Raw genomic sequence first — 243,793 nt, 5'->3', positions numbered from 1 at the left:
CAAAGACGGATGTCTAATCACCACTTAAAACTCAATCCCTCTGTTAGTTGGTCTTAAATATCCAACTTGCATGTACAATTGTGGATTGGTTTGTGTACTTAAAGAAACATGAGTGGGGATGCCCACATTGTGTCCGCTTGCAAAATGTTTAAAGTAATATCATCATGGAGACAAATCCCATCTGGACATGCTTCTGTTGAAGCCAATCCTTGTTGGGAGTTTGTGAGACCAACGTAGAATACATTCTGTCAGTGCAAGCCATTCTCTTCTTTTTACTGAGCAAAAAGGAAGGTTCAATCAGTTACCAATAATATCTCACACTTTGCCCACCTGAATGCGGTCAGCGTTGCATGCATGTATTTATATGCTAATAAAATCAGTTTTCTATTTTTAGCCACCATAGCTATTGTACTGCCATCCCCTTAAATTTACAGCTGCTTCTGTTTTCCATGGTAAATTTCATAAGCACCAAAAAAATGTTAAGCAAAGCTCAATCATACCTTCTTTTATATAAACAATTTATTCATAAATACATATGACATTTTGCACATGGGATCTATAGCTGGTAATTTGCACGTAGACCATATTCCATTTGTTTTGCTGAGAAGGTGTGAATTTTTTCTTTTACCCTCCGCAACCATCTAGAACTTTAGATTCTCAGACTATTTGCTCAAATTAGCCCTATAAAAAGCTAACAAAGCAAAGTCAGTGAGTGTTACACATAAAAGCAAGCTGTTCAAGTGCCCTACTTCATTACAATGAATGGCTGCATTGTATAAGCCTCTGGAGATTAACTCGGTCTGAAGCAAGGTAGGGTTTATAACTGTAAACAGTTTGCAAATGTAATATTATATGGGAAAAAAAGATGCATTGATGTGCGTCTTGGAAGCTTTGCTTCAGTGATGGCTCGGTCTCACGTGGTCACCACATGAAAGCAGCTCTCTCACGCAACATTCGCACTCCAAAACGTTGCCATTCTCGCTGATATATCCAAAGTTCTTGTGTTGTGTCCAGGCAGGCTAAAACGGCACCTCCCTTCCATGCAATAAGGCGGGGATCCATATCCTGGAACAATTACACAAAGATTATAAAGGGTATGGCCATTCCTTTGAAAAAACTGACCACCAAATTAACATCTCTCTCTTCAGCTTTTGGCAATATTTCAAGTTTTGTTACAGAGCAATTAAGAAAAATAAACACATGCCTGTCTGAAGGTACATTTCTTTTTTTTATAAAGATAGCTAAATGAACTGACAATGCATGAGCAACATGTTTTAAAATATCCCACTGCATCTTTTGTAAACTCAAAAATAACTAAAAAGCATGCAGGAAGGAGAACCACAGCAGTCAAGCTACAAAACGAAGTTTGCTATGATTTATGCCCACAGAATGACTCTGTAAGTCAAGAAGGACTGTCAGGGCAAATGTCTTGTTCTTGTATCGCAGAGAGGTTGGTGGTATGTTCATGAATTCAGAATCAGTCCCAAAGACTGAGAAGGAAAATATTATGTAGCATTAATCTTCTGTTTGCTTGCCATCTGTCCCTGTTGTAGCTTTGCATCTGGTATGTACATAATTTAGTGCTGGCTTGGACCACTGCACGCTTTATTTCAAAACGTTTATTTCAGGCATTGGGCAAGAAGGGAATGACTTATGACCTCACTGTGAATGCCATAATGCCATCCGCCACAGACCGATGATATGTGTGTAACTGCCTTATGGTTCATTGCACCTGGAACTAGCTGCTAAAACAACCTGATTGCATGTAGTCCTTGTTTTTTATCCTGCATAGTCTCTCTAAATTCATAAACACCAAGAGTAAAATACCTTTGCTCCTCTGGGATCGCGAGATACATTTTGAAAATATTTAGTCAAAATAAGTTGACTATACGATGCTTTTGTTAAACAATTCAATGAATCCAGCAATTAAAATAAACCCTTAGCCAAAATCATCACCAAGGGAATCCGTAACTAAGAAGCAAGCAGTAAAGAATAACTTACTTACCTTTGGTAATGCTCTTTCTGGTGGATACTCGATCCAACCCACACATTTCAAACCTTTAAAACTCCCCTAGGTGCCACCAAGTATCACCAAACATTTTAAAAATTGCTCATGCAGGCCGATCGAGGTTGCCAGTTGACATTGGAGCTTCATCTTCCCACCTTTGGAAGTAATATGCATGCTGCATATAGTGTCACCCCTCTGTGCCAACCAAGCATTCAACGCCCTTAGAAGCGGAGCACCAGTAACAGTTTGAGAACCGTGACAGTGAGCACGATCTATCATGGAACCTTGTTAATAACTACAAGCCCACTCCACAGAATAAGGAGGAAGGAAGGCAGGGAGAAATCTGCGGTTTCAGAGTATCCACCACAAGAAGAATTACCAAAGGTAATTAGATTGTTCCCCTGACAGATACTTCTAACCGCAGTGACACCACCTTTTGAATGCAAACAAAAGTAGTAAAACCCAACCCCCACAGTTGGTGGATTTGACAAGTGGGCCTTAGATCATGACATCTTGCAGGAGCAAGAGTTGATACAATAGTCTGTGGTGAAGGTGTGGAAGGATGCCCATGTAGCAGCCAGGTAGGAGTACAGCACTGGAACATCAGTAGCTAAACCTGTAGTGCAGTTGTGGCTTTGGAAGAAGGATCCTGAAGGCCTGCAGGAGGCTCCTTCTTTCCCAAGGCGCAGCACATGTCGATGTATAGGACAATCCATCTTGATAAGATCCATTTTTTAAATGCCCCTGCTCTTTGCACTGGAAAACCAACAAAAAGCTGGTCATACACTCGGTGCTCCTTGGTCTGAGCGATATAAAAACTGATGGCTCCCCTGGGATCCAAACGGTGAAGCCTCTCCTTCTCTGTAGTGGGACGTGGCATACAGAAGCATGCAGGGAGCATGACAGCCTTCCCTACATGGAAGGGCGGAACCACCTTTGGGAGAAAGGATCCCCGGATCCAAAGTACTAACTTGTCAGAGAAAAAGATGGTATAAGGAGGCTGCACCGAGAGCAAGTGCAGTTCACAGAAACAATTTGCAAAAGTGACTACAATGAGGAAGACTGTCTAAAGGTTAAAAAACGCAGGGAACACAGAGGAACAAGGAAGCAACACGAGGAGGTGAGAGGGAGTAGAAAGCATCACGGAGGAGGGTGAGATGGGCAAGAAAAGCAATACATGGGTTGGGGGAAGGGCAAAAGAGAGACGAGGGCGAGGGTGGGTGGTAAGCAAAATGGAGGACACAGGGAGAAGCAGGGGACAGAACAAGAGTACAGAGACACAAAAGTACACGACAGACAGCTCAAAAAAACACAAACTCTCATGGAGTGCTTCATGCATAATAAAAGAAGTAGTGCTTGAAAAGCAAGCAATGGTCAGTGAATCAATGCAACGGTAAAGAGGTATTCCCCATGGGACGGGAAAACACAAGATTGGCCAACTGGGGCACCAATAAAAAGCAGGCAAATGATGGACCAGGAAAGCCAACCAATGTTAAGCAACAGAAAGGTGCAGGTCCCTTGTTGTTCGTATGCCACCGTACCCCTCACAACAGGAGGGCTCAAGCCCTTATATGTTGTTGGTAGGCCACAATACTCCTCGCAACAGACATCACATGCACTGTCTAGCACTTGTACAGAAGCCATATCTCAGAAACAAGTTATCAACTGCATTGTGCGGGTGCAGGCGCCCATCTGACAATGTCTTCTCAAAACACCTCATGAGGGTGAATGCAGCTACAAACTTCACCAAACTTCATGGGGTTTAGGGCCATGCTAAACCGATACTGACAAGCAAGATCTTCCTGCACTGTAAATGTCTTTATCGGGGGATTCCAAACTTCTCTTTAGTTTGCGAACGCACCCACCCTCAAGCCTGCATTTTAATGGGTGTCAGGAGGATCCCTGTGACACACTTTGGACCCTAAACCACATACAAGGGGGTGGGAGCAATGTTTCTAAATCGTCTAATCACTGGCAACCGCTCTGAGTACTATTCCAACCCATCATTTTTCACCCATAGTGCCACTTTGTACAATGCACAAAAGATGACCTTGCAATGCCTAAATAATATGGAGCAAGATGGGGTTCCGCTTCCCACTGACACTGTACTGGTGTAAAGTTTGCATCAAAACACAATGCTTATTACAGATGCGGCCCAGCAAAAGTTCTACAGTCCCTATTTTAATAAAAAACTTCCGTAGGTGAGTTTAAGTGAGCCCAACAACTGTTGTAGTAATCTTGATAACTGAATCCTGGAGTCTTTTTTTCGGTGATCTACTTAGATGCATTTATGACATGTTTAATAAATATAATCATTTCATTATTTTGGTTGGAAAAAGTGATTTTCTTTTTTAGATTTTTAATGCTCTCTTTTAGCCATTCTCCATTTGATAGCACTGCCTAGAAGAAGTCATCTGAAGGGTGCAGGAGGAAAAAGCGGATGTAACACTAGGGCTGTTCATTTTCAGCCAAAACGTTCAAATAACATTTAGAGAATTAAACATGGCCTTCATTTCATTCACAAAAAACAATATTATGATTTACAGATGATCCTAAAATTGACAAGGAGCCCTCTCCCTGAAGTTTGCTTGGAGGACATCCAAAATATTATCACCTTTACACAAATCAGCGTTGTCCATGAAGGTTTAAATGTTTATAACCTAAGATATTTTCTTGACGCTTTGTTTGTAGAAACAGCTAGATAAATCTGTGTTCCACCTTTAAGAAGCAATTTCTTAACTTCGGAGATCGGATGCAACACTGTTTAAGCTATCTAGTATGTTTCTGTGAAGTCGAAATCGTTATGTACAGCAGACTTTACCTTAGAGTTAAGAAACGCTTGCCTGAAAATGATCTGAATGCTACATACTGATCAAGTAAGGCAGAATGGGCATGTCTAAACGTCTAGCAGGAAGCTAGAGTGGCATTCGTCTTTGGTGGGGAAGAAAAGGATTTTTTGAGGGAGAGGGATGGGGAGAAAATTAAGAGTTCAACATGAAACTGTAAATAGATCAAATCAGAAATACCTTTGGTCTTGTGATCACTTCAACATTTTCAACAACTCTTCTGAAGGAAGGGGGCATCTTGTGGAGTATACGATGTTGTAGAAACTCTTGAGCCTTTTGAAACATGAGTCCTCCTCCCACGACTAATATAGAACTGTACATCTTCTTTTTTGTGTCCTCAGAGGCTTCAAAGAGAAAGATTAGTTAGCTTGTCATGTATTCCCATCACATGATTTCCTTCTTAAAACAGCAGTATGATGAGATGTTTTGGTTACCGATTCTGAATATATTTATACAATTCAAATATTTTCATTTGTTGACTTTACTAAATTAGAAGACTCTACTTCCACAAGGTACTTTCAGTCATTTCCTAAAAGGAATTGACCATCCCACCTCAAAGGACATCCCTGCAAAACTCAATCGAACTTTTATTGCTACTACTGCATTATCTCTAGTGCGAACACCATCACCTCTACTGGGGATATTATAATTGGCAGCTCTGGTCTTTTTACTAATAGTTATTCCTCTGATTATGTGTCTTTACTTATACATATGCAGTAAATCTCCAGTTCACACCTAGGAAGACTTGCCCTGCACTCTCCACAGGCCATCTTGCCCTCCAATTACACCTTGCCCGATAGGCCTTCAGGGTTTAGTTTTAGCTCTATCCGTCCTTCAGCCACCCATTAGAACAGCCTAGTAGTCTAGCTATCCTAGCACTCCAAACCTCGGGCTTTAGACACTGCCCCAGTATCTTTTGGTGCGACACCCTGCTTGCACCATCATCCCATTCCTTCAGCCCTTTAGTCCCACATCACTGTAAGCCTCCAGAATGTTCTCCATCCATACGCTCATTCCTCTCACTGCCTATTCCCAATCCATCCACTTGGAGAGGTTCTATCCTCATCCCCCCCATACCAGCAGCCAAGAAAACATCTAACATTCCGTATGTCCAACTCCTTCCCTCAGCTACCAACCAGTAGAGAAATAAGATTATCTGATGCAGCAAAACACTTAATAAAGACAGACAAAACATCTCCCAGAAAATCATGCCTTAAGATAAAAAACAGTGGGATAACTGTGATCTTGTACAAAATATCACCTATCTTTGAATGCTTTCGAACCCTTTCTTTTCAACTACATTACAGAAGTGGTATCTCCCATCCTCCACAGAAATTTCTTAACCCCTTCCACAAACATGCCCAGGATAAGGCAGTCTTGGCCAGAACTCACATTGAATCACTTTGTTTATTTAGGCCCACCACCCTACAGTAGCCTTCAAGGTATTACTATTTGAGACTGCTTGTTCCAGAAACATAAGCATGAAATAATCATATTTCCTACTCCGTAAATTACGAGAGATCGTCCTTCACGTGTCTGACCCTCCGGAATCTATAAAAAGATGCTACTTCTGCTGCACTTGACGCATTCGCCCAGAATTCCATGTAGGTGGATGTAGCTACAAAATTCCCCCAAGTTCACTTGCTTCAAGGTGTTGTTAAGCTGATACTGACAAGTAAGGATATTGCCCAGTAATCCCGGACAGCTCCAGAACCTAACGAATAGGCCTTTACAGGGACCTCCCCACAACTGGTACAGGTCTTCCACCCTGTACCGGCCACAAATTAACAAACCCGGGATACTATGAATTGGCCTCATTGAATAGCAGCCTTCTTTAGTCATGGGCCCCGTCCTACATGTGGGACTTCCAGTATCCCCAGAGGCAAGTTCCGCGACAAGCAGTCAGGCTTCTCCAACAGACTGGTCCATTAACCCTAAAGGGTAGGTTGTGAAATTGACTTTCCCAGTTGTTAGAATCATGCCTTGAAGGGCAAAGATTCAGGCAGAGGTAAAAATACCTAGGAGTTGTCTTGCAAACAGGTAGCAACTGTTCCTCCTTCTCCTAGGATCTTTCAGCTGTGCTAGAGCTAAAACATGAGTTTTTGAAAGTGGAGCTAACATGCCATTGATAGTTGGTTTAATTTCGCCGATAAAAGAATATATCATCTCCATGTACACTTTTACTACACCAAGGTGTAGATCCTATGTCAAGTGTAATCACATTTCTCCTACATCGGAATTGAAAGCTAAACCAAAAATGGCAGAGAACAGCTTTGAGGGAAGGAGCTTATCCTTCCCCTCCAACTACACCCATGAAAAACCAGTTCCTCCCAGTCCAATTCAAAATCATTTTTACACCTTGCCCTGGCACGAACCTAGACTGCCCTGCATACCAGTAGAGTAAGAAAGTCTACTTCAGCCCTTCTCCCCCAAGGGAGCCGAGGGAGGGCAGAGGCATTCTTTGATACACCCTCAGGCAATAAATGTAGGTGAACTTCAACTTATCCCTTCCTATTCTTGGCAGTGAGCATGTGCCCCATTGAAGCCTGGGCAAGGAGTTTGCTTAAGTAGCGTCAATAAGAGGTGCGATCAGTTTGAAAGCCAGATGAATATTATTTCGAATACAATTATTCAATGCTTCATAGACATCAAAACTAAAACGGTACACCTCAAATTCAATCGCATATTGGAACTATGGTTACAAATGCATTGGTATTTGAGTTTAATTCTTGCCACCATTCTGGGGTGCAAAGAATAACACTAGATTTACACTTACAAGACATGCGTCTTGAATTAACGCTGACAGGTTAGTGACAGATTAGTGCGGCCTCAAAGTTGCATGGCCGCACTTTAGATGAAAAGAACAAGGTGGTCTTCACTTTAACTGCTGCCTTACAATGGGCCAATTATCCAGTGTGATCCTCACACCCTGACAGAAATATCAGTCCAGTCCCACTGCTATACTGACTGTTCTGCAAGAAAAAAGCTACATACTTTTTGAATAGAAAGTTAACGGACCTGTAAATCAGACCCCGTTTCAAAGAGGAAGCCGAAATGGCAGAGATAAAAAAAAGCAACACTAGGCAGAATTTCCTGAGGTTTTCCGGTGAGACTGATTTCTTGTTTACTGTCTTCTCTGTGCTTTCTATTCATATACAGGCCTCCAGTAACTGGTCCCCTATGAGAAACAATTAACCTATTCACATCACCTAGAAACACACCGGAATGAAGGAACCCCAGGAGAATGACAGATGAGCTAGACAGGTTATCAACAAAAGTACCTCAGACTAAGAGAGCCAGGGCAGAACCAGCAATCGCTTCAGCCTGGAATGAAGATAAGTTTGTTCAGCATTTTAACTAAATGTGAAGACATGTTTTCGGTTTAGCTTCACAGGCCCCATGATATATGTGGTCCATCTTGCTTGCACTTTTTGATACCAAGGGGCATTAGGTACAATCGAGGCCTTTTAACAACTATAACTTATATAGTTCAAGACCCATTAACAAAGGGATTAATGAGCTTCTGAATGTTTCACTGATTTTTGGCAGTATTCTCACCTTTTTGAGATACAATGAAATATTAGAACTATTAAAACTATCTCCTTGTGTTTTTCCATCTTTTGCCTCGGTTTAGGTTATCTGCCTATACTGGGAATTACAGGCCTAATATAAGTCAGGGTGGGGTTGGTGTAAAATTGATAGCTTTAATTCAGGTGCGGCTCAATTCTACATCAAACTTTTTCTATTTTGAAATATATCACAATCCATATGCCTTGTAAGAGACCATCAACATACAACACAAGAAAACTAACACCACACGGGTAAAGGAATATGCTACTTACCAGTATGCATCTGTTCTTGGCATAGAGGGCTGCAGAGTGGTACATTTATGAATAGATCGCCATCTGGTGTTGGGCTCGGATGATTGCACTTGTTTTTCTTCTGGAGAAGTCTTTGTCGTCACCGATGACTCCTCCTCTAGGTGTTAGTGCGCATGGGCATCGGCTCCATCCTTAGATTGTTTTGCCATAGTAGGGTTAGATGGAGTAGTGTAGTATAATACATAAAGATATGCCCATGTAAATGTATCTAAATAAGACAATGTTGGGACAGACACTGGTTTCCGGGGAGGCAGGGAGGGCATGTACCACTCTGCAGCCCTCTGTGCCAAGAACAGATGCATACTGGTAAGTAGCATATTCCGTTCGAGGCATATGGGCTGCAGATGGTACATTTATGAATAGATTATACAGAAGTTACCTCCCTAGCGGTGGTCACCCGTGTCTGTCGCAACTGTTTGAAATAGAGTTTTTAATACAGCTTGGCCCACTCTGGCTTGTTGTGTAGCCTGCACATCAACACAGTAGTGCTTTGTAAAGGTATGTGGTGTAGACCAAGTTGCTGCTCTACATATGTCATCTAGGGGAATGTTTCCTAAGAATGCCATGGATGCTCCTAGCTTACGTGTAGAGTGAGCTCTAGGAGGAACAGTTAATGTTCTCTTTGCTTTTATGTAACATATTTGTATACATCTTACAATCCATCTAGCGATGCCTGCTTTAGAGATAGGATTGCCCTTATGTGTTGGGGAAAATGCTACAAATAGTTGTTTAGTTTTCCTGAAATTTTGTGTCCTTTCTATGTAGTACAAAATGGCCCTTTTGACATCTAGTGTATGTAGGGCCCTTTCTGCTACCGTCTGTGGCTTTGGGAAAAAGACTGGTAGTTCCACCGGTTGATTGATGTGAAATGCTGAAATTACTTTAGGCAAGAACTTTGGGTTTGTTCTAAGAACCACTTTATTCTGATGTAATTGTAGGAATGGTTCTTGTATTGTCAATGCCTGTAATTCACTTACTCTCCTGAGTGAGGTAATGGCTATAAGAAAGGCCACCTTCCATGTAAGGAATTGTATTTCACACCTATGCATAGGTTCGAAAGGTGGTCCCATTAGTCTGGTGAGTACTACGTTGAGGTTCCAGACCGGGGAAGGTGGTAATCTTGGTGGAATGACTCTCTTAAGGCCTTCCATGAAGGCTTTTATCGCTGGCACTCTAAACAGGGATATGTGCTGCCTGTTTTGTAGGTACGCTGCTATAGCTGCTAGATGTACTCTGATAGATGTGTACGCGAGATTACATTGCTGTAAGTGTAGTAAGTAGAAAATAATCTCCTTTGTTGATACGTCCAGAGGGTTGATATTATTAGTGGTACAGTATATAGCAAACCTCTTCCACTTGGCTGCGTAGCATGCTCTGGTGGTGGGACGTCGCGCTTGCTTATTTATCTCCATGCAATTTGGGGGTAGATCTAAGTACCCAAATTCTAGGATTTCAGGAGCCAGATCGCTAGGTTCAGTTGTGTGAGATCTGGGTGCATTATTTCTCCATGGTTCTGTGTAAGGTGCATGGGTAGAATTCTTAGCTTTTGGTGTGGCACTTGTGAGAGTTGCAAGAGCGTGGTGAACCACGGTTGTCGTGCCCACGTGGGTGCTACTAGTATCATGGTCATTGAGTGTTGTTGCAGCTTTCTGACCACTAATGGGATTAGTGGGAGAGGGGGAAAAGCGTATGCAAATTTGTTGGACCAATTTATCCATAACGCATTGCCCTGCGACAGGTGGTGTGGGTACCTGGACGCGAAGCTTTGGCATTTTGCGTTCTTATGAGTGGCAAAGAGGTCTATCTCTGGTTGTCCCCATCCCTGGAAGAATGGTTGCAGTATTTGTTGGTGCAGTTCCCATTCGTGTATTTGTTCCGACTGTCTGCTTAAGATGTCTGCCATCTGGTTTTGAACTCCTGGTAGGTGTTCTGCTAACAGATAGATGTTTTGAGGAATGGCCCATCTCCAAATTTCCTGCGCTAGTCTGGATAGTTGGAGAGAGTGCGTCCCCCCTGTTTTTTAATATAATACATTGCTGTCATGTTGTCTGTTCTGATCAGGACTGCTTTGTTGGTAACATGCATTTGAAAGGCCTTCAATGCTAGAAACACTGCTAGCAGTTCTAGGTGATTGATGTGCAGCCTTCTTTCCTGCACCTCCATCTTCCTTGTACTGTATATTTCTCCATATGCGCTCCCCATCCCGTGAGCGATGTGTCCGCTGTTATTGTCACCTGTGGAATTGGTTCTAGGAACGACCGCCCCTTGGCAATGTTTGTTGTGTTCCACCACTTCAGAGAGCGGTGTGTGCGGTCGTCTACCAACACCAGATCTGTAATCTGTCCTTGAGCCTGATTCCACTGTGTCGCTAAACATTCTTGTAGCGGACGCATTTGTAGTTTGGCATATGGTATTAGCAGTATGCAGGATGACATCATCCCCAATAGCTGCATGAACACTCTTGCTGTTAATGAGTGTTGTGGCTGAAATTTTTGAATGATTGTAAGCATTGTCTGGACCCTGACTGGATTGGGGTATACTTTGACTTTTTCTGTGTCTATAGTAGCCCCTAAATATTGTTGAACCTTGCTTGGTTGCAGGTGTGACTTTGTGTAGTTCACAGTGAACCCTAGTTGGTGCAGCATGTGAATTGTCTTCTGTGTGTTCTGAAGACATTCTTCTTGTGACTTGGCCTTTATTAGCCAGTCGTCCAAGTATGGGAAGACATGTATTTGTTGTCTTCTTAGGTGGGCTGCAACCACCGCTAGGCATTTTGTGAACACCCTTGGCGCCGTCGTGACACCAAACGGAAGGACTTTGAACTGATAATGTTGTCCTTCTACCACAAACCTTAGATATTTCCTGTGGGCTTTGTGAATCGAGATATGAAAGTAAGCGCCTTTTAGATCCAGTGTAGAAAGAAAGTCCCCTTTCTTCAGTAAAGGAAGTACTTGTTGGAGCGTGACCATCTGGAAATGTTCCGAATTTATGTATGCGTTGAGAGGTCTTAGGTCTAGTATTGGCCTTAGAGACCCATCCTTTTTGGGAATTAGGAAGTATAGGGAGTATACTCCTGTTCCTTGCTGTTGCTTTGGAACCTTCTCTATTGCATGCTTTTGTAGCAGAGATAGCACTTCTTGTTTTAACAGTGTTAAGTGATCTTGTTTCATCGGACGCTGTTTGGGGGGGATGTTTGGTGGGGTAGATGTGAGTTCCAGGCAATAACCATGTTGGATAATTTGTCTCACCCACCTGTCTGATGTGATGTTTTCCCAGACAGGTAGGAACTGTGATAGGCGTCCCCCGACCGGTGTTATATGGTCTGGGGGGAGCTGTATGAAGTCACTGTTTTGGGGTTGGAGAGTTGCGGTTGTTGTTGTTTCCGCGTCCTCTACCCTTGCTGTTGTTACCTCTGTAACTACCTCTAGAATTACCTCTGGGTGATGTCGGTGTAAAAGAGGTTTGTTGCTGGCTTGTACCTGTATTTTTGGATCCTCCTCTATAGGCGGACCTACGAAAGGAACCTCTTTGGGTCGGCTGTTGCAATGCTCCCATTGATTTAGCCGTTTCCGTATCCTTTTTCATCTTTTCTAAGGCCTCATCTGTCCCTGTGCCGAAAAGTGTTTTCTCATCAAAAGGTTGGTTCAGTAATGAAGTTTGCACCTCTTGTTTGAACCCTGAAACCCTGAGCCATGCATGTCTCCTTAACATGATGCTTGTGTTTATGGATCTTGCTGCAGTGTCTGCCGTGTCTAGGGCGCACTTGATTGAAGTGTTAGTAATTAACTTCCCTTCCTGTATGAGTTGATCTGCCCTCTTTTGATGTTCTTTAGGGAGATGTGTGATGAGTTTCTCTAACTCATCATAATGCGCTCTGTCATACCTTGCAAGTAGTGCCTGTGTATTAGCTATGCGCCAGCTGTTTGCCGCTTGAGATGCAACTCTCTTGCCAGAGGCATCTATTAGCTTAGACTCTTTGTCAGGAGGTGGAGCTTCTCCTGTAGATAAAGAGTTTGCGCTCTTACGAGCATTTGTGACCACTAGTGAGTCTAGAGGAATTTGTCCCTTGATGAATATTGGGTCTTTTGGAGCTGCCCTATATTTCTTATCAATTCTTGGGTTCAGTACCCTAGCCCTCACCGGGTCTTTGAATATCTCTGATGTGTGATTTAGAAGGCCCTTAAGCATTGGTAATGTTCCTGATGTTCTTTGTGCAGCAGGTAGTGTTTCTAATAGGAAATCCTCTATTTGAGGTTCTGCATGTAGTTCTACCTTGTGGTATTTTGCTGCTCTATTAATGAGTTGTGCAAAACCAGTATTATCATCAGGAGGTGAAGGTTTTGACGGATACAATTCAGGGTCGTTATCGTTATCTGACCCTACATTGTACTGTTCCCATGGGTCTGCGTCCTCTGGGATTGTGTCTTCATCATCCCCAAGATGTTCTCCCTCCCCTGTGTCACTTTCTACATCTGTTGTAAGTGTAGATGGTCGTGTGGGAGGAATAGCTGGCCTATTGTGAGGAATAGGAGAAGAGGGTGTGTCTCTAGGATGTGGAGAAGGGGGAGGAGTTGTATTTCTCCCCATTGTTCTCTTCTTCGGAGGAGTTTTGTCGTCCGATTGTTCATTTTTCCTCTTTTTGGGTAGTTCTGTGACTACCTTGCCAGTTTGTGGATCAATAAACAGAGTCTTTTGTTTAGGATCGGTTTTATATTCCTGTGTCGGTACCGCAGTTTTCGGGTCCGAAAGGTGTTTTTTCTTTTGACTGTCCATTTGTATTTTCGGCACCGAGATTTTATTCGGATCCGATGTCTTCGGTGTCGAGGGTGTCTTCGGTGTCGATGTTGTTTTTGACGTCGAAGCGTGTTTCTGTGTCGATATGGACTGTTTTGACTTCGAGCTTTCCTTGATATGGAGCTTCGGTGTCGATGTCGGGGTGGGTCGTTTATCGGAACCCCCATGATGGGAGACCGAGTGTTTCGGTTTCGTTGCCGGGCCCGAGGGCGGGGCGTCGGAAACTTTTTTCGGTTGTCTGACCGGGCTCGAGGGCGGGGTCGACACCGTGCGGGGTCTGTTCTTTGGTAAAGGGACGTCGTCACTCACGGTTTGTTGGACGTCGATTTCCTCGACGTCGGACTCGTCCGCTTCAGACCCCGCCTCATCGGCCTTTTCTTCCTCCTCTTCTGGGTGCTGGTCCTCGAACAGCTCCGGGATTGCTTGTGACTGCATTCTCGATACCTCGTGTCTTCGGGCTCGACGGTTTCTAATCGTTGATTTTGAGGAGAATGCTGCACAGGCCTCACAGTCCCTGAATTCGTGTTCAGGGGACAAGCAGAGGTTGCACACCTCGTGTAGGTCCTTGTGTGGGAACTTAGCACCACACGCTGGACATTTTTTGAATGGAGTCCTTTCCATGGACTCCGGGCCGGACTACTTCGAGCTGGTCTTCTGGTAGTCGTCGTTCTTCGAAATGCGTCGAGATGGAAGTGTAGTCGCGTTCGATAACCAATACCGTCGAATTGGAAATGGTTACGCGCCGAATATAACTTTCTTTATCAAAGTCGATCCGGAGCGCTTCGATCCTCATCCGAACCCGATGGCGGAAAAAAACAATCTAAGGATGGAGCCGATGCCCATGCGCACTAACACCTAGAGGAGGAGTCATCGGTGACGACAAAGACTTCTCCAGAAGAAAAACAAGTGCAATCATCCGAGCCTAACACCAGATGGCGATCTATTCATAAATGTACCATCTGCAGCCCATATGCCTCGAACATGACATTCTTGATGGAAATGCCAGACGCAAGAAAGTAGGAGTTACTACCACCAGTCCTGAGAAACACACACTGTGCCTCCTTTCTTGTCCCATTGTTAATGCCATATAGGAATCTTCTGTGAACTTACAGAAATGGCATGAGAAAGGGGTTTTAGCTTATAGATCAAAAAAGAGCTGACCAGAAATCTTACGATGTCCTAAGTCATAAGAAGTGCAATAAAAGAACAATTTTAAAAACTGTGGTCATAGAAAAACTAGGATTGTGCACCTCATTTTTCAATATCAGTTGAGAATGGTTCATTAATGGCAATTCATTGTTTCTTTGGCCTAACCTCAAGCAGCTTTCTGACCCAATAATCATAAACTTAATAACGTACCGGGTGACTTTTGACCAATGAACTTCCATCGGCATTGATTTGACTAATGTTTGCTACAAAGTAGTTTTCGTGTTAAAGCATGTGATTACAAAGTTACACAATGATCAAAATGTCTCCAATATCCTGAATGTATTGGTGATGCGATAGGGTATGTGGGAGAAATGTGTTGGCATCGGATTCCTGCTTTATGTGATATTGCACTGCTATGTAAAGAAAAGGGCATATTACACATCTGTGCCACTCAGTCTTTAGATAGACTCGTTGGGAGTTTCCGATATAGCAACACCTTTTAAGAAACGTATTAACTGTTTGGGTGCAGGTCGTCAGTAACATAGATGCTTTTGAAAATTATTTTTATTCTAAACTAGTTTGTAGTTGTAGTTAAAAAGATATATTTGAATAAAGCAAGCAGAATCTGGTAGGTAAGCGAGGGGTGTGGGTGATTTTTAAAGTACTTCCTAACACAGTTACAGTGGCATACTTTGTGGACCTTTCTCACTAGGCATTTGGGGTTACTGTTCTTTTTGCCTGGATTACTTAACTCACCAAAAGTAATACTCTTGTGGAAGAGGACATCAACTGCTCGTTTAGCCCATGGTCTGTACCTAGGGCCAATATTTATAATTTTTCATGCAGTGGAACTCAGCAAGCCACCATGCTGCGCTGCACTGTTTAAAAGGGAAAGGGCAGGTGTGCGCCGTATTTAACATTATACGTCACATTCCTGGCCATTCTCAGTGCTGGCGCACTTTTGGCTGCCTAGCGGCAACGCCAGTACCCTTCAATCATGGTGAAAGGTGCCTTGCATTGTTCCCTTTCTATGTGTGCATCAGATTGCAGTACATGTAGAAATAGAACAAGCATTTGCAATGCAATCGGTTTCGCCTTTGGGACCTTATATGTATTTAGCTATGCAGCACATTAGCCTGGGTGCTGAAACATCTACTGTTCTTTAACATTGAGGGAAAGTAAGGACAAAACTGTGTTACACGCCAGGTGTGGGAACACTGGGAGAGAAATATTGCCTTCCAGCGGGAAATGGTATAGTCCAAACCTCTGTTTTTAATATAAAATCAGGGCCTTCGGTGGTCATATCACTGAAAATACAAGATTTGAAAAAAACATTATTGTCTACGGGTCCTTGTGGAAGACAATTTCTATGGACTGGAATCTAGAGAATGCTAAAGTGATTTTGGTATTTTACTGACCTCTGCTGGTCGTTTTCCATCAAGAACTTTAAATAGAAGCAGTTACCAGGAAAAGAAAAAAAAAGAAAGTCCCTCAGCAGATAGTAATGCTGGTATTTTACTGCCCTCTGCTTGTCGTTTTCTATAATGACAGTAAAATAGAGGCAGTTGAACAGAAAAAAGGTCCCTAAGAGGAAGCAGACACGTCCTAGGGCTGATTTCCAGAGCCCACAAAGTACATGCACATATAAGTATATAATAAGTATATACTAAAGTATATACAAGAGGTCTTGAATGTTCGACCTAAAAAAACTAAGGGAAATAAAGATATTTCTCCTCGTTATGCTCACCTGGGGAGGCGTAGCATTTTGACGCATTCCCTGGTCTCCCACGAATGATAAATCTGGGAATGCACCAAAATCCATGGGTGGATGCAAGGGAACATAGCATGCTCCACCCATGGAACGTCTCATTGGGGCATTGTAACGCAAGGCAGCGATTTGTACTGCCTTGAGTTACTCCAGAATTATAAAGCCATGCAGGGCGACGCTATGTGGCCTTGTGTGGCTTGATAATCTCATTTAGGATTTGATAGGCCTTGCGTAGCACAAGGGTGAAGCAAAACCTTAATAAATCTGGCCCTTAGTTTCCTAATACTATACTACTGAATGAACATGTATTTCCATTTCTATTTACACGTATTACCCCTACAACAGCTCTCTTCTTCAAATATGCCCTGTGCCTTTAACACTTATTGTGCCAAGCAAGAGGTTAAAAATTTTGGCAGTAGATATGCAGCACACATGAGTAAACCAAATGTGATGTAAAGCAATGTCTTTGCATATGCGCTAACTGTGCAACAGTGGTACTGATGCAAAGCAGTGCATTTCAGCCACCAACATGAGGATGCGGGAGTCCAGTGCTCATCCTGCAATAGTAGAAAAAAACCACTACAGAAATGCCAACAATTTAATGGATTTTAATACCCTTAATTACGGGAAGATCAATTAATGAGGCACCTAGGTGAATAAGGATCCATGTGCTCTGTACCCCTTCACTAAGGTTCGCGAAGCAAGTGAATCTGAAAAAAGTCTGGTGCCAGATGATTAATTCCGTACCTTATATGTCCATAAACCCAAAGAATTATAAAACAAAGTAACAACATTTTCTTACCACAACAGTCAATGCTGTGCAGAATGGCTTTGTCAAGACCTAGTGCTTTTCCTTCAAATTGAGATATTGCTGTTTTTCGGCTCATATGAGCTGTTGTCGGTTCCTGTGATTCATTTCTTGAGACAAGGCAGTCATTCACAGATGATCCAAGTTCCACTTCTTGTGGACGAAGACGGTCCAATATATCATCAGACTGGCAACGTGAGTCTCCTTCAAATCCTCCAGGCTTAGAAAGTGCTCTACGATCAGCCATGGCCTTTGCAGACTTTAAAACAAAACACACAATATGCTAGTTAGCTCGTCAGTGAGACCTATCAATCATTATCTCGATAAATTAAAACAAACTTTTAAATTAAAGCCTTCAGAAAAGTGGCGCTGCTTAGTCCCCTCCCCTTTGAACACAAGCGAACATTATCTTACAGGATACCGGCTCTTGGGGTTTGGCATCTTTTGCTCTCGAAACAATTAACGAGGTTGACAGGTCATATGTAAACTGAAAACAACATTTTCTGGGCAATTAATCTTTGTGTTCCTTTAAGTACTGTCTGTGGGACTACATTTAAATATCAGAACAATGCGGCTAAAAGTGAACAAAGATGTGCTAGTAAAGGGCAATCTTAATGGGAACAGGGGGATTCACCCCTTGGAGGTTGCAAAGGTGGAATCCAAGTACCAGTTTTTGTGGACAGAGACTTATGACAGCAAGTGAACCCCTTCTCAAAGAGAAAGTAATGTGGGCCCACCTTTTCTACAGGTAGGCTGGAATGTGCATGTTGGTGCTTGACAACAGCTTAAGTTGTTTATATTTACAGCACCAATAAACTACATAATTAGAGGTCCAGAGGAAGCAAAAAATACAGGGATTCTTCAAGGGCTGATGAAGTAATGTGTTCTACTATGCTTCTGGGTTGCACTGTCGTCTGACTTAACCGGCTGATCACACACACACACAAGAGTAAGAACGGAGCGGTTGAGTCCGTCTCTCAAGAGAGAATTGCTGCTCCCATGAGTACTCCCATAGGGCAATTCTACAGCACCTCTGTCCTACCATCAGATATCCCACATGGGTAAAAAGTTCCTAATATTTTCCCAGAACTGAGACATAATCCTGTTGAAACAGGGCCCCAGCCTAAGAAGGAGAAACCATGAGGGGACCCAAGAGCTGTGGGCCCACCCAATAGGCCCTCCAGCCAATTGACGCCACATTTCCCAAGGCCATCACTGAACAGAAGTGACATCTTCACCAGTTGCGAAGTAGTAGAAGAGAAAAGTTGCCAGCACCTAGATATTTAGTGGGCAGTAAGTGAGCAAAATGCTCTGAGTTATCGTTAAGTGCTACAAAACCTGTTGGAGAGTTACTGGGCAGTGGAGGTGGTGCACACACTTAGTGGATTCCTTCCAATAGAAGAATTAGCCCAAATTCAATGCCACATATCTTTGCACTTCTCAGCTAAAGTTTACTAGCAAACACATTCATATACATGTTCACAAAAACTATCGACAGGAAACATACTTCCAAAGAAAAAGAAGGATGGAAAGCAAAAAAAAATAACAGGAGGTGATAAGGAGGTAAAGATACTTTTTGGGAAGGGACAGAGTCCATCTTAGTGTGTTCATTGTAAGTAACTCACAATCTTTCAATTATCTGGGGAGCAATTAGAATTGTAATGCTCAACACCAACTGTGGATAAGAGAATATTCAAATTTGATCTTTGTCTAGAACTACCCATCTGCTCTAAAAGAGCAAATGGGTAAACATGTATTTTGGTTTATATAATGGCCTATGCTCATGTAAACTGGAGAGACTCTGGGTAGGTTCCTAACTGAAATGTAATCTAGGTTAAGACAAAACGTGACATCTTCCTTTAGTGCATTTTGAGTTCATACCTCAATTTCAAAATTGCTCATCTTTTTTGCTCTACAGTGTTTAGCTGATTCACGTGTTTCTAAGGATGTAACCTACCATCGCCCTACAAAACGCATACCTATTTGCAAAATCAATTTAATGGGTTATGTGGGGATTATTTGTATATGGCATATTTGTACAGCATTTTGCTGTGTTTCAGATGCTTCAAAAGAAACAATGGCCTGTATAAGAGAAAATACGCATAGTTTTTGCTGGTGGGATTACATCTCACTATTGGCTCATAAGTGGAACAGGAGCCTAAATGACGCGTAAATGCTTCTTAAATGTATTTATTCAATCAAATGATAATTGTTTGAAAAGATCTCTTTTGCGTTGTTACTCCCATTTCCTGAGAGATGGGGCTGCTAGTTTTTAAACTCTACGCTCTGGGGCACTGCTGTCAAGACCTCAGTAAATGTGCTCTAAACCTAAAGTCATGGTACAACTGGAAAATCACCAGCTGGTGTACTTACACAAAAAAACACCTCTGGCATGGAAGTTAAATGTCACTTGTGGAATTGAAGCACATATTGTGCCATCCATTAGGCTGGCAGAGGAAACAGCTCTAGACCTACATACGGAGACTAACTGCTGCAGCATTTGTCAAAATAACTCCTTTTGATAGGAAAGATACCTACTTTTAAATGCGAAGTAAGCAACCCATAAGTTGGTCTTGCAGCTCACAAGCGGAACATGTAAGAATTTAAGGTTGACATTTTCCTTCAGACACTAGAAATCAAAAATTATTTTCCCCGCATAGGTGCTGTGGCTTTTTTCTAAGAAAAACTTCATTAGAATAAAAAGCTATTTTCGTAATTATGGCTTGAAAAAAGCTACAGTGCCCATTCAAACATTGTTTCTAATATTCATTAACAACTTAAACCCACACTATTTTTTCTAAAAATACTATCAAAGTGACTTTTAGAAATTATACTACTCATGACTTAAACTTCAGTAGGCACCTCAGTATTAACCTTCCTTCAGCTGCCATCCCTGTCAGTACTTCACCCCCCTAGGAGGAATGAAACTGCACCCAAATCAAAGACAATGGCATGGTCTTTTTAGCAGGATGACATAGGTATGCAGTTCAGTTTATTTTGGGAAGAACCTTTTGGGAGGGTCTAGGAATTTAAAGCCTGCCCATTAATAGTTCCGTTATAAGGGAGACACGGATAATAGTGTCCTTTTGATACCAGGGTACATAGTCATTCTGACTCTATTCACAGTGGAAAGGAAGTTGATCCCAGAATCTGTTTGGTGTGGCTAGTAGGAGGGGACTGTTCATTACCATAGACTCAATAACACTGGTTGGGCCACTTGTTTTCTCGCAGGGCAGAAAGGTTCAGTCATGTTGGATTTCACTGGGGATGGTGCACTGAGGTTAGTTTGCAGTCAGATGAACAAGATGTGCTGAAAAAGGGGAGGTATACCAGGGGTTTGGAAATGTTTTTAAAATGCACTTGTCTAAGGGACAAACTGAAACTGAAATCTACTGCAAAGAAATCCACTCGCCCATTTATTCTCTAATTCAATTACACGCCCTGGCACATACAGGGTGCTGGTTCATTGTGTTTCATTGAAAGTGCCAAACAAAATGAATGCTTTACAATAATTATGCTGAGGCAATCATATTCCTTTTACTGCAAAGATATGTCCATAGGAAGGTGAGTCTTATGTGGGTCCATCTGCAGCATTGATGCATTTTAGAAGAACAATTTTTGTTTTCACTTAGCATACTCAGTGACCCTGCTGGTACAGAGGTCATCCTATTGATGCACTGCTTAGAAGGACCTTTTTCATTTCAATTTGGTACCTGTAAAATACAGATTAAAAAGACCACTAAGGTAGATGCATTAACCCTCTCACCTATAACTGCAATTGAAACCTGTAACCAATAAAGTACACAAATCTCTATTATTAGTGCAGTTACCAGCTGTGCATCATACTGGAATTACAGCTCAGTGGCATGTAGGAATTCACATTTTGATCATTTATTTGTAGACTTACATAGCCCAAATCAGACTCCAAGGGGTATCAGAGCATTTATCTCTGCAGTAGGAGCAGGGATCCACAGTTTTCTGACCGGAATTAAAACTGGAGACCTGCATGCTAAATGGGTATCTGTGGAGTGGTTTCTTAACCTACTAAAACATGTAAAGAATTGGAACTGGTAAAATGCAGATTACAGATGTGATACTGCAACATGCACATTCCAGGTGGTATTTCAGTCACACGGTAGCCTACAACTTTAAGATCTATATCAGAATTCTGCTTTGTCTCCTTTTTAGGGCTCGGCCTACGTCACCACGAAGTGGGGCGGAGCTCCGAGCTCCTATTGTTAAAGAAAAAAAAAAGGTTTCTTTAGGGCTCGGGAAAGAAACATTCCTTAGTGCGCGAGCTTTTTTTATGGCATCTGCATAGTGATTCGTCTTCGCTGTGCTGTCTTTTTAGTAGCCTTGACACGATAGGCTATATGTAATTTTCGCTCGCTAGTTTGGCATTTTCTGTGCGGTTACGCGCACAGCAGTCCATTAATTTCAATTAGGAGCTGTCAGGGTGCCGCGATAATGTAATGCAGATGTTGTGGGCGCGTTCACCAGTCTGCTGTGAATGGCGGCGTTCGTGCTTTTCCTGTGTTTTCTTTCCGTGTAGGGCAGACATGAAAGGCATGGTCTTAAGAGCAGAAGGTCATATATCTTCAATTATCTCGCCATCACGGCGGAGATAATTAAAAACATATGCCTGCAGTGGCGCGCGCGCGAGGCCGAGAGCTGAGCAGGATGACTCCATGCCACAGTGTAAGAAAGCGTCCGCATCAAAGCAAAGTGTAAAACCTTTAAAAAAAAAAAAGTGAAAAAGCGAAAAGTTTCCTGTAGCTTCAAGGCCAGTCACTGCATAAGGCTGTTTGCAGCCCTCCGCCTCCTGGCAAAGTACCCTGAGACTTCAATAAAGCCTTGTTCCCCCCTGTTTCTAGTTTTGCTGGCCAGTGACTACGTTCACGTCAGGCTTAAGAGGCAAAAAACGAGGCGCTGTAGTCCGTAGAACACACCGCCACAAGCGTTGGTCTTAATGTTTCCCATATAATTAAAGCAGAATAAATCTTACTGCCCAGGGGGTGTAAGCAGGTAAATGTTTTACCATCACTGTTCCAATAAATCGCCCCCAACTTTAGACTTTGAAGTGCTGAATGTTTTAGCACCCGCAGGCATGGAATGTCCCTGCGCGCCCACCGTCGAGCGGGCTGGTGTGACTAATATATTTGCACTCGAGCCGAGGGAAGGGGCAATGCTGAAATTACAGCCCCACGAAGAGGGAATTGATGAGTATTTTCCTTGTAACCGCTCCTTGAAAGTTAAGTGGCACAGCAGGTAAATACTGTTTGCAGTAAAGAATCGCGCACTGAAGGCAGGCGAGGGCTGGGCTCACATGGAGGGAGCCTGGGAAGAGCCGGCGGGCTTCGATGCGCTTCACGAGGGGCATAACGAACGGATTTTTGGGAGCCGTTTTCAGGGGGATAGCGTTACTCATTAGGCGGAATAATGAAGCCCTCGTTCTAACAGCTGCGCAGTGTTGGTTACCGCGTCGGCATTCCTTTGGTAGGCCCGCATTTGTGTACATGCTTTTTGAAGCACAACATTTAATGATAGCAGGTGTGACTCTTCACCCCTCTTAACTGGAGAACCTTATTGTCAGAAAGCCCTTTTCCAAATATGTAAGCAGAACACAACAATTATTTGCTGTTATGTCTCGGAGCGGAGTGCAGCTTATGCAGGGGTGGGTGGGGGCAGGGGCGCACACGTATGATTTTGCTGCCTTTGCTACGGTGGGGATCAGAGTTTAGCGTTATAGATTGACAGACGTGAATAACCGCGCTATTATAATAGACCGTCAAGGAATTGGGACAGGGAATGTTAGAGTGATTGCTGGCGACACCAGAGCTTAAAGACGACCCAACAGCACTGCGTTAAATGTTAGCACTATTGCAAATACATCTTTTGTAACAGATAAAACGCCTAAAGTGCAGGACTGGGCCCCAGATTACCAGCGAGGGGTTAGTTCCCCGTTTGCACTGGTATGCTAGTTTGGGCCGTGTGCCACATTACTGAACAAGATTCAACAAACAATGCCAGAGAAAAAGGGACCCCGAGGCACAGATATAGGCAGGGACTCTCGGGACAAACAGAAAAGTAGCACCACCCTCGCGTAACCACGTCTTCAACATTCAGAGTGCAGATTCAGAGTGCAGATTCAGAGTGCAGTTTGAGAGTGCAGTTTGAGAGTGCAGTTTGAGAGTGCAGTTTGAGAGTGCAGTTTGAGAGTGCAGTTTGAGAGTGCAGTTTGAGAGTGCAGATTGAGAGTGCAGATTGAGAGTGCAGATTGAGAGTGCAGATTGAGCAGTTTGAGAGTGCAGTTTGAGAGTGCAGATTGAGAGTGAAGATTGAGAGTGCAGATTGAGAGTGCAGATTGAGAGTGCAGAGTGCAGTTTGAGAGTGCAGTTTGAGAGTGCAGATTGAGCAGTTTGAGAGTGCAGTTTGAGAGTGCAGTTTGAGAGTGAAGTTTGAGAGTGCAGAGTGCAGATTGAGAGTGCAGATTGAGAGTGCAGAGTGCAGATTGAGAGTGCAGAGTGCAGATTGAGAGTGCAGAGTGCAGATTGAGAGTGCAGAGTGCAGATTGAGAGTGCAGATTGAGAGTGCAGAGTGCAGATTGAGAGTGCAGAGTGCAGATTGAGAGTGCAGAGTGCACATTGAGAGTGCAGAGTGCACATTGAGAGTGCAGAGTGCAGTTTGAGAGTGCAGAGTGCAGATTCAGAGTGCAGTTTGAGAGTGCAGATTCAGAGTGCAGATGCAGAGTGCAGATTCAGAGTGCAGATTCAGAGTGCAGATTCAGAGTGCAGATTCAGAGTGCAGATTGAGAGTGCAGATTGCAGATTGAGAGTGCAGATTGCAGATTGAGAGTGCAGATTGCAGATTGAGAGTGCAGATTGCAGATTGAGAGTGCAGATTGAGAGTGCAGATTGCAGAGTGCAGAGTGCAGTTTGAGAGTGCAGATTGCAGTTTGAGAGTGCAGATTGCAGATTGAGAGTGCAGATTGCAGATTGAGAGTGCAGATTGCAGATTGAGAGTGCAGATTGAGAGTGCAGAGTGCAGATTGAGAGTGCAGAGTGCAGATTGAGAGTGCAGATTGCAGAGTGCAGAGTGCAGATTGAGAGTGCAGAGTGCAGATTGAGAGTGCAGATTGAGAGTGCAGAGTACAGATTGAGAGTGCAGATTGAGAGTGCAGATTGAGAGTGCAGATTGAGAGTGCAGTTTGAGAGTGCAGTTTGAGAGTGCAGTTTGAGAGTGCAGTTTGAGAGTGCAGATTGAGAGTGCAGATTGAGAGTGCAGATTGAGAGTGCAGTTTGAGAGTGCAGTTTGAGAGTGCAGATTGAGAGTGCAGATTGAGAGTGCAGATTGAGAGTGCAGTTTGAGAGTGCAGATTGAGCAGTTTGAGAGTGCAGTTTGAGAGTGCAGATTGAGAGTGCAGATTGAGAGTGCAGATTGAGAGTGCAGTTTGAGAGTGCAGAGTGCAGAGTGCAGATTGAGAGTGCAGATTGAGAGTGCAGAGTGCAGATTGAGAGTGCAGAGTGCAGATTGAGAGTGCAGAGTGCAGATTGAGAGTGCAGAGTGCAGATTGAGAGTGCAGAGTGCAGATTGAGAGTGCAGAGTGCAGGTTGAGAGTGCAGAGTGCAGATTGAGAGTGCAGATTGAGAGTGCAGAGTGAGAGTGCAGATTGAGAGTGAGAGTGCAGAGTGAGAGTGCAGAGTGCAGATTCAGAGTGCAGATTCAGAGTGCAGATTCAGAGTGCAGATTCAGAGTGCAGATTCAGAGTGCAGTTTCAGAGTGCAGTTTCAGAGTGCAGTTTCAGAGTGCAGTTTCAGAGTGCAGTTTCAGAGTGCAGTTTCAGAGTGCAGTTTCAGAGTGCAGTTTCAGAGTGCAGTTTCAGAGTGCAGTTTCAGAGTGCAGTTTCAGAGTGCAGTTTCAGAGTGCAGATTGAGAGTGCAGATTGAGTGTGCAGATTGAGTGTGCAGATTGAGAGTGCAGTTTGAGAGTGCAGTTTGAGAGTGCAGTTTCAGAGTGCAGTTTCAGAGTGCAGTTTCAGAGTGCAGTTTCAGAGTGCAGTTTCAGAGTGCAGTTTCAGAGTGCAGTTTCAGAGTGCAGTTTCAGAGTGCAGTTTCAGAGTGCAGTTTCAGAGTGCAGTTTCAGAGTGCAGTTTCAGAGTGCAGATTGAGAGTGCAGATTGAGAGTGCAGATTGAGAGTGCAGATTGAGAGTGCAGATTGAGAGTGCAGATTGAGAGTGCAGTTTGAGAGTGCAGTTTGAGAGTGCAGTTTGAGAGTGCAGTTTGAGAGTGCAGATTGAGAGTGCAGAAAACTACACACACAACAACACACCCCCAGCCGTCAATGAATGCTTTCACCAGGCACAAACACCAACAACCATCAATGTACGCTTTCACCAAAAACAAACACGACCATGCATCAGTGCCGCTAAACACCCACGCACACAACAAACAAGGTCAGTGCAACTTTCACTAAACACACACACACAACAGCTGACAGTGCACCAGCCACTCTTTCAATTGGCACAATCATCAACAGCTGTCAGTGCACTCCAAAAAACATGGCTAAAACACATTACCATTTACAATGCCATTATATGAAACTCAAACAAACCCGAGCCCTAATGTATTCCTAATGCTTGTTGTGATATGCTAGTAAGATTCTCACACAGCACACTATCTCGTACCAAGTTTCTTGATGTTAGGCTGTAGAGACAGCCTAATCTCTACATTTTCATAGTCGTAACCATAGAACAACCATTTTTTAAATAGTCTAAAACAAAAAATTCTGTGCCTAATTTCCCTCCGGTAATCTTAGTTTTAGTCAATATTATTCTTTATATTTTCTGCTTCCTATTTTGTTCTCGAGTGCTCGTGTCCTAGCTTTGTCTCCTTGTGTTGTCCTCTTTCTAATTAATCTACATTCTTCTTGTTACTGTTGGCTATCTGCCTCCCACGTGCATGGATGAGTGCTGGAAAGGTACACAAGATAAAGGGACCCCCTCTAAGCAAATTATTTTAAGGTCAGGGAGAAGAGGGGAAAACAACAATACAATCTGAAGAGACTCCCTCGTGACCTATATTTCTTTTATCAAACTGAAAATAAATTCAACATGGGCTGAAATAGAACTAAACAGCAACAAAATCCAAAAACATGACCATATTTATAAATATTCACACTATTTAATAAAAAAAATTGTTTTACCAAAAATATTTGTTATTTCTTCTGTAAATATAAAATCAGTATGTTAAACATCTGCAAACAGTGTTGCATAGGAATAACATGACATTTTCATATGCAAACCTCTTTGCATCATTAACTTGGAGTAAAGAAACAAGAAAAGGACATTCATACACACTATCTCACATGCATTACACCACCTCAAATACACTCATACCACATTAATTAATGCATATATCTGGAGAGTGGGAGACAGACAGTTGTTTTAATCTCCGCGACCAATTAAAGCAACTGCATATAGCAGGATCTGAACAGCATTGGTCGACGCGTGTTTCGGTGGCTTAGAGAATGGATGACACCACCTTCCTCAGGACCGTTGCCAGATATTAGACCAATATTGGTACACCCAGGGGATACTACTACTGATACTCTGCAAGAGACTCTCTTTATGTTTTAGTGACTATTTTTCCAAGTTCTTCTGCCACACTCTAGGTATCTCATCTGCGCTGTGCATTAAATGGGGCATATATGCATGTATATTTTCAGCAAAGTAAGAATTTTTTATGGGATCAGTTAGTTAAAATCTATGAGTCATACTACGTTACACCGCACCATTAGACTTCGGCGACATTTCAGTGTTAATATTTGATAGGTTGTATGGGTCTAGGCCCAGAGGTACTTAATTTTGCAGCACAAAATCCCAACGGGCTCGACGAAGGGACGGCCGGACGGAAAATATAGCAGAGTGCTGGAAAGGGCCATACACAAAAGAATCCAGATTGAACAGCTGATTTTGAATTGGAGATCATAACCCGGTCAACATCAGAGCAAAAGGCCCCTTTCCAACTCCACCCAAACCTTTGCATGTCCACCTTGTGAAGACACAATACCTCATGAAAAGCAGCATACACAATAACACACAGTACACACATCCTCCAGAGAATTTCACACACCATGCAGGCATGCTTATTCACTCTGCAGAGACACTCACCCTGAACAAACACTCGGCAAGCATACTGTTGTAGGGGAAGAAGACTGCCAGCAATTATTTATTATTGAATCATTAATATTTATTGTAAGCTACAGAGAGTAGATGGTGTTCCCATAAAGGCTAGCAGGTAACTGACACCAGAATACACAGACATGGAACACCATCACAACAAGGAATCCAAATAGAACATAGCAATTAAAGTGAAAGACACAACCTTAGTAAAGTGTAAATACAACACATACCCCCTGCAGACACCGAAACACAAAGATATACAGTAGAGACCACGCTCCCTTGAGAGACTCTCTCTAGGGAGACGTACACACCTGGTTTCTCATGATTGTTTGCCTGTGCTGTCAACAAATGGCAGTTATAGAAGTGCTTCCTGCTCTGTCCCAGCAGCGTCTCTATAAAGCTGCTGTCCCAGTTGAGTGTAGCAGCGATTGGCTGCAGACAAGTTGGCGTCACGTTTTCATCCTAATAGGGACCACTCAAATGCATACAGAAAACAGTTCTGTCCCATATCACTGGGGATACGATATTGTGTATTATCTAAAGAATTTAAGATTGAAGACTACAATTCTCAGAATACACTAGGCTTTAAATTAAAATCAAAGACTGGAAATAGTATTCTCTAAGAACAGTTGGCAACACTATACAGAAGAAACATGCATTCTAAACAGAGAGGAAACAATCATGTAAATCAAACACCATTGCCTGCGAGTACGCTACCAAAGTATAAGAGCCTGTGTACTCTATTAAGGATTTACAGGTTACAATTTAACAAGATGCATCTCACAAAAAATATGCATTTAAATATCAGTCATGGCAGATTTTGCAAGATACAACCCTGCCTGATCGGAACGCCTTGCACTAAAAGAAAACAGACGGTGTAAAAACTGCTTTGTTCTCAGGAAAAACATAAACGACCTGATAGCAATGAAAGGACAGTGTAATGTGTGAACGTAACAGGCAACAAGGGGAAACAACCTTTACAACGCAACTTTTACAACGCACTACCATTACAACGAAACATTTACAACGCAACATCCATTACATCGCATGCCATTACAACGCAACCATTACAACGCATGACACTACAACGCATGACACTACAACGCATACCACTACAACACATACCATTACAACGCATACCATTACAACGCATAACATTACAACGCATAGTACCCTTACACTTTCCAACACTTACCCTACTGTTGCACCCCCTGGAGTTAGAATAGTAATTTTTACCCCTACACTATCCAACACTTACCCTACTGTTGCACCCCCCTGGAGTTAGAATAGTAATTTTTACCCCTACACTATCCAATACTTACCATACATGCAATGTAATGTTATGCGTTGTAATGGTATGCTTTGTAAAGGTAGTATGCGTTGTAATGGAATGCGTTGTAAAGGTAGTTTTTAAAAATTCGTTGTAATGGCATGCTGTTGTAACTTGTAATGTTCGGTTCACCCACCTTCCAATGTTTCCCCCTACCTCTACCCAGACATTGGTATAGTCCGCCTGACAGCCCGGCGCCCGCTATGGAATGTTGACATAGCAGCTGGGTTCCTTGTTGACAGGCTGACGGCATCGTAGGTTTAACCAGTGAATAAAGATCCTATCTACCCACAACGGTGTTCCTCTTTACTACAATTCATGGCGACGAGGTGAGGAGACTGTGCCAGGGACAGTGGATGCCGTCCCCCTGGAGTGATATAATTGCCTGTCAACAGAAAATTTAACGGAGTCCGTGGTGAACAGCAAAAGAAGGAGTGAGTTACTGCTGTGGACGGACCCGTGTGAAAGGGAACAAGTAAGAAAATATCGTGACTAGTGTTAGTCGGATTCGAGCTAGGCGCCAGCGAGCCTATCGTAGAGGCTGAATTAGAGAATAATCCTGTGTGGAAGGCAATTCACTCGGGTGCCAAGTCGGGCACTGTGAGCACTGTTTGACTCGTGTGTGAAGAGTAATCGTGTGGGGAGCTGCACTCAGGCTCCAGGGTTCAGTGCGCAGGGAGGCTTGATCGTGTGTCGTGTCGGGCACAGGGGGCGTCCTGTTGCAGAGTGATGTCGGGGGGAGCAGTTTAAAAGAAATGTGTGACGGATTGTGAAAACATTCGGAATCACCAAAGGGGCAGTTAGCGGACCCGTTTACAAACTTTGCACACGCGCAGCGCCCCTAATCTCCCTCAGAGCACAGAGCTTTCCATTTGCGTTCGTTGAGGAGAAACGGCACCCCGATAAAGCTTAGGCGCGAGGCAAGCGCGCTTACTGGCAGGCTTCCACACGGAGGGATCGAGGACAGTCTGACCCACTTTTCGCTTAACCTCAGTGGAAATGGCATCCCAATGATTCACGAAGTTGAACTTTGAACAGGGTGTAGGAGAGTTGGAACCAGCAGCACACATTCTCCAGAGCAGCATATCCTTTCTTCAGGCAGCTCCGTCCTGACAGGGATTTCTTCAGGGGAAAAACCTCTCCACAGGAAGTTCCCGCCAGTTTGGGGAGGAGGCTCGCATTTCAATTGGATCAAGGACTTAAATCAGTGGCTGAAGAAAGGGGACTTACAAAACAACAAGTTTTTGCTGTATTCACGTTTAATGTAGGAATTTGTGTGGCTGTTTGGGGGACAATGTGGGTGAACTAGTGGATACAAGGAAGAAGCTCTATTCTTAGTATTCATCCTCATTTCCAGCATTTCACCTTTTTCATTTTGGAAGTGGAAAAAGAAATCTGACAGGAATTTTAAAGTAATTTTATGGCAATGGCAGGCGCAGGAATGAGTCAGCCTCCACCTTTTCTCAATGAGTTAGGGGAACCCATCATTCCCTGGAGAAGGTGGGTAGGCATATTCAAATCATATCTAATAGCCATAGGAGGTAGCAATTACACAAATAATCGTAAACAACATATACTACTCCACAATTTAGGCACACATGGGAGGAAAATCTATGAAGATATAACAGGGAGGTTTGTGGAAGATGATCAAGAGGAAGTGGAGGAGGGTGTCAATGTCTATGAAAGCACATTAAGGGAGTTGGAGTCTCACTTCAAGGAGAAAATAAATGTGGTGATGGAAAGGCATAAGTTTTTTAAGAGGGTGCAGAAGAGGGAGGAGAAAGTGAGCGCTTATATTGCAGTGTTGAGAGGTTTTTCAGCCACATGTGAATTTGGGCAACTTACAGACTCGTTAATTAGAGACCAACTTGTGAGATGCACCAACGACACCAAAACTCAAGAGGAATTACTTACCAAGAACCCCAACCTAGAGGAAGCCATAAACATAGCTAAGGGCTTAGAACACACCACGCGATGTATGAGAGAGATGAAATCACAGGAGGGGACAAACAAGGAGAGGACAGAAAACAAGTCTTGCACAGAGGGAGAAACTGTTTGTAAAGTAGGGGACAAGAGTAAAGAGATGAATCGCAGTAAGCCCAGTACTATGGTGTGTTTTAAATGTGGAAGTCCCAATCATTTGGCCAATAACTGGAAGTGCCCAGCAAGAAACGTGCAATGTAGAAAGTGTAACAGATGGGGGCACTTTTCCAAGGTATGCAAAGCTCCCAGTAAAGCAGTGCATGTTATAGAGGAGTTCCCCCAGGATGAGGAAAGGGAAAAATCTTATATTTTCCAAGTGGGGGAAGAGGATGAAAATAATGAGGACATTTATCCAAAATGTGATGTTTTACTTGATGGGGTGAAGTTTAGTATGTATGCTGACTCATGTTCCCCTTACACTTTGGTTGATAAAAATGTGTTTGAGGATAAATTTGCAAACCATCCTGTCAAAATGGTGCAAGCTGACATCTGTCCCAAGGGGTACAACAAAGGAAAAATCCCGCTAGAGGGCATGGTGACCATGAGAATCTCTTTTAAAGATAGACACACTGTGGGAAAAGTGTATGTATCCACTAGTGGCTCGACTCTATTGGGCTGGAAACACCAGAAGGAGTTGGGTATGAAACTGGATCCGAACAATAAAGAGCAGGTGTTGTTAATTGACCCGGTAGGCATAGCAGGGGACCTCACCGAGGAGTTTAAGGAGGTATTCAGTGACAGGTTGGGAGTATTTAAGAACTATATGCACAAGATCATCCTAAAGGAGGGAGCAGTACCCGTAGTGCACAAGACCAGATCCATACCATTGCGCATGAGAGAGCCCCTCCAGCAGGAACTTCAGAGGTTGGTCCGTCAGGGAGTCATCACAGAAATTGAGAGTTCAGCTTGGTTGGCCCCGATCGTGATCACGGCAAAAGATGGAGGGAACAGCATAAGACTCTGTGTGGACCTGAGGGATCTAAATGCGAATATTCTGGTGGACAGATTTCCTCTTCCCAGGATAGGGGAAATGTTAAGCACGATCAGGGGGGCCAGGTATTTTAGTGTGCTGGATCTGTCCTCTGCCTATTACCAAATCAAGCTTCATCCAGAGTCACAAATACTAACGGCATTCACCACCCCTTTTGGAAATTTCAAGTTTCAGCGAATGCCGTTTGGTTTGGCGTCAGCGGCTGCGGCCTTCCAAAGAGTCATGCAACATGTGTTAAAAGACTGCAGGAACACTATCTGCTTCCAAGACGACATTCTGATCTTCGGTGGTTGCGAAGGAGAACACAACGAGATGGCAAAGAAGGTGTTGGAGAAGTTGAAAGAGGTAGGATTCACCACCAAACCCTCCAAATGCAAGTTAGGAGTGTGTTCGGTGGACTATCTAGGACACACCTTATCTGAAGAAGGTATCAAGCCTAAGCTCGACTTGGTCAGAGCAGTGAGAGACGCCCCCACTCCCAAGAGCAAAGAGGACATACTATCGTTCTTAGGGCTTGCTGAATACATGGCTAAGTTCATCAAGGATTTTGCAATGGTGTCACAACCGCTAAGAGACTTAATCAGAAAAGACAGTGTCTTTGCTTGGGGAAAAGAACAAGAGATGTCCATGAAGTGCATAAAGAAGGCAATCATTGAAGCCCCGTTTATCGGGAAGTTTGACCCGAATGGTGCAACAGTCATCTCAACTGATGCAAGCAACAGAGGAATCGGAGCGACGTTGGCGCAAAGAGAGGGGAGCAAGGTCAATGTCGTGGCTTTTGCATCAAGAACCCTCACTTCATCTGAGAACAACTATTCGACCATAGAGAAAGAAGCTCTAGCGGTCTATTGGGCCATCTGTCACTACAAGTTTTTCATCTGGGGAATTCCATTTGAAGTACAGACCGACCATAAACCACTGGTCTCGCTTTTCACAAAGAAGGACATGGAAAGCATGACGCCCCGCATAGCTAAATGGGCTGTGGGTCTGCAAGCCTACAACTTCAGAGTATCCTACATTCCAGGGCAACAGAATAAGGTTGCAGATTTCCTATCGAGGGCACCAGCAGGAGGAGAGGAGGACAAAGAGTTGATGAAGGGCTCAATTCTGGAGTTACGTTTAGCTGCGGTGGAAAAGAATGCATGGGTAACCCAGATGGAACAAGATGAAGTACTGAAGAAGGTGAAGAGACATATACTCACGGGATGGCCAAAGAAGTGCAAGGACCTGGAGACAGAGATCCAACCGTACTGGAACGTGAGGGAAGATCTATCAATAGAAGGAGATTTCATTCTCAAGTCCGGGAAACTAGTCCCGCCAGAAGCTTTGAGAAGCCAAATAGTGGAACTTGCGCACGAAGGACACTTAGGTCGTAGTTTGAGCAAAGCTAGACTACGTACAGACTACTGGTTTCCAACAATGGACAGTGAGATGGAGGACAAGGTGCGCGACTGCTACGCATGCAGTTTGAGTGACAAATCGAAAATCACGAGGCGAGCACCTTTGTCACCAGTGGAAGTTCCCGAGGTTCCGTGGGACAAGTTAGGCTTCGACATAGCTGGAACCATCCATGGCAAAGGGCCCCAAGACTGGTACCTACTGGTCCTGGTGGACTACTACTCAAGCTGGGTAACCTGCAAGATTGTCCACAACGTGAACACAAAGGCGATCATTGAGTTCCTGAAAGAGGTGTTTTCGAGAGAAGGAATGCCTTTAACGCTGGTGACAGACAATGGGGTGCAGCTGATCTCAGAAGAGATGAAGGAGTTTCTCAAGGATTGTTCCATAGTCCATATCCGCACACCCCTGTATTGCCCCAAAGCCAATGGCAAAGTGGAGAGAGTAAACCGCATGTTGAAAGAGTGCATACAGTTGGCCAATCAAGCTGGGGAGAACATCGAGGAAGCCATAAGAGACATGCTGTGGGCATACCACACCACGCCAAAGTCTACTACAGGTTGCACGCCTTTCGAGTTACTGAGGGGGAGGAAAGCTGGCACTAAGCTGACTCCCAGTTGGATGGGAAGAAAACAAATAGAGGAGACTGACCCTAAAGAGATCAAGAGGAGGATTGAAGCCAATCAACAGAAATACAAGGAATGGTACGACCAGAAGTGGGGAGTTAAGGAGAGAGGATTCCAACGAGGACAAAAAGTCTACGTAAGGAAGCCGAAGAGACTGAGAAAAGGGGGTGACAAGTTTTATGCTCCCAATACCATCAAAAGGCAAAATAAGAACACAGTGGTCATGGAAGATGGTAGATTATGGAGCCATGATCGGGTGGTTCCCGCAGGGGGGGAAGAATCTAGGTCAGACACGAGAAGGATGGAGGGTGGAGACATCAGTGGAGGCATCAGACTAGACAGGAAGAGTGATAGACCTAGGATCTCCCCTCATTGGCACAAACAATACCTAATGAGATAGTATGCAGCAGGAGAGCCCAAAGAGTCACGGAGGGTTTTCTGCGAAAGACCAGGAGTCAGGACAAAGGGGAGGTAGCCTCCCGCTCCCACCCCATACTGGAGGGTTGTTATTTCTCTCCCCTCTCTTCCCCTTATTGTCTTATTTTTCCTTAGGGAGGATGATGTGTTGTAACTTGTAATGTTCGGTTCACCCACCTTCCAATGTTTCCCCCTACCTCTACCCAGACATTGGTATAGTCCGCCTGACAGCCCGGCGCCCGCTATGGAATGTTGACATAGCAGCTGGGTTCCTTGTTGACAGGCTGACGGCATCGTAGGTTTAACCAGTGAATAAAGATCCTATCTACCCACAACGGTGTTCCTCTTTACTACACATGCCTTGTAATGGAATGCGTTGTAATGGATGTTGCATTGTAAAAAATGCGTTGTAAAGGTATGCGTTGTAAAAGTATGCGTTGTAACGTCATACATCCGGCTACAAGCCACTTGATATCTTTTCTTAAGTCTCGGGTAAAGCCTCTTAATTCTTTCAGTGTAATACACAAAATATCACTACAGAATGTGTAGCATGCTTTCACTGGGTAAGAAGAATGATGCTGTGGTGTCCCAGTAGCAGATCGTAAGCTTTTAAATGTTTGTGTTGTAACAATCTTGCATTGTTCTATTTAAATAAACTTTTAATCTCATGTGCTACTTGATTTGCTATAAACCAGAATGAAGCCTGATCTCTAAGCATTCTAGCTAAAAGCGCTATGCTAGCAGGAAGAGGGGGTGTAGAGGTGGGGTGTAATGGGCCTCAATCAGCTGTGTTCTGGCAGTTCAAAATAATTGACACCAGAAAGTTAATAATTTATGGTTTTGAAAGTGAAGTGCATCAGCTTACCACAGATAAAATTTAACAAACCCAGGAGCCCTTCCATACAGTGTGACTGGCTGCAAGAGTAAACACAAAAGCGGTACAGCTGGGATCCTGCTCATTTCATGTCTGGTTGTCCATGGGACAAAATAACTCCTTGTCACGGTCAGAAATCTAAAGGTCTCGGGCAATATAAATCTCACTCGTCTGTATACCAATGAGAATTTTTTACCCATGAGTCAGAGATTCTTCAGGAGTCAGCCTACCCACTGGCTAGTGTACTACACAAACGTAGATCTTCACCCTCTGCTCCAGAGAACATATCTGGCCCTGCGGAAGAACAGAAGAGGAAGAATAATGCAGGCTGTGACCTCTGTGGAGACCTGAAGGGCAGGACCTGATCAAACTTGTACCCAGGACTTAGAAGTGGAGTCCAATTGTCAGTTGGCTGATCTCCTGTGGGACTGCATGCCCAGCAAAAGCTGAAGGGGGCATTTCTTGAAGTGCCCAGTTGACCAGTGGCATTTAGACGAACTGGAAGCCTCTGCTGGGGTGGCTCTTGACTACTTGGTGTCCCCGAGGTCGTGGGAGCCCTAGAAGTGAGCAAGAGGTACTGCCCCAAAAGAAGAAAGGATGGGTCTTGGAAAATGTAAGACATCCATTGGACCAGGACTAAACCCCCAAGGCGTGACTTCAGGGTCAAGAAATTTAGGCTGGTCCAGAGTGTCTTTCTGCCCAAAAGAAGACATCTGTGGGCTCTTGCGTCTATGGTGTTCGGCTTCAGTGCACCATGCCCAGCTATGTCTTCCAGACTTGTCCTGCTGGAGGTTTCTGAACTCCAAAAAGAGACTACGTTCCAATTAAGAACTTCTAATTAAGCGAAATCGTGATGAGTATCTCGCAGGCGATAGGACTTCAACATGTGCAAAATAAGAATTTTCCTGCCAAAAACGAATTCCAATGGCTAAACATCTTCGAGAAGGCTTTGTCAGATACAGCCTTCAATGTTACCTTGCTGTTAGATTCTACTTTCATACAAAAGAATAAGTCAAAAGATAAAATCTTTCACTAGGTCGACCCACTAGACTTAGCTGGCCCATGGTGCATTGTGGTCAGCCTCAGTTTGTGTCTAGGTGCCGGTCACCCTTACCCATAGCACTATGCTGTTTCTTTACCCTCCATAACTTAAACAATGTAAACATCTAGATCTCTGTCTCCTTTGTATTGGATTTGAATAATTTGTGAGCCATTTTACTTAATATTTAGAAAATGGTAAAGGAAGAGTAAGTGTTTTGAGTTTAATTATTTTGGAACTCCAAACCTTTACTATGAGTTAAGCCTATCTGCTCTGTGCTATAGCTACCAGCTTCCAGGGATTGTGTCCAGGTTTATTTATAGAAACAGTGTGTTTCACCTGACAGGATTTTCAGACTTTTTACTAGGGAAGAAGTCTCTTCTTCCCCAAGTAATAACTCTTTTCTTAAAGTAATCAACAGTAACACACAAACGTTTTTGTAAACCACCACATAAAATCATAAATAATACTATGTATGATGGTGAATTGTGAACAGTAGTGCAGGTGATTCTGCAGACAAGCGATTGAAGGTGAAACACTTAATAGCATACAGAAAGTGGCACTTTAGTGAACGTATGCAAAGAACTGATTGTAATACATTTTGAGTTAAGGAAAATCCAAATGAATTTCTTAGAATCAGTTTAGTTTCTTATAATTGTCAACGTTTCAACCAATGTTAGTAAATGGATGATGTCATCATCGGGACAAAATGGCTTAGCAACTCATCCACAAAAATCTGCCACTATTCTGATTGAGGTAAGAAGAGCACATGAAACAGCCATAAGATCAGAGAGATGATAAAACTTCAAGTAATTAGCAAATGGAATCGCACATGTGATAGTGTGAATAATTCATAGTTCCCAAAAAGTGATAGGGGCTATCAACAGCAAAACCGTTCAAACACGACTACCAAAATATCCAGATGATCTATGATGTAGAATATGAAATCAATGTTTAATAGTACAGTCATCCCATCAAGGATTTCAAGCTGGCCATTTATTAGTGATCAAAACTACTCAATGTATATGTGAAAACAACTAAGTCATTTCATAGATGCATGTAGACTTGCCCTATTAGATACAAATTCAATTGTTAACAAGGAAAATCAGCATCAAATATAAACTGCCCATTGTGAACGAGAACGAAACAGAGAAAAAACAAGTGCTGGCACAATCGCCCAAAGATACCCATAAGAGTTCAAAGTAATGTGCACTGATTATAAATCACTGAATGATTGTACATTTTTAAAGAGAGGTTGCTAGAAGACAGTCACTAATTTGTTATCGTACAAGGGTAGAAGCCATAGAGGTACTCACAATCAGCATACTTTCTCATGCATGCCTCGTAGGGAGTGAGCAGTGTTTCTGTAACTGGCAAGCAAGACAGTATTCTACTTTAGACAGGATGTTCAAAGGTGACGTCCATCTGGTGATGGTCTGTTTAATTTGGTATGTGATGACATAATACTGCTTGTGTAGTAGTATTTTTTATTTTTCCGTTATACTTATTGCCAACTGTTTTTGTGTTGACATTAACTATTGCTCAGGCTATTTCCCAGAAAAATGGGAGCACGCAGAGATTAACCTCCTGCTGAAGAAACCTTCTGCCGACCCAACTGACCTCAAGAACTACAGATCCATCTCTCTGTTCTCCTTCTCAGCCAAAGTCATAGAGAAAGCATCAAGGTCCAACTCTCCAAGTTCATAGAAACAAACAACATTCTGCACCTCTCCCAATTGGGCTTCAGAAGCAAACCACAGCACTGAGACTGCTCTCCTCGCCATTACAGATGACATCCGCACCCTCCTCAACCCAGGCAAGAAAGAAGACGTCATCCTCCAGGACTGCTCAGCCGCTATCGACACCATCTCCCAATACACCCTCTGCGCAAGACTCCATGACTCCGGCATCCGCGACAAACCCCTAGAATGGATCTGCTCATTCCTCATCAGCCAAACTCCGAGTCAGACTTCCAATGTTCAAATCGGAGCCCAAAGAGATCAGCTGCGGAGTACCTCATGGATCCTCCCTAAGCCCCACCCTCTTCAACATCTACATGGCCCCGCTTGCAGCCATTGTCAGAAACCATGGACTTAACAGTCTCCTACGCCGACGATACCCAGCTGATTATCTCCCTCGCAGAAGAACTGATATATTGCGTATTAGTCTTTCTTCACCCTTCTCCTTTTGTGTCAGGTCTGTAGTGGAATGTGGGGTTGATGACATACTGGGGTTCTACATCAGTTGGAGTTTGTGAAGACTGTTGGTGTCTGGTTCCTGAGGCACAGGGTTCCTTTCCTCCAATAAAGATGAAGATGCACTGTTCCTGATTCAGCGTTGTTCTTGAATGTACCCGGCTACCACATTTGGTTTTGCTTTACCACATTTTGGCGACAGGATGGGATATGCCAGACACCATTGAGCCAGTCATCTGTTCCTGCAAACTGGAGCCCGAGGAAAGGAACCCTGTGCTCTGCCTTCGATTCCTTCACCGCTGTGACTGGTGCTGTAGCATTGTATGCGCATATTTTGCTACTTAATTTTATTTATGTGCGGCCTTGCTCATTCTCAGATTAGACTTTCTTTTTGGTTGCCAGCACTCAAACCAAACGTCCCGTCTCACGTGCATCCTGCTCACGCTATCTGCTCTAGTGCCTCCTTTCTGTGGCCAGCGTATTCTTTGGGCTCGCGCTTCTCTCACTCAAGCGTCCCGCCCTCGTGCTGTCTGCCTTCGTTCGCGAATGGCTCCTTCTAGTATACCGCTAACAACAAAGTGGAAAACAGATCCTGATTGTGTGCCTCCTGCGCTCATCATTACTATTATTAAAGCTTATTTTGCCTCACCTCACCTTCGTTGTGCTGCCATATGTTTCTTTTGCTTATTTTGCCTCAACCCACCAGCCCTTCGCTCTACTGCCATACGTTTCTTCTCTCTCACTCGACGAAACTATAGAGTTTGAGTCTGGTAGGTAACAAATTTACTGTGAACACTGATATCATGTGGCCACCACTTGTATTTACACATTACTCTGGAACAGAATAAGTATTCTTAACTAAAGATTAGTGTGAGTGAGAAGTGTAAAGTTTGCTATTAAGCAGTGAATTCAGTGTTTTGCTTCTCTTTGCTCTCACACTTTGGACAAAATTCATGATGAGTGTCAATCAAGCTGGGGTGGCACCCCCATCATTTATAATGTTACAAGGTGATCCACCCATTGAATAGGAAGATTAAATAGAGACATTTGAAAAATATAGTGTTGCACTAGGAGGGTCTAATTTTTCGCTGATTAGGAAAAAAGCTTTGTTAATAGGATGTCTTGGCACAGAACAACAACATATTTTTAAATTTTTTGCCTCAAGTATACGAAGACAACGGAGATGTGATGGAAGATGTGTATAAGGAGGCCAAATTGCATATTCACAAACATTTTGGTAAAACTTTGAACTTTGTTATGCAACGTCACAAATTCTATACTCAACCACAGAGGCCAGGTGAATCTGGAGATGAGTTTGTGGCAAGATTAAAAGAATTGACCATGAAATGTAAATTTGGTCCCATGACAGAGTAACTCTTAAGAGACCAATTAATTGTCAAATGCAGTAACAAGAAAATGCAAGAGCGTCTGTGGGCAGAAGCTGATCCCACATTAAAGGAAGCCACAAAAATCACTTAAGTTGTAGAAGAATCGGAGAAATGCATGAGAGAAATGAACTGGTTATGGTTGTGAATGAGGGTGATGTTAACAAGGCACCAGAACAATTTGCGCCAGTGTTCAGTAACAAGTTAGGGGTGGCCAAAGATTACACCCACAAGTGAATCTTAAAAAAAGATGCTATTCCTGTGAGACGTAGCTCTAAGAAAATACCCATCACCATGAGGGAAGAGGTCAAAAAGATCAGTGACCAAATGGTTTGTGAAGGAGTCATTGAACCTGTTGAGGCGACTCAATGGTTATCCCCTGTAGTTATCACAAAAAAAGCTGATGGGTCCTTGAGATTTTGTGTTGACCTCTGCAGCTTGAACCAGAATGTGGTCATAGACTGTTTCACTCTTCCCAACATCACAGATCTAGTCTTTCTACTGGATGGGGGAAAGAATTTTTTCAAACTTGATCTCAAAAGTGCTTACCACCTGGTAATGCTACATTCTGATTCGAAGCATTTAACTTCGTTTGTCACAGGCGAAGGTGTCTTCCAATATAATAGATTGCCCTTCGGTTTGTCATTCGCAGCTAGTGTGTTTCAGATACTTATTTCAAAAGTGTAGGCTGATGTAAGAAATGTCATATTTGTTCAGGATGACATTCTAATTTTTGGAGATAGCATTGACACTCACAAATACACATTACGTACAGACTCAGTAAACTGTTAGAAGCTAGGCTCACGTTGCAGAAAGAGAAGTGCATGTTTCTGGTGAGTGAGGTCGAGTACTTTGGGTACCGAATTTCCAGTGAAGAAGTGAGACCAAAGCCAAATCTTGAGAGTGCCCTTGTCAATGCACAAACACCCAATGATAAAGACATGCTGTGCTCATTTATGGGAATGGTAGAATATTATGCCAAATTTGTGAGGGGCTTTGCCACAAAATCTGAACCGTTGACGGTGTTACTCAGGAAAGGAAGGTAGTTGGAGTGGGGAACAGCTCAAGAAGAAGCTTACTCTAGCATTAAGGAAGAGATCTCCAATGCCAAGATTTTAGCCCCATTTCAATGTAACTTGAAGACGGTGCAAACTGTAGACGCAAGTGCAGTCGGATTGGGTGCCGTTCTTTCGCAGCTACATGGTGGAATAGAGAGAATGGTAGCTTTTGCGTTCCGCTCTCTGACAAACACCAAAAGGAATTATTCAGACATTGAGCGGAAGGCATTGGAGGCTGTGTTGGCGACTTCTCATTTCCGCACTTTCATATGGGATTCTAGAGTAGTTCTCAGGACTGATCACAAGCCTTTGCTAAAGGTGCATGCACCTAATGGATTTAAGAATGTGTCAGCTCGTCTGGCCAGATTAGCTGTCAAATTCCAGGAATGTGATTTCACAGTGGAATATTTGCATGGCTGTAAGAATAAAGTAGCCGATTGTTTATCCAGATTACCTGACAAAATGTGTGAAGGAGGCAAAGTAGCTACTGAGGAGGTCATGGCGAGTGTGGATGAGGTCTTAACAGATGTGCACAGTGCAGTTCCTAAACAGGAGTGGATGGAATCCTTAGACAAGGATCAAGAACATAAAGCTCTAACAAGGATGATTAAAGAAGGAATCAAAAGAGAGAGTACATATTCTGATGCTGTTAGATCATATTCCAAAGTAGTGAAAGAATTATCTGTAAATTCAGATAATATCATTGTCAGGGGTGAGAGATTTGTCCCTCTTGTAACACGGAGATCCAAACTAATTGCCTTGGCACACAAAGTCCACATAGGACAAACATTTACTCTTAAACGGGTGAAAGATAATTTTTGGTGGCCCAAAATGGATACGGAAATTAAGTGGTGAGTCGAGAACTGTGTAGAATGCAAACAGTCTAAGAAGAGGGTGAAAATGGGTGAGTGTGCCAAGGACACTCAGCTACATATGTCTGAGGCGGACTCTGTGTGGGAGGAGGTCAGTTTGGACTTTATTCCTCCTTTCACATTTTTGCCAGAACAAGAACGTTTTGCTGCCGTCTTGGTAGATGCCAAATCACGGTGGTTTGAAGTAATATTTTTGAGGAACATCAGTACCAAAACACCATTGCCTTATTGGAGGAAACTTCTCACTGATAATGGTACACAGCTCTCTTCCTGGGAAATGAAAAACATTTTGGCTCATGTGGGGGTAAAACAAATATGTACCTCCCTATATAACCTTCAGAGCAATGGTCAAGTGGAAAGAATCAATAGATTAGTGAAGGGTACCATGGAATTAACTAGAAAAGCAGGGCAAAATGTGCAGAATGCAATTAAAGACATGCTGTGGGCATACTGCACCACACCCAAGGCGGACAAAGGCAAAACACCGTTTGAGACGATGAGGGGCAGGAAACCTGGCACTAAACTGCTTCCTTCTTGGATGTGGAGAAGTGATGGTAACTCAGTAGCCAAGGCAGATCCGAACTGCTCCAAGGAAGGGTAGATTCGGGTAGGTGACTGAGTCAAAGTCAAACCGGGTGGTGCTAAATCTGGTTTATCAAAATCTTGTGGTCCCCACAAAGTTAAACAATTGGGCCGCAATAGGTTGAAGTTAAACAATGAGCAAGTCTGGAACATGAGAAGAGTGGCTTTATTTCAAAGGGGTGGAGTTATTCCAGTGCAGGCAGGGTTGGATTCAGTAGAAATCACAAAAAAGAGGGACAAGGGAATAAGCCTTCTCTGACTCCGCTCCTAAAACATATACCTCACCTAAGAGAGAAGGACTAAGAAAAGAAGAGAAACTAAAGATCAAGACTACCTCGCTGTGAAGACCTGGGACACCCTGCATCTGTACCTCAGGCAATCATCATCACTGCATCAATTCAGGAAGGACCTCAAAACCTGGCTCTTCGACTGAACCGCAGACCCAACACCGCCCACCCCTAGCACCTTGAGACCCTCAACTATAAAACATTGATTGGATGCTCTCACCAAGCTATTTTACAAAACACTTTTTAATCTTATAACATCCTGTTGGTTAATTTGGTGATAAGAGGCAATCTTAGATAAGTAAATGTGTCCACTAAATTCCAGTTTGAATTCCACACATTTTTCAATACATTTTTTTAATAAATTGACAAGTGGGTAGAACACATGGCAAATCTAGCGCAGGTTCATACGGCGCCTCAGTGATTAGAGGGCTTTTATTATTTTCCCCCAAAATACCAGATTATCAAAAATTCTACTAAACATTTTTCAACGTTCAAGTAGAACACAAAAGGGATGATAAACTCAGACAAAAATTCCCAAGGTTTATTGAGGACAGGGATACCATATACGAATAAGTATAATCAATGGAAAAGTGATATAGGCAGACAAGGTGGCTTATATTATTTTGTTATTACAGGCATGGTCTGTCATGTGAAAGCATCAGAAATAAGAGACAACTAATTACAAGCTAATAATGACGTTCTGGCAGACACGGTTACATTTTTGGCCTGAAGGTGGGCATAGCTATGAACTTCTATTAAATCAGGGATGTGGAATTTCTATAGCCCGACACCCAGGACATATTGTTTGGGGTTAAGGGCAACAAGTTTTCATGTGTATTTTGTCCTTGGGACAAGTTGGCCCAACCCCCTGCAGCACAAACCCTTTGGCTGCCAGTTTGCAGTACCACATTATGGAACAGGGAAGGGCACTGTTTGCAGTTACTTTTTTTTGTCCATATATTAATGCCGTTCAAATTTGTATTTATGGTTCATTAACTGAAAACCTTTATTATTAGGGTGAGCGCTCTAAGTAAATGTTGTAAGCTCTGACTGCACTACTACATTTGTTCCAGTATAAAAATGTGTACACACGTTTTCAAAGTTTAGCAATATGAGGCTATGTATAATGCTCCCAGAATGCTCCCTGATTCGAAGCAAAAATTTGCAGATGCTTGAAAGCAAGATTGAGGATTCTTTGCTTTCAAAATAAAATGTTCATAAAAAAATGAAAGCAGGAAAAAAACATTTCGCTAAACTACCTGCAAAATGTCAGGTGCCATTTCTTTGCAGCATCATGTGTTGGTGCATGCTAGTATTCCCAAACAATGTCAGAATTGATAATCAGTGTAACCAGTTTCAATAAAATTATGGGAAACAAAAATAAATAAGCATTGACAAAGCCAGGAGGTCTGAAATTGGTGGTCAGCTTTTTAGTTTTGTCAATGTCAATTGTTTTGGCATGTTTATGTAAAACCATATTGTTGTGGGAGCTGCCGGGCCCTCACCATTATAACAAACACTGGCAAAAGCAAACATTGTTTTTGGTCTCAAAAAGCACAAACTGCCACAGTATTTACTGGCACTGAACAAAACTACTTTGTGTGCTGATATGTTCCTTGTGAAAGAGCAGAATGCTGTCACTCACAGTGAAGCCAGCCGATACAGAGAGAGAAAGAGAGAGAGAATTTTAATAAACGCAAAAGGTCATGGTCAACGCTATACCAAATTGGGGGGCCCAATTATTAAAGAAAGTCTCATATGTGCACTCATGGTATATGTCCTTGCAGTAAGTGCAGCTATGAAAATCCCATGAATTTACAGAAGTAGGACAAGAAATAGTATTTCTAGCAAATATTTGTGAACTGCATTTTAGCATGAGCAAATACGCATGTGTAGCTTTGCTCATGCAAAAATCAGTGTTTGCAAGTTCACTTTTCCTCCAACCACTTTTTTCCCAAATTTGGAGAAAGGTTTACGTCTGCCATTGTCAGGAGTAAATTTCCAACATTTCTCAGTATGGGAAAAGATTAGAGAAGAGTTGTCGAAAACCCTTTAAACATGCAAGGTAGTATTGCTTACCACTACCTAGAGCCCCAGTATGCAGATCTACGGAAACGTGGCAACATAAGGGGATTGCAAGTATTCAAACACTACTATGGTATAAGCCCTGGCATATTCAGAGAGGCTATATCAGAGCTCCTATATAATGAGATTGCTGCCATAATTTGTTGTCACAGTACATGGCACCAAAGGGACAAGTGGATTTTGTTACAGGACAAGTAGATTTAACTATACATTTTATAATATGCGGGTTAATGTAATACATGTTTGCTTTTGCTGTGGATATTGTACACACCATTCCCAAAGAAAAGCCTGGTTCCTCCATATGGTGATGAACTGCTCAGTTATTCGTAAAATCCTTAAAACGTACAGTTGGGTGTACATTTCCCCATATATAGCTTAATTTTTAAACAGAAACTAAAAAATACAATATATGAAGGTAAATTCATAAATCCATGGGGGAGAACAGATAATCAGGGTGGAAATCTTATGTTTAACAAATAATATATTGTATTCAACTATTATTTGACAGATGGGCATTCAATACTGTTTAGATTTCAACCTACATTTGATGTATACATTGCATGCAAAAAGGCCAAAGGATGTTGCCAACCTGGTCTTGTTTACTCTGTGTGGCTAGGAGATAATGTTCATCATGAGGGTCTTCTGGGTCTCCTTGTGACCTGTACTGCAAAGTGGCCATTTTCTGTCCCACAATGCCAAAGGTTGCTGGGTAAAATAATGCCATTGGAGCCTGGTCAAAAAGTGAACAAATATTAGCAGTAATTTAAGATGCATGTAATAAAGGATTCATTACCACTAAATAAAGGATTTTTTTTTAATGTACCACACAAGAAACCAGATCCAGCGATCCTGACATCATGTCTCTCACAAAGGCACCTGCAGTGTGAATCCAGAGTCTCCCCCTGACCGCGACCGGCTCTGGTAAGAAAACTCCGGCATCGAACAGCACCCTTTCACCTGAAGCCCCTCGGCCTTGGTGAGCTGAACCTATGGTGCCCCTACGACCCCCCTATACCTCCAACTACCTCTGATGTCATTGGTCTTCCGTCTGCAACCTTCAGGGCCTCTCCTGCAGCCTTTTTACCAAAAGAATCCCCATTGGAAAGCATGGGGCGGCTGACGTCGAAATTGCACCCTGCACCTGGCTGCCCCTGTGTCACTGTTGGTGTGTGTTTGGTGCTGCTTTGTGGCTCTCCCTGTGCTGAACCTAACCCTTAAAGCCTGGCCCCTGCAACTGCTCTACTTACCTGCTAGCAGTGTGGATCTAGGCTCCTCCTGTCTCCATTGGAAAGTATTGGGCCGAACTCCGATTTTGACCTCTGCACCCGGCCGCCCCTGTTCCGCTGGTGGTGCAGTTTAAGTGCTCACCTGACCCCTGGCCCTTCCCGAATTGTGGCTCCAAAGATCGGATTGTAAGTGCCATACGTTTTTACGTGTTGTTTTTTCAAAGTGAGAAGTATTTTTAATTAAAAATGTATTTACCTTATTACGAAGATATTGGTCTTAAAATAAAATACAGTATAATATTCCAAAATTATTCTGGATCTCCTTCATAAACCGTATGTCCACTATTGATCACTGTAGTGCAATAAATGTCTCACACTCCTCTGTGTTAGGCCTAAGGCTGCTCGCCAACACTACCACTAATAGAGCACCAGTGGTTCTCGATCTTCTTTAGTACCCGGGACACAGGATGAAGGGGTGGGAAGGCATGTTGGAATCCTGTGCTGCACTGTAGTTGCATTGCAATTTTAAGAGAAAGCCTTCTTGGGAACTCCCATGCTCAAAAGTGTTGACACTGCGCATTGTTGGCAGTGGGGAAGAGATCAAGCTAGGGCTCTCTTCAGTGCTCGAATATACCCTGCTCCACCTCCAGATGTAACTACCATTCATGATATGCTAGAAATCACCGGCTGAGTCTGGCCACTCCGGTATTTAAAGATCCCGCCAGATGGTGTACAATCAGTGAAACACCCTTACTATTCAGCCAGCCCCAGAAGCACAGAGCCTCCTGGCACAGTACCTCACCATGCCAGGCTTGTTGCAGAACCACTTGGTGGTGCTGGGCAGACCGGAAGGCCTTTAACGCCTAGCGAATTGCCTGCAACTTTAGCAAGTTGATGTGGAGATAGGTCTCCACCAGAGACTAAACTCCTCTGATTTCCACATCTCCCCAACCCAGTAGTGAGATATCTGTCACCTGCAACTCTGGATTTGGTACGGGGGTATGTTGGTAGTCCAATTGCTATTGAGCGTCCACCACTGCAGTTCTTTGTAGTCCTCTTTTCCTCTTAAACCTGGTTTAAATGAGACAGGTTCCCATGGTGCGTGACCCACTAATACTTCAGGTCCTAATGCAGAGCACAATTGGCAAGAAAGATACAATAAGTATGAAAGCCTTCCTCACAGAGTCCCAGGACAGAGGCTGAAACATCGGGATCATAGCCTGAATGCTTTGGACTCAGATGTGGAGGGACAGCCTGAAAGCGCCATGCATCCAGGATGGCTCCATTGAAAAGGAACGCTGAGGAGGGGTCAGTTATGACTTTGAACAGTTGTCTGTTGGACCCACAGACCCGATCTTAAAAGAGCTAGGAGGCCTGTTGTGAAGGCCATGGGGCCCTGCGCTGTCAATATGCCAAGCCCATGACGAATCCCTGAAAAGGGCAAAACTGTTGGGGGGGTTGCCAGAATGGTGTTGAAAGGCCCAAAGAGAATGCCATGGCTATGCTTCCTTTAAAATGCTCCAGGACTAACTTTTCACCAAAAAGATGGGAACTATCAAAGGGCACATCAATTTGGGATGCTTGCACATCCCCAAAGCGTATATGGCTCTCATCTATCTGTTAATAGGGTACGTGAGGAGCACTCCGGTTACTCTTGTTTATCAAATTTAAAGACTGGTGCTGCGACTAATAAGGGTAGTCACCCCCTGATCTAGTAATGAGTTATGGCGGGTTAACAAACCTGCCTAGGCGCGCACTGTGCACTTGGTGTGTGTACACCTTATCCGTTTCACAAAGATATCTCTTTCAAATGCTAAACCATGATACTGTAATCATTTTTAATGCTCATTATTCATTGTTTACAGTTCATTCTTTTTCTCACAATGCTGATTATTACATCATATCAACATATACAATAATGTTTTAAATGCATTTTAAATCATTCATATACATCATTTGTGTTCCTTAATTCTTTATCTGAACATTGCAGTTGTTTTTATTCTGCCCTATGCATTTCGGTACACATAGGTACCTTCATCAGGGGCTAATTTCTGAAAAATTAACAATAAGAGGATGTGAGTGTATCGATATTAATAGGATGCCCATGAGTGTGATTTAATATGAATACCGAGTCCTACCTGTGTGCTCAAATTAATGTACTCGCAATCTAAAATTAATGAAAATCAAAAAATCGTGGATGAAAAGCTATGCTTATTGAGTCTTGTGGTTGGTGAACTAAGAATGCTCACTGTGTCATTGAATAAAAAGGTTTGTTGACGCTTACCGTATGCTTTCTCTCTGTATCACTTTAGAAAAGCTAGAAAAGTGAAATAATCATGATGTAACACTGTCTCATGCTGTATTATGCCTCCATTTAGCTGTCCGATTGGACTATGTATACAATTTAACGTACCTGGACCGTGATCGCTGTGTTTTATGGATCTGTAAAAGTATGAATCTGATGTTAAATCGCATCATGAATAAAGTTGCTACTGACTAATGAGGGCCAGTATACTGCGTGTACATACCTCAGTGTCCGAAAAAACGCTCTGAAAAATAAACAAAAAAACGCAAACGGTACCGTGAGTTATGGCCATTAATTAACACAGAAAGCTCTAAGATTATGTGAACCCTAGTCTGCCGCCGTTACCTTTAATCGTGTTCGTGTTTATCCGTAATTTCCAAAGTGTTCAAAATCGCGTTCTACTTCTCCGCCATTCCCTGTGGGATTATTCACAGAGTTTCCGGATACTGCGTCGCTACTAGACATAAACAGCGGACTGAAAAAACTATCCGTGGCACAGGAGCACCACGCTTGTCCCAATAGCCCTTCGTAGACAGTAAATTGTGTTTAGGCTCAAGCAAACAACTAACTTCGCTGCATCTCAGCCATCCTGAATGGTTTGGGCTAAGGAAGCCTGTAAGCCTCTGGGACTTCCAGTAAGTGCTCACCAATCAGGTTCAAGAGTGCATGGGTGTTACATACTATACTGCAGCTAGAGAAGCTCGGATAAAAACTCAGGGTCAACTCAAGCTGATCTATGATGATGAGCAACCTGGCAATTAACTAGAGGGCAGAACATGGCTTCATCCAAAGGCTCAACAGTGTATCAATGAGGGCATCATTGAAAGCTAGAAGAGGATTGGCCGGTATTTGGCCAGGCTGAAGGACTTCAGTAAGAACATTTGTTTTTACCTAACCTCTGACTCTGGTTGAAGTCTGAGCTAAAAGGTAAGTGCTGTGTCTGAGCGCAATGCACAGAAATGGAATAGTGTCAGAAGTATTGAGTACTGGCTGCGCCACATAAGGATATGGGCACGGCCTGAGTTGAAAACTAAGTCGGCTCGGAGTCAGATACCACGATCTTCCTCCAGACATGTGCGCGCTGGCATCGATTTTCAAGGGACCAGTGCAGATTTGGATACCAGACCCAAAGTCAGCACAGAAGTCAGTGTGGAGCCTGAAGAAGGTCCATGGGGCACAGATTGTGCTGAGAAAGGATCCGCTGGTAGTAACCTGACTGGTGGAACCTTATGGTCTTTGGGTCTGAAGGCGTATCAAACGGAAAAGGAAGCGTGCCAAGGTTGTTCAGAATGCATCTCTAAAGGCATCGAGTTGATGTGATGTCACAGATGGACCCAGAAGCTTGGAATGCATCTGGAGAATCATCTCCTTGTTGGAATGGGAGTGCTGTTAAGTAGCCATATACAAATTATGGGGAGTGAAGAGGTGATGTAGGGCATGGGCGTACACTCCTGACGCACAACTTTAACAAAATATAGAGCACAGAACTCGACTGGATTAATCTAAGAACCCTTCTGTCAATATAAGACAAAAATAATCCTTTAGTTTTAAAGAATTCTCACCCACCATGCGTACTGCTTGGTGGCATACTTAATCATGGATTTCCTTCCCATTCAGTTGCGAACAGGACATACTACAACCTGTGAGATGCACTGGAGCACTTTGTTGGAAACGGAATAGTGTAGTGAGTATGGGCAGGGTTACTCTTTAAAATACCTGCCTGAGAGTGCTAATGTTTTAATTTGGGCGACAGCCGGTATGGTTAAACATGGGGAAATGTAGGGAGCCCCGGAGATCTAGTTACCCCTGCTTCCCCTTAGATTACACATGTTTCTGCCACTTATGTCTGTAAATGCTAGTGGTTTTTGTCAGGACTGATTATACTATCACAATCCACACCATTTACACAATGCTGATGTAACTTGTGAATTTACCATACATACATCAAGCATACCTAAACCACCTACTGGACGTCTGTAAATGGGTACCTGAAAAGAGAAGTGACAAAAAGCATTGATCAAGGATATTGCACAGATCTTAAAAAACTGTGCTCTAAACTCGCTGTTCATGCTGTAATTTTACTTATGAAATTTGAGTTATTGCAGATATGTTAACCTCAAGCACATCGTTCACCTAAGTAGTGGTTATTGTTATACGTCATTGTTCAAGATAAGATCTCAGTTATAATAGTTAATCATGATGAAGCTTCTCCTGCAATCAAGTGAAGGAATAATAGTTCTGTTTATGATTTAGGGAGCTTTGGAGAAACTTGGCCTTAAGATTTGCACTGTATAGCTTTATCTATTTCTTGGAGTAAACGTTCTAGAAATACCACAAGCATACTTGTTTGGGACTGGTTAGGGAAGTAGGCCCAGAAAAATAGTTTACTTCCATATGAAGGTATTTCCGTGAATGAAAACATATACCATAATATTATTTCACACCTGTCAACATAGACACTCTGATAAGTAGATAGTGGGAAATTAGACCAGAAAAGACAGAGAGAACACACATAAATGGTGGAAGGACCTTGGCACAGCAGTCATGTTCCACCCTGCTCCTCATTCTAACATTCTCACAGATTACATTTTTATCTTCACAGGTGACCAGTCATGAGACTGGTTTTCTACTTCCATTCACGTACTTGGATCAGGGAAGCCTCTTTATGCTCACCTTCACCTTGAATATAGCGGGTAGAAACTGATCAGCCTGTGGGCCAAGAGAAGGAACCCCTTTCGTAAAGAACTGTGGTAACGCACAAGTTACAACTTGTGTAACGATATATCTGTAAGAGACATTAGTTAGTGATAGATTCCTTAGCTTAGAATATCCCCAGGCGTCAGACTGGACTTGGAAAGTTTTTCATCAGCAGTACCTCTGCGTGTCGGAAGGTGGCGTCGTGCTGCTCTGCGTTCATCGCTGGCGTTGTAGGCGCCGAGATGATGTCACAGAGACTACTTAGGCGCCACCCATGCACACTGACGTCAGTCCTGTACACGACTTTCTGTGCCAGGAACGCAGAGCCATGCAAGATACTGACCACTGGTGCCATGAAACTAGGGCCCAAAAAGGGATGACCTTAACCCTCGAAATCAGTTCGCAGAACGGGGAGGATGGGTGGGGCGGTAAGGAATCTATCATTAACTAATGTCTCTTGCAGATATATCGTTACTCAGGTAGTAACTTGTGCATCTGAAAGAGACACGTTAGTGATAGATTCCTTACCTTAGAATAAATACTCCAGCAATACCAACCCCGGTGTTGGGTCTGCGAACAAGATTACACCAGAAAGTCACGGAGGACAGAACGGCCAAAGAAGCTGTCTCTCCGGACTTGACTGTCAAGGCAATAATGCTTGGTAAACGTGTGCAGCGAGGCCCACGTAGCTGCCTGAGAAATGTCCTGCAAGGGAACGCCGCGTCCCAGGGCGGTAGTGGCTTCCAGGGCCCTGGTAAAATAAGCACGCGGCCCTACAGGAGGCTTCTTTTAAGCCAACGAGTAACATGCTTTGATGCACAGAACGACCCACTGAGAGATGGTTCGTTTGTGCATGTAGCAAACAAAAAAGTTTGTCATCCACCCGGAACTGTTGTGTGTGCTTTAGGTAGAAAGAGAGCGCACGTTTTGGGTCCAGACGGTGGAGCCTCTCTTCCTCTTTTGAAGGATGCAGAGGCGGAAAGAAGGTGGGCAAAGTGATGGTCTGCCCGTTGTGGAAGGGCTTGACAACCTTTGGCAAGAAAGAAGGACAAGTCCTCAAAACCACCTTGTCCGGATGAACAGAAAGAAAAGGAGGTATAGAAGAAAGAGCCTAGAGCTCACTCACTCTTCAGGCAGAGGTGATAGCTACCAGGAAAGCCATCTTTAGAGTGAGAAGACGTAAGGGACAGTTATGAAGAGGCTCAAAGGAAGCGCACATCAGATAGGTCAAAACAAGATTTAAGTCCCATTGAGGCATTATGAAAGGCACAGGAGGAAACGTGTGTAATGCCTTTGAGGAAGCGATTAACAACCAGGGACTTAAAAAAGAGAAGGCTGATCTGGAAGCCGTAGAAAGGCAGAGATGACCGAAAGATAACCTTTGATAGTGCCCAGAGCAGAGCCCTGCTGGGCCAAAGAGAGAAGGAACAGAAGGATCTCTGAAACAGGAGCAGAAAGGGGATCCACAGCCTTTGCTGTACACCATGCCACAAATTTGTTCCACCTGCAGGCGTATACCGTTTTAGTGGAGGGACGCCTGGCTGCCAGAATGACAGCTCAGACTTCGGGAGGAAGGTCGAAAGCCATCAACTGTCGCTGTTCAATCTCCACGCATGGAGGTGGAGGCTAAACAGGTTCGGGTGGAGGCCTGTCCCCTGCTGTTGCAACAGAAGATCCTCCCGAAGAGGCAGTCGGATGGGGGATCGATCACCATGCTGAGTAGCTCGGGATACCAGTATCTTCGTGTCCAATCCGGAGCCACAAGGATGACTTGGGCCCGGTCGCACCCAATCTTCTTCAGCACTCTGGGCAGAAGTGGTATGGGCGGAAAGGCATACAACAGACAGCAGCTCCACTTGCGACGAAAAGTGTCGCCGAGCGGGTGCCGCCTTGGAAATTTCAACGTGCAGAACTGATGACATTGTCTGTTCTCTTCGGTGGAGAATAGATCTAACCAAGGTTCTCCCCACTGCAGAAAGAGACCTTGCGCCACGTCCGAGTTCCGACGCTATTCGTGATCTATAATGCACCGGCGGCTGAGTTCAACCACCCTGGCGTTCAGAGAACCTGCCAGGTGTTGAACCACCAAGGTAATGCATTGATGTTTCAGCCATGTCCAGAGGCACAGAGCCTCCTGACATAGGCTCCACAACACCACCCCACCCTGTTTGTTGCAATGCCACATGGCAATGGTGTTATCCGTGAACACATGCACTACACTTCCCCGGACAGAGGGAAGGAATACTTTCAGTGCAAGTTGGACCGCCGGAAACTCCAAAAGGTTGATATGTAGCCTGGACTCCGCCAGAGACCAGAGGCATCTGATCTCCGCCTCTCCCAAGTGGCCACCCCATCCCAGGAGGGACGCATCTGCCATTGACCCAATCGCGATTCGAGAGCCACCACTGCAATTGTCGTGCAGTGCCTTCCGAGATCTGGACATGATCGGACAGGTTGCCCTGATGCTGTGCCCACTGGAACTTCAGATCCCACTGAAGAGCCCGCATATGCCATCTGGCATGTTGCACTAGCAGGATGCAGGAGGCCACTAGGCCCAGGAGCCGGAGGGTCATCCTGACTGAAACCTTGAATAGAGGCCGAAAGATCAGAATCATAGCCTGAATATCCCGGACTCGCTGCTTGGGAGGATAAACCCGAAGCTGCGTTGAATCCAGAACCGTTCCGATGAAGGAAAGCTTCTGAGAGAGACTCAGGTACGACTTCGGCACGCTGATGGAAAACCCCAGCAAATTCAGGAGGTCGGCTGTAGTCTGGAGGTGGGAGACGACTGCCTGGGGTAAGCCCACATTCAACAACCAGTCGTCGCGATAGGGGAATACTGGAACCCCGGATCTGCGTAGATGAGCTGCGACCACCGCCATCACTTTCGTGAACATCCGAGGGGCACTGGTAAGGCTGAAGGGAAGCACAGCAAACTGAAAGTGCTCTTGGCCTACAGTGAACCGCAGGTAACGCCGGTGGGTAGGGAGGACAGGGATATGAAAATATGCATCATGCAAGTCCAACGCTACCATCCAGCCTCCAGGGTCGAGGGCAACCAAGACCTGAGCCAGAGTCAACATCTTGAACTTCTCCTTCCGGAGGAAGCGGTTGACGTTCCTGAGGTCCAAGATGGGGCGCAGGCCCCCTTTCTCCTTCTTGGGGACCAGAAAGTTGTGGGAACAACAACCACGTCCTACTTCTGGACCAGGAATGCGCTAGATGGCCCTCTTGTCCAAAAGGGTCGTGACTTCCTGTTGGGGAAGCGAAAAGTGATCCTCCGACATGCGGTGGAACTGAGGTGGCATGGCTGGAGGGAAAGACTTGAAGTAGCCCCTTCGGACGATTTGCAGCACCCATCTGTCCGAGGTGACAGAACGCCAGTGTGGGAGGTGATGGCAAATGCTGCCACCCACCGGCGTGGGGTGCACCCCAAAGCTCGGACTAGGAAGGCTTTGAGGAGGATGCTGCAGGAGCAGAGGTGGACTGACCCGCACGCTGGCCCCCTGTCCCGCCGTGGCGGGAAAGACGTCTGCACTGAGGTTGGTTCTGCGCAAGCTTCTGGCTGAACTAACGTGTTGGGGCGCCCCCTCCGTGGCCACAAAGGAACAAAAAGCAGACGTGGCCAGGCGCGTGGTGGAGAGACTCTAGGACTTGGCCGTAGCCCGGTAGTCCTTAAAACGCTCCAGCGCACTGTCTACCTTATCACCAAACAGGCGAGTACCATCAAAGGGCATGTCCATAAGAGAACTCTGAAGATCCCCTGAAAACCCAGTTGACCGCAACAGGCGTGGCGACGGAGGGCCACTGTCGTGGAGATTGCCCTACCCAGTGAGTCCGCGATGTCCAGTCCAGACCGGATGGCGAACTTTGCTGCATTTTCCCCCTCAGCAACAGCTTGGGAAAGCACTGCCCGAACCTCCTCCAGACACTGAGGCAGTGTCTCCGCAACAGTGTCCCACACAGCGTGAGAGTAGCAGCCCAAGAGGCATGCAGTGTTCATCGCAGCCCTAGGCTGGCAGAGGAAAACAGCTTCTTGCCAAACTATTCCAGCCTCTTCGATTCCTTATCTGGCGGGGCTGTAGGGAATGCACTTTGGGAAGTGGTGGCCTGGATGACCAGGCTCTCAGGAGTTGGGTCGGTTGTTAAAAAGGCACGGCCACCCAGGGCCGGGCGATGACGCCTGGCTACGTTCTTATCCACGGGAACCCCCGTGGCTGGTCTAGACCAGGTGCCCATCAAAACATCAGTTAACGCCTCATTGTACGGTAGCAGGGGCTCCCGAGAGCTTGCCGCTGGCAGAAGGACTTCAGTGAGGAGGTTAATTTTGAGGGTCACCGTAGGCAGGTAAAGGCCTCAGCTGCTCTACGGAGCACCAGTGTATGTGGCGCCCTCCTCCATGCCCACAGCAGGAGAAAGAAAACCAGGTTCAGAGGAGAGGTCAAGGCCACCTGTATCCTCCAACTCTTCTGTCCATTCCTGTTCCGACTCTCACTGCCGTGATAGAGGGTCCTCAGACCCCTCCCATTCGTCCCCTTCCTCCACTGCCCGTGGCACAGGCTGTAGCAGTGGGGGAGGGACAGGGGAATATAAATGGTCCAACGGCGCCGGGAACTGCGACGATCCGGCTCCATGTCCCAATTAGGGTCCCAACCGGGAGCAAAATTGTCCGGAAACCCGGGCGAGGTGGAACGAATGGAACCCATTGCGGCATTGGGAATGGAGCCGCAGGAGGCGCCGGGGCCGGAGCTGCCAGTGGAGGACCTTGCAGCACCGGGGCCGGAGCCGCCGGCGGAGGACCTTGCACGACAGGGCCGGAGCCGCCGGCAAGGCTCGGCCCTCAGCTGGGACCGCAGGGCCAGAAGGCGCGCCGGCGGGAGCCCGAGGCCTGAAAAGGCGGTCCATGGCAGCAAGAAAATCTTGCACCTGGGCAAGAGTCGCTGATGGACCCGGGTAAGGTGGGTAGGCCGCGGGACTCACAGGTTCCAATGGAGCCAGAGAGGGGAGGTACCCCCAGCCCTCTCGTCAGCGTCCGGAGACCGATGGGGACGTCGGAGACCGAAAGCGCTCCTTTGACTTCTTCTTATGACGTCTCTCACCAGATTCCGAGTCTGAAGACTTCGAAACAGAGGAGCGATGATGATGGCTCCGAGGTAGGTCCCTCAAACGACCCCTGTACCTCGAATGGCACGGAGACGACTGCCGGGCCTCCAGCAGCTTACAGTACCGCTCCCGCAAGGCCTTCAGAACCATGGCAGACAGTCAGAACATGACCGGAAGTCATGGTCGCGCTCCAGACCGTAGAGACAGATGCCATGGGGGTTGGCCACCGACATCGTACGGCAACAGGCCCCGCAGGATTTAAACCAGGCAGGACTACCGGGCTACGTGACACCAGGAATCAAAGACTCAAAAAAGTGGTGACAAAAGCCTGAAAAAGTTAATCAAAAAGTAAATAGGGTAAGTACTCTAACCGGATCTGCACTTGCCGGTGCGGAAAGAGAAAGGACTGGCGTCAGCGCACATGGGTGGCGCCTAAGTAGTCTCCGTGACATCATCTAGGCCCCTACGACGCCAGCGACGGACGCGGAGACACACAACGCCACCTTCCGACACGCAGGGATACTGCTGACAAAAAACTTTCCGGATCCAGTCTGATGCCTGGGGATATTCTAAAGTAAGGAATCTATCACTAACGTGTCTCTTTCAGATTAACAAATTGCAAAGGAGATGAACTACCAGCCCATCTTGCACCAACACCTAACTTCCCAATCCGCCCGTTCCTGTGTCCTTCTCTGGCAACACGACTGAATGGGGTGTTTGGAACAGGAACATAAACCCAGTGGGCATTAAGGGATATCTGCTATCTCCAGGGAACCAGAATGTCTGTGCATTTGATTGGATACTCCTTTTCATGGGCCAGAACTGCACTTATTTGGTACGGAGAGGGTTCTTCCAAAACTTCAAGTATAGTAAAAAAAAAAAAAAAAAAAAGGAATCTTATTGGACACCGTCAACCAGAAAGATAGTGTTACTTACCCAGTAAGCATCTCTTGGAATGTAGAGCTGTAGATTCACATGCTTTGCATACTCCTGCCATCTAATATCTGGTCCGGATGTTTGCAAGTTGTTTTTCTTCGAAGAAGTCGTTTCAGTCACAAGGTAGGTGACTACTCCTTTCGGTGATAGTGTGCATGGGCATCGTCTCAATTGTTAGTTGTTTTCCCGCAGAGGGTGAGAATGGAGTTAGTAAAGGTAGAATAGAGATGATCATGCGTATGTATATAAGACAAGAAGGAACAGCAACAGGTATAGGTACCCGGGTGGGCACATGTGAACCTACAACTCTACATGCCAAGAACAGATGCCTACTGGGTAAGTAACATTATCCGTTCGAGGCATGTGAGCTGTAGATGACATGCTTTGCATAGACTATACAGCAGTATTCCCCCAAAGCGTTGGCTAACCTGTAGTTGTTGCAGTTGTCTGAAAGAGTGTTCCAAGTACTGCTTAGCCTACATTAGTTTGCTGCCTTGCTAACACATCTACCCAATAGTGTTTGGTGAATGTGTGTGGTGTAGACCATGTTGCAGCTTTACAAATGTCACCAATATGAATGTTTCCGAAGAAAGCCATAGTACCCATATTTTGCGAGTGGAATAAGCTCTAAGGGGAATTGTTAAAGTTCTCTTTGCTTCGGTAGAACATGTTTGAATACATTTAACAGTCCATCTAGCAATACCTGATTTGGATATAGGATTGCCTTTATGAGGTGGAGCAAACAAAACAAAAAGTTGTTTTGTCTTACATACTGTTTTTGTTCTATCTATATAATATAACAACGCTCTTCTAACACCAAAAGTGTGTAGAGCACATTCTGCCACAGAATCTGGTTGAGGAAAGAACATAGGTTACTAAACCAATTGATTAATGTGAAAGGCAGACACTACTTTAGGTAGAAATTTAGGGTTGGTATGAAGGACCACTTTGTCAATCTGGAAAAAAGGTTTTTCTATGGTTAGTGCCTGTAACTCACCCACCATCCTCAGTGAAGTAACGGCAATGAGGAAAGCGATTTTTCATGAGAGAAATTGCAGTTCACATTTATGCATTGGTTCAAAAGGTAGACCCATTAATGGTGTAAGGACTATGTTAAGATTCCATACTGGGGCAGGTGGAAGTCTTGGTGGTGTAAATCTTTTCAGTCCTTCCATAACTGCTTTGGTAACAGGTACTCCAAACAGAGACAAGTGCTGTTTGTTTTGAGGGTACGCAGCTATTGCAGCAAGATATAAGCGAATGGATGTGTAAGCTAATTCTGACCGCTGCAAATGTAATAAATAACACATTATATTTTGTATGGACGTATTCAAAGGCTTGATATGGTTATTATTGCAATAGATACCACATTGTTTCTATTTAGCTGCAAAACAAGCCCTTGCAGTAGGTCTTCTGGCCTCTTTGATAATGTTCATACAGTCTGGAGGAAGATTGAGATATCCAAACTCTATTCCTTCAGGAGCCAGATCGCCAAGTTGAGTTCCTTAGGATCTGGGTGCCTGATTTCTCCACGGCTCTGTGTGAGGAGACTGGATGTGAGATGCAGATTTTGATGTGGAACTATTGATAACTCCAACAGGGACGTGAACCAAGGTTGACAAGCCCATGTGGGAGCTTTTAGGATTAGTGTGAGGGATGTTTGCCTGAGTTTCTGAACCACTGATGAAATGAGTGGGAGAGGTGGAAAAGCGTATGCAAATATCCCTGACCAGTTCATCCATAGTGCATTGCCTTTGGAGAGCAGGTGAGGATACTTGGAGGCGAAGCTTGGGCATTTTGCGTTTTTGTGTGTGCCAAAAAGATCTATTTGAGGAAAACCCCAACTTTGAAAGTATGGGAGGAGAACTTGAGGGTGAAGTTCCCACTTGTGGATTTGCTGCCTCTGTCTGCTGAGAAGGCCGGCAATTTGATTATTTAGTCCTGGAAGGTGTTCTGCTAGGAGATAAATGATGTGGTGTATGGCCTATTTCCAAATGTCTTGAGCTAGGTGTGACAGTTGGAGAGAGTGTCCCCCCACCCCCCTGTGTTTGTATATAGTACATCGCTGTCATGTTGTCGGTGCGGACTAGGACAGCTTTGTCTAGAAGGGGAATTTGAAAAGCTTTGCGCGCTAGCAACACTGCTAGCAGCTCTAGATGATTTATGTGGAGAGCCTTTTGGTTTTGACTCCACAAGCCTTTAATTGTGTGTTTCTGGAGATGAGCTCCCCAACTAGTGAGCAACGCATCTGTTGTTAGTAGCATCTGTGGAAAAGGGTCTGTGAAGGGCCACCCTTGTGATACATTTTGTGGGTTCCACCACTGCAGAGTGTGATGGGTGCTGCTGTTTACTTACAGCAGAACTGTCAAATGACCCTGCGACTGGTTCCATTGACTTGGTAAGCATTCCTGGAGGGGACACATATAAAGCCTTGGGGACAATCATGATGCAAGAGGTCATCATTACTAGCAGTTGCACATACACTTCAGCTGGTAGTGAGTGGGTGGGCAGAAACTGAGCAGCTAGAGCCTGAATATTGCAAATTATAGCTGCATTGGGAAAAGCCAGAGCTTTTTGAGTATCTAAAGTGGCTCCTAGATAGGTTTGTGTGTTGGAAGGTTGGAGATGAGACTTTAACACATTGACTGTAAACCCCAGTTGGTGCAGTAACAGTAGTGTTACGTGAGTTTGTTGGAGACACTTTGTACGTGCTGGCTTTGATGAGCCAGTCGTCTAAGTCTGGGAAGACATGAACGTGTTGTCTTCGCAGGTGAGCAGCGACTACTGCCAGGTTTTTGGTAAATACACTGGGAGCAATGGTGACTCCGAATGGGAGCACTTTGAACTGGTAATGATGCCCCGCTACAACAAATCTGAGATCTTTGCGGTGAGCGGGATGTATTGGAATGTGAAAATATGCGCCTTAAGTCTAGAGTAGACATAAAGTCACCTTGCTGTAGAAGTGGGAGCACTTGTTGAAGTGTCACCATTTGAAAATGATCTGATTGTATGTAGTGATTTAACTCTCTGAGATCTAAAATGGGTCTGAGAGAGCCGTCCTTTTTGGGTATTAGAAAGTACAGGGAGTATACGCCCGACCCTTGATATTTGACGCCTGGGGGTAAATCTAAGGTAAGGAATATATCACTACGTGCTTCTTTCAGATCCTCATATTTGAGGATGTGTATATGATCATGTGATATTTTTTGTGAACGACAGGGAATGTTTGGAGGGTTGCTGGTAAGCTCCAGATCAGATAATTCCTAGCACCCATTTGTCTGTAGTTATTGATTGCCAGACAGGAAGGAATTGTGAAAGACGTCACCAGACAGGTGTAAAATGATCGGGGTGAATCGTAGGCAAGTCACTGTTTGTTATTTGAGGGGGAGGTGCTTGTTGTGGAACCTATACCACTATCCTAGCCATTGTTGCCTCTGTAGCCTCCTCTAAAGAAACCATTTGGAGAAGAGGGCTGATTATTGCCTTTGTATGGTGTAGAGGCAGTGTCTAAAGAGATATTTTTGGATCTCCCACGATAGAAGGTGTGCCAAAAGGACCAACGGTTGGAAGGGGACTGTAGGGCTCCCATAGATTTTGCCACGTCTTTATCCTGTTTCATTTTTTTCTAAGGACGTTTCTACTACAGGACCAAAGAGAGAAAATGCTACTTACCCAATATGCATCTGTTCTTGGCATATAGAGCTGTATAGTCATATGCTGTGCATAGATCGCCCTCTAGTGTTGGGTTCAGATGTTTGCACTTTGTTTTTCTTCGAAATAGTCTTTCCAGTCACGAGGTAGGGGACTCCTCATTTCGGTGATGGTGCGCATGGGCATCGACTCCATTGTTAGATTGTTTATCGCAGAGGGTGATAATGGAGTTAGTGAGAATAGTAAAATGAGATATCCATGAATGCATGTATCCAAGTAAGATGTTACTGCAACAGGGATAGGTACCCAGGTAGGCGGGTGGGCACATATGTCTCAATAGCTCTATATGCCAAGAACAGATGCATACTGGGTAAGTAGCATTTTCCATTCGAGGCATATGAGCTGTAGATCATATGCTGTGCATAGACTACACAGCAGTTATCTCCCAAAGCGGTGGCTAACCTGTATCTGTTTTATCTGGTTTGAAATAGTGTACGTAAAAGTGCCTGGCCCACTCTAGCTTGTTGTCTTACTAACACATTTACACAATAGTGTTTTGTGAATGTAGACCATGTTGCAGCTTTGCCATACCATAGGACCCCCTAGTTTGCGTGTAGAATGTGCTCTAGGGGGAACTGTTAATCTTCGCTTTGCTTTTGCATAGCATATTTGAATGCACTTGACTATTCACCTTCCAATACCTGATTTTGATATGCAATTGCCTTTGTGTAGTGGAACAAAAGCAACAAAAAGTTGATTTGTGTTACAGAAAGGTTTTGTCCTTTCTATATAATAAAGCAATGCTCTTTCAACATCTAATGTGTGTAGGGCATGTTCTGCCACTGAATCTGATTGAGGGAAGAACATGGGTAACTCAACAGATTGATTGATATGAAAAGCAGAAATTACTTTAGGAAGGAATGTTGGATCAGCCCGAAGAACCACTTTATTTTGGGTGCATTAGTAAAAAAGGTTCTTCTATAGTTAATGTCTAAAGCTCACCCACTTTTCTGAGTGATGTGATAGCCACGAGGAAAGCAGTTTTCCATGTTAGAAATTGTAGTTCACATTTGTGCAATGGCTCAAAGGGTGGACCCATTAGTCTGGTGAGAACAATGTTGTGATTCCATACTGGAGCAGGTGGACATCTTAGGAAATGACTCTTAAGTCCCTCCATAAAGACTTTGATAAAAGGCACTCTAAAAAGAGATCGATGTTGTCTATTCTGAAGGTTTACAGCTAGTGCAGCCAGATGTAAGTGTATGGAAGTGTACACTAAATTGGACCGTTGTAGATGTAACAAATAACATATATTTTGTACAGAGCATAAAGTGGGTTGATGTGGTTGTTATTACAGTATATTACAAACTGCTTCCACTTTGATGCATAGCAGGCCCTTGTAGTAGGACGTCTAGCCTCTTTGATAATATTCATGCAGTCTGGCAGTAGATTAAGATAGCCAAACTGTAAGACTTCAGGAGCCAGATTGCCAGATTGAGTAGATTGGGTCCGGATGTCTTATGTCTCCATGGCTCTGATTGAGAAGATTGGGTGCAAGGCGTAGTTTTTGGTGAGGAACTACTGAGAATTTCAATAGGGTTGTGAGCCAAGGTTGCTATGCCCATGTGGGAGCAACTAGGATTAGTGTCAGAGCTTGTTTGAGTTTCTGAACCACTAATGGAATGAGTGGGAGAGGCGGAAAAGCGTTAACAAATATCCCTGACCAATTCATCCATACTGCATTGCCTTTGGACAATGGGTGTGGATATCTGGACGCAAAGTTTTGGCATTTTGCGTTTTGGCATGTGGCGAACAGGTCTATGTGAGGGACTTCCCAAAGTTGAAAGTATGGAAGGAGGACCGGATGGTGGAGTTCCCATTCGTGTATTTGCTGTCTCTGCCTGCTGAGGAGATCTGCAATCTGGTTGCTGACTCCTGGGAGATGTTCCGCTAAGAGATAACGTTTGTGCTGAATGGCCCACCTCCAGATGTCTTGGGCCAAGTGGGACAGTTGGATAGAGTATGTCCCCCCCACCTTTTTTGTATGTACTACACGGCTGTCATGTTGTCTGTACAAATTAGGACAGCTTTGCCTTCTAGGCGAGTTTGAAACTCCTCGAGTGCTAGGAATATTGGAAGTAGCTCTAGGTGATTGACGTGGAGCAACTTTGGTGTTGGCTCCTCAAGCCAACATCTGTTGTAGATGAGCTCCTCAGCCAGTGAGGGACGCGTCCGCCATCAGTACTATCTGTGGAACCAGGTCTATGAATGAACGTCCTTTTGACACATTTTTTGTGTTCCACCACTGCAGAGAGTGATGATTACGGCCACTTACCAACACTAGATCGGTTAATCGACCTTGTGACTGGTTCCACTGATAGGCTAAGCATTCTTGAAGCGGAGGCATGTGCAGTCTGGTATGGGGAACGATCATGATGCAGGATTACATAATTCCCAGTAGCTGCAAGTAAGTTTGAGCTGGAATCCAATTGTTTAGTTGAAAGCAGAGAACTAAAGCCTCAATATTTTTTATTCTGGCTGAGCTCGGAAAAGCGAGTTTTGTGAGTATCTATTGTGGTGCCTAGGTAGTCCTTTGAATTGGTTGACTGGAGATGTGACTTTGGCACATTGATGGTGAACCCTAGTTAATGCAGTAACTGAATTGTCTTGAAAGTGTGCTGCAGACATTGTTGGTACGTGTTGGCTTTGATGAGCCAGTCATCTAAGTATGGGAAGATGTGGATGCTTTGTCACCTTAGGTGAGCAGCTACTACCGCCAGACACTTTGTGAAGACTCTGGGGGAGCTGGTGACACCGAATGGGAGTACCCTGAACTGATAGTGTCAACCCGCTACCACAAACCTGAGGAATTTGCGATGAGTAGGATGAATTGGTATATGAAAGTAAACATCTTTTAGATCTAGAGTACATAGAAAGTCGCCTTTCGGTAGTAGAGGAAGTACCGGTTGAAGTGTCACCATGTGGAAATGGTTTGACTGAATGTACCGATTGAGTTCTCTGAGATCTAAAATTGGTCTGAGAGAACCGTCTTTTTTGGGAATCAGCAAATAAAAAGAAGTATATGCTCTAACCGTGAAGTTAGGGCGGTACAGGCTCTCTAGCTCCTTTTAGAAATAGAGACTGAACCTCCTGTTTGAGGAGGTAAAGATGGTCTAGTGATGGTTTGTGGGGCTTTGGTGGAATATTTGGAGGTGTGTTGATAAATTCCAGGCAGTAACCAGATTGGATAATTCGGAGTACCCAATTATCTGTTGTTATTGATTGCCAAATTGGTAGAAAATCTGACAGTCTTCCCCCGGCAGGTCTTAAGTGGTCGGGGGGGGGGGGGGAGTGAAGGCAAGTCATTGCTTTGTGTTGGCGGGGAGTTGCGAGTGTTTGAATCCAGGCCCCTGCCCTTACTGTTGTTACCTCTGTAACCTCCCCTGAAATAACCTTTAGATAGAGAGGGTTGGTAATTGCCCTTGTAGGTGGAGGTGGCCTCTGATGAGGTATTTTTGGAACCACCTTGGTAAAGGGAGCATCGAAAGAAAGGACTACCCTGAGTGGACTGAAGCGCTCCCATTGGTTTGGCTAACTCAGTATCTTTCTTCATTCTCTGAAGTGAAGAATCTACTGCAGGGGCAAATAGATGTTCCTTTTCGAATGAGGTATTTAAAAAGGAGGTTTGAACCTAAGGTTTAAAACCAGATAAACAGAGCCAGGCGTGCCTTCTCAAGAGGACACTAGTGTTTATAGTTCTAGCAGCAGTGTCTGCATAAACAGAGCCAGGCGTGCCTTCTCAAGAGGACACTAGTGTTTATAGTTCTAGCAGCAGTGTCTGCAGCAACTAGAGAGCATCTTATTTCATTGTTAGCAAAAAGTTGCCCTTCATGAAGCAGATCTTGTACTTTTGATTTATGTTCCGGGAGTAAATATTGGATCAGTTGGTCCATTTCATCCCAGTGCGCACGGTCGTATTGCGCTAACAGTGCCTAAGTGTTGGAGAAGCGCCAGAAATTGGTTGTTTGAGAAGCTACCCTTTTCCCTGAAACATCAATAAGTTTGAAGGTGGAGCCTCTCCTGTTGTCTAAGTTGTCTCTTTTTCTTGCATTGGACACAACCATTGAGTCTAATGGCAATGGTCCTCTTATATTTACTGGGTCTGTTGGTGCTGGCCTGTACTTCTTGTTCACTCTAGGGGTAGGAATACGAGCCCTGACTGGGTCATTAAAAAGTAATCTACATGCCTGACCATCCCTTTATGCATGGTTAGTGTATGTGATGACTTCTGTGTGGTACTGAGAGTTTCAAAGAGGAAATCCTCTTCTAATGACTCCTTATGTAGCTGCACACCATGATAGTTGGCAGCTCTACTCAGTAACTCAATGTAGCCTACACTACCATCTGGTGGAGAGGGTTTGGTAGGGTATAGTTCGGGATCATTGCCTGTGGATGAATTGGTGTTATAATCATCCCATCGGTCTTGTAATGGATGATCATAATCCCTATCCTGATTATCATCCCCATTATCCTGGTTGTCATGTGTATGTGGGGGTAAATGTCCAAGTGAAATTGGTTGAAGCTGAGGGGAAGGTGGCGATGAAGGAAGAATAGATGGAGGAAGAGGAGGGGAAGGTTTAGTTCTAACAGTCCTCATCTTTATGATGCCATTATCTTATTCTAAATCAGCCCTTCTTTTCAGAGTCACTTTAGTGGTGATATGGCCAGTCTGTGGATGGATATACAAAAGCTTTTGTTTTGGGTCCGGTTTTTCAACTGGGGCATCAAAACTGTACTTTGTAGTTGTTTTCTGCACCTCTGTCTCAGCGTCAAAATTTTCGGTGCCGGAGTCGAAATTGTTGATGTCTTCAGACCCGACAATCTTTTCGGGGCCGAATGGTGGGGATCGGTGCCCAACTTGGGTTTCAATCCCAAAGGTTTGGGCTCCGAACCTGGTTCGGAGGGATTCTTTTCGGAGACAACAGGCTTTTTGGTAGGCTTAGGTGCCGAGCCAGGGGGTGGGGCGTCAGAAGCGTGAACTTGGTGCTGACCGGGGCCCGAGGGCGCAGGTTGGACTGGAGCCTTTTTTTTAATTGAACTTGTGTCTTGGGATGAGGGGGAGCTGTACTCACGGTAAGTTGACCATGTGATCGGTCGGATTCGAATTCTGAGACGCCAACCGGCTCCTGGTCCTCCTCTGTTCCCATGGCCTCGCCAGCCTCTTCGTCTGAATGTTGATCGAAGATCTCCGGAATGGAGCTTGTGTGCTGGCTCTGCATGTCGCGAAGTGGAGCGGAAAGCCTGGCACACGTTGCAGTCTTCTTCTCTGGGTTCGGGGGACAAACACAGGTTGCACAGGCCTTCCATGAACTTTCCGTTTAAAAGATTATTTTAAGTAATTCCGATACACAATAGAAAGGGAGACACGATCGAAAACAATATTGTCCAGAAAGAGTATTTTGCGCGCAGAGGGAAACCCGAATGAATGGTGTTGAACCAGAGCGCAACGATATACATCCGAACCCGATGGCAGAAAAAAATAATCTAACAATGGAGTCCTTGCCCATGCGCACTATCACCGAAAGAAGAAGTCACCTACCTTGTGGCTGGAAAGACTTCTTTGAAGAAAAACAAAGAGCAAACATCCAGACCCAACACTAGATGGCGATCTATACACAGCATATGATCTACAGTTCATATGCCTCGAACATGTTGTTTGTCGAATGTTGAGTTAAGAATGGAAGCTTGAAGTTTGGGTTTAAAACCCGAAACCCTTAACTATGCCGGTCTTCTTAGTAACACACTGGTATTGACGGCTCTAGCCACAGTGTCAGCTGCATCTAGTGCACACCTAATGGAAGAATTAGAGATGAGCTTCCCCTCTTGCACTAAGTCTTGGGCTTTGGTTTTATGTTCATCTGGCAGAAATTGGAGCAATTGATCCATTTCGTCCCAATGGCCCGTATCGTACCTGGATAAAAGGGCATGGGTATTAGCAATATGCCAGTAAGTTCTGTCTGGAGGTGCAGCATCACCTGACGTCTGTGAATTGGCCTATTTTCGGTCGTAGAAACCAGTAAAGAGTCTAAGGGAAACTGGCTTTAATGAAAGCTGTATCTGATAGTGCAGGTTGATATTTTTTGTCTATCCTGGGGGTGAGAATGTGTGCACGAACCGAGTCGTTAAATATGTCGTCCACATGTCAAAACATGCCTTTGAGCATATGGAGTGTGTGGGTGGTTCTTTGGGAACTACTAGGGTGTTTCAAAATGGAAATCCTCCTCTAGGGATTCCTTATGTAATTGTAATATGATATTCAGCAGCTTTACTTAGCAGCTCTATATAGCCTACATTATCATCTGGTGGAGAAGGCTTGGTAGAATAGAGGTCAGGATCATTATCTGTAGGAGAATCCGCATTATTATCCTTTCAGGGTTCTGCAGGTGAAGGATCATAGCCCCCATCCCCATTTTCCTGGTCATCAGGTGTTTGTGGTTTTAGCGAATTAGTAGGGATAATTAGTAAATGCTATGTTTGTGGGGAAGGAGGTGATGGAGGATGAGGAGCAGGGCTAGTACCAACAGGTTTATTTTTTGAAGGAATGTGATAAGTGTCCTTTGACTCAGATTTGAGTTTATGTGGCAATTTGGTGGCAATATGTCCAGTTTTTGGATTAATATCAAGTTATTTTTGTTTTAGGTACGGTTTGGAAGGTGAGGGGAAAAAACGGGGCTTCTGTGGTGGTCGCTAAATGTTTCGGTGCTGAAGTTTTCGGTGTCGGTGTGTTTGGTGCCGAAGCTTTTTGGACACGAATACGGTTTCGGTGTCGAAGGAGTTAGGCATGAGACTGGTTTTGGCTTTGAACCCGAAGGTTTCGGCTTGGTGCCAGAGTGTGGACAACTCGATTCCAAGCCGGAAGGCTTTAAGATGTATTTTGGTGCCGAGCAGGAAGGCGAGGAGTTGGAAACATTTTCTCAGTGCCAACCATGGCCCGAAGGCAGAGGTGGGACCGGAGACTTTTTCTTATTTGGACTTTGGGGCAAGGGAGGTTCAGTACTCACGATACGCTGACCTTGCGTAATTTCTTCATCCACACTGGAGCCAGATTCTGAGATGGATATAGGATCCTCCTGCTCTTCCTCGGCCCCTAGTGCATCGCCGGTCTCTTGTTCGGAATCTTCTCTGGAAAAGTTCCGGAATGGAACCACTGTGTTGGCTCTGCATGTTGCGACGTTGAGACCGACTGTCTGGGAGCGTTTTCCTCTAACGGAAAGACTTTCCTGCGTCGCAGTCCTGTCAGTTGTGCTCCGAGGATAAGCACAAGTTGCACACTTTGTGTGAGTCGGTGTACGGGAACTTCGCCTGGCACAGATGGCAGACTTTAAATGGAGTCCGATCAATGGACTGCGAGGTGGACTGACACGGGTAGGCCAGACGGCCTTCCACGAGTTTTCTGATCGAAGAGAGGTTTTTTGTATTTGCACGCTACGTGGAGAAAAGTCAATACACGTATGAAAACAATACCGTCAAGTGTAAGTGGATTGTCACCGAGGGGAACTAGAGAAACTGTTTCGAACCGAAGCGCAGCAATTCCCGTCCGAACCTGATGGCGGTAAACAACAATCTAACAATGGAGTCGATGCCCATGCGCACTATCACCGAAAGGAGGAGTCACCCATTTTGTGACTGGAACCCCTTCTCCGAAGGAAAACAACTTGCAAACATCCGGACCCAACACTTGATGGCAGGAGTACGCAAAGCATGTGATCTACAGCTCACATGCCTCGAACATACAAGTTACCTTTTTGACTTCATCAAGCTATATACACCAGTACAAAGGAAATAGCATGACCAGAGACAGGAGTCTGTCTGTCTTTCTTTCTTTATAAAGGTGGGATTATACTCCTGGACTAAGGCAGAAAGGCCTGCTAATGGTTCCGAAGAGAAGGAGGTAGAATGCCATTTGAGTGGAGAACTGCCTGCTTTCACTGAAAAACACTGTGGTGGCCCAGCAGTTGTGGATGCTGCCATAAGAACTGTTGGCTATAGAAAGAGAAACCAGACTATTTGCTACTGTTGCCACACTTGCCCCAGCTGATGCCACGAAGTGAAACATTACTTTCATTGCTGCCCATCTCTCCATGTTACACAAGTGAGAGAACTGCTTCCTCATAGAGTCATGGTGCTGCATCTGCAGAGGATGAGAGAGAACCCATGAGCCTCCAGGATGAACCCTTACTTTTGAGTAAGTTGCACTTTCTTCCATGCTACTGCTGCTAACCTGAAGTCGTTGGTCCTCGGCTGAAAGTGTCCCAGTGTGTACAGCCAGAACCCCTTCTTGCACAGAACTGTGCAAGATGTTCCTGAGAACTAAATCTCCCTTTGGAATTTGTTTCTAAAAACCACAGGTGTCACTGCCACAACTTGGGGTACAAAGCACAAGTGAATGAAAACACTTCTTGACCCACTGACCCATCATGGATACAGCCGACCCGCTTTAAAAAACACACAACAAACAAAGACTGCAAGTTCACACAGAAAATGCTGACTTTAACTACAGACCTGACACAGTGCACTGGCATACCTAGGAACATGCAGTGGTGTGTTCCTAAACCTGGTGTCCTCTCAAGAACTAGTTTTGTAGATCTCCCACAAGGAAACAAGTACTGGGTACGAAACATTTGTAATTTTTACTACATTAGTGAATTTATAAACTTATAGACTTACTACATTAGTGTGCTGGCTAATTATTCCATTTATTGAAGGTAGTTTTATGTTTATTTTCATCATTAATTAAACTGCACACTGCTTTCCAAGAGTAAGTCTTGAATATCCAGCCTTGTTGCACGATGTCATTCAAGTCAAATAAGGGAGTCCTTTGTAATTCAGCAAGCTCAAAGTACTATCTGGTTCGTGCAGTTCCAGAGATACTAGGCAATATTTACCAGAATGGCAGTGCTGGTACCAAAGTCCTTTGGGTATCAGGGCTGTGACTTCATTTTACTTCAACCTTCCACCAGTGAAGAAATCAGAAAAAAAAGCCTAAAAGATAATCTCTGACAGGACTACAAAAGTGGGATTCAAAGTCAGAATATCTTGTGAATGGGCTCTGGCTTCCCACTGGTGCCACTGGTTTCCTCTAAGCTTTGGACTTCCGAAGGCAGTACTTAGTAATTGCTTGGACTTTATAAGGAATGTTTGCAGCGTTGACTGCGGGAGAAAATAATGTGCCAGTTACAGAACGCCCCACTCCAGCACTCAATGAAGCTGGGTCTACATCTAGAGCCAGTAGAGTAGGCTGAATCTGCTTCGGCTCGCACCTGACCGAGAGGGCACATGCCCCACTGATTGAGACCTAAATGGAACACGACACAAAGAAATTTGGCAAAGAGCTCCAAGAATCTGAAGCTCATCAGCAGCACCTGCTCCAAAGACGATTTAGGATGAGCTAGTGACTATGATAAGCTGCGTTTGTTCCACTGATCAGCTTCATTCTACAGTGGATGAAGCTTAAAGGTGTGCCCCTGTGCAAGCGACTCATTCATCGACAGGTAGTATGGCTCATACAAACACAAATGAATTTATGAGGCTAAGGATGTGACGGAGGGCCCTTGGCATTGCCTATGGTTTCTTCACTCGGAGACTTTTGGGGTGCCTTTCAATATTATGGCCCGGTAATTGTAATCTTGGAAAATTATATTACATTATGATACCCATTTTCTACAATGTGTGGAGACAATTTGTTCTCTGATAATGTACTATGGTATTCTCCAAATTACCAACTAATTTTAAACTGAACATCTGTGCAGAGGTTTTGATGAGCAGTGCAACAAGATTCTGTAGATAACTGGTAGACAGTTTGGTCACTGCTTAAATATAAAATTATATTTTGTATCGCAGAGAGAAAATTATGAATCCTTCATGTGTAAGTGTTCATAAACATAAGAACTGTTCAGGAAAAAATAAAAAACATTAACTTTAATTGTGAATATTAACCATCAAGAGTTCAATCAAGTGTTAAAACGTACCTGGAGTCTTTCATCTCCTAATCGTAACTGGTATAATAATGTTGGAGCATCCGGATGCCGAATTTGAAATTCCAGGTCCTTCATTCCCGAATTATCCTAATTTTAGCACAAAGTGATGTGTTATTTGTCCAGAAACATTTTAAGGAAGCTTGTAACATGTACCACTGATACCCCCCAGCAGACTCATTCTATTTCAAATACTAATTAAAATGACTACTTGCCTCACAAGATTAGTAATTAAGAGGGGTTACTCACAAAGCACATTATTACATAAGCATATAGACAAAAAGCAAGTAAAATAATATACTTCTTTGTAAATGGTGAATATGTTTGTTCTTATTTGAATACAACTTAAGCTTGAGGAATGGTGGGTGTGATTAGTATTTGCACTGGGTGGGGCTGAGGTTGATCAGACGGCTTCCAAGTGAGGCGTGGGAAAGTGACCCTTTTTGACATGGTCACCCCCACTTTTTGCCTGGTATATTATGTGATTTCGACTGAAAGTGCACCGGGGGTCTGCTAGCCAGGTCCCCTGGGTCAGAGCTCTTATCCAAAATCGTACAATTGTTTCCTCAATCCGCAAAACCTTTAGCCCCCTCTGTAAATCCCTATTAAATGGGATCCTGGCACCTAGGGCCTGAGGTACTGAAGAGAGTCCCTAAGGGCTGCAGCACAAATGGTGCCACCCTAACGGACCCCTCACCAAGCACATGCAAGACTGCCATTGCAGGCTGCGAGTCTTAGTACAGACAAAAGTGAAAACACATCATGTCACACATCTCTGTATGCAATGTCCCTAATGCTGAATGTAATATTTGTAAGTCACATCTACAGCAGTCCTGAAAGCCCTAAGGCAGGGTGCTGAATATTGCATGTGAGGGCATACCTGCATGAGCAGATATGCCCCTGTGCTGGTCAGTCCTTTTACTGCCGGTACAAGTGACTAGGGAAGCAATCTTAAGCTATGTGTTGGACACTGGTGGAAAAGAATTATACAGCTGCATGATGGGTTCACTGAAAATGGGGATGTTTGGCATCAAACATCTTGCATTGGTAAACCCACACACTGATGCCAATGTTGGATTTACCAATACATACACCCAGAGGGCACCTTAGAGGTGCACCTATAACCCCTACCAGCCTCTGGTGCACTCCTAGAGTAAAAGCCTTTTGCTTTTAGGAGACCCGAACAAAAGGCTGTCCGGGAAGGAGGTGTAACACCTACTCCCAAAGGATGACCTGCTGATTAACCTCCTTGGGCCGGCAAGCTTTAAAGAGCGGTCGCCTTTAGAATGTGAATCTGGATCCCTTCACAGAATAGGAAGCCACTCCCCTTGTCCAGGACCCCCTTGGCACCTGGGAAGGTGGGGAAATTAGCTAGTCAGATAGGTGGGCCACCTCCAGGCTAGTACTACCCCTGAGGTGGGATACTGAGAGGTGGACATGATTTTTCAGAAGTAGCCATCTTTGTGATGGCATACTTAGGAATTCTGGGACAGGGTCATGCCCACTTCGCACAGGAAGGGGTCATATAGGGGGCGTAGTGACCTCAAGGGCCAGTAGCCCATTGGCTACTACCATACACTCCCCTAAATGCAGCACTCAGATCCTGACAACCTAAGAAGAGAGAAGACCCCGAAGAGCCGCAAAAGCAGAGAAGAGAGAAGAAGTAGATGACCTAGTACCAACCCTGCGATACAAAAGGGGATGATGGACGGAGGGTTTGAACAAATCAAACACTCACCCCCAGTCAACTGATCTGGGTTTAATCCATCACCATTCTTTAGTTCACTCAGCCACCCCAGTTCAGACATGGCTATATGCAAATCAGTCTGACCCTGTGCCTCATGGGAACAGTCCAGCCCGAACTGCCAAGCCATGTCTTACCTCGACCGGAAACAAGCATCCTGGGACCGGTTTCGAATTCATAATCCTCATCAGCCAGGCTATCTTGAATCCAGTGGCCAAGTGAACAAGGGACTCACGTCTGAGCATACCCTGCCACACTTAGGGCGAACAAAGCGATACAAAAGGGGATGATGGACGGAACGTTTGAACAAATCAAACACTCACCCCCAGTCAACTGATCTGGGTTAAATCCATCACCATTCTTTAGTTCACTCAGCCACCCCAGTTCAGACATGGCTATATGCAAATCAGTCTGACCCTGTGCCTCATGGGAACAGTCCAGCCCGAACTGCCAAGCCATGTCTTACCTCGACCGGAAACAAGCATCCTGGGACCGGTTTCGAATTCATAATCCTCATCAGCCAGGCTATCTTGAATCCAGTGGCCAAGTGAACGAGGGACTCACGTCTGAGCATACCCTGCCACACTTAGGGCGAACAAAGCGATACAAAGTACCAACCCTGCCAGCCTGTCTGCATCCCTCATCAAAAACTGCTCCAAAGTCGACTCGTCCTGCAGCTGTTGACTCCAGAAATTTGGGAGGACTGCCTGCCTTCCATAAAGACCTAAGACCTCCCATGAACAGTGGTCCTGTTCTCATGCAGCCTGCAGGAACTCCCAAGCAGAGACTCTGAGGCCCCCAGAATCGCCAAAACGCAACACCTGAAGCCACCACTGCACCAGCTGAAGTAGGCCACCAATGTCAACATGGTCCTCCAGAGATCAAGACCATTGTGGTTTCACACCTCGTGCTCTCACCAACGCCGCCTGCAGCCTCGGCACACAGACTCCCTCGACTGCGACTGCTCCCAGCAAGAAAACCTGATGCCTAAAGACACCTCTGCAACCATCGCCCTCAGGCCGTAGAGAAGAGGACCATAGCTGTCCCTACATCCCAGAGCATCACAAGACCTGAACCCACATTGGTTCACACCGACTGGCATTCCAGCCAGTGCCTTCAGCCTCTTTTCCCAATGACCCACCTCCATAGAAACCTATTCGGCTCCCAACGCTGTTTTGTACCCTGCTCCCAGCCACCCTCATGCCGCTGGTGGTGTACTGCTGGTGCCGTCTTGGACCTTGCCCAAAACTCACCTTAACTTCTGGAGATTGGTAGAGTAATTCACTGTACTGTACCTGTTTGCAGAACATTTTCTTCCTTCGACAGGATAACATTGCAGAACTCCAAAATTGCATGTGTCCCCTTTTTAAAGTGTAAATAATTTATATTTTCAAACGAACTTACCGAAATGATTTTTCTCTGATGTCTAAACATATATAATACTTGCTATTTTTATAAATTGGTGTTGATCTCCTTCTTTCGCCGTGTGTTATTTATTGATCATTGTGTGTATTTGCAAATGTCTTGCACTCCTCTGCGTTAAGCCTAAGGCTGCTCGAACTCACTACCCTCTAATAGAGCACTTCGGGATTGCATAGAAAGCCCCTGAACACTCATAATGGAACCCCTGGACTCATTACACGGTATATCAGATTCATGATACATCACATAAAGAGGCAGCTTCCTACAGCAAGTCATTAGTTTTCAGTGTGTGCATTTATGATAGATGATTGTTTTACATCACGGCAGGCTGGGAAGGATGCACAATAGGAGTGTTTCTGAGCTGTGCAATATCGAGAGTGAAAGCAAAGTTTTAGGTCATTAGGCCCTTACGTGCCCAAACAGAAAATGTCCTTGCATTCATCCACCCTTTGCCTTGGCTGCTCCTAGAGATGTTGAAGAAGACAGGCTGAAGAGCCAGAGGGTGCACCCTTCCTGGGCTGGATTGCTGTGTTGTGTAGAGTCAGTGGCGGACCCGGTGATTGACTCCCCTTTATCAGTAAATGCTGAGCTAAAATGGGCCTGCACCCACTTTCTTGGTTCTGTTGAGCTAAGTGCATAGAGTGAATTTATATGCATAGCTATATTATAGACACCCAGAAAAAAATCCTGCACATTTCACAGGAAACATGATACCAGCAGCTCAAAAGATTTTGCACCAGCGCAGAGAGGACCAAGTTAAATTACAAAGAGAATGCTTGAGCAGAAGACCTGAGAAAACAAGTACTTCGTGTTTATAAGGTAGGTGGCATAGCAAAAAAAAAACCATTAGGCCTGTTACAGTATCCCATAATGGTACAAGGTAAGTATTCCTTTTCTCCATCTGGACATCTGTTTCGACTAAGTGACTGCATTATTCGCAGAGAATGTGAGCTGGCTGATGTTTCACTAGTGGCCAATGACAGACTCAAAGCCGTTTGCTCCTCTACTGGAAATTTCCTAGCACCCACCAGGTTCTCAGAGGAGTGGTCAAGCTGTGTAAAGGCTAGCTCCTGTGTTATTTGGTAAGAAGGGATGTAGCACTTTCTCTTCCACTGTTTTCTCTGGGAAGTCTTATATAGGCTGATGAAGTCCTTTTGAAGAAGGTGAGAAGAACTGAAAAACAGAAACCGGATTTTCTGAGCAATCCTCTGGATCTGAGGAATTGAAGTAAAGGGATACAAGTAGGCTTCCCATTCTGTCCAACACCAGGCTAACCCCTAGGGATTTGAGAATCCTGCCTGTCTAGGTGGTGAGCTGCTCCCATCTACTGTTAAGATGAAAGGGGCAGAGTGGGAGACTGCTGTTCAGTCTGACATCTTTGGTGTCGTTGACTCCTACAAACTAGATTAACAAGAATATTCAAGGCTACAAAGGCAAAGATCTATTTACATCCAGCACAGCTGTTGGGAGTCAACGCTGCATCATTTCCTCATGGAGAAGGGTGCTCTAGTATTGTCCATATAGATCATCCCCACTCTCAACTTCACAACTGGAAGCAAGCCTTTTAATGTAATGAATGTAAAGGGGAAGAACTCCCCTACTTATACTTTGGGACTACAGTGGTGACTGTAAGCTGTAGATGGAACAGATAGAAGGGACATAGGTATTCCAGAAACTGGTACCATTGTTGCACCAAATTGAGTTGATGATTTGTATGTTGAGATTGGCATGCGGCAACACTCTCCACCCCAGAAGCTTCTGAAAGTACTAGGTCAATACAGTGTGATTATTATTGGAGTGGTGCACATTTAGACTAATAGCCATTAGTTTCTCTAGATAAGCATGACTTTAGCTAGGGTGGAGCTCAAATTCTCCCTACTGAATTAAATCTGTTAAAGGGTTTTAACAGGATCTGGGCAGTTCCACAGCATTCAAGATCGTATAGAGCACAGAGGGTTTGTGCTATATGAATCGTATAGAGCACAGAGGGTTTTTGCTATATGAATCGAAGCCTCGCCCTTTGTAACTCTGCTTGAGGGTTTTTGCTATATGAATCGAAGCCTCGCCCTTTGTAACTCTGCTTGGATAAAAACATCATCTAGGTGGGGATAGTAAGAAGAGCTCTCTGGGAGAGAACTCTGGGATGGCTGCATGGGCACTTGTTTATTCCATCACCTCCATAATGAACAATAACCCAAATTAAGCACTTGCATGTTTTCATCAACTACCATAACAAGTAATGTTATTAGTTTACTTTATCAAAATGAGTTCAGAGCTGATACAAGTTAAAGGCACTGAGAAATAGACTCTTACTTGATCAAGGTGAGTAAATGTCTCTTTGAGATGCTGCAGGAGGAGGCAATCCATTTTACTCGCAAGCTGGCAGTCTCTGTAGGGAAATCCAGCTCTCTGCATAAGCCAGTACAAGCACCGCGTAACATCAGAACCACCATAAGCTAGACAAAGCCTGCATAACAGAAATGTGAATGCATTTTCACACATTTTACTACAATGCAAACTTCAAATGCAAGTTTATTACCAAAATGCAAATGAACATTCGAAAAACACTGTTCACTGCCTCACAGACTGCATGTAACAAATACTTTATGTGCTTTACACAGTGACACGACCTACCCAACATTAGTTTTCCTGTGTCTTGAATGTGATTTTATCTTACTGCACACATTAACAGTTTTACTCATGGATTTGGCTAAATAGTTTTTGCTCAAACAAATGCAGATGAAAGCATTCTGCAGCATAAATCATATATGTTGATGTGAAGAATATAATATGTTATTTATCACCGTTGCTGAGGTGTGTAATGACCCACTTGAAGCTTTGGCTCTAGTGAGTCATCGACCTACACCACACCCAACATTGCAAAAATAATACACAGTATATGTATATATATATATATATATATATATATATATATATATATATATACATACATACATACATATATACATCCATCCATCCATCCATCCATCGGGTAGTTATAGTTAGGATTTCCAGCGTTAGGAATTCCTCAGATTTCCCTTGTTAATAACTTTGTCACAGTTTGATGAATCTCCATGAAACTTTGCAGACCTATTCCTTGCTCTACATAGTCTGATGATGCAAGTTTTTGTGGTGATTAGTTAAGAGGTGCACAGAAAACAAGCATTTGCAATGCAATAGGTCCCACATTTGCGAGAATGTAATCTTATTGGGATTGTAAATGACAATGCCTTTTATTTATCTGTTTTCAAATCCAACACATAGATAAAAGGTTTGTCATATACAATGCCAATAGCTCAAACTTTCGAAAATGCGAGACCTATTGCATTGCAAATGCTTGTTTTCTATATCCTGACTGGAGGCGTCCTGGAACCTCACACTAAAAGGTAAATGCACTGGAGGGGGAAATAAAGGCACACAGCTTGCTATCTCTTCACAGGCACTTAGGAGAGGCATGCTTTTTTCTTGGTCTGTCCCTGTATATATATTTTTTGAAAGTGCGGGCTCCTGTGCTCTCAAAGCAAAGTAATCGGGTTGAGCCAGGGCCTGGGATGGGGGTGCGGGTAGCACAATCAATTGTATAGGGGAGGGCGGACTTGCGACCCTCCCCACCCCCCCTCCTCCAGCCTTCCTGAGGTCCCAGGGACGGGGACCGATGGTGAAGTTGCATATAGGGGCCGATTATGATGGCGGACGGACCTGAGTCCGTCCGCCACCATAGAGCAGGAGGGAACCTCCGCATTGCCTGCGGAGTTCCCTCCTGTGCAATTAGGATGTGACCGCCACCCTGGCGGTCACATCCTCTATATTTACCATTGCGACGGGTGCGGCTTCAAGCTGCATCCGCCGCAATGGTAAAAATGCATACATTGCATTTGTATGCAGAAAGCGACAGGCACCGTGCGGTGCCTGCCTATTTCTGCATACAAATGCAGGGGGGTACCATAGGTACCCCCCATGTGCACCCCCCACCCCCCCTTCACCTAGGGGGCCCGCAACGGGCCCCCGCAGTGAAGTTACACATGCTTTTCCACGGCGGAAAACCCGCCGAGGAAAAGCATGTTTTAAAGCCCTTCCTAATATGGCGGACGGTGTCTGAGAGACACCGCCACCATATTAGAGCGTTTCCGCCGCGGTTGTAAGCCAACCGCGGCGGAAAAGCAGCGGACGGTAACCAGGACCCACCAGCCATCCTAATGTGGCGGTGGGTCCGCTGCGGTTTTTCCGCATCCTCCGGGTCGGCGGTGGCTTCCGCCGGCCCGGAGGATGCGGAAAAACCGCAATCATAATAGGCCCCTAAGTGTGGTTGGCTCCTGGTGTGCCCTAGTGGATTGTGCTTGAAGGTCTACGGCTCTCATTCACTGGATGTGATTGTGTCTTCAGTCTGTGAGTCGAGAGAGAGAGAGAGAGTCGAGAGAGAGAGAGTCGAGAGAGTCGAGAGAGTCGAGAGAGTCGAGAGAGTGAGAGAGTGAGAGAGTGAGAGAGTGAGAGAGTGAGAGAGTGAGAGAGTGAGAGAGTGAGAGAGTGAGAGTGAGAGAGTGAGAGTGAGAGAGTGAGAGTGAGAGAGAGAGAGTGAGAGAGAGAGAGAGAGAGAGAGAGACTGAGCACAGGGCTGTCATTCAATAAGTGCACCTGAGCATAAGGTGAATCTTACAGCTTATTCAGTGGCATTGTGCTGGACGGGGGTATAATTGTGAGAACAGTAAATAATTTAAATCTGGGATGAATGAAGGACAAGAAGGGGGGAGTAAAGTTATTGAAGAAAGAGCAGAAAAAGGTCTATGTTCTTAAAGCCATTCCTCAAGTTCTTAAGACTTTTAAGTCAGCAAAAATTATCTGCCGAAACCCGGGATCGAACCAGGGACCTTTAGATCTTCAGTTTAACGCTCTCCCAACTGAGCTATTTCGGCCACTTCTATTGTGTGACAGTTGTGATTCTAGTGAAGAGACCGTGGAAGTGTTGTGCACGGAGTAGTTTCCTGGTTCACAGGTCTCATTTACCACCAGCCCCTCTCTCAGACTGCTGAGTACATGCGCCTCTTTCTTCCTATTGCTGGTATCCTTGTGCCCAGAATATGCACATCACAACCACAGCGACAGAGTATGCACTACGAAGTGTGCCGCCAGGGGTCATTATTGTACCCCTAAAATACACATCACAATGACTGTACCAGAGAATAAATGTTTGAAATACACCTCTGCCACCAACACCTCTGCCACCAAAGATTCCCCTCCCCACTCCGCCGGCCGGTTGACTGTGCCACAGAATGTGCCAATCAGTACCAAGGCGCTTTAAACGCGCCCATCCAAATGATTGTAGCAAAGAAAATACACGGGACATTTAATGTGCCACAGAATTCCCGCATCTCAGGATGCACCAATCAGAGTGAAGGAGAGCCGAGACTGTCCTTCTAACTTTACTCTCTACAGAAACAAGGGTTTCATTAGGAAGGCACTTGTAGAGAGTTACTATCTTGATGGGTGTCAGGCCAGCTGCTGGTGTCCTCACAACCCTAGCTCTCACACCTCCCAGTGTGTCTCACACTCGTGTGCACCCCACGGCTTACACTGCTGTCTCCCAGAGTGGGGTTTTAATAAAAGTTTTGTATCCCCTGTTCTTAGGTTCAAGGCGCATAACATAACAAGTTTTCACTTTTAGTCGCTTGGAAGAGGTGTTTGTATTTTCCATTCTTATGTGTTTTTGTGCAAAACAGAAATATACATTGTGTTAAAAAGTGTTTAACGTCCCCGGGCTGGTGCGGACATAGCAAACTCTCGACCCAACACCAACTCCACAATGCACACAAACATACTTTTGTTTACAACTTCCTCCTCCGTTTATAGCAACAAGGTTGGTTGTTACGGTATTAAGGTACACTGGAAAGAGAACGTTTAATCAGTTTCTTAATTTAAGAAAAGACGAATTAATATTTCCAGAAGGGTAAAATATACACTGGGAGAATTCAGAAAGATCATTGTGCATGTTATACCTTTTACGCACTCTTTGTTAATGTTGCTAAATGATCAGAGGGTGGGGGGAGGGTTCATAATGCGAAGTGGAAGGAGGATGGCAAAAAATGATGGAGGTGTGCAGCCACAGGTTGTCTGAGCATGCAGGCTGCACGAAGAGATCTAGACGGTGTTGTGCAGCTAACACTGCACCAAAGTTCACTTTTACCCAGGGCGTGGCGTGCAAAGGGGTGGGAGGGGGCAGAAAAGAAGAACAAGGAATATTCAAAGAAAACGTAGATTGCAAGCTCTCTGACAATTTGTATTCAATAGCATTGGAGTGGGAAAAGGCTTTTAAAAATTATTGTAACCGTAGCATGTTAATGACAATTAGACGTTTTCTATTTCCATTTCCATTGAAGCATGTGATGCTAGGCCAGAGCCCCGCTTCATACATTGTACATCAAAGAATGTAAAAAAAAAAAAAAAACACTACACTGTGCCCTTCATTTCATGTTTGTAAATGCTGGAAGTATCGCCTCCTTGCGCCACGGTATTACAGACGTATGCTTAGCTTGTTAACAGAGGTACAGGACCTGTCACTGCTAACTTTCTGGCTCATAAATTTACCCTGTTTAGACACATACCCTGACTGAAGATGGTGTCGCTTTTCCGGGGGTGGGGAGGAGGGGGGAAGGCGAAGGCTGAGACGGGTCGCATCCCAGAATAAAAGTATGAGAAACCAATGATAAAAGCGAGACGGTATAAAAAAATGAGCAGTTACTGATATGCGCTCCATGATTTACAAAGATTAGATTAAGTATCAGGTGGTAGCATTTATAGCTCTTTCCTTGGTGAGTCTGCCATGTTTTCAGCTCGCCTCTCTTTGGTATTCCGTCATTGTCCACTGGCCCTGTCCCCTCTTGCACCAGTCCTCGTGTTACAGTAAACAGAACCTTGTGAAACCAAAAGAACCTACCCCAATACTGATCTGAGCTTATACAAGATGCACAGGGTTGGCGCTTCTGCTGTTTTAGCTGCAGAGGGCGCCAAAGTAGTAAATATGCAGCGAAATCTAATTACTCAGTTATAGCCAAAAATCTTGTTATCTCCTCGCCCGCTCTTCTGTTCCAGTCCTAGCTAATGAGGTTTTACTTTTTGAGTACAGATAGATCGAAAAGAAGCAGTTTAACTCCATACCCGGTGCAGCCTACAAATAATAAATGTAGCATCTGAAACTAACTGACAAAACGGGTGCAGAAAATCGAACCAAGGACGTGGCCCAAGATGTAATGCTGCAGACTTTGGAGCTGGAGAACAGGGTTCGAGCCTGGACGTGGGCTGTATCACTTAATTATAAATAAACAGAGTTATCGGTGGAGAGAGACAAACAAGTATAACAAAGGCTGCGAGGAGGTGGCTGTAAATAAATAAATAGGGTCTGGTCATTTCAGGAAGCTGCTAGATGCGGAAATGAGAGCAGCAAAGAAAAAAGTAGTCCCTAATTAAACAGATAACAGCCAGCAGTGTAAGTTAACTGTAGTTGGTCCATGCTGCTTTCTCCAGAAAGGGAAGAAAAAGGAAGTCATGTATCGGCCCACAAGCCAACAATCAGCAAGATAAGAACAGCAATGCCAGATTCCACCAATGGCAAGTGACAAAACAAAGACAAATGCAATGGGTGGAGTTTCAGTAGTATTGCTGATTACTTGATGCCTCGCAGAGGCAGCGTATGCGCTGCTCTATACGAGACCTAAAAAGGGGCATGTCCCAAAACATGTTTTCCACCAAAGCATTTTCCACAGGCTGTTTACTCAAGCGTAGCGACAAAATAGATGAGTGAATACACGTGAAATCTGCCACTCCTCCACACGCCACTCATCCACATCCAACTCTTCAACATACCCTGGCATGCCACTCAGCAACACTCTACTCCACCCCATGCCCCTCCATTCTACGCCCCTCTAAATGTAGGTTTAGAATGTCGATTTAGACTCAGCCAAGGGATGTGGAGCTAGATGATTGTGGAAGTTCTAACTTGTAGTCATGGTCCAAGATTCAGCAGCACTATACAAATAAATAAAAAGTTACCTGGTGTTACGATGAGAAATGCCATCCTCCACGCAGCACACATTTGTCTTTTGGTCTCCGACATCCACAACACATGCACTACCCAGACCGCTTCCGAAGGTTGCGGAAACAGACTCTTGATGGACCACAATGCCTATCCCCAAACAAAGACAAACAGAGTGAGAAATGTATTTGCATGAGAGATCAGCTAAGACAGTTTACATTTCAAATTCTCTATAGCATTTTGCAAACTTGTGTATGTTGCTTCGTGTGTCTACAGTTTTCAAAGTCATTATTTGGACACCGAAGCATACATAAAAGACATTCTTTAAAAACTGTTGCTTGAGATGCTTTCTGATGCTATGACAGGGTTCAGCTATAAATTCAGAAAAAGAGTAAGAAGCCTAAAGGAAGAAATAATCACTTAATTTAAATCTACATAATGGTTAAACAACAAGATTGACACCTTATTAACTCCAGGACAAAATGTAGAAATTTCACTACTTGAGGATGATGTAGCTGTATCACAGTATCAGAGGTTCAATTAGGTAAGTGATTAATTGGGTTCCACCCATATTTTTCAAGCCAAGAGCAAACATTCTACTGTGAAACACACACTTTGCAATGTATCGCTCAGTGTACATGCAGATTTAGAGAAACAAATTGGTATGATCAAGCAAGGTATTACAGAAACTGTTGTTGCAAACCTTTGGCTTTCCCAGTTAGTTCTGGCGCGAAAAAAGACAGAGGATTTAAGGGTATGCATAAATCTCAGGTGTCTTTATGAGGTAATGATGGTAGAACATTTTCCCATTCCTAGATAGAAGATGTTTTCAGTATTGCCAGGCAAGCATCTTGGTACACAAAACTGGATAGCAGTGTATCTCCAAGCTATTTTAAATTCTAACTCAAGACATTCCAAAGTGTTTACAACTCACAGAGGTACATATGAATTCTGCTGTATGCCTTTCAGGCTAGCATCAGCAGCATCAACTTTCCAAAGGGTTATGTTGCGGATGTTTGAGTAGCTCAGCAATGCAGTGGTTTTGCAAGATATTTGAATTTCTGATGACATGATTCAACAACATGATTGTACTGTTGAAAGAGTTTCGAAAATTTTACTTCAGAAAGGTGCCACTTTAAGAAGAGACAAGTGTATCTTTAAAGTGCATGAGACTTACTATTTGACTCAGGTTATGTCATGTGAAGGTGTTACTCCTAGACCTGAGTTGTGGGATCAGACTTAAAGCTCCACATCCCTCAGATAAAGACAAATTATGAACCTTTCTAATAAGAAGTTTTCGTGATGCACTAGAGGTGTCCAGGTCTTTACAAATTAAAAACAAAATATTTAAATGCAGTAAAAGGTCATGAAAAGCATGTGATGAGTTAAAGGAGAACATTTCCAAAGCTCAAGCTTTTGATCCATTTGTAGAGGAGCTGACATGCCATATTACTGCTGATGCCTGTACATATGGTTTTAGTGTGGTACTTAGCCAAGTGAATGACTGCAACGATTACACTACTGGTTTTGCCTCAGGGACGCTAAGTCCTACCAAAATCGCAACTCTGTTATAAAGAGAGTAACATTGGTGTGCATGTGCAGTCTAGAATAGTTTAACACAGGTAGACATTTTATGTTTAAAGTTTCTTTATTGAGTTTTATACATACCTCAAATAAACAGCAGTACATCAATAGTGCATCTTGACCCTTCACAATGCGAGGGTAACTATAGAGATATAGATTAACAACCCCAACATCAGCCCCCTGCCCCAAAAGAGACCCCTCCCTCTTCCACCCATCCTCCCTCTACCACCGACCATTTAGCATATCCACACTTTTGATGTTGCGCCATGAGGGGCGTCAGGCAAATTTTCAATAAGGTGCAACAACCTCAAATATTGGAGCATGTCATTTTGTTGAACTCAGAATATAGCAACAATAAAAAGGGTTCTCACAATGCTGGAAATGAGGCACTTTTGTCAGCCATCGAAAGGGAGATCCTTTCCATACCTAAAGTGTACCACATGTGATGCAGCCAGCCTGTATAACTAGGTAGGCGATTGGATCCACAGTGTGAGAGAATATTTTGGAGCAAGGCCCCCAAGGCTAGTGCAATTTGGCAGCCCTTTTGCAATTGGAGAGGGAACGTGAGGGTGTTAGGTAACCCCAAAAGGATCAATGCTGGGAACTGGGGTAGTTCGGTGTCAAAATGTATATCTATGTCACGTAGTGTCTGCGCCCAGTAGGGCTTCAACTGAAGACAATCACATAGTATGTGAGTCAGGGTGCCCTGCATACCACACCATCGCCAACATAGAGGACTTTTTGATGGGTTGCATTTGTGAAGACTAACAGGGGTGTAGTACCAGTATGATGCTATTTTTGTGGCTGTTTCAATGCTAGCCATGTTGCGCGCTGTGTGCTTAGCCCTGTAGTAAATGTCCTCCCATTCCCTCTGTGTGAGGACACGTTCTAATTCTAGTTTTCATCTTTTCTGACTCAGTGTCTTATAGGGAGTTGGGGCTGTCTGATTCAGTCATACTACTGCGATATGAGGTGTGTGTCATCCGTTTTAGAAAGTAACCATGTTTCAAAAGCAGTGAGATGGCGCTCCGCCAGTGTGCGGATGGTCGGATGCATAACCCAGTCTTATCTGTTGATAGTGATCGCATTCTGATTCGGGGAGACCCTGCTGACAACGGAGGTCCTCGAATGAGGGTGGGCCTGTCTCATCAAAGAGGTGCCCGATTGATCTACTCCCCTCTGCAGTCCACCTTGTAAAAGCCTTTACGTCCATTCCCGGGGAAATGGAGATATGGGCTACAATAGGTGTTAGCGGAGATGGAAAGGAAGTGAGATTTCTTTTATCTGCTATTCTGTCCCAGGCCTGAAGAGGAACTCTCGGTATGCACGAGCAGTAAAGATTCCTAGGTCTGGCTGCCTTTGCTAAGAAAGGTATTTGCCAAACCAGCTGCCCAGCTAAAGCTCTATCTATAAAAAGCCAGTGTTTTTCAGACTCTGGGTGTGACCACTCCACCAATGTCTTAATCTGGGTTGCCTAGTAGTAATCCTGCAGATTTGGGATCCCTAGGCCCCTTCCTCGGGAGGTCTGTAACTCAAATTGTGTCGCATTCTGGGTTTCTTGCCTGCCCAGATGAAGGATTGTAACTCTTGCTGTAGCGTACACAACATGCTTTTGGGTGGTTCCGATGGGAGGGTCTGGAATAAGAATAGAATCATTGGCAGTATAGTCATTTTTATGGATGCTAGTCGATCGAGCCAGGACAATGTGTGTGGTCTCCAACTGCGTAAATGTTATCTGACTCAGCAGAGCAGGGCAGAATAATTTAGCATTATAGTATCTTGCATGGACGCCGATAGTTGTATTCTCAGATAGGGAATTGCCACTATAGCGCACTGAATGGAAAGTGTACAGTTAAAAAAACGAAGTGTTGGGGGTTTTAGGGTAAGATTGAGAGCCTGCAATTTATGTATATTTATTTTAAATCCTGCTACTTGGGAGAAGCGTTCTAGTTCCGACAGTACAGCTTGGACGGACATCTGGGGATTCTCCAGTGTCACTATTACGTCGTCCACATATAGGCTGATTTTGTGTGTAACCACCTCCCCCAAACCGAATGCCTGAGACAAGCGGACTATCTCCTACACGTTGAGCCATTGGCTCCATGTATAAGGCAAAAAGCAATGGGGAGAGGGGACAGCCTTGACGGGTACCTCTCTTTATGGGAAACAGGGGGAGGTGCATCCGTTTACACGGACTGTGGCCACAGGTTCAGTGTAGCAGCTGAAGACCCACGCAATGAATCTCTATGGGAATCCGTAATGTTGCAACGTGGTCAAAAATCTTTGCTAACAATTTCACATCTATATTAATCAGCAGTAACGGCCGATAGGAGTCACAGCGTGTGGGAGATTTGTCTTAAATACACCCTATGGTCATCAGACAGCCACGCAAGTGCAATATCTGATAGGTAGTCATCTAGAGCCATGATATGTATAGCGCCACATATGTGTCCTGAACTGCGTCACAATGTCCCGCGTATAGTATTGATCACGCCCAGCCTCATCTGTTATCTTTGTAATTGTGTGTCTATCTTCTCGGGCTTTGATCTCGGCAGCAAGGTTGCGCCCCGGTCTGCCCCCTTCTATGTAGGCAGGGGCTACATATTTCTTTGACAAATATCGAATTTCTGTCAACGCCAATTCGTCATATTCCAGTAATGATTCCTTAATTTTGGACAGTGTCTGCACATTCCATGTCATACAAGTAATTGTTTCATTGTCTACCTGCGGCATTTAAGTACATTGTAAAATATACATATACATATACATATCACAATTTTGATGTATTGTACTGTCTCAGTATGCATATTGATATCTGTTTTACAATCAGCCACGCAAACTAACCTCCCAACCCCCTCCCTCCCAGCATCACCCCCCACCCTCTTCAGCATCCCCTTCTTGCTAATGCCATCCCAAACCTCCCAAAACAAGTCCTGAGAACTAAACATAGCTGAAAGCAACTGACGGGAGCAACTATAGGGGTACGCTGGAGCCCACTTACCCTCCCTGATGCTAAGGAAGGTGGCCGAAAAACAATAAAAGAGTTTCCCGCCCTTATTGCAATACAAATTAAAATGAGACAACGGGCGACAGTGGTTCAAATGTCAATAATAATCTTATCTGAATCGCCAGTGTCCTCGTCACATGTCACATGTCCGTACTGTGAACACAAATGTGTTAACAACGTGGACATGTCTGCCGTGCTGGCATTCGTGATGCAGTCTATTTCGCAGGGGTATGGAGCACCCCCTCGTGTCGACTGTGGATCAGTCAGCTGCTTCATGTGAGGGGTTTCCGAGGTCGTCGTTTGCTGTGTTGGATGTCTCCCCAGTTCTGCGCTTGAGAGATTTGGCGTAGGCCAGCGTTGACTTTCGCATGTTGAAGATCTATGCCTTCCTGTTCATTTCGATGCGCAATCTCGCTGGGTAGAGCATTGCGTATGGGTCCTAGTTTCTTTCAGGAGTCGCTTGACAGGCTGATATTCCTTCCTTGCTGCTTGGAAAGTTGCAGTGAAATCTGGATAGAAAGCCAGTGTATTTCCTTTGTGAGTTATGGAGCCTTTGTCCCTGGCCATGCGGAGGATGGCGTCACGGTCACTGTAATTTAAGATGCTTGCGATTATTGGGCACGGTGGGGCACCCGGATGCGGACGAGCGGCGTGCTCGTTAAACAATCAGGACTGATGAGAAATGTTCCACCCCAAAGAGTGTTTGCAGCAACTTCTCTACATACGTCTCTAGGCGACCCGGTGTTCGTGGATTCCGGCAGGCCCGTGATCCGTATATTATTACGCCTAGATCTGGCCTCTAAATCTTCATTTTTAGCTTGTATGATGGCAAGCACTTTTTCCATTTGTAATGTCTTCGATGTCAAATGCTGTAGGCCATCCTCTGCATCTGAAATTCATATTTCCGCCTCACCCAGGCGCAAAGCAGGTTTGTCCAATTTTGCAGACATATGATCCATTCTGGAGTTTAAGTTGTCTATTTATCCATTGATACTCTGTAGACTGGATTGCACCACCAGGAGTGTTTTTTCTATAGCGGTTAAACTGTCACTTGATGTCTCCATTTTCGAGTCGGCGGTAGCACGTTGATCTACGGGGCTCGAATGTGAGGCTAGGTTGGCCGTGTTCTGTTTTGCCCATGTTTTGCCTCCACTATGGATCCAACACGCTGACTAGGTCGAATATCACCCAGAAGTAGGACGTCGGGATAGGAGCAGCATTCACTGCACGCAATCGAAATAGAGAATGAGGGGGAGCAAATCGATCCTCCCAGGGTCACAACAGCGCAATTTGTCACCGCCGCCGTGCACTGGTATCATAGTATGGTGTATAAGTTATAGCTCCGCTGTAATAGACGGTTCCCCGCTCCCTGTGACGTCGAAAGCCCCCACATGCGGCACCTGGCCCGAGTGCGCTGTACTGGTGTCCAGAAACTGTCCTTGTGATCAGCAAGGTCGACTCGTGCTCTCTGCTGTGTGCAGTACGAAATGGTTTCCTGCGCACAATAAGGAGAACTCACAAGTTCAATAGGGCACCCAGAAGCACCACAGCCGAGGCCGGTCCCGCATAGCAGTGAACGTGCCAAAATAGAGTTTTCCCAGACAGAAAAGAAGACTTGTGCGGCACAGTATGTGATTGCTGCTGGCATCTACTTCACCCTCTAGGGCACACCGCCATCTCAGTCGTCCTCGCGGTGTTTGCGCTTCCCGCAGTGGCATGCTTCACCAGGGGGGCCACGGTAGGCCAGATAACGGCCCCGATACTGCGGGCTGTCCACTTCTGCACATTCCGTGCTTCAGCTCCTGCCCAATGATCTACAGCCGAGTAGCGCCTGCAGCGGCGTCCCGGCAGCCACACCAGCGCTGCAGGCAGGGTCACTCCACCCCGGCTCACCTCCGCCCGCGGCGCTGAGCCAGCCGCGAGACACAGCAGGGCCACGGCTTGAGTAGCGTTGCCCGTGGACCTCTATCACTGCCCCTGCACTCCCCCGTAGTTTGCCACTCGCAGGGGACACCGAGGTAGTAGTGCAGACCCTCGCCAGGGGACACAGGCTGCAATCGCCTTCACACGCCGCACACAAAAGGACAGTGCTCACAGCAGGACCGCTGGGCTGCCATCTTGCGCCTGTGTACAATAGGGCAATGATCAGCGATCCGGGCTGTCAGCGGAGAAAATTATCCACACCGTGCAGGCGAGTCAGTTCCACAGTCTTTTCCCATGTTTTGGCAGGAGTTACGGGCATTAAAGGCAGGATGTTTGACGGATAATTTATTCTGCCGGCAGAGCTGCTCTACAGCGAAGCCATCGTGCCGTGCACCCTCTAGCGCCCCCCTATTTTGAAGTTTTACTTAAGGGAACCATTGGCATCAATGTAATCCATATCGTAGGATCACTTAGCATTTTTATAGCTATATGGATTTTCATTAGGATATGTTTGTAATGATCTTTAAAGACAGAGATGTAGTCCAGACGCTACAGTTGTTCAAGCTGTTTGTAGTGTTTCTTAATACTTAAAAGATGCAGCAAAAACCAGGGAGCAGAAGGGACTTTAACTTTCTGATGAACTTTTTTGGGGGGACAAACAGAATGTAACCAGCTGTTGAACACCATGGTTTCATCATCCAGATCACCTGAAAGAGCTGGCTGAGCGGACCCCAGAAAGGAATGCATTTTGGTTATCCTTGATTTAATCAAAAGTTTCACTTCCCAGGGTCCCTGGTGGTGGTGGTAGGGGGGAATGCAGAATTTCCTTCGAGACAGTCTACCATGTAAAGTTAATCAGAAAATGATCTGACCATAGTTATTGCACAGGACGGTCGAAAAAAAAGGGAAATTGGATCAAATGTGATTAAGTGTATGGCCACTTTGATGTGTCGCATGTTTAACATACTGGGATGAATTTAAAGCCTGATGGAAGAGTTACTTACCTTCGCTAACGATATATTTGGAAGCCACAAGAAGCAGGGGACAGTCGGAAGACTGTTCGTTCAAAAACCGGAGCCGCGGCATGAGGCCGGTGGGTGGAAGGAAAAAAAAAACACCTTCATGTGTACTGCCTAGGACATGTGAAAGTGGCAGGGCAGAGCCGAGAGCCAGGGGTGGCAGAGTGGGCTAAAGAAGGGTGATGGATTAAACCCAGATCTGTTGACTGGGTGTGAGTGTTTGATTGGTTCAGATGCTCCGTCCATCACCACCCCCTTTTGTACCGCTTTGTTCGCCATAAGTTGGCAGGGTATGCTCAGACGTGAGTCCCTTGCTCACTTTGCCACTGGATTCAAGCAAGCCTGGCTGAAGACGGCTGTAATGCCAGAAACCGGTCCTTGGAAGCTTGTTTCCGGTCCAGGGAAGGCATGGCTTGGCAGTTCGGGCTGGACTGTTCCCATGAGGCACAGGGTCAGACGGATTTGCATATGGCCATGTATGAACTGGGGTGGCAGAGTGGGCTAAAGAACGGTGAGTGATTAAACCCAGATCTGTTGACTGGGTGTGAGTGTTTGATTGGTTCAGATGCTCCGTCCATCACCAACCCCTTTTGTACCGCTTTGTTCGCCTTAAGTTGGCAGGGTATGCTCAGACGTGAGTCCCTTGCTCACTTCGCCACTGGATTCAAGCAAGCCTGGCTGAAGACGGCTGTAATACCAGAAACCGGTCCTAGGAAGCTTGTTTCCGGTCCAGGGAAGGCATGGCTTGGCAGTTCGGGCTGGACTGTTCCCATGAGGCACAGTGTCAGACGGATTTGCATATGGCCATGTCTGAACAGGGGTGGCAGAGTGGGCTAAAGAACGATGATGGATTAAACCCAGATCTGTTAACTGGGTGTGAGTGTTTGATTGGTTCAGATGCTCCGTCCATCACCACCCCCTTTTGAGCCGCTTTGTTCGCCATAAATTGGCAGGGTATGCTCAGACGTGAGTCCCTTGCTCACTTTGCCACTGGATTCAAGCAAGCATGGCTGAAGACAGCTGTAATGCCAGAAACCGGTCCTAGGAAGCTTGTTTCCGGTCCAGGGAAGGCATGGCTTGGCAGTTCGGGCTGGACTGTTCCCATGAGGCACAGGGTCAGACTGATTTGCATATGGCCATGTCTGAACTGGGGTCGCAGAGTGGGCTAAAGAACGGTGATGGATTAAGCCCAGATCTGTTGACTGGGTGTGAGTGTTTGATTGGTTCAGATGCTCCGTCCATCACCACCCCCTTTTGTACCGCTTTGTTTGCCATAAGTTGGCAGGGTATGCTCAGACGTGAGTCCCTTGCTCACTTTGCCACTGGATTCAAGGAAGCCTGGCTGAAGACAGCTGTAATGCCAGAAACCGGTCCTAGGAAGCTTGTTTCCGGTCCAGGGAAGGCATGGCTCGGCAGTTCGGGCTGGACTGTTCCCATGAGGCACAGGGTCAGACTGATTTGCATATGGCCATGTCTGAACTGGGGTGGCAGAGTGGGCTAAAGAACGGTGATGGATTAAACTCAGATCTGTTGACTGGGTGTGAGCGTTTGATTGGTTCAGATGCTCCGTCCATCACCACCCCCTTTTGTACCGCTTTGTTCGCCATAAGTTGGCAGGGAATGCTCAGACATGACTCCCTTGCTCACTTTGCCACTGGATTCAAGCAAGCCTGGCTGAAGACGGCTGTAATGCCAGAAACCGGTCCTCGGAAGCTTGTTTCCGGTCCAGGGAAGGCATGGCTTGGCAGTTCGGGCTGGACTGTTCCCATGTGGCACAGGGTCAGACTGATTTGCATATGGCCATGTCTGAACTGGGGTGGCAGAGTGGGCTAAAGAAGGGTGATGGATTAAATCCAGATCTGTTGACTGGGTGTGAGTGTTTGATTGGTTCAGATGCTCCGTCCATCACCACCCCCTTTTGTACAGCTTTGTTCGCCATAAGTTGGCAGGGAATGCTCAGACATGACTCCCTTGCTCACTTTGCCACTGGATTCAAGGAAGCCGGGCTGAAGACAGCTGTAATGCCAGAAACCGGTCCTAGGAAGCTAGTTTCCGGTCCAGGGAAGGCATGGCTTGGCAGTTCGGGCTGGACTGTTCCCATGAGGCACAGGGCCAGACTGATTTGCATATGTCCATGTCTGAACTGGGGTGGCAGAGTGGGCTAAAGAACGGAGATGGATTAAACCCAGATCTGTTGACTGGGTGTGAGTGTTTGATTGGTTCAGATGCTCCGTCCATCACCACCCCCTTTTGTACCTAGTGCCAACAGAGACAGAGGAGCCACCATGTGAGTAAAAGCTCAGGAGGTAGGCATGCAGTCAAATGAATTTAACAGCACCATTGTGAGTCGATAACCTGCAAGGCTATGAACACACAGAGTACTTTATTCCGAAGGAAAGAGTAAGCAAGAATGTAGAAAACACCAAGGCAAAAAAGACGAGCACCCCAGTGGCGTGTAGAATCCACGATATACACACAAGAGACAGGAATGTCAACACACCTACGTGGAGTGACAAATTCTAAATAGGAGAGTAATGCAAGCGGCACCACGGCACCAGTGTGCTGCATAACAGGTCCCTGCAGGGGAAGAATCCTGGTCTCCCGTGAGACAGCGGAAACATAGACCACAAGATTGCCCATAAAGGCTAGAAAGAAGGCACAGACAGAAGCCTGGCGCCAAAAGCCAACACTGCCAAAGACCAACACCGCCTCCCAAAATGGAGAACGTTGAGAAGAATACACAGACAGTAATGCCACCTAAAGAAGCACCTGTGCCATAATGGGAGCAAGAACTCACACCCAGAAAACATCAGGGGTGGAGCACAGATCCAGAGGCAGAAAGGCATAGACCAGAGCCACTACTTGAAAACTAGGAATATGCAAAGGACAGGAAGGGCCAAACCGGACCCAGTGTCCTGCAAGAAGCCATCAACTGGAGATCTTGCCAGGGAAGACCGCGCCCCCCCTTCCAGTGGTGCATGTCCACCAACAGACAGGTACATGTACAGCGAGGCTGTAGAAACACGCCAGGGTTACAAAACCCTCTACGGAGGCAGGGATGTATCACGGACCAACCGTAGACAACCAATGATAGCCCTTGGGGAGAAACCAATCCTATGGAACTCACCAGAGGAGACATCCTATAACAGTAGGAAGATTCTGCTTGCACCAAAGTACCTGGGCAAAGAAGAGTAGCAATATGATTGCCAACAAATACCCCACATAGGGTAAGGCTCAACCCCACAAAAAGAAGGCTCCCTATTGAGACATGCTTGTAGGCAGAGGCTCAAAAGAAAGGTAAACACAGCTTAACCAGCTGTACCAGAATAAGCAAACAACACGGCAGAGCAGCCACACAACCCAGAGTGTCAGCAGCCCAAAATGGGTAACAGAAAAGAGACATATACAGGAGGCGCATGACCGAATCAGCATGGGGGTCAAAAAGATTTACCCTATTTAACGGTATATCTGTAAGCCGCACCTGAACATGCTTTGGGAAAACACCATCATGCAACAACGCTTGCGGCGTATGGCAACCGATCTGGCCATAGTATGACCCACAGAGTCCGTGGCATCCATGGCAGACCAAACTGAAAAGTGCACCATATCATGGCCATCACTGAAGAGGCGGGCCAGATCAGCACAAGAGATCCACGGCAAGGGGAGGAGTCGGTCAACAGCGTACCAAAGGGCAAATGTAGACAGACCAAAGACACACAATTTGTTGAGGGATCGGAGTCCTGAGTTGGCAGATGCAGCAGTCAAGATAAGTGCTGGTTCTATCTGGAGATGGAATATTGCATTATTGATGGTTTATTATGAATTTTTGATTGTTTAGCCATGGTTTGATTGTATATTGATATCTATCAGCCGGATTTACACACTGCTGTTGATCCTTTTAGGTCTCCCGACCATTGGCCACATGAGTTGTGGTGACGCGTCCATGCTTTATCCACTGGGGCCTTGAACCTGCTGTCCTGCAAAACAGACTGACTGCCCAGGTGATCCTACTGTTCGGAGCAGGAGTTGGGGGCAGGACTGCACCATGGCAGCGGTTTTGCCAATGAGCACAAGCCTCTTTTTATGGCTATACCGTGAGGGTGCATGCGCTCAGCAACTCTGTGTTTAACAATGCGGTGACACACTGCAGCTTGTGTTCGCTACAAAACTAACCAGAACACGCCTACGGTGAGATCACTGCTGATTGTTAAGATTGGCCTATTATTTTTTTGCCCCTATTAATGCCCTTGCTGACTTATGGAACAATGGTTGTAATAATTAATATTGAGAGAATATCCAAGGATCCAAAATTAACTCCCTCCATACTATAACTTAACCTAACAGCAAGTTTTCTCTGGGGTTGGGCCCCTCTTTTACTTTGTTAGGTTTAATAGTAATACAGTGAGGATGCCTCGAACCCTGACAATCCTTCTAAGATTGTCTCTGACACTAGGCCTTCTAATGCTAAAGCTAAATCAAAAAAGATAGCCAGATAGGGAGGGACCAAAGAAAAATTATTGAAAACCTACCTTTCCGACAAACTCCATAAGGCACATTGGGGGTCATGATTCCCAGTTCAATTGGATGAAAAGGATAATGACTCTACCCATTCAGACACTTCTCAAGAGACACTTTTCTCTGGCAATGGTAAATGTAAAGCCCAAATAGTTATTAACATACCAAAAGCCGAACCAGTGCCACTGACATTTGACTTGTAGGTTATTAGCACTGGACTGGACACAGGCATCAGAGGTGTCTGAGTATGTGTTGGCCAGACTGCTGATAGGCTTTGAAAAAGGTGTTTAATCTCCAGAAGAAGGAACGTCCTAGACCAGTGCTACCGTGGAGGACACGCCGAAGTTGATCCCAGCATGATCACCATCTTGAAGAAGCTTTCTAGGAACCCAAAGAAGGGTTTTGTTGGGTCCTGGAGGGCATGCCAGAACTCGATTTATCAGGTCTTTTGACCAAAATATGCATACCAAGTGTAAGAATGTGCCCCTTTTTGACATTGTAAATTATGTTATTTTGACTAAAAGTGCACTGGGTTCCTGCTAACCATATCCCCAGTGTCAGATCTCTTTCCCAAAACTGTACAATTGTTCCCCCAATTGGCAAAACCATTAGCACCCTCTATAAGTCCAAAGGCAAGGTGCTGAATATTACATGTGAGGGCATAGCTGCATGAGCAGATATGCCCCTGTGCCGGTCAGTCCAATTAGTGCCAGTGCAAGTGGAAAAGGAATCTAATTTAAAACATGTGCTGGACAATGGTGAAAATGAGTTCACCAGCCACTTGATGGCTTCACTGAAAAAAGGGATGTTTGGTATCAAACATCTCGTATTGGTAAACCCACACTGATGCCAATGTTGGATCTACTAATGCTTGCACACAGAGGGCACCTTAGTGATGCACCCTAAAAACGTACAGGCCTCTGGTGTGCTTGCTGACTGGTTTCTGCCAGATTGCCACCCGAGACGCTGTTCAGACCTGCTAGAGTGAGAGCCTTTACTCTCAGGAGAACCAGAGCAAAAGCCTGCCCGGGAAAAGGGTGCAACACCCCTTCCCACAGGATGACCTGATTAGTCTACTTGGGCCGGCGAGCTTCAAAGACTTCGCCTTTGGGGTGAGAATCTGGCTCCCCTCAAAGGAGAGGAAACTACTACCCCATCCAGAGCCCCCTTGGCAACTGGACAGGTGGGAAAATTAGCTACTCAGTTAGGCGTGCTACCGCCAGGCTAGTACCACCCCTGAGGTGGGCTACAGTGAGGTGGACGTGATTTTTCAGAAAAGCCATCTTTGTGATGGCATACATAGGAATTCTGAGACAGGGTTATGCCCACTTCCCACAGGAAGTAGTCATATAGGGGATGTAGTGACTCCAAGGCTCAGTAGCCCATTGGCTACTACCCTACACTCCCCAACGCCCTCAGATTCAGTATTTAGGTGAGTCCCTGGCACCAGAAAATCAGATTCTGATGACCTAAGAAGACAGAGGACACAGAAAAGCCACAAAAGCAGAGAGAAGAGAAGAAGCAGCTGGCCTGGTATCAATCCTGCCGGCCTGTCCGTATCTCTAATCAAAAACTGTGTCAAAGTCGACTAGTCCTGCAGCTATTGACTCCAGCAACCTGGGAGGACTGCCTGCCTTCGAAAAAGCTTCTGTGAACAGCGGACCTGATCTTAAGAAACTCCAAAAGAGAAGACTCTGAGGCCTCCGGATCCGACAAAACTGGACACCCGAAGCAACCACCGCAAAAGTCGCTTCTGGCACGAGTTGAAGTGGGCCACCGGTATCAACATTGCCCCCCAGCCCTCCACAGGTTGAGTTCACCATGGTTTCACCCCTCCTTTACTCCACAATGTCACCTGCAGCCTCTGCATGCAGGCCACCTCCACCTAGACTGCTCCAGTAAGAAAAAAACCTGACGCCTACGGACACCTCTGCACCCGTTGCCCCTGGGCCTTGGAGAAGAGAACCCAAGGTGTCCCCCATTCCCAAGCGTCGCAAGGCCTGAGCCAAATGGCTGATTCAGCCAGATTGGCTTGCTAGGCAGAGCCTGCATTCTCTTTTTACAGTGACCGATCCCCACTCAAACGCATTGGAGGCCCGACGCTGATTTGAACCCTGCACCCGGCTGCCCCCGTGTGGCTGGTGCTGCACTAGCCCACTACTCACCTTAACTCCTGGAGATTGGTCCCGTTAGTCGACGAAATGTACCTGTTTGCAGAACTTGTTCTTCATTGCAACGTAAAAAGAATTTATATTTAAAAACTTACTTACCTAAACTATTTTCTCTGATGCCTAAACACCTATAAAGATACTTGTTATTTTTATAAATGGGTGTGGATCTCCTTTGGGAGTCATGTTGTCATTTATTAATCATTGTGTTTATTTGCAAAACTCTTGCACTTCTATGTGTTAAGCCTAAGGCTGCTCGACCACACTACCCCCTGTCACTAAAAAAAGGTTTTTCAATCTGGTCTTTTTGGGAGGGACGGAAAATATTCAGGACTATTGCCCTTTTAGGGTTTCCAGAGAGGTTTGCTCACCCGGAGACATGGGATATGCTCCGAGGGCCCAAGAGGGTGATCTTTCTTTCTGAATTGAAACAGAGGTGGTAATGGTCGCTATACAAGAGGAAGCTACATAGGATCATCGGCTGGAAGTTCAGGATTCACCTTCACAGGTACACATTATTCCTCTGTCAAGTGGGTTTATGGGACCAGAGTGCAACATTTCTTAAACAACTGGCAAGATTTAGCACAAAGACTCGAGTGCTAGAAACAGTTCATGGTCTAAAACTCAAGTCTTCACTACAGTCTGGTGCAACAGGAAACTTCCAGGCAACTCAATTATTCCCTTCGAGAACAGAGGTTTATAGACCAGAAGATTCAGAACTTAGTGTACAAAATAGCGATATGCATTTCAGAACTCCACTGCCCAACCCAGAGGTTTTTCCAGCAATATTTTTCTGGAAAAAGGGAGGAAATTACAGGTGGTTAATATTAAACTTTGAAGAGTTCAATGGTTGGATTTGGTGGAGACACTGCAAGATGGGCTGTATCCATCTTCTGACGGATTTACTAAAGCAAAATGAATGGATGGTCAGATTGGATCTCAAGGTTGCCTATCTGACCACTCTGATTTTAAAGCAGCAGGGACAAATCCTCTTCTTTCAGTGCAGGGATCAGTGGGACGATCTCCTCGTCCTTGCCTTTGGCCTCTCATCGGCACTGTGATGTTTCTCCAAGTTAATGAAGCTGGTGGTCAACGCGCTGTGAGCCATAAGTGTATGCATGATAGCTTACTTGGACGAGCTTATCATTCTAGGTCAAGAACAGTCCACTGTGAGACTGCACATCTTGGACAGTTCATGAGCTACAGGAGTTGGGCTTCGTGAACAATGTTGTGAAAAATGATAGTGCTTCCAATGTAGAATATAGAATTCTTAGGTTTTCAAGTGAATTCAGTATGGGGTCAAGTGCAGCTTCCCATACTGATTATTTGGATACTAAAAAAAAAAGATACCGTCAACAGTGACCAAACAGATTTTGTCACTGAGATCGTTTAACCAGGGTTATGAGTTTGTTGGCCTCACCAATCTAAGCAACCTTCCTGGGCCATCTTAATTACAGGGTTTTGCAAAGCTTGAAGGTATATTTGCGCTGTGGCCTGTCATATGCTAATCAGGTGAGTTCATCAGATGAGTTCATCAATAGAGGTCACTAGCTATCCAGGTGATGGGGGCCATAGTAAGCTGTCAGCCAGTGGTCATTTTTTAATCAGACGCCAGTAAGTTGGCCTTGGGAGCAAGATGTGGCCCAGTCTTCACGGGCAGCAAAACTGCACATCTAAATCAACTGTATGGAAATCTTAGCAGGTTCATTTGCCATCAAAACATTGTCACATTGCCACCTCAGGAATTGCACTGTTGCATTCTCTTGAGGAGGGATAATTAATCTGGTGTCTGCTACATCCACAAGTTAGGGGGAACAAGATTGAGGATGTTAGGGGTGATAACTACTGCCTTCAACACCACATTGCTGAGGTAGCTGGGTACATTTTGGGACAACAGAAGGTGGTAGCAGATTGGAAAGCCAGTTATTTAAGGAAGAACAGCGACTGGAGGCCCCATACTCACGTGTTTCAAACACTGAATTGGACGTGGTGCCCATTTTCTATGGACCTGTTAGCGTCCAGGCTGAACAAGCAACTGGAGGAATTCTTCAGTTAGAGGCCGGACCCAGTGGTAAAGGTGATTGATGTGATTCTTCGAGTTTGGAACAGGAGACGTGTTTCTCCTGTTCAGGATGATTCCGAAAGTAGCAGCTCAGATGATGAGACAACAGGAAGACTTGATTCTGGTGACTCCAACATGGAGATCCAGTCTAGGTACTGAGTCTTTTTGGAGATGTTTTGCGATCTTCCAATGGAATTCCCACTATTTCCGTAGCTGCTGACCAGATGGTTCAAACACATTCGCTGATGCAAGCGGGTCATCTGCCATTCATGGCTTGGAGGGTTTCAGAAATCATTGGCAAGGGCTGAAAAGATCTTTTCTCCATTAGAAAGGGATGTTTAATCAATACTCATAAAAGATACTTCGAGGTCTGGAAAAGATGGTGAAACGAATGGGGTACTGGTGCCTTGGATGCACTTGATAGTAAATTTATTTTCAGTGACTTAGCGTACAGGTCGGTAAATAATTTTTGTAGTGCAGGGAATACCCCAGTTGATAGTAAAGGATGTTCAACCACAGGTTTCCTATGTAAGTTAATGAGGAGAGTTTTTCTTGGCATTCTACTTTATGGCATGTAGATATGGTGTTAACGTTTTTTGAACAGTGGCTGGACAATTACTACTTAACGAAGAAACAGTTGTCGGAAACGTTAACTGTGTTGCTATGCTTGATTTCCCGCAGAAAAGTCTTGAAGGTACAAGCTCTGGATCTAAAAGGTAGAATTTTTCTCCAGAAGTTTTATTTCATGTTTCCAAAATCACTAAACCAAATTCCAGATGGATTTCTTATCCGGCTTTTCCAAATGCAAATAATTGTGTGTGGTGAGAAGCATCTGAGGATAGCACCAGAAAATTTAGATAGGATTGTAAGAGGCAGTTTGTCGTTGCTTTTCAGAAGCCCATCAGGCTGGTGCTCTCAGCAACTCTGGCCAGATGGGAATGAGGAGTTTTATCAAAAGCAGGAACTGTTAACTCTGCTTTTGGTACGCACTACACTAAAGGCGCAAAGTCCTTGAAAGCTTATTCTTTGGTTTTTAAACAGGAAGACATTATGAAGGTAGCTGACTAGTCCTCATAGTCCAAGTTTAAAATGTTTTACCATAAACGTATTTTGCATGCTGCTTCGGTAGTAGTGGAACGCTTTAAATAAGCACAGTCTGAGCTTCCGGTCCTGCTACAGAATAAAACATTTTTATAGCTACTGCGTCAACAATTTTCAATTCTGTTAAAGATAAGCAGGTGAGATGTATCCCAAGCATGTACAAATATTGCATTTACTGCATTGTGACGATGGAATCATTTTCAATAAAAAATGTTTGATTGCCCCCCGCATTCATTTTGTTGTATGTGGACAACGGCTATACATTTGGATGGAAACAGCAATTACATCCGAGTACCTATATTAGAAAACGAACAGAAAGATGCAAGAGTAATGTCACACCGGTGACTGTGATTGGACTAGATGGATGACTTCCTCCAGGATATGGCAAGTTCTGCAAGGTTTGTGTAGGCAAGTGAGTTATGTGGCATGGTTGCGAGACCTCACCATATAATAATGTCACAATCTTTATCAAGTCCAGTTAGATTTCTTTAATAAAACCCTTAGCTCATTACTGGTTAGCTGTAGCACAGAGCTGTCAGACTTAATCAGAAGAACAAGCATAAAGCATTTAGAAGTACCATAACAGTCAATAAGTAAGAAAGTCAAAAAATCCCACACCAATTTATAAAAAATACATAGCATTTTTAATCTTAAAATAGACACCAAAAGAACAATGCGGATATCCTGGGGCCACTCTGGTATCCTCAGGCATCCGGGGTCGTCTCCGGCTTCAGGACTCAATATCCCGTGATGCATCAGAGGAGTCTTATGCAGGGCCAGTCACCATTGGTCAACTGGTTAGAGCAGCCTCAGCGGTTGCTTACAAGTAAGCAAACCTTTTTTTGGGGGGCGGAATCAGGGTCCACTTCAGCTACAGGTCTCACAGAGGTGGAGACACGTCTGGAAGGTCAGGACTCAGTCATTGAGCAGGCCCTTCAGGGTCCAACGCAGTGAGGCAATCCTGTGGGAGCTGGGCTCTCTGGTGGTGCAGGCACAGTCCTCTTTACGGGTCTCTCGGGTGCAGCAGATGTAGTCCAGTCTTTTGTGTAGCCTCTTTTTGCTGGGTCCAGGGAGCAGCAGCGCAGTCCTGACTTCTTTCCAGTCCAGTAGTAATCTGAGGACTGTGTCTGTAATGCCACTTTCATACTATCCTCACGTTTGTGGAAGGGGAGGACTAACTAGCCAACTGGGGAAATAGTTCCTACAAGGCAAGCCATAACACTTTACAACACTTCCTGGGGGGTCTGGCCACCAAACAAATCCAGGATTCCCCTCTCTACCCAAATCCAAGTTCGTGCAAGCCTTCTTGCCATCTGAAGAGCCCTGGGCACACCCCTGGGGTATAGTCAGCATAATGAACCACTACTCCTGGAAAAACGGTTCTGCAATTGTTTTCCCCCTCTGGAGGAGATTCCAGTCAGTCTGCCTACACACCAGGAGGTGCCCTGTCGAGGTGTGATCACCTGCTTCACTAAGGCGATAGCCTGTCTGAAGATGGGCCATCTGTGTCCGCCGTCTGGTAGTCACATCTTCTCCCACCATCAACTCTTTTTTCCCTCTTCCTATGACCACTTTGCAATTCCTAGCTGTGGAGGCTGTTGGGGGGGTGCAAACTGCTGCAGACAGACAGGAAACACCACCAGAGATAGAACCATGACAGTATGGAAGGTTACGATGAGGGATGTAGTCTGTATGTTTAAATGTTTTCAATTGTGGCTGCTGTGATTTTTAGTAAAGATGTGAAAAGCATAATCCTCGCCTGTGTATCTTTAATAGAACTGACATTTTTAGATGAAATAGCCAGCATTTTTTTTTTTTATTGTGGATTCAAAAAACACTTTCCTTTCTTTCTGTGACACAGCCAAACTGATGAAATAATTGGAGCATGCAGATACCACATAAATTGAAGTTTTATGTTAACTAAACCCTAAGTAGAAAGGGTTAAACCTCTGCAGGGAAATACAACTCACTTAAACAGACCTGCAGGTTAAATCTGAAAAAGAAAATTAATTTTTTTTTTGAGCTCCTGCTCTTAATTTGAATGAAGCCGAAAAACACTTTCCTGTAACTCAGCATGTCTTTGACATATCCTCTATTTGTCTGTAGATAAGTCTTTGTATTAATAAGTCATCCGGTATAATTACCTTTTTGAAGTACACTGTACATACATAGTCCATCCCTCTGGTATGGGCGGGCCAACTTGACCCACTACTCAAGTTTGCAGGATAGCAGTAGTAATGTGTTGTGCGAAGAGTAATGCACATGGCAACAAGCCCTGGTCATATGAATGGAAGTAGCCTTCTTAACATAAGCCTGACTAAGATAACCTTTCATTAATTGTATCCTTTTAAAGCTGTCTTACTAATTATACTTATCTCAATGCATACAAAAAATAAGCAGGATGTTATCACTTAATGTAATGTAATAAGAGACACACTTCTGACTTCATTATAGACATACACCTATGTCTTTAATAGAGAAGCCATGGGCTAAAGCTAAAAGAACAATTGATGGACAGAATGCAGAACAATGTCATACATTCACCCCAGTACAGAGATCTGGGCCTAAATCCATAGTCGTTTTGCTCACCATGCCATTCCAATTTGGGACCCAGCCATATGCAAATCAATCTTGACCCTGCGCCCAATGGGAACAGTCCAGGCCAAACTGCCGGGCCAGGTCCTCCCTGGACTGGAAACAAGCATACTAGGACCGGTTTCGGGCTTTCAGCCTCCTCAGCCAGGATAGCTTGACTCCAGTGGCATGGAGAGCACGGGACCCACTGCTTGGCATACCCGTCCAACTCGGGGTGACAAATGCAAAAAGAACATTTGATGGACAGAATGAAGAACAATTTCATACAATCAACCCAGTACAGAGATCTGGCCTAAATCCATTGTTTTTTTGCTCACCATGTCATTCCAGTTTGGACTCAGCCATATGCAAATCAGTCGTGACCTTGAACCCAATGGGAACAGGCCAGGCCAGGTCCTCCCAGGACTGGAAACAAGCATCCTATGGCCGGTTCGGGCTTTCAGCCCTCATCAGCCAGGATAGCTTGACTCCAGTGGCATGGAGAGCACGGTCATTAACACATTTGGAGGCAATGTTTGATTAATGTTCACACCCCCTATAAAAGTAATATCACATTTGAAGATGGAGAAGTGTGGCTCACCGGTTAGAGCGGCAGACTCTGAAGCAGAGATTGGGCCCGGGACCAGGGTTCAAGTCCCGACGCGGCAGGGTCTTGGGCTCAATGTCCGAGGACTCGATAATTCTCGCCTCGACGCCTACTCTAATCATGGATCCCACGCTGCAACTCTGGGCAATAGCTTGCTTAATCTCCACAACGGCCCCTACAACACTGGGATGCCTGGCTTCACCTTGGGGGTGCCCAGGAGGGGCATCTCACTGGGAGAGCCAGGAAGGGTTCCACAGCGTTATACAGCGCCGGGACGCCCCGTTGGGGCAGCTGTGCGCTTTACAAAATACACTACATTTACAAGATGACTAGTCAATCATTTTTTATTTTTAAACACAGATTGAACAACATAAAGTAATGCGGGTGAACAAATTGAACACAAAATATTAAACCTTTAATTCATACAGTAGATACTTTCCCTCTTTGTCGCACCCTCTGAACTGCCATCTTGCACCCCCTTGGTGTGCGAGCACCCCAGGATGGGAACCCCTCCTCAGGTCTCTGAACGTGGTAACATTTAAAGGTGGGTCAGGAGCGCTTACTACCCCTGACGTGGCGTCGAAGCGCTTTTTAGGCGAGTAGCACGCTACTTCAGGACCCATAGAGGATTAGTGTTGAATTAGTATAGTAAAAACATGCAAGTAAATGTAACTTATTTAAGTTTAGTCACTGTTAAAAGTGGTAAAATTACCATGTACCGTAATGTATACATGTGAGATGAGACTTGGTAGTTAGGGCCTGACCATCAAGTACAAAACGCACACTGGGACCAAAATACAAAGCTGTGTCTACTTGAAACAAAACAATCCCCTGTTAACATATTTTTAATAACAGTGTACTATAAGGTTGAATAAAGCAGGTATACTACAAAATGCTTACCAGAAAACCCCATATTCATGAGAATCATGTTGACCAGCTCTTTCACATGCTGCCTATTGTAAATATCCGGGACCAGTAAAATGCACCTGTAGTACTAGACAGAAAAATGTACAAGTCAATAAAAGAAAAATTTACAAGAAAAATGTACAAGTCAATAGTGTTGAAATGAACTTTGGCTTTTACTACTCAATAGTGACCCTTCCAGTTGTAGGAAAACTACTATGCCTCACGCAAGAACCAGCAAGCAAGACAATGCTTTGTAGATCTTTTTTGTACAGCTAGCTCCATTATTAACATGTGATCATTGCGCCACCTTCTGCACGATGGCAGTAACTCATGCTAACTTTAAACTACATTTAAGTGAGGCAACAGAGGTTCAACCTACAACCATCTCTAGTTCATTGCAGCCAATCCCTCGCATGCGCCCACCTCATTTCTCAAGTCGTGGTGATTTTTTTCCATAGGTTGAAACAATATGGCAGAAATTAAATTGTTTCATTTTTCGGTTAGACTAAGGCTGCTCACTAGTAACCTTCAATAACAAGCACTGCGAAGGCTCTGTGTGATGTAAGCAGGAATGGTGGGTCTGTATCTAGACCTGTGAGGTGGAAGCGTAGGACTCACAAGCAATGCAGATGACGGCAATTAATTGAGGTACTGGGACTGGAACATCCTTGCCCCCCTCTGTACCGGATGGTGAGAAACAAGGAGGACACAGAAGGAAAATACTACGGCACCATATGACATTTTGATACCAGAAAAACCTTTAATGCCCTCACAGACCAGAAAATGATAAATATGAGTAGACAGCCAGTCCCACCTACCTGCGTACTGTAATGTGACAAAAAGGTATGCTATGCAACAAATACCCAGGTTGCCAAGTGCCAGCAGGGAGCCCCTGTGATGACCACCCAAGATGCACACATCTCCACCTCATGGATTGACCTTGGACAAAACCTCGAATAACAGAGGCAGAAGCAGCGGCGGTTCCTCCTTTAGGGCGGAGGAGCATCGGCCCGCCTGCTGCGACCGCTGCAACTGCAGCAAACGCAGATTTGATGGAATGGTCAATGGACATGACCATTTCGGTGGGGTGCACTCACTGCGTCTCGTGTCGGGGCAGTGCCATTTCTGAGGCTGTTTGGCAGCAGGAATTACTTGCCTAAAGCCTGAAGTGCGCATGTCGGATTGGTCGGCTGTCCTGTGACAGCCGGCCCAACATGTGCATTTCATCTTGCATCTATGTACTAGCTGTGTGACAGCCAGGGGACTGCAGGCACAGACTCCTGGGTTGAGAGGGGGCGTTGTGTTGGCCTGCTCCAACCAATCATTGTGTTGCTCTTGTGTTGGAAACCGCATGGGAGCAGCTCCGGGTTTTCTCGTATGCTCTTCGCTTCGTGCTCCGTGATTTTCTGGGAGTGGAGTAGTGGGCTGGGCTGCCTTCCAGCCAGATGAACCGACATCAGTGAGTACTTTTTTCTATTGAGGTGGAGTGCATCAACTATACTCCGCAGTTAGGTAATTCTATGTTTATGAAACTGCTGCAACACATGGCGACAAATACTTCTTCATTCAATTAAAGCCAAATAATAGTAACTCCATGACAGTCTTGCACAGTATGGTCTTGTGCTTCTGACGCAGCCTCGAAGCGAAGCGAGTTAATGACACTTAGCTTACCGACCTTGCAGAGATGCAAGTCAATGCTGACATACAGTCACCGATTAACCTCAGCATTAAACTGAGCAATGTCATATGTCACACTTGCGCAGACGTGGGACCATGCGCAGCCTTCCTCCAGAGCCTCTGCCAGGGCCCAGGTGGAATTTGCCCTGGCCATAGCCCAGGGTTGCATCAAGAGGCGGCCAAGCAAGAGTGTGTATTTCAGTTCTACATTATTTTGTTTTTTGTGATGTTTTATATAGTGTAAACTCTACCCGAAGGTATCAGAGCGCTTTGCGTGAGCACCAGTTGCGTTACAGACGGGGAGGTTAAGTGATTTGCCCAGAATCACAGCATGTTGAGTTTCCCTGCCGAGTCTTGAACCCGGTTCCCCAGCTTCAAGGCCGGCCGCATTAGCCTTCCGCGGGAATGCGTCACAGTTTTTCTCTTAGCGCATTCCTTGCCACGGTTATTACGCCACGTGGGACCCGTGTCTGCTACATATGCACAGACTTGGATATTGTAATTCAGTGCCAGTGTTTGAGGCCTGTGTGTATGTGTGTTGATCAGCACGTCTAGGTTTATCGACCATGGATTCCGCACCCTTCCTGTAACAGAACCGTACACACCTTTTCACCTAAGACAGTGATGCAAAGAAGCAGTGTAGGCAGGAGCGACTGGAGACTTTTGAAAGTAGTAGATTTGTTGAGAACAGCACCCTGATGCCCTTGGGACAGGTTCACACTACTGAAAAACTGACAATAAAGGTTCTATGCAACTTAGCTTTCCATTGGTCTTCAACAATATATCAAAGAGCAGAAATATATATATTTTTAAAGGAAACAAAACAAGCAGTAAGCGTATGCATGTGAGTAGGAAAACATTATTTCAGTTATCGTGCATCTTCAAAGCAATTGCACACCATGTACTGCTGTTTCATGAGGCACCTACGCAAGAAATGAATGATAAGCTGCAAATCTTTGACCCCTTAGATTTGTCACAGGGTCACAACTTGATGTTTCAGATAGCCCATCTTCCGCCTGCCCTCCGTCCCCACACTGAATTCTGACATCGTGTACAACAGAGAGGTTTCAGCAGTGGGGCGGACCAGTGTCAATCTTGGGGGAGGTGCTGCATAGCTGGGCATGGCATGTGGCAAGATGGAGATGGATGAGCAGCCACGAGGGCATGGGCTGTAAGGTCAATGATTCAAGGTTCAGGAGTGTGGGAGGATCATTCGGTCACACAGCTATAAGGTCAGCAGGCTGCCGCTTGAGTCGAACACCTACTCGAGCATTTTTGTAAATATTGGACTAGAAAGAATTATCAAACTGCAAGATAAATCCGACCAGTTTTAGTGTGTTTGTATCCAGGTTAGCAATATCAAATATAACTTTGGGTTTGTCATCAATATATATTGCCACTGCCAGAAGTATAACTACTATTAAGTGTAAAAACAAAATGTATGTCAAAGAAAGAAGGTACCATTCCAAGAAAGCAGTTACATTCAGCCATAGCTGCCTTAACATATGCATTTCATGTATAACTCTATATTTCAGCTACAACCTTTAACTCTGTCAGCTTGAGCTTGCCAAAAATATGGGCCTTGCAATCTGTGAGGGCTAAGGTGCCAGGAGCTCATAGATTTATGATAATAGCAGGAAGGACTCTCTGAAATGGTTTTAGAGCGAGAATCTATCATAGGATTTTGGTACAAACAAAAAATACTTTTCCTCTCTTAGACCAAGCACTAGAGCTAGAAGTAAATCAGATTTGAATCCCCAAACCAAAAGAAGAGGTTTAGCAGTTTCAGAAAGTTATGTTGCACCTCACCTGAGCGGTCTGAGTTTGTAGGACCTGCTTGGCATCTTCCAGACCTTTAAACCCATAAGAGTTTGCGAATATGAAGGTAATTACAACTATACTTTTATCTTGGAACAGTAGTTTCTTATATGGGCACAGATAACGCCCTGAAAGTCATAGGCTAGACTGGCATGTTAGAAGGTGATCTCATGTACCGTTGAGGTGGGCAAGTCACTGAAATCTCGAGCCAAACGCTCAGCTTAAGGTCATTGTGTAACATCGAGCCTAAAATGAGCAAAAAACTTTCATGTGGCTTCTATCTGCCTCCCATGCTCTACCCTGATGGACAAAGAGTTAAAATATAACCATTCACATTTGAGGTTTAAGTGAGAGACAAATAGAAAACTATTTAGTGGCTGGTTTGTACAAAGTGAAACCAGAAAACCAGGGTTTAAACCTGGCTTCCCGCTTAACCTAATTTTGTAATCTCAGGCAAATATTTTATTCGCGGATCTTCCTTTTACTTCACATGAAATCACCTTAAGATACGCATGGGTAATGTTGCACTATTTTTAAGAATGAGCGCCACATACAGAGGGGGTTCACATGACTACTGACTTGTCTAATTGCTCAATAATGGCACTGTCACGAGGGTGGGGGTGGGACCGGGGAAAGGTATGGTTCTAAGTTCATATTTAAAATCTACCACTTTTAATAAGTACCTCTCAGTGCGGTGATAGAAAGTATTAAGGTCAAAACTTTTGCATATAAAGGAAATACAGGTTTGAATTTAGAAGAGGCTTGATCATCTTTTTTGTGGTGTTTATCAGATACATAGCAAACATTTTCAGGGATCGGCTCATGCATGGACCCTTGGCTCTGCTCCCCTGTTAATTGGCTCACCCACCTCTAATAGCCCGCATCTTCAATTTAGGATCAGAAAATTTGGACAAGCGGCATGCGGCTTAACATTTCACTAGCACCCCCACCTCTGATTGTGCAGCTGTGTTTCAACACACAGGAAGGCAGAACATTAATGCAGTGGTGAGAGGGAGTGCCTCTTGGCACTCTGTGAAGGGGAGGATGGCCATGAGAGTGGGAACCAGGGTAAAGCTAGTTAGTGATCGAGAGAGAGAGGGGGAGATAGAGAGAGAAGGAAGGAAAGAGTGCTCTAGGGAGACTGGACAGACAAAACAAGACAATATGAGAATAAAAACTAACTTGGCCTGTACAGATAATGTTTCATTTAAAAAATACGCAAAGCATGTAACAATAACAGTCGATAAGTAACTAACTGGACTAAGCCACTTTAACCTAACCTCTTTTTTTTTTCCTAACTCAATGTTGTCCCATACACTGCCCCTTCTCACAGCCCAAGTCGCTCAGGGGACAGCTTGAAGTCTGTTAGTACGTTGTTGGTGACGGTCTTGTAAAAGTGACCATTGCAGACCTGGAATAACAATCCTACTCGCCTGCAATGGACGGGAAGTCTAAGGGTGGGGGCGAGGCTTGAAGAGTGGCAGGCGCAGATATTTTCCTTTGCTCTGTTGAGTAAACAATGTAGGACTGGACTCCAGACTGTCCAAATTAATGCACGAGTGAGAGCACTGCTGAATGCAATACAGAAATTAAATATAGTTTTAATAACTGGGAGGAGCCAGAGCCTCAAAAAATGCTCTTAAAGGGCAAATAGAAGCCTAAAAACCAGGTCCCCATAAAATGATTTTTTTCCTGCACAGATGGGAAAAATATCACCCCTTTGTGCGGGAAATAGCCCAAAATGGAAACACTGGTTCTACTGAAGCCTACCAGGGTGTTCTAAAGAACAACTAGGCTGCTAATAGTCTTCTTATGTTTTAAACACACTGGTCCCTAACAAGGACAATAAGAGCAGAGGGAGATAAATATGGACTCCGAATAAGTTCCGTATTTGTGCTGTCCAGCCGGACAGGATCAATTTAATATTTCAAATATTCACAAAGAATAAAGTGGGGACACAATCATTCATCCAAATAGGTATACATAAAACAAAAACAAAACAAAGGCTAAGGCAGAACGAATGCTTGTATGTCATACATTCAATAACACAAGCATAAATGTACACAACACCATTACACATGAGTAATGACAGGTAAAATAGTGTTTACGGTGTACAGAGAGTCAACGACGTTTCGATCCCTTGTAAGCAACTGTGGGATCACCATTAGGACATTGTATTACATGCCTTATTAAAATTGCTGTGGGAGGTGCTATGCCTCACACTAACTGTTCCTGGCAATAGACCGACGTAGCGTGGCCAAACGGGGACCAGTTATCACAGGGGGGGTAGAGAAAGGCCACTAGGAAAAGCGGTCCAACGAGCCGCAGAATTAGAACGGCGGTGCGATGCCATATAGCCAAAAACCGTGTGAAAGGACCGCAGCAGTGTGTCCAATTAGGGAAACAGATCGATCAGGTACTGGGTGGAGTGATTCGATGAGCAGACTATCCTGTCGAGCTGGGCCATGGGTTTACAACTGCAATATAGAGAACCGCAGCTGCGTGTCCAATGCGAGGTACCTGAGAAGGATGGTTTGATCAACCATCGAATGTGCCGGGAACATCAATTTCTGTTTCAAGACGCCCACGTTGATGCGCCCGGCATATTTGATGGTTGATCAAACTATCCTTCTCAGGTACCTCGCATTGGACAGGTGGATGTACAGCTGCAGGACGAGTTGGGTCTTTGGAAATGTCAGAACAGGAGCATACAGGCAGGGTTTGGCACCAAAGTCCACAGCTAGTCAACAGTTCTCACATCATCGGCTCTTCTTTGTCTTTTTCTCCGGACAGAAGAATCGGAGTTCCTGGTGTCAGGTGACCACCTAAATATTAAATTCTGGGGCATTAAGGAGAGTGAAGCCCCTTGGGTCAATATACCCTCTATATGAGCACTTCCTGTGGGGACTGGGCATAGCCCTGTCCCAGAGTTCCTAATACCATCAAAAATAGGATGGTGGAACCCTACTTTCATTCAGCACATCAGGTAGCCCACCATAGTGGTGTGACTAGCCTGGAGGTGCAACAAGTCTACTTCCACGGCTAATTTCCCACAAGTCATGGTGCCAAATGGCCTCACGACAGGGGGTGGCATATCCCAGGTCTGGGGGAAGATGGGCGCGTATATTAATGCATTGAAGCCCCTGGACTTGATATGCTTAATCACTAGCCATCCCGCTACTGTTTCTGGCCTCAGAGAATGTGGGTCCTTGCCTGAGGGAATCAGGAACCGGTCTGTGGTGGCAGGCTGGACGAAACCGGTCAGTCAGCACATTAGATACTGGAGGTTTTACAGGCGGCACCTGAAGGCGCCCTCTGTTGGCAAGTCACAATAAATCTAGTACTGGCAACAGTACAGATTTATTAAGACAAGGTGTTTGATCAAAAACACCATAGGTTTCAGTAAAGGCATCATGTAGCTGGGGAACTCGTAATGACCAGTGAGCAGTACATATACTTAATATGGCTTCAGTGTTCACTTGTACTATCTAGTAATTGTACTAGACAGTACAGGGCAGAGCTGTTCCTGTAGCTATGCCCTCACATATAATATAATGCACCCTGCCTTAGGGCTACAAGACCTTCTGTAGGGGTATCTTACATAAATTACATGCAGTGACTTTAGCATGGCACACAGTGAGTGTGCCATGTTGTGTTTCAACTCATGGTTTGCACCAGACAAGCAGTCTGCAATGGCAGGCTGCATGCAATTTGTATGGGGGTCCCTTAGAGTGGCATAATACATGCTGCAGGCCTTAGAGACCCTCCTTAACACCCATACCCTAGGTACCACTTACTAGGAACTTACAGAGGAGCTAAAGTGTGTGAAATTGTCATAATTAGACCATTTTACCTTGTTTTTAGGGAAAGAGCACTGGCACCTGGTTGGCAGTTGAAAACAATCAGTACCAATGGCAAAAGGTAAGGGTGACCATGACAAAAAGGGGCAATTTCATACAAGGAGAAGGTACAAAGTCTTTCTAAACAGGTAATATCAATCGCAAGGGTGAAAACTTGAATACGCTTGAGGCCGCACGCCATAATGTATAACTATGAAAAGTTTGTTTGAAGATCGAGATCGGCCATGAATTAAGTGAAGGAGGACACTAGCAATCCCAGAAATTTCGGAGTACGAACCATAAGCACTGCATCGTCAGCGTATAGCAGGGTAGGGAGTAAAGCACAATTCAACTTGGGGACATCATGTGCAATAGTGGTTAGATAGAGGCTGCGCTTGTTAATATAGAGTACACAAAGTAAGGGTGCCAAAATTCAGCCTTGCCTCACACCTCAAAAGATTTTAATCTCATTGGAAAGTTTGCCATTTGTCCCAAACCTTATTCTGGCTTTCATGTTCTAGTATAGGAAAACTAAGAAATGTACAAGTAGTTCGTCCATCCCCATGGAGAGGAGAAGTCTCCAAAGCTTTGATTGGTTCACACAGTCAAATGTTGAGGTCAAATCTATAAATTCAAGATACATTGGAGTTTGTTTAGCTATTGTGTACTTGCCAATAATTAGATTTAAGTATTATTATTGCTCGATTGTACCTATACGATTTCGAAAGCCATACTGACAGCTATATAAAATAGCGTTTTCTGGTGCCCATTCCTTACTCCTGTTATAAATAACTCTACCTAGTATTTTGACGAATGTATCATTAAGTGAGATAGGGTGATATCAACTAGGATGAGGCCAGTTAACTTTTTTTAAATATTGGGACAATGGTTGAAGTAGTCCATGAACTCTGTACCGGGAGAGAGCAAGGCTGTTGAAAATGTTAGTCAAAAGCGGTTTCCAAAACTCAATGTTACACTTTATCAGATCTTTAGGGACCCCATCTGGCCCAGGTGCCTTCTCATTAATGCTCTGTTGAACAGAGTCAACAACTTCAGGCAATGAAACCCGTAGGCCCTGATGCTTACTACCAATCATACCGGGCTGCGCGGTCATTGCTGTGGCAGAAAATAATTCTGAAAAATAAGCCACCGATGCTTCACTAGAGATGTGTCAACTAGTCAGTCACAGCATGGTTTAGGGTTCACTTGCCAGTTACAGCAGACCAGAACGACATACAATCCTTCATAGATTCTGCTTGAGCTAACTTGTACCAATGCGGAGTAATTGTTTCATTCTGTCTCTTTGCAATAACTACGTTATACTGCTTACGTAAAGCGTCTACTATGAGTGGGTACCAAGGGTTAGCAGTAAGGGCCCTGTGCAGCATTCAAATGGCTATCAATCAATCTTTATTAAACCACTTAAGTGCAGTATGTGTGGGTCTGATTGGTTTTGCAAGATATTTTTTAATGCACTACCACTAGTCAGGCCACCATTGTGGGGCACTTGCAATACCGTGGTTCATGTTAGATTCCAATACCCTGAATCTAGATTTTTTCTTGAGCCCAAAATGCACTAAAAGCCATAAACAAGTCACATTAAAAATGGGCAGTACTGAACCACCTCTGCATAAAATATTCAAATGAATATTTCCATCTGTAGATTTGTTGCATGCTGCTTTATTACAATACTAGTTAAAAAAAAACACATATTTTGAAAACGGAAACATGTATTAGCAAACAAATTCTTACCTTTAAATCTTTTAAAGGTATTTCCAAATGCTTCTGAATAGCCTGTGTCCAAATAGTCTCGAGATCGGCAAGAACTGCAGTGAGTGAGCCACCTGATCCTGAGTGAAGGTTCAATTGGCCTCTACGGACTGGGTAGTGAATATTGTAGCAGTCAGTCGGGTTAACATACAATGCCTTGAAGGAGAAAAAAAATAAATACAATATGATGATTCCACTTATCTTTCTTTGTGAAGAATACCCCAGCAAAGTAGAAGTTCTAAAACGAAATGGGTGAACATTTTCTGCAAAGTAAAAAAAAATCACTAACAAATGCTGTTTCGCACTAGCATGCTTAACATGTAAAGACTTGAATTATTCTGCCAGTGTAAATGTACAAACTAGGCTACCCAAAGTTCCAAGTTTCACTTTAAAAAACAATTATATGAAAGTTCCCTCTTACCGCAGATTCTTCTTTAACATAAGTATACACACATAAGTTTACTTTTGCATATATAAATTAATATGTGTTATACAACGGCAGCCAGACTATGAAAACAAAGTCTGGCACTTGACTGCTCTGCTGTCTTTCATTTTTATTCTTTAGCTTACTTTTTTTTTTTTACAGCACAATGTTCAAAACATACAGGAATCAAACAATGTTCTATACATCATAAAAAATGAAACGGTTTTCAGTGTTTAACTGTATGGAGAAAGAGTAATTTTCTCAATGCAATTCCCAACAGCTGAAGCAAGAATATAAATTGAAGTGTGGTTAATTATAGACATGATTAACCCTTTCAGTGCCAGGGTGGGTGCACACCTATTTAGCAATTCTGTTTTTACTCAAATTACATTCAGATCCTAAAAGGTAATTCAATTCAATTAAAGAAGTAAAAACAAGGATAAACGTTCTACAAACCTTATGACAAGTGGGCCTCCACAAACCAACTACTGACACTGGAGTGGAGGGATGGCCAAAGCAGCGACAGGCTACTCACTGTCCCTCTTAATTTCATTGCATAAGAAGCCCCCACAAGAGGCGGAATTCTTGCTTGCTGTCTTAATTTTCACTCCCAGGATCTCCTCAGAGTGCATGGCATGGCCACCACCAGCATCTTTTGTGGGTGATTACTGGTTCAGGTAGTGCGGTGCCACACCTCACCTCCTCCTCTGGAAGGGGTTGGTGGAGAATGGTCTTACCTCCTGCCACTAACTCTTGAAGGATCTTTGCTCTCTCTTTCAATCCAGTAGGGTAGTTTCCAACTTTAAAGAAGCACTAGACTAATAATACAAGCTAATGCAGTATTTGGTAATTCAATGCTTGACTTCTGTAGGCATGTATAGGACATGGTCTCAACAAGCAGGCCTTCATCTGCGCAATAACCAATCAGGTAAGTTGTGCTAAAACTTATCTGTTCCTCTCAACAGGCTAGTTTTGGGCCTCTGACATGTCACTTTCACAGGTTTTTCTTGTCAGGTGATAATTGTTCCAACATCTGGTGGCTGTGATAACCTAAGGAGTGTGTCTCATAATCACTAGTGGAATTAAAAACAATATGGAGTGCTCTATGCCTGATACCTGTGACTAAGAATCTAGACAGCTTCTGCTTGAACAAAAAGATAGTCCCTTACAAAGATCTTTGCAGGAGACGTCACTGTTCGTACAGATCAAACACGACTCTAAGAGGGCTTTACACTCAAGATTAGTCTTGCTTTACCTCAGGCCGGGGCTGGGCGCACCATTGTGACCCACTGTGTTTTTGGAGAAAACAGGAGTTACTGTGGACTATCCTATAGTTGTCTGAAGGGCTTCTGGGATCTTTTAGAGTTGGCTGAGGGTTCTTCGGACTGGCTTAATGTCAACCGCTTCTACTTCTATCTAATTTGTGTTAGAGCGAAAGCTTGCAATCCTGATCCATGTGGTGTATTTGTTCTTTTGTCAGAGGGTATCTAGTACTGCTGCCTGTGCTTGATCTATAAGCACTGGGGAGGCACACATCACAACCATTGGCTGGATGGCAATGGTTGGGGCATGCAACTGTGCATATCGTGTCTGACAAGTTATCTTTGAGTTTAGACACTCTCCACCACATATGGCCTAAATGGTCTCAGAACTCTGATGGGAACAAAAGTGACTGTCACAAAGATAAGCAAAAATGTTTTGGTGGCTCAATCTCTATCTGTTCTGGTAGAGATTTTCAGGTAGGAGGGTACAATTAGGCGATGGAGACACCTACAGTAATCCACAGTGTTACCCGTTACCACTGAAGAGTGAACAGATTAAAATCAAATTGGACCACACTCACAACTCACAACCAGTGATAACTCCAGAAACCTTTGGGTATCACTAGTTCTGAAATCAGCATACACTCTTCTTGCTAGCAGCTCCGGGAACTTACAAGTGTGTGAGGAGCACTGTCTCCTGGTCCACTGGTGCAAAGAAAAGTGAGCAGAGTCACACTACAGGCACACTCCTGTGTGTCCTGGTGATGTTCATGAACCAAGTAACTGCTGAGAGCAAAACAATGAAACTGCTACATTTGAAAGTTCCAAAGAGCTCCTCCATCCGGAGGGAGCTTTTCTCCACTTTTTCATGGGCCAGTTTTTAGGACCCCTCTCCAGTGTCCACAACGAGGCCAGTTTAATGTGAGTTGCCTTAGCATCTAGGTAGGGGTGGATTTCACTCAGAGAGTAGAAACCTCCTCTAAATCGAAGCATATGGGCTGGAGTCTTCTCCTACTCACCAGGTAAATAGACTTGGGCAAAGGAACAGAAGAATGTGCACACACAAGTTGGAATTACTGAAATGGACATCAACAGCTCTGTACAAAGGTGACCGCCATCTCTTGGAGCACACATATAGGGGAACAGGCATTCACATATTCAGTCACTCACAGGCAAAAAAACACACACACGCTTCAGACATTTTCCAGTCCTGATGGAGACTAAGGGACCAGCAGTTATGAGAACTGAACTGATCTTTCACAGGGTGGTCTCCCCCCATGGTGGAGGTAGAAAAGCTTCTGCCCCGACCAGAATCATGCTGCCACCTCAGTCATTCACCACATATCCTTGTTTGAGAGCCTGGTTTCCAAACTCATCAAATGCCATATATGAAAGCAACATTAAAAGTAGAGAGATCATCCAGTATGCTGGAATGATTTTCAGGGTATTAGGCGAAAACCACACACAGTGTTCAGGTAAGTGCATGGACAGGGCAGCACAGTAATTACAAAGCCATGCAGATGACTACTATCCAAACACCCGGAAAGGCTGTCTCAGCCTTCCAAAACTTTTGGGCCAATAAGTATAATGCAAAAGTGTTGGGTAACAGGCCCACCCGTTATCTGCAGAGGTTACAAACAGCAGAAGTATGGTATGACATTCTAGATAAAAAAAAGTTTGCATCATCATAAACAAAAATCTAATCCTAAAGCCCTCCGTTCCTTTAGGTTTCTTGAACAGAGGAGACTCTGCAGATATCACTTGATATGGGGGCATTTAGCAAATACATGACTGACTATTCCCAAGCCCTTCGTCCTCTTGCAGGAAAGTTAGTTAAACATGCAATGGATATGCAATAAACGTAAACATGAAACGTCATAAATCCTAATAACAGCAACACAAACCAGACAAGTATTTGCACAAGTAAACCTTGAGATTACTAAAATGATATCAAAATCACAACTTTCAGCATTACGTTTCTATGCTTTCATACGTGCTACTCGCCGAAAAAGCGCTTTTAAGCCTCGTCGGGGGTAGTAAGCGCTATATAAATGCAATTACAATACAATACACGAACTGATTAAAGTCTTTACGAGCATAACAAAATACAAACAGACACTGAAGAAATCAGAATTAGGTCCCTGTCAGCTGGCACTCAAAAGCGCCATCAGAGCAATGGTTAGTTCAAAGAGACACGATTGCTTGCAAAGGTATTCTCATGCATCTTTGGACAACATAACAGGTTAAAACCCGATCTGCATAAAAATAGTCGCCAATGGAAGATGATGAACATTTATTGAGGCCTCAGTAAGTTTGTTGAAGCAAATTGTTGCACTCAGTGCCCCACTACAACAGATCTCCTAAAACAGAAGCTTATCAAAGGAAGATAATATTCCGAAGTGATCTTGTTGCCGGACGCTGAGCAAAAAGCTTCTTGAGCAGACAGTAATTCCTTTATTAGAGACATGACCTGATGACAGCTGTAAACGTCCGCCCCTTGCTTCTACCTCACTCTTGTCCTAACATTCTCCTAGTCATAGCACAGCATTCTGATGAACAGTTGAGGTTTCACAAAGGGCCATCCAGACCAATCACAACATATTCCAACTTGTTCATAATACGAAAAACACTTCAGCTCTTACCTCTTCCCCTACAAGAAATGCTGGGTGATGTGAGGTGTTGGTCCATTTCACGGCGGAGCTGTGATCTAAAACAGCAGGACGGATCTGCTTATTGTATGCTCGTGCCTGCAAAGACAATGCAATCTCATATAAATAGAGATATATAAAAACGTATTGACTGAATATTTTAGAACCCAAAAGTGTATTTTCATTGATTGGTGAGCTTGTTGTGCTATACAATGGGTGGCCTTTATCAATTTGGTTTCTAATTTGTGGGTCTGCTATTTGATGTCCTGAATCAATTTTTCATTTGCAGCGGTAGCTGTCCTATTTGCACAAAGTGAAACCTTCTAAGGCAGTGATAAGACTTTTAGGAGAGCTCCCATAAGTGCTGCACTTTGATCCCCAGCTTGCATTCTTTAATGTGCAGAGACATGTCCACACAATACATGTCACTTCTGTCCTCCCTCCACTGCTGTTGGGCGGTATTATATTTTATGATGTTCTTACATGGTTTTGTGGACCCCTGTGCATTTGAATGAAGCTTTTCCAGCCCCAGAGCTCAATGTCATCACAACAAAGAGCTCGGAAACAGAAAGTCGATGTCCGACATATGTGTCATATTTGCCCAGCGAGAGGCCATGCCAACATTTTAAAATAATGTGCATTTATTTTAGCAGTACATTTCTTTATATTGCCATGTTTGTTTCTGGGTGTCGATAGTGGATACATGTTCTTCTTGAGGGTGGGCACGCTGGTGAATAGGACTGGATTTCTGGCTGGATCTCAGCTTTATATGAATTCATATAGCAGTGACAAAGGCACTTTTCTGACTTCATATTACACAAACGGTTTTTACAGATACTGGAGAGATAAAATTAGCACTCCGTATTTTTTAAGGAAGGGGAATATGGTTCATGTACATCCGCGCCCCTCTGCATCCCGTTAGTATTATTAGTATGTTGCCCTATATCTCAATTGCCATCAAGGTGTTTTTCCTGCAGTGTAGTCTCCTAGACACTGTTCTTTTGGCTATTACATCATAGCAATAAGAAGACAATTATCCATCAACGCTTAATAGTGATGAAGGTTTATTATGCATGTCTCCCTTCAAAATGGAGGTCCAGTAAAAAGGCAGCAAGGATTAAAATAAACAATATATGGTGATAGGTTTCTAAATCATAACTGCAGTCACTTGGCATGCGGTGGCAACCAAAGGTTTATATGGCATCTGGGGCAGTTGACTTTGCCACTTGAAAATTGTATCCATAGTAGTAGCTTAACATATATGTTTTGGTTACCTTATGTAGTAAATGGGTGGACATCCACTACCTTTCTTTAAGCCTATGCTACTAAAAGCATGAGTGCTGAGCAGTGAGGGATCTAAGGTAGAGAAGCCTGGGTCACAGGCTTAGTCACTTGGAAAGCTGGAGATCAGGCTGCAGTTTACTGAGCCATCTACTTGAGCTATCGAAGTGCCACATGGATAATTTACCCACGTGCACTCTTGTTTCTCAATTAATAGTGAGGAGCTGGACGGGTGAAATTCCTTCTAGGTTTTACTTGGTGTTTGCCTTTGAGATCACCACTTCATAATATGAGTTGTGGGTCATGACAAATAATTAGGGATATAATATAGTACTCATTTTACAGTGCTAGACCAGGAGAAAAAAAATAGATATAAATTTGATTTTGAAATATAGATGTTCTGAAACAAGGATTTGGGGTCCAGCTGGTTCATACCCCTATAGAAACAATTCTGGCAAAATGGACGACAGAAAGAAAATATATCAAGAAAAAGAAAGTCAGTGGTTACATTCCTATGTACTAAGATAGAAGAAAATTTACATTTGTTGTATTTTTAAAAGGAAAGAGGAACAAAATCATGATATAGATGTGTAAGGTATGTTTTTAGTTAGCGGTACTAAAGGGGATGGTGATGGACGGAGCATCTGAACCAATCAAACACTCACACCCAGTCAAAAGATCTGGGTTTAATCCATCACCGTTCTTTAGCCCACTCTGCCACCCCAGTTCAGACATGGCTGTATGCAAATCAGTCTGACCCTGTGCCTCATTGGAACAGTCCAGCCCAAACTGCCAAGCCATGCCTTCCCTGGACCGGAAACAAGCTTCCGAGGACCGGTTTCTGGCATTGCAGCCGTCTTCAGCCCGGCTTGCTTGAATCCAGTGGCAAAGTGAGCAAGGGACTCACGTCTGAGCATACCCTGCCACACTTATGGCGGCCATAAGCGGTACAAAAGGGGGTGGTGATGGACGGAGCATCTGAACCAATCAAACACTCACACCCAGTCAAAAGATCTGGGTTTAATCCATCGCCGTTCTTTAGCCCACTCTGCCACCCCAGTTCAGACATGGCTATATGCAAATCAGTCTGACCCTGTGCCTCATGGGAACAGTCCATTCCGAACTGCCAAGCCATGCCTTTCCTGGACCGGAAACAAGCTTCCGAGGACCGGTTTCTGGCATTGCAGCCGTCTTCAGCCCGGCTTGCTTGAATCCAGTGGCAAAGTGAGCAAGGGACTCACGTCTGAGCATACCCTGCCACACTGGGTATGGACTGTTCCCATGAGGCACAGGGTCAGACTGATTTGCATATAGCCATGTCTGAACTGGGGTGGCAGAGTGGGCTAAAGAACGGTGATGGAATAAACCCAGATCTTTTGACTGGGTGTGAGTGTTTGATTGGTTCAGATGCTCCGTCCATTACCACCCCCTTTTGTACCGCTTTTGGCCGCCATAAGTGTGGCAGGGTATGCTCAGGCGTGAGTCCCTTGCTCACTTTGCCACTGGATTCAAGCAAGCCGGGCTGAAGGCGGCTGGAATGCCAGAAACCGGTCCTCGGAAGCTTGTTTCCGGTACAGGGAGGCATGGCTTGGCAGTACGGGCTGGACTGTTCCCATGAGGCACAGGGTCAGACTGATTTGCATATAGCCATGTCTGAACTGGGGTGGCAGAGGGGGCTAAAGAACGGTGATGGATTAAACCCAGATCTTTTGACTGGGTGTGAGTGTTTGATTGATTCAGATTGTAATAACTTTGTTAGAATTAGCTTTTATGGAGGGAAAACTTTTTTCCTTTATAAAACACCAAAATTGAAACCGCCTATTTAAAAAAATCCTCTTTGGTAAAAGTATGCAGGTTTATGTGGGAAAACTGCCCCATCTGTTTGGCATATCCTATCACTCTTTAGGACACTACTAGCACAAAATCATTTGAAATTAAACAGGGAATATAATAAAATTATTTTTCCGTTTCTAGGTCAGGAATCATGCATTCTGGCCTTCCTCAATGGGTCATAAACCCTCCCCAGTTCACAGAGTAAAGAATCTTGGTTAAGTTGGCTTCATGCCTGACAACAAACTGCAACTGGTTCAAAACTCAGCAGTAAGACAGAGTCTGAATATTAAGAAATGCAAATCTATACCCCCCTATGTTAATACGATTACATTAGCTCTCTGTTAGACAAAAGATAATGGTTAAATCCTTATGTCTTGTTATGCAAGACACTTCATAAGGGGAAAAAACATTAACAATACGGTCATTACACCGCCGTTGTAAAGACTTGCGATGTAAAAGCATCACGTACCAACAACGAGGTCGTTGTAACAACCGTGTTGTAATAGCACGCGATATAATGCAGCGCGTATTAAAGTGCTATATTCTTCGTAAGTGGCCTAAACTCTTGTGAAAGAAATTCTCGCTCTATATACCCAGATGGTGTCTGAGGTCAGAGAAGGCGCATTTGCTGAATGCTCCCAAACTAGAGCATGCTACTTTAGGTGGCAGAGCGTTTTCTGTGGCAGTGGCTAGGATTTGGAATAATGTTCAGCTAAAATTGCAATCGGAGCTTATGTTTTTAAAATTCTGGAAGTCTTTGAAAACGTGCCTACTCCCTGTGAGAAATTGAGTTTGGGGTCTGTTGTTATGATGTCTTATTTGCCATGGAAGCAGTCATAAATGATTAGCGCCAATCCAATCTATGGTTGTATGTATGCATTTTACAAGTTAATTAAATAGAGACGGGATAACACAATTTAGCATACTTTTTTCCCAACTTCAAACAAACTGAGAAGGCCTCTTGATTTCAGTCCATGAGACCATTGTATTGAACCTGGTGCAGATAGCAGCATGCAATTAACTAAGGACTAGTTAGCTAGATATATTTTAAAGAGCCAGAGCCCCGACTGTGAGCTGTGGACTGACACGTTCCTTCTGATGTTTGGTTATCACTGGAAAGAGGAGAGAATTAGAGATAAAAAAAACAGAATGATGAATTGAAGCAAGAGAGAGGATGAAGGCGTGGAGGATATGAGGAAACATTGTGAGGCTATATAGATGGCAAAGAAAGAATAAGAGAGCAAAGAAATAGGAAAGAAGCAGAGGAAGATGTAATATCTGATTAAATGGAAGGAAGAATGATGAATTGAAGCAAGAGAGAGGATGAAGGCGTGGGGGATATGAGGAAACATTGTGAGGCTATATAGATGGCAAAGAAAGAATAAGAGAGCAAAGAAATAGGAAAGAAGCAGAGGAAGATGTAATATCTGATGAAATGGAAGGAAGGACAAGAAGGGAGTAAAGGAAGGAAAGAAAGATGGAAATTGGTAAGAATGAAGAAAATGTGGTAGAAGGTGGAGAGTATTAGAAAAAGAAAGACAAGAAGAAGTTCACGAAGGAGAAAAGAAGAGGAAAGAGGAGATGTGGCATATTAGCCAAAAATTCAACATTTTACTTTGGGTTATAACCCTATAATCCCAGAGGCCTCGAAAAATCACAGAAATGTTATTAGACCTGCAGGTCTAGTGACTTAAATAATCTACTCAATCCAATTATAATGCTCTAAACTGGTTTCAAACTATGCGATTCTGGGCAAACATTTTAATTCACTGAGCTGTCATTTTCTTCTTTATCACATTAGAGCAAACGTTCAAATATACATGTTGAGGATATCTACTGTACAAAAAAAATTCTGTATCATTTACTAGACTAAACTTTTGCTCCAAATATAGTACAAATCTATTCACATGTAGGATACACCTGACCATTGTCTTGCTTCTTAGTCCATTAACCACATTATCATCTGGGTGGGGGTAGGTATGTTTCTCAAATCATGTTTAAAAACTCACTTTTAATAAATACATTCCTGATGCATGAAGTGATAGCACACTTATTTGCAATCAGCAGATTTTCCATTGAAATGGCCACAACATTTTCCACTGGCTTGCGGTTTTACTGATAAAACTATTTAGTGTACAAACAATGTTTGGATATCGAGTTTGTGAAAATATTTGCTATTTGCACATCACCAAGTAAAGTGTATTGATTTGTTTTGCTTCTACTTAAATCTTTGTTTCCATCACATTCTGAATTAGGCAAAAAAAAAAGATTTTGTCATTCCTGATATATTTTTAAATACTTGTACTATTCATTTGTGGAAAAGTAAATTCTGCCATGTTCTGTGTCCCTACGCGTCCTCCATCATATGTTATGTGTGCATGATTAATATGCATATGTATTCCCCATGTTCGATTAAAGACGCAATTACAGTTGTGTCCATCTCTAGTATGCCAGTTTCCAGTTCTCGTGAATACTACGAATATCAGGCCTATGTAAAGCTACGTTGCCACGTTTCCCAGTGTGCACGTTATTTCATTGTAAAGTCCCCGTTCCTAGGCCTCAAAAAGGGCCCGGACATCAGATTCAGCTCCTGTCTCCTGAGCCCTCGCTGAGGAGCGATACAGCCCCCACCTGTGTTCCTGACCCTTCACTTACTTCCTGCCTTGCAGTGCTCGGCCCAGCCTGGCTTTGCCTCTGAGTCTGCCAAGAGTATGTTATGATTCCAGTTATCAGTTCAGTCCTCCTTCTCTGCATTCCTAAGCTACTGAATCGCATCAATAGTTTCCGTCATTGTCTAGCCTTTACGTCTCCATGTAAGAGAAATACTGTATTAATGGTCATTTAATATTCTTCATCACGCACTACATGTAGAATAATGCATGCTCCAGTCTTAGAGTCTGTTAGCCTTTACCCCGATAACTTTTGGATTCTATCAACATGTTCTCTAAACATCAGATACTAGATACTGCTTAGGTACATGTCGCCCTGACTCTCCAGACTTCAGTCTCTACTCCTAGCACAGAGTTCGTAGCCCCCAGCTTCTCCTAGTAACGCGTCATTGCCAGTTTGCGCGCACCACCAGGTTAGAGGTCCCGGCTCCTTAGGTAGCCCCCTCCATGTCTCCACCCCATTCATGACATATTCTGTTACGTTTACATCACATGTCTATGTATACGCCTCCTGTTACACCCACTTTTACCCTTATCTTTCGCGACTGCTATTGACCACACCCACTGCTCCGCCTATCCTATGTACTGTAATGCAACTGTTTTAGTATATATGTTCGTGTACTGTTATTAAAAGGTTAGCGCGCTCATCCCAGATCCAGCCCCGGCAGCTGCCGGGCCCTGCCATCCTATTCCCGTGCAGGTTGTCCTGTTCCTGTCCTTTATGCTGTATTAAACCTGCAAAACTCCTACTACCTCGAATCTTGACTCTTATTTATTGAGCTATCTGTTATTGCTATGCCTAGACAAAAATAGATCCGGTATTATTTATTTATATACCACATAATGGCGCCCGAATAGGGACTTGCCCTTTCCCCACGCGTCGGTGAAGCCACGCCGACCCCCTGACCCTCTACAGCCGTGACGGAACTCTTCTGCGCACCGGCAGATATTTCTGCTTCAAGTATCCCTCAGGCCCACGGAGGAGACGGAGGTGGCGGTCCAGCATCCAGACGAGGCGGTGGAGGAACGCGGCGAGTCCCGACCAGAGCCCAAGCCGAGAGTCCAAGGTCCGAGGTATCCGGAGGCCCACCCGTAACAGAAGTCCGAAGTTCGTCCGTCCGGCGTCGAAGCAGTCCAGTCCAGTCCGAGGCCTTCCGTTCTTGCTGCCCGGTGAGTACCGTTGCTGGGGTAGTATCTAGACAGGGTCAATCTAATTGACTCTGGTCCGTGGGGTTTGGTGGTACACGGATCCCAAACGAAGTGTCCACTTCGGTGGATGCGGGTCCTGACGTGTCTCTTTATGAGACCGGTAAGTTTCGTACTGTTTTAGCAGTGCATCTAGTTCCTGTTCTAGTCAGTTCTGTTCTCGAGGAAAATTCATGTATTCTGTTTTCCGTATTCCAGGTAGTATTCTGTTCGAATTGTTATTTCACAATGTTCTTCATGTATTTTAATGTCGTGGTATGAGTGTGAAGTAATTATCGTGTTTATTGTGTATTGTATTGTGTCCAGATTATAGTTCAGTCATGCCGCTCTTTTCAAAACTGCGTCAGTTAAAAACCAGAAGAGGTCTGCTAGAAGCAGCAGTTCCTGTCCCGCCTAGGGACAGTCCAGGTCATTTCATGTATCAGAAGCATGGCATAAGCGCCATATTGTATCTAGATTTATGGGTAGAGTATACCAAAGAGTTAGAAGAAAAGTATAGATGGCCCGTATCAGGTACGTGGGATGCCGAGTGCATCATGAGAGTAGAAGAGGCATTATGGAAAAAGAAAGCCAGACAGTCACAGAAAGATGCCATTGAGTTATGGCGCAAAGAATCTCATAAAAGAACCGAAAAAGAAATCAGAAAGTCTGAATTAAGTAGAGAATCCTTAGAACGAGCACAAGAAAAAGAATTAATCGAGATAGGTGAACGAGTCAAAACCGAACAGTCAGACAGACAGAGGCATGCCCTCATTAAGGGTATGTATCCTCTTCTTGCCGAGGGCTTGCCAAAAGCGACCCCGGAGGCATCCAGTAATTTTCCGCCACCACTAGTTCCGACCAAGCTACGTCACAAACCGACCGCAGCTGATATTTTTATTTCGTCCTATTTGGACGACATAGTCCCAGAATATGCAAATCCTGTTCCTGCTCCGCCAGTCCCTGTAAATGAGGCACTTCCCGCTCCTCCAGACACCGGAGTACCTGCTACGGTACCCCCGGTCCAGCCCGCCATACAAGTCCAGCCTGCATTTCCATTTCCCACTCTGCCAGCACGAAGAGCATCAGTTGACGATTCTAGTTTAGGGGCCACAGGGGGGGGTCCTCCAGGAACCCCGCCGCCACACAAGCGTTTAACGTTAGTCGAATTACATGCACAAGCGTCACAGCGTACGCCCAGATATCAGTCTGTTGCAGAAATAAGAAAAGCCCTTACCGAATGTGGCTATGATCCAGTCCCAGGCGAGGATAATATGGTTTTATATTCATTACGCGTAAGAAAGGTGACCGAGTATCTAGTCACCCTACCAGATATGAAAGAAGATCTAGACAGAATATATCGTTTTATCCGTACAGGGAATGATCCAGAAAGTATTAGTGACGTCATGTCTCAAAGGAAAGCTGAAATTCAGCTCATGCTATTAAAGTTTCTGATTAATTGTTTAATACGAGAACAAGATTATCCGACCAAAGATCAAGCCGAAATGAAAGTCCTGACAAGGTGGAGTGATAATATAGCCGAGGGTAAGCACAAGACTATCAGTAGTATAGAGAGTATGTACAAGAAAATTCGTAAAGAAATAATAAGGATACACGAACAACGCAAAGAAGCACAAGTAAGCGAGAAAGAAAATGACTCTGCGGAAGAGGTAGAGGACGAGAATCCCGCCAGAATAGCGTATGTAGGAAAATCTAGATTTCCAGATCGCCATTTACGTCTAGAACACAAGCCAGTTTTTCACCATCCAGCACCAGAACAAGGTTCTCTAGAACAAGTATTTCAAGCTACCGATCACATCCTAAAATCACGAATCGGTTATAGCGAGTTAAGTACTATGCATGAACAAGAACTAGTCCGATCAGCAGTCCGATGGATTACTGATTCTACCACTTTTCCAGACGAAATAGTGGCACAAATGTTTCTGAAATTGCCCCCAGCCGAGCAACGACTGGCGGGTATGTATATGATCCAGTACCTCATTACATTGTATGAGGGTCAACATTCTGATCCAGGTCCGTTACACGATATCCTGAACGAATTGCTCCAGTATAAATGGAGAGGTTTAAGTACCGATTTAATTAGTGTCATTCTAGAACAGCGGCACAAATATAGAACATTCTTGAACCCGCATTTTGTTCATGTCTCACCCCCAGAAGGTAAACCCTTTCACATAGATAGACAGAATCCGTTACGAGAAGTACATCCAGTTAAGGCAGAGGGTGGTGAAATGCAACGAGTATTTGTTTACACCCCGATCTCAAAGATGGAACTCTTAGAGATGAAAAAGTTAATTCCCTGTCACGATAAAGATCCAGCAGGGTTCCACCGAGAATTAAAAGACATGCTCCGTATGGGAGAATACACGTATCCAGACGTTATTAAAATGTTAAAAGTCCTATTGCCCGCAGGGGTATATGAGAAACTCAAGGAAAAAGATTGGGAGGTGGGAGAGAAAAAGATCGATTGGACAGTCCTAGAAGCTGAAGACAAGGCACGAGTACCAGGTACCGGTCTTGGAGATAAATGTAAAGAATTACCAGAATTGTTAATACAAGTTTTGCCCAGATTATTAGCTACTAGAAAGGAAGACTGGGATGCAATCTCAGCCTGTAAACAGAAACAAGATGAAGATACTAGTGATTATTATTCTAGATTTGAAAAATGTTTTACCATAAACAGTGGCCTCAAGACAAGTAGCGAGTCATACCCTCACCTTTTTGTTACTAAATTAGTCGAGAACTCAAGTCCACAAGTTAAGAATCGAGTTTTGAAAGTCGAAAGTACGTGGCAAGCTAGTACTCCGTCCCAGATGTTACAGATGCTCCAGTATCACCAGAATAGAATCAGAGAAGAGCAAGAACACGAGAGAAAACGTATGAAAGACACGAAAATGAAAGTACTAGTTGCACAATCTGTTCCTCAAGACAGTCAGAAGAGGGGTCCGAATCAAGCCAGTCATCCTGCAGCTCCCGTTAAAGGAAACTGCAATTATTGTAAACAGCCAGGTCATTTTATAAACGAGTGTGCAGTTCTGAAACACAACATAGCTACCGGTAAGACTAAAGAAAGACCACGTCCGCCTAGACAAGAACAAGTTACACAGACCCCTCAGCCGCAGAATGCACAACAGACAGTTACAGCACCGCAGCCTATTGCTGCAACACAGCATGTTACACAGCAGATGTACCAGTATGCACAGTCCGAGTATCCAGAGTATCAGCCATATTCATGAAACAGCCTAGAGAGGGAGGTAGGCTTGCCTCTCATCGAGATACCTGTAGATCAAGAAGGTCCCTATGTTCACAGTCAAGTATTAGGGAAAGACAGAAAGTTTCTGATTGATACAGGGGCAAGTAGGACCACCATCAGCCACGCCGAAGTTCCAGGGGCTCCACTCTCAGGCTCTAGAAATGTTTCCCTTGGATTTTCAGGAAAACCTATTGTAAATGAAATATCAAAGCCAGTTACTCTAGAAGTAGGTCCATTGTCCCGCACTACTGATCTGTTACTTACGAAGTCATGTCCAGAGAATTTGTTAGGCATTAAAACACTGAAAGAGTTAGGTGCAGTTATATGCTGTTCCCCAGAGGGAATACGATTGTTCCTACGTGACTTCAAGGGTCACTATGTATTACGAGATTTTGATCCACGATTGTCTAATGTTCCGCAGCATCTATGGGCGCAAGGTCCAACTGATGTTGGTTTTATGCATATCACACCCCATCGTGTGACTCTCAAGCCAGGTGTAGTCCTGCCACGAATCAGACAGTACAGATTGCCACCGGAGGCTGTAGCAGCCTTATCCAAAATTATTGACGAGCTCATGGCTCAAGGAGTAGTTGTAGAAACTGACTCCAATGTATGTAATTCTCCGATCATTCCAGTCATGAAACGTACTGATCCCAATGCACCTCCAGTATATCGATTAGTGATTGACCTACGAGAACTTAATAAATGTATTATTCCTCAGTACCCAGTTGTCCCAGATATTTCTTCCCTATTGACAGCCATTGATTCCGAAGCGTCATTTTTCACTGTCATAGACCTCAAGAATGCGTTTTTCAGTGTCCCCATTCATCCAGACAGCCAGTTTCTTTTCGGATTTTGTTTAAATGGAAGGAGCTATATGTTCACACGCGCTCCTCAAGGTTTCACAGAGAGTCCTAGTATTTACAGTCAGGCACTCAAGAGACAATTAGACAACATTCACATGCCAACAGACACTGCCCTGCTCCAATATGTTGATGACCTACTGATCACCGCCCGTTCTGAACGTGATTGCGAGCGAGCATCACTTACAGTCTTGTATTTCCTAGCCGAGATGGGACACAAGGTGTCCCCTTCTAAGCTTCAATTCTGTGTCCAGCAAGTGATCTATTTAGGCCACTTACTGTCCAAGAGGGGTAGGCAGTTGACACCAGACCGTATCCAGTTAATAGCGAGTCTTCCTCAGCCCAAGACCCAGAAGGAGGTACGTGCTTTTATCGGCCTTACTTCTTATTGCAGACAATGGATTCCTCAGTATGCATTTCTAGCTAAACCACTGATACAGTTAACGACACAGGAGGCAGCCGTATCGACTGTCCTCCCTTGGACATCTGAACATACACTTAGTTTCAATGAGTTAAAGAAAGCTTTATGTCAAGCTCCAGTTCTAGCAACACCGAACTACAGTAAACCTTTTACACTTTTCGTCACAGAACGCGAAGGTACAGCATTATCTGTTCTCACACAAGATCAAGCAGGACAATACAAGCCTTGTGCTTATTTTTCGAGCACATTAGATCCTGTGGCCCAGGCTCTGCCTGCGTGCCTCAAGTCAGTTGCAGCCACAGCACTAGCTATCAGACAAAGTGATTCCATAGTGTTAGGACACTCCCTGACAGTACAGGTTCCACACTCTGTGGAAGTTCTTTTGAACCGAACACAAACTCAGCACTTGACAATTGCACGTTTAACAGGTTATGAATTGACACTGTTCCAGCCACACATAGAGATCAGACGCTGCAACGTTTTAAATCCTGCTACATTGTTACCGTCAGTTAATTCGAATCCTGCCACACACGACTGTGTGGAAGTAGTCAACATTACGACAAAACCAAGACAAGATCTGACAGATATTCCACTACCAGATCCCGACCTGACACTTTACGTGGATGGTTCATGTATGAGAACAAATACAGGAGAACTAGTCGCCGCGTATGCAGTGACTACTGACACCGAAGTTATAGAGACACACCGCATTGACACTCTGTCCGCTCAAGCAGCAGAGCTAGTTGCTCTGACACAAGCCTGCATACACGCTAAGGACCTGAAGGTTAATGTTTACACAGATTCACGCTACGCATTTGGAGTCGTACACGACTTTGGAGTGCTCTGGCGGGAGAGAGGTTTCATGACTTCTCATGGAACCAAGATTCAGCATGGTCTCCTTATTCAAGCTCTGTTAGATGCAATACATTTACCGACATCTATTGCTGTCATGAAGTGCAAAGCACATACGAAAGTTACTGACACTATTTCTCAGGGTAATGATCTAGCAGATCGCACAGCCAAGCTTACAGCTCAGACTCCAGACATTTCAGGTAATCCGACACAGACACATACTCCAGATCCGACTACCTGTATGACAGTTAAAGACCCTACTCAAGATGTCATAGATATCCAGTTACATGCCACTCCAGATGAAATCAAGAAATGGTCCGAACAAGGAGGGGTCCAGACAGATCAGGGATGGGTAACGAAGGGAAAAGCCACATGGTTTCTCCCCGACTCTATGGTTCAAGTCATTGTTAATACCGCACATAGTCCAGCACATCTAGGAGAAAAAGCCATGTTAGACAGTATCCAGAACATTTGGTTCAACAAGCATTTACGAGCTGCAGCCAAGCAGAAAGTCCGTACCTGTATGATATGTTGTCAGTTTAATCCAGGTAAAAGTGTGCCGGTGGAACAAGGTGGATTCCAGCCCCCTGACCACCCTTTTGAAGTCCTCCAGATGGATTATATTCAGATGGAGCGATGTCGAGGTTTCAAGTATGTCCTCGTAGTTGTATGCGCTTTGTCCAGGTGGACAGAAGCATATCCAGTCCCAGATTACACAGCCGCGACTACTGCCAACCAGTTGGTTCGTGAGTTCTTCCCCCGTTATGGACTCCCTAGAGTCGTATATTCTGATAACGGCCAGCCATTCTCATCTGAGTTGATGAAACACGTTTCCCTGTTGTTAGGGTACCAGTGGAAGTTTCATTGTGTACGCCATCCTGAAGCAGCCGGTCTCGTAGAGAGACATAACCAGACTTTGAAAATTCGAATTGCAAAGGTTTGTCAAGAGAAAGGTGTAGACTGGCTAGTAGCTCTGCCAGTTGCTTTGTTTTACATGCGCATGGTCGCACATTCCAGATCAGGTCTGTCCCCGTACGAGGTCGTATTCGGCCGCCCCCCTAACATGTGGGGTACACCTAGACCCCGAAGTATTACCGATGTTTCAAGTAATATGCTGACAGATTACCTAGCTTCCTTGATGTCTGCCCTCAACTCTTGTCGTTCACAGGTTGCCGCCGCATTTCCAGACAATACCGAGGTGGCACCGCATGAAATCGTTCCCGGATCCATGGTCCTAGTGCGAAATTTTGATCGTTCAAGTCCACTGGAGCCTCGCTGGAAGGAGCCCCGACAGGTCCTCCTCGCCACCCGTACAGCCGTGAAGTTGGAGGGACGAAAAGGCTGGGTGCATCTTTCACACATCAAAAAATTTTATGGACTGAAACCTGTCTCAAAGAACATTTCCGAGCATTTAAAGGACTGCCAAAGTACTATTCTTAAGGACTGTCCCGCAAAGAACAATGATACTGCACCCTCCCTGTTAAAGAAAACTCCGCAACAGGAGTATAAATTAAAACTAAGGTCTAGTAAAATAAGTCAGCCAGTTTGATTGTCTAAGTCCTCCCCTAGGTGAAACGGTTAGACCGGTTTCTGACATGTATAAAATAGACCCCCATAGTGAGAGAGTTAGTCAAAACTCAATCCGATGTATCGTTTTTCTATGTTTCATATTATTTCTCAGTGTTATGATTTCCTGCACCAGTTATGAGTTTTATCTGTATTTTCCAGTTCCTCATGAGAACAAGTCTTCTAATGTTACAGTAGAGCACACGTTTAGTGATCTGCCTCCTCATGAACTCTCTTATCGCCTCGCTATGCGTAACAATTCTTTTATCCGCATGTTACATTATTCACACCAGACCAGCAATGCCACTAATTGTTGGGTGTGTGGTCGACTCCCCCCTTTTCAGACACCGAAGGGAGTTCTGCCACTCTTTCCGTATCCCTTTTCACATAATGGTTCGTGTGGAGCATGGTCCACGTTAACGTCATCCTCAACAGATATGTCTTTTCTTAACAGTACATGTTTTCCAGACAAGCAAGGTCTCCCCCACAGAACAGGGTTAGATCTAGAAAATGAAGTTTACAATTTAGGTAATTATTCTTCGAATTTCATGGTCCTGAATGTTCAGTCTGATTCCACTCCAGACTTACCTGCTATTTCAGTACTACCAGTCAAAGGCGAATTATGTGTCCGAAATTATGGTTCCGTACATGTAGGACATAGTGATTGTACTACTATTGTCAAGTATAGTGACAGTGGGAAATCTATTTTCAAAGCTTCACGTCATTCTTATTTTATTTGTGGTCAAACCGCATATGTTCGTCTGCCCCTCGATTGGGAGGGAACCTGTTACATTGCCTTCCTACTGCCACCTGTTTTCTTAGCCCCATCTGATTATCATAGAAACACACATCTAGTACACATTAGACATAGAAGGGAGGTCGAGTCCCCGATTGTCGATTATACTGAAACTGCTCTAGAACAATATACAGACTTCAATAAAGGTTTCTTCTTCTTTATAGGACCTGTTCAGAATAGTAAGCTAATCCGTAGGTTAACCAGAACCCTTGGAGCTGTAGTAAATGAGACTGCCTCTGCCCTAGGTAATTTAACTGAAGAGCAATCTGCTATGAGATTTGTCGTGCTCCAGAATCGTCTCGTCCTTGACGTCATACTGGCCGATAGGGGCGGGGCTTGTAGAGTCATCGGATCTAGTTGCTGTATTTTCATTCCAAATAACGCGCCGTCTGTTTATTCAGCTATAACCAGACTCCATAAAATTGCCCATCTGTTACACCAAGATCCAGGCACCTGGACATGGTCCGGTTGGTTCTGGAATATAATTTCCGCTTGGGGATGGAAAGTCTTGTCCTTTCTAGGTATTGCAGTAGCGATCATATTCAGCTGCTGCCTCTGTATACAATGTGGCCCTGCGATTTGCGGCATTTGTGCTACCTCTTGTATTCCTAGTCCCAAGTCTCGTTCTAAATCCCGTTCCCAGAAAATTCGAGACGAGCAAATGATACTGTATGAAATGATAGATGGTATCATGAATATTGATGTTTCCTGATGGAAACGTAGTGACAAGGAGGGAATGTGGAAAAGTAAATTCTGCCATGTTCTGTGTCCCTACGCGTCCTCCATCATATGTTATGTGTGCATGATTAATATGCATATGTATTCCCCATGTTCGATTAAAGACGCAATTACAGTTGTGTCCATCTCTAGTATGCCAGTTTCCAGTTCTCGTGAATACTACGAATATCAGGCCTATGTAAAGCTACGTTGCCACGTTTCCCAGTGTGCACGTTATTTCATTGTAAAGTCCCCGTTCCTAGGCCTCAAAAAGGGCCCGGACATCAGATTCAGCTCCTGTCTCCTGAGCCCTCGCTGAGGAGCGATACAGCCCCCACCTGTGTTCCTGACCCTTCACTTACTTCCTGCCTTGCAGTGCTCGGCCCAGCCTGGCTTTGCCTCTGAGTCTGCCAAGAGTATGTTATGATTCCAGTTATCAGTTCAGTCCTCCTTCTCTGCATTCCTAAGCTACTGAATCGCATCAATAGTTTCCGTCATTGTCTAGCCTTTACGTCTCCATGTAAGAGAAATACTGTATTAATGGTCATTTAATATTCTTCATCACGCACTACATGTAGAATAATGCATGCTCCAGTCTTAGAGTCTGTTAGCCTTTACCCCGATAACTTTTGGATTCTATCAACATGTTCTCTAAACATCAGATACTAGATACTGCTTAGGTACATGTCGCCCTGACTCTCCAGACTTCAGTCTCTACTCCTAGCACAGAGTTCGTAGCCCCCAGCTTCTCCTAGTAACGCGTCATTGCCAGTTTGCGCGCACCACCAGGTTAGAGGTCCCGGCTCCTTAGGTAGCCCCCTCCATGTCTCCACCCCATTCATGACATATTCTGTTACGTTTACATCACATGTCTATGTATACGCCTCCTGTTACACCCACTTTTACCCTTATCTTTCGCGACTGCTATTGACCACACCCACTGCTCCGCCTATCCTATGTACTGTAATGCAACTGTTTTAGTATATATGTTCGTGTACTGTTATTAAAAGGTTAGCGCGCTCATCCCAGATCCAGCCCCGGCAGCTGCCGGGCCCTGCCATCCTATTCCCGTGCAGGTTGTCCTGTTCCTGTCCTTTATGCTGTATTAAACCTGCAAAACTCCTACTACCTCGAATCTTGACTCTTATTTATTGAGCTATCTGTTATTGCTATGCCTAGACAAAAATAGATCCGGTATTATTTATTTATATACCACACATTTACAAGCTGTTTAAATGTTTTGTGTTAGAAAACAAACTGACATCTTACAGCCCTTTGTTACACAATTATTGTGAGACTGCACTTGACAAAAACCTCAGAGATATGATGAGAACGATTAGTAAAAAGAGAGACAATTGCCCTTTGTCCTTGAACAGACAATAATGAAAGAAAAACAAGATTTAAAGTGATTCACGTACTTAACCCCTTCCCTGCTGCCGTCGGCCGTTGGCCATCGCGAGCACTACCTCGCTGGTGCTGCGAACGTCCAACGGCCGACGTGGCCCCGCCCATTTCCCGAAATCGCAGCTAAGGGGTTAATGAACAAAGCACCTGTTCCTTCCAGCTTAAATTTACTCGCCAGAATGGATGAGTAGGTGCCAAAAATAGCTCGACCTGATAAAAACTCACTCGCCATAGCGATTAGCTTTTCCAAGGCAATTCCAAGCTTTCATACCAGAACTCCAAGAGTACTTTTTGCCAGATTCACAAAGAGTTTAAAATCTGGAATATTGGAGGAGGAGCTACGCTTGGAACCAAGATGGCCGCATAGGCTCCCGGCTCCGCCGTCCTCCGCCGGCAGCTCGCACATCCTGATAACTATCCTGATTTCGCACCGGACTCCCATGTAGCTGAAGCGTTACTGAGTCTAAAGGTGCAACCCCGAGATTTCCATCTTCCCGAATGATGAAGATACGCCGTGTTACATTCTTGGCCTAACCCAGCACGAAAGCCGGGGCCTCGATTTCTAACCCAGCCGGTTTGGAAGTGAACAACATCGGCCGCGTGACTTGGGCTGCATCCGGTCTCCTGAAGTGGAGTATATCCTGATTGGTCTGGATGACGAGACGATGGTCGGTTGATTCCGAAGATATTGTGGCGTGCTTCACCGGTTGCTGTGGTCAGGGGTCCGTCGCCCGGAGACTTTGCTGGGCCCGGGGTCCCCGGATCCTCGCCGGGGCGGAGGTGTAGTACTGCGTAACTGAGAGCGCCCACTGCTGCCCCCTGCCCCGGAGTAGTTGACCTCCGAGGTCCAGGACCCATTTGTTTGTTCTTGCTAGCTGGGATGGAGCGGGTGGTGACTAAGTCGTCGCTGCGAACCGTAATGGCTGCCATTGGGGTGCTCCATTCGCAGGCCACCGCTATCTTCCATAAAATGATTGCAACAGTTTACTCCATCAGCCTGGGACCGGACTGCGACCTTCCGATGTGTTCTGGACCGGTGGTGTTGCCCGCGAAGCAGGATATGTCCGTGACTGAGGTCCCCGTGCAGAAGTCTGATTAGGTGTGTTTTGTCTGCTCCCAAATAACGACTAATGAGCCTGTGCCCGTTGTAAGCTCATTATGCTTAAAGACTATACCGCCCAAGATGGATAGAGTTGAACTTCAACGCCCTACAAAGCTTTTCAGAGACTATTGGAATGATTTATCGTCATTTTCCTTCCTGTCGACGCAACCACGTTCTTGTGCCTTATCTCGGATGGACAGGTCTCTTCGTTCGATTTGGGATATTCGTCTATTGCGGTCTTGGCTTCGTTCCTACCAAATTGACTTTAACTTTATTGAATGCTTCGATTCTTCTATTGAGTTGGTGGTTTCAGTTAAGAGGGGTCGCGCAAAAAGTCGGAGTGGCCAAGGTTGAATTTGACTGTCTGGGTTTCGCGAACTATTTTCAACGCCCTGCATTTTCTATTAAGATGGTGGTTTGAGTGAAAAAGACTCTCACGAAAAACCGTACTGGCCAGGGTTGAACTTGACTGCTTGGGTTCGATAAAATATCTTGATTCGATGCCGGGACTGTCACCTATAATGTTGTGGGAGTTGGGTGGTTTTTTGCTAAACTCCCCCGGTTGGTCTGTATATTTTGCTATATACTGTTTTGACTATGTTTCGGGGTGGTCGCGTCTGGCGGGGGGTAAGGGAGACCGGGGGTGTGTTTGATTTCTCCTCCTCCGCTTTATCTTCTTTCCTTCCTTTAGGGCAAGTTCTTGGGCGACAGGCACGCTGCTAGTGGGGTTAGGCCGTAGCCATTGCAGGGGTGCAGGGTGGGGGGGTTTATTATTTTGTCTTTGTATTGTTCTATGGTCCCTTTTTTTCTTTCTTTTTTCCTTTCACGAGAGGTGGGTTGTATATCCTTCACTGATTCCTTATTCATCTGGGTGTCTACACTGGATTTAATTATCCTGTAACTTGGAGGTCTGGGTCTTGCGGATGGGATTGGTATAGATCGTCTAATATACTGTTTATTCCCCTTTTTAAATATGCGTAATTAAGATGACGTCACATGTTCCTTTTAAGTTGTTTATTCGTATGGATACCTCCCCCGCCTGTCCCTGTTCTGTATTTTATAGTATGACACCTGATATCTGTAATGCCTCCTCTTGTTTCATTAATAAAAAAAATAAAAAAATAAAAAATAAAAAAAAATCTGGAATATTTGTCCTTATGTTGACGGAAAAGGTACTTGCCCACATGAAGGAGGGTGTACAAAATTGGGGTGTATATTGAGGGAATGAGGACAGACCTCAAGAAAGAACCACAACACTGGTCAGGGTAAACCCTTAGTCAATAACTTAACCTGGATTTCAACTCCATACAGCTATGGCACAGGTTTAACTAAGAGGCAATGTTAAACAAGAAATATATATAAAGAGTTAATTTTAATAAATAAAATGACAAAAATCCAATGCAGGAAAGCAGAGTTAGGAATTTTTTAAGTTTAATGTTCAAAATAATGCCAAACAGCATTACGAGCCAACGGCGGTCATCTGCATGTGCTTCACTGGTACCTAGGTCTCTGAAATGGAAGTCAAATGGATTTAGTGAGGCAAGGCAACAGGCTGTGGCCGAAGAGGGCTCCACATCATTGGACAGTCACTAGACAAGATCTTTGGGAAGCTGTTGACGTTAGGTGGGAAAGCTCTGTGCAGTGCAGGAGGAATTTGAATTTCAGGCCCCAAGATGGTCCTTCACTGGCCAGATACTTTTGGCACCTTCGCCCAGTGAAGATTTCTACCTCCGGACTTAACCACTTTTTTGGAGCTCAGATTTTTCCAGCGAGACAAGGGTGTAGGCTTTAGCCAAAGAGGGCTCTCCAAGGCAGGACACGTAGTCAGGAGGTCCCGCTGACAAGGTTTTGCTGTTGTGGAAAGGATCATAACGGACGTTTCTGCAATCTTTGGCCAAGAGTCAACACACTATCATCGGATTGGTTGGGCAGGTTGTTCCCTATCCTCTGAAGGACTCTGAAGCCAAAACGTTTTTAGGTCCTAATTTCCAGGAAGGGTTAGACACTAGCCAATGATCTAGGACCTTGGAGACGACCGTTGGCGGTCAAGACTCACGCCATCAGGTCATACTTGGGGTTCAGGGCAAGTCCCGTTGGAACTGGTCAGCTAGGCAGTTGCAATTTGTTGTGTCCCTGCAGCTTAAACAGAAGTCAGCCGTATGACCCTTGGAATCCACTTCTTTGTCCTGGTACAAGAAGGAGAGCAGACCAGTGTTCTGGACTTGTCTCAGGTCACAGACAGCAGGTCCAGTCCTCTTCTATTTTTCCACAGGTCCAGACGGGGTTCTGAGACAGGCACAGTGCATACTAAATTAATACCAGGCACTAGCCTATGCGTTGGGGAAAAATCTTGGCCACTCATTAACCAATGGGGTAAACGTTCCCATAAGTGACTCTACACACTTTATAGCATTTCCTATCAGCCCCTACTGCAAACAATCCCACAGTACTCGCTATACCTACAACGAAGATGGTATAAATATTTTCCCCGGTACAGAGGTCCTGTGCCGGCACCAGAAGTGTGGCATGGGAAATAAGCAACCCTCTTAAACCAGTTCTGGGGGCAGCTCCTATCTCACTGGGGTTTGTGCCTAGCAGAACAAAGAAGGGCCCTGCCCAGGAGTCAGCTAACATCTGCTTGTGACAGGGTAAGCCTCTTTGAAGTTAATCAAGTTCCTGGGCGCAGATCAGATGGTTATCCGGCCAAAGAAACCAAAAACACCTTCTAACACCCAAGCATTTGTCCTGCTCTGGTAACAGTTTTCATACCTTATCAAGAGGACTATTCATCTGCCACGTCACAGCTGAAATTCATGCAAAAAAGCCTCTCGAGGCTTTAGGCAGGGAAGAAGTAACTTTTCCAAAAGTACCCTTCACTAAAATATTAAATTACAAATATGACTTAACTAGTCAATTAGGATTGCAATAAATTGTTTAAAAAGTCCAAAAATGAACTTCGTAGCGGTTTCATCGCTAGAGATAACATTATTAAATGTAATAGTGTATCCCAATGCTTTTGTATCGAACAGCCAACCCTGCTTTAGCAAAAAATAGCTTTTGGGGCCTTTTCACTGTAAAGACATGTTTACCAATAAACGTTGTATATGTCCTACTGGTAAATGTCCTACGACTGCACCGCTAGCTGCAGTCGTCAAACAGTGGGGTCTGACGATGACCTCATATGCTGACGACACACAGCTGGCGGTGACACTTAGTGGAGACCCCGAGGTGGAGGCTCCCAGATTCCGAGAGGGTCTGGTGGCAGTAGCAAGCTGGCTCCGGACTAACTGCCTTCAGTTGAATGCCACCAAAACTGAGGTGTTGGTATTAGGGAAGCATGCGGAGCTATGGGGAAATCAGTGGTGGCCACCAGAGCTGGGTGTCATTCCGATTCCTGCCTCTGGCGTCAGAAATCTAGGCATTTGGCTGGATCCTGCACTCACCTTCATGGATCACACCAAGAAGGTGGCGGCCACATGCTATGGCATCTTGCGGGGTAAAAGGCCGGTTTTAAAGTACTTTGACCCCCCCACTAGACAGCTTGTGGTCCAGGCATCAATACTATCCCGGCTGGACTACGGCAGTTCGCTGATGCTAGGGATGAATCAAGCAGAGGCCTCTAGACTACAAAGGGTTCAAAATGCCGCGGCACGTGCCATTGTGGGCCTCCCCAGACACTGTTCAGTGGCTGGCACGATCGTGGCCCTACACTGGCTCCCGGTCAGACAGCGAATCAAGTTCAAAGCGCTGTGTCTGGCTTTTAAAATTTTGAAGTTTTCTTCGCCGCCGGCACTTGCCAACTTACTTACTCCCTATTTTCCTTCAAGGTCCTTGAGATCTGAGTCGCTCCACCTGGCAGTATGCCCCCGTTTCAAATTGTGCAGAATGGGTGGCCGCTCCTTCCGGGTGCTTGCGGCAGGGTTATGGAACTCGCTTCCGGTCCATATTCGAGCTCTTGACGACCTGCTTGCCTTCAGGCAGGCGATTAAAACCTTCTTGTTTCCCGTCTCTGAATAGTTGCCTCTTTCTTTTATTGTGTGTTATGTTGTAGTGTCTGTCCAAGCGCCAGGACGCCCTTTGCTGGGGCAGCTGTGCGCGATAAAAATACAATTAACATAACATAAATACAATGTACCCTGCCTTATGGGTAGTAGGCCTATTTAGAGGTCACTTGTTAATATTTAAAAAGAAAGTTTCAGCCTGTCAAAAGGGGTTATTTTGACAGGTTGAATTCACAGTTTTAAACTGCACAGTTAGCCTACAGAGGGTAGGCTTGCAGTCCTATGTGCAGTGTTACTGCATTGAGTGCCACAATGGTTGCTGCACTGCAGCTCGAGCACTTACCCCCTAGATAGCATGGGTAAAGTAAAGAGTTATACAGCCAGCCACATCAGACAAGGCAAAACATGGGGATGCACTACACAAACAACAGTCATTTTCAACAAGGGTGGTGTGCCCAGGAAAATATATTCAGCCCTGAGAAAGGGATTAAAAGAAATCAGGTTCACATATGTCTGCCACGTTCACTAGAATGGATTATCTGCCAGAAAGTATTTTGGGAATTCGATGATTTGCACAATCTTCCAAAGTTTAGACTATTTGGTCGGCAAAATGTGCAAATCCGGGCAGTTTACATACTGATGCCTGGAATTTGTATGTTTACACAGCATTTTAACTGTTGCTGGTTTAGACACACTCCAAGCAGGCAGGTCATTTGTAGAAAGATGCATTTTAGGAAGCTTTCCTTGCATCTAGCCATCTAGGGCACCAATATCCAAATAAATGTGACAAGGGGTTATAACAAAAACATTCCATCCATAAGATACAGTAATACACAAGTACGTTAAAACACCACTCTCCGCTTTCATTATTTATTTTTAGAAATTAACTTTTTTATTCCTCCTCTTAATCCAACACCATGTGTGACAGCGGACTTAACCACTCTCAAACGCCCTATGAAAACTGACAATCACCCAGAACTCTCTGTGGGTTAGTCATACTCACATACACCATTCTCCTACGCCTTTCTTTTCGTGAGTTTTTCTGTTGTGTATCATGAACTGGCTCCTGCACACTAGCCACATGATCAACACACACATTTCCAGCTTTACCAAATCCAAGCGAGTGACCAGGCATGTGACCTTTAGGGCCGGGCTCCCAACACACATCTGGACAAATGGATTTTACCCCATGACCACACAAGGATTATCAGGATATGAACACATATTTCTTCAAAAAGCATGATTCACATACAGCCCATTCACAAGTCAATGTCAACTCGATGCAATCCTTCAACAATGTGTAACCTATTCTACTAGCTCTCGGAACTGATATTAGATAGTTCACACAGTGGTTTATGGCTTCAGAAACTGCAGCATTTCATGTGGACACGACACCAAGCTATACTTTGTTGCTGGTACAAACCTGAGCTTTAACTACCGTGATCGATAATCAACCACCACAATGATAAACCTCCCAACCTCGTTGTAAACTTAAAGATGTCACTCCAGACAATTTGGTGAAAAAAGTGAAGCCTTAAATTGTGTGTGAAAGTGTTCTGGTACTTTCTAGATTGTACTTGTTCAGGATGGCCTTACATGTAAGGAGTGAGCATGAACAGATGAGGCATGAATCTCTTCTGTAGGAATTGTGAACTCCAGTACATCCAACAAGGTGTACAGAGCTACCAAAGCTGCTGGTTACCGACTGGATAGGTCTTGCATTTGCATGTTGAATCTTCTGCATATATGAAGGCGCTACAGACACTTTTGTAAACTAAACACTTAGTAAGAGGATTTCCCCCTCTATTTCCTAATATCATTTTCAGAAAGATCACTTTTTTTGGCCCCATAGAGCATCTCAAAGTAGAAGATATGAGCGGGAGACAAAGAGATCAGTCATCTGAAAGCCGGAGACAAAACCACTTCCTTCCTAGGCTGTAAAGCACAGTAATGACCGTAAAAGAAACTGGCAAGATTAGAGAAAGAAACAGGACCACCTTAAGGCTCAGGGCACCCTGTGCAGTTATACATAAAGGAGAGAGGGTTGAGCATTATGGGGGTTGTACATCCAATACTTAATGAGGTTCATGGGTTCAGTTCAGTTCAAAAACTTTATTCGGTATGTATAAAAGAACCATAAAAGTGTGCATACATCGAAACTGATTGCTTTATGTTTAAAAAACAAAACAGATAACATCTGATGTGCAACACGGAGCCAAAATTGATCACAACTAAAAACGTGCAGACATTAAAACCGATTGCATTACACATAGAAAATATCAAGTAATAAAAACCAAAGAAGATTACGCTTGGTCTGTAACATGGGGCCAAAGTTAATCACATTTAAAACGCGTAGAAGATTATATTTAAAAAGACAGCTCAATTTCTTAAAAATTGATAGGAGGTCGTCGCTATATCGATACAAGGTTCATGGGTTCCTTTGAGATACTTCTCCACAGCAGAAGAACTGGTGCGTCTTCCTTAAAGGGCCAGTACGTAGACTGATGGAAACAACAAGGGAAAGATCCATTGGCCTAGGTTTCATTACACTGATGGTGGAGGAGCATGCCTCAATTTTTCAGGATGCTATTTTTGGAGTCTTTCAGATGTTACAAGTTCCTTGCTTTCCATAAAAAGCAATAATGGGAGGTAGTCTAATTCAGCTGCATTGGGGAAATTGGGGCAAAAATCACTTGTCATACTTAAGAGTACCTTATTGCAGTATTTTTGATTTTGATTCATTGTGTTGAGTTCAAGTTATTACCGTGATAGGATTAATCACATATAAACACAATCTAGTATTGGCTTTTAGTTTGACTTACTCCAATGTTTTGGGCTCTCATGAAGAAAATAAGGACCCTGACCTCAGTATAAACCGATTTAAGACAAGTTTGATAAAACTGGAATGATTATAGACTAGTTATTAACTAAATCTACATGTCACCAGACTGCCAGCATTTACAGAAGGGTAATGGTTGCAAATAAGACCGATGAAAACATAATAGTATAGGAGCAAATAGAGAGAAACCGGAGGAAAAATGCCATCAAGTGTCAGTGACACTCATGATAGACAGTTCTAGTGATGCTTTATTCAAGGAATTCCTAAAGATACTGGAATTACTTCCAGAAAGTTTCAACTGACAATCTACAATCCTAGAAGAACTAAAGTTACTCTAGGTTACCAAAATATCCCCATGACAACCAGCAGAAAATTGATAAATGCATTTCATGAAAATGTCATACTAACTATTACAGATCACCTTAAAGATACTGGAGAATTTCCTAGAAAATGTAATTCTCACCCATGAAGGCCCGAATAAAGCTGGAAGCATTCCTTGGCATCTGTACTCGATGTCAATGATTAGTGCTAGTGCCATTAGAGACATTGCATACCTCACAAATGACAGAACACAAATAGATGTCAACATACATGTAGTTTACCTGATCTGGAGACACTGGGATGCGCCTGGTGCCATTTGACATCTTTTTGGACCAGATTGCCTGGTCTACCATTTTCAACCCATTCTGCCTTTGTTCATTACTCTCTGGCTTCTGCAAATAAATTGTGCACAATAATCAAAAAATGTTGGGCAAATTACAAATGATGTACACAAATATTCAAGTGATATACATCTAATTAAGCAATAATTGTTCAAATATCTTCCCTTCGAAAGCCACTGAGAATGTAATTGCACAATATTAAATTAATAGGAGGGTTGAGGGAGACTGTGTAAGGCACTTTATAACGTGTAACAAGCTGAGGTAAGTGGTTTACGTGAATTTTAGTAAGGGAATAAAAGCAACAGAAAACGAACAAGTCCCCATGTGATCTAAGCGCACAAGGGGCAATGGAAGAGAGAGACATGAAAGACAGGCAGTGTATGTTTCGGACAAGCACAAAAATAAACCTGATTCAGTTGATGGAAATTGACTAATATGTGTTACAATCTGAAGGATGAAAAGCTGAAACTTTATAGAAATGTGTGTTACTGAAAACAACTATACAATGGAAAATATACTCACAGTCCTCATATGTACAAATACGTAATGTTCAATACAAACCAACACACTGTCCCTTTTAGGAAAAGTGATGGTATTGAGACAGTCAAAGTTGTTAGGGGTCTATTAACAACCAACAGTGGCTCACCAATGTCCCACACAGTATGCCTTTGTTACGAAAGAAAGTAAATAAATAAATATTGCCATTCCCATCTCTGGTACTCTAACCATTTTTTTTACGTATTATTAAAGTACATTGAACAGATCCCTTTCTTTTTAGATTAATACTAGCACATATTTCATGCTTTCCAACGAACTGGTTCTAAATTCACATACATTTAGTCCATCTCTTAGGAGCCATTTGTCCCTGTACGTAGGCTGCCCCTGCTGCTTGTGTCTTCTTGCAATGACATGAGGAATATTTACAGGAAGCGTGTCCGTGGCCCTTCCAATTCTCAGAGTAGTAGACCCAGGGTGGATTACAATGATGAAGTTACTCTGTATTTGCTGTAAACATAAATAAAAAGTACATTCATTAATAATATCGGAGACAATGGTAAACCTGAACAAAAGCTACAGTAGTGAAAATGGGCAAAAGACAACACTTGCACTGCATGGAGCTAGTTAATAAGAGCTTTAACAGTATAACTGACTTGCTTTCTACTTTATTATTACAGAATGCGAAAAAGAATCACAACTCTCGCTTTACAGTGGACTGCCACAACGTTTGGCTCTTGGATCAATAGGACTCACTTTACTTTTTAAGAACTAAAGCACCCCTACTGAGCATCAGTTCTGCATACTTCAACCGGCACCTGTGCTCAGCAATTAAACCATAGAAGGAATATGAAGAAAAACTGTAGACCTGCACACCACAAATAGAACTAAGGAAAAGGAGTAACCAAGCATAGTATTTGATTCATCCACACTTAGGGCCATATGTATCAAGCGAATTAGCATTCGCAAAGGCCGAAATTCGCAGAATTTCGGCCTTTGCGAATGCTAATTTGCTAAATGGTATGTATGAAACTTTTTTGATGCAAAATAAGGAATCGCAAAATTTGCTATTCCTTATTTTGCAATTGCACGTAAGGAATCGCAAATTTTGCGATTCCTTAAATGCAATGTATCAAAGAGAAAATAATGCAAAAATGCCCATAAGGATTAGCAAATTACCACCAACTTCTAGTTGGTGGTAAATTGCGAATTCTTTTAAAAAAGCAATTTTTTAAAAATCCAAAGGTGCCATATGGCGCTCATACATGCCCTTATGGCATGTATGTGCGCCATATGCCCCCACATGTCATTTTCAGGGGTGCAGCAGGGTGTTCTTGAGACACCCCTGCACCCTTGAAAATATTCCTAATTTGCGATTAGCAAATTGCTAATCCCAAATTTCCCCTTCATTCCTATGGGCCTCCTGGCCCCTAGAAATGAATGGGAAATTTGCGATTAGCAATTTGCTAATCGCAAATTAGGAATGTTATAGAATCGCTAAAAAGCAGCGATTTTTTACATACATACCGTTTTGCGAATTCTAAATAGCGATTCCATAAAAATCGCTATTTAGAATTCGCAAAACGGAACTATGATACATATGGCCCTTAATGTAGTCCATACTTCTGAGAAACTGACTATTTCATCAAACAGTATTCCATTACCGAATCACTGTATTTCACAGAATTATTGTGTTGAATTTATTTGTTATCAGAAACATACAATTTAGGTATGTACTCCCTCTGCCTTAACTACTGCTAGGCTAGAAACCGATGCTTTGAACATCACCCGGTCAGCCCCCAAAACTGTTAACACTCCTACGATATTGTAGGGAAACCTGGATAGGTTTGTCATATTTGGATCAGAAGAACCCTGGGGGAAAAAGTTTCAACTTACTTTGTTGACAGCTGGGTCCATGTAGGTTCAGGGACATTTACAAGAAGAATAAAGTAGTCGCATTACCGAATCTCAAATGCTTCCAGGACTCAGCTTTACAACAGGTGTATAACACGTTCATTTCCACATTGATCAAAGATATGTTACAGTAAAATTACAATAGTGTCTAGGCTTGACTGAAGGAGGCCATCCCTGTTCTAGATGACAAATATTAAGTCAAATAAACCAATGGGAGAGTGACTTCATTAGAAAACATGGAAGAATGTAGCAATAGTTTTAATTTAGTCTCCAGATGAAAATATAAAACATGCAATTGAATTTCAGGACGCTGTCTGAAATGTTATAGAATGTTGGAAGACGTCTCTACCAGTAATGAAAGTCATCATGGGTAGAGATATCTTAAAAGTACTAATGAAAGTGGCATTTATAGATTCTCCATGAAGCTTACTGATCAGCTCAGCACATTACTACATGGCTTGCAATGCTGGTCTCCCCCACACTGACACAGTCTCACTTTTGGATCAGAGATTTGATTCCTACATCAAGTCAAATTAGCAGTAACTTAACTTCTCAGACTTTCAGCCTAGGTAGTATAGGTACGCTTTCCAGTAAGATAATTGAGGAAAATGTATCGCCATTCAATGATTGTAGTAGGACAAGTGCTAGGCATTCCAAAAAAGTGCCCAACCAATCACAACTTCAAATAATAATTAGATTGGTGAGTACAATGGCCTCGTCACCTGCCCAATGTTTGTAAATGAATTAGCTAGGGAACAGCCAATCACACGTCAAACTCCTGCCGAAAAAAAGCCTGGGTAGAGCACAGAAGCAAATGTCAGAATGACTTCTGAAATGCTGGCAAGGCAGAAGAGTCAGCCACATACTAGGTCTGGCTAGATGTGTCAGCAGAATAGGATAGAAGAGTACAAATCTACAAGCATCTCTCAAAATAAAGTTGAACTGGTGGAGATCAAGATTAGAAGGGTGAGGAAGATAAACAGAACAAGATCAACTCTGAAAGGCAAACTAGGCAGGGTCAACATCAGTCATATGTTATGTTAATTTATGTTTTTTGTATAGAGCACTAATCACCTGAGAGAGTATTTAGGGGCTTGAGCATGGTGTGTAGGTGTGTGGTCCCAAGAAGCTTATACGAAGAGCAAGGTCTTCAGCTTTTTGCAGAACTTAGTAAGTGAGGAGGAGGCTCTGATGTGTTGAGGGAGGTCGTGCCATGTCTTGGGTGTGATGTAGGAAAATGAGCAACCTCCAGTTTTGCTTTTGTGGAAGCAGGCATATGTGCGAGTGAGAGTGAGGCAGAGCGTAGGTGTCTGGTGGGTTGGTGAATGTATATGGCTGTTCAGGTATTGTGGTCCTGTGTTGTTTAGGGCTTTGTATGTGTGTGCAAGAAATTTGAATTGGCTGTGCTTGAGCATGGGGAGCCAGTAAAGCTTCCTGACCTGCAGTGTGATGTAGGTGTAGCTTGGGAGGTCGAGTATGAGGAGTCTTGTTGTCACGTCCTGGATGGTATTGCGTCTGTGTAGGAGTTGTTTGGAGATTCCGACGTAGAGTGTTGTCACAGTCCACCCTGTTTGCAAGGAGTGCTTATGTGACAGTTTGTCTGGTGTTCTGAGGCATCCATTTAAAGATCTTCTGCAGCATGCAAATGTCTGTCTCACCTCTGAAAGTCTGGAGGTGAAATAGTGGAATTTGTAGTAGATAAGAACTTGCGGATGCCTGAACGCATTTATGACCAGGAGCCATTGTGTGTGTGAATCCATGTGTCTACAATACAGAAAATACAATTCTGTAATCTTCAGTATCAGGTTAGAGTGCGTGCATGTCTGTAACTCAATCCCATGGATGTACTTTCAGCATATATACATAATTATATTAAGTGATTATTGCATTTTACTGTAAAAATCCATCATGACTGTTAAAACTGGTACCATTGGCGTGAGTCTCCCTTCCATTTTTCGCTGTTGTCTCCTCTGTTTTTTTATATGTTTTTGCTGGTTAGATGCTTTGGGCACTGTGCCACTGCTATTGATTTACTTGCCAGACCCTAGTACAGTGCACCATGTGTGCCCAGGGCCTGTAGATCTAATGCTGCTAATGGGCTTGCAGCACTGTTTGTGCCACCCACAGAAGCAGCTTGTAAAATGTGTCTCAGGCCTGCCATCTCAGAGCCTGTGTGCAGTCTAGTACTGCCATGTCGACTTGGTAAGTGCACCCACTTTCCAGTCTCAAAAACCTTCCCTTTTCTACATGTTAGCACCCCCAAGGTAGGCCCTAGTGCAGGGTGCATTGTATGTGAAAGGTAGGACATGCCCTGATGTGTGTAGCATGTCCTGATAGTGAATTACAGCCAATTTCGTTTGTCATTATTGCAAGGCTATCTGTCCCCATAGGCCAGAATGGGTAGTTTGATTATAACATTGTATAATCCTAACTGACCCAGGGAACATGGCAGAAAAACGAATTTAGTATGCCAGAACCCAGAATGATAAAATACATATTTTAGTAAAATTGGTTTTAACATTCTGTGTTTGAAAATACCACTTTTAGAAAATATATATGTTCTTGCCTAAGCCATCCAGCCTGCCTCTGCTAGGTTGTGTATTGGATGTCTGGTTTGTGAGTGACAGGGGCTGAGGGGGTTCCGGGAGGCAGGGTGAGTCAGCACTAGGCTGAATAGACCTATCTGCATTGGGAGTGGTGGGAGGAGTAGCACCTGGGCCTGAATAGGGCTGTGTCTGCCTTCCACAATGCTGGTTCCACCTCTTGTGGTGTGTCTGATGACCCTGGCCCACACTGACAAAGGAAGAAGTTGTGCATTGGCAGAATGCACCTAGAACTGGTGTGGACTAGGTACAGACAACCTCTGCCTACAGAGACAAAGGATTTGTGTGTATAAAAAGGGGGACCGAGACTTTAGATCACTTCTGGACATCAAGACGGACCTTTTGCCAAGGATAAGAACCAGAGAATCTGCAAGAGTTTTTGACTTCCCCTCTGTCAGTGTGTTGCTTTTTGGGGTTGGCCTGCAGTGGTTTCTTTATTGCCAAGGAAAGGAGAAAGACTTTTATTTGCAACTTTCATCATCTTGAAGAATAATCTCCATGGGCTTGAACTGTGCTTGCCTCCTGCTCAAGTCTCAGGGATACAAGACTTCACCACCAGCTCCTCCCTGAACTTGCTTGCTGGGAATTCTGTCTGCAGAAGCCTGCGTGTTTTTGGGATCTGGAAACGCGACTCAACAAGGGTCGCCGTCACATCACCGGAGAAGCGTGTCTTCGTCGCAGCTGTGTGCCGTCACATCCCCGGAGAAGAGTGTCACTATGTCGCCGTCGCATCACCAGAGAAGCGTGTCGCAGGGCCTGTCACAGCTTCAAAGTAACAGAGTCGCCGTAGAGCGTGCACGCATCGTCTTCAAGTAGTCGTATGGCATCAAGTGCGCCATCTTTTCACATTGCACCGGATCTTCTCATCGCATAAAGGCGCCATCTTGCCGCATTGCAACAGGGCCGCACCACGAGATCGTCGCATCACCCCCTCTCCGGTAAGGAACAGACGCATCGCCTACTTTGCTCAAGCACTGAGGGACAGACGCATCGCCTCCCCCGAAGCAAGGAACCGACGCATCATTCTCCCTGCGAATCATTTGTTTGTCTTGAGTGGCGCATCCTAAGGTACTTTGTGAGAAAAGTGAGTTATTTCTACCATCCTAAAGCCATTTTCTTAATACTATATTGTGGATTTTTGTCGTTTGGGTCTTGCGTTAAGTCTATATAAAGAATACTTATTTTTATAAAACCTGTGTTGTGTCAATCTGTAGTGTTTTCACTGTATTACTGTATGTGTTCACAAATACTTTACACACTCCCTCTGAAATAAGCCTTCCTGCTCGTGCCAAGCTACCACAGGGTTGAGCAGGGGTTATTTAGGAGTGGAGCCCCCTTACTCTGACTAGAAGCAAGGGTCCCAATTTGGACAAAGGTGCAAGCCATTGCCAACTACAGACCCCAGTTCAAACAATGGCATTGTAAGACTCATCCCAGGGCCTTTGTGTCCAATGTTTCATGAGGATGTGCCATCACTTATCTAATTTGGTATATACTATATTCATTACAGAATAGTCTTATTATTGGCCATAAGGAACTCTTCGAGACCTTATGTCAAAAGAAGCTAGATCACCCCACTCTTAAATTTCCTGAGATTTCCAGTTACCCTTGCAGGTGAGCACTGTACCTGGCTGATTTTGAGTAATCAGTTGACAACTGCACTACATAGTGCCTCATTATATAGTGGCTACCAGTAATTAACAGTGTGAGGATCTCTATTTAGACTCAATGTGTCTATAGTTTATAAATAACCTAGATGATATCTACTTAAGGTTACGGTTTTTCCATGAATTTATTACCAGATGGCTACCCATGCTAGCCAGTCTCATTTAAACTTTGCATGAAGTTTTTGCATCTCATTAGAAGACCACTTAGTCTCCAGTTAAAAATCTTAGATTGCATATTTAAGAAAATTACACTCTGAAGGAGCACAGCAATAGTAATCATGTTAAGTAATGTTAGTAACTACATAAATCCATTGTAGCTATTGCTTCCAGTGACAGAATCTTAAAATAACCTATGGCTATCTGTTATGATGTTTTAGATGCAAGTCTTATTTGAAAATGTGTATGAGAAATTTCTTTGAAAAATAATCAAGTTATTTTTAGAAGAGTGATTAAAATGAAATTAGTAAATTGTATTCACTAAAAATGAATGATGCAACTAACTGTATTATTAAAATCTTTGTGTATGTGAAATAATAGAATTACAAAAAAATGATAATGGAAAAGATTCATGTGATTTAACCGAAAGAAGTTATGTAGAAAAATATAACATAATTAAGAAGTCAGACAAAGTATTGATATTAGTGTTTGTCATTAACTCTTACACGAGTATATCTGTGCTTAGCTCCAATTTGTCTTATTAATGATTGAGGAACCTTCATCAATAATATATAAGGCACAGCGCAAACGAGAAACGTAAAGGATTATGTTTTGGTTTTACTATCTCTTCAAACGCAAAAAAATATTTGCTATACAAATTAATCATTTAACAATATTTACTGGATAAATAAATGTTTAGCATCTGAGTGTATTGTTGAATTTGAAGGGATATGAATGTACATAAGGGATCATTAACAGTTTAGTATATGTATACCCTTGTGCTTAAATTGGACAGATTAAATATTTGTGAATATTAAGAGACTGATCTTAATAAATTTGTGTATTTCTCTTACTGCCTTGTAGAAACAACAGTCTAACTGCGCCAGCTCTTAGCAGTGGTATCAGTGGAAGGTGGACGGTAAAAGAAGCCCAGTGGTAGGGCATATAATTTGGGTTGATGATGTGATAAATAGGTCAGACATGACAACAGGGAGCAAACAAGGGTAGGATCTTTAAAGTTCAGCAGCACACAGCCCCCAGCCCCCAGCCCCCCCCCCCACCCCCACCCTCTCAAGCTTTTTTGTGTGGCCCCTACGCATCTTACCTGCGAGCAAAGATAATTTTATTCGCTAAATCAAAACACCACCCTGCCCTCTTTGTTTACACCGGTGCACTGCTTTGTTCATAAGGCTTTGGCTATCATCTTGGGAGTCGCACTCTAGAGGAGGAACACCCCTCCAGGATTATAACTTACAGCATGCATTCAAGGGACAGGTTTCGGTGAACCAGTTGACTCCTTGATAATACGGATGGCGATGGCACCTGGTGGATCTAGATATGAATCTGTGGGACCATGGGAAGGAGTGGACAGCTGGGTTCATATGGGTCTTATCTATTCCCAATTGAAAATGACACTTATACAATGCAATAAGGTAATCGCAATGTTATCCTATGGGAGATAGGCCTTGCAATAGTGAAAAACGACTGTGGGAGTTCTTTACTACAAAGACATGGAAAACTTAAAAGTCCATTCCATGCCTTTTAAAAACATTGCGACCAGCCCTCTGGGTCACACACAGCCTACCTTAGGGGTGACTTGTGGGTATAAAAAAGGTAATCTTTGGGCCTGGCAAAAGGGCTGTTTTGACAGGCCGACATGGCAGTGTAAACTTCACACACAGGCTCTGTAATGGCATTTCTGAGACCTGCTTAAAGGGCCACTTAAGTGGGTGGCACACCCAGTGCTGCATTTAATTTACATGCCCTGGGTAAAGGGTTACGATTTTACTAGGTACATATAAGTAAATTAAATATGCCAATTGGGGATGAACTAATATTACCATGTTTAGGGGAGAGAGCACAAGCACTTTAGCATTGGCCAGCAATCGTAAAGTGCACAGAGTCCGAATATCAGCAAAACCGAGATCAGACAACTGGAGGAAGGCAGGCAATAAGTTGGGGGAAAGACCACCCTAAGGCTGCCTGGTCTAACATACATATAATAAAGAAGCTGGCTATCGATAAGGGGCTCAGGTGGGAGTGCATGGGCAAGGCTGGACAGCACACTGCCAGCTAATATTTAGACAGGAGGCACTTGTAAAAAGAAAAAAGCTCAGATTATAAACGAGACAACACTTTGTGTGGGAATGATTGGTTTAGGGTGTCTGCTGAGTATTTTTCGACTGAACTCTGCAACTGCAGATAACTATTTAAGCTTAGTCCTAATCAATGTCGTCAAGGGCATTACTTCGGAGGTTCTCCCACCTCTAGATGGGGCAAATAGACCTGAAATAATGCTGCTTGCTGACCCCACCCGCTATGAAGGGCCAGCTTATAACGCATTCTTCTCGTCATTAACAAGCCTCATTGAATGTAATAAGTCTGGGGTAATGGTTACAATTAATGTGACGAGCATGATTATTGTTGTTGTATAACGTCCTTCGGGACTCATGAAGGCATCCTTGTGTTTCTGGAAATAGAATCCAGGGTGAGGTCTGCCATCTTCTTTCTACAAGGTATTATGAACTAACGAATACTATGAGTGCACAGTATAAAGAAGCAAGTCCTCTGGTTAATAGGAATTCACCTAACATTTATTGGTGCCAGGGAGAGATTATCTCGCATGTCTCCATATGCTTAGGGTTAGATCCTGTTCTCATTTGTTTAGTCAGAATCTGCTTCAACATTTAAACAATTCAATGATTTAAAATGAATTATAGGAGTGTGGGAACTTACTCTTTAGAGCACCTCTTTGCTCCTGAAAAGTGCTGGCGCTTTCCCATTAAATGTATAGAAGCAGTGCTGAGGAGTGTAGGTATTCCCCATTCCTAATTAAAGAACTGCAAGTACTCGGTACCTAACAGTACCTGCTCGTTTAAGCACTGGTTACAGCGATTCTTGTTTACAGAAACATTGGGATTCTAAACCTCAAGCTTATGAGAAGACGACACTGCACCATGCCGTGTGATTTTGAAAAGAAGCCATACATGTAACAGCACACATTTGCACAAGAGAATGCTACTGTAAACTAGAATCTCGCTCTCTCTGGTGGGTGTTGCGCTTTAGGTTTCCAAGGCTGTGCTCACCTCTTGCATAGACTCCTGCACAACGGCCGGCACGATTGGGCGCTTCACTCCAACGCGCTGCTCTTTCTCTCGCTCCTTCTCCTTCCCGTTCTCCGGGTCTCCCTTCTCCGCCTGGGTCATGATTACAGCCGCTCCTTCCCATCACAGGATACCGGCAGTCGCAGAGCAGCACATGCGTCACGTGGACATTCACGTACCCATGGTAATCTCCGCCCAAGTTCTGTACGCTACAGGCTGTGGGTTCAGGTGGCTTTCTGATTGGGTGACTCTCTGATAGCGTTGCTGTTCAGCCCTTTGGTAGTCCAATAGGTTGCTCGAGGAGGCGGGCAAAATCGAGAATAACGATAAAGAGAGAAGCGAGTGACAGAGCGACGTTGCTCCTTGTCCCGGAAATAGAACGCTGAGATAAACAGTCTGCTTTTCCGTGTGCTTGTGCTGTTTCTAGCTTCCCTGACCCGGAAGTAGGCAGCAGCTGTTCGTTGTTTGGTGCTGGGACACCCAAAAAATCAAGCATTTGCAATGCAAGAGGTCTCGCATTTGCGAGAATTTAGCTGTCTGCAGAGGCGCAACTAGAGCCAAATTTCGGGGGGGGGGGGATGGGGGGCTGAGAAAAAATTTCGGGGGGGGGGGGGCTGAAGCTTTAATCAGTAGGCAGAGTGGAGCTGCAGGGGCTCTTAGAAGGGGTCAAACAACTGCAAGGCCCAATTAACATTCAAATGGTCTTTTAACCCCTTGCACGCTGATGACGAGCTGGGCTCGTCATGAGGTAGCCTCCTCGCACGCTGATGACGAGCCCAGCTCGTCACGTAAAGTGCGCTTTTGAAAATCTCAGCGTACGGGCGGAATTCCGCCCGCACGCATGCGGTTAAAGACCTGTGAAACGTTCGGGTGCGGCTCTGTGTGTGCCCGGGATCTGTCTCATCCCGGGCTGATACACATGAGGGGGGGGGGGGGCTGAAGCCCAGTGAGTTCAATGGGTGTTGCGCGCCTGGCTGTCTGCATTGTAATGATAATGCCATTTATTTATATGTTTTGAAAACCAACACATAAATAAAAGGCATTGTCATTTACAATGCCAATAGCTCAAACTCTCGTAAATGCGAGACTTATTGCATTGCAAATGCTTGCCTTTCTATTTATGTGAAGCGATCTGACACTAGCTGAAGGTCATGATGGCAAAAAATAAATATCGAACAGCTAATGTTTAAAAAACAATCAGTACACAGCTTAGATAACATGCAAAGTACCCTCACAAATCTTTTGAACACAGCATAAGCAGAACCAGAAACGCACCAACCGGGAATTTTGCGGGAGCTGTTCTGAGTGCTGGATTAAAGTTGTTTTGGTTACCAGTTTCCGCTTTGGTGGTGGTTTCTTGTGTACCATGAAGCCTTCCTGGCTTGGGTATCTGCTCACTTCGTTAGTCATGTGGCGAGGAAAACTAACGAGGAGGTAATGCCCTGGTTACTTACCTGTAATCTTCATTACTCCAAGTTAATCTTCCTCGCCACATGAGTTCCCGTCCCTCCCTGCCTGTCTGGCTATCGGCTTCATGTTTTGGCTTGGTATGTTTCAGGCTTCAGGGTTGGGCCGGCCCATATTGGGAAGGGACGGGAGGCATGGGAGGCTAACTTTTGCTTTGGAGGGTTCTGGTGTGGAGCTGATGTTCACTTCGTTAGTCATGTGGCAAGGAAGACTAACTCGGAGTAATGAAGATAACCGAAAGTAACCAGGGCATGCACGCTGATGCTCGACTTAATGACACTGAAAAGGATTGGTCAAATGCATTAGGTTTTGTCTATGTGATTAATAATAAGCTGTTTCTTGTTGTAAGTTGTAGCTTGCTGAGTAGTTGTACAATATAAGTTAATGAAAGTCTGTTAGTGTTATGACTTAATTATATACAAGAAGACAATATATTGTGTTGTTACCAGTGATACAGTGCGAGTAATGAAAGAGGGAAATAATATAATTAATTGATGTAGTAGCAATATTATGTGTTATGGGGAGTTCTGAAAACTTTTGGGCCAGGTGCCATTGCACCATTTGTCAATGGCCATGGTGCTTGCTAGATAACTGCACTTGGACTGCCTGTTTAATAGTAAAATATAGCAATATTTTGTGTTTAGTGGAGTTATGACAACATTTGGCCCCGGTGCACTGCACCATTTCAATCAAGCCATTTTCAACTGCAAGGTAACTGCCAGTTTAGTAGTAAAATATAACAATATCAGGATTTCAGAGGAGTTCTGAAACTTTTTGGGCTGTGCCACTGCACCTGCTGCACCATTCAAATCATGACCCTAGTGCCTGAATGATAACTGTACTTTTTTTATTTTTTTTATTTTTTTAAATAGTAGTTATTTTTACTTGCATAAAGAATACAGCTGATGAAGCTAACGTTTTAAATGCACATGAATCAGAGCATCATTGCTGAGATAAACATTTGAATAAATCATTTTTCCAAAATAAAATCTTTAAATGTGAAACAAGTTGGCAGTTTCTGTAATTACACATAATAAACCTTTTCATAGATTCATGATGTACGCAGATTAAAATATTGTTTTCAAGAGTGTTACACATGATCGCCATTTCCTTTTTCAAAAAACAGATATTGTGTTGCTATTTTAGGGGGCATGTTCACTTCTATATTAGCAGCTGCTTCAGACATACAGAAGAAACAACTCAAATGATTGATCAATCTTTAAAAAGTCTTTTGGAGCTGGTGGATTCATGATTGTGAGCAGTCTTGTCCTCTTCATCATAATCACTGTCCTCATCAACCCAGCTGGCTTTCATTGGAGTAAGTTCTGGGGCCACCACATCACCATCCTGTGGTTTAGTGAAGTCTCTATTCATGCACCACTGAACAAAGTACCTCTTTGCAGCTTTGAGGCTTAGGTCATCACTTTTCTTGCAGTAAACCCTAATAAGTTGTTCAGCAAACCTCTCTGGCAATAGCTGTGAAACCTGATCTTTACGAATTTTGATTGCTTTGCTTGGGTCTGATTTGCAATAGAAATGGACATTGTTAATGGGATTCTGCTTCTTCATGCCATAATCCATGTGAATAACATCAACTATAAAATCTTCAGGCTTCATTTCCACCTCAGGCAAGGATGTTTGTGGAATCGATTCAGCAATCTCAACTGGCAATGCATCATACTCCTCTTGTTCAATCTTGATTTCTGATCTGGGATGAGTTTGCCCCACATATTTATAAAGTTGGCGGCGCTCAACATTTTGCAAAATACCTCGGGCCTCAGACAAATTTGGATCACTAGAATGCAGGATTTGTTGAAAAATGTTATCAGTGAGTTTAGTGTATGCCTCCATGTCCTCTATCGCTGTAGAGATGGAATACAGTTTTCCGTTAGCGCCTTCTATTTTGATGTAAGGATCCGCTTTCAGCAAAGCATCTGTAATCATCGTCTCGATTATGCTTCCAACCTTGTGCTGGTAAGCTCTGCGGTGTAGACAATTTCGTGTGTGGAACATATCATACAGATTTCCAACCTCCTTGTCTCTTGTGCAGATATGCTTTTTGTTTCCTACATCACAAACTCGAGCAAACTTCAAAAAACGCTTATAATCAAAGTTGTTTTGGATTCCTAGGTGATGGCAATCTCTGGCAAAGTAATCCCATTTGTCTACATCAATTCCATTCATTTTGTTTGCCACTATTTCATACAGAAACCTCTTTTCTTCTGTCCTTCCATGATAAAGCCAAGATGAATTGATTTGGCTTGAGAAAATTCGAGTATCTTCTTCGGGAGCTGTAGGTCCTGCTATTTGCTCCTTGATAAAAATCAGATCTTCAGGCAAGGATAAACCAAATTCTTCCATTACATCCTGAAGTCCATTGCTGGAGACAAGATGATCAAACATCTGGACAGAAGCAACTTCATGCTTCCATTTTCTCTTAGGGCGTGTAAGTGGCATAAATCGTCCATCAAACATGTGAGAAAAGGGCCCATGACCTAGGTCATGACAAAGTCCCGCAATCTGCACACAAAGCATATCCCTATGATTAATTTTCAGTTCAGACTGCCTCTCATGGAGTGCTCGAACTAAGCACCCAGCCAGATGTCCAACGCCAACTGAATGTTCAAATCGGTTGTGTGAGGCTCCAGGAAATACATAGTAACAGCCCCCAACCTGTTTAATGTAGCGCAGGCGCTGGAACTGAGGCGTGTCAATGATGCGAATAAGTAGCGGGTGCAACTCAATGTGCCCGTGGATAGGGTCATTAAACACCTTCATTACGTGCAAACAATTGTGGCTCAATTTCTGCAAGCAGTCAAGTAAGCGGAGTCTGACACCCAAAGGCCTTATACCCAGGTTTTCCAGATGAGATTCACTCAGATAGTGCAGCCCTCGTCCAGTGATCCGGTTTTCTCTGAACAGCCCCTCTAACTCCGGAAAGCCCTGCGCGCTCAAATAGGCGCACAACTCCTCTGTGTCCCAGTGCCGTGGTTCAGGCATAGACGCCTGGTTCCCGCTGACTGGGCGTCTCCTCTCCGGCGTCCGATATAGACCACATTCATATTGCGGATCAAGCGGGCTTCTCGATCTTTTCATGGCGGTCTCTGGTTTTCACTAGACTTTCTAAGCAGGTCTTGTCGTGCAGCACTGTCCGCGCGTTAAAGACTTCCACAAACCTACACACGCCGACTGTTCGCTCTTCTGGATTAAAGTACTATCACTCCCTGCACCCCTAGTATATGGTTGCGCTCCGCCCGCTACTCCCACGACCCGTTGAGGGGCGCTGTGGGCGCAGCGCAGAGATCAGGGCCGGAAAGGAGGGGGGGGGAGGGGGGCTTGGCTTCTGGTTCTCTTCCAGCAGGTCTGGGGTACACCTTCTCTGCGCTCTCCCGCGGGCCCTGCTGAAGCCTGGCAGCGGCGACAGAAGGGCGCGAGCATCGGAGCCGACTCTACTGAAAGCGACGACGGACAAACAGAGGGACCAGGACTAGATACTGTACTTGTGACTGCCGGTGTTGTGCAATATGTGGTATCCCCACGGGATCAGGTATTCCCTGCTCTTCGGCACTTTTCGGAAATGAAACTCAGCCCGGACAGGTTCTGACAGAAGCAGCTGAACACTGCTCGGGCTGAGTGCAGGGATACACGATTCTATGGCAGGACCGGAGGCTTCAGATTATGCTTCTCAATCTTTACTGCATAAAACACAGCAGCCAATGAAAATGTATATTTTCAGTAAACAATAACAATAAAACTTCATTACCCATGAACACCCATGAGTATAGGCACGCCCCCACAGTCCATAAGAACCCCTTGCGTGCTCCCATCATCCTCTTTCTTTGCTGCTCACAAGCCAGAGTTAAGTGTACCTTCCCTGTCCCCTCACTCTGCTTGTCGCTTTGGGGGTGTCTTGGGAGACGTGCATGTGTTTACTGACTGATGCGGGTGGTTCCGCTTATGGATTGAGGACTGGGGTGCTCTCTGGTGTGATTTTATTTCATTTATGTGCTTTAACAGGTTCGAGCGCTCACCTTGCGCTCCCTCGCTTGGGCCGTCTTTCCCGAGGGGCTGCTCCCGCGTTGGAGCGAGCGCCTGTCAGCGCGCGGCTTCCCTGGGGAGTGCGCGACTGCCAGCGCGTGTTTTTCACGGTCTTTGACCGGCGAGGGGCATTCCGCTTTCTTCACTGGGGCCCGGTACCGGCTGCCTGAGGGCGCGCGGAGGCTTCCCTAGTGCGCCCTGCGTTCAGGCCGGGTGGCTCACGGCCGACGCGCGCGCCCAGAAACGCTGACCATTTGGGCTGGTTTTCAGTTGGATTTGGTCGCGTTTTGGGCGGCGCGCCTCGGCACGTCTCCCTGACTTTCTAGAACGCGCGTTTTGCGCGTTCTACACACCGGTTTGCCTCACGCTTGATCGCCTGTGCTGGGTGTATTATTTTGGACGTCCAGAGTGTGCACACGCTCTTTAGATTAAGGACTTTGGCCACTGGCTGCTTTGACTACAGCTTTGCTGAGGGGGTTTGGGTACAGGTGGTGATATTATCTTGTTGTGTGCAGTGGGCTGACCCCCCCCACCACCCCCATATACTGCCAGGGTTGTTCCCTGTCACCTTGATTTTCAGCACCATGGAGGAATGGGTTCGGTACCCTGAAGATGGTGAGGCAGATGGGGAGGTAACTAATGAGGGACAGCAGGAGGCTGTCCTCGAAGATACCCTTGTAGAAGCCTTGGATGCCTCGGTCCAAGCTTCTGTGGATAAGGCCTTGGACCGGAAGGTCCCCCAGACTGTGCAGCAGGCACTGGCAGTGGCCCTACGCCCCATTCAAAAACAATTGAAAGGCTTTGCTAAGCGCCATGGGTATGGGAAGCGCAAGCAGCAGAAGCGCGATGTTCCCTCTACCTCGGCTTCAGTCCCTGAGGAACGGCAGATGTGGCCGCATGCGCAGTCCTTAGCTGCCCTGCCGGTCAAAGATGTCCCTAGCCAGCCAAGTTCTGGAGGCAAGGCTACTAGTAAGCGCAGGGTAGTGGTGGACACGGATACCACCACCACCACGACTACAGGTACCGATACGGATACTGATACTTCGGAGGAGCAACCTCCGCCCCCTAAGAAGGCCAGACTGGCTCCCAAAGTGGTGGAGGATAAGACCCCTAAGGCTTTTCACTTCGATCCTTCGAATATTGTTCACCCTCGGTCTTCGGACTGGGTTCCTCCACCGGATGTGTCAGATTATATTCATGACCACCTCCGGAAGAGCTTCACCCGGGAGGTGCGCAACCGGCTGCGGTCGGAATGCCCGCGTCCTGATATTCCGGACTGCGTCGCTGACACGCCGGAAATTGACGCAAGTATGCTGACATTCCTCAAAAAATTTTCAAAGGATCCGAAAAGAGGGCTCGACAGGGCCTGGCGGGGCTGTCAGGACAAGATGCTCGATGTCATAGGGCCCCTAGCGAAGATCCTGGAAATGGCCTTGGCGGCCAAACAAGGGGCTGATCCAGTAGATCCTGACATCCTGGCGGAATGGACTCAGCGCGCCATTTGTTTCCTGGGCAATGCGAATTGCGCTGTTTCTTCGGAGCGGCGCAAGTCCTTGCTGATGCGCATGGATAGCAATTTAACGGAGCTGGCGGAGGCAGAACCGGGCCCTCTGGCGGGGGGGTGTCTCTTTGGAGACAGGTTCGTGAAGGATGTCACCAAATATGTAGGCACCTTCACCGCATTGGATAAGGCCCAGAGTGGTATTAAACGAGCTCTGACGCAGGGTGTTTTCAACCGGGCCGGGCGAGGCGGGGGTCGCTCGTCAGGCCGAGGGTTCCAGAGAGGCTCCCAGAGAGGTGATTTCGGCCGTGGCCGCGGCGAGTGGGATTCTACCCGCGGAGGAACCTTCTACCCATCGAGAAGAGGCTTCAACAAGGGCCGTTTCCAGTCGGGAAACAACAGGGCGAATTTCAAGGCCCACCAAAGTTCCGGTGAGTCCGACAAATGTGTCTTTCCTTCCTTTGGGGGGTCGCACGCAACATTGCCTGCCTCAGTGGCGAGTGTTGACCCAGGATGTTTGGGTCTTGCAGACTGTTCAGGGTTTCAGGCTGGATTTCTACTCCCAGCCGGCGCAAGCGTTTCCCCCGCCACCTCTCCATTTTTCCCAACTAGATCACAGTTTTATAGAGGCAGAGGTGGCAGACTTGCTGAGGAAGGGCGCGATCGCTTTTTGTCAAAGAAATCCTCGCGGCTTCGCCAGCAATGTCTTTCTGGTCCAAAAGAAGGGAGGTGGCAACAGGCTTGTACTCAACCTCAGAGACTTCAACCAGCATCTGGTGTACAACCATTTCAAAATGGAGGGTATCCACATGTTAGCGGATTTGTTGCAAGAAGGAGATTGGTTAGTGCGATTAGATCTGAAAGATGCTTATCTTTCTATTCCTATTTTTCCTCCGCACCGCAGATTCCTGCAGTTTCAGTGGAACGGCCGGTGGTACGAGTATTTAGCTCTTCCTTTCGGTCTCTCCTCGGCTCCCTGGTGTTTCACCAAGGTAATGAAGCCAGTGGTGGCTTTCCTCAGGGAGAGGGGAGTGCGCATGATCATTTACCTAGACGACATTCTGATCATGGCGCAGGACAGGTCAGTGTTGCAGCAACACTTGACCATGACTATATCCTTACTACAGAGCCTGGGGTTTGTGATAAATCTAGCGAAGTCAGTGGTGACCCCGGCTCAGGTGATAGATTTTCTGGGGTTCACGGTCAATTCCCTCACGGCGCAGCTGCTTCTTCCGCAAGCGAAGTTGAGGGACCTGAAGAAGGAGATCAGGAAACTACTGGACAGTCAGTTGGTCTCGCTCAGAACCCTGGCCAGGATTGTAGGAGTCCTGGCGTCATCTATTCAGGCGATATTTCCGGGTCCTTTGCACTACAGAGCCCTCCAACGTCTGAAGATCAGACACCTTCAGAAGGGTCTCTCGTATACGGACTCGGTTCCGCTTACGGACGAGGTTCGGCACGAACTCCAATGGTGGCTCGGCCACGTGGATGCCTGGAACGGCAGAGCGATCTTCGGGTCGCGACCAGATGTGGTAATCGAGTCGGACGCCAGCAGATGGGGCTGGGGCGCGCGCTGTGGAGAGGTTTCCACAGGCGGCAGATGGTCATCTCAGGATCTGGAACTTCACATAAACTGTTTGGAATTACTGGCAGGATCGTTTGCGGTCCGCACGTTATCCCCGAAGCAGACATCATGTTGCATCCTCCTGCGCCTGGACAATGTGTCCGCAGTGAGGTATATCAACAAGTTGGGCGGCACGAGGTCGTCTCTTCTTGTCCAGATAGCCAAAGAGTTTTGGCATTACTGTCTACAGAACCAGATATCAGTCATAGCAGAGTACATCCCGGGTCAGGCCAACCAAGTGGCGGATTGGCATTCCAGACACTTGAGGGATTACAGCGACTGGAAGCTGCTTCCCCAGGTCTTCCTCTGGTTGCAGGCAGTTTGGGGTCCGTTTCAGACGGACCTGTTCGCGTCCAGGTTGACTTATCAACTTCCCCGGTTCTTCAGCTGGAGACCGGATCCGATGGCGGCAGCGACGGACGCGTTTCTCCAGGATTGGTCGGGGGGGATCCAATATGCGTTTCCCCCCTTCTTGTTGATTCCCAGAGTTATGACTCAGGTGATACGGCAAGCGGCGGAGATTGTCATGGTGACTCCGTGGTGGACATCACAAGCGTGGTTTCCCAAGTTGTTGCAGTGGAGCTGCGACCGCCCCCGGCTGCTGCCGGATTTGAAGTGGTTGTTGCAGGGCCCTCGTCAGGAACAGCACCCATTGCTGTTGGAGGGCAGGTTATCCCTGATGGCATGGAGGCTTTCAGGGAACAGTGGCACATGCCTGGACTTTCGGACAAGACTGCAGACTTTATCAAGCAGGCTTGGGCACCTTCCACCAGGAAGCGATACTCCGCTGCCTGGAAGAACTGGGTGGATTGGTGCGTGGGACGACATCTGGATCCCGTGGGGGCAGAGTTATCCCAAGTATTGAACTTTTTATCCGAGAAGGCGACAGGTGGCCTAGCGTATCGTTCGGTCAACAACTTTCGCTCAGCCGTCTCAGCGGGGCATGCCCTGGTGGATGGTAAACCGGTGGGCATGCATCCGGTAGTTTGTAAGTTGTTGAAAGGCATCAGGGTGGCTAACCCTCCCAAACCCAAGTATACGGGTTTGTGGGATGTCTCAGTTGTGATTTCTTTGCTCGACAGATGGCCGGTTAATTCTCTCCTGTCCAGGAAGCAATTGTGGGCTAAATTAGCCATGTTGCTTTGTCTATCCTCTTGCAGAAGATCTTCAGACGTCAGAGCGCTCGACGTAACAGGTAGAGTGTTTACCCCGGAAGGGGTCTCCTTTCATATTACAGGTCGTACTAAAACAATGTCTAGACATATATCTTATAATGCTTTTCCTGACAATGAAAAACTATGTGTGGTCCATTGTTTGAAGACCTACGAGGAATGTACAAAGGCCTTGCGGCCGCAGGGCTGTTCACAATTATTGATTGCTATTCAGAAGCCCTTTAAACCAGTGGCGGCTGCCACTATTGCTAGATGGCTTCGGTTCATTATGAAGGAAGCAGGTGTTGATACAAATGTTTTTGGTGCTCATTCAGTTAGAGGCGCGATGGCGTCCAAGTCATATGGTTTAGGATCCAGTATCCAAGATATTATGCATTGTGCAGATTGGTCCTCTGATTCAACGTTTAAGACGTTTTATTACAAGCCGGTGGGAGACATTACTTCTGTGGTATTTAATCAGCGTTAAACTAGCATAATCTGAAGCCTCCGGTCCTGCCATAGAATCACAAATTTGCTAGCATTCGCGACAAGAATTTGCAATTCTATTAAGGACACGGAGGCGAGGATTATCCCACCCGGCTTAATGTACTGTATGTATTAAGCTTACCCACCCTTTTATGCAAGGATTACGGTGGTGTTGTTTCCTTTATTTCAGGATCTGATAAGAAGTCGGACTGATCGACTCCGGAGGTCAGGATGTTCCGCCTGAAGCTGTTCTTCCACGTTGGAGGATTGTGATGGTTCAAGTTTTGTTGGACTTGTTTCGCCTCAAAGAAAGAGGATGATGGGAGCACGCAAGGGGTTCTTATGGACTGTGGGGGCGTGCCTATACTCATGGGTGTTCATGGGTAATGAAGTTTTATTGTTATTGTTTACTGAAAATATACATTTTCATTGGCTGCTGTGTTTTATGCAGTAAAGATTGAGAAGCATAATCCTCGCCTCCGTGTCCTTAATAGAATTGCAAATTCTTGTCGCGAATGCTAGCAAATTTGTGATTCAACAGGAAGCCAAACTCGGCTCTTGCAATAAATCACCAGAAACTTTTACAGGAAGAGAGACAGACAGAAATAAATAGAATGAACCGTAATGGAAATGGCAATTAAGTTAATAAACGTGAAAGCAAAGAAACTATTGCTGAAGCACATCGAATTGTAACGAAATAACATGAGGGGAAGAGAATAAAAACTGACTTAAATAAGGGGAAAAATAATATCAAAACGAACGAAAGATTAAAGGGTAAAGGTAAAAAAAAAAGCCAATGAAAAAAGCAAAGTATTAAAATACAGAAAGAAAGTGTTTTGATTTTCATATAATGAATATGTCAGAAGGTGTTAATGACAAACATATAACGTGCACAATAAGTTAAATAACAGTGCATGTTTAGTTTGATTCCTACAACATACTTGGCATTTTACCAGCTGCTCTATCTTTTTGTGTCCATGCTAATTAAACAAGCATTGGCAACACAATCGGGCTCATACTTTTGTGAAAGTTAGAGCTATTGGCGTTGTAAATGGCAATGTTTTGTACTTATTTTTTAGGATGAGCCTGGGCAGCGCATGCGCTACTCTGTGGCATGATGTATTGGAGCATGGAATAGAAGCCCCACCCACTCTCCTCTCATATTTGCCATTAGCTTGTGTCATTGTCCTTCGTATTGGCTTGTGTCATTGTCCTTCATAAATGCTGGCTTCTGATTCGTTATTAGGCTTGTAAGTCCCTCCTTAGTACCGCCTTGTCTTCATTTGTAACCTCCCATGAGGACTGGCCCTTTTACTTCAGTTGTTACACGCTACGTCTTTTTTAGTCTGTAAGCTCTATTTTCTTTAATGAGTTTCTCCTACTGCAGGCACAACATGCTTTCCTGCAACATTCAGTGCGCCATGCATGTTTCCACTTTCGGAGCAGCCAGGGATAATGGCGGCCGCTTCTTTAAATAGGTCTTGCATTTACAAGAGTTTGAACTATTGGCATTGTAAATGATGATGCCTTTATTTATGTGTTAATTAGCAAAACAGATAGATAAAAGTTATTGTCATTTACAATGCCATCAGTTAAACTCTGGCAAATGCGACACCTACTGCATTGCAAATGATTGTCATACATGGCTCCTGGTACACACTGGTGGCGCACATTCTAATGTTAGTTTCTCACATTGCTAGTTTTCGTACGCAGACATTGGTGCACGCTTGTGTCTCAGGCTACACAGCACACATTCTGGGACTAGTTCCCTTACTGCCTTTGTTCGTACACAGATCCTGGTGCATGCTGGTAGCTCACGGCACACATTCTGGTGCTGGCTTCCTACGTGGCAGGTTTTCGTACAGGAATTCTGGTTCATGCTCATGTCACTTGCTGCACAGCATACTCTAGTGCTGGTTTTCCTCATAGCAGGGCAGGTTTTCCTACACAAATCCTGGTGCATGCTTGTGTTGCATGCTGCAAAGCACACTCTAATGCTACTTTTCCACATGTTGGGTTTTCATGCACAGATTCTGGTGCATGCTCATGTCTCATGCTGCACAGTACACACTAATGCTGGTTTTCCACAGGGGTATTTTTCATGCACTTATCATGGTGCACGCTCGTGTCTCATGTAGCACTGCACACATTTTGATGCTGGTTTTCATACACGGATCCTGGTGCACGCTTGTGTCTCACGCATCACAGCACATTCTAATGCAGGTTTCTCACGTGGCTGGCTTTCACGCACAGATCCTGGTGCACGCTTGTATCTCACGTTGCACAGCACACATTAATGCTGGTTTTTCACATGGCCGGTTTTAATACAAGGGTCCTGGTGAACGCTCATGTCTTGTGCTACACAGCAAACTCTAATACTAGTTTCCTACATGGCTGGGTTTCGCATACGGAGACTGGTGCATGCTCACGCCTCACGCTGCACAGCACACTCTAATGCTAGTTTCCCACTTTGCTGGTTTTCGCACATGGATCCTTGCGCACGCTCATGCCTCACGTTGCAAAGCACACACTAATGATAGTTTTCATACATGGACCCTGGTACACGCTTGTGTCTCATGCGGCACAGCACACGCTAATGTTAGTTTTCCATAATGATGTTTTTAAGGCACAGGTCCTTGTGCACACTTGTGTCTTACGCTGCACAGCACACTCTAATGCTGGTTTCCAACTTGGCTGTTTTTCACGCACGGAACCTGGTGCGCTCTTATGCCTCATATTGCACAGCACGATCTAATGCTGGTTTTCAAATGAGTTTCTCCTACCGCAGACAGAACAGGCTTTACTGCAACATTCACCGCGCCATGGGTGCTTTCACTTTCCAAGCAGCCCGGGATAATGGCGGCCGCTTCTTTGCAAGGGAATAGGTCTCGTATTTACAAGAGTTTGAGCTATTAGCATTGTAAATTACAATATTTTTTTTATGTGTTAATTACAAAACATAAATAAAAGGCATTGTCATTTACAATGCCGATAGCTTAAACTCTCGCAAATGCGAGACCTATGGAAATGCAAATGCTTGTTTTTTGTTTGCAGTGGAGTGATCACTTAGAAAAAGAGAGTTAGAGCTATTGGCATTGTAAATGTAAATATTTATGTGTTATAGAGTAGAGTGGGTGTATGTGGTTTGTAGTGGAATTATGTGGCTACCATCCAGGTAATGTGAGCATTTACGAAGCAGAGGTGCAGTTAGGATGGATGGGTTGGCGGGATGAGGGCTATTTGTATGAATGCTTGGATGGATGGACAGCTGTATGATGGATGTCTGGGTGATCAGTTGAATGAAAAGATGGTAGGTGATGCATGAGTAGGAACGTTACAGATGGTTGGTATGGTAAGAAAAAGATGGATACATAGGTAAAATATTTATAACAAGGAAAGTTTTGTACATTATTGGACCTTTGGTCAAGACTGTATGATATATCAGGCTACATGGTGGCCAAGATCTCAATAAACATAAAATCCCATTTACAATTCAGAAGTTGGTGGTGGTTTGGTGCCGTGACCCCAAAACTATGCTTCATTGTCAGCTTCTTGGATGCCTGCTTAATCTGCAGTCTTCCAACACAGTATTACATTTGAACGCTGGTTTAACCCATTCAAATCTTAAATGCTGTGTTCCATCAAACCTTACAAGAGACAGTTACTAATTATGACTGATGAAGGAAAAGTCTGATGACTGGTCCCATTGATAGAACTTGCATGTGGTGTCTGCAAGTTGCAAGGACACGTTGACAATGCCCTGTTGATGAACACAATATGCCATCTGTGGCATTGAGACTGCCAAATATAGGCCTATATGTAAACTCTCTGGTGCATGTCATACACACAAAAGGCATGCTACATGTTTCCGGAGCCTTGCAACTTGTACCCGTGTGAGGCCAAAGAAAGGGATGGCATGACTGGCACAGCAGGGGCAGCATTACAGTCTTTTTGTTCTGAGGACTGCAACATTTCCGAGTGAGCCTTCACAGCAGCAGCTTCCCAGTATCTCTTTTGCTTACTCGATTGGAAGACCAAACAAAAGATATCATATTCCGGGGCTGTATTACAGATGACTGCCCCAGGGCTAATTGTCACTGTGCGCCAGATTATGCTCCCAACGGCCTTATAGAGGATCAGTCTGTGGGGGGTGTGGCTGATCGCCGATTGAGCAGGGAGCCTGAACTGGAGCTCCTGCAGGTGATCCCCCATCACAGCCCATCGTGCCTGAATAAAGGGGCCCTTCACCTAAGAAAGTCATCCCCAGACAGGTGAAGATCGGGGGAGCAGGCAGCAATCGAAAATTTGGGCGCAACAACTCACCTTCACTGTGAAATGAGCTGAAAGGAGGTGACGCGGGATAGCCCAGTTGGCGCTCGCTCTTTGAGCTACGACTCTGAGGGAGCAACTGGCGACCGTCTCCCGCACAATGTGGATTCGAGGGTCAATCTGAGCCGGCGGAGCGCTGGATGAAGGGACCTGGGCTTAGGCGGAGAGGGAGACGCCGCCGGAGAAAATGACACAGAGGACCTGGGGGTGACCTCCATTGCGAAGCCAGGTACCGAACGAATAACCAGCGCCAGTTTGGAGTGGGGGCCGCTGGGATTAATGCACGTGCTGCGGGCTCTGGACAGTAAAGAAGCAAGGAGGGGAGGCAGAGGTGCCCTGAGCCATTGAGGGTCCGAGTGTGGAGTACTGCGGGGCAGCCGACTGAGAGCGGGGGCCCGCCTACCAGTGTCGCAGTGCCCGGGCTACTCAGTGGAGCCGTTGGAACTGGCTGCATATCTGGGAGGCTCCGGGAGGAGCCGGCAGTGTCACTAGTGGAGGGAGCACACCTCCTAAGCCTGGGACTGAGAGGCGGGTCAGCTGCGATCACAACTCCCACCATTGAGACGACTTGACAGATGGAGAGCAGGGGGCTGCTGCCCATAGAGCGGTGAGGAGAGGTGGCAGCGGGAGGTATAGAGGATATTAGAGTGGCGAGGAGGGCCGGGACACTGTGACTTTGAACTTCTGGTGGAGGTGCTCTCCGACTGCAGCAGGTGACGAGCTGACACCCACACCGATGTGGGCTGTGCGAGGGGAGTAGGCCCAAGAGAGAGAGGGACTGGGGTTGGGGGCTTTGCCCATACCGACATACTGAGCGGCCACATGACCTCCGGCCACATTGATTGAATCCCACTTGCGAGGAGAGTGGGGAACAGGTGCTGGGTTAGATTGCTCCCTTTTCGGCACTCCTTGCGGCATCGCTTCTGCGCTGCCGCCATGCATCGCATTTGGGCTCTACACCCCACGTGCTTGGACTCGACTGCCCTTGCCGCTGGAGAGGACTATATAACCCCGAAGTGGTTACCCGCTGGTGCCTTTACTGATCGGCCTGCTCCCACACCATTCCAGGTATGGGGAAAGTCAACAAAAGACGTACGTGAGGCGGAGCAGCGGGAATCGGCGGGTGAAGACAATTGGGAGTCGTGCATCGCCAGTCCACTGGATAAGGATTGGGAGACATTACTCGAACATGTTGCCAAAGTCTCCAGAAATGCCCGCTTTGACCTGATTAGCTTTTATACATTCCACCATGCTTATCTCCGTTAAATCGGGCTCCATCACCGACCCTTGTCCTCCAGCTGTACTTTTACCAGACATTGAAAAGGTTGCACCACTTCTATCTAGCATCTGTAATGCTATGTTTATTTCTGGTATATTCCCCGCAAACTGGAAGAAAATCATTATAAACCTGTTGCTAAAAAAAACAAACCTAGATCCATCTGACACTAAGAATTACAGGCCAATAGCCAGCCTGCCTTTCCCAAGCAAAATCTTTGAAAAAGTGATGAATACTCAACTCTCTAAGTACATTGAAGATCATCATCTGCTAGACGACACTCAATTCGGTTTCCGTAGGGGCCACGGAACCGAGACTGCGCTTATCAAAGCATCTGAAGATATTAGAATCACTCTTGATCAGGGGGATGTGGCCGTTCTCATACTGCTGGACCTCTAAGCAGCATTTGACATGGTCTATCATACCATCCTGATTGACCGTGTCACCAAAATGGGCATCCAACATAATGCAAGAGCCCGACTGACTTCTGTCCTCACCAACCGCACCCAGTCGGTAAACCTTGGCACTTTTTACTCTGCCCAATTTTCCCTCCCGTGTGGGGTGCTGCAAGGATCATCCCTAAGCCTGACACTTTTCAACATATATGTGTTGGACTTAGCCAGAGTCATCAAGGCACACGGGATGGGCCTAACATTGTATGCTGACAATGCGCAACTGGTACTGTCTGTATACAATGATGGTAGTAAGGTAAGGTAGCAGCCAACTTTGAACAGGGCATGCTGGCCATTAGCAGTTGGATGTCCAGCAATTGCCTTAAGTTAAACTCTGATAAAACAGAGGTTATGACTTTCGGCAAGTTGTTCCCCATCAGGTCCTCTGCCTGGTGGCCGTCCTCACAGGATCCCCCTCCTCTTCCAGTCACCAAGGTCTGGAATCTGGGCGTCATATTTGATGACAGGCTGACATTTGCTCCTCATGCTAATTCGGTGGTCTCAGCCTCATTCCATAAACTGCGAATGATCAAAAAGATTCTACAATTTCTTCCCTTTACCGAGGGTAAAACTTTGGTCAGTACACTTGTTATGTCCACCATCGATTACTGTAATGGGCTTCTTGTGAATGCCCAAAACAAGGTCATTCACAAACTACAATCAGTCCAGAACGCGGTGGCCAGAATGCTCTCAGGAACCCCCAAATATAAGCCCATCTCCCATGTTATTCAGAAGTATCATTGGCTCCCTGTGAAAAATCGCATAAAGTTCAAGGCCTTGTGCACTGCGTACAAGACTTCGCGTAACATTGGACCTCAGTTTTTATTTGAGAAGCAAGCTACTTATATTCCTACTAGGGCCCTTCGCTCCTCTAATGCATTTCTGCTTAGGGTGCCACGTACCAAAACCGCCTCATGGGGCGACAAGCGGTTCATCGTCGCCACTGCAAAACTCTGGAACTTCCTTCCATTAAATATCGGATCCTGACAGTCTTTACTAGCATTCAGGAAAATGACAAAAACCTGGCTGAAAATAATGTCTCCTAGCTTATTTTTTCAGACTAATTTGTTCGACAGACGTGTTTAGTAAAACTTGCAATGTCTCCCATTGGTCCAGATACATCGAGGTTATTTTTTTCGTCTGGACCGATGGGAGGGAGACTCTAATGGAGTTTTTGGCCTGGTTGAACACTGGTGATTTGAACCTTAAGTTCACCTCTCATATCAGTGCCAGTAAGATTGAATTTTTCTACCCTACTGCCGCAGTGTACAAATTACCGCCCTCTGCGTTATCCTCTTATGTTATTTTAACTTAATAGCGCTTTTTCATTTTTTAGAGTTTTTCTCTTATCGTGAGAAGTCGTGTCAACAATATACACTGTGCGCATGTACCAGTTTGCATGTGAGTATATTTGTACTTGTCCGTCATTATTTGAAATTAGAGATAGGTCATTAGATTCATATACTGTATATAGCAGTTAGTTCAGTCTGCTAAGAAGCTATCATGATTACAAACATGAATTTGTGCCAAATATACATTAGCACAAATAATCAACTGAAAACTATTAGCTAGAATATACTGAGAGACAAGTGAATAGTGACTGTTGCACTTTCCCTGTATATTTTTTTATCTTTAACAAACCTACTTGCATCCATTTTGACCTGACTATTATCAAATGTTTACTTCCAGCTTAGTACTAATGTCTTATCTTGACATTTATACTTCGTGATATATTCTTTCCAAAATGAGCACCGAAGTCTGCATTAATCACACTTCTGCCACCTTGGCTTTCACTTGCTTATCCCTCAGGGCCGCACAAACCTCTCTCCCACTTCCGTGTGTGCTGTTTTGACAGTTAATATGAGATGTTATATTATGGTGTTTGTTTTGATCATTGTATTGACTGACAATATGAGTTGTTGTCTATTTTTATGAGATAAATGAATGTATTTTTGGATTAGTAAGTATGTTTTTATATTTAGGAACCTGAGAGTTTTGTTTGTCTTGAAGAAGGCGCTGGTCGCCGAAACGCGCGTCGACAACATATCTATTTTTGTTTGACTCAGGAATTAACACTATGATTTTATGAAATTGTGATTTTTGTGGATTATTTTTTTTGTATTGTATTTCATATAATTGTTTATATGTAATGCATGTCCTCACATGCTTTCTTTTAAAAAATTATTGTTATTGTGGTTTTTTATGAATTTTGTTTTAATAAAAAAAACTGTCCTTTGCTACGGAAGTGGGTTGTTGTGTCCTATCACTATTATGTGGGCAAGTCTTGTTTATTACCGCCACGGTTGATACCTACACAAAACTAGGACTACAGACAGGTTCCTAGACCTCGCCTTTGTCCTGACGCAGGGGGAAATCACTCGTAACTGGAAAGACCCGAGAGGCCCCAGTGTGCAAGGGTGGAAACGGGAGCTAGTAACGTGGGCATGATGCGAGAGCAGGGTCCTCTTGAGAAATGCGAGGCAAGGGATAGGCAAGGAGGAGAGAGCAGGGCTTGGGAGACGATGCAATGAGACGGACGGGAGTCTGACGCTTCTACCCCTGAGAGACCACCACAATAGGAGCATCATTAGCGACCAAGGCAGGATGAGAGGGCACAGGGGGATCCCGGACAGGGAGGGATATATAATTTACCATCACAGGGGGAGGGTACATACAGAACAGGGGGCACCCACGAAGGGCTTCCACAGACGGTCAGACACGAGAGAGGTAACCTTCAGAGCTCTATGGATAAAATGGGGAGACAGCAGTGCGGGGCATCTATTTAACTGTTTCTGATTGGTTGGGTGTGGGGGGGGGACACAAGGCCACCTCAACATTATTCCCTCAGAAAAGGAGAGTAGACAAGGACATATCCATTACAAACTGCAGAGGAATGCAGGATGGGTTGGGGGATATATTGCCAACAACTATAGCCATAATATCAGAGTTAGATAATTCGTTACAACTGAAGATCCCTTCGCGACTTAAGCCAGCGGGTCTAACGCTCACACACTAAACGCGTTCATCCGCTCTACACCGCACTCCCGCCGCACGTCCGTTTCTACGCCACCACTAGTCACAATTAGCACCTCATGTTCAATTTCCGAACCGATTACACTCCTCATCCTTGTTTCCCCATGAGTGTCTGAATGGGCACTAGGTGTAATTATGCCATCAACTTGTTGCCTTATTGTAACCTTTTAAAATGTCTTTCACTGTTTCTTATAGGCCAATCTCTTTTGTCTCCCTGTTTTTTATCCTGACAGGCACTAAATGTTCTAAACCAGGCAAATGTTATGTTCTAGTCCTGATGATGATCCCTTTTTAACTTGAGCAAGGGATCGAAACATCGACATTTCTAAATAGGGCCACAAATGTCCACTGTGTCTAACTATTGTAGTGTCTATTTTTGGTCAAACCTGCTGCTATTTAAATCTGAATGCAGGTGGCCAAAGCTCAAAGTCCTTGCCTGTATTTGTGTTTTGGTTCTATTGTTTGTATTGTTACCTCATTTCCCCACACTTCCCAGTCCTTTTAGGGTACAGGCTTGTGCCCCACTATTTTTGTTGTTCTAAGTATTTTTTACTTTATTTCCTCCATTGTATGAATAAAACTCCAAGTCCGGCTGGACATTGGATTGCTATAGTAACCCAACGTGGGCTATATTCTAATTATTGTGTGTACATCCATTATTCGCTTAGGACCTTTGTTCTGTGAAACATTATTTTTGTATCAGGATATGTGGATGAACAGACTGATAATAAATGCCAATGAAGTGTGTTTAAAAAAACAAACAAACAGAGGATCAGTCTATAATGCACCGTGATGTTGTTGAAGACTTTGAACTCTGTGTTTACAAGTGTTTGCGTCTGTGAGCATATTGTATTAGCGCACAGACGCAAATACACAGACATACTCTGGCGCACAGCGACAATTAGTGCTGGCGCACTCATCTGTAGTACAGTCCCAGAATGTTTAATGTACTGCTTTCGTTGATGGGCTAGGTGAAAGTCCTTATTCTCTCACCAAAAGCCTGACCCATACATTCACTGAAGCACTACGAAGAAGAAATAAGGCTGCACTGCGCTCTGAAAAAACAATAGTCTAGCCTCTTAAATCAGAAGTATAACTATACCCAAAGCACGCTCCAGAAACATTTTGTATGCCTTGCAAAGATGCAGATAACAGTTTCAGGTGTTCAGCATGTATTGTATTAAAAAACACTCCTGCCAAACTCGTGATGCTGTACCTGCCCGGCAGCCCACCACCCCTGCCCTACCTGAACAAATGGAGCTCCAAGACCATGCGCGTTGCCTGCTCCAGCTTCGCCAGGCCCAGTTTCACCTGCTGCTGCTGCTGCTGCAGCAGCGTGGACCCCATGGGCTCATTGCTGCCTTCAGGGGCCTTCAGCAGCTCAGCCAGCACCGGAGGCAGAAGGATGGCAAAAACGGGCTTATTTTGACCAGCGCAGCACCCGAATATTGTCCCCCTAAGGGCGCCATATTAGTTAAGGTACTATCAAAGCTGAAGATAATCAGGTTAGGATGCAGCATCTTTGTTAAGGGATCGCAAACTGCGTAATCATGGTTGAGGGGTTGCAAATCTAATACAGCGGCAGCAACACAAAACAAGTACTAGCGAAAGAAGCGAGACAGCTCTTAGCAGAGGCTCTTTCACATGGAGCACAGACTTCATGCATTTAAGTTCAAAGCATCCAGGTGAGCCTCCACTATTTTATTCTCACCACTGACTGTTGAGAGAAATGGGGGGTTGTGGGCTGGGAATGGGAGAAATGCAGGGGTGGGCGGCTGTACATACGAGCTGGGCTTTACATTTGTTGCACAGTGATAAAGCATGGCGTGCCGCGCTGCAAGAATAAGAAAGAATAGTTCTCCCCAACAACAGATGAAGAATGCAAGCAGAAAGAAACTGTATTTAGGAGGTGCTCATTTGTGAAAAACTGAAGTGAGGTGTTGCTGCATGAACCACTTAGGAGACAACAAAGAAGAGCGCCACTGGGCTGAACCAATGGTAAGCAGCAGGCAGGAGCAAACTCCTTAATCAATATAATTGTCTTCCAGACAGCACATGTGCGTTCCCTAGGTTCCACCTAAATAGTAATACAACTATGTATTTTTTTTCCTTTTTACATTTACGCCTAAAACAAGAAGCATACAAAGCAGTCCTTTAAGAATATGCATTTCTTCTCGGATTGCAAGAAATTGGATTCATATTTGGGGTGGACAACTATACATCTCAAGAAATAATCAAAACTCGAGACAGAGTGGACCTTCAAAGTCACTAATTAATCTAAGCTCTACCCACTGAGAGGAATGGTGAAGATAAGACAGGCTTAACGTAGGGCAATGTGTGACTTATTTATCCACAGTCAGAACAGTAATAAAGTAAAAAAGACCAAGCAATAAAAATACCAAACCGATTTATAAAAATAGTGTAACATTTAATAAGCAAAATGACACCAAAACAATACTAATCCATTAAGGGATACAACAGATATGAATGTTAAAGATTAAAGTGATGATAGCACTGAAAAGAATTACACACCATTGATAGTCAATGGCTACAGTAGAGTTTTTCCTTGGGACTCAGTTTCTGAAATTAAATTCAAAATCCTACAGTGGGTCAAGCCGCCAGCTGGTATCTGACGGTGAGTTTCATGAGGCCGGGTTCCTTATCGATCAGGGACTACTGATTTGCTGCTGTGTCGAAGCTCCAAGTGGAAGAAACCACTTTCTTCAAACCAGATTGGCTATGCCTTGGCTGGATAGAATAGGTTTGTGTCTTCCGGTCCTCCTGAGAACTGGAAATCTAAAACCTTGTAGGTCCAAACTTTTCAGAGGTGGTATGACAAGTGCAGTTAGACACAGCTCAGATTTCCAGGACATGAGAATCAACAACAGTTTGGAATCAAGACTCACTCCAGGAGAGGCCATCAGCAGGTTGCAAGTCAGGTCCAGTTGATATTGGTCAGCTGGGCACTTCATGGAAAAGTCCTCTTGCAGCTTGTTGTGGCCCTATTGCTACACAGGTCAATAGGTGTCTATTTTTTTGTCCCGGTTACAAGGATAATAAAGTCCAATCCTTCAAGGCTCTGCTCTAGTTACAGAAATCAGGTCCGGACCTCTTCTCTTATTCTACAGGTCCATAACATGTGATTAAAAAGGGTGTCTTCAGGTTCCATAATAATGCTTTGTACCAACTAGTGCAATATTTATTTATTTAAAGAGTTTTACATCGCGCTGGCTAGACCCGAAGGTATCAGAGCGCTTTACATAAGGTTCCACAAAATTACACAGTACGTTAGATTCAGGTAACATCAGTTGCTAGAAAGACATTTTAAGAGCATGGATGTGAGGAGGGGTAAGGGGGCAGGGAAGGTGGGGTAGGTGAAGGTAAGACAGGGAGACAAAGGAATATTTGCCCAAAGACCAGCTGGGTAGGTGACAGCAGAGGGGGAAGTCCAAAGCCCATCTCCGCTTTAGCTATCAGGTAGCTCCACTGAGCAATGGCCAGAACGCTAGGTCTCTGTGGGAAAACTATTAAAATAGCAAAGCGAACAGGGTAAGAGGAGAGTAGAGGGGAAAGGGCAGGGTCAAGGGGTAGGAGGGACAGAACTACGGGGAGAAGGGGGAAAGTCTGCCCAAAGTCCGGTTGGGTAGGGGGGGCCGAGGGGAAGTCCGTGGCCCATCTCCTCTATACCTATCATGTAGCTCTACCGGGCATCGCCCAAAAAGTAAGGTCTTCTCGGTCGGTCGCAGGTAGGTGGGTAGGCCACATGGAGGCTATGATTCAAGTTCTGTTCGAAGTCCAGATTTAGACCCAGAGTAGAAGTACAGGGCGGAAAGGACCACTGAGGTAGCCATCTTTGATCCGGGAGGGGTCCGCAGTAGACGAAGCATGGAGGCTGAGTCCAGATGGTAGGTGTCGGGCTGCAAATCTGAAGTGCGTCGCGGGTCATTCAGGCAGGCTCCATGGAAAGCAGAATGAGAGGTCGAGTCTTGGGGGGGAGGCCCTTGAACTGGCCCCATATCAGCGTGAGGACAAAAAACGATGTGGGATCCAAATCAGCAATGCAGTATACACAATGAGCGCTCTTCAGGAAATGCAGGCGATGCTCCCCTCAATACTCACGCTCATACAAAGACCCTAAAGAAGATCGAGTAGATAAAGCTGATCGCTGCGTCTAAATTGGCCGCCATTTTAGAGTCAGGCACAGCTCAGTTGGGGGTCGTCACGAGTCCGCAGCAAACCCCGTTGATATCACTAATCCTCAACGGCAACCAACAATTTTCTGCTTGGTCACCACTTCGCTGGCATACTATCGAAGCGCGAAGCCGGTATAAGAAGCTCTGCGTAATGCTTGTGGCCACCATTTTACAATCAGGCAGCATTCCCCAGACAGGCACCGCCAAAGCCCCCAAAAAGATGAGAAAAAGATGAAAGTACCTTATCGAGTGTGTAACCAGCCATGAACTCGCAAATCCAGTGCTCGATGGAACAATCAGGGGCTCAGACAAGCCAATAGATCCCTCTGTTGTTTGAGCGACTCATTCTGCCATATTAGGCCATCGTATCTCGTGACCAGGACGCCATCGGGGACATCATTACTGCATTCACCATCGGCCCGTCAAACTCGTTGGCACCCAGAGAGCGCGGAACAAGAGGAAAAATCCCGTGGGAAGGTGGCATTGCTCCTACTGGCACCCAAAGCGAATGGGTAAAAGTTCCTAGGGGTAACCTTACCCACTTTTGAAACTGTTCTTGTTTGTCATTCTGTAAACAATCCAACAGTGCCTCCTCACTTTCAAAATCCAAGATGGAGGAATACTTTTCTCTTTATTCAAAGCCTGTGTGCACTTCCCTCCCAGATGTATGACCAGGGAAATCAACTCTCTCCTTCTCTGAGGTCACCCTATACCAGTTCTGGAGGTAGCATTTGGGGCCAGCCTAATAAGAAGGACATTATCCCGGACCTCTCCAGGTGTTAGCAAACATTTGCCTGTTACAGGGGACACCCCTTCGAAGTAAATTAAGTTCCTGGGCCAACCCCACTGGTCTTTCTGCCAGGGAAAGAGAAAAACAACTCCTGATTCCCAAGTCATTGTACCTGCCCTACGATCATTTTTCATACCACTCATCACAGCTTATTCCCGGCTGTGCCACTGCTTATGAGAGAATGCCAATTAGCCCGAGCAGCTTCAAGCAGGGAAAATGTTAGGGCCCGATTCTGAGAACTAACTTAAGACAAAATTCTAAACTTACTACCATTTTGGTATTCACAGAAAGCACGTACTCATTTTGGTATTCACAGAAGGCTCATACTCATTTTGCTATTCACAGAAGGCACTTACTCATTTTGCTATTCACAGAAGGCACTTATTCATCAATGAGTAAGTGCCTTCTGTGAATTTCAAAATGAGTAAGTTACTCAAAATGAGTAAGTGACTCATTTTGGTATTCATAGAAAGCACTTACTTATCAATGAGTAAGTGCCTTCTGTGAATACCAAAATTAGTAAGTGCCTTCTGTGAATACCAAAATAAGTAAGTGCCTTCTGTGAATACCTACATTAGTAAGTGCCTTCTGTGAATACCAACATGGTAGTAAGTTTAGGATTTTGTCTTAAGTTAGTTCTGTGAATCGGGCCCACACTTTCTAAAATATACCTTTCCCTAATATTCATTAAAAACACGACTTCGCACCATTGAGATGGGATTTTAATAACTAATTGAAAATAGTTGTTTCATCATTTTTGGAGCTGGACCCTCACTGAAGATACCAACATTTACTTTTACAATCGCTTTCCAGAGTTTCCCTTTGGGATAGCAAGAGTCATCTCACAGTAAAAATAGTTTTTGGGTACTAGTCACTATGAGGGCATGTTAACTGCATATTTCTACTGTTCTACTTTCATAGACCATGCACACTGCCTTGTGGGCTATACGGCCTACACAGGAGTGACTTTTTGATATTTGAACAAAATGATTTTACCTAACAAAAAACGTTTTGTTGAATGAATGCACAGTAGATTTTTACAGTGAAGCAGCCAGGAATACACAGGGTAGGCCTGAAGCCATGTTTGCCCTGCCGCTGTAGTTGATGGCACCATAGGCACTGCAGTCCTCTAATGCCATTACATTTCTGGATCCTGTGCTCACTTTCTACATCAAATAGTAGGGACAGCCAATGAGGAATAAGCCAAATTAACCATATCTAAGAGGGGGCACAGGCACTCTACTAGCAGGGATAAATTCCACAGAGTTATAAAGCCAGCAAAGCAGATATAGGAAAAATCTGGAGGGACACCACACAAAATATGGTCATTTTCTACAATGATTATTAAAAGGAAGCGTAATTGTTACAAATGAATATAGGGCATTTTACACAAATACCTTTTCATGTGCAAACACTCTTTCAGAATAGTAAAAATAACCAAATGATATTTGTTTCAGGTGTAGCCCCAGTGTCAAGTCTCTCTTTATTATGACAGATGTACATTTTCTCTTTTTAACCTACATAGACATTCTGGGACTTTTAATTTCTCTTTTAAGATTGACAGTATGAGAGGAGGAGCTTCGCGCGATTCCAAGATGGACGCGTGAGCTAAGGGCTCCCGATACCCCTTCCGCCTCCCGCGACTATCCTGTGCAAGATCCTGATTTTGACGATGGGTGCTCTTTATTGAAGCCCTGCTGATGCCAGCGTTCTTTTCAGAAATCGATTTGGCTGTCGGATACTGGACCTGCTGCGCTTTGAACTTTGAGGCCTATATCGTATGCCAGCCGGGGGCTTGAGTCCCCGAGGTACCCAGGTGGCAATCGAACAACAACGGCGGATAAGCCACGCCCGCTGCCCCTGGTGTACTTTCGGTTTCGTTTCTTCTCTTTGTTGTGAACGCTCACTTCCAGATCCGAGTTCCGATTCTGCTATCGCTGCCAGCCTGCTGCTTATGCTGCACCCTTATCCACTCGCAGTTCAGAGCCTGCCACGACGAAGTTCGCTTTGCCTTGATTCTACAATTCCCGTTGGAGCTCCTTCCACGACATGACGGGCAGAACAGTCGTTGAGAGGCACGGCAATAGAGGCTCGTCCCGAGGGGGGGTCACCCAATCTCAGACCATTGATCGATTTACTCGACCACGGGGCTCCCCGGGCGGATTGAGTGGTGCCATGGACGAAGCTGGGGATGGTGCTCCGGATGACGAGGAGCCAACGTTGAAGGACGTTATGGGCGCTATTGCGAGTGTCCAATCCGCCATGGGTCAGCAATATGAAACACTAGCGGCTAAGATTGATACGGTGGCGATTGATGTCACCCTCATCAGAGCGGACCTTGGGAAAACGAATGAGCGTGTCAAATCTCTCGATCTCAAGACTGCTAGTTTGACCACGGATGTCTCGGACCTTCAGACCACGGTCCGCCATCTTAGGACTACTTGTGACCTGTTTGCCAATCGGTTGGAAGATTTCGAGGGCCGGGCCAGGCGCAATAACGTCCGCATTGTGGGTGTCCCGGAGAATTCTGCCGACATGCCTGTTGATATCCTGGTGGAGGACCTCGTGTTGAAGCATCTGGTGCCGAAAGGCCTCAGTAAATTCTTCGCTGTGGAGCGCGCCCACCGTGTTCCGGGTGGCAAGCCAAAGTCGGGAGCCGCTCCGCGGCCCATAATTGCTAGACTTTTCAACTTTCGTGATAGGGACGCTATCCTGCAAGCTTCGCGCACCAATGGGCCCACTAAATTTGAGAACGTTTCAATTAGTTTTTACCCTGACTTTACTCAGGCAGTTCAGAAACAGAGGATGGGCTTTACGGGTGTGAAAAGACGACTCAGGGACCTGGGACTGAAATATGCTATGCTCTTCCCGGCCCGCCTGAGAATCGAACATGCTGATCGTGCATTCTTCTTTGACCGCTCTGAGGTGTTTAGTGACTGGTTAGACACTTTGTCGACGCATCATGAGGGCCCGGAGGACTCGAGAGGCGCTGAGGGAGGCGTGGAGGGCCAGGAGCAGTGAGTCTACATCGGCGAGCCATCATCCGCTGCAGTGGCTTAGAGACTTTGTTTCGAGCATTGTGTGAATGCCCGGGGGTGGGGGGGGTCCGGGGATCTTCCTCCTCTGGAGACTTTTTCTCTCTTTCTGTAGGTTAGTTCAATGGGGCGACAGGCACACTGCAAGTTGGGGTGGCTATTAGGTCTACCGCAGGGGTGCAGGGAGGGGGGTTTGAATTTGATGGGTTCCTTGGGGGTGGTGGTGGGGTTCTTTTCTCTTTGTTGGTTTCGAGGCTGTGCTTTGCTTTACAATTGCTTTCATGTGTCTGTTTCGGGATGGGAGGGGCGGTCGGTCTTCTTCCGGGATGGGGTGTAGGGGACTCAGGGTGTTGAGCTGGAATGTTAACGGTCTTGGGGATAGGATAAAACGTGGGATTGTGCTACAATATTTGAAGAGACACACCCCAGATGTGGTCTTGCTTCAGGAGACCCATTTGGTGGGCAATACATGTCATGCATTGGACAGAAGAGGCTATCGTTTGGTGGCACATTCCGGCTTTACTTCGGGATCAAGAGGGGTTGGTATCCTGGTCAGGAATTCCCTTCCCCTGGAGATAGATAGCACGGTGCTGGATGACAGGGGCCGCTATGCTGGCATTACGGGGAGATGGGAGGGGAAATTGATTTCCATACTGTCTATTTATGTCCCGCCTGGGCTGCAATCTACCACATTCACCGACTTGGGTGAGGTTGTCCTTGGTTTGCCCGATGGCTTACTGGTGTTGGGTGGGGACTTTAACTCTGTGGCGAATGGAGAGAGTGATCGTAGCCCCCCCAGGCTCCTCCCTGCCTCGCAGTTATGGTTGGGGAAATTCTTGGATGCCTTTGGTTTGGCCGACTGCTGGAGGCAGCTGCACCCTGGCCGGCTTCAGTGCACTTTCCACTCGGGGGCTCATGGCAGTCTCTCGAGAATTGACTATTTCCTCGTGCCGGTGGTGCAGTTGCTCTCTGTGCGTGAAATTAAACACTTGGCTAGAGGGATCTCAGACCACTCCCCGATATGGCTCCACTTGGATATCTGTTTGGGGAATGGGGGCCGAATGGCCCCGATAAATCCATGGCATTTTCAGGACCCTAAGATCAGAGCAGAGGTGGTCAAATGCATGAATTTCTATTTTGCTGAAAATGAGGGATCGGTGTCTTCCCCAGTCTCCTTATGGGAGGCCTATAAAACTGTTATCCGTGGTCAGACTTTATCCCTAATTGCTGACAAGAAGCGGCGCACACAAGAAGAGGTGGTGAGATTGGAGTCTGAGATTACTGTGTTGGAGGAGCGGTTGGAAGCTGAGGTTACGCCTGAGACGCTGCATGTTTTGGCTCTTAAGCAAGCTGATTACAGAGCCTTGGTTACTACCTCGGCTGAGGCACTGCATCGTATGCAACAGGGGCGTCTGTACGACGTGGGTGACAAAGCGGGGAAGTTGATCGCATGGCTGGATAAGCGAGACAGACTGAATCGTGTGGTGCCTGTGGTTGAGAGAGTTGATGGAGTGCGAGTCGTGGACCCGGTTGAGATAGTTGAGGTGTTTGCCCAGCACTTTCGGGTTGTGTATGTGCCGGTTTCGGGCTTGCCGGAGGAGGACTCACGCTTGCTACTTCGTGATCTTGAGCTGCCCAGTCTCTCGGAATCAGACGGGGTTTTAATGGAGGCTGATTTCTCCATCGATGAGGTCGCGCTCGCTATTCGCTCTCTTCGTTCAGGAAAGGCTTCGGGCCCTAACGGCATACCGGTCGAGCTGTATAAGCTATGCCCGGATAAAATGGAGCCGTATCTGCTGCGTATGTTTGCGGCGTCGCGTGACCTCGGCTGTCTTCCTAGAGACCAGAGGCTGGCCTCTATTGTGGTCATTGATAAAGACGGCAAACCCCGTGAGTGCTGTTCCTCGTATCGCCCGATTTCGCTTTTGAACGCGGAACCCAAGATATTGGCGAAACTACTGGCAAACCGACTAGCCACGGTGATTAGCGGACTGGTTCACCCTGATCAGTCCGGTTTTATCCCCCAGCGTAATACTGCACTCAATCTTCGTCGACTGCATGGCGTCATAGCGAGGGCGGGATCTCTTGGTGAGCCGGCCATCTTGGTTTCTCTTGATGCTTCGATGGCTTTTGATACGGTTGAGTGGCCATATTTGTGGGCTACTCTCGCCAAGTTTGGTTTTGGCCCGAAATTTATTGCATGGGTTAAACTCCTGTATGAGCAACCGTTGGCGCAGGTGGTGGTAAATGGTAGAGCTTCAAGGCCCTTCACTCTTGGGTGAGGCACGAGGCAGGGATGTCCTTTGTCACCGCTGTTGTTCGCCCTCGCGCTCGAGCCGCTGGCCGCCTGGCTCCGGTGGGAACCCTCCTTGAAGGGTATTCGGTGGTCCCCTGATTTTGAAGACCGTGTTTCATTATATGCCGACGACATTTTGTTGTATTTGACGTCCCCCCGTAAGTCATTGGGAGTCCTCTTTGATGTCCTGCGTTCCTTTGGACGTAACTCCGGGTTGGTTATCAATTGGTCCAAATCCTGTATTTTCCCGCTTACCGGTGACCCTCTCTCTTTGCCCCGAGTGTGCCCGATCCCGGTCCGCACCGAGGGTTTTAAGTATTTGGGTATTTATATTTCACTTGACCCTGTGTTGCGCTATGATCGGAATCTGTTGCCTCCACTCGCCCGACTTCGGTCGGACGTCGCGGCTTGGTGTAATCTGCCCTTATCCCCCCTGGGACGGGCGGCCCTGTTTAAAATTATGTCTCTTCCCCGTTTCTTATATGCTGTGCTAAATACACTTGATCTAGTGCCGGCTAGCTATTTCCGCTAAATTGAGGGCCTCCAAAGGAAGCTGGTATGGGCTGGCCGACCTCGTATTGCGTTGGCTAAGCTCACGTTACCCTGGTACGATGGGGGCATTGCGTTACCTGATATACGACGGTATTATTGGGCATCTCAACTGAGTGCTGTGAATCATGCTATGTACGGTCCAGTTCCGAATCCTGCTTACGAAATGGACCGGTGGCTCTTGCCCGGGGGAAACTATTACAGGGCGTTCTATTCTCGGGGTGCTAGGAAGAACTTGACGGGACCCACTGGAGTGGCGGTGCGGGTATGGGGCAGCGCGACGCGGCTACCGGATGGACAGATAGGCTGACCAGGGCGACCCCTCTATTTGCCGCGGAGAGGCTGGGTGAGTTGTGGACCTCAAAAGGGTTTGATAAATGGGACCTCATCGGGATCAGTAAGTTGGATGACCTCTGGGTTAAGGACAGGGTTAAGTCCTTTGCTGAATTGCAACAGGAATATGGTTTGACTGATTCGGAGTTTTTCCGGTACCTTCAGGTTCGTCATGCCATTGGGTCGGTTTTTCCGGCTGGGTCGGCCATCCCGGAGAGCTCCCCCCTGGAAGACAGGGTGCTGGACGGACATGTGCCGGACAGCACTATCTCTCTTATATATAAGAAACTTATTAATACTCGGTCGGATTTGCTTCTTCATCTGCGTACTTCCTGGACTGATGACGGACTGGAGCTGGATGATGAGGATTGGCAGGCCGCGATATCCTCTCCTAAGGAGGTTGCGATTCCGGCGCGTCTGCGACTCGTTCAGCTGAAAATTCTACACCGGGTCTATGTCACGGGTCCCAGACTGATGCATATGGGTTTTTCAGAGGATGGATTGTGTCGACGGGGCTGTGGTATGCTTGCTACCTTCCTCCATATTATATGGGAGTGTCCGGAGGTTGTATCTTTTTGGAATGGAGTGTATGCGGTGATGAGTGAAGTTACGCATGTTCAGTTGCTGCCTGAAGCCCGGCGTTGTCTTTTGAATGTATGGGAGCTGACTGATTGTAATGTTGCTCAGACTCAATGGGTGACGCTGGGGAACATGGTTGCAAAGAGGGACATTGCACAATTGTGGGGATCTCAGAGGGCTCCATCAGTCTCCGGGTGGGAAGATAGTATGGACTGGTGCATGTTCAAGGAAAAGATTGTGTATGTCTCCCGTGGCAGGCCCAACAAATGGGGTAGGATATGGGGCCAATGGAACTCGTTCCGTGGGGATGTCTGCGACCCCCCTTTCACGGATCCCCCTGATACTCCTTGTTCCCCTTAGCTGTGTGTTTCGGCTCTTTCCCGTGCTGTATTTTTGTTAGACCACTGGCGCTGGGTCCCCCCTCTCCCCCCCTCCCTTTTTCTTTTATCCTCTGAAGATTCTCCTGTCTTTCCCTATTGTTCTAGGTCTGACTCGCCCCGCATCTTATGAAACGGACGTAACAACTCGGGCATAGCCTTGTCTTTTTCTTCTTCGTTTGTTTAGTTGTTTTAAAAAATGAAACCTCTTTATATCCTGTCGTTTTGTGATTGATCGATGTCCTGCACCATGGCTGCCGGACCCCTGGTTGTCGGCTGATGAGCTGTGTACCTTAACGTTGTTTTGAGATGCTGCACCGGCCGGCCCAGAGGGTTGTAGGCACATCTTTGTTTCTATTTGTCTCTTGCAAATAAAGGTTTAAAAAAAAAAAAAAAAAAAAAGATTGACAGTATGTCTGTAAAATTGCAGCATACAAAGTGCTCTTGTAGTTTAAAAGAGAAGACTGACTGGCTTGGGAACACTAAAAGTGCTGTGTGGCAATGAATAGTGTAATGGTCAACAACCCAAAGAGAATCCAGACGTTCAAATACCTGCAGCGCAAGCTTCACTTTAACACATAAAAGTTACAGTCAGAGTTTATAGGTGTCTTGCTTCAGGTGCAAAGTGAAGGGCATGCCAATTTCAAGGGGAAATATTGCAAATTTAAAAAAAACTGAAAGCTATAAAATATCCTTGGCCTTAATATGTTATTTGGTTTTAGGTGGTGGATACTCCCTTTACTTAGTGTGGTTAGTGACTAGCAGCCAATCTTGGGTGCTACTGGTTAACGCACACTGCTCTATAGCATTTTGTATTTCACATTTAGAAAACATTTGAAATGGGTAAGTAACTAGACATTTCCATATTGGTTAAGTGAACACAATATTTTTTTCTAACAATGCGTACCAATCTTTGCGTTTTCCAATATCGTTTTGTATGGGGGTAGCAAACAAAATTGCTCATGCATTAGTATATCTTTGTCCCCACTTTTCAGAAGGTTTCCTTTTAGACACTGAGCAGTGACCTTTTATTTGTTAGATGCCTACAGTTTTGATATAATTTCACAGCTTTCACATCTGGTTCATTTGGAGTATACCAAATATAATGGCCTGTACAGCCTAAAATATTTGGTAGCCCCTATTTTTCTGAAGATTGAACTTGCCAGGATACAATTTGACATGGCCTTATGTAGGCTCCACGAACACATTACTTTTTCTACCAGATAGAATCTTTGCTTGAGTTTTCCAATATCTTTTCCGGAAGTGATACCACATATTACAGCTCATGCATTTCTGTAAAATTTATTTCCCCTACTTTTCAACTCAAGTTGCCTTTTATTTGATAGCAGAATGCAGTACCTTTTCATAATTTGTGATTTAATTCCACAAGCTTTCACATCAGGGTCCTTCTGGGGATATTAAATATAATGCTTTACAAGGGCTGTAATATTTGGTGTTCCTTCTGTTTCTCGGGTAGGAGCTTACCAGGACTCAACTTGACATGGCATACTTTGGGCTAGAAGAACAAAGTATATTCCTGCCAAATAGCACCCTTTACTGTGTTTTCCAACATCTTTTACTGTGTGGATATCACATATTACTGCTCCTGCTTTGCTGTAATTTCTGATATCCCCTACTTTTTAACAGGTTAGCTTTTAGCCACTGACCAATTCAAGTTACCTTTTATATGATAGTAGATTTCGCTAATTCTTTGCATTTTTCATTTGATTCCACAAGCTTTCACATCTGGTTCCTTTCGGGAATACCAAATATAATGCCTTGTTTGGGCTATAATATTTGGTATCCCTTATATTTCTTGGGGTAGAGCTTACCAGGATTCAATTTGACATGGCATTCTGTGGACAAAGTATTTTCCTGCCAAATAGCACCCTTCCCTGTGTTTTCCATAATATTTGACTGTGGGGATACCGCATATTACACCTTCTGCAGTGCTGTAATATCTAGAATCACCACCTTTTTAACCATTACCTGTTAGCCACATATTAAGATAAGTTGCACTTTATTTGCTAGCAGACTGCTACCTCTTTTCAAATGTTTGATTTCATTGTGCAAGCTTTCACATCCTTTGGAGGATACCAAATATAATGTCTCATAAGGGCTATAATATTTGGTATCCCCTATGTTTCTCGGGATAGACCTTACCAGAATTCAATTGGACATGACATTCGGTTGTCTGGGTGAACAAAGTATTTTCCTGCCAAATGTCATCCTTCCCTCCGATTTCCATATAACTGTACTATGGGGATGCCACATATTACAGCTTTGGCATTGCTGTAATATCTGGTACCATATATAATGGACTCTACTGCCTATAAAATTTGGTATCCCTTATGTTTCTCGGGTAAGAACTTACAAAGATTCAATTTGATGTGATCTAATGTTGGATGGCTTAGCACAGTATTCGTTTGCCAATAAGCACCCTTCCTTTTCTTCACAACATCATTTACTAAGGGGATACCAAATATTTGGGCTCAAGCCATGCTGTAATGTCTCGCATCCCCTACGTTCCATGGGTTACCCTTTAGCCATTGACCACTTGAAGTTGCCTTTTATTAGATAGCAGATTACAGTATCTTTTCCCATTTTGTACATCATTCCATAGGAATTGACATCCAGTACGCTTAGGGTATTCCAAATATAATAGCCTATGGGGCCTATAATATTTGGTATCCCCAGTGTTTGTCGGGTTAGAATTTACCAGGATTCCGTTTGACATTGCCTTATGTTGGCTGGGAGAGCACAGCATTTCTATACCAAATAACAGCCTTCCTTTTGCTTTCCAACATCATTTATTAAGGGAATATCAAATATTATGGCTCACCCATTGTGTAATATATTGTATCCCATATGTTTCATGGATTACCCTTTAGCCATTGACCAATTGAATTAGCCTTTTATTTGATAGCAGACTACAGTATCTTTTCATATTTGTACATCATTCCACAAGATTTTACATCCGTACCTTTAGGTGATACCAAATTTAATAGCATATACAGCCTATAATATTTGGTATCCCCGCTGTTTCTCGGGTTGGAAGTTACCAGGATTCAATTTGACCTCGCCTTTTGTTGGATGGGGGAGCACAGTGCACTGATACCAAGGAGCACCCTCCCTTTTGCTTTCCAACACCATTTACTATGGGGATACCAAATGTTATGGCTCACGCATTGCTGTAATATCTAGTATCCCATTTGTTTCATGGGTTACCCTTGAGCCATTGAATAGTTGAAAGTGCCTTTTGTTTGATAGCAGACTACAGTATGTTTTCACAATTTCTACATCAATCCACAAGATTTTGCATGCGTACCCTTGGGGGAAACCAACTATATTAGCCTATACGGCCTATAATATTTGGTATCCCCAGTGTTTCTCCGGTTAGAACTTACCAGGATTCAATTTGACTTCGCCGTATGTTGGATGGAAAGTACAGTATTCCAATACCAAATAGCACCCTTCCTTTTGCTTTCCAACATCATTTACTAAGGGGATACCAAATTTTATGGGTCACATATTACATAATATCTTGTATCCCCTATGTGCCATGGGTTACCCTTAAGCCATTGACCAATTGAATTAGCCTTTTATGTGATAGCAGACTACAGTATCTTTTCACATTTGTACATCATTCCACAAGATTTTGCATCTGTACCCTTAGGTGATACCAAATTTAATAGCATATACAGCCTATAATATTTGGTATCCCCAGTGTTTCCTGGGTTGTAAGTTACCAGGATTCAATTTGACTTCACCTTTTGTTGGATGGGGAGTACAGTGTAATGATACCAAGGAGCACCCTTCCTTTTGCTTTCCAACACCATTTACTATGGGGATACCAAATATTATGGCTCACGCATTGCTGTAATACCTAGTATCCCATTTGTTTCATGGGTTACACTTGAGCCATTGAATAGTTGAAAGTGTCTTTTGTTTGATAGCAGACTTCAGTATCTTTCACATTTTGTACATCATTCCACAATATTTTGCATCCGATACCCTTAGGGGAGACAAAATATAATAGTCTATATGGCCTATAATATTTGGTATCCCCAGCATTTCTCTGGTTAGAAGTTACCAGGATTCAATTTGACATTGGCTTATGTTGGCTGGAGGAGCACAGTATTTCTATACCTAATAGCACCCTTCCTTATGATTTCCTACATCATTTACTATAGGGATACCAAATATTATCTCTCATTCTTTGTTGTAATATCTCGTATCCCCGATGTTACATGTGTTACCTTTTGAGCCATTGACTATTTGAAATTACCTTTTGTTTGAATGCAGACTACAGTATGTTTTCACATTTTGTACATCATTCCACAAGATTTTGCATCCGTACCCTTAGGGGATACCAACTATAATAGCTTATATGACCAATAATATTTGGTATCCCCAGCGTTTCTGGGGTTAGAAGTTACCAGGATTCAATTTGACTTCGCCTAATGTTTTTTTTTTTGGTGTAAGACATTTTTTTCTCATTGCCACATATTTAAAATACAGTTTTATCGCCTACAACCTGGTTAGGCCGGCTAAACATTTTGTTTGTGTCATCAGTCTACTAGCTCTTCATACACAGCCCATCAGCCAACAACCGTAGGTCTGGCGGCGTTATTTTGACATGACTATCATGCTTGTAATTGGGCAATGTTGCCTGCTGGTACAGTAACGATCTCGGCCTTACGTTTTATTTATTATACATTTAACCTCAATAACCTAGAGGAACAGTTGAAAACAACAAAAACCCCAATACGTAAAACACTGTGTCACAGCATTCTCCCCCCCCCATCACTCCTCAATTCACCTCACTTATCGTCATGAAGCCAGTTTCAACGCTGCTCTACTTGCGCGTCTTGGTCTGACGCAATCTCTAGCAGGTACTGTCTAAAGGGTGCCCAATAATCTCTTGGGCGTGATCCTGCCGGCAGCTCCTCCTCGTATGTGGCTAGTGTGTCACAACAATATGTCAAGTCTTCCAGCCAGTTTTTCACCCTTGGCCTCAATCTACTGTTCCAGTGCAATGATACTCTTCTTTTTGCCATTAGCAGGGCAATCACGCACAGTTTTCGCCTCTGCGCTTTCAGCTGCGGCACTATTCCTAGCAAGCAGATTTTGGCCGTGCATTGTAACGCTGCCCCCAGCATGACATTAATGGCCCGTATCACTTGTTCCCAATATTGCGCTACCGAACTACAGTGCCAAGCCAGATGCATAAAGTCTGCATTGTCCAGTCCGCATCTTATGCAGGTGGCGTCTTCCCTCAGTCCATACCTATGTAATCTTTGAGGTGTGTGATACATGTGATGTAAGTACTTATAGTGGATGATTCTGAGATTGCCATTCGGTGTTAGCATTCCCGTCTGTATACAGGATGTCTCCCATTCCTCTTCTGTGAGGGTATCGTCTAACGCCGCGTTCCATTTTTCCCGGGCCCTTGCAGTGTTTCCCCCTATGTTTGTTTGTGCGCTGGTATATAATCTGGATACCAAATGAGAGGCCGTGGGTGTAGTGAGCACCATTTGTAGAGGGGCTAGTGTCTGTGGTTCGTCCGGGTATGTCGGGAAATATTCCCTCACCGCCCTCTGTAATCTGTAATAGTTGAAACTAAACAGCAGTGTTGGATTCCGAATGTAATCTAGTTTGTCTAACGTTATGAATGTCCCATCCCTGTATAAATCGCCCAGTCTATCTATGCCAGCGTGTTTTAGTAGGTCCATTCCGACCTGCTCTTGCGTGACGGATATGGCCGGGTGGTGAGCTAGTGGGAGTGCTGGTGCGTATAGTGGCATGCTGTGTGTTATCTTGCCCAATAATCTCCAAGCCTCGATTGTGGTATTTACCGGGTTGATGTCATGGTCATGCAATCTGGGTCTTTTATGTGGCAATATACTCGTTAGCGGTATTGGATCTGCATCTCCCTTTTCCACCGCTACATGCGTCAGGAAGGGTATCTCGTGGTACCAGTAATGCGCATATTGCGCCTGGGCGCAGAGATAATAGAGGTATATATCCGGCACCTTAAAGCCTCCCTTAGCGTACGGTAGCGTCATTGTTTGCAAATCTAACCTGGCTTGTTTTCCCGCCCAGATTAAGGACAGCATTAGAGATTTAATGTTGCGGAACACCTCTGCTGGGGGCTTGATAGGAATGTTGTTGAACAGATACAGGAATTTAGGCAGCAGCACCATTTTCACTATTGCGAGTCTATCAGCCAGGGACAATGGTAGCCCCACCCACCTTTTGATCTTGTCTTCTAATGTGGAAATAGTTCTGCCGTAGTTAGTACGGATGACCACTTCCGGGTCCCTGTGAAACCATATTCCCAGGTATCTTGTCGGCTCGTCCTGCCACTCCAGAGGATAGTCCAGTGCAGTTGGCTGCGTACCATCCGTCAGTGACAGCACAAGGGACTTGGTCCAATTAATCTGCAGCCCTGAGTATTGGCCAAATTTAATATACTCCCGTAGCAGTGGGTTAAGATGTTGGTCTGGGTTTTTAACATAAAGCACCATGTCGTCAGCGTACAAAGATATGTGTATGGGACGTGTTGGGAGCTGAATGGCTGAATAGTGATGGTGTTGTCTAATCTTGCACGCCAATGGCTCGAGTATGAGGGCAAACAGCATTGGCGACAGTGGACATCCCTGCCTGGTGCCACGTCTAATGACTATCGGGTCCGAGAGGTGTTTATTTATCCTAATGTGTGCCGTTAAATTCGTGTACAGCATCGTTATCCAACCTATAAACAAAGGCGGGAAAACCATTCGTACCAGTACCGCTCGGAGGAAGGGCCAAGCAATCGTATCGAACGCCTTGGCCGCGTCCAGTAGGACTGCAACCGCCTTTATGTCAGGAGCCAGGTAGTGTGCCAGGGCAAATAAAGTGCGGGTATTGTGCGTGGTTGATCTGTCCGGTATGAATCCGGATTGGTCAGGCCTAATCAGCAGTGGCATGAGCGGCTTCAATCTGTCTGCCAATAAGCTCGCTAGTATTTTGGTGTCTACATTTATCAGCGAGAGAGGGCGGTAGGAATCACATTGCTCTTCATCTTTGCCTGGCTTGAGTAGTGCAATGATTAGCGCCTCCCTCATCGATGCCGGTAGTGTTTGTGCTTCATGAGCAGCTTCATACAGCCTCAATAGGTGCAGTGCCAGTATGTCCGCGAACGCTTTGTAAAATTCGATCACGAAACCATCCGGTCCCGGAGCCTTGCCATTTGGGAGTCGTCTAATGGTGTCAACTACCTCCTGCACTGTAATCGGTCGGGCTAGGTATTCCCTGTGACCGTCAGCCAACCACGCTATTTCCACATCAGCCATGTAGGCCATCACTTCTTCTTGCGGTATGACCTGTCGTGCCTCATACAGTGCCCCATACGTGTCCATGAACTCTCCCATTATATTTCCGATATTGTGTGTGCGAGTGCCCGCCTTGGTCTGTATGGCTGTGACGTGTTGTGGTGCTCTGCCTGTACATATCTTTTCTGCTAGGGCCCTTCCAGGTCTTCCCCCTCCCCGTACTTCCTGGCAGTTGTCCGTTTGTAAATATATTTTAGTTCATCCTCTGCAAACTTACTATGCTCTGATAGAAGCTCCCGTATTTCGCTCAACACGGCAGTATCCCCAGTTTGTGTGTATCGCTGTTCCAGCTCTTTCAACGCCTCCTCCCGTCTCTGTAATTGTTGGCGTATGTCTTTTAAAATGCAGGAAGTTGTGCTTATGCATACTCCCCGCACCGTTGCTTTGAAAGCTTCCCATAGGAGGCACGGGTCCTCCGTCGTGGGGGAGTTTAGCTCAAAATAGTCCGTGATCGCCTTCTGGATGGTGTCAGCATATAACGGGTCACGTAAGGCTTTGCGTTAAACCTCCACGCGTATGGCGGCGAAACATAGTGAGGGATGTGTAACTTTAAGAGCACAGGGCTGTGATCTGATAGTGTCCTGGGGAGATGTTTGATACTGTCTACCCATGATATTGTATCCTGCGTGCCTAACCAAAAGTCCAGCCTGGACCAACTACTGTTGGCCGCATTAATGTGCGTCGCTACCTGTTCCCCTGGGTGTAGTATCCTCCACACATCCCCCAGGTGCAAGTCAGTCATCGCATCCAATAGCATCGCTCTTGCTTGTACATGTGGTTCCCGTGTGTCTAGTGTTCTGTCGAGCCCGTCTTTCAGCGTGACGTTAAAATCACCTCCCCAGATTATATTCTCCGCCTTTATATCCACTAGTGTGTGCCATAACTTTTCATAGAAGGAGGAATCGTCTATATTAGGGCCATATACATTTACTAAAGCAACCTGCTGCTGTCTCACTTTGCCCACCACCACTACATATCTGCCCTCAGTATCTTTGTGTGTGCCCGAAATCTGAAAGTGGGTTCCCTTCCTTATCAATATACTGACGCCTCTGGAGTATGTCGAATAGTTTGAGTTAGTGGCTGACTCCGCCCACTTATTGCCCAGCTTGGAGGTGCTATTGGGTGCCATGTGTGTTTCTTGTAAAAAAGCCACATCCACTTTGGTTCTCTCAAAGTACGCAAACATTTGTCTTATCTTTTTCGGGTTGCCTAGGCCCCTGATGTTCCATGTGATAAAGTTTAGGGTGTCAGGACGTGTCATTTCTGTTTGTCTGGGTGTCGATTCCCCGTGTGAGTGCCTGCTAGTGCAATCAGTGTGCATTCTTTCAGCCCCAATCCATGTGTGCGCTTTAGTCTGTCGATAAGGAGTGTAATCCTAGCTACATCATTGCTGGCAATGGGAGAGGTCGCAACGCCTCTCAGACACAGTGCATACATATGAACATTCCCCAACTTCCCCTCCCTCCCCCCTCCCACTTCAGCGCCCAAACTGTGCCAAAGCCATCCCCCTAGTAAATTCAAACCCATGCCATAACTTGAATTGGGGTACACCCGCCTGGGGGTGTCGCCAGGTGCACACGTCTCCATCCACATGGTGGATGTGGACGGGTGCGCAGTTCAAAATTGCAGTTATCAACTTTTTTCCCCTCCCCATCCCATCTTGTCTCACGCATTGTTATAGGACCCCTCCCCCATCATCACGTTGTCCACTTTCATGGCAATTCCTGGCAGTGCTCCTCAGTTCTCCCATGCTAGCCCAAGTATGCCTTTATCGTCTCAGTTCAGGAGCGTATGTGCTCATGTCCATTCGTTCGCTGCTTACGTACCCTGAGCAATCCTCCCCATGAGTCATGCACAATTGCCCTGCGCTGGCGGGCGCTAATTGTACTCACTGTTCAACGTCCGTGCTCTCACTCATCGTTGCTAAATGTGATGGACACCAATGTTCCTCATTGTAGCCCACTCAGCTGCGCATCTTCTGCGGTAACGTCCGCAGTCTTCAGTTGCCTGTGCTATAGTAGCCTACTTCCTCGTGTGAGTCCGCCAGTGAGGACCTTAGTCGTTATCACTCATTCTGTCCTCCCTATCCCGCTCTTTACGGCGTTTACCAAGTTTCTTGACGTATTCCTGTGCAGCTTGCACCGTCTGTAGAATCACCGGCTTGCCCTCTGTGAGGATTTTGAGATTCGCGGGGTAGAGCATTGCATATCCAACTCCCATGTCCCGGAGTTTCTTTTTGACTGAGGCAAATTCTTTCCGCGCCATTTGCACCGCCATGGTGTGGTCAGGATAAAACTCCAAGTTGTTTCCCTGAAACGCGACTGAGCCTTTTTCCCTGGCGAGTCTGAGTATAGTGTCCCTGTCTCTGTAGTTGAGCAAGCGGGCAATGATCATCCGAGGGGTGGCTCCCGGTTTCGGGGTGGGTGCTAATGAACGGTGCGCACGTTCCACCAGGAACACCTCCGAGAAGCTCCCGGCTCCAAATATGTCCTTTAGCATTGCCTCCACGTAGGGCTCCATCTTGCCAGTGTTTGTCGACTCCGGCAGGCCCGAAATACGCACATTATTGCGGCGAGACCTCGCTTCCTGGTCCTCCACCTTCGCTCTCAGTGTTTCCATGGTCTTTTCCATGTCTCCGCACGCTTTCGTTGTGCCCCTGGACTGATCTTCGACCGCGGAGATCCTCTGTTCTGCTTCCACCAGTCGCTCCTCGTGGTTCTCCAGTTTCGCTGTCATAGCGTCCACCCTCTGCACTACATTATCCATCTTACTGTTCATCTTCTGCAAGCTTTGTTGGATGGCCCTTAGCACTGATTCCATGTTGGTGCTGTCTCCCAGTTCTTGTTCCCCTTCTGCTTCCGAAACGGTCCCAGTTTTATGGGTTTGCTTCCTGGTTTCGAAGTGTAATTTTGACTGTTGTTTATCGGGTTTCCCCATTACGCCAGGATTAGCAGTTGGGCTAATATGTCGTGCTCCCGGGCTTGTCGAGGTCGGGGACGCTGTTGTTGTCCGCTTTCGTCGCTGTAGAGTGCCTTGCGCCCCCTGCGCCGCGTATCTATTCATTGGACCATCCACTCTTCCACATTATTGCCCAGTGCCGTGCCATTCATTCCCGTGATTGTTAATTAGTGCTCTGCGGTCCCATGTTTGTCTTGTCAGGCCGCTTCAGGTTCACCTTGGCGCTCAATATCAGGATGCAGTTTAATAGGAGCCCAGCCCCTGTTGCTCACATCGGTGTTTATCAATGCCGAGCCGCTAGTTACAGTACTGTCCTGTGCACAGCGTACCACGCACTCAGGATCGTGCGCCTTTAGGTTCTGGCCCCTGCACGTCTCCTGTGATGTCCCTCTTGCCGCTAGCAAAGTGTTGTGCCCACACGCGCCGACCGGCCGCGGCCGTTTTACCTTGCCTGCACCTGCTACCAGCCAGTGTCCATGGTGCCCACCTCACAGTGACGTGCGATGGCGTCCCTCGCCGAGCGCTGCACAGTATGCTCCCCCACCAGTCGCGCCATGCGTTTCACCTCCTCCGCTCCGCCTCTGCTCCCGCCCGCTTACTTCTGTCGTGTGATCAGGCGCAGCTGCTCAGTAACGGGGTGCTGGCAGTACCTTAAATGGTCGCGCTGACCGTGCGTTCCACCGCCGCCGCCATCTTGTCGTTCCTGGAACGCAACCTCTCCGCAATTCTAACACTGGTTGGTGTGACCGCCCAGCACACTAGTTCTGTTGTTGTCGTGGTTCCGCTTCTGTGGGGTGTCATTTCTGCAGCAGCCAAAGCGTCTAAGGGTGTTTATCTTCTGCGAGTCCCGCAGCTCCGTGTTGCGATCGCCGCCATTTTGAATCGCCGCTCACCCTCACCGCTGTAAACTTCAATTTCGCCCACCGGGACCGCTGCCACAGGTCCGAAAGTTCAGCCCTGTAGCGTCGCCACCTTCCGATGTTCAATTATCCGTTTGGAGTGCCTTTTGAAGCAGTTTTGGGGGTATGGGGATCGCTTTTCCCGCACCCGTCCGGCGGAGCTGACTCACATGCCAGCCATCCCGCAGTGCGCCCTCTAGCCCCCCCCGACTTCGCCTAATGTTGGATGCGGGAGCACACTATTTTCATACCAAATAGCACCCTTCCTTTTGCTTTCCAAAATGATTTTCTAAGGGGATACCAAATATTATGGCTCACCCATTGTGTAATATATTGTATCCCATATGTTTCATGGGTTACCCTTTAGCCATTGACCAATTGAATTAGCCTTTTATTTGATAGCAGACTACAGTATCTTTTCACATTTTGTACATCAATCCTCAATATCTGATACCCTTAAGGGATACCAAATATAATAGCCTATAGGGCCTATAATATTTGGTATCCCCAGCGTTTACTCGGGTTAGATGTTACCAGGATTCAATTTGACGTTGACTTATGTTGGCTGGAGGGGCATAGTATTTTTATACCTAATAGCACCCTATCTTTTGCTTTCCAACATCATTTACTATAGGGATACCAAATATTATGGCTCATTCATTGTTGTTATATCTCGTATCCCCGATGTTTCATGTGTTACCTTTTGAGCCATTGAATAGTTGAAATTACCTTTTGTTTGATAGCAGACTACAGTATGTTTTCACATTTTGTACATCATTCCACAAGATTTAGCATCCGTACCTTTAGGAGATACCAACTATAATAGCCTACACGGACTATAATATTTGGTATCCCCATTTTTTCTCGGGTTAGAACATACCAGGATTCAATTTGACTTCGCCTTATGTTGGATGCGGGAGCAAGGTATTTCTATGCCAAACAGCACCCTTCCTTAAGCTTTGCAACATCATTTACTATGGGGATACCAAATATTATGGCTCACGCATTAATGTAATTTCTCTTATCCCCTATGGTTAATAGCTAACCCTTGAGCCATTGAACAGTTGAAATTGCCTTTTGTTTGATAGCAGACTACAGTATCTTTTCATATTTTGTATTTAATTCCACAAGATTTTGCCTTCAGTACCCTCAGGGGATACCAACTATAATAGCCAATATGGCCTATAACATTAGGTATCCACTGTGTTTCTCAGGATAGAAGTTTCCCAGTTTCAATTTGACTTTGCCTTATGTTGGATGCGATGCACAGTATTTCTACAGCAAATAGCACCCTTCCTTTTGCTTTCCAACATCATTTACTAAGGGAATACCAAATATTATGGCTCACGCATTGCCATAATATCTCGTATCCCCTATGTTTCATGGGTTACACTTTAGCCATTGACCAATTGAATTTGCCTTTTATTTGATAGCAGACTACAGTATCTTTTTACATTTTGTACATCATTCCACAAGATTTTGCATCCGTCCCATTAGGGGATACCAAATAAAGTAGCCTATATGGCCTATAATATTTTGTATCCCCAGTGTTTCTTGGTTTAGAAGTTACCAGGATTCAATTTGACTTTGCGTTATGTTGGATGGGGGAGCACAGTAGTCCTATACTAAAGACCACCCTTCATTTTGCTTTCCAATATCATTTACTAAGGGGATACCAAATATTATGGCTCACGCATTGCTGTAATATCTGGTATCCCCTATGTTTCATGGGTTACCCAGGAGCCATTGAATAGTTGAAATTGCCTTTTGTTTGATAACAGACTACAGTATCTTTTCACATTTTGTACATCAGTCCACAAAATTTTCCACCCGTACCCTTAGGGGATACCAACTATAATAGCCTATATGGCCTAAAATATTTTGTACATCATTCCACAAGATTTTGCATCCGCCCCCTTAGGGGATACCAAATAAAGTAGCCTATGTATACCACATAGCACCCTTCCTTTTGCTTCCCAACATCATTTACAATGGGGATACCAAATATTATGGCACATGCATTGCTGTAATATATTGTATCCACCACGTTTTATGGGCTACCCTTAGGCATTGACCAGTTGAAATTGCCTTTTATTTGATAGCAGATTACAGTATCTTTTCACATTTTGTATATCGTTCCACAAGATTTTGTATCCGGGACCCTTAGGGGATACCAAATATAATAGCCTAAACGGCCTATAATATTTGGTATCCCCAGTGTTTATCGGGTTAGAAGTTACCAGGATTCAATTTGATATCGCCTTATATTGGATGGGAGAGCACAGTATTTCTATCCCAAATAGAACCCTTCCTTTTGCTTTCCAACATCATTTACTATGGGGATAAAAAATATGGCTCACACGTTGATGTAATATCTCGTATCACATATGTTTCATGGGTTACCTGTTCGCCATCGACCACTTGAAATTACCTTTTATTTGATAGCAGATTACAGTATCATTTCCCATTTTGTACATAATTCCTGAAGATTTTGCATCTAGTACCATTAGCTGATACCAAATATAATACCCTATACGAACTATATTATTTGGTACCCCTAGTGTTTCTCGGGTTAGAAGTTACCAGGATTCAATTTGACATTGCATTATGTTGGAAGGAGGAGCACAGTATTTTTACACCAAATAGCCCCCTTCCTTTTGCTTTCCAATATCATTAACAATGGGGATACCAAATATTATGGCTCCCACAATTCTGTAATATCTCGTATCCCCTCTGTTTCATGGGTTACCCTTTAGCCATTGACTAGTTGAAATTGCCTTTTGTTTGATAGCAGACTTCAGTATACTTCACATGTTGTACCTCATTCCACAAGATTTTGCATCCGATACCCTTAGGGGATAACAGATACAATAGCCTATATGGCCTATAATATTTGGTATCACATGTGTTACTTGGATTGGACTTATGTTTGATGGGTGAGCACAGTGTTTCTATGCAAAATAGCACCCTCCCTTTTGCTCTCCAACATCTTTTACTATGGGGATACCAGATATTATGGCTCATGCTTTGCTGTAATATCTTGTATCCCCTATGTTTCACGGGTTACCCATTAGCCTTTGACCAGTTGAACTATTATTTGATAATAGACTACAATACCTTTTCATATTTTTAACATAATTTGACAAGATTTTTCATCCGGTTCCCTGAGGGGATACCAAATATAATGGCCTTTACTGGTTACAATATTTAGTATCCTCAGTGTTTCCCGGGTTAGAAGTTACAAGTTTCAATTTGACATCGCCTCATGTTGGATGGGGGAGCACAGTACTTCTATACTAAATTGCACCCTCCCTTTTGCTTTCCAACATAATTTACTATGGGGATACCAAATATTATGGCTCACGCATTGCCGTAATATCTTGTATCCCCTATGTTTCATGGGCTACCCCTTAGCCATTGCCCAATTGAATTTGCCTTTTGTTTGGTATCAAACTACAGTATCTTTTCACATTTTGTACATCATTCCACAAGGTTGTGCATCGGGTACCCTTAGGGGATACCAACTATAATTGCCTATACGGCCTATAATATTTGGTATCCCCAGAGTTTCTCGGGTTTGAAGTTACCAGAATTTAATTTGCCTTCGCCTTATGTTGGATGCGGGGCAAGGTATTAATATACCAAATAGCACCCTTCCTTTTGCTTTCCAACATCATTTACTGTGGGGATACCAAATATTATGGGTCAAGCACTGCTGTAATATCTCGTATCCCCTATGTTTCATGGGTTACCCTTTAGCCATTGTCCAATTGAATTTGCCTTTTATATGATAGCAGACTACAGTATCTTTACACATTTTGGTCATCATTCCACAAGATTTTGCCTCCGGTACCCTTAGGGGATATCAAGTATAATAGCCTATATGGCCTATAATATTTGGTATTCCCAGCGTTTCTCGGGTTAGAAGTTACCAGGATTCAATTGGACATTGCCTTATGTTAGACGGAGGAGCACAGTATTTCTATACCAAAAGCCCCCTTCCTTTTGCTTTACAAAATCATTTACTATGGGGATACCAAATATTATGGCTTACACATTACAGTAATATTGCATGTCCCCTATGTGTCATGGATTAAACTTTAGCCATTGACTAGTCGAAATTGCCTTTTGTTTGATAGCAGACTTCAATATCTTTTCACATTTTGTACATCAGTCTACAAGATGTTGCATCGGTACCCTTAGGGGATATCAACTATAATAGCCTATACGGCCTATCATATTTGGTATCCCCGATGTTTCTCCCGTTAGAAGTTAGCAGGATTCAATTTGACATCGCCTGATGTTGGATGGAGGAGCACAGTTTTTCTATTCCAAATAGCACCCTTCCTTTTGCTTTCCAACATCATACACTATGGGGATACCAAATATTATGGCTCACGCAATACTGTAATATCTTGTACCCCCTATGTTTCATGGGTTACCCTTGAACCATTGAAAAGTTGCAATTGCCTTTTGTTTGATAGCAGACTACAGAATCTTTTCACATTTTGTACATCAGTCCACAAGATGTTGCATCCATACCCTTAGGGGATATCAACTATAATAGCCTATACGGCCTATAATATTTGGTATCCCCAGTGTTTCTCAAGTTAGAAGTTAACAGTATTCAATTTGAATTTGCCTAATGTTGAATGCGGGAACACAGTATTTCTGTTTAAAAAAGTTCCCTTTTTTTTGCTTTCCAATATCATTTACTAAGGGGATACTAAATATTATGGCTCACACATTGCCATAATATCTTGTATTCCCTATGCTTCATGGATTACCCTTTAGCCATTGACCAATTGAGTTTGCCTTTTATTTGAAAGCAGACTACAGTATCTTTTCACATTTTGTACTATATTCCAAAAGATGTTGCATCCGGTACACTTATGGGACACCAAATATAATAGCCTGAACGGCCTATAATATTTGGTATCCCAAGCGTTACTCAGGCTAGAAGTTACCAGGATTCAATTTGACAACGCCTTATGTTGGGTGGAAGAGCACAGTATTTCTATACCAAATAGCAACCTTCCTTTTGCTTTCCAACATCATTTACTGTGGGGATACCAAATATTATGTCTCACGCATTGCCGTAATATCTCGTATACCCTATGTTTCATGGGTTACCCTTTAGCCATTGACCAATTAAATTTGCTTTTTATTTGATAGAAGACTATAGTATCTTCTCACATTTTGTACATTATTCCACAAGATTTTACCTCCGGTACCCTTAGGGGATACCAATTATAATAGCTTATACGGCCTATAACATTTGGTATCCCCAGTGTTTCTCGGGTTAGGAGGTTACCAGGATTCAATTTGACATCGCCGTTTGTTGGATGAAGGAGCACAGTTTTTCTATACCAAATAGCACACTTCCTTTTGCTTTCCAACATCATTTACTAGGGGGATACCAAATATTATGACTCAAGCATTGCTGTAATATCTCATATCGCCTATCTTTCATGGGTTACCCTTTAGCCATTGACCAATTGAGATTGCCTTTCATTTGATAGCAGGCTACAGTATCTTTTCACATTTTGTACATAATTCCACAAGATTTTGCATCTGTACCCTTATGGGATACCAAATGTAATAGCCTATATGGCCTTTAATATTTGGTATCCCCAGTTTTTCTCGGGTTATAAGTTACCAGGATTCAATTTGACTTCGCCTTATGTTGGATGGGGGAGAACAGTATTCATATACCAAAGAGCACCCTTCCTTTTGCTTTTCAACATCCTTTACTAGGGGGATACCAAATCTTTTTTTTTTTTTTAAAGACCTTTATTGTACGAAATGCATCTTACACAGCTTACAGCTTACAACCCCTTGGGGCCAGCCGAGTAAATCAATAAGCATACATAACAGTATCAGGTGAACACAGCCGTCGGGCCGACAACCCGGAGGTCCGGCGGCGTAATACGCATCGTGTGTAGCATTCAAAATTTAGCAAACCACGCATCACATCGGGTAAATAGGTCTGTGAGGGTTTTATTTTTTGTAGAGCAATAGTGGGGGCGTCACGGTCAGTAGCCGGATAACAGCCCGCACCCATGAGCGTATAGGACCAGTAAATATGTCTATGGGTATCTTCCCTCATGGGGATGCAGGGCGTCAACGCGGGAGTTTTGTGCGATACAATATCGCAGATTTGTTAAGGATGAATGATTGCATAGCTAATTATACCTTGTGGGAGAATTTCGTAAGGACGGCAGCGTTTGGCGGGAACCGCCCCAGCTATGTCCGTTGCATTCAACGGTTTCATGAATGTGGCTTCACCCAGTAGCAGCGGTTTGAACAAGCTAGCTGGTGGTGTGAAATACCATCCGGATCTACCTACCCATCTCAGGGCAGTAAGCGTGTGTGACAGCCACTCCCCTTGTCCGTGTTATGGTGATGTCGTGGATTGTCAGCCCTGAACAAAGGGGGAGGGGGCCAGGCATGTGGAACAGGGTATGGTGTTTGAGGGTGTTCGTGTAGTTCGTACAATGTCTTTATTAACTAAAGCAGGAGAACCTGGTCAGGGAGCCGAACCATTGTAGGGGATACCAAATCTTATGGCTCAACCATTACTGTAATATCTTGTATCCCCTATTTTTCATGGGTTACCCTTGAAACATTAAATAGTTGAAAATGCATTTTGTTTGATATAGGACTACAGTATCTTTTCACATTTTGTACATCATTCCACAAGATTTTGCATTCGTACCCATATGGGATACCAACTACAATAGCCTATATGGCCTATAATATTTAGTATCGCCACTGTTTCTTTGGTGAGAAGTAATCAGGATTCAATTTATCAGGATTCAATTTTCAATTCGCCTTATGTTGGATGCAGGAGCAAGGTATTTCTATACCAAATAGCAGCATTCCTTTTGCTTTCAAACATCATTTACAATGGGGATACCAAATATTGTGGCTCACGCATTGCCGTAATATCTTGTATCCCCGATGTTTCATGGGTTAGCCTTGAATTATTGAATAGTTGAAATTGCCTTTTGTTTAATAGCAGGCTAGCTACAGTATGTTTTGACATTTTGTACATCATGCCACAAGTTTTGGCATCTGTACCCTTAGGGGATACTAACTATAATAGCTTTTACGGCATATAATATTTGGTATCCCCAGTGTTTTGTCGGGTTAGAAGTTACCGGGATTCAATTCGACTTCACCTTATGTTGACTGTAGGAGCACAGTATTTCTATAGTAAATAGATCCCTTCCTTTTGCTTTCCAACATAATTTACCATGGGGATACCAAATATTATGGCTCACGCATTGCCGTAATATCTTGTATCCCCTATGTTTCATGGGCTACCCTTTAGCCATTGAACAATTGAATTTTCCTTTTGTTTGGTAGCAAACTACAGTATCTTTTCACATTTTGTACATCATTCCACAAGGTTGTGCATCGGGTACCCCTAGGGGCTACCAACTATAATACCTATACGGCCTATAATATTTGGTATCTCCGGTGTTTCTCGGGTTAGAAGTTAGCAGGATTCTATTTGACGTCTCTTTATGTTGGATAGAGGAGCACAGTATTTGTAAAACAAATAGCACCCTTCCTTTTGCTTTCCAACATCATTTACCAAGGGGATACCACATATTATGAGTCACACATTGCTGTAATATCTTGTATCCCCCATGTTTCATGGGTTACCCTTTAGTTATTGACTAGCTGAAATTGCCTTTTGTTTGTTAGCAGATTACAGTATCCTTTCACATTTTTGTACATCATTCCACAGGATTTTGTATCTGTAACCCTTAGGGGATCCCAACTATAATAGCCTATATGGCCTATAATATTTAGTATCCCCAGTGTTTCTCGGGAGACGTTATCAGGATTCAATTTGACTTTGCCTTATGTTGCATGGGTGAGCACAGTATTTCTATGCCAAATAGCAGCATTCCTTTTGCTTTCCAACATTGGTTACTATGGGGATACCAAATATTGTGGCTCACACATGGATGTAATATTTCCTATCTCCTACATTTCTTCGGATACCATTCAGTCACTGACCGGTTGAGGTTGACTTTTATTTGATAGCAGACTACAGTAGCTGTTCACATTCCACAACATTTTACATACGTTTCCTTTAGGGGATACCATGTATAATGGGCTATACCTGCTATAATATTTGGCACCCGCTGTGTTTCTTGGGTTAGAACTTACCAGGATTCAATATCATATATGGTCTTATGTGGGATGGATGAGCACAATATTTTGTGCCAAATAGCACCCTTCCTTTTGCTTTCCAACATCGGTTACTATGGGCATTCCAAATATTATTGTTCATTTATTGCTGTAATATCGTGTATCCCCTACGTTTCATGGGCTACCCTTGAGACATTCACCAGTTGAAGTTGCCTTTGATTTGTTAACAGAATGCAGCATCTTTTCACATTTTATACATCGTTCCACAACATTTTACATACTTTCCTTTAGGGGATACCTGATATAATGGGCTATACCATCTATAATATTTGGTATCCCCTTTGTTTCTCAGGTTAGAACTTACCAGTATTCAATTTGACATGGTCTTGTGTTGGACAGGAGAGCACAACATTTCTATGCCAAATAGCACCTTCCATCTTTTTCCAACATCAATTATTACGGGGATACCAAATATTATGGCTCATGTTTTGCTGTAATATCTCGTATCCCCCAAATTTCATGGGCTACCCTTTAGACATTCACCAGTTGAAGTTGCGTTTTATTTGTTTGCAGACTACAGTATCTATTCACATTTTATACTGCACTCCACAAGATTTTACATCTGGTTCCCTAAGAGGATACCAAATATAACAACCTCTACTGCCTATAATATTTGGTGTCCCATGTGTTTCTCGGGTTATAACATACCAAGATTCCATTTGACATGGCCCTATGTAGTATGGGAGTGCAGTATTTCTGTCACTCATGTTGGATCAGTGGGTACGGTATTTCTATGCCAAATACCACCTTTCCTTTTGCTCTCCAACACAATATACTAAGGTGATACCAAATATTATGGCTCAGGCATTGCTGTAATATCTTGTGTCCCCTACGTTTCTTCGGTTTCCCTTTAGCCATTGACCACACTTTTTACATCATTCCACACAATTTTACATCAGGTTGCCTTAAGGGATACCACATATAATGAGCTCTACCATCTATAATATTTGTTCTGCCCTTTGTTTCTTGAGGTAGAACCTACCAGGATTCATTTTGACATGTTCTTATGTTGGATGGGTGAGCATGGTAATTCTATGCCAAATAGCACCCTTCCTTCTCCTTCCCAACATCGTTTACTAGGGAGATACCAAATATTATGAGTCACGCACTGCTGTAAAATCTCAGGCCCCCTACATTTTATGGGCTACCATTTAGCCGTTGACCACTTCAAGTTATCTTTTATTTGATAGCAGACTACAGTCAATTTTCACATTTGTGATTTAATTCCGCAAGCTTTTACATGTGGTTCCGAATGTAATGCCTCATAAGAGCTATATACGATTTGGTATCCCCCTATATTTCTCGGGTTAGTTCTTACCAGGATTCAATTTGACATGGCCTTCTGGGTCAACACATTATTTTTTAGCACCCTTCCCTGTGTTTTCCAACATCTTTTACTGAGGAGAAATTAAATATTAAGGCTCTTGCATTGCTGTAATGTCTGGTATCCCCTACTTTTCAAGGGTTACCTTTTAGCCACTGACCAATTCAAGTTGCATTTTTATAGCAGATTACAATATTTTTCACACTTTTTATTCCATTACACAAGCGGTTCCTGTCTCTATTTGAAAAAAATCTTTCTATTGTGTATGAATTTTGATCATTTTTATGTAATATATATGTTTTTTAATTGATGATTTCAAGCGATTTGGTTCACTTTTGTACAGCTTTCATACATTTTATTTGTTGCCCTAAATGTAATGTGTAAAGATTGTCAATAAAAGATCTGAACAATCTGGCAATTTTTATGGTATTTGACTTGATCAGTGTTGCGGTCGTTATGGAATTATGTCTGTGTCCATTGCGGTGAATGTTTGAACAAATGTTTGTAGAAACAAAGTTGTGGTTGATTGAAGTCCCAAAAGGAGATTTTGTTTTACTTTTTAGTCTTACATGGAGCCTTGTCCCTTTGGTCCGGGAGGCCCTCTCTATTTACCATCCTATCAAGAATATTGAGGACAAAAATATCATAAGGGTAGGTGTCTATAGGTAAGCAAAGTTTGACTATATATAACCACATATATGTACCTTGACAATAGCATCAAAGTACATAGACTTGGAGTTAAGAATAGTCATTTATACTTACCTATTTGCATTTACCTTCTCAATAGTTACGTCCTTGATATTTTTGACATTAGATTCTGTCCACACCATATTTATTTCCGATATTCTGTTAGTGATGCCATAAAAGCATTCATCTTAGTGCAGTGTTTGTATGTAATATTGAAAAGAACAATGCTGGGCTCTGAAGTCACCAATGTGTCTCTGAATCCCTGTTTAGGGACTGTTAGCAGGGGCAGCTTCTCTGTAATAGAGGAGGAGAATCCCCCCACTGCAGAATAAAAAATAAAATGATAGTAAAACAATGTTATTATCGTTTTAGTTTTCACTGGTAGCCATCGCTGCCGAGTCTAGGGGTGGACCAAGCAATCCTTTCGTGACAGTGCAGTGACTGGGAGGAGGAGTAGAGGGCACTTGAATGTGACATGACAGTTTTGTCCGCCATCTTAGGCCATCCAAATAGACATACGCACTTAGATTTCTCTAAGCCAGCTAGGTGGTGAAATGATATAGGCTCCAAGTCTAGTGAACACCTAACCAGGCCGCTGAGACCAATGCAGGTGCTGCTCTCATAGCATCAGAGCAGCGCCTGGATTGGGTGAGGAGTTTGGGAGCCTGTGCTGGACAAGGGACTTCAGGAAGAGAGAAGCACAGAGGTAGCAGATAGTGGGAGCGGCAGCTGGACTAGCAGGTAAGTGCTTTTTAAAATTATTTGCCCCCGCGCTGCCACACCATTTTATGTTGGCACCAGCTGCTGCTGACGGTTAGTAACCCATAAGCCAGACACAACTCCAACTATGTATTGGGTTGTGCAAGGCTACAACCTGTCATTCACATTCAAGCTCTGGTGCATTGAAATAAGTTCACTTGTGTCACCTGTTAGAGTGAAAACAACTCTTGTAGATCTAAGCCAGTGCCTTAGTTTATAATACATCACGAAATGCAGATTACGCAAAGGATCCTTCAATAGCCCTCATAAACAAACTACCTCTAGTAGAGTGTCGTTCAGTGGAGTAGTGTGTCATAGTGGGGAGTAGAGTGGAGTGGCGTACAGTACACTGTTCAGTGTAGTAGAGTTTGGTAGAGTGGAGTTGTATAGAGTGGAGTAGAGTGCATTGGCATACAGTAGAGTGGAGTATATGCGAGTAGTGTGTCATTGAGTAGAGTGAAGTAGTGTGTCATAGTTTAGAGTGGAGTAAAGTGGGATGGAGTGGCCCAGAGGAAGTTGCGTAGTGTGTCTTATATATTGTAGAAAGTACCCCAGGGGAGCACCGTGTGTTTGCGCCAGGGCACTTAGGCATTGCAGAAGGGGTCACAGACAATTGTGTGGCCACTTCTGTATTACAGATAACACAGGTGCAGATATAGTGCCAGCGTTTTCATCAGAGGGCTATCTCTCATTTGCATTTGATGGGCATCCCCAAAGGGGAGTGAGGGTCCAACCCTGTGCTATTTTTTTAAACATGGTTGGTGCAAGCAGTGGCACCTTTGAAACTATAAGCTCAGTACCTTGTGGAGCACGCCGATCGAGTGGCGGCATGGTGACCGCCACCACAAGTGGCTCCCAGGCCGGTGGTGGCCAGACTTATGAACTGCAGGGATAAAAATGCCATTCAAAGAGCTGTAGGGCCACAGAGACATTTTTCTATGACAACATACATATATTCCTGTTCCCAGATTACACTCTAGCCATCTAGTGACATAGGGCCTCCTTCCTGGGAGTAAAGAAATGCTTGAAACTGGCGGGACTGGGCTACTCGCTACTCTTCCCAGCAAAATTGAAGATAATGGTGAGCAACTCCAGCTATTTCTTCACTGAGACAGCCAATGCTTGGGACTGGGTGGAGCAGATTCTTATATTACTGACTATCACTAAGCTACAATGGGTCACTGTACCACCTTGATGGTGAGCTGATTTTTGGATGTACTGTATCCGATCACGGTATGCCAATTGCCCCCTACACACTCTCCTTAGATATAGGTTTGCATTCCAATATGCCTCAAGGATAATCCCAACTGTGGGTCAGTTTGTTGATTGTTTGGACAATTGAGGTTGGGAGTTAGTGGTTCTAGTTTACTTGTTTGCAAAGTCACACAATGCGTACTGCCTTCCTCACTTACTACCAACCACCATAATTATGAGGGGACCCTCCCTCCGCTTGTCGGTGCCTCCCCTCCATTTTTTTCATTTGACAGAGACAGATACACAGAGAGGGCAGCAGACAGACACATGCGGGGAGCTTCAAGTAAACAGGGAAGTTGCTTCCCCTTGTTAGCTATTGTTAGAACTCCTGAATTTATCTGGGCCCTGTCATCGTTTTCAATATTTATTATTGATTTCCCTGCATTATGGAGTGATTTACAGCAGGGTGGAACCTTCAAGAATTATATCCAGTGCCATCCTTTAATTCTCTGACCTTGGAGCTAGTGAGCCCGCCTACCATTTTCACGCCAACCATTTGTGGGTGGCACATGGTGCCCCACACCCAGTCCTGAGAAAGACCCCGACATAAGGATCTAAACAGCCTACTTGATTTGGGGGTCGAAACGTCGACATACATTCCTTTGTGTGCCATCCTAGCCAACAATGATTTGTTCGACTGTCCTACTAAAAATAAATGGCCTTGTATTCATTATTTTTTAAACTGTGAGTCTAAGGAAAGCCCTCTTTTTACTGTAAATAATGGTTACGATGGATTTAATGTCACCATCTTTCTCCTTTGACTCCTTCTATCCTCACTTGATGCACAATACTCTTTCCCCTTCTTCTCCTATTTTGTGGGGCACTTGCCTGATACATATTTGTATTTGTTTTGTTGATATATGAACCAGCATTCAATGTGATTAAATAACGTTGAACCTTGAGTTATGCACAAGTTTGTATTTATTTTTTGACAAGTGTACTAATTAGAATTGTTCCACTGGGACCACCTTCCCTATTGCACTACGTTATAGCCAGGTCATATTGACCTTCTTTTGGTTCACCCTATTTCTATAACTCCCGCCATTGCCTACACATTGTGCTAAGATCAGGCTGTGTATCTTAAATGTGGAATGTCCGAGGTATGGGGACGGCAAGCAAGTATCACACTATACAGAAATATTTTAGAAGGTGTGAAGCCCAGATACTCTACTCACGACAAATTTAATGGGGGGTCTAAGGGATGTTTTACAGACCTGCAGGGTGAATATCCCCTATTCACATATATACTCAATACAAAACACCCTGGGTCTACACAGAAGGAGTGTGAGAGAAGTGAGTCAGCCAAGTGAAGCAAAAACTAGGGTACCAGTTTGTTGGAGTGGGAGCAAGATATCCTTATACCAAGACCCATCAATCACCCAAAGTGATGTCTCATCATCTGGGTTTAGGTACCATCCTATCAAGGAAAACCGATCTAGGTATTTGATCGGAAAAACCTTGACTAATAGGAAGGCTACAGGATAACTGGTTAACCCACAAGGAGCTTGCTCACATCAATAGACTCATTTGAAAAGGTGAGAGGATCAAAAGAGTGTGAGTAAAGTGCAGCGCTAAATTAAAGTAGGAAAAAAGTGGTGTTCTAAAAATGACTAAGGAGTACTTCTCACAACTTTATTCATCAAGTCCCCTTGCCATTATTAAAAAGCAGGATGTTGACGCTCTAGATATTCAAGACGTCAAACACAGTGAAAGGTCGACATATTTCTGCCCTCACGAAGATCTAACTGTATCGGGGCATTCTTCAGGACCAGGCTATAAACAAATACAGCTGCTGCTACACACGTGTAAATTATAATGGTGCAAAATTATATTATATAGTACATATACTCCACCGGTAATGTCCAACTTGAATGGTTTTACTGGTACATTAACCGGAACCTGTAAAAAACAAGCATCATGTATATGTCAAAAGAAATACTCCTCAACTGAACTCACTCTCAAACACATTGTATTAGCGCAAAGGAACGCAAATGTATTTCTTGTTTCGTATGGTGATACTCATAATTGGTTTATCACTTACCCATAACAATTGGGTGTAGCCCTCACCTCTACCTGGCTCATTACTCAGGGAAGGGGGCCCCGCTCTAAAATAAAGACAAAAAACACAGTCAGTGATATACCTGCATCACTACTATGAATGTCTTCTATTTACTGAACTCTCTCATGACTAGGGCCAATGATTAGTACAGCCCCGCCGATCCCTTCCTCAAGGGGTACCTATCATTACAATGAATTAAATCTCTGAATATCAAGAGGATGGTGTCCTCTCCATAGTGAAAACTATTTAGATACATTACACATCTCAGTGTTATATGGCTCCTCATTGAGGTATCCTGATGTCAAGTGTAAAAAAGCTAGCGATATCTCAAAGGCAATACCAAGGAAGACACTAATATAATTACGGTTAAGCATGCTCTTCACTGATAATACTTCCAGCGCTTACCTACATCATCTATAAAGTCCTTGCATTTGAGACTCACCTATCCGTCGGTACCCCGGGCCGTCAGGAGTAATGTCCGGAGGTACCGACGCTCGTTTTTAGAGTGGTTTTTATGTGTCAAAAGGCGGGCTCGTTAGTGGCGCGGGGTCCTGTAAATGCAGGGCGTCCGCGACTCAGCCTGCTCGTGTGCGAAGTTCAATGCGCATGCGCGTAACTAAACAGGCTACTCTCCAAGCACTCAACTACACCGCGCATGCGCGGTGCAGAATGCACTACAACGGACTCGTTCGACCTGCACCGCGCATGTGCGATGCAGAGCACACTACGACGGGAGAAAAAGCATTTCTTTCGCTGGACACTTCTAATCTCAGCCAGTGTTCTCCTTCCTGTATGCCTAAAGAGGCAGAATGTCTATTCCCGGCCTCATCTATTCGAGGGTCAAGCAAGGAAAAAAATGTATCCCTCAGTCACTACACTCATGCCTAGGACTTAGCTATTCATATCTATATATTTTTTTAAAGCTAGAGTGGTGCTGATGTAAGTTAATTGATTTGAGTACCAATGTTCGATCAATGTCATTATCTCAGATCAATGTACTGGAAAAGTGAGTGTCTAACCCTTGCTAGACTATCAGTCTATTGATCATGTCATAAGCACTTTTAACCCAAAAGGTTACTTTGTGTGAATACTAACCATATTCATAAAGTACGAGTATTGCAGTTATGTTTTCTTAGTACTATGTTAGTTCTTGTGTGGAATGATGTCATGTTAATCTAGTGCCAGCCACGGAATGTCATCATTAAGCCCATCAACATCAGTCTGCAAGCGGAACACCCAACGTTGTTCACGCTGTAGAAGGAATTTATTGATGTCCGTGATGTGAGTCGGAATAAATGGCTTCTCTAGAATTACCCAGTGTAATTCTGTGTCAGAGTGTCCTGTCTCTAGATAATGATTGGTAAGTTTCGTGGCACTTCTTTTACACCGAATGGTACTGCGGTGTTCGGAAATTCTCACCTTGATCTTCCTAGATGTCATCCCTACGTACCTCTTTTTGCAGGGACACGTAATGAGGTATATGACCCTTTCAGTATTGCAGTTTGTGTGTCTATTAAGGGTCCAGGGTCTAGTAGTGCCTATATCTACCTCAGTCGTGTGGCAGGTTAGTGGGCATACCGAACAGTTGCCACATGGGAAGTGACCCGTCACTGGTCGTAGGCCCCATATCCCTGGTTCTGTGGGGTCAGGTTTTGATTCACGTGGTCTGGTATGTACCAATCGATCTTTAACATTCATGCTTCTCTTGAATGCAAAAAGAGGAGGGGGTAATGTCTTTCCTCCGATTTCCAGGATTTTCCAATGTTTCAGGATACTCTTCTTCAGGGCATTAGAATGTCCTGAGAAGGTAGTAACACATGTCATTCTTTGTGTATCTGTGCCATCCTCTGATGTTGTTGCTTTGGGCTCCAGTAGTGCATCCCTGTTGTTATTGGACGCTCTTTTTAAGGAAGTCTTGATTGTCTTTTTCGGATACTGCCGTTCCCGCAGTTGCCCATAGAGTGCAGCTGCATGTTCCTTGTATTTTGCATTATCCGAACAGTTCCGCCTGACCCTCAAAAACTGTCCAAAGGGCAGGTTTTCCCGAAGTGCCTGAGGATGATAACTCTGGAAGTGTAATAGGGAGTTCCTCGCCATCGGCTTCCTGTACAGTTCAGTATTTAGATGTCCGTGTTGAGGGTAGATGTTGACATCTAGAAATGGAAGATTGTCCTTGGAGAATTCACATGTGAACTTTAGGAATCTGTTCTGATGGTTCAGCCATTTATGAAACTCATTTATGGTCTCAACTGTTCCTCTCCAAATGACTAAAACGTCATCTATGTAACGTTTCCAGGTGACAATATGGTCCAAAAATGGGTTGGTGTTACACAGGACATGGGTCTGTTCAAATTGATGGACATATAGATTCGCCAGAGATGGGGCAAGACACTGCCCATAGATGTCCCGGACACTTGGAGGAACAGGTCTTTGCCAAATTGGAAGAAGTTTTCTTTCATGGCTATAGAGGCACATGCCATGATAAAACTGACTGGAGTAATGCTATCCAGATCGGTCTGTAGCAGAAGTGTTTCAATCACAGAAAGAGTTTCGTCCTGTGGTATACACGTATACAAGGACTCCACGTCAAAAGACACAAGCAAGTCTTGGTCTTCATCATACGGCATGGTTGTTAGTGCACGTAGCAGGTCTTTAGTGTCCTGTATATACGTGGGCATTTGTTTCACGAGGGGTTTGAGAAAAAAGTCTACAAATGTGGACAGGGGTTCCAATAAAGACCCAATGCCCGAGATTATCGGCCTGCCAGGAGGAGGTGTGACTCCTTTGTGTATCTTGGGTAAGATGTAGAAATACGGAACCACCGGATATGTGGTGACCAGATAAGCTGCTTCTTGGTCCGTGATCCAACCCTCCTCTTTCGCTTCTTGTACCATTCTCTTGATAGTGGCACTGAGCCTATGAGTAGGATCCATTTTCAAGGACGATAGAAGTTATCATTCTCCAGCTGTCTCCTGCACTCATTGTTGTATGTATCTGTGTCAAGAATCACGGTGGCTCCCCCTTTGTCGGCAGGTTTAATGACAATTGACTTGTCATTGGCCAAAGTTGATAGTGCTAGATGTTCCCGTTTCGATAGGTTATTATATTGTTGGTGGTTTGTTTGAAAAAGCCGTTCCGTGTCATTAAGTACTGCTTTCTCGAAGGTTAGGACCTCGGGTGGAGTGAGACCCTGCGGCGGGTTGAATGTGGACTTGTTGCGAAGACCAGTGTTCCTCTCTTTAGTCTGATCATCATCCTTGGCCGTCTCGTTTGCGAAAAAGGCACGTAATCTTACCTTTCGAAAGAAAGCTGCCAGTTCTAATCTGGTCTCAAATGCGTCTCCAATCAGACTCGTGCCGTGCTCGGTCCCGGTGGAGCCGATTGTGAATCTGAGTCATCGCATCTTGACAACAGATGAGATCCAGGTCCTAGAGAAGGGGCTGGGTTTTGTGCCTACGCACAAAGGAGACGCATTTGAGACCAGATTAGAACTGGCAGCTTTCTTTCGAAAGGTAAGATTATGTGCCTTTTTCGCAAACGAGAGGGCCAAGGATGATGATCAGACTAAAGAGAGGAACACTGGTCTTCGCAACAAGTCCACATTCAACCCGCCGCAGGGTCTCACTCCACCCGAGGTCCTAACCTTCGAGAAAGCAGTACTTAATGACACGGAACGGCTTTTTCAAACAAACCACCAACAATATAATAACCTATCGAAACGGGAACATCTAGCACTATCAACTTTGGCCAATGACAAGTCAATTGTCATTAAACCTGCCGACAAAGGGGGAGCCACCGTGATTCTTGACACAGATACATACAACAATGAGTGCAGGAGACAGCTGGAGAATGATAACTTCTATCGTCCTTTGAAAATGGATCCTACTCATAGGCTCAGTGCCACTATCAAGAGAATGGTACAAGAAGCGAAAGAGGAGGGTTGGATCACGGACCAAGAAGCAGCTTATCTGGTCACCACATATCCGGTGGTTCCGTATTTCTACATCTTACCCAAGATACACAAAGGAGTCACACCTCCTCCTGGCAGGCCGATAATCTCGGGCATTGGGTCTTTATTGGAACCCCTGTCCACATTTGTAGACTTTTTTCTCAAACCCCTCGTGAAACAAATGCCCACGTATATACAGGACACTAAAGACCTGCTACGTGCACTAACAACCATGCCGTATGATGAAGACCAAGACTTGCTTGTGTCTTTTGACGTGGAGTCCTTGTATACGTGTATACCACAGGACGAAACTCTTTCTGTGATTGAAACACTTCTGCTACAGACCGATCTGGATAGCATTACTCCAGTCAGTTTTATCATGGCATGTGCCTCTATAGCCATGAAAGAAAACTTCTTCCAATTTGGCAAAGACCTGTTCCTCCAAGTGTCCGGGACATCTATGGGCAGTGTCTTTGCTCCATCTCTGGCGAATCTATATGTCCATCAATTTGAACAGACCCATGTCCTGTGTAACACCAACCCATTTTTGGACCATATTGTCACCTGGAAACGTTACATAGATGACGTTTTAGTCATTTGGAGAGGAACAGTTGAGACCATAAATGAGTTTCATAAATGGCTGAACCATCAGAACAGATTCCTAAAGTTCACATGTGAATTCTCCAAGGACAATCTTCCATTTCTAGATGTCAACATCTACCCTCAACACGGACATCTAAATACTGAACTGTGGAGGAAGCCGATGGCGAGGAACTCCCTATTACACTTCCAGAGTTATCATCCTCAGGCACTTCGGGAAAACCTGCCCTTTGGACAGTTTTTGAGGGTCAGGCGGAACTGTTCGGATAATGCAAAATACAAGGAACATGCAGCTGCACTCTCTGGGCAACTGCGGGAACGGCAGTATCCGAAAAAGACAATCAAGACTTCCTTAAAAAGAGCGTCCAATAACAACAGGGATGCACTACTGGAGCCCAAAGCAACAACATCAGAGGATGGCACAGATACACAAAGAATGACATGTGTTACTACCTTCTCAGGACATTCTAATGCCCTGAAGAAGAGTATCCTGAAACATTGGAAAATCCTGGAAATCGGAGGAAAGACATTACCCCCTCCTCTTTTTGCATTCAAGAGAAGCATGAATGTTAAAGATCGATTGGTACATACCAGACCACGTGAATCAAAACCTGACCCCACAGAACCAGGGATATGGGGCCTACGACCAGTGACGGGTCACTTCCCATGTGGCAACTGTTCGGTATGCCCACTAACCTGCCACACGACTGAGGTAGATATAGGCACTACTAGACCCTGGACCCTTAATAGACACAGAAACTGCAATACTGAAAGGGTCATATACCTCATTACGTGTCCCTGCAAAAAGAGGTACGTAGGGATGACATCTAGGAAGATCAAGGTGAGAATTTCCGAACACCGCAGTACCATTCGGTGTAAAAGAAGTGCCACGAAACTTACCAATCATTATCTAGAGACAGGACACTCTGACACAGAATTACACTGGGTAATTCTAGAGAAGCCATTTATTCCGACTCACATCACGGACATCAATAAATTCCTTCTACAGCGTGAACAACGTTGGGTGTTCCGCTTGCAGACTGATGTTGATGGGCTTAATGATGACATTCCGTGGCTGGCACTAGATTAACATGACATCATTCCACACAAGAACTAACATAGTACTAAGAAAACATAACTGCAATACTCGTACTTTATGAATATGGTTAGTATTCACACAAAGTAACCTTTTGGGTTAAAAGTGCTTATGACATGATCAATAGACTGATAGTCTAGCAAGGGTTAGACACTCACTTTTCCAGTACATTGATCTGAGATAATGACATTGATCGAACATTGGTACTCAAATCAATTAACTTACATCAGCACCACTCTAGCTTTAAAAAATATATAGATATGAATAGCTAAGTCCTAGGCATGAGTGTAGTGACTGAGGGATACATTTTTTTCCTTGCTTGACCCTCGAATAGATGAGGCCGGGAATAGACATTCTGCCTCTTTAGGCATACAGGAAGGAGAACACTGGCTGAGATTAGAAGTGTCCAGCGAAAGAAATGCTTTTTCTCCCGTCGTAGTGTGCTCTGCATCGCACATGCGCGGTGCAGGTCGAACGAGTCCGTTGTAGTGCATTCTGCACCGCGCATGCGCGGTGTAGTTGAGTGCTTGGAGAGTAGCCTGTTTAGTTACGCGCATGCGCATTGAACTTCGCACACGAGCAGGCTGAGTCGCGGACGCCCTGCATTTACAGGACCCCGCGCCACTAACGAGCCCGCCTTTTGACACATAAAAACCACTCTAAAAACGAGCGTCGGTACCTCCGGACATTACTCCTGACGGCCCGGGGTACCGACGGATAGGTGAGTCCCAAATGCAAGGACTTTATAGATGATGTAGGTAAGCGCTGGAAGTATTATCAGTGAAGAGCATGCTTAACCGTAATTATATTAGTGTCTTCCTTGGTATTGCCTTTGAGATATCGCTAGCTTTTTTACACTTGACATCAGGATACCTCAATGAGGAGCCATATAACACTGAGATGTGTAATGTATCTAAATAGTTTTCACTATGGAGAGGACACCATCCTCTTGATATTCAGAGATTTAATTCATTGTAATGATAGGTACCCCTTGAGGAAGGGATCGGCGGGGCTGTGCTAATCATTGGCCCTAGTCATGAGAGAGTTCAGTAAATAGAAGACATTCATAGTAGTGATGCAGGTATATCACTGACTGTGTTTTTTGTCTTTATTTTAGAGCGGGGCCCCTTCCCTGAGTAATGAGCCAGGTAGAGGTGAGGGCTACACCCAATTGTTATGGGTAAGTGATAAACCAATTATGAGTATCACCATACGAAACAAGAAATACATTTGCGTTCCTTTGCGCTAATACAATGTGTTTGAGAGTGAGTTCAGTTGAGGAGTATTTCTTTTGACATATACATGATGCTTGTTTTTTACAGGTTCCAGTTAATGTACCAGTAAAACCATTCAAGTTGGACATTACCGGTGGAGTATATGTACTATATAATATAATTTTGCACCATTATAATTTACACGTGTGTAGCAGCAGCTGTATTTGTTTATAGCCTGGTCCTGAAGAATGCCCCGATACAGTTAGATCTTCGTGAGGGCAGAAACATGTCGACCTTTCACTGTGTTTGACGTCTTGAATATCTAGAGCGTCAACATCCTGCTTTTTAATAATGGCAAGGGGACTTGATGAATAAAGTTGTGAGAAGTACTCCTTAGTCATTTTTAGAACACCACTTTTTTCCTACTTTAATTTAGCGCTGCACTTTACTCACACTCTTTTGATCCTCTCACCTTTTCAAATGAGTCTATTGATGTGAGCAAGCTCCTTGTGGGTTAACCAGTTATCCTGTAGCCTTCCTATTAGTCAAGGTTTTTCCGATCAAATACCTAGATCGGTTTTCCTTGATAGGATGGTACCTAAACCCAGATGATGAGACATCACTTTGGGTGATTGATGGGTCTTGGTATAAGGATATCTTGCTCCCACTCCAACAAACTGGTACCCTAGTTTTTGCTTCACTTGGCTGACTCACTTCTCTCACACTTCTTCTGTGTAGACCCAGGGTGTTTGTGAAGCCCAGATAGCCTTTATCAAAGAAACCTATAATGCAGGAAGGGAAGATGTGCGTATCCAGAAACATTGGTGGGGTCAATATTACAGCACACCATATTCAGGCTTTATAGGGGGTAGGACTGCAATGATGCATGGCCATGGAACTAGACCTTGAAGGGCGATATGTTCTGGTGGAGTGACAGGTAGATGGCAGGCCCATTTTATTAGGCAGTATGTATGTGCTGAACATAGCACAGCAAGCCTTCTTGGCCGACCTCACTGTTGATTTGAGCATATCCCTTGGATTATTAAGGGGGATTTTAAGTGTGTATTAAACCCACAACTAGATCGCTCTAACCAAGACAAAAGTGTAATTCTTTAGTTATAGCTGCATACCAAATGTTGCACTGAAAAATTGGCAGTTGATGCACGCCCACTGGGGCGGCATCCTGTAGCTCCTTATAGCTTTTGAGACTCCTGTGCCTAGCGCAGTACGTTTCACATACAATGTACAAGAGAGAAAATGACATCCAATTTTAAACACAGTGGACATGAAGGATTAAAAGCTTTTGGGTAAAAATAATGCCCTATACGAATATCTAAATTGGTCACGCGATGGGCATTAGGGGCCAGATGTAGGTGGCCATTTACCGACCGGTAACGGCCGATTTCGGCCGTTACCGACCGGTAAATGGGTATTTGGGTTGTAGGGGGCCAATTTTACCAATTCGGTAAATATACCGAATCGGTAAAATACAGAATCGGTATTTTTACCGATTCGGTAACTGCTAGATGTAGGTGGGACTCTTCTGAGTCCCAAAGGCCTTTCAGATTCGGTATTTTACCACCCAATCCAATTGGGTGGTAAAATACCAAATCCAGGTGTGCATGCACATGTGTGCATGCACACCTATGCCATGTGACAGACAGACATGCCCTTTGCGCATGTCTGTGTGCCACATGGCACACATGCCTGTATTTGGGGTGCTAGAGGGTGTCAAAGTGACATCCCCTGCACCCTTGCAGGATTCGGTATTTACCGATTCGGTAAATACCGATTCGGTATTGCCCATTGATTCCTATGGGCTTCAAGGCCCATAGGAATCAATGGGCATTACCGAATCGGTAAAATTTGGTATTTATGAGTCGGTAAAATAGAATTACCTACATCTGGCCCCAGGTCTCATAAAATTATGAGCAAGTGCAGTAGGCAGACACCACCGGATATGTCAGCATTAGGAATTGCCATTACTTCATACCACAAGATTGATAAATGTTTAAATTGCATTTATCGTATTTATTGTGAGATGTCACTCAAAATGGTACAGCATTTGTTTTGTAATTGAAACGCAATGGGCAGCTTGCATTAATTTCATTATGTTATGGCTTAGATCACACTTATGTTAAAATAGTGCCCATGTTTGCAGACCCTCATGATATGCACTGAGTGCTCTTTCGATGTGAATTGTAAATCAGTGAAAGGAATAATTAACAAGCAGAGTGTCTGATTCCTGACCTGTGAGCAAGGAGACTGATGTCTCAGAAACGTGTTGGGATATTTGTGGATATCCTGAATTAACTGTTGAACAGCGGAGGAGACTTGTGAATTATTGTTGTGCGATGCAGCAGTAAAGACTGGAATAATATATATATCACCTACTGGCGGTCGCCAATAGGTAGTAATAGTTAGGACCTTGTTTCTATTCAAAAAGTATTTTTTCTTTTGCCAATATCTTTGGTGCCGTTTGACGAATCTTCGCGAAAATTTCAAAACTAATTGGACGCTCCGGTCAGCTCCTGTCTTGAAAGTTTTAGGGTGAATCGTCAAGCGCGGGATGAGATAAGAAAGGGGGGTCACAAAATGCGTTTTCTCCATGTTAATTTCCATAGGAAACTTTAGACAAGGCTACAGCCCGAACTGCTGAACAGAATTACACCAAGTTTGGCAAAAAGTTAGCTCTATGTTCAGAAAGCGACCTTTTTGTTAAACGGTGTAAATCCGTTAAACAGTTCCTGAGAAATTCATATATTTAGAAATATTAGTATCTCGTGACCGCGGTGGATCCACAAACGCTCCCGATCTCGAGCTTGACTGTTGGCAGCCATCTTGTGACTCGGTTGAACAGAGTCACAAGAAAAAAGGTAAAAAAACAAGAAGAGGCGACAGAGTAGGTTCACCCTGACCCCCTAGGCCTGCTCAGGGGATCCCACATAGACCCTGGTGGCTAACAAAAGCTTCTTTTTTTTCAGCAGGATTCACTTAGGGTCGGCGAATCCTGATGAATATTTTTTGGGAAAAGAAGTGCAATCTCCTGCGCTTTGTTTCATTAAGCCCCTCAGTGGGCTAGGACCTGGGGCAATGCCAAAATAGGATGCGGGGGTCTGACGGGCCCACACAGCCCCACGGACAACCACCTTCCTGAGGCAGTTTTAATGACCTGCTGGGGGCAAGCAGGCCACCCAGCCCTGGGGACTACTACCTGCGTGGGGCTGTTTATTAAAAAAAGGGTGTGGGGGCTCCCATCCGCCCCCACGCTGCCCCGGAAACTGCCACCTTCAAATGCGGGAGGCTGTTTGCCCCTGCCACCTCCCCAGGGCTTATTTAAAATAAAAGTTGTGGGGGGATCCTGTCTCCCCACACTGCCCCGGGGACCACCAAATCCCCAGGGCATAGATTATGTAAATGCGGGGGTCCGTTGCGGGACCCGGGGACCCCCACCTCCCTGGGGCTATGTAAGTTCTGGGAGGGGGGCCACACAGCACCCTCTAGGAGCGCTTGACCAACACAGGGCTGGCTCCAGCAATGTCCAAGGGTGCCCATCCCTGGGACTTTGCAGTTTGCTATGGCAGGACAAACTGCTCTCACTTCCATGAAGGATAGGATAAGAGTTTATAAAGCGCTCGATTGCCGTCGGGTCTTGACGCTGGTGTGTGTGAGGAATCCAGAAATTTTCATCAGCAGCAGTTTAAATAACAAAAAGAAGCGTCTTCAGGTTCTTCCTGAACAGCTTCCTATTGGCTTGAAATGTCATGTCCAGAGGTAGTCTATTCCATAAATGAGCTGCCCAAATGGATAATGTCCTTCCTCCCCATCTGGCCGGCTTGACCCTAGATGTCTTGAGCAGACCTAGATTAGTGGATCTTAGAGGGTGCGCGGGGTGTAGGGCGTAAATAATTTAGAGATCTCCTCGGCGCCACCTCCATACATCGCCTTATGAACCACAATGCTTTAAACTACACACGCTGCTGTACTGGAAGCCAATGCAATGATTTAATGCCCGCCGTTGTCGAGCAGCCCCTAGGTATGTCCAGAAGCAGTCTTGCTGCTGCATTCTGGCGAGATTGGAGCTTTCCCATCTGCGTTTTATCTATGCCCCAAAACAGGGCATTACAGTAATCTAATTTAGATAGAAAAAGACTCACCATTACTGTCTTCTGAAGTTCGTGTGAGATAAATGGAAAAATCTTTCGTAGTGTTTTTAAAAGAAAGAAGCATGAAGAGGTCAAGCTATTGACCTGGGCAGAGAAATTTAGCTTGTCATCAAAGATGACCCCCAGGTTCCTAACCTTAGAGACGGGAACTGGACACTTCCCAGCCTCAGTTGTCCACCATGAGTCATTCCATACAGGGGATCCCCTCCCAAATTCCATCGCCTCTGTTTTATCTGTATTTATCTTCAGAAAATTGTGGTTCATCCAGGTGATGATCTCGGATAGGCAAGCATGAAACTTTGCGGCTGTGACCTCAGACTGCTTGTAGATGGAAATAACAAGCTGTGAGTCGTCCGCATAAGATACCAACGCGAAGCCATACCTTCTGATGAGCCTTGATAACGGTTGACATAAATATTAAAGAGTGTGGGGGATAGCGCAGATCCCTGTGGAACCCCACACGGAAGATGAAAACTCTTAGATACTAGTCCGTCCCAGACCAATTTTTGTTCCCTGTCCTCCAAAAAGGAGGAGAGCAGGGCAAGGGTGGTATCCTCAACCTCCAGATCCTTCAGCCGCTGCACCAACACCGAGTGATTCACGGTGTCGAATGCTGCCGATAGGTCTAGGAGAATCAGGACCGCCCTGCCCCCTCATCGACAACCCTCCGTATTTTCTCAGATGCAACGATCAAGGCTGATTCTGTAGAGTGACAGGTCCGAAAACCGTGTGTGTTGGGTCTAGTAGAATATGTGAGTTTAGATAGTCACTCAACACCTTGTTCATTGATTTTTCAATGACCTTCGCTACCATAAGCAGTCCGGCAATCGGACGATAATTCTTTAGCACTTGAGGATCAAGGTTGTTTTTTTTTAACAGGGGTCTAATAGCCACTTGTTTCCATAGTGCAGGATATGATCCAGTCTCCAACACTTGATTGATGAGAGGCGTTAGCCTCTCACAGATCTTCTTAGAAGCCAAATGCATAATAGCGGGAGGGCATGGATCCCTAGGAGAACCTGATTTTATGGAAAGGAGTAGATTCTGCACCTCCTCATTTGCCATTCCTGGAAAACAGAATAGCCTGCACTGCATAGGCGGCAAATCCTCCTCTGAATGTCCATTGGCGTCACCGGATCCCTGCATGTTTAAAAGGATATCATGTATTACTTGGACCTTATTTTGAAAAAACAAGGCCAGATTATTGCATATCTCCTGATGTGCCTTAAAAGCGGTTTCCTGCTGTGGTTTTGCAAAAAGGTTAACTACTCTAAACAGCTCCTTATTAGAGTTGGCTGCATCTCTAATTTTTGTGGTAAAATAATGCTCCTTAGCCACAGTTATTGCAGTCTTATATCGCTGCAATGTTTGATTATAGATTACTTTCCTGCTCTCACTGTAGTTGAACCTCCACAGATTTTCTGCTTTCCTGCATTCCACTTTTAGAGCTTTGAGCTGAGGGCTATACCAAGGGGAAGATATCCTTGGTCTCCTTACAGTTAACATTTTCTCAGGGGCCACCTGTCTAGCCGCCACCTCAATCCACTCCTTAAACTGGAGTGCAGCAACATTGTTGTCCAACGAGGGTACTTCAGGGCCAGCATCCAGGGCCGCCTCAAAATCACTACACTGAACCTTATTCCAACCCCGGATCATCATTTTTTCAGGTTTGGTGATGGGTTCTCGATCACTGTTATTTGGTTGCGCAAGACCGGTAAAAAGTCAAAAGTTTAGGTTTACTGCAGTGCTGCACAAGTCAGATACAAAAGGTGTATTGGGCCTGGACTTGGCTTACCTTTGGACTGAGAACAAATTTTGAAGAAAAGAAGAAGGAGACGGTAGAGCTCAAAGAGGCAAGGCAGCAGGCTGTGCCCAAAGAGGATTCATCATCGCTGGGGAGTGCTTGACCTAGTCTTGCTGCCAATGCCAGGGAAACGCTCTGAGCAGAAAAAGCTGAATTTCCAGGGTGATGAGTTTGTCATTGTTGATGAGGAGCTGGTCGACATTGAGCCCGGTGAGGATTCAACTTAGACAACCTTTTTGGGGTCGAAAACCTCCAGAGGGCTCCACAAGACCAGATGCCATCACTGAGAGGTACCGGTGAACAGGCTTTGCTGCTGTGGTGAAGACCTTAGCTGGAGCTTCTGAAAAGTCAGACCGACTGCAATGCACTTTTGGCAGAATATATGGCAGGTAAGTGCCAGTCTTCTGTTGGTTCTTCTGGCACTTTTTGGTGAACTTTTTTTGAAGTCCAAGGGCCCCATTTATGAGGATTTGCCAGAAGGAAGTGCAGCAGGCCTTCCTGCTGCGCTTCCCTACGGCAAAAGAAAATGGCAGGAATGCGCCGTATCTATAAGATACAAAGAAAAACCAAAGGTGATGATGGACGGAGCGTTGACAATACAAACACTCACCCCCAGTCAACTGATCTGGGTTTAATCCATCACTGTTCTTTAGCTCACTCCGCCACCCCAGTATCCAGGACCGGTTTCTGTCGTTACAGCCGTCTTCAGCCGGGCTTGCTTGACTCCAGTGGCAAAGTGAGCAAGGGACTCACGTCTGAGCATACCCTGCCAACTTAGGGCGAACTAAGCCACTGGAGTCAACCTATCCTGGCTGAAGACGGCTGATAGCCAGAAACTGGTCCTAGGATGCTTGATTCCGGTCCAGGAAAGACTTGGCTTGGCAGTTCGGGCTGGACTGTTCTCATGAGGCACAGGGTCAAGACTGATTTGCATATGGCCATGTCTGAACTGGGGTGGCTTGGTGAGCAAAATAACAATGGATTACACCCAGATCTGTGACTGGGAGTGAATGTTTTGCCATTGTGCAACATTCCGTCCATCATCTTGTGTGTTTTGCTGTTCACCCTATGTGGGAAGGGTATGCCCAGACGTGGGTCCCTTGCTCACTAAGCCACTGGAGTCAAGCTATCCTGGCTGAAGACGGCTGATAGCCAGAAACTGGCCCTAGGATGCTTGATTCCGGTCCAGGAAAGACTTGGCTTGGCATTTCGGGCTTGACTGTTCTCATCAGGCACAGGGTCAAGACTGATTTGCATATGGCCATGTCTGAACTGGGGTGGCTTGGTGAGCAAAATAACGATGGATTAAACCCAGATCTGTGACTTGGGGTGAATGTTTTGCCATTGTGCAACATTCCGCCCATCATCTTGTGTGTTTTGCTGTTCACCCTATGTGGGAAGGGTATGCCCAGACGTGGGTCCCTTGCTCACTAAGCCACTGGAGTCAAGCTATCCTGGCTGAAGACGGCTGATAGCCAGAAACCAGTCCTAGGATGCTTGATTCCGGTCCAGGAAAGACTTGGCTTGGCAGTTCGGGCTGGACTGTTCCCATGAGGCACAGGGTCAAGACTGATTAGCATATGGCCATGTCTGAACTGGGGTGGTTTGGTGAGCAAAATAACGATGGATTAAGCCCAGATCTGTGACTGGGGGTGAATGTTTTGCCATTGTGCAACATTCCGTCCATCATCTTGTGTGTTTTGCTGTTCACCCTATGTGGGAAGGGTATGCCCAGACTTGGGTCCCTTGCTCACTAAGCCACTGGAGTCAAGCTATCTTGGCTGAAGACGGCTGATAGCCAGAAACTGGTCCTAGGATGCTTGATTCCGGTCCAGGAAAGACTTGGCTTGGCAGTTCGGGCTGGACTGTTCTCATGAGGCACAGGGTCAAGGCTGATTTGCATATGGCCATGTCTGAACTGGGGTGGCTTGGTGAGCAAAATAACAATGGATTACACCCAGATCCGTGACTGGGAGTGAATGTTTTGCCATTGTGCAACATTCCGTCCATCATCTTGTGTGTTTTGCTGTTCTCCCTATGTGGGAAGGGTATGCCCAGACGTGGGTCCCTTGCTCACTAAGCCACTGGAGTCAAGCTATCCTGGCTGAAGACGGCTGATAGCCAGAAACTGGCCCTAGGATGCTTGATTCCGGTCCAGGAAAGACTTGGCTTGGCATTTCGGGCTTGACTGTTCTCATCAGGCACAGGGTCAAGACTGATTTGCATATGGCCATGTCTGAACTGGGGTGGCTTGGTGAGCAAAATAACGATGGATTAAACCCAGATCTGTGACTTGGGGTGAATGTTTTGCCATTGTGCAACATTCCGCCCATCATCTTGTGTGTTTTGCTGTTCACCCTATGTGGGAAGGGTATGCCCAGACGTGGGTCCCTTGCTCACTAAGCCACTGGAGTCAAGCTATCCTGGCTGAAGACGGCTGATAGCCAGAAACCAGTCCTAGGATGCTTGATTCCGGTCCAGGAAAGACTTGGCTTGGCAGTTCGGGCTGGACTGTTCCCATGAGGCACAGGGTCAAGACTGATTTGCATATGGCCATGTCTGAACTGGGGTGGTTTGGTGAGCAAAATAACGATGGATTAAGCCCAGATCTGTGACTGGGGGTGAATGTTTTGCCATTGTGCAACATTCCGTCCATCATCTTGTGTGTTTTGCTGTTCACCCTATGTGGGAAGGGTATGCCCAGACTTGGGTCCCTTGCTCACTAAGCCACTGGAGTCAAGCTATCTTGGCTGAAGACGGCTGATAGCCAGAAACCGGTCCTAGGATGCTTGATTCCGGTCCAGGAAAGACTTGGCTTGGCAGTTCGGGCTGGACTGTTCCCATGAGGCACAGGGTCAAGACTGATTTGCATATGACCATGTCTGAACTGGGCTGGCTTGGTGAGCAAAATAACGATAGATTAAACTTAGATCTGTGACTGGGGGTGAATGTTTTGCCATTGTGCAACATTACATCCATCATTTGGTGTGGTTTGCTGTTCACCCTATGTGGGAAGGGTATGTCCAGACGTGGGTCCCTTGCTCAAAAAGCCACTGGAGTGTCAAGCTATCTTGGCCGAAGACGGCTGATAGCCAGAAACCGGTCCTAGGATGCTTGATTCCGGTCCAGGAAAGACTTGGCTTGGCAGTTCATGCTGAACTGTTCCCATGAGGCAAAGGGTCAAGACTGATTTGCATATGGCCATGTCTGAACTGGGTTGGCTTGGTGAGCAAAATAACGATGGATTAAACCCAGATCTGTGACTGGGGGTTAATGTTTTGCCATTGTGCAACATTCCGTCCATCTTCTTGAGTGTTTTTCTGTATCTATAAGATACGGCACATTCCTGTCCTTTTCCCCTGCTTTTGCGCACAATGAGCTGCCTACGCCAGTGTAGGCACCTTTGCACAATGGTACAAGGGAGCCTGCGTTGCGGGGATGACTATTTTTGTAAAGGAAGGGAATCATTTCTCTACGGAAATAATCACAAGAGGTTTCTCCTCTTTCTACGTGTGCTACAGAATGCAGCACACATAGAAAAAGGAAAATCGAGGAGAAATAGAGATATTCTCCGTTGCGCTTCCCTTACGCCTCCCCTGGGCAAGCGTAAGCTTTTGGCACTGCTTCAGGTTTACGATTTCTCGTAAATCTAGGGCAGTGTCAAAAGGCCATGGATGTTGCTGGGAATGCCCCCAGCAACACCCATTGCACGCCCGTTTAACTCAGAACACTGAGTTAAAGGGACTGATATTTATCAGGCAGCATTAAGCTAATAAAAGTGGCTTAGTGCTGCCTGATAAATATCACGCAGGTTTCTGCGCCATGGAACATTACAAAAAGTGATGTTCCGATGGGTCATACATGAGGCCCCAAATATTTAAGGGTAGGTGGGAGCAGCACCTATAACACCACTTCTAAAGGTGCAGGATGGGGGGGTAGTATTTCGAGGCTGTAGAGACTAACTCCAGTAGAGTGACCAGGTGCAAGGTTCAAGGTCTCAGGAGATTGTAATGCCCCTGTCTAAACTAATATAATAAAGAGAGAGCCCAAACCTTTGAGGCGGGTAATCTCAGGAACCACAGCACCAATCACAACACCCAATACAGCATTGGAAAGGACAGTTGCAGCATATGGACATAGGCTATACAGTTGGCCACCATATACATTTTTTTTCTTTTTTTTCTTTTTTATAAAGTGCATGGTTACGCCATCTCGGCGTGTCCCCGCGCTAAGTGAGAGAGGGGTGGCATTTACCGCAACAGTGGGCCAAAGAAAGAACGTTAGTGGAAAAGTAGTCCGTTGTGGGCGTGGGAGTTCTGCTGGAAAGCTATGGGCATGTGCTTGGGCGTGTGCATAGAGCGATGGGCGCGGCATGCTGGGACTGCGATCCCGAAACGAGGGGGAGTTGCATTTACCATTTGGGCGTGTGCATGGGCATGTGCATAGAGCGATGGGCGTGGCCTGCTGGGACTATGAGGGGGCGTTGCATTTACCATTGTTGTAGGCGTTGGCCGTTGACGCGATGTGGGGCGTGCAATTTCCGCCGGATGGAGCCGAGCCGTCCCAATACGAGTGGGCGTCGTCCCAATACAAGTGGGCGTTGCATTTACCATTGTTGTGGGCGTTGCATCTTGACACGATGTGGGGCATCTAATTGCCGTCGGTTGGAGCGGAGCGTCAGGTGGAGCGCACAAACACGTTCGCGTCTGCAGCTGACACAAACGTTCCCATATTGCATTGAGGACACAGCTTCACAGTGGACGCATTCTTCCGCGGGAGCTGAGCGGGGTGATGAGGCGATTCTGAGTCACGGGGCCCGAGCCGGGTGATGGGACGATTCAGAGTACGTTTTAAAAAAAACGCGGGTCCTGAGCCAGGTGATGGGGCGATTCAGAGTAAGTTTTTTTTTAAAACGCGGGGCCTGAGCCGGGTGATGGGGCGATTCTGAGTAAGTTTTAAAAAAAACGCGGGGACTGAGCCCGGTGATGGGGCGATTCAGAGTAAGTTTTTAAAAAAACGCGGGGCCTGAGCCCGGTGATGGGGCGATTCAGAGTAAGTTTTAAAAATAAATTGCCTTGCAAATTGAAAGCATTGCAGACATTCAATTTGATCCCCGGACAACGTCGGGACGGGCTGCTAGTATCTTATACAGGAGGCCAGCCAGTTAGCCCCTAGATTCACATCTGGTGGTCCTGCTTTCAAGGAGATGGTCCAGTTCTGTACTAGCAGAAAGGTTGGGCTCTAGAAGCAGGGCAATCTCTGGGAAGCAAGGTGGGTCTCAACCAGCAGGGCAGTCCTATGGAAGCAGCATGGCAGTCCCATGGGGACCAATGCAGGCCTCAAGCAGCAGGGAAGTACTCTGGAGCTCCAGGAAATCATTCTGAAGTCTTCCATGGGTTCAGAAACGTACGGAAAAGATGATCCAATGTTTTAATAATTATACCTTGTGCCGGATTTTGAAGTGGAGGCATTTCCTATGTTACCCATACATCTGGTTCAAAGGCTCTAAGAATTCTGTGGTGAAAAAATACTCAGACCAGTCAGGTTTCATTGTGTGTGTATGCTGGAGGCAGTCCTTTTGAAGTATAGGTGGGGCAGGGAACAGCTCGACCCCCAGCTATCCCATCACCAAGGCACAACCTGCCAACACCTAATCCCTTTTTGTCTCACTCGGAGGAATATACAAAGCTAAACCGCTGAACTACTATTGTGACCCAGTACACTGGCAGAAGGCACCAAATGGTTAGGACAAGAAAATGTCATCTTTCAAAAAGTGGCAGACTGAATTTAAACTTAAAATCAAAAGTTACCATTACAGAGGATTTTAAGTTACAATTCATTTGAGTCAAAATTTGACATCCTTATGTGTTCCCAATCAAAAGTTTACATGTAAATGTAATACAGTCAAACAATGTTATCCAATAGAAGAGACAGGCCTAATAGTAGTAAAAAAATAATTTAGGAGTTTTTCCCTCAGAGGACATGCAAACTTAAAAACACATGCCCTACTTTTTATTAAGAATGCACTGTGGCCTTTTAGGGACTAGACAAGGAAGGCAATATGTATTAAAAAAGAAGGTTTAGGCCTGGCAAAACATGTATTTTTCCAGGTCATATTGGCTGTTGAAAACTGCAATGGCAAGCCAGAGATGTATTTTTAAGTGGTACTTTAGTGGGTAGCACAAGGAGTGCCACAGGCCCACTAATAGCATCTTGGGTTAGATTTCTCAAAATGTCATGCAACGCATTGGAGCAAGACACCTTGCAGTGCTGCATGACAGGTAGGTGACAGGAATGCACAATATTTAACATTAATTGTGTATTCCTGTTTTTTCCTTGCGCTGGTGCACTTGTGTCTGCCTAGTACAAATGCAGATACTCTTGCACCATTGTGCAAAGGGACCTGCACAGCAAGCAAGATTGTTTTTGTGCAGGAGGGCACATCTTCCTGCACAAAAACAATACTGTAAGGCTTACTCCAGAATTACCATGTCACTCAGGGTCACCAAGCTGACCTTGCATGGCTACATAAATCTTAGTCTAGATTTTGCTTCACCCTGTGTCCTATTGTGTGGCTCTAGGGTGACGCAAAACCTTTCATAAATATGCCCCTTATTATACAGGTATCTAGTACCATATACTCAGAGCCGGACTGGCCAAAGTGGGCACCAGGCATTTCCCCAATGGGCTGCCAGTATGAGGGCCGGTTTTGGACCCCTGGGAGGCCGTTTTTGTTACCAGGGGCTGGTTTCGCAATATAAGCCCCCTGTCACAAAAGTGCTCATAATCCACCCTGGAAAAAGCTTTGCCTCCCTCCCTGGAGGGCTGGCCAAGCTGTTTGCCAGTGCCGGTTTCTGTTCACAGTCCGGCCGTGCATATACTAGGGACTTAGAAATAAATGTAATTTACTAATTAGATGCATGGTGTTTCATGGAGAAATCACCAGCATTTTAACACTGGATGGAAGTAGTAAAGTTGGGAGTCCTAACGCCAACAAAAAAACGAATTAAGAAAACATAAGGGATAAAGCAAAAAGTTTGGGAGTGACCCTACAGAGAGGGCCAGGTCCAACAGGTACCTTGATTGAGAAAGGACTTCAGTGAAGTCATTAGGCAGCTGACCATACTTGCTATCTTAATGTGCAAGGGCAAAGGTCTAGCAGAGGACCGGATGTCATTTTCAAAATAAGTTTTGTTAGAATCTCAATGTCAACTGGATGGAATTCTGATGGTAATAACATAGGACAGAACAAGCTTTAAATTGACTTAAAAAAAAATCTTTTTCAATCCCACTTCTGATGCCATTGATTTTTCATCCTATTGCTTTAAGCGCACCTTAGAAGTAGTTTGTAAGAAATTGGGTTGATGAATGAGTGGGGAGGGGGAACCCTTCTCGAGCAGCAACCACATTTCTTCTCAGGGTCAAGCCACACGCAAACCCTAAACTAACTTGCCGCACTAGCTTCAGCCCCGGAGGAGGGGCCATAACACCTTGATTTGGCGACAGAATGCCACAAAAAGCATTGAGGCTTCCCGCTGACCTGGAACACCGTAACCTGCCGCACTACCTCCGGCCACGGAGGAGGGGCCATGACACCTGGATTTGGGGTCGGAGCGCCATAAAAAGCATTGAGGCTTCTCACTGCGTGGGAACGACGTAACTTGCTGCACTAGCTGCAGCCCCTAGAGGAGGGGCTATGACACCTGGATTTGGTTAAGATTGGGCCAAAAATCCGCTCTGCTCGCAAAATATGTGAATTTTCGGCAATTTTGCGATCCGCGAATCTCGCGAAATTGCCGCAAAATCCGCAAATTCGCTTGCGGGCGGATTTATTTTTAATTTGATGGCCAGCTCATTCAAGGGACCAAAGTTACAGACACACACGGTCACTGGAGGCAAATCTTCTGTCCCTTTAGCAGCTGCAGTGTAGGAAAAGCACCATACATTTACCCAACGAGGTAGCACTTACTGAATAGCCAGTAGAAAGTACTCCAGTTGAGTAGAGGTATTGCACAAAACTGTGGCATCTTCGTGGATAACTATGCAGGGCAGGATTCATTCTGGCACGAGGCTCCTGTCACAAAAATTAAACCTCAACAGGAAGCACTTACAGATGTGGCAGGTGCCCGAGTTGAAGCTAACTTTGGAACCATTTTAGAATGGCGCCGGCAAGCTGCCAGAGTTAAAGTTGCTTAGTTGCAACTTCAACTCTGGAAGCTTGCCTGCATCATTCTAAAATGGTTACAAAAGTTAGCTTCAACTCGGGCACCTGCCTTAACTCTGTAAGTGCTTCCTGTGGGCCAAAAATTAAACCTCAACAAGAAGCACTTACAGATATAAATAAAGCAGGTGCCCGAGTTGAAGCTCAAATTCAGTAACGTTTTAATCAGCCCAAAACATTAGTGAGCACGGTCGAGGCTGGGCAAGTGTGCTTTAACCCCATATCTGCCGTCGAAAATTAGCTGTAATGCCCGAGGGAGGTCTTTGCATCCCTGAGTTTCTTGAGCGCAATCCCCGTGTAGTTCCTGTGACCAGGAGGCTGCTTTCTCCACACCTGCTGCCCTGCTCACTCTCTGACCCTTTACACACAAGAGGCATTGACACGCATAGAAACCCCGTACCACACACTAGCGGTATCAAACGTCTTCCCGCCCTTTCCCAACTATGATGGACAGCTCACACAAGGCACCTCGGCGCCTTTTGGTGCGGCTGCAACGTTACAGGCACACATGGTCAGTGGAGACAAATCTTCTGGCCCTTAACGCAGCTGCAGTGTAGGAAAAGCTCTTTATATTTACTGAATGTGTTAGCACTTACTGATTAGCCAGTAGAAAGTACTCCAGTTGAGTAGATGCAAATAGCAAAAAAATCCGCGACTTTGCGGGAAAATCTGCGAACTCGCAGATATTTTTGCCATTTCGCAGATCGCAGATCCGCAAAATTTGCCCATACTTAGATTTGGTACCGGAGCGCCACAAAATACATTTGGCTTTCCACTGCACAGACAACATGCACACTCGGCCCGGGAGAACACCAGGCCAAGACGGGCCTGTCTTTGTCCAGGTGAGGCTGGGCTGGGCCACCCTCCCGAGACTTGACCTTGGATATCCCAGGTGCATGAACAAGGGCACATTTTGAGATTTTTGCCCTTCCATCTTCATCTGCTTGGTCACTCCTTATATTTTGAACTCTGTTACTTGCTGTATTCAAGCATAGGCAAAAAGACGGGGTCCCCCGGTGCTACTAGTGCGCTGCCACCACCTAGTACTAGCTCTAAACATTGACAAATATTTAACTCGGGCTGTGGATATGGTCACTAATTAAATAATGCTGGTAGAATGATGCCTCTCCCTTACACCTGAGGAGCTTGCCCTAGCGTTACCTCCGCTCCAGCCTAGTACTCAACCGGGCGAGCCTACCTGAACTTGCCCGGTTGAGTACACCTAGTACTTCGGCTTCAAGCCTGCCTGCTGGCTTACCTGGAGATGTTCTACCAGGGAAGAGAGGACTATCTACAAACATTATGATGGCCTGCCCGGAGGGGGGAGGGGGGGTGCCTCAAGCATCAGAAAAGGGAGTTGAGTGCATTGCAAATGAGCGTAGTCCTACTGGCATGCTGGATAGCGTTCAACACAGTGAGTTTGATCCAGAGGCAGCCCAAATATAAGTGTAGAAGTAAATACGTTAAAATTACAAAAATGAATATCCCGTTGGTAAAGTTAAAATGGCCCCCAAAAAGGCCCTGCAATGAGGAGGTACCTGTGCCAGCATCTGCTGCCGCCGAGAACATCTGGGCCCAGCTCACTTGTTGCATCGGCGAGCTATTGGGCTATTGGATGTGAAACTGCGCCCCATTATTGATTGTTTAGACCAATTGGAAGCCAAAATAGTAACGAAACCAGCCTTCAGGGCATTCACTTGTTCTCAGGAGACTCAGTGCACCCCCATTCCCCATATAAATCAGTCTTCCAAACTTAGGGGTGGAGGGGCAGCTGATAACCAAGACCCTGACTTTGACACTGGCCCAGCTCTTATCAGAACATCCAGGATCAATTAAGCACTCCCCATCAGGGATAAGTAAGCTGCCCAACCACCAGTAGCATGTGATTCCAGCACAAACACGCTTCCTGTGATTGACTTACCTCCCGCCTCTGCCCCCTATGTCATTGTTCTGGCGAATGTTCCCAGACTCACAGTTGGCAGCCTGGAAAATACAAAGGGACTTAGAGGCCTTTTGGGAAGCTCTGCATTCTGTTTTGTCTCCTCCATCACAGCAAGATAAAGTTACAGTTCACAGCCTGGGGGAGGCTTGCTTGTTGCATTTTTCTCAGATGTACTCCTCTAACAGTGGGGCAGACGATGTATTTAAGTCACTGGTTCTCCTGGTGTTAAACCTGGAGTTTAATGAGGAAGAGGTCCTGAAAGCAATTGTGGACAGTAGGTGTAAGAAGGCTCCAGGACCCGATGGTGTTCAGCTTGATCTGTTTAGGGAGGACCAGGAGTTCTGGACTCCTGTCCTCAGCTCTGTATTCAAATCTGGGGCATATTATCAAGAACAGCGTTAAAATTATCGCCGCTTTAGTGACAGGAAACTGCCGCTAAAGCGTCGATAATGGGCTTGCTAATATGCCCTTGAGAATTCCAATAGAAGCCCATATTCACACCAGAACATTGGCTTCTATGGGAATTCACAAAGGCATATTATCAAGACCATTATCGCCACTTTAGCAGCAGTTTCCTGCCGCTAAAGGCAATCATTTTAACGCCTTTTCTTGATAATATGCCCCTCTGTTTGTAGCTTTGGGGTTCCCAGGTCTTAGGGTTCTTCCATAATAGTACCTTCACCCTTTAATCTTTCTACAAAATTGTGATTGTGTGTTTTAACTGTGGAATTACTTACCTGGCACTCTATGCTCGCTGTCTCCCGGTCTGTCACGGCTTGTTGTGCCGATTGAACGGAGGGAACGCGACTTTTCCACCATATTCCCTCACTTCCTGCCTGCCGGCTCTGATGTGTATTTAATCAGATGGGGGCTCGGACGCGCAGCGGGCGTGTGCAGCGGGCTCGCCGAAGGTGTGCCAAAGGCAAGCCCATCTGCGCCCGTCCGCGGCCGTACGGGTCCAGGGGCCAGCCACTATGCCCTTTTCTTGCGTTACTCAGCCATGGAGTTGAAAGAATTGTATGGGAAGCATGAATTAGCCGATAATATCCGCCTCAGTCCAAATGAGTTGGGTATTTTTAAGCAGAGACTTACTTGACCTGATATTCTACACATCTCTGTCCCTGCTTCACCCTCATTATTGCATGCCCTCAATACTTCCTACAGTAAGGAAATAATGGGTTTCTCAGTCATGTATTTGAATACACGGTTCTTGGTGAAACACCAACTTGAAATCTGTCAACTCTTACAGTCTGAGAAGCTCAATTTACTTCTTCTTACTGAAACGTGGCTTACCGAACAGTCCACCCCTGATATTTTAGCGGCAGTACCAGATAATTACTACATCCTGCAAGCTAATCGCTCCCCAGGGACAGTGGGGGGTGGGGTTGCAGCTATCCTTCATAAGTATCACCAGTTTAAGATATTAGGGGTTACCGGTCTACCTTCTGTCGACAGTTTAGTTCTTAAACTGGAAATCCCCCAGTCATCTTTCACTCGCGCCCTTTTTTATAGACCTCCCTTTAAACCTTAGTAACCGGTTTCAATTGGTACGTCTCGCCAACTTCTCTTCTAAGAAAATGGAACTGACCTGTAGGGTTCCCAGGCCTCCTCCCTTTCCCCGCTTCTTTTTAACCTGTACCTCCTTCCTCTAATTTCTTCTTTGCGGGAATGGAAAGTTGGGACATATAATTACGCGGATGATCTTCAACTGGACTTCGACATGGATATCCTTCCATCTTCTGTGTCACATTTTCAAGACACTATAACCTTCATAAGTTGGTGGATGAATGAAAATCAACTGAAGATCAACCCTGATAAGACCTAGCTGATCCTCACTGGAGGACTTGCTAATCCATGGAACAGCAACTTTTGGCCTTCTACCCTGGGCAACACTCCCCTTCCTGTTAACGCAGCCAAATGTTTGGGTATAGTGGTAAGCAATTACCTATCGATGAAGGCCCAGATCAGCTCAGTAGTTTCTGTTGGGTTTTTACAACTGCGTAAAATAAAGAAGATCAGCAGGTTACTGTCTCAGGAAGCTCTGACCTTAACGATCCTGGCCTTGGTCATCTCCCGACTGGACTGTGCCAATTCACTCTATCTAGGCATCCCGGCTTACCAACTTAGATGCCTCCAGCTAGTCCAGAATCAGGCTGCTAGACTGATCTTTCACCAACCTAAATGGCATTATGTCAGACTACTGATGAAAAGCCTCCATTGGCTCCCTGTGGCTATGTGTTGCTTATGTAAGGTGGAATGCACGATTTTCAAAGCTCTTCGCGGCAACAGTCCAGCCTTCATCTCATCCAAGATTCTATGCTATGCCCCCACTCGTAATCTACGAACTTCCCATCTGAATCTATCGGTCACTCCTACTTTTAAACACAAGAAACATGATGGCTCCCGATTTGCAGTCTTAGCTCCTCATTTCTGGAACACGCTCCCCGTGGAGCTGAGGTCGGTCACCTCTTATGCACCTTTTAGAAGACAGCTGAAGACATGGTTGTTCTCCCAGGCATATGACAATTAGGCTTACCCCTCTGTTGCTGCCTTACTTCCACTCCATCGCCAAGAAACCGTTTGGTGAACGTTCGCTGGATAAGTACTTTATAACATAACATAACATAACCTATCTTTAAAAAAGGTAATGTGCACAACATTAAATGTTATAGCCCAATATCCCTCCTGAACTCCACAGCTAAAATTGTTGGGAGATTAGTCCTAGATCGCTTACTCAACTGGACTAATAAAAATAGAATACTCGCCCCATGTCAGTATGGGTTCAGAAAGGGGCTCGGTACTATTGACCAGTGCCGCAACCTTCACTTCATTGTGGCCAAATATAGGAATGCTAAAGGGGTAATCAGCCTTTAGTGCGCGGCTGCTGCTAGTGCGCATACCATTACTTCGCAAGCGTTACTACACTTCCGATGTTACAAAGCGTTCCAAAAGAATGCAATTTGTTACACCGCAAGCGTTGTTACAACGCCTGAGTTGTAATGGTATGTGCTATCCACATCGTTGTTTGGAGTGCACTTCTGTTTCCAAACAAAGAAGTGCAGATCTGACGTCACTGGAAGCCGCAGAAGAGAGGAACCACGGAGGAGAGAGAGGTAAGTGTAGGTTTTTTGGGTCGTGCAGTGGTAGTCTTTTAGGTTGTAGGGGTTGGTTTGAGTAGTGTAGAGTAGTGTATTTGAGTTTAGGGTAGTGTCTTGGGTCATGAAGGGTAGCAATGATGAGTAGTGATGTGGTGTTTGTGTAGTGTAGGTTAGTGTTTTAGGGTTTAGGGTAGTCTCGGAGGGTTGTGCAGGGTAGTGTTTCAGTGTAGGGACCTGACTGGGGGTAGGGGCAGGGTCATGCTGGGGCTAGTGTTTTAGGGTTTAGGGTAGTGATGTGGTGTTTGTGTAGAATAGGGTAATATTTTAGGGTTTAGGGTAGTGTTGGGGATTGTGCAGGGTAGTGTTTTAGTGTAGGGTACAGACTGGGGGTAGGGGCAGGGTTGTGCTGGGGGTAGTGTTTTAGGGTTTAGGGTAGTGTTGTGGTGTTAGTGTAGTGTAGGGTAGTGTTTTAGGGTTTAGGGTAGTGTTGGGGTGTGATGCAGGGTAGTGTGTGGGTGTAGGGACAGGACAGGGGGTCAGGGGAGGGTTGTGCAGGGGTAGTGTTTTAGGGTTTAGGGTAGTGTTGTGGTGTTTGTGTAGAGTAGTGTTTTAGGGTTTAGGGTAATGTTGGGGTGTCGTGCAGGGTAGTGTTATAGAGTAGGGAGAGGACTGGGGAAGGGTGAGGGTCATGAAGGGGGTAGTGTTTTAGGGTTTAGGGTAGTGGTGTGGTGTTTGTGTAGTGTAAGGTAGTGTTTTAGGGTTTAGGGTAGTGTTGGGGGTCGTGAAGTGTAGTGTTAGAGTGTAGGGTCCAGGCAGGGGAAGGGGGATGGTCGTGTAGGGGCTAGTGCATTAGGGTTTAGGGTAGTGTAGTGGTGTTTAAGTAGTGTAAGGATGATTTTAGTGTGATGTTTTTAATTAGCATAAACCATAGCACATTTATAACCATTTGCGTTATATATGCATGCGCAGTTAAAACTTGCAAAGTAATGGTTTATGCTAAGTAAAAACATTGCACTAAAATCATGTAAAGTATCGACATACATTCTGCTAAAGGAGTCTCTACACAGTTGGCTTTTTCAGACCTTTTAAGAGCCATCGACTACGTATCTGGAACAAAGCTGTGGTCTATTTTAGAGAATATGGGCGTCACTGAGGGGCGAGTTTCATTTTTAAGACTTCTTCACCATGATCATACGGCAACAGTTAGGTGTGCTAGTGCTAATTAATGCACAGAATCATTTAGTATTAAGCTGGGGTGCTCCAAGGATTTGTGCTTGCCCCAATTCCTTTCCTCCTTTACACAATTGATCTGGAAAAAACTCTGGTATCCGTTTGGGCAGACGTGCAGTGTGTGGGGAAAAAGTCAGTTCCAGCACTTCTATATGCTGATGATGCGGTGCTCCTGGCAAGGACGGCCAACAGCCTTAAGAGTCTTATTTTTAGTTATGTCAGCTTCACTAAAGAGCTGGGCTTGGAGACAAATCTCTTTACTATGGTTTGCGAACCCAGAAACACGAAAAAAAGCACCTTCAATATCGCTGGCTAAACATTACACAAGGTTAGTTTCTTCCCTTACCTGGGTTTGGACTTTGATGATGGCTGTACTTGGTCTACCTGTATCACAAATAGGATAATGTGTTTTACTCAAGCTGTTGGTACCACTTCCTCGCTTGCCATGTCCATCGGCAAAAAAACCATTGCACCGATTCTAGAGATCTATAATCGGAAATGCTTGCCAATCCTGACATATGGAATGGATATTTGGGATATAGGGATGCCCTTCCAATGCACATGGAAGAGAAAATATTTTGTTGCTGGTTACTAGGTGTCCCTCCCTCTAACCCGCATTTCCCCACTGCATTTGGACTTAGGCTTGGGTTATGCTCAAGACACTATTAATGCCTTACCCTTGGCCCTTTGGTGTTCTATTTGGTACAAGAAAGAAGCTGAACTTAATCCGGCAGTCATCAGAGATTGCGTATCCTGTGAGCAAGCCTCGGCCATCTCTTGGTTAAAGTATATCGATCAGAGTTTCTTGGTGCTGGGATGTGCCCGCCTGTTTGAGCACCCTGACATAATCATGAAGAAAGATAGAAACTGGGTCCTGGACTGTTTTGTAAGCATAAACAAGACACTAGAGAACTAACAGAAGTGGCCAAGCCTGCAGCCTGAGATTATTGCGCCATTCAAATGGTGCACACTACTGCCCCAAACTTATTATACATGATTAATATGTATGAGAGAACAGTGCTGGCAAGGTTCAGGTTAGGCTCCTTCCTCTGGCTAATTTGTTTTCCCCTCTGCCAGTATTCTTCAGATTCTATTTGTACTTGTCCATGTGATGAGCATTCAAACCAAACTATCTTACACTTTGTCTTCTTTTGTCAATTTTATTTGCCAACACAAGGACATTTTTATTATCCTTATTACGTAGATATACATTTTTTAATGTAAAGCCGCCCTATTTTACCTGCTGCAACTCAATGAACAATGTGTATGCCGCACAGTTGCTAGCTTCTTGAAGTGTGTCTTAGCTAAAAGAAGGAGAATATTGTTTTGATGAAATAGTTTCTTTTTTCCATTTTAAAAAAGTGTTGCGGTCTTGTATTGTAAGGCGTACATTTGTCCTTGCCATCTTACTTTTTACACCTTTTATTGTCTTTTTAGTTTGGCTGTGCTTGCATTTAAAATGTAAAAAACACATGGCTTGGTAGTTCGGACTGGACTGTTCCCATGAGGCACAGGGTCAGAGTTGATTTGCATATAGCCAGTGTCTAACCCAGGGTGGTGTGGAGTGCAAAAAAACGATGGATTTAGGCCCAGATCCTTGTACTGGGGTGAATGTATGACATTGTTCTACATTCGGTCCATCAACTGTTTTTTGCAATTTTCACCCCGAGTGGGCTGGGTATGCTCAGACGTGAGTCCCAGGCTCTCCACACCACTGGAGTCAAGCTATCCAGGCCGAATGAAGGCTGATAGCCAGAAACCGGTCCTTGGATGCTTGATTCCGGTCTGGGAAAGACATGGCTTGGTAGTTCGGACTGGACTGTTCCCATGAGGCACAGGGTCAGAGCTGATTTGCATATAGCCAGTGTCTAACCCAGGGTGGTGTGGAGTGCAAAAAAACGATGGATTTAGGCCCAGATCCTTGTACTGGGGTGAATGTATGACATTGTTCTACATTCGGTCCATCAACTGTGTTTTTTGCAATTTGCATTTAAAATGTAGCACTGTCAGTTTACATATTTAACATATGTGTCTTATATTGCATCATACTTTTTATTGTATGTATCTTTTAGGATCTTCCTTCGGGTGATTGAATAAAGACGAATGGATAGATTGCACAGAGCAGTCAGGCTTACCTGAAAGGCAATTTGTAAAGTATTTGTGCAACACTTCAAACAGTAACAGAGTGAAAAGACTCCATAAAAGGATCCCATATCAGTTTGGAAAAATAGAGCACAGGTCAACAAAAATCCAATCAATGGAGATATGCAGGTTTTAAGCTTTCAGCTAAAATAGCATCAAAACTCACTAAGCACCAACTGTGGATATCTGGTTGCGCCAGAATGGGACAAAGTCACTATTTCAAGCCAACCACGATGGAGCGTGGGCCGGCTACAGGTACCCGGTTAGGCCTGCTGAAAAAAGTACCTTAAATCCTGGTTTGCAAAGCATTGTGTGTTTCTGAGTCAGAGATGCATCGCCCAGCTGAAGGGATGCATCGGTTCTGAGGTGCAGCAACGCTGCGGTGCAAGGCCCTGCACGGTCATTAATGATACCATTGATGAGGGCTTGCATGCAAATTCCATTTTCAAGGAAGCGTTGCACAGTTAGGGCAATGACTCGATACTGAGGAGCTAAGAGGCTGTGATGCTCCGCTCGGCATTGTATTTGAGGCTGCCGTCGATGAGAGATGAGAAGTCCAGCAGCAAGAATGCGTCTCACATTGGCAGTTCTAATTCGTCATTGGGCTGGAACACAATGCAGCTCCTTGTCGCGGTACTGATTCAAGCAGCATGTCAAACATTGGTTCTGCTCAGAGTTGTGCTTAGAAGCAGCGAAGATGCATCCATTCCACTGGATTCACAAAACGTGGCAGAGCACCTTAGGCCCACTCACAAGGGTCCAGGACTCAGGTGGCACCACTTGGCAGGGTATACTCACAAATGGCACATTCCAGGCTTTGAACTAAAGATTACTGGAGTCTTCTGTCTCTGAGGCCAAGGTCAGGATGACCGCTAAGAAGCCCATTCAGTCACTTTGGGGTCCTGGGTTCAACAGATGCAGATCTAGTCCTTCTCACTCAGGCAAGATGCCAGCAGGTCAGCACAGCAGGGCAGTAGTCCTTCTTCCTGGCAGAGTTTCCACAGTTCCTGAAGTGTACTGAAGAGTTGGTGTCTGAGGTCCAGTATTTATATAAAGCGGGGAGGAACTACTAGAGGTTTTCCTTTGAAGTCCCCAGGCATCCTGCCTTCCCTGCCCTGGCTCCAGACTAACTACTTGGGGTAAGCAGCCCTTTGTGTGGAGTCAGTACATGGCCTAATCAAGTGTAAGTGGGGCTGCGTCCTATTGGATGTGGTTGTCTAGAAGGAACACACAAAGCCCATCAGTCAGCTACACCCAGTCATGTGACTAAGGGAAATATTACAGGCACCAAATTGCTAAGGCAGGAGTAAAATGCCAACTTTCCAAAAGTGGTATTTTCAAAATTGTAAGCTAAAATCTGATTTCATCATAAGTTAGGATTTTTCAATAGTTTCAAAGCCACCAAACACAAACTGGTAACCTGCTTCCATTTGTTAATGTAAATGTAATAAAATAACACCACTGCTATCCTGTGGAAGAGGTATGCCTTGCAGTAGTGAAAAATGAATTTAAGAGTTTTTGACTACCAGGACATGTAAACACTGCACCCTGCCGTCTGGGCCGTCCAAGGTCTACCCTGGGGGTGGCTTATATATATTAAACAGGAAGGTTTGGGCTTGGAAAAGGGTATACATTCTGCGATGACAGGCTTTAGACATGTTCAGAGGGCTACTTAAGCGGGTGTCACAATCAGTGCTGTAGGCCTACAAGTAGCATTTAATTTACAGACGATGAGCAAAGATAGTCTCACTTTACAAGGGACTTAAAAGGATATTAAATATGCCAATTAGGGATAAGCCAATGTGACCATGTTTCAAAGGATTGAGCCCATGCACTTTAGCTCTGGTTAGCAGAGGTAAAGTGCTCAGAGTCCATGAAGGAGGAAAGCAAAATGTTTGGGGAAGACCACCCGACGGCTGGCAGATCTATCAGAGCTTGTCACTTCAGAAGTACTCATGAGGTAAACTAGAGTAGATGTTTGATGGCAGAGGGGGAAGATGTTTGACCAATCTACCATTTGGTGTGATGTTTGCTATTTCCAAACAAAGACATATGTATTCTTTACTAGAATGTCAGATGAATCTTTCTGAGTCATTATTAGGATGCACTTTCTAATACAAGGATCACCTCACAAAAAAGTAGTAACCCACTCAGTTGTCAATGTAAAACACAAAGCTATCACACAAAAATACATACCTGCATGTTACACACTGTACTTTGCAACAGGCATATTAAACCTTAATGTGATTTTAGAAAAAATCTTTTTTTTTTCTTTTCAAATTTGTATTAGAAAAGTTGTCAATGAAATACACAGCTGTACGCCTACAACCCTGGGGCCGGTAGCTAGTCAATATAAGGCATTTTACACAGCTTCATAGCCCACATCCCGGAGGCAGGGCAGCATCACTATTAAGGATGGTAGCTCTCTTCCTTACATCGTACGCATTTGCTGCGCATCATCAATATAAACAGTGCACAAAAATGTATGACAAACAGGGAGACATCAACACTACCTACCGCCTATGTAACATTGCCCTTCTGAACCAGTTACCTCCCGCCAAGGTATCCCAATGCTGTCTGATTCCCGTCCAAGTCGTCTACACCATCTATCAGTCTGGGTGCATCCCCCTCCCTCCAGGCCGTCTGTGCTCGAGGTCGCTGTACAGCGCTATTGTCTATGAAACAGGGGTATTAGTATCTACTTCAGGCTCCGTCATTGCATCTGCAGTAGTACCCTCACCTTTACTATTCAAGTATGTTGTGTATAGCCCCCAGAAGATCTTCGGTCTTCTCCGAGGAGGAAGCAGTTTGCTGAAGGTTTCTGTTTGTGTGCAACAGTAAAGGACATAGTGTGACCACTTTGACACCGTGGGCAGGGGACCCCTCATCCAACACAGTGCTACTCTACATTTTGCCATCAGCAGGCCCATGTCCACCAATCTTCGGATTGCCTTCGGCAATGTTTTGGAATACCCCAGCAGTGCAACGGCCGGGTCGGGAGAAATCACAGAGCCAACTATGGTGCTCAGCTCGCTAAACACCTTTCCCCAGTACTGTGAGACACCCGGACAGTTCCACGCTAAAGAATTAAATCTGCTGTCGGGGCGTGACATCTATCACAGGTCGCCTCCTCCCTCAGCCCGTATCTTTGCAGTCTCTCCGGCATATAGTACACTCTGTTAATGTCTTTGAAATGTATGAGTCTGTATTTGCAGTGTAATTATATTCGTTTTGTGTTGTTACAGCAATAAAACCACATGGCATCGTCTATCGTCATGTCCAGGTCGCGCTGTCAGGCTAGTCTGGCCCTCGTATACTGGTTTGCTCTGTGGGACATTGCTAACTTATATATGTTGGAGACAATTTTGCAGGGGGACTCAGTTTTAATAAGATATGACAGTTCTTGTACCTCTGGTGGTTCATTCATGTCATCTCCCAATTGTTGATGCAGCGCCCTGCGCACTCTGTAAAACTGGAAGCATTGCATCACTGTGGGAGCTTCAGCAGAGGGCGTCATCCCATGTCTTCATGACCCCACCTGAGAACAGGTCTCCTGCTTTATGTATGTCTAACGCTTGCAATGCTCGCGAAGTACCCCCAAATGTTTAGACATGGCTACCCCCTGGATATATACTTTAAAAGCTTACCATACCCCCTAGAAGCTATCCACCGAGCCATTATTAGTGGCAAAATATGTATCTATAGCTTCTGCCATCTCTTCTTTGAAAACCGGGTCTAGTAATGAGTAAGAGGGGAACCGCCATGTAAACGGTGGTATTGTTTTCTTAGGTGTGGACAAGACCAGTAACAGCGGTGAGTGATCGGACAAAGTGCGCGACAACACCTGACAAGTGCGGATCCGTGACATGAGGGACGTCGATGCCAGCCAATAATCTATGCATGTATGTAGGATATGGTATGCTGAGTAATGTGTGAGGCCACCATCATATGGATGAATCTCTCTCCATACATCTGTAAGGCCCTTGCTAATCATAACGCTTTCAATAGTCCTGGCCCCCGTAACCGGCCTTCTCACTGGTCCTCCGGATCTGTCTAAATCCGGATTTCTGACCAGATTGAAATCGCCTCCCCAAAGTATTTGTGTCTCTTCTTCATTACTGATCGTGTTAGCTAAAGTTGCAAAGAACTCCGGGCAGTCATAGTTGGGGCCATATACATTCACTATAAGCAAGTCTAATCCTCTACCCTGTAAGTTAGAGATCACAAACCGACACCCCGTATCCGCCATCAGCTGCTTTATTGTGTAGTCAGATCTCGGATTTACCTAGGTCATTACCCCTCTAGCGTGCGTTGTAAAGCCAGAGGCATTGATATGGCCCGTGATTCCTCTGTGGTGCAGCATTGGGCTATGTAGTGGGAGGTGAGTCTCTTGGAGCAATGCAACATTAATATCTTGCCTGTTTAGGTAGCTCACCACTTTACGTAGTTTGTGGTGGTAGTTTAGGCCTTTCACATTCCGCGACAGTGCCCTAAGGGAACTATAGCTATAGGGGCAGGAGCTCTACTAGCCGTAGCCATCAGGTCTCTCAAGTATCATAGCATGTCCTGTCCCATGTAGCTTGCTTATGTAACGTGCAACATGCAGCAACTCTGTTGACATCTCCAACATCAAGAACAACATAACCAACACCCAACCCCACCCTCCACCTACCCACAGCAGACCTCCCACAACTCGGTCGCGCAGCATCCCCTGAGGAATCCCCCCTTACACTCCACCTCCCCCCTGAATGTAGTGAACAATAGTGGTGTTTTACACTAGGAGGCAGAGGTTGCTCTGTTTATTCTTATCTGACAATTACAGGCACTCTCTCGTCCTGTCCTCCGCACACTGACTTTTTAGCGCCACAACTCCCGCGATAGTGCTCTCTGCTACTGTGCGTTTTTTAGAACTGTATGGCGGAGACAAACCTATTCCCCTTTATAGGAATGGCGACAGGTTGCAATCCCTCTACTTCAATATCTACAATTCCTATTCTATCCCCTGCGTCCCTCCCCACCCCCATCCCCACAATACTTATCGGCTCAGTATAAATTGGTGATCCTCAAGCGATCCGCCTGCCACCTCATCCAAAAGTTGTCACTCCGGGCTCCGTAACTGTTCTTTGGACAAGTCTTTCATTGCCTTCTGTAGTGCCTTTGGATTGGTAAAAATGTGGGAGCGTCTTTGTTTATGCACCCGGAGTTTGGCCGGGTACAGCATGGCATAGTCCAGGCCTAGGTCACGCAGCTGTTTTTTCATGGGTGCAAATTGTC

At 44.9% G+C, this 243,793-nt stretch overlaps 1 protein-coding gene, 1 non-coding gene and 1 pseudogene across 3 annotated transcripts; all 3 read right to left on the bottom strand.

The window, feature by feature from the left end:
• Positions 1–504: 504 nt before the first annotated feature.
• ACTR8 (actin related protein 8) lies at positions 505–152,208 on the bottom strand. The gene is made up of 13 exons (XM_078661588.1): positions 151,986–152,208; positions 142,899–143,069; positions 142,005–142,115; positions 116,597–116,701; positions 112,251–112,424; positions 103,159–103,252; positions 81,716–81,848; positions 75,989–76,142; positions 70,504–70,599; positions 45,147–45,287; positions 17,249–17,513; positions 5,035–5,198; positions 505–1,065 (listed from the first exon to the last, which is right to left on the bottom strand). Exons 1-13 carry the CDS (start codon positions 152,103–152,105, stop codon positions 922–924), a joined length of 1,872 nt encoding a protein of 623 aa, XP_078517714.1. The 5' UTR covers positions 152,106–152,208; the 3' UTR covers positions 505–921.
• TRNAF-GAA (transfer RNA phenylalanine (anticodon GAA)) lies at positions 78,513–78,585 on the bottom strand. Its single transcript has one exon. It is a non-coding gene; the product is annotated as a tRNA-Phe (tRNA).
• Positions 152,209–154,296: 2,088 nt separating the features above from the next.
• LOC144782297 (deoxynucleoside triphosphate triphosphohydrolase SAMHD1 pseudogene) lies at positions 154,297–156,934 on the bottom strand (annotated as a pseudogene). The gene has a single exon (XR_013601132.1). The product of XR_013601132.1 is annotated as a deoxynucleoside triphosphate triphosphohydrolase SAMHD1 pseudogene (transcript).
• Positions 156,935–243,793: the final 86,859 nt, after the last annotated feature.

This window comes from Lissotriton helveticus, chromosome 9 (assembly GCF_964261635.1).
Source record: "Lissotriton helveticus chromosome 9, aLisHel1.1, whole genome shotgun sequence".
NCBI lineage: Eukaryota > Metazoa > Chordata > Amphibia > Caudata > Salamandridae > Lissotriton > Lissotriton helveticus.
Note: the sequence above shows the minus strand (reverse complement) of the source record. Positions and strands in the feature narration are given on the sequence as shown.

What these genes read in the sequence shown, in the direction of transcription:
- ACTR8 (XM_078661588.1), bottom strand. Translation starts at nt 152,105, where the DNA reads ATGACCCAGGCGGAGAAGGGAGACCCGGAGAACGGGAAGGAGAAGGAG. An exon ending in TGCAGGAGTCTATGCAAGAG is followed by an intron (nt 143,070 to 151,985) that starts GTGAGCACAGCC and finishes TTATGTTTACAG; the next exon opens with CAAATACAGAGTAACTTCAT. An exon ending in CATTTACTCACCTTGATCAA is followed by an intron (nt 70,600 to 75,988) that starts GTAAGAGTCTAT and finishes TGCTAAAATTAG; the next exon opens with GATAATTCGGGAATGAAGGA.